At 39.9% G+C, this 219386-nt stretch overlaps 9 protein-coding genes and 2 long non-coding RNA genes across 15 annotated transcripts in view; 5 read left to right on the forward strand and 6 right to left on the reverse strand.

Moving 5' to 3' along the window:
- Window positions 1-2471: 2471 nt before the first annotated feature.
- On the forward strand, window positions 2472-19986 carry ntrk2b (neurotrophic tyrosine kinase, receptor, type 2b). 2 transcript variants are annotated; one of them, XM_038733613.1, is made up of 18 exons: window positions 2472-3398; window positions 5302-5376; window positions 5487-5558; window positions 5643-5711; window positions 5799-5947; window positions 6111-6247; window positions 9797-9929; window positions 10379-10687; window positions 10801-10821; window positions 10963-10971; window positions 11248-11282; window positions 11577-11676; window positions 12576-12764; window positions 13438-13568; window positions 13704-13876; window positions 14720-14960; window positions 17261-17419; window positions 18714-19986. In XM_038733613.1, the coding sequence occupies exons 1-18, from the start codon at window positions 3202-3204 to the stop codon at window positions 18897-18899; spliced, it is 2385 nt and encodes a 794-aa protein (XP_038589541.1). In that variant the 5' UTR covers window positions 2472-3201; the 3' UTR covers window positions 18900-19986. The 2 variants fall into 2 exon arrangements, with proteins under 2 accessions (XP_038589541.1, XP_038589542.1); XM_038733614.1 differs by having other exon boundaries at window positions 10804-10821.
- A 4523-nt stretch (window positions 19987-24509) lies between these two features.
- On the reverse strand, window positions 24510-35557 carry kcmf1 (potassium channel modulatory factor 1). Of its 2 annotated transcripts, none has more exons than XM_038733615.1 (7): window positions 35376-35557; window positions 33408-33575; window positions 33002-33141; window positions 29597-29698; window positions 29286-29469; window positions 27163-27457; window positions 24510-26155 (listed from the first exon to the last, which is right to left on the reverse strand). In XM_038733615.1, the coding sequence occupies exons 1-7, from the start codon at window positions 35389-35391 to the stop codon at window positions 25891-25893; spliced, it is 1170 nt and encodes a 389-aa protein (XP_038589543.1). In that variant the 5' UTR covers window positions 35392-35557; the 3' UTR covers window positions 24510-25890. The 2 variants fall into 2 exon arrangements, with proteins under 2 accessions (XP_038589543.1, XP_038589544.1); XM_038733616.1 differs by lacking the exon at window positions 35376-35557 and adding an exon at window positions 34158-34751 and having other exon boundaries at window positions 24516-26155.
- On the forward strand, window positions 34751-36111 carry LOC119914356. The gene is made up of 2 exons (XR_005446764.1): window positions 34751-34920; window positions 35555-36111. It is a non-coding gene; the product is annotated as an uncharacterized LOC119914356 (long non-coding RNA).
- Window positions 36112-44126: 8015 nt separating this feature from the next.
- On the reverse strand, window positions 44127-97586 carry itga1 (integrin, alpha 1). Its single transcript, XM_038733783.1, has 30 exons — window positions 97293-97586; window positions 72324-72444; window positions 68993-69102; window positions 66461-66549; window positions 65104-65218; window positions 64210-64337; window positions 63195-63343; window positions 61847-61997; window positions 61502-61676; window positions 60809-60882; window positions 59152-59299; window positions 57611-57756; window positions 56675-56818; window positions 56289-56537; window positions 54941-55071; window positions 54186-54361; window positions 53919-54070; window positions 52288-52398; window positions 50087-50163; window positions 49440-49566; window positions 49271-49348; window positions 49084-49160; window positions 48783-48872; window positions 48545-48647; window positions 48271-48387; window positions 48091-48189; window positions 47557-47661; window positions 47278-47373; window positions 47076-47189; window positions 44127-46291 (listed from the first exon to the last, which is right to left on the reverse strand). The coding sequence occupies exons 1-30, from the start codon at window positions 97339-97341 to the stop codon at window positions 46235-46237; spliced, it is 3558 nt and encodes a 1185-aa protein (XP_038589711.1). The 5' UTR covers window positions 97342-97586; the 3' UTR covers window positions 44127-46234.
- An 18444-nt stretch (window positions 97587-116030) lies between these two features.
- On the forward strand, window positions 116031-123119 carry LOC119914267 (Golgi phosphoprotein 3-like). Its single transcript, XM_038733461.1, has 5 exons — window positions 116031-116455; window positions 117000-117131; window positions 117429-117543; window positions 117947-118107; window positions 120865-123119. The coding sequence occupies exons 1-5, from the start codon at window positions 116246-116248 to the stop codon at window positions 121126-121128; spliced, it is 882 nt and encodes a 293-aa protein (XP_038589389.1). The 5' UTR covers window positions 116031-116245; the 3' UTR covers window positions 121129-123119.
- A 709-nt stretch (window positions 123120-123828) lies between these two features.
- LOC119914268 lies at window positions 123829-124790 on the reverse strand. Its single transcript, XR_005446748.1, has 2 exons — window positions 124635-124790; window positions 123829-124513 (listed from the first exon to the last, which is right to left on the reverse strand). It is a non-coding gene; the product is annotated as an uncharacterized LOC119914268 (long non-coding RNA).
- A 3653-nt stretch (window positions 124791-128443) lies between these two features.
- On the forward strand, window positions 128444-141703 carry pstpip2 (proline-serine-threonine phosphatase interacting protein 2). The gene is made up of 14 exons (XM_038733862.1): window positions 128444-128580; window positions 129391-129491; window positions 132013-132087; window positions 133464-133498; window positions 133606-133712; window positions 133819-133881; window positions 134554-134652; window positions 135511-135556; window positions 136234-136313; window positions 136504-136602; window positions 139086-139182; window positions 139319-139403; window positions 139558-139595; window positions 140652-141703. The coding sequence occupies exons 1-14, from the start codon at window positions 128548-128550 to the stop codon at window positions 140705-140707; spliced, it is 1014 nt and encodes a 337-aa protein (XP_038589790.1). The 5' UTR covers window positions 128444-128547; the 3' UTR covers window positions 140708-141703.
- Window positions 141704-141873: 170 nt separating this feature from the next.
- On the reverse strand, window positions 141874-152788 carry dhx29 (DEAH (Asp-Glu-Ala-His) box polypeptide 29). The gene is given in 29 exon segments (XM_038733860.1): window positions 141874-142224; window positions 142675-142771; window positions 142895-143026; window positions 143126-143428; window positions 143520-143610; window positions 144519-144655; window positions 144839-145063; window positions 145181-145256; window positions 145442-145570; window positions 146231-146319; window positions 146482-146566; window positions 146704-146824; window positions 146928-147069; window positions 147195-147335; window positions 147538-147714; window positions 148189-148332; window positions 148441-148707; window positions 148812-149000; window positions 149003-149203; window positions 149316-149436; window positions 149707-149875; window positions 150008-150163; window positions 150253-150379; window positions 150819-150959; window positions 151045-151184; window positions 151293-151422; window positions 151511-151624; window positions 151819-151892; window positions 152467-152788. Coding segments are annotated over 29 exon segments (4146 nt in total). The 5' UTR covers window positions 152639-152788; the 3' UTR covers window positions 141874-142168.
- A 32-nt stretch (window positions 152789-152820) lies between these two features.
- mtrex (Mtr4 exosome RNA helicase) lies at window positions 152821-179379 on the forward strand. Its single transcript, XM_038733861.1, has 27 exons — window positions 152821-152977; window positions 153381-153521; window positions 154211-154277; window positions 154428-154490; window positions 154808-154920; window positions 155936-156110; window positions 156205-156295; window positions 157295-157419; window positions 157567-157665; window positions 157892-158009; window positions 158688-158819; window positions 164960-165039; window positions 165546-165656; window positions 168022-168123; window positions 169260-169385; window positions 170050-170200; window positions 170513-170685; window positions 170779-170847; window positions 170925-171050; window positions 171158-171268; window positions 171374-171562; window positions 173987-174150; window positions 174653-174758; window positions 176263-176319; window positions 176413-176575; window positions 178099-178203; window positions 178762-179379. The coding sequence occupies exons 1-27, from the start codon at window positions 152877-152879 to the stop codon at window positions 178812-178814; spliced, it is 3111 nt and encodes a 1036-aa protein (XP_038589789.1). The 5' UTR covers window positions 152821-152876; the 3' UTR covers window positions 178815-179379.
- On the reverse strand, window positions 179094-192659 carry plpp1a (phospholipid phosphatase 1a). 2 transcript variants are annotated; one of them, XM_038733864.1, is made up of 6 exons: window positions 192178-192659; window positions 187112-187263; window positions 185328-185608; window positions 182243-182300; window positions 180951-181127; window positions 179094-180375 (listed from the first exon to the last, which is right to left on the reverse strand). In XM_038733864.1, the coding sequence occupies exons 1-6, from the start codon at window positions 192233-192235 to the stop codon at window positions 180268-180270; spliced, it is 834 nt and encodes a 277-aa protein (XP_038589792.1). In that variant the 5' UTR covers window positions 192236-192659; the 3' UTR covers window positions 179094-180267. The 2 variants fall into 2 exon arrangements, with proteins under 2 accessions (XP_038589792.1, XP_038589791.1); XM_038733863.1 differs by lacking the exon at window positions 187112-187263 and adding an exon at window positions 188875-189029.
- Window positions 192660-199307: 6648 nt separating this feature from the next.
- csgalnact1a (chondroitin sulfate N-acetylgalactosaminyltransferase 1a) overlaps window positions 199308-219386 on the reverse strand; it is a 31547-nt gene continuing 11468 nt past the window's right edge. For both annotated transcript variants that reach the window (XM_038733878.1, XM_038733879.1), the window contains 7 exons: window positions 218059-219386; window positions 215017-215233; window positions 212951-213052; window positions 204530-204708; window positions 203687-203781; window positions 203354-203435; window positions 199308-201311 (listed from right to left, as the gene is read on the reverse strand). The exon at window positions 218059-219386 is cut by the window's right edge and continues 47 nt beyond it. In XM_038733878.1, coding sequence (XP_038589806.1) covers window positions 201016-201311; window positions 203354-203435; window positions 203687-203781; window positions 204530-204708; window positions 212951-213052; window positions 215017-215233; window positions 218059-218875 — 1788 coding nt within the window. In that variant the 5' untranslated portion in view covers window positions 218876-219386 and the 3' untranslated portion in view covers window positions 199308-201015. The remainder of the gene's footprint in view (window positions 201312-203353; window positions 203436-203686; window positions 203782-204529; window positions 204709-212950; window positions 213053-215016; window positions 215234-218058) is intronic.

The raw sequence follows: 219386 nt of genomic DNA on the forward strand, positions 1-219386 counted from the left end.
ATTTAGCAGTTTCTCCCAACCCATACTCATGTTTATCCCCAGCAGGATGCACATGGTATTTCAGTGAGAACCACAAGGGGTTGCACCTGGATGCATAAATCACTGCTGCACTTGCTGCACATGCAGGAGTCCTTGAGGAACTTCTAAAGGGTTTCCCATTCCCAAAGATTCCCATGAAAGCTCATGTATGAATGCAATGAGAACAAAAAATTGCAGATTTGTCAAAGGACAGCAGACGCAGCACCCCTCATTTATGCTGCTGAGGTTTACTACTTTGTTCTGATAGAAACAAAATGATGGCATAAAATTATGAGACATTGAATTATATTTAGATGTCTTGCCTGCAGTACATATATGTATATACAGTTTAGTTGAATAAAATGAGGTCTGATAACTTATTTTATCTTCACAGAGAAGGAACTGAGGAAAGTAATGGAAGAGCGGAAAAACACATCAGCAAAAGTAGGTTGAAATGGATTTTTTTACTCATCCTTATTGTGCATGTGGGAAACAGTGATACGCCAGGTCAAGACAATCTTGTTATCAGAAACTAAACATGAATCTCAAATTATAAAAATTACTTGGACGTTCTCCAGTACTTAACCACCGACACCAACTCAGTGCTCAACCTGTCCTACCACCAGGTTTATTTCATCCTCACAGTATTCAAGCTAGAGGTTGATAAAAGGCAAGTTGAGTCTTGTTTTTGATGACTATTTTAGATATACTGCATACTGGTCTTGCAGTTTGGTCTGAAATAAATAACATTTGTGTCTGAAACAGAACTACTGTTTGTACTCCTATGTCAGATATGAGATAGGAGTGTAACAGTGTGCACTGTCCTGGTAATCCATAGACAGTGGATAGTTAAGGATGTAGATCAGTGGGCTGAGTCACAGCTACATCACTGCATGCAAGGTTCAAGACAAGTCTGCCACCAGCTGGTCCGCGAGGAGGTAAGAGCAGAGATGAAGGAGTTGCTGTGTTGGATGATGCTGATGTGGCGCCAAACTAAGTGTACAAGAGGAGGAGGACCTCTTGGTCTAACACGCCGAACGTCTCAGAGCTGTAAAACAACTCATCCACAGCTGATCTTTCCTCTTTCTGCTGGTGCTGGTTTCTGCAAAGTTCAAAATGATGTTTCACAGGAAACCACCCAATTTGATCATCTAATTATCTTCCAAAGAAGTAGCATTGAGAGCTGATTATCATAATTATATATCCTATTGGATCTGATATATATCATATCTATATATATATCTGTACCAGAGGTTAAACCTTAAGACTAATTCCACAAAAACACTAATATTTGTGTGCATAAACACAAACACATAGATGCACAAAACTACTTACTACTACTCAGTGCAACTACATTCACTTTGGTTTTTTTGCAGTGCTAAAATGAAAATACCACACAATGAGACTTCTTAATCCCACATCAGCAGCTGGAGCCACCCCCCTCACTGCCCATTTATTGCAAATCAGGAGCCTGAAATATGTGCATACTTGATCAATTTAAACATCCTTTTTTCTTGTAGTGTTGTCATGCTCCTTCAGATATAGGCAAGGATGTATTGCAAAATAAAGAGCTCTCTTCCCTCTCCTATACTCTGAGGTTACCATGGAGACAGATATAATTCAGTTCTTGATGTTTCTCATGAAAAAAAAGCCTGCGTACATATTTTCATCTGCAACCATAGCGACACTTGACATTGTCAGCGCTATTTGTAAAAAGCAAGTCACCATAGCGACACTAACCATGCAGGCTGTGTCATAGATCATGTGTCCTAGTGGAGTATGCCTCCTCATTATGAGTGAAATTTAGGAATCCACTGGTAAACAGGATTATTTTGAAACACATTATCACTTTGATGTTTAGCACTGTACAGTAACTCTCAGAGGATTTGTATAACATTTCACTTGCTCAGTTTGGGACATTAAAGAAAAAAAAAGTATTATTAATAGTGGGTGGACACCAAAACCAGTGCAATACTTGCAGGGCAGTCCCTAAATATTGTTGACAAATTCAAATGTATTTAATAGGTCAGGGTTTCTCAAACTTAAAATAAAAATAGTCCATAGTCTGTCTCTTCTAGTGCTACCAAAACAATTCTAACACTGGGTTGTAATTTAGATTCAGATTCATGTGTCATGTGTGCCAAAATAAATAGAAAAAACAAATATTTCTGACAAAACCCTCTTTGGCAGGAAGCATTTAAAAATATATACAGCAAATGTTTTGTTGTTTGACCAATTATTAGTAGCCTACACTGACCATTGGATTGGAGTTAGAGGCATTTGAAGCTTGCAGACATAGTATAGGTAATTATTTTTCATAGATGCACCCTGTCTTGTGCGTCAACTGTACGTCACACTATAGGCCTAATGGCCAACCGTACAACAGTGTTGAAGTGGGGAAAAAAGCGCTGCTTTCTTCCAGTGCACGGCTTCAGAGTAACTACAACACAAGAGTTTACGTCCATACTGTTGTTGGGCCTTTGACCCACAGCTGGCCACATGTGCAGCCTAATGAGACTGCAGCATCTGATGTTTCAGGTTTTGAGCAAAATAGTAATTTCTCAAACAAAATCCTATAAATACAACTTGCCAGAAATACATCCCCAGGGCATGATCGCAACCATCTCTCCTGTAAACCCAATCCCGGTGATGGCTGGGGGAGATGCGCTCGTCCTCGGCGATAATCGATAGACGCATGCAGGTAGCCTTCCTCCCTACACACGCAGCATCACCACACATCCTTACTCCACTGTGCAGTGTCTCTTAATTTCCTCCCCATCACCACACATAAGAGAAATCGCTCGTGGGGGCCCTGTCTACTGATCTCTAAACATCTGGAACACCTCATATTTGTTTTACAAGGCAAAGGCGAACAGCCTGTGCCCGAGATAGAGGAGTGAGACAGCAGCACCAGGACGGACCACTTGACACCTTGCTTCACGACATCGATATGCAGTAGTGTGATACCAGCTCTGCGGAGAAGGGAAGGCCAGTCCATGGCATCTTGATATTAAAACCGTGGGCTCTGCGCATTCCTCACCGACGGCGTAGTCTTTTTTTTCTTCTGCGGAGTCGAAAGGATTAACTTGGCCAGATAAAAGCGGCGAGGGAGGAAATCTGAACAATTATTCAATTTGACCAGATTCTGTTTGGTTGGATACGTGGGATATCATTGGACCTGCGATGGACTCCAGCGCGGGGGAATATGGCATGGCTCGTCTTGGATTGTTTTTGGTTTTGATGGGGCTGTGGAGATTTAGCGATGCTTGCACACCATCCTGCACTTGCAGCACCTCAAGGATTGTTTGTAATGATTCTGTTCCAGGGATCGAGGATTTCCCTGTCCTCACGTTAGATGACATGGAAAACATCACCGAGATGTAAGTGTATGAAAATAATCGTGCAGACAGCGTATGAACTTATTAGAATGCAATGCGTAAAGAACTACCTTCGATCCTGGGTCGCAATAATACCCAAGGGCTAGAATTATTTTAATAATAATAATACAGGTAGTCTTAATAATATCAACAGCAATATTAATAACAGCAGGCCTGATATTATTTCCCCTTGTGGATGAAAGATCAATAGCGGTCTGTCTTCTGCACTCAATGTCAAGCAAAAAAATTGTGATTTTATTCTTATAACCAATGCGTTTGTAAGACCATGTAGCCTAGTATGTGTGTGTGCGCGCGCGAGTGTGTATGTGTGGCGGAGATGGGGGATGCGCGTGCCACTAACGACGACGGTGTGTGTATATGCGTAATGGTGGTGAGAGTGCGCGTCAGGCTTATTTGGATTAGTCGGTGTTCCCTTTACAAAACAGCTCCAGAGGTAGTGATGGAGTAAATGTTTAGGCCTGATGCAGCCTCCAAACTGTTAATTCGGCTTTTGGGCGTCGGTGTGAAAATGTCTCAATATTTCAAAATTGCCACATTGTTGCCAGATTACACATGAGATCACATCAGTTGTATACAGCCGGCGATAGTTATGCAGCCTTATCTGCGTCAGTGTGTAGGAGTGTACCTGCTACAACCCTGCACAAGTATACAACTGCATGGCACCCACTGGAGTTTTCTGAGGCAGACAGACTGGGACTAGGTGTCACATACCCATCATGGATGTAGTTTACAAGGCCTCTGCTGTAGTGGGATAAAAACGTGATTATTATTTTCTTCATTTAGCAAATTATAGCTACAAGTCTTGCAACAGCTTAGTTGGTAAAATGTGCAGCTTTCACCAATTAAATTCAGTATATATATATAATGTAATATTAAAAAAAGAAAACATCAATGAAGACTATTGGGCTTCTCAGCTGCACCATATAAAAATGTAACCATGAATTAAAAAAAATCCTGTGCCCCAGTTGTAATACTTGGGAATAGAGACAAAACTCCTGAAGCAGTACTGGCCCGAGCTACTTTAACTTGTAATGTGTTACGGCTTTGTGTTGTTGAAGGTAAAATCCACATCTAAACGAAAGTGTCTCCCCACCACCAAAACTGCACAATCTATAGTCATTCTCGAATGGAATCACAGGTTTTTAAACCCATGCAGGGTAACACTAGACAACAACTGAATCTAAGTTGTTAGTCTTTGCTGAAAGGCTTGTTTACTTCAGAAAAGATCATTTCAGACATTAAATATAATCACGTTTAATCCATTACTCAAACTCTTCAATGATGTACCTCCAATTAATATAGGAACAAAATGACTTCACCTTAAAATATTTCATAAAATGCCTGGTTTGGAGTATTATGCCCCGGAAAATCAATGTCATTAAGTAGTTTAGTTAAAGAAATTGATTGTTCTGATCTTTTTAATCAAGACAAGTTGTTTAATCAATCAAGATCAACTGTTGCAAAGATGGACGATAACCCTACATTGTGTCTGTATGTCCAGTAAATAGATATAAGTTTATGAACAACATACTGCCAGTGTACATGCTGTTGTACTGGGTGACATTATATTGACAATCAAATGTGCTGCAGACCAAATTCCCTCAGTGAAGGAATATGACAGCTGTGTGGGTAGTTTATATAAAAGTTAGCTGACTGTGTCTAAAATGAAAAAAAAAACAAAAGCTAGCTTCATAAAACACAAACACGGTTTCACATTGTGACATTGTAGAACATAACACACACACACACAAACATGCTAGTTCAGATCAAGATAATTTAGTATAGATAGACCAGTGTGACTTTCATGGCTTCAAACATTTCATTACATGAGTGCATGATTTTGCTGAGAATCTGTGTAGTAACTAGTTTTTCTTTAATACCACAGATACATTACTAATCAAAACAGGCTGTTTGAGATCAATGACAACAGTCTGAAGCTCTACGTAAACCTCAGAAACCTGTAAGTATCATACAGCATGTTTTCAGTGTTTTACACAGAATCACAATATAGTTTGCTAACACACAAACGTTGTGGATTACCTGATAACTCTACATTGCAACTTCCAACAGAACAGTGATAAAAACAAGTCTGACATCTATATCATCAGACGCATTTTTCAACAATACAAGACTTCAATATGTGTAAGACGCTCTTTAGTTATTTCAATGATGTATACATGAGTACCCTTGTCAGAATTTCAATTGTTGTTTTTTATTCCCTTTTAGAAATCTCAGAGACAATAACATATCAACGTTGTCATGGAGAACATTTCAGAACTTTAACACAACATACCCGTAAGCATCACATGTCCATACAATTGTCAGTACATAGGTGCAACCAAAGATGATGAGTTTCTGATGTCCTGTGTTTTTATTTTCTAGGCTCCTCTTGTATGGAAACCCTCTGGATTGTGTTTGTGAGAACTTTTGGATCAAACTGAGGCTAGAAGAATCTGACAATAAAAAGCTGAAATGCAAAGACAACAGAGGATTGACAACGACCTTTGACAAACTCAGTCCACCTGACTGCGGTAATGTGACACCATATTAAAATAAGAAATGGATATTGAACCGTCAGAGAGATGATCACTTGATGGAGACAGAAAAGAGAGATTGAAACAGTGACAGAAATCTATGTAAAGTCCCGGTCAGGTGTTTAGTTCTGCTGTTTATTTTACTGCTGATTTCTCGTAGTGGTTCCCGAAGTAGAGGTCACCCCAAGAACTGTGACTGAGATGCAGGGGAGTGATGTCAAAGCTGTTTGCAACGCCTCAGGCTCCCCTCCTCCTGAGATCCTCTGGAACCTTGATTTGCTCTCTACCCACCACAAGGTGAGCCGGTCTACCACACAGTTTTCCAGTTTAAACCTTTGGTACAGGTCCAGCACTTTGGGCTCCTGATATTTCAAAGGTTTTTCTCTGTGAGTGTAGCAGAAAACATGAGAAATCTTGGGAAATGGGATGCCTATGGTTGAAAATATTACTTATGAGATGAGTTCAAGTTTTAAAGCTAATGTGGTCGCTTAACTCATGAGGCTTCCCAGCTCAAGATGAAAAATGAATTTGCTGAAGACTGAAATAATTTGCAGCTATTTTGTTGAATATGCTAGAATATAAAAAGTATCAGAGATGTAAAAATGCAAGACATGTCATATAGGTAGACAAGGGTCCCTCCTGGTGGCAGACACAGGAAAAACTGAACTCTACTTTACAGAGGAGTTGTCCGAACACACTCACATCACTTAATTCTAAGAGTGTCTCAAAGGTGTTATCTAGGTTGTTTGGCTTGAACTGGGCTAAACGCCCAGTGTCCTGGCAAAGCCTTTCAATCAGCTCTTTATTCCACCAAAGACTCCCTTTCCTTTATAGAAATAGATTAATTTATCACTTAGCAAAATGCAAAGTGACTGACCATAGGAAAAGTTTTAATCACATCAATATTTGGTGTGACCACCCTTTGCCTTCAAAACAGCATAAATTCTTTTTGGTACACTTGCACATAGTTTTTGACTGAAGCAGGTAGGCTGGCCCAAACATCTTGGAGAATTACCCACAGTCCTTCTGTGGATTTAGGCAGCCTCAGTTGCTTCTCTCTCTTTGTGTAATCCCAGACAGATTTGAGGATGTTGAGATGAGGACCCTATCATCATCATGATTTTTGCTCTATGTTTGGGGTCATTATCATGCTGCAGAATAAATTTGAGTCCAATTAGATGCCTCCCTGATGGTATTGCGTGATATGCATCTGCCAGCATTGACAAGACCATTAATTCTGACCAAATCCCTAACTCCACCCCAAACTTGCTAGTAACCTCCACCATGCTTCACTGTTGCCTGAAGACACTTATTCTTCTACCACTCTCCTGCCCTTTGGCCAACAACCTGCCTTCTGCTGCAGCCAAATATTCTGCTGCCATTTTTCTGCACCCCAGTTCCTATGTTTCTGTGCATAGCTGAGTCGTGTGGCCTTGTTTCCATGTCGGAGGTATGGCTTTTTGGTCGCAAATCTCCCATGAAGGCTACTTCTGCCTAGACTTCCCCAGACAGTCGATGGGTGTACCAGGGTCCCACTGTTTTCTGTAGTTCTTGCTGATGGCATTGCTGGACAGCTTCCAATTGTGAAGGGACAATCATGATATGTCTTTCATCTGCAGCAGTAAGTCTTCTTCTTCTTCAGAGGACCACTGCGTTTATGGTCTTCAACGTTGCACATTTTATGTGCTTCTTTAAATAAGCTTGGACAGCACATCTGGAAAACCATGTCTGCCTTAAAATTTCTGCCTGGGAGAGACCTTGCTGATGCAGTATAACTACCTTGTGTTGTGTTGCTGTTCTCAGTCTTGCCGTGGTTTATGACTGTCTTCAGTAACCTCGCCATGTTAGCTGAGTTTGGCTGTTCCTCATGCCGTTGTATTCCTCACAGCTTTTTCTGTTTCAGTTAATGATTGTGTTTCAACCTACACATTGAATTAGTCATCACTAGCACCTGTTCCATATTATTGTTTAATCATACACCTGACTCTATGCCTACAAAATCCCTGACTTTTGCAAGTGTACCTAGAAAAACTGAAGCTGTCTTGAAGGCAAAGGTGGTCACACCAAATATTGATTTGATTTAAACTTTTCTTCTGTTCACTCACTTTGCATTTTGTAACATAATCTTATTAACAGGTCTATTTTTGACCGCAATTTTCCACACTTGCCTAAAACATCTGCACAGTACTGTATATGTTTAAACTGTCATAGTTTTGAGGTTTTGTTTCTTATTTTGGGGGTTTTGGTTTCATGTCTTGTATTTCTACGGTTCAGCCTTGATTATGTTTGGTCTAGTTCTGTTTTCACTGTCCCTGCTCCTCTCATGTCCTCATGTTGTAGTTTATGTCTTAGTGTGTAGTCCTGGTTCTGTGTTTCAGTTCTGCGTCTTAGTTCTTAGATCTGCTAACTAATTTCTTGCTTTCCATTTAGATCTTTCATGTATTCTGGGTTCTGTTTCATTCATCCTGGTCTGTTGTCGTTTGTTCTGGTTTTAGTCCACCAGCCTGTTTTGACAGTGTCCTCATTTGTTCTGCATTTTGATCTTTGTATGTTCAGGTGTTTGTCTCCCATCAAGTTACAGTTTGTCTATGAGTGCCCTGTCTGTTAACTCCATATGTCAGTGTCTTACCTTGATTCCTGTTTTAATCTGAAGGTTGTTTGCGTTTGCCGTCTGTGTCTAGTTTTGCTTCCTGTTCTGTTTTTTACCTTGATGTGATTCACCTGTTTTATGTTTCCGCCCTGTTCGTTTGCCTTAGTATTTAATGTCTGTGTTCTGTTCAGTCAGCGTTGGCTCATTGAAGCGGTTGTTTTGTTGCCTTTGTCTAGTGTGTTTATTTGCTCCTGCCTCGTGTTCTGCCTGAAACCCAGCCTTTGCGTGGACCTTCATAGTGTTTTTCTTGTGTTCTGGATTTTGGTTACTTTTGGACTCACTTCTACACTTTGGATTAGTTTTGGACTCCACTCCAGTGTGCTCGCCTTTAGTTTAAATAAATCACTGAACTGAACCTGCTCCTGCGTTTGGGTCCTCAACCTGTTCTCACACTGGACTCACCCTGACATAAACTCATGACTGCGTCAAATTCTTAAGAACACAGTACACATTCTTTTGAAATCTTGATATTTGTTCTATCTTGCCCAGCCAAACATCGGTCAAAGCTGGTCACTGCGGCCATATCCTGGAAATTGTTCACACTAATCTGAAGGTTTCTCAAGCGAAACATCTGCGTTTTTGACAACTCTCATTAATAACTGCCTTTTTCCTGGCTTTGACCACAAGCAATGCTACTTTGCACAATTCTTGTTTGGTTGGCAAAAACAATCTCTTTGTGTCCCTAACAGGAGTTCACTCAGCAGCCGGGCCGTGTGAGCCAACACTGGCCTTTATAAAATTTCTGAGCCTAAATGTACATATCTAGACCCAACCACAGTCATTACACATTGTTGTACAAAATTTCTAAGCTAAATCCACCACACTAACTCTGTGATGGGATGAAGGTCTTGTTAGAGATGTATAGTTGGAACGTGTGTTTGGTGTTATTCTATTGTTTTATGCCATCATCAATCCAATGTAAATAGACAGAACTGATCCTACTAAAAATCTGTGTAGCTTATTCTTCTTCTCGTAGAGCTCCATTGTTATCAAAAACTATTAAAAACGCAGATGTTTCTACTAGGTGACAAGTAAATTGTAGAATCACACCAATTTTACATGCATTAGATTAGATTCAACTTTATTGTCCATTCAGCGTGTCACTAGGTACGAAATGCAGATTGCATCTAACCAGAAGTGCTTAAGCAGTAGCATAGGACATATAATGCAAATAATAATGCTGAGTGTGTTTACAGATTGAACCCTCGGAAATGGAGAGCAGCCTCACCTTGTCAGATCTGTCTCCTGATGATAATGGCAGGGTGATCATATGCAGCGCTGAGAACATGGTCGGTCAGAAAGAGGCCACCCTTCAGCTCAATATTCTCTGTAAGGAAGCTCACGTTTCTATTACCACTGACTGTAAATGTAAACCAACTATAACATACATCTAATTTCCTCTCATGATCTTTTAAATGCCTTCTTCTAGACCTTGTTATTTCCTGTGCAAGCACAAGGCTCCTCAGTTTGTTAATCATTACTCTCTTGGCAAATCTTATTGACTCTCCATGTCTCCTGTCCATAACTCTTCCTCCTGTAAAGCTCCTCATGCCTTACCATACTCCTCTGCTTGTTTAGTGCCACATTTCTCCTCATTCTCATTTCTTCCACGTTTTCCTGATGTCAGTGTACAAATGTTGCGTGTCTCTCTTCTCCTCCCTCAACTGCATCTCCTTTCTAAGCCCATAAATGTTGCTTTTCCTACTGGCTTTTACACCTGGTGTTGATTTTCCTGTCATCCCGTTATTACTTTTCCTCTACTGTTGCCTCCGTGTCAGTTGCCCCCACCATCCAGCAGCTGCTGGGGCCAGAGCGGGACCACCACTGGTGCATCCCCTTCAGCGTGACAGGGAACCCCAAGCCTGAGCTGCAGTGGTACCACGAGAACGTGCCTCTCCAAGAGCAGGACTACATCCGCACCATGATCCACGTGTCCACCGAGAGCGAGTACCACGGCTGCCTGCAGCTGGTCAACCCTACGCATATCCACAATGGCATGTACAGGCTGGTGGCAAAGAACAAGTACGGCCAGGACGAGAAGAAGGTCTCTGCCCAGTTCATCGACCCGCCTGACATCGACCATACAGGTGTGAGCACACTCTTTTTTACAGGCGTTCATTCAGTGAGAAGTCAGTTCATTTCTGAGGCTACTTTTATTTGTTTAGAACTGCTAACACAGAGATGTTTTTTGTCTTTTTAGCAGAAGACCCCTTTTACTACTGTAAGTAATGACTAAACTTTATAAAACCAACAATGGTTATACTTGCTTGGTAACAACTCTAAACAGTTTAAAATTAACTCTTCCATGATGTCCATCTGTTTCTCCTCCTATGGCCCGTGCCTGCATCTTGCTTCTGCCCAGACACTACTGGTAGGTGTTTGAACTCTTAGAGGGCTCAGATTAGTGGTGGAAGAAGTACTCAGAGCTTTTACTTAAGTAAAAGTAGCAAAACCACAGTAGTACCAAAAGTTAAAATAACTGACACAACACATTAGTGATGCATTAAGTGACATTCCACCCCTGACTCAGGGTTATGCACTTTATAACACGACACTCATCAGTCAGCATGACTAAATTAATTGCTTGTACTTAATAATTGCTAAAATTGTTATAAATGTTCTGATAAGCATTTTGACTTTTTTTCAGACTCACCACTCCCTCCTCTGGACGACAGTGTTGCAGTAAGTCATCCTCATCTGTTCTGACCATTTAAAGCTGTGGCTCCCAGACTTTTGGCTTGTGGCCCTTTAAAACAAACATTTACCTGTTAAGTCTAATGGGTTTTCCTGTTTAACCAACAATAGATTTATTTTTCTTGATTTGTAGAAGTTAACAGAATTTTATGTAACATAAGTATGATTTTTTTCTGCTCTCAGATCCTGTAAATAATCTCATGACTTCTCCTCACATTGGGAACCACTGATGTTTTTGTTGACAGTTATGTTTTAAGCAATCTTTTTTTTTTGTCTTCCCAGGTTTATGTAGTTGTGGGAATTGCAGGAGTTGCCTTGACTGGCTGCGTTCTGATGGTGATAATTCTAAAATATGGAAGAAACTCCAAGTTTGGTCTTAAAGGTGAATTCATTTTCTTGAAGGAATAGTTTGCCATTTTGGGAAATACACCTATTCACAGCATCATCCTTAGCGTAGACACGAGAGGTATTGATCTTCTCCTCTGACTCTTGGCAAGAAAGAGAAAAAGGCGTATTTCCCTAAATTTTGTAGAACTGTTGCTTCTTCTATGATCACTCAGTTGAGCTTTATTTGACAACAAACAGATAATAAATGGTTTACGACGCACTATAATGTAGCGTGTTATAGTTTAAGACAAGAACATTTTAAAGCTTGGATTATTTCGTTGAATACAAGTTTTTCTTTTTTTAGATTTGTCAATACACATAAACAAATCTGTACAGTGTGTTTTAAAGCATTTATTAACTGTTTATACACATGTACAAATCATTCACAGGCAGGTGGAAACTCATCAACATCATTATATATAATTAAACTGTGCTATAGTATTTATCAACCGCTTATACAGGTATGGATGCTTCATAAGAGGGGTAAAATTAGACAGTAACTTCCACTTATATCCTTTTATCTGAGTACTACATTATAGTGTGCTATTACTATACTTATAACTGCTAAAGGTGGTGTTATAAAGTGTTACAGTTGACACGAAGCTCATTTCAGTTTCCACTGTATCAGTGTAAAAATGACCATAGGAATTTGTTAGTCCTACTTTGGTCTGAGGACATGCTCTCATATTGATTTGGATGGCATCTGCCCTCTGATATCTTTTTGCCATTATGTACAACTTGTATTAACAAGTCCTTATATCTGCTTTCTCCCTCCAACCGTCCTCTTCCTCTTCCTGACCACAATTCTTCTTTCCTTTCTTGACCTATCATCTTTACCCTTCACTCTCCTCCTGCTTGTATTTCCTCTCCACCTCCTCGTCTGTGGCTCCCTAGGCTCCTCCTCAGTCATCAGTAATGACGATGACTCTGCCAGCCCTCTTCATCACGTCTCCAATGGCAACAACACCCCATCATCCTCTGAGATGGGTCCAGACGCAGTGATCATTGGGATGACAAAGATTCCTGTCATTGAAAACCCACAGTACTTCCGCAACTCCGGCAGCATGCTGAAATCTGACACGTGTGAGTTACTGCTTCGCTCGCTAAATGACTGGTAACCTGGACCTTTTCTGATAAATCCATGCAGGGGTCACTGCCGGACGCCATTTATTGTCAGCATCCGGCTTCATTGTGATAGCGACTCCTGCTCTGTGGGGCAGCTGGACAGTTAGTCTGTAGATGATGTTCAGAGACACAAGCTTGTTTACAGGAGGTTCCCCTCAGCAGAATCAACCTGAATGTGTTTCTTTCGCAGAAAACCATGCTTCTGGTCGTGGTTTAGTCTATAAACTTATTGCAGATTTTTTATTTAGAGCTGAATCGATTCGTCGACTGACTGAACAACAATTCTGATAATTGTCATTTATCGAGCAAACATTTTCAAATGTGTAGATTTGCTGCTCTTGTACATTTTATTTTATTGTACATTGTGTATTGTTTAGTTTTGGACTGTTCATCAGACAAATCATGCAATCTGAAGACATGATCTTGTGCTGTAAGAGATTGTTACAATTTTCAGGTATTTTATAGACTCATTTATTTCCAAATTAATAATGAAAATATTCTTTTGATGGAGGCCTAAACTAATTTGACATGCATAAGTGATATATTCCTGACTAAAAATCCCAGGAAAGACAACAAACATTTTCCATACACCTGTATTCCCACTAAAAAAAGATCCTTCTCTGCATTCAAGTTGTCCAGCACATCAAGAGACACAACATTGTACTGAAGCGGGAGCTGGGAGAGGGAGCCTTTGGGAAAGTGTTTCTTGCTGAGTGCTACAACCTGACACCAGACCAGGAGAAGCTCCATGTGGCAGTCAAGGTCAGGAAGGAGTTCGCTCAAATAATCTATGCACATGTCATTCAGTTAGTAAATTCTATTGACTAGATCTATGTTCTTGTAGATAATGACCACCAACCATGGTTCCCTTGTTTTTGCGTCTTGGCTTTTCTTCAGACTCTGAAAGAGGCCAACGAGAGTGGCCGAGCAGACTTCTACCGAGAGGCAGAGCTTCTCACCAACCTGCAACATGAACACATCGTCACCTTCTACGGGGTGTGTGTAGAGAGCGACCCGCTCATCATGGTGTTTGAATACATGAAACATGGTGACCTAAACAAGTTCCTCAGGTATGATCATTTTGACTTCTAAGAATACTGACATGTGTTGAAGGCTTGCCTCTGTTCAGAGATTAAGAAAAACAAACCGTCTACTAGCTCATAAATAAAGCTAAATAATTAACACTTTATGTCTTGTTTGTTAAATTCATACAAAAACTGTCCACCATAAAACCACAACTTGTCATTTTTACACACGGGGTAAACAAACGAGATTTAGCATGTTAGCTTTGGAGGTGCTGGCAGGCAGATTTTGTCACCTTTGGATCGAGCCAGGCTAGATGTGATACTGAGATAGCTATCTGTTACCACTGAAGCAGTGTTGCAAATCAGTGAGTAGGCCTGCATTATGGAAATTCACTGGATCTGCCAACAACAGACATTCTCATGTGGTTATGACATGTAATATAAATAATTTAAGGGCTACACAACTAATCTACAGCTAAAGGTATAAGTTGAATAATAAATTAGTTGATCAACAGGAAATTAATCTTAATCAACAATTTTGATAATCCATTAAAGTCATTTTTAAAGCAAAGGTCAATGGTGAGTCAAACATGAATATTTGGCAGTTTCTTTAGTCTTATATGAAATGATGATAAACTGAGTCAATCAATTAAACTGAATCAATAAATCTACTAATTGCTAATTTCCATTTATTTCAGCTGTAAAGAATTTCTTAATGGAATGTATAAAATAATAATCGTACAAAATTTTATTCTTATCGCCCACCCCTAGCAATAGGGTACTTTGGTTGTTAGTAAGTCTGCTGCAAGTTACATGCATCATATGTATTTAAAATAATTATCCAGGGGTTTGATTGATTTAATTCTGATGAAGTGGTTCTGGGTGCAGGTCCCATGGTCCTGATGCAGTGCTGATGGCAGACGGTCAGCACAGTATCCTGGTGGAGCTCACCCAGTCCCAGATGCTGCACATTGCCCAACAGATTGCTGCTGGCATGGTCTACCTGGCCTCCCAGCACTTTGTCCACAGAGACTTGGCAACCAGGAACTGCCTGGTAGGAGAAAACCTGCTGGTCAAGATAGGGGACTTTGGCATGTCCAGAGACGTTTACAGCACAGACTACTACAGAGTGAGTCCAAAGTATTTTTCATTATTTTCCTCTTTTCTCACCTCATCTTGGCTCCCAGACTCACAAACACACACACATAACCCTTTCCCTTTGATAGACACACCGAAATATGGAAATGTAGCCACATACGCACAGTCTCAAATATGTAATTAGAATTTTATTCCAGTTTTTGCCTGAAATAACTGTAGCTGCAGAAATGACAATTTTTACCAGAGGTATTTTATCTATTTTTAATACCATTTAAATGCAAATTCTATAATCTGCATAAAATTACTGTTTCCATGGTAATAAGGGCCAACAGTGCAAAAATGCATCGGCAGTTTTTCTTTTTCCCTGGGCAATGAGTTAATACTTCCATTCACTCCACATGAACGGCATCATACTAAGTCATAGAGAAGTTACAGTACATGGTAGACCTACTGGCGGTTGTGAGAAAATTACACTATTACAATACAGGCCAATAAAAAAAATACAAATTTGTCATGTTGAGGAACAGATGGATGTAGTATTTTATTCCCAAATCTTTTGTGTCTCAGATCCCAGCATGAATCCCACAGTGCCCTCTGCTGCCCGAAGTGGAATCAGAAATCTAAACACACATAAAACATCATCTCCAGGATGCAGTTGCTTGTTGTTTTAACAGATAGAAAGAAAAAGGATGAACAAAGCTAACAATCAATGGCTGTCAGATCTGCTACAATGCTGTCGCAATAAATAAGATAAATCAGTAAAAATTAATATTACTGCATAGAACAAAACTATATAGAATTACATTGTGCCCCTTTGTTTGTATCATATATTTATGCTTCAACAACTTTCTAAAAGTGGTTATTTTTCTTTCAGGTAAACAGATTCTTGTAGTATTGTGCAACAGTTTCACTGTTAGGGCACACAGTTGTCCATTTGTTCGTTTGAGCCTCTTAAGATGCAATATGTGGTATAAACTGTGATGCTGGCTTGAATATTATGTCAGTGAGGTAGTGAACATGAAAGGATGGAAGTACAGTAAAGGTGATTATAGGGGTGACAGGGAGAGAGGGAAATGCATTTAGTAGACAGGAAATAACTGATGGAAGAAGACAGGGAGACATTGGCTGGATAAAAGGTTATTAAGGAATTACAGGAGTGTTTTGGGAATGCCAGTGAGACTAAACTTAATTGCTCACTCTAAAAAGTACACTCAGTTACCAGTATATAAGGTACACCAAGCTGAAACTAATGCAGTCTAATACAATAGTCCTGCAATAAATCCAGCCTTCGTGAAGGTTATAATGTTTTAGAGAGGTGTTGATTCAATTGTATGGTCATTTTGGAGGATGTACTTTTTTGTGCTGTTGAACTGTATTGTGTTACACTGGCAGGTGTTTCTGTAATTTTATCCACCCTATCTAAATCAGTGGAGGTGGGCTAAATAACAGAAACACCTCTCTGTATAATGCAGCACAGTTTTATATACTATCTGTATATAACTTTCATAAGGTAGCATTTATTGCTGGATGGCTGTAATAGACTGCATTTGTTTTAGCTAGCTGTATCTTATTAATTGGCAGTTGAATGTTATTTCAATTGTGCTATTGACAAGACATAATTTGTTTTAATATATAATGTTCAAACATGTCATAAATGTATTACAAACGAATGCTGTGCAATAACAACACTCTGTGTGAGGCTACATGCTAACGTCAGCATGCTAACACACTCACAAGGACAATGCTAACTTGATGGTGTTTAGCAGGGATAATGTTTACCAGGTTTAACATCTTAGTTTAGGGTGTTTGCATTTGCTTATCATTAGCACTAAAGAAAAACTACAGCTGAGGCTCATTTATTTTTCAGGTATTTAGTAACAAAGCAGTGCCTTGGACGATTTAAATGTTTTATCTGAAGGTGACACAAGATGAAAAGTCACCAAAGTTATTATAATTCATCCTCAGTGGACCTTGACGATTTGTAGCAAATTTCACATCAATCCTATCACAAATGTTGACCTCCTGGTGGCAGAAGAGAAGAGGTCAGGGAATCACCAAAGTCTTTAGGATTCATTGTCAGGACACCACAAATGTCTGTACCACATTTTATGGCAATATGTCCAGTACTTTGTTTAAATATTTTATATTTCAGTCTGGGCCAAAGTGGTGGAAAGACCAACTGACATTGCCATCCATAGTGCACTATCACAAGCGCGGCTAAAATTAGCCCAATGAAGTACAGTCAGTGTAACCAGCAGCTTTAAACTCTTCAGCAGGCCTTGTGGTGTTGGTTTTCGATCAACACACTTGTGTGTCTCTCTTTCTCTGCAGGTGGGTGGTCATACAATGCTGCCAATCCGCTGGATGCCCCCAGAGAGCATCATGTACCGGCGGTTCACCACAGAGAGTGATGTGTGGAGCCTCGGCGTGGTGCTGTGGGAAATCTTCACCTACGGCAAGCAGCCCTGGTACCAGCTCTCCAACAATGAGGTCAGAGTCACACGAGGTCTGCAGTTCATGACCGACACTGAAACACAGAGACATTTCTCCTGATGGTCTTGCTTTAGCAGAGGTTTCGAAGTTGGAAAGTTCATTAAAGAAATCAGGGGTATATGACAGCTTTGCAACTAACACCAAGATTCAAAGTTTAACAGAACTAGAACAGTACTTATTGTATTGTATTTGGTTTGAAAAGTGAGCAACTCGTGTGAAAAATGTTTGACTGTAAATGTTACTGGAAACATTTATTTCTTCTTATCTAACATAATATTTACATGCTATAATATGATAGATGATTTGTGATCAGTTTTATCCATTAACAATATCTTGGTTGAACACTGATTTTACAATTAAATGTCAGTTTACTAGTAATGACTTCATAAATTTACGAAATATGTATTTTTATATACAGTCTATGGAAATACCTCATAAGATTGTGTCATTGCAGTGTCATCAAGACGGTTGTATTATTCCAGAGTTGGTCGTGTAAGGTTCAGATACTGTGCAGTGACAATACAACACCATATCCATTAAATTTGGGTTTATTTACATTCAACAATTGTCTGTGGCTGATGGGAGGCATCCATGTTTGTTTAGTTTTCAGGGACTTCCATATCATTATGTTCCAAATCTGAGTTTCGTTGTGCTTCGATTTTGACCATTCTGGTAATCTTCTGAGTGTCCCAATTTTATCGATGTTGAGGTACCAAATTGTTTGATATATTATGTAATATTTTGGTAAATGTTAGAATCTTGTCATATTTTTTATAATAGAAATGGAATGGCAATTAATAACTTTTTTGCAAGAAAATCCTTAACAAACAAAAAGAAATTTTTTCTACATGGTATTGACTTTTTTGACTTTGAGATCAGTTTCTCCACTTGAGATTTTTTGAAAAATAAATAAATAAATAAAAAGTTTTTTACAGTTTTTTTTAGGAGAGGGTTATTTTCTGCCTTTATCACACAGTGACAGCAGAGAGATGACAAGAAATTTGTTGAGAAAGACATGGAAAACGAAAGGCAACAAAGGTCCCTGGCTGGACATGAACCAGGGACATTGTGGTTCATGGTCAGCACCTTAACCCCAAAACCACCAGGGCAGCCCAAGTTGCTTTATTTATTTATACAAAAATGCATGACTAGAAGTGATGAAATGAAACAGTAGAAGCCCTTCTACTGTTTAATTTCATTAACAACATCCATGGTAGAATTTGCTGTGTTGCTTTGATCTGAACACCACAGCCAAACAGCAGACCACGTATTGTCACCTTGTATCCTGCAGGTGATTGAGTGCATCACCCAGGGCCGCGTGCTGCAGCGGCCCCGCACCTGTCCTAAAGAGGTGTATGACCTGATGCTGGGCTGCTGGCAGAGGGAGCCCTACATGAGGCTGAACATCAAGGAGATCCACAGCATGCTCCAGAGCCTCGCCAAGGCCTCACCCGTGTACCTGGACATACTGGGCTGATGCGCCGGTGTTCTTGTATGTACTTTGCGTGCATGTGTGTGAGCTGGTGTATATGGACGAGTGGTTGTCTGTTTGTCTGAACATGATGAGACGGAGAGGAGAGGAGGAAACAAAGGCTGTGGGACTGCGTGAGCGCCCGCGTCTGTGTACAGTACCTGGCTGTAAATGTTCCTGTAAATGCTATCCTGTCCCCATTACATTGAGAAAAGCCTTAAATTTTGAGTGATTTATGTTTTGCTTTTTCATTTCTTCTCCATTCGCAGACGTTCTTGAGGCATGTTTCACAAATGGAAACCAAAATGCATTTACTTTATCCAAACCATCAACACTCCTATATTTGAAAGGCATAAAAATAAACGAAAGCCAATTATCAGAAACATTTTACTGGGTTATTCTGCATACATTCATCGCATTCAATACTAACTATCCTGTATTCCATATTTGCTGGGAACAAACAAAGGGAAAATAATGTGTCTCCATAATGGACAATGTATGGACACAACTTTGTAGATAGAGCTTTCTCTTCTTTCAACAATGTCACACAGAGCAACATATTCTGCAGTAAGATAAAAAAAAATGCTCATTACAGCTTAAGTTTTTCTTTTTTATGTCATAGACTATTTTAATATTTATAGAATTTATAAATGTTGACTCTGTTTTCATATCAAGCTGTTGGTTTAAATCTGTGGTTTTTGAGTCAAACTTTTGCTTGTTTGAATTTTAAACGCGCATGTATATTATTATACACACGCGTTTAAAAAATATAGATTCTTATAGATGCCTGTCTGTTATATATAACTTACTGAAGTCCACTGAAGGACTGCAAAATCAATGTTGAGGTTGTAAAACACAAGGGCATAGAGCATTTTACGCCGTATTTTTTTTTAATAATGTCAAAATAATTTGTCATATTTTATGTAAATATCTGTTGAGGTTCTACACTAATCACACCAGGTCATCTATATTTACAAAGTGGTGTTTTAAAAGTTGTTGGAGTGCTCTACTCATTTCATGACCTTTTTCATTTAATGTATCTAAAGCACAGAGAATGAGGACTCAGCAGTGTTGAGCTGTGCCTGCCTGCCCCCCCCCCCCCCCCCCCCAAAGAAGGATGAGCACAGTTTGTTTGACTTTTTATTTCTTCATTCACCAGCAATGCCATTTAGCAAATCGTTGTTGTTCTGTGGCCCATATCTGTATGTGATGTGGTTTTGTTTGCATCTCCAGAAGCAGGTTTTCAAATGTTGTGGGTGTTATGATTTTGTTTATGGTTTGAACTTATGGAGAGTCATCTTCATTTTTTTAATTTCTAAGAGGGATTGACGATATATTTTGATGCAGTTTACTGTGCACTGATGCTGGTTCAATATATTGGGGATTTCTCTGTTTTCAGCCCTTTGGTTTGCATTTATTGAAGTCGCTATTTGTTTATTTGTTATTTATTTGCTATTATATATTATTATTTTGTTATTTATATATGGTAGGCTAAGAGAGTAAAAAAATTAATTAAGAGTCTGATTGTCCTTAAAATGTTGTAGGGGTGCTTTCATTTCTCTGAGTGGCCCCCGTCAGCCGGGCAGTGACTGATACAGCTCCTCACTTCAGGGCATCGGTAAAGCACATTTGTACAGGCTGAGGACCATAATGCTTAAAAATGGTTTAAAAATGCATTCTAATAGTTCATTTTCCAAATTAGCTTCTGTTTATCTGAGACTAAAAAAAGGCTTAAATATTAAAGCAAGTGTGGTGGTCCGAGCGTCTAGTACAAACTTCTGTATAAATCTTTGCAAAAAACCGTAGTGATTACTTCTTCACAATAACCGTCATGTATTTCCATATGGAGGCATAAAGCAGTAAGACTCTTTGCTGAGACAATAAGTTATGTTAAGTGCACTTTGTAGCGTTACTTATCCCCAAAATGCACAACCTGAGCGGCTGTGCTCAGCACTGAACGCTCTCCGCCTCGACCTCAACTGCACTTAACAAAAAAAAATAAACCCTTGCTATGCTGGCCATGACTAAAGCAAGTCTGAACTCTGACACATCGTCCTCAATGACAATGGCCGTGTTCCTCTATGTTTTTATTACAGCGTTTGTCAGTTCTGTATAATAGTCATGTGTCTGCTGTACATAAATTGCTGTCCATTCTGTATAGTTCTGATATTTGTCTATATCAATAGTAGGCTATGTTTAATAGTATAATCTGTTTTAAGCAGGTATCATGTCAAAACCGTGTGACATCTATTGAAGACAACGTGTTATGGGCCACTGGCAATACATACTATATGTAAATACGATTTTTTTTGTGCTACATTGTATAATTTCTTTGTGCTCGTTCATAATACCAGTGAGAATACAATCCTTTTTATTTTGGCAACTTTAGATCCGAGGAGGACTTTATTTGAACAATGTGTTTGTTTGTTTGTTTTTCTCTCTGAAGAAAAAAAAAAGAATAGAAAAATGATCTCCTCTTTCCTCTCCACTGTGATGGGGAGCTTACACAGAGGCTGGTTGTCTGTAGGAGGACACATAGACTCTGGATCTGATCTAAACATCAGGATCTCTGTCCCAGCAGACACGTGGCTGAAGGCGAGGAGGTCAAAGGTCGCCTCTGGGCCCAAAACCCCACCACTCAACCTCTGACTGACTGTAGCCTATTTTGATCCTCTTTCAGATGAATAACTGTGACTTTGCATCATGAATAGTATATTATTTTGAATGTAATCTAGAATGGTCGGGACCTTTTTTGAATGTAATCTATCTCGGGGTGGGGGGGTATGGATTTTTTTGTAAATATACGGCAAAAGAAAAAAAGATTACAGTTTTCATTCCTGTGCAGATAACAAATTTTACTTACTGTGTGAATACAAAGAGAAGAGTGTTTGTGTGTGTGTGACTAATGTCTCCGAGACGGCGTGTGTGTGCATTTGCACGTACATCCGTATGCAAGTGTGTGTGTGCGCGTGTGTGTGTGCACTCTCCTGGCAGATTTAATCCTGCTTTAATCAGCCAGATCTATCAATCAATTCAATGCTTTGTGCATCATGTGAGTAGCTTATCCACAATTAATGGAAATGTTCCTTGTGATACTGTGCATTTAATAAAGGTGGTATGTCTTACAATATTCTCTGTGCCCTCACGATTCTTTATGTCTCCATTCAAAGTTTGGAAGTACAACTTCAAGCAACTGTGGATACACACAACTTAAAGGAATAGTTCAGCATTTTGGGAAATGCACTTATTCGCTTTCTTGCCAAGGCTGAATGAGAAGATTGATACAACTCTCATGTGTGCAGCCAGAAGCGGTTAGCTCTGCTTAAAATCGTGAAAGGTTTTGATAATATTTACTCAAGTACTGCACAGATTTGAGATTTATTTTACTAGAGTATTACCATTTTATTCTAGTTTATCCACATTCCAGAGGGAAATATTGTATTTTTTTACTGCAGCATACCTGACAGCTTTAGTTAATCGTTACTTTACAAATTAAGATTTTACATAAAAAACATATTAAGCTTATAAAATACACTGCATTGTTAGAGAGCAGTTAGCTAGTGGTTCCCAACCTTTTTTGACTTGTGACCACTTACAGAAAAACAGTGTCTAGTTGCGGCCCCTTTTCCTGTGTCGTTGTCTCTGGGTTATTAGCAATTCCACCTCTAAACTTCTCAGGTGGTTTCATTTCAATAATTGTTCGAGGCCCAAAGAAGTAAGTATCTGACATTTCACAAAAATGCTTAGGGGAAGAAAATTCATGCAAATGTGTGATGCAGTTCTTTGTTTTGTCTTCTTTTTCATCACCTCCTGTCTCATTATTTATCTTGTAATTTGTGACCAGTGGCCTTTTGTGACCTTTTGCTCAAGTAAAAGTAATACCGCTGCATTGAAATTTTTACTTTCGTATAATCGGGAAAATGTACTTAAAGTTTTAAAAGTAAAGGTAGGAAAAATCGTCCTGTGACTGTTACTATTATATATTATCATATATAATTTTATAATCATGCAACAAATTATTATTTTCTTATGGATTGATCCGCTTATTATTTTCTCCATTAATGGATTGATTGTTTGGTTTGTAAAACTTATTAAGAAATGCTGTCACAATTACCCAGAGCGAAGAAGTGACACCTTCACGATGTTTTTTTTCTCCAACCAATACAGTCCATACCTAAAATACATAAAAATGACCAAAATGATTGAAAGTAAAAGCAGCAAATCCTCGTACCTGTGAAGCTGGAAACATTCAATGTTTTTGCATGAAAAATGACTAATCGTTTTAGCTCTGCTTGCATTAACGAACACACATTTATATTGCAAAAACCTTAATTTGTAAAGTAACTAGTTTCTAAACTTGACAAATAATTACAGTAAAGAGTAGAAGTAGTAGCACGACAAGACAACACTCAAGAAAAGTACCTCAAATTTGTACTTAAGTACAGTACTTGAGTAAATGTTATTAGTGGCTTTCCACCACTGGTTGTGACCCTTTTGGGGTCATTCTGTCAAATGTTTTTCTTTTTTTTTTTATAACGTTATTTGGATTTTCGTGCAGTGTTACATTTTGCAGGTGTGAGCTTAAAACCAGTCGGCTGATTAGTTTAAACTTTTCTTGGTAAGACCCCAGTCAGTCAGCTTTCTTATAGTTATTGACCTGATAGCTTGTCCTCTCAAGGCTTTGGACAATCTGACCACCACCCTCTGGAAGATTGTCTGTTAAGGTGGGATTGACATCTAATCTGTTTCTCCACTGCTTTTTCTGGTGGGCTTCTTTAAAAAGAACCAGCATGTGTCATGAAAGGCATCCCATGGGCACCATTTGTTTCTAACAATAACTACTGAGGAGTGACAAGGACAGCTGCCCTAAAGGGCCTCAAAGACAAACACACACACAAACCAGTGGCAGCAGCTACTTAACTGTTATTAGGAAAGTATGTTGTGTAAAGGTGTGTATGTATTTCTATGCTATTATCGTCACAGTTGACACACAAACAAGTTCATAGACTGAAAAATTCATATGTTCACAGCGTTTAACCTACCTTAATGTGCTCCACTGTACACAAATTGGTGGGACAGCTGCTGGGCTAATCCAAGGGGGTCACCTACTGCCCTCTGAGGGAAGCTTCAGTGTCTCTGCTGCAGGGAGAATACATGCAACAACCCACCCTTTTTCTCTCATCCATTAACACCAAAAGAAAGAGTGAGGTGGTGCTTTAATACTTCTCAATTGAGTACATAAATGTTGTTATTGCTTCTATGGTTTGATCTTGCTGACTATGGGGTGAGCACAGACTTAGTGTTTGCTTTCATACTAAACAATCACAATAACTTGTGTCACTCATTGTCTGTACACCTGCTCCATTTATGGGGCCCACAGGAGGTGTTCAAATTAAAGAAACATAGATTAATAAACATTTATATTAGCTTACAACTCCATATAGTGCGTTATTTGTTATTTATTCACTGTTTATATATTTATAAAGAAATTGTGTTAAAGTAATATTATGTAATGTTAGAAGATGAAGAGTTGCAAACGTTCCCATCTTCTCTCCTCGAGCGGACAAAAAGTTTTTAAGGATCTGTAGAAGCACAACAACACAAGGTGCAAAGGTGTGATGGTCTCTTAGTTTCATCAAAAGCTGTGCGCAGTTTATATTTATTGTATTCTAAATTTACATTTAAAAAAAATGTCTGCCCATGTCTTAACCATTATGAAAGACACATTGTCATTGTATTTTACATAGAGGGTAAAAGTAGAGGCATGAAGGTGGCATGATTCATATCAAGGCTCAAAAGCATCAGAAAACAAACATTAGAAAGAATAAATAGAAAGTGCTAACCTTAGCAGAAAAAAAAAGAATGCTTTCTCTTAAGAAAAACAAAACTTCTTTGCGTCTCAAGCTCCCGTTACCCAGCAAAGAAATTCATACAAGATGTTTAAAGCACGTGGCCGGACACTGGGCCTGTATATAAGCAGAGTGAATACCAGAAAAGTGTGAAAGAGCAATGGATATACTGTAGTTGGGCATCTGTACATCTATAAATTATAAAGTATACTGTGCCTAAACAGCTTATCACTAAACATTAACATCTAAGAAAAAGCTCTCTTTTCTTCTGTTCCTAGTATTCATCTGATGCATGTAGCCGTGGTTCTGTTGCTGTTAGCACAGCTTTCCACATATTCAGACAGAGAAAAGGCATTCAGGAGCTGTGTGTGCACGCACCCATGCTCACACACACACACACACACACACACACACACACAGAAGCTACTGCGGAATCCAATTGTTTTTTTTCTTCATTGTATCTCCTCAAAGAAAACCTAACAAAATATATTGTTAGTGTTAAATTTACACGTCATTTTGGTAAATTACTAAAGAAATTTGCAATACTTAACCTGGTTTGAAATGACCATTTAAAAACAGTTGAAAGCTTTGGGATATTAAAAAAACAAAATAATTTAATGACCTTGTCATTAAAAGTCATGCACGCTGCAAATAACTGCATGCAGTAGTTATGGTAACCCATCCAAGCACTTTTTATTTATTAATAGTCATAAACACACAGCAGCTTCATCAGAGGAGCCTATGCCCTCTTGACTTGTGAATGTGGAGTATTTATATGGAGCCGTTTGCATGTCACAGGAAGCAAAGGTCTGCCACAGCTGCCTGTAACATTTACCTGATAAAGAAAAGAAAAGTTATGTGGATTGATTATCAACTTCATATATATTTTATATATTTATATATTTCTCTTCTCTCGTTCGCTCACTCAGTTGCTATTGCGCACTCGCACATTTATCCCACTTGCTCTCATTTATTTTTGTTTACAATGTAACAAAACTGGTGACAGGCCTGAAATTACAATCACCAAAAACAAACTCAGAAAATAGAGGAAGGAGAAAGGAGAGTGAGGCCAGGGAGGACTGCTGCTGTTTGCTGCCCATCACTGACAGTTGCAGCAGAGAGGACACAGTCTGCTTGATGCCCGGACATCAAAGAGGAGGCGGCGGAGGCTCCTTCCCCGTAGAGCTGAGCTCTCTAAGCTGGAGGTTCTCCAACGCCACATCTAAAGGCATGATATCCACACAGCCCATGGCTCCAAAGTCGGCGAAGTCTCGGCGCTCTTCCTCATCGGAAGAAGAGCTCTCTTCGTGCATCAGTGTGGACAAAAGCAGCTCCTGGACAAACAGGCTGCGGTCTGCGCGCTCTCCTTCAAGGTACTGCCGCTCTGCTTCGGACATCTTAGGTTCATTCAACCTGGGCAAAATAATAAACATTCAGTTTAAATGAAATTATAAGGTAAACATTTCCAGTTAATGTCTTCCATCCTAAATACAAAGGGAGCAACAGAGAGGGAACATAAAGCTGCTAAATTTCCTGTGCTGAGTTGTGACTTCAGAGTTAGGAAGAACTACTCATTATTTTGATAAAACCTGGAAGTTAGAAGATCAAAACTTACGAAAACAGAGGAACTGCTAATTATACTGTTACAAGAACTATGAATGTTTTCCAAGTTCTCATATTGGGGTCAGCTTTTTGTCCATCTGTAACTTGGACATTCTTACACATTTACCAAAGAAAACTACATTACATTGTACTTTGCAATTAAAGATCAGCTTCAGTGTCTGAAAATGTGTCACCTTGAAATGATAAGGCTGGTGATATTCTTGATTTTTCTTTCTGTCAACAAATACAATGAAAAGACCAAAACCAATAAAGAATTGATCCTTCTGACAAGTGCTGTGTGTGTGTGTGTGTATCCAAAGCCTGATATAGTTCATTCACACATTAGTGAGCCACTCTGTAGCACTGGGTGACATGTTGCTTCATTAAGATGAACATGGGCACTGCAGTTTATTTTGAGTCAATAAACACCGTCCTGCTGCAGTAAATACTGGCTACCGCATTAAATCCATAGCTGAAAACAGTCCCCAATAAATGCTCCGTTTTATCTGTTTGAGCAACATTTGCTACAAACTACATGCCTAGCTTTTTCAAGAAATTATTTAGCCTTTCATAAAAAACCTAAGTATATATTCGTGGCCTGTTTTGGCTTTGGGGCTGAGAGTAGGGTAGTCGGAAAATACTGAGATCTGAACCAACGTATCATTGGTTCTGATCTTTGAGTGGGATGTGTTGACAAATACAGAATATCACCAACCTTATTATTTAAGATCAACAGAGTAACTTACGAACAGAACCATAAAAAGAACCATAAGAAGATGCAGATTACAATATAAAAACAACCGACTGGCCAAACTCACCGTGCTAATAGGAACTGGGAGCTGTGGGACGAGGATGAGGGATTGCTTTCACCCACGGTGGCAGTGTTGGCAGTTCCTGTGTTGGGTGGAGGGTTGGTGGCGCCAGAGTTGCCTGGGTTATTGCTGCGTCGCGTCGCGTGGCGGCCCGTCTCCACTTGCTGTCGTGCTGCCTGAGCCTGCTGCCGCTCCAATTGCAGTTGCATCTGGAGCTGCTGGAGCTGGGAGGCTGAAGGCCCTGATGAATTTATTTGCCCCCCCGCCGCACGCCGCACACCTGACAGCTGAGACAACAACTCTGCAGGAGACAAAAACAGGCTTCACTGTCGGCTGTTTCTAAATAAGTCATGATTTCAAAAGACAACCCTGAAGATACCGGTAAGAAGATATAAAGAACATAAAGGACTGTCAGGACTATGAATAGCTATTAGGGGTTTGGTTGACATTTGTTCTTATTTTTCTGATGAGGAAAGAAAAGATTAGAGATCATAAAATTTAAAAATGACTTGAAAATATTCCTGACTATTAATACTAGATTCAATCCTGGAAAATATGCCAAAAAGTCATGTGATTTCAACACAGACTTAATAAAAGAGTAGATGTTTTGAGATGTTACGAGACGACAGTCAATTTATAAAACATGACAACTATGCTGTTAAATATAGATACACACATACAAACTAAATTCCATATAAAAGCTTCTTGGCCTTAACAAGAGTTTAATATTACGGTGGCCCCTAAGGAGAAGGCATACAAAAGCAAAAGCACAAACACTGAGGGAAATGGCTCCAAATCTAAAAATGCTACAAGCTGTAAAATTCATACCAAAGTGGAAACATAAGACTTATTTGCTTTATCACTTATGTGTGTATTATAAAACTTTTAGCATTTCTGGACTTGGAGCAGATTCCCTTAATGTATCCGTTTGTGCTTTTAATGTGTTTTGTCCTTAGGGGCCACTGTAAAGCATTCCCTGGATGGTAAACAATTAGTTTTTAGCTAAAGTTAAACTTGTTGCTTAGCTGAGAAAAAAACGCCATTTTGGATAATAGGGGTATTTTGATTGTATTGTTAAATTAATGAGACTACTCAACCTGACCATGAAAACATAATGCACTCCACATCATAGTGATGAGATAAAAATAAGCGTACCATTATATTTTTATTGTAATCATAATCCCAAAGTGTGGTGATTTCTGTATGCTCAAAGGTTTAATAAAAAATGCTGGCATTAGGGCTGCCATGATAACTGCAAAACTGAAGTACGGCGTCATTGGTCAAGCCCACCGCAGAGGATGGCAAGCATTGCAACAACCGCAATGTTCATACTTTACACTTCAGTGAGCTAATAAATTAGCGTTTCAAAAGTTCCCCAATAACAAGCTCTGTAACGGTTCAAGAACAACCGCTATGGCCTGTACGTTTTACTGTTTATTTTAAAGGTCAGCTAACTTTGCGTTAGCATATTGCGCGGCTAATGTGGCTAGCAGGCTCGGCAATGTTTGACTAACGTAATCCTGAGGGACAGTTGAGAGAAACTGAACGGTAAACCTCATTTGAAGCTTAAACTAACGAGCATAGTGTGTTGGAACACACTGCCTGTTGATGCAGCTGTTTTTCATGTCATGCCGATGCTTTTTAGTAATCGATTTAATCGTTTCAGACCTAATAGACATGCCCTGAAGGTAACGATATAGCTAACGTTACGTGTGAGAAAGACACTGTCAAACTGCAAAAATGAGTTTGCTTGGCAATGTTGTTGACTAGCACGCAGCAGCTAGCTTGCTCTGCAGTGAGGTGAGATCCACAGACACTCTTACTATGCTATAGGGCACCAAATTCATTGCTCACTTCATTGCTGAATAATGCAATAATACCGCACACCGGGCTGTTGAGCACACAAGTTATCTACGCAAAGAAAATATTTGACCAATTTGGATACAAATTCACCAAAGCCTAAGTGAAACCCTTCACCTGTAGATTGTAAATGAATGCTCATCAGTCGCACACTGCAGAGGTTTTGATGGTATATAATTATTTTTTACCAGCAGAGGGTACTAGTGAAGGATCCAACCCACCTATGTGAGCAGTATAACCTGTAGAGCACACCAACTCCTCATTATTACCTGCAATTGGGTCCATTGCTTCTCTGTTACTGGGCGTGTACGTGGAGCTCTGTGATGAAGAGGATGAAAGTCCCCCTGTGGAGCCACTAGTAAAGTGCATATTTGTCCGTCGTGCTCTGGGTCCGCCCAGTCCTCGTCCAGGGTGGAACATCCTGCGTACATGTCGAACACTGCTGGACTCATCGTAAACAGGGACTGTTAAGGGTAAATGCAGTGATGTAACGCAATGTATCAAGATTTTGTGGACATATAAACAATATATACAAACATCTTTATGTAGCCACTAGTGTGTGGAGACACTGAAAGGATATTAAATCTCTTGGCGCTCTGTGTTCAAGTGTGAGGTGAGCTGTAAAGTCATCTGTGACATGGTTGGGGTCCCCTCCTGGCAAGGCAGCACATATTGGACAGATCTGAAACAGGAGGGAGGTCATGTCACTTTTAGTCAGGTTTTACCCCGTTCAAATGTGTTAGTGTGCAGCCTCATAACAAGTGGCACGTCTGAGAGTAGCTACTCGACACTCATTAAATGTTTATACTACTGAGCTGTTTACATATACCCAATTAAGTAAGTTAAAGGAGTTCTCCACTGAGTTAGCACCTGGGCAACTTCGAAGCAGCAGAACTGGGATATAATCTTTTTTATTTCTCAAGTATTTGTGTCAAAAACTGGTGAGATCATTATAGGCAAGTCATGCCACTCGGCAGCCATCTTGGTAACGCCTCCAGGCAGTTATTTTGGACTAACAAGACCATTCAGACCCTATCTGAATGGGGAGAGAGCCAGAACTGGTCTTTCAGCAGTCATAATAACTGCATGCATAAAATCAACAGCAAAATCTGATAAAAATAGCTGGGAAAAAAGTTTGATGACTTTGCCCCAAAATAAGGTGCATTTTTCCCCAACGGTTTTACTCCTACTACGTATGCGCAGTAGTAGTGACGCATGTGTAGTGGAACCGCACAATTGGCTAAAATGTTTCCTGCCTTGGCTGTTAAAAGCAGATGATTGGCTTTCTAGCGGGAGGGTGAGATAACCGCCATCTTTGGCATTACAGGCTTTCCCTATAGAGGTGTATTGAGGATTCTTTAATCTTCTTTTATCTCCTCTACAAAAACTTTCTGGTTACGCTAGTAGCACCTAATGTAGCATCAAGCCTCAAGCATATATAAGGAGCAGGCTACTGGTAAGCTCACTTCCAATTCACTTCAATTTTTTTTTATTCAAACTTGTAGTCTTTACCAGTGACATCACTGGAGACTATTTATCAAATACACACACCTCTCTCTGGAGCCATTTAAGGCTTTATAAACTTTTTTCCCCCATATATGCAGTTGTACTCGCCAAAACCTGTTAACAAACTAGGGAAAATTATCATTTTTACATCATTATTCTCATTTTAATTGAAAACCATTAAGATAACTTATGGTGTGATTTTTGCAGGAATCTGTACCAAACAAAAATATGTTCTTAAGTCTCTAGAATATGATGTGTAGGCAAGAACATCTCTGCAGCATGACAATATTTAATTTCAAAGTGATATTTTGACAACCATTTCACCTTTAACAAATATTTCGCCTCCTTTGATTTCAAAACTGCAGTAGGCCATATTACGATTTCAATAAAATTTCAATAAATTCTTCAGCCCTAGTTAATACAGAACATTTCACCATAAATAAGCCCCCACAATTACTAAATATCACATTCTCTTGCTTGCAGAGCCTGTATACACCAGTGTCTATTGTGCATCAAATTCTCAATATAGCAGCCCAGTAAATGACATCCTGCCAGCAACAGGTTAACACTTCCTCTTTCACTGCTGTGTTGTTTCTGTTGGCACCGTTTGTTTTTGTCTTTTAATATCTATAAGACAAGGATGGAATTGTTGTACATTTTCCTCATTGTCAATGATTCCCACTGAAAGACTAAACCAACATTCAGCTGACTTACTAACAAGTGTTGGCTGTGCAGCCAATCGCTCCACAGAGCCTGTATCACAGCCCACACGTACCAGTTTCTATTGTGTATAAATTCTCAATATAACACCACTGTGAATGACATCCTGTACATTAACTGCCATATACATACAACAGGTTAACACTTCCTCTTTCACTGCCGTCTTGTTTCTGTTGGCAACGTTATTTTTTTTTCATAGATGAACCAAAAAACAAAAACTATCTAAAAGACAAGGATGGTAATTTTGTACATTTTCCTCATGGTCAATGCATCCCATTGACATTCAACTAACCTAGTAGCAAGTATTGCCTGTGTAGCCAGTCCTTGATATGCCTTATCATCTGTGCCATAGAGGTCCATTGTTGTCTAAAAACTATTAAAAGCATATGAATGAGCCACATTGTTGCACGGGGTGACATGTTTCTTCTTTACAATGAACACGGGCACTGTATTTTCAGTCAATCACAAATACACCATCCTGCTGCTGAAAATACTCATTAGTGCACCAAACGTGCATTAATCCACAGCTGAAAATAGTCCCAAACAAATGCACCATTTACTCATATTAACATTTGTTAAGACCTACATCGTTCAGCTGTTTTAGGATATTACTTAGCTGTTCTAAAAAGTGAAACTATATATTAATTTGCGTTTTTTTGTTGTTGTTGCATCCTTAGTAGGAACAAATGGCCTTGAGGCTGAGTGACAGACATGGGTGGGTTGTAAAGTACTGAGAGATGGAAAAACTTAATAACTGGACTTCATTGAAAATAATTAAAGTACAGAATAGCGCCAACCTTATTCATCAAAGCACCTGGAGGGCAAAAAACAGAGCAAGACAGCAGCTCACACTGAACTCCCTCGTAGAGACGCCACAAATCTGTTAAATTTTATTTGGATCACCTCTCAACTCATGAAAAAGGTAGATATGGAAACAAACTGCAAGTGTTGGGCACTTGCGATCCTTAAACAGCACCAGCTAATGAATTTCCGCCATTAAAAACCGCCAGGTCCCTGCTAGCACACGACTGTGGTAATGTTTACATTTACCTTGTAGGGAATCCCTCACCTAACAGCTCAGGCTTGTCTCCTCGTCAATTAGTGCATCCGAAAGCACGACGGCCATCCAGCATTTTAGCAACGCAAAAAGTAACATACTCAGAGTAGTAACAGTAACAGTAAAAGTAACAGTGTATCACTTGCTTCCTGGTTGGTATGCAGCGGAAAATAATGTCTTTTTTGTCCTCCAAGGGAGCGTTTTCTTTGGAATGTGACATCACATGAAAATTATGAACTGGACCACTTTTTGGCTCCCCCCTTGGGCTACAAAGCTCTTTTTTTCCCTATCACTCCTCAGACAGTCCAACACACTACCTGCCAGTCCGCCAGGTAGGTCTCAGTACTGTCAGCAGCGCCCTTGCTTTGCTCACTTTATTCGGCAGTGGAAAACACTCATGAAAGTTCTGATTTGACAACAAGTAATCCATAAATATCCTCTGAGTGTACATTCTGGGAAGTCATTTTAGCTGACTGAAGTGCAGCGCTCATTAGCAATAACAGACTGCAGTGATGCCAACAGACTACATTAAAAAAAAGGTCTCCATCTAATGACTTCAATATACAGTAGGTCAGTAGATGTCAGAAGTAAATTAGGCTGCTGGAGCTGCTTACAGCTACAAAAACAATTTGGAAGTATAAGTGCACAAAATTACAGTTCAAAATCTGTACATTTATCCCTTAATGTGTGCAGTATACTCACCACTTCGGTGGAAGTCTCTGCATGTTCAGAGGTGACATGCTCTTGTAGGGACGTCTCTGTGAAGCCCATCCTGCCACAGTAAGGACATGTGAATGACTGGGGTTGCTCTACTGAAAAAGTGTCTCCTCCATAATACAGATCTGCAAAAACAGAGCAAACAGAGCAACCGTTATTGTCAATCAATATTTTAATTATTTACACAAACATAAGCACCAGCATCAGCACAATTTTACACTCAACAAAATGCCATAAATCATGAGAGAAAACGTGACGAATGATTTGTAATCACACAGTAGGCCTACAGTGAAGTCATAAAATATAATAATCATGGCACCACATAGGCATGATAAATTTGTGTATGATCAGTAAGCCACACAACTTTCTGTCTGGGCTTTCAGGTCCTTACCATAGTCTACCCTGGTTAATATACACTGCATGGGGTGCTCTGTGGTGTGTCTTGTTGTTGTGGCTCCGCTCTCGTAGCACGATGCGCACAGGTCATAATCGTAGCAAATTAAACACTTGAACCTTCTTCCTCTAAAGTTCCCTTTTAAACATGCATCACAGCTCACACCTGCAAAAGAGAAATGAAAAATGGTACGTCAAACACGTGCACCTGGCAATAAAGTTACAAATTCCTTATAAATGCGTCTGCAAGACTGACTGTGAGAAAGCAATCTCTCTCTGTAGGCCAGTCTCACTCACATAAGCATGTGCTTTGGAGTGGCACCAACCCACAAGTGGCAGCGATGAAGAACTCTGGCATTCCAGTGAACTTCACAAGCAAGGTCTCACAGAGGCATGCCACAAACATATGACGCATCTGAAAGCTCCCTTCATTACAGCTTTTGTTACTCATTTATAGCACTGTCCACATGTTTTTCGGATAGCATATTGCTATTTATATTCATCTAGAGCAACACTAAATTAGTCAAGAGAAAGATAATGTCAGACATTTCTTATATTCTCCAAACAGCTTATTACTACATGCCATTATATTAAATATTATTGCATCTGCTTGTCCACACTTTACTAAATGATTACAGTGAAGAAATATTCAAGCACTGGCTTACTACTCTACAGGCACAGACAGTTATTTTCTATGACACATCAAAGTTATCATTACACACAATATTCCAACTCCTGCCTCACTTACATTTCCTTTGAAGGGAAAAAACAAAAAAACGCCTTATTTGGCAAACGTTGAATAGTAGGTACACAAGTATTGAGGGAATTTCCTCTGTTGGGACTGATCTGACATCTTGCAACAAAAAGCTTCAAAGTACAGAGAAATTATCCACAAAAGGTAACATTTACTAACCAAACCCAGGCCTGAACAAACAAACCAACTGGTTTGGCAATAGCAAGTATCAGCTCTAAGTATTGATAAAGGTTGGTCTGACAGGTATTAGTACCACCTGACAGCCTGGAAGATCAGTGTGTGTCCTCACGGCAGAGTCGAACTAGCCTGCCCACTCGGGACAATTTAACAAGTAACGTTAACGCTAACGTTATCTTTGTTGTCCTACTTTAAACAGGGTAAAGCAAATTACTAAATCATTTTACTTTGCCCTGTTGGGGCTATTTAACTGTGTTATGCTAATGTTTGAAATCCAGAACAGCAACTTCTGAGGTGATTAAACAAGATACAGCTGCTACAACTAACGTTATAACTGAGGCACACTTACAGTCCCATCTGGTTTGCAGTTAACATACCGTAACTTAACCCTAGCTAGCAAGTAGCCTGCCAGTTAGCTAACTTGGTGATTGGTTTATGGTCTAAGGCCTCAGACTTTCTGTCTTCTTCTTGATGACAGTGCATTCGCTAACAACATTAGGTTAACGTTATGTGACCAGACGGGACAGTATGGCGCTAACATTACAGCAGCGGGTTCTTCAACTAACACGTTACCCAAAATGTAAGCAAAATACGATTATATCTGTATTATGAAATATCACAGTGCACGGCTAATGGGTTTATAAGCGCAAGTATAAGCAACATAAAGTCCCAGCTACACCAAAGACTCCTTATGTTAGCATGCATTAGCCTGCTCGCTAGCTCAGCTAACGTAAGGTAACGCAGAACCTAGCAACGGCTAACTGCTAAGCTCCGCAATGTTGCCGTATCATTGCGAACAGGTAAAGAGAAGTTGTGACCGTTTGCCCCAAATTAGCAGACACCAGAGATATAGGTTCACCAGAGATGCTGATGGCAAGTATGCGTGTGGGTACAAGCCTGAAAACGAGCCGGGATATCCGCAACACCCCCCCCTCTCTTGACTTGACTAAGCACTTAGCAAAGCTAGCTTAAGAGCTAGCAGCTCAGGTAATGTAGCCACCAACTAAGGCGCAGCGGACCTGTTTATCAACTCACCCTCATGTCGGGACATCCTACAAACAGTGACACAGCCCTTCCTTGGGCTCCCCAGCTCCGTTAACGGGGAAACACAGCCTTGTAGATACTAAACTGAAAAAAAGCCTTCACCCTCGCTTCTTTTTTCGAGCAAGATGGATCCGACAGCAGCTTACAGTTTGTTCTGTTTCCCCTCCCAGTGTCACTTATCGCGAAATGCTGCGGGTGAACACCAGGCGGCGCTCTCCGACGTGAAATCACTCTCGGGCCGTAAACTCGGTAGTCTGGGGAATCACTGCCCTCATCTTGGCCTCGCAGGAATCTCACCTTCAGCAATGGGACGCTTTCACTGAGGAAACCTCATCCAGTGAGGGAAGAAGTTTTGGGATCATTTACTTAAGTTAAAGTAGCCTAATAATAAGAACATTTGAAAATACTCCTTTATAATATTACTATTATTAAGTATACGGAGCCAAGTAAACTGCAAAATGTAGCCTACTGGGCCTATACAGGCTAATGATATTTTATCAGTGGAAAGCAGTATATTTACTCAAGTACTGTAGGCCTAGTTAAGTACAATTTTGAGTAGCCTACTTGCATTTTGTTAATTAAGAGGAGGTAGTGTACAGCAGATAAACATACTATTGAACCAGTATATAAATAAAAACATTTCAAAGTAAAAAGCATAAGGGCCAGCGAGAAGAATAAACACCATATGTTTCACAAATATAATAATAAAAAGAAAACTGGACTCAAACTGTCTGAGTGGGTACAAATGCTGAATATAAAATAATGATGATTTACTTTTCCATTAAGTACTTTTTCTGTTTCAAGGACCAACATGTATTCTCTCTATTAACTCTCCAGATATCTTATCACTTATTTTAAAAACTCTGGTCAAAATGTTTTTCCTTTTTAATTTTTCACCAGCAAAATACTTTAAATAGTAAAATTACTCATGCAGATAAATGGCCCCTATCAACATTATATATATTATATTATTGGATTATTGTTATTATTGATGCATAATTGCATAAGTAGCATTTTAATGTAGTAGCTGCATGGTGGAAGTGCACTTTATATACTATTTATAAATCAATAATGGATTCGATTTTCTCAGTTGATGTTTTGTTTGTCTTCAAAGTGACTATAACTGTCAAATAAATGTAGTGGAGTAAAAAGAACAATATTTCTCTCTGAAATGGAGTACAGTAGAGAAAAGTGTAAAAGAGAATATAGTGGAAATACTAAAGTAAAATACTTCAGAATCTTCAAAATTGTACAGAAGTAGGCTACACCACTCTCCTCAGCCACTATTTAACCTAAACATCCCTAATAAACCTTTTAAGTATATCTATATGCCAACTGGTTAATATTTTAATGGAAAAAAACAAAAAAAGAAAGACAAGCTTAAGCACATATTTTTTTATTATTTAATGCAAGTTTACAGTTTACAGAGGAAGAAAGGGTACAACAATTTAAGAGGACAAAAATAGCAAAAAAGATGAGGATGTGATGCAAATTTTCAGCTGCAAGACAAATTAAACTGGAATGACATGGGAATAATCTATCATCTGAAACAACCTTTGTAAAACTGAAAAGGGCTCACACAGAACAGGAGCAATGAATAAACTGTCTGTAATAACAAACCAACTCTTTATTCATCACCAACAGAACCATTTATGGTATGTACAATAAACCACACAGACGAAACAAAGTAAATTGTTACAAACTGTTTTTTGATGAGTGACTTCAATGATTAATTGATTATCAACTGTGGTAGAAGAAGTTTTCAGAACTTTGATTTAAGTAAAGGTTACAATACCACTGTGTACAACTATACTATTACAAGTAACAGTCCTGCATTCAAGTAAAAGTACAAAAGTATTAGCAGACTACTCATAATTCAAATTTGCCTATTTCCGAATCATATATTATAATACCTGACTATAATTAATGATATACTGATGTTGAAGCTGTTAAAGGTGGAGCCATTTTTAATTTCTTATCTTGCTGGGTTGTTTCACTTATAATTGTTAAAGAATATTCTTAGAGGGCTTAACTGACGTAACAAGAAGAAGGTAAGACAGGTTGGAGTCATTAGGTGACCCTACAACTGTTCGCTGACCTTCCAGCTCTAGTTATTTCTCTCATCTATCTGTCCTTGTTAGGGATATGACAGTTAGACTGATAAGGTAAAGACAGTAGCTCAGGCGTCAGGCTTGCAGATATCCGTGTTCTTTTGGAATCTTACGAGGTTGAGTTTTACAAGAATGTTTATAATAACTTACTGAGTCCACAGATTAGAGTACGACTCATGGAGAGTAATAGATTCCAATATGACGTAGCATAGATAGATTGATTGATTTGTTGTTCTAGGTTAAGGCTGGTTAAAGATGATCTCATCGAGAAACCTACAGGCACTAGGTGGAAGAGAGAAACATAAATGGCACTGTATCTCCTTGGCCGGGCTCAAGGAGCCACGCTATGATAAGTCTTCATCAGTCTCCCCGAAACTTCTTCACACCTGAACCTGGTTCACAATAATATTTCAACAATAATAATCTGTTATAATGTGTTAATTGATTTATATTTTGTATTTATAATCTAAATCTGCAAAGTGAGTAGTAACTCAAGGTATCAAATAAATGTAGTGGAGTAAAAATACACAATATTTCCTTGAAATATAGTGGAGTAGAGGTCGAGAGTAGCATAAAATGGAAGTACTGTCACGATCGTGGTGTGGAGGCAGGTTGGAGAACCCAAACGCAGGACACAGAGCGGGGCAGGTATGGTACACGAAGGGTTTTAATAAACAAACAAAAGCGAGCACACTTACAGGTGAGTGGCTGAATAACTGAAATCCAAAAGTACCGGGAGACGAGACAAGACGGGACGAGACAAGCAAGGCTGGTTACAGGCAGAGAGTACACACACGACAGACTGGGGGGTAACATGAACAATGACCGGACAAGGACAAGACAGAAACACCAGGTATATATACACACACAGGGACTAACGAGCAGGGCGGGAGCAACACAGGTGACAGACATGAGACTAACGAGGCAGAGAGAGAGAGCAGAGGAAAACAGAGAGACTAGACATGAAAAGCAGACTATATAACAGATACTGGACACAAGACAGGACAGAACCCAAAACTCAACATACCAAGGCAGATACCAAACTCAAAAGTAAACACAAAGGATGGCCAACCGGCAGAGCGTGACAGTACCCCCCCCCCCCGACGAGCGTCTCCAGACGGTCAACAAAACAGCACAAAATCAAGGCACAAGCCGGCCCAGGGTGGGCGGAGGGAGGACAGGAGGAGGGCAAGTCTAGCCAGGGTGGGCGGAGGGAGGACAGGAGGAGGGCCAGACCAGGAACTCTCAGGAGGGTGGCCAGTGGGCAAGGCAAGGGAGCGACAGAGTTCGGGAGGTCGCACAAGCAGGCCAAGGGGACAAAACAGTCCGGGGGAACCACCCAACAGGCAGATCATGCCCAGGAAACAGGGCAGGTAAGGCACTTGGCCTAACATGCAGGGCAGGGCAGAGGGGCAGAACAGTTCAGGAGGCCGTCCCGGAGGGCGACCCAGGAGGCCGTGCAGACCAAAGGGGTCACGGAGTTCAGGAGGTCGTCCCGGGGGATGACAAGACAGGCCGAGCAAATCAGGGGGTAAACACAGTTCAGGAGGTCGTCCTGGAGGACGACCCGACAGGCTGAGCAAATCAGGGGGAAAACACAGTTCAGGAGGCCGTCCCGGAGGTCGACCGAGTAGACCAGGAGAGCAAAACAGGACCATGGACCGGACACGAGGAGCTGGAGTCGGCCTGACCACCGACTGGACAGCAGGGCAGGGGACCATGGACCGGACACGAGGAGCTGGAGTCGGCCTGACCACCGACTGGACAGCTGGGCTGGAGGCCATGGACCGGACACGAGGAGCTGGAGTCGGCCTGACCACCGACTGGACAGCAGGGCTGGAGGCCATGGACCGGACACGAGGAGCTGGAGTCGGCCTGACCACCGACTGAGCACTAGGAACAGGAGTCGGCTGGGCCACCAACGGAGCTGGTGTTTGTCGGACCACCGACGGGAGAACAGGAGTCAGCTGGGCCACCGGCGAAGCAGGTGCCGGTCGGACCACCGACGGGGCACGGGGAGCGGGAACCGGTCTGGCCACTGACGGAGACCTAGGAACTGGTGTCAGTCGGACCTTCGATGAGGGACCAGTAACAGGTGTCGGTAGGACGACAGAGTGAGACCTGGGAGCAGGAGTAGGCCAGGGATCAGGCAGGCGGCTAGCAGCGCTAGCAGGCCGGGGATCAGGCAGGTCTGATGTGGAGCTAGCAGCGCTAGCGGGCCGGGAATCAGGCAGGCGGCTAGCCGTTCTAGCAAGCCAGGGGACAGGTTTGTTGCCGACGGGTCGCTGATGGTGACCTCGTCGCCTCCGATGACCACCACGGGAACCCGAAAAGATGGCTAGGCGAATCCCTTCAAAGGACGACTCCGGGGAAAGCCTAGCCTCCAGGCTATCAGGCCATAGCCTAGCTGCCCGTGCTGCCTCTGACTCCCTGGCCTTCATGGTCAGGTAGGCCAGGAGAGTCATAGTCCCTGAGTCCTTGGTAGGTAGGGCAGGCAGGCGGACGGACAGGCTAGGCGGAGGACTAGCGGCGCTAGCCGAGCAGGATACAGGCAGGACAGGCGGAGGGCTAGCGGCGCTAGCCGAGCAGGATACAGGCAGGACAGGCGGAGGGCTAGCGGCGCTAGCCGAGCAGGATACAGGCAGGACAGGCGGAGGGCTAGCGGCGCTAGCCGAGCAGGATACAGGCAGGACAGGCGGAGGGCTAGCGGCGCTAGCCGAGCAGGATACAGGCAGGACAGGCGGAGGGCTAGCAGCGCCAGCCGAACAGGTAACAGGCAGGACAGGCGGAGGGCTAGCAGCGCCAGCCGAAGAGACAACAGGCAGGACAGGCGGAGGACTAGCGGCGCCAGCCAAACAGGTAACAGGCAGGACAGGCGGAGGGCTAGCATGCCGGGGAGATGACGGCCGGAGGCTAGCGGTCCGGGTGTTAGCCATTTGCAGGCTAACAGACTGAGGAACTGATGAGGACTTGGCTGGGGGATTGACTGAGGTGTGGAGGAAGTCACAAACCCACCCAGGGAGAGAGTCTGCTGCTCCTGGCTGAGCAGCCAGGCTCTTCCAGGCAAGGGACACGATAGCTGCCTTATGGCTAACATGACTAGCCCCATACCACATATTCCTCAGCGTCAGAAGCTCCCTCAGCACGTCAGTCTGTTCCTCAGTTAGTGTGTCTGCTGGGCTCTTAACGGGTCCGGTCATTCTGTCACGATCGTGGTGTGGAGGCAGGTTGGAGAACCCAAACGCAGGACACAGAGCGGGGCAGGTATGGTACACGAAGGGTTTAATAAACAAACAAAAGCGAGCACACTTACAGGTGAGTGGCTGAATAACTGAAATCCAAAGGTACCGGGAGACGAGACAAGCAAGGCTGGTTACAGGCAGAGAGTACACACACGACAGACTGGGGGGTAACATGAACAATGACCGGACAAGGACAAGACAGAAACACCAGGTATATATACACACACAGGGACTAACGAGCAGGGCGGGAGCAACACAGGTGACAGACATGAGACTAACGAGGCAGAGAGAGAGAGCAGAGGAAAACAGAGACTAGACATGAAAAGCAGACTATATAACAGATACTGGACACAAGACAGGACAGAACCCAAAACTCAACATACCAAGGCAGATACCAAACTCAAAAGTAAACACAAAGGATGGCCAACCGGCAGAGCGTGACAGTACCCCCCCCCCCGACGAGCGTCTCCAGACGGTCAACAAAACAGCACAAAATCAAGGCACAAGCCGGCCCAGGGTGGGCGGAGGGAGGACAGGAGGAGGGCAAGTCTAGCCAGGGTGGGCGGAGGGAGGACAGGAGGAGGGCCAGACCAGGAACTCTCAGGAGGGTGGCCAGTGGGCAAGGCAAGGGAGCGACAGAGTTCGGGAGGTCGCACAAGCAGGCCAAGGGGACAAAACAGTCCGGGGGAACCACCCAACAGGCAGATCATGCCCAGGAAACAGGGCAGGTAAGGCACTTGGCCTAACATGCAGGGCAGGGCAGGGCAGAGGGGCAGAACAGTTCAGGAGGCCGTCCCGGAGGGCGACCCAGGAGGCCGTGCAGACCAAAGGGGTCACGGAGTTCAGGAGGTCGTCCCGGGGGATGACAAGACAGGCCGAGCAAATCAGGGGGTAAACACAGTTCAGGAGGTCGTCCTGGAGGACGACCCGACAGGCTGAGCAAATCAGGGGGAAAACACAGTTCAGGAGGCCGTCCCGGAGGTCGACCGAGTAGACCAGGAGAGCAAAACAGGACCATGGACCGGACACGAGGAGCTGGAGTCGGCCTGACCACCGACTGGACAGCAGGGCAGGGGACCATGGACCGGACACGAGGAGCTGGAGTCGGCCTGACCACCGACTGGACAGCTGGGCTGGAGGCCATGGACCGGACACGAGGAGCTGGAGTCGGCCTGACCACCGACTGGACAGCAGGGCTGGAGGCCATGGACCGGACACGAGGAGCTGGAGTCGGCCTGACCACCGACTGAGCACTAGGAACAGGAGTCGGCTGGGCCACCAACGGAGCTGGTGTTTGTCGGACCACCGACGGGAGAACAGGAGTCAGCTGGGCCACCGGCGAAGCAGGTGCCGGTCGGACCACCGACGGGGCACGGGGAGCGGGAACCGGTCTGGCCACTGACGGAGACCTAGGAACTGGTGTCAGTCGGACCTTCGATGAGGGACCAGTAACAGGTGTCGGTAGGACGACAGAGTGAGACCTGGGAGCAGGAGTAGGCCAGGGATCAGGCAGGCGGCTAGCAGCGCTAGCAGGCCGGGGATCAGGCAGGTCTGATGTGGAGCTAGCAGCGCTAGCGGGCCGGGAATCAGGCAGGCGGCTAGCCGTTCTAGCAAGCCAGGGGACAGGTTTGTTGCCGACGGGTCGCTGATGGTGACCTCGTCGCCTCCGATGACCACCACGGGAACCCGAAAAGATGGCTAGGCGAATCCCTTCAAAGGACGACTCCGGGGAAAGCCTAGCCTCCAGGCTATCAGGCCATAGCCTAGCTGCCCGTGCTGCCTCTGACTCCCTGGCCTTCATGGTCAGGTAGGCCAGGAGAGTCATAGTCCCTGAGTCCTTGGTAGGTAGGGCAGGCAGGCGGACGGACAGGCTAGGCGGAGGACTAGCGGCGCTAGCCGAGCAGGATACAGGCAGGACAGGCGGAGGGCTAGCGGCGCTAGCCGAGCAGGATACAGGCAGGACAGGCGGAGGGCTAGCGGCGCTAGCCGAGCAGGATACAGGCAGGACAGGCGGAGGGCTAGCGGCGCTAGCCGAGCAGGATACAGGCAGGACAGGCGGAGGGCTAGCGGCGCTAGCCGAGCAGGATACAGGCAGGACAGGCGGAGGGCTAGCGGCGCTAGCCGAGCAGGATACAGGCAGGACAGGCGGAGGGCTAGCAGCGCCAGCCGAACAGGTAACAGGCAGGACAGGCGGAGGGCTAGCAGCGCCAGCCGAACAGGTAACAGGCAGGACAGGCGGAGGGCTAGCAGCGCCAGCCGAAGAGACAACAGGCAGGACAGGCGGAGGACTAGCGGCGCCAGCCAAACAGGTAACAGGCAGGACAGGCGGAGGGCTAGCATGCCGGGGAGATGACGGCCGGAGGCTAGCGGTCCGGGTGTTAGCCATTTGCAGGCTAACAGACTGAGGAACTGATGAGGACTTGGCTGGGGGATTGACTGAGGTGTGGAGGAAGTCACAAACCCACCCAGGGAGAGAGTCTGCTGCTCCTGGCTGAGCAGCCAGGCTCTTCCAGGCAAGGGACACGATAGCTGCCTTATGGCTAACATGACTAGCCCCATACCACATATTCCTCAGCGTCAGAAGCTCCCTCAGCACGTCAGTCTGTTCCTCAGTTAGTGTGTCTGCTGGGCTCTTAACGGGTCCGGTCATTCTGTCACGATCGTGGTGTGGAGGCAGGTTGGAGAACCCAAACGCAGGACACAGAGCGGGGCAGGTATGGTACACGAAGGGTTTTAATAAACAAACAAAAGCGAGCACACTTACAGGTGAGTGGCTGAATAACTGAAATCCAAAGGTACCGGGAGACGAGACAAGCAAGGCTGGTTACAGGCAGAGAGTACACACACGACAGACTGGGGGGTAACATGAACAATGACCGGACAAGGACAAGACAGAAACACCAGGTATATATACACACACAGGGACTAACGAGCAGGGCGGGAGCAACACAGGTGACAGACATGAGACTAACGAGGCAGAGAGAGAGAGCAGAGGAAAACAGAGACTAGACATGAAAAGCAGACTATATAACAGATACTGGACACAAGACAGGACAGAACCCAAAACTCAACATACCAAGGCAGATACCAAACTCAAAAGTAAACACAAAGGATGGCCAACCGGCAGAGCGTGACAAGTACCTCAAAAGTGTAGTACAGTACTAGTAAAAGTATATAGTTACATTCCATCAACTAACTGATTAACACACTAATCATGTCACTGTTGGCTAATGTAGTCAGTTTACTCTTTTGATGTAAGGATAATTGTCAGGAGTTAGAGATAAATTTATTGATTTGCATTTAATTGGCACAACTAATAACAGCTCCGTATACATTCTGATTTTTAAAAAAAAGATGTACTGTCCAAACAAAAGCAAAAGATCAAGTACTTCTTTCCTTAAAAGTCTTTATTTTTGTACATAAGATTCATTTCTGTACTGATGAGGAGGCATACAATCTTACAAACCAGTGCATTACAATGAAGACTTCACAGCAGTGTAGAAGGCTGGGGTGGAGCTCACAACTCTCACTTTGTGCCTTTGTGCCTCACCCTTTTTCAGGAGTTAAGAAAGGGTAACGTGAGAGAAAAGAATACGAGGCCACCTCAAGTGAACAAAGACAGACTTGTGACTCCACCCTCGTGCATAAGCCTGATGTAGCCATACAATCTTAAAATGACTAAGTTACACATTCTGTACATACAATTTATTACATGTGCTTCATGTCAAGAGTGGAGAGTCAGTGCTGAGGAGTATTTAAATATTCCAAAGCTGCCTCTCTTTCTTGTTCTTGCTGTCTTCCCTGGTTTATTGTCTGACAGTAAGGGAAAAAGTCAAGAAAGAGGCAGAAACCCAGTCCCTCCAATATAAAATATAATCTCTTTTTAACATATTGTGTAGCTGTGCAACTTCTGAAAACAAAAACAAGACAAAAATTTTGTAATAACTTTGTAAGGTACTGTGTACCGCATATGGGGTGACATTGAGCCTACGGTATGCTAATGCTTTGTGTACATGTTGTAGCTTGTCTGCACTACAAACCACCGACCAATTAATCCCATATACCATATGGCAACTGCTGGTGAATGGTGACACATATATTTCTACATAGGAAGAAATTAAAAAGGTTTGAATCCGTTAGTCGCATCTTCTTTCAATGATGTTAAAGCCTCTGCATTCAAAACACAGTCTTTCACCAGGCTTGAAACATCAATTTCAATCAAATAAACCCAAGTAGTGGAAACAAACCCTCATCTTCATGTATATCTTCAGAACAGAATAACTATTCTTTTATTTTCTCATCAAAATATAATATTTACATATTTGCATCAGCTTTGAAATTGTGGGATAGGCCAGATAATGTTATTTTAAATGTTAAATGTTAATGTCTTCATTCATGATACTTGTAGCACCTGAGCAAAATCATTTTCTCTGATCACAAAAAAAAGATTTATGCATAACATTTCTTAAATTACATGAATTATAGCGAACAACAGAATTATGTACATTTTAAGCATTTACTTATATACACAGTACAATCAGAGTTTTGGTTTTGTTTTTTCTTTCTGTATCCCTCAGTCACCATGGTGACACTAATTACATTTAACATCGGAGTTGTGACAAGATCTTTTTTAGTTTTTGAATGGTTTAACAAAGATTAAAGTATAAAAAAAAAATAAAAGGAACAGACTGCACTTTTGCTTAAAATAATGCTTTTGTTCAGCTCAGTGTCTTTGGCCAACATTTTGAATTTGAGGATGTGCCATGTTACATTGTTAAAATTCAGCAAAAATACCAAACCAAAAAAAATTCTATAAAATGCTTAAGGATACAGTGTTTGAGTTGAGTTTTAAAACAAGAGTTTATGCTATCAGACAGACCGCTCCAACACATGTAAAGCAAATAGACCTTTGGAAATTGTTGCTGTAATGACATAGAAAGTGTGTGAAAAACCTGAGTACTTTGTCCTCTAAAGCTGGAGTGCAGCTGTCGTAGCTCTGAAGGGTTTGTAACACTACTGTATGTAATACAGATTTATTCTATTTGCCAATATATGCCTGTTAAGTGATGTTTTTTTCCTCCTCCCTGGCTCCTCTTCTTGAACTGCTTGACCTGACTTGATGTATTCTGTATGTCTGCAAGAAAAACTCTGATCTAGCACAAATAGTGTATGCAAAAACTTCATAACAAGGTATAGAGTGGGGGTCTGTTGATGTGACCATCTAAATAGCCTCAGTGTTGTAACCTAGTGCTCCTCAAAGGACAAGGTTTGGGAAGTATTTGCAAACATTATCTGACCCAGGTGTGAGTAGGACACAGTCAATGGTAACTGTGTTTTCGAGATCGTTGTGTCGTAGCACTGAGGTGTCTGTGGGTCTTATGGCATCTCCTCAGTCTGTCCGACTGCCTGTTTAAAAGTCTGCCTGTCACTTTGTGCAACCTGTTGGCTCTGGAAGCAGTCGGTCACAGAGCTGCTTGCTGTTGGATGTTTGGATACCTCAGTCCATAATTTCCTCCTTTGCGTAGTCCCTGGATTTTCTCTTGAAGAAGCCCATCTGAAGGAGCGGAAAGCTCAGTTACAAAACAACAGATACTCTATATGAATGTGATCGTTCACTGTCTAATAGTAAAGGAATAGTTCAGTATTTAGGGAAATATGCTGATTCCTCTTTTTGTTGAGACTTAATGTAGATGAGAAGATCGATATCTTATCTGTCTGTGAAATATGAAGCTACAGCCAGCAGCTGTTTAGCTCAGCATGAAGACTGGAAACGAAGAAACAACTAGCCCAGAGACTCTGTCCAAAAATAAAACGCTAATCAACAAATTATATCCCCTTTGTTTAACCCTTAAAAAACATTAGTGCTTAGTTAGTTAGTTAATTAGTTTTTTTCAGTGGGGGGGTTATGTATTTGTTATTTATTTATTTTGCTTTTAGTTAAACCTCAGTCTCCCAAAAGCTCATGGCTGGGAACATATAACCCCTGCATAAAACCACAAATTCTAGCAATCACACTTTTTGTATTGATTAAGCAAACAAGATATAACATGTTAATGAGTGGGAGTCAGAGGTGCTGGTAGAGTAAGGTTAGCTGTGTCCACTCTTTGTGATAAGCTAAGCTAACCATCTCCTGGTTGTAGCTTCATATTTAACACACAGACATGAAAGTGGTATAGATATTCTCAAGTGACTGCAAGAAAGCAAATTCCCTTAATTCCCATCCCAAAATGTTGAACTACATATTGTATATTCCTTTGGATCTGCAGTGACAAGCTGCCACAGATGGTATCTGAAGATTTGAAATACTCTATGCTGCAGTCTTACTCAGGCAATATTACCTTCCAGAGAGCGAAGATGACAAGAGCTAAGATCAGCAGTCCTATCAGGATGCTGATGATGATGATCCAAATAGGGATTCCTCCTAAGGTCTCCTTCGAAACCTGGATCTTCACCTGATTAGCACACACATGCAGAACGTAAATGTACGCATACAGTACATGCAAACACACAATACCAAAACTTACACTTGGTATTACTTACAGTTCTGGTCTTGTCACTGCTGCTCAGTTCAAACAGGTCTGTGTTTTTGATCCCCAGCGTGGCATTCACCAACATGTACAGGCTGTTGAACTCTCCCTGTAAGATAAATTTCCTTTAAATGAATAAATGTAAATGTAAATGTAAATGTTTGCTTCCCTGTCCATACATCAGTCAGATAGCTGTTAGTCAATCTGTATTTTATTCAAATGACAAACCAAACAACAGAGGGAGGCAAGAGTAGCCAAAAATAATCCCACCCATGTGTCACCTCAAACCTACCTTGATGAACGTAGGTTTCCACACTCTGAATGTGACGTTGACCTGACCGGTCGTAGCCTCGGGGATGGAGCAGCTGAATGAAACACATTTAAGGTTTTCACAGCTCTGTAGGGCAAATCAAACACACACGGTAAGACAGGAGCACACACACAAGGAAATGTTTCATAAAGGTGGCTCAGAAGTAAATCAGTTTCAAAAAGCCATCTCTGAGCTAATGAGATAAGAGTAAGTCAAGTACATTGTATAATAAGTGCTAAAAATAAACATTTACATGCTTGAAAAAAGCTTTGAACCATCAAATAGGACATCAATAGGATAATTAACATTTTCTATAAACTAAAGAATCAGCTATGGGTCAAAGTCGCCTGAAAACTAACCTGTCCAGGACCAGGTTAGTCTGGATGGACCTGTTTCTGTGGTAATTTAGGTGAATTACTGAATTAAGTCTGGTTTCACTTGTAAGTTGGCTTTATAATAAACCCCTCAGATAGGCAGTCTTTTGAAAATACATACACAAAGAGCCACTTCACTCACCAGTAGGAAAACACTGAGTGTTTCTTTGTTTATATTGGTAATTTCAACCTTCGGGTTAATTTTGAGAGGGTTGATCAAATCAGCGGTGTCACATTTCACCTGGAGGGAAAGGAGAGGCAGATATGAAGGTGGGTCTGTCTGTTCAGATACACTCGCATGTCCACAGGTGTGTGTATGTACCTTTGGGCTGGTGGCGACATGGGTCAGGTACAGCAATCTGTTCTTCCGAGGAGACAGATCAGGATACATGACTGTAAGGTCAAGGGGCGGAGTCACCATATCGCCTGACTTCTCCACCTGAAGAGGTGAAAGATTGAGAGGTAGAGTGAAATAGAGACGAGGCAGGATTGGCATCCATACATTAATATACTGTACCATATCTGGACTACCAAACATCTGCATGCAGCTATATAATATATGCTTATATTAACAAATCTCTGTCAGGGGATATTACCGTGTAGCTGATATTGACCTCCTCTCCAATGATTTTGGTGTCATTGAATACAGTGGAATACTGTTCACCCTCCTTTACTTCAATGTGTTCATCCAGAGGACGCCTAGAGGATTTTTTAAACAGATCATATTAGATTTAGATTTTTCCCTTCCCAATAACAGCTTCAGATACAGACAAGACAATGTCAATACAATGAGGCAGAGAGCGCACATGATCAGTAAGGAGTGCAACCACTCACACTGAGAATATGAGTCCAGCTTCATACTTCACAGGGATGGAGATTTGTACCGCATTGTCGTACAGAGTAGAATCCAGCTCTTCACTGTCACTGTGAAATTTAAAAAACGCATTTGTACTTGTACTTGTAATTCTAATGCACAGTGTGTAAAATGTATGTGAAAATCTTGACATTTGCACTTGGCTGATCACAAACAGAAACAAAATAATTTTAAGGTACACAGCTGATAGATAGATAGATAGATAGATAGATAGATAGATAGATAGATAGATAGATAGATGTGTAGTGCTGATTGCCTCACCTTGTAGCTGTCACAATGATTTGGATTAACCCCTGAACATGTTTGGGATTTACCTCAAATTTCACTTTAAACGTTTCCTGTGAATATGAGAGTAGAGAATAGATATTAAAAATAAACATATTGTACAGGTAGTATGTAGGCTGGATTCTGCACAGGTCAGATGAATGTTACGTGTGCTGAAATGTACCTCTTTATTTCTTCCCAAGAAAGGGTATCCAACCGCACATTCCACTTTTGTGAGATTTAGAGTGCATGCCTTCTCCGGCTGATAACACAAAATAAAACATGCGTCATCACACACGTCTCAAACAATACACACTAGAATGATGTAGACAGAGGAGTATTAGAAATCTCACCTCTACTTTAACATAGTTGATGTTCGGTGTGAAGCTGAGGGTGACTTTAGTGTTGTATGCGTTGTCTTTGCTGTTTCTAATGTTGATGTTGACTTCAATCTTGTCTTTGTTTGCTTTGATTTTCATTCTGGAAAAGCAAATGAAAGCTGTCAGCGTGCATGGTTGTGATGCACATATCTCCCCACAAGGGTACAGTCTTGCACTGGAAGGATTTGCTTCTAATGCCAACTGCTTTGTGAGGGATATTATAACTAAGATATAGTACATGATGATATACAACAACTATAACAAATTGTGTCTTAAGACAATATATGCCCATAAGTGCATTGAAAGAGTAATTGTTCCCCCTGTCCACAATGGCCGTGAAGAGATCCCTTCCTAATGCAATTCCAATGTACGCTTTCTGTGCAAAATGCATCTGTCAGCTGTCACACTCTTTTTAATATGAAATTCCCTCTTTGTTGACTATCCCTTCTATTGCACACTTTCTGGCTAACTTATGGGATCTCTTTATGCCCGGTATGGATAGGGGAGGAACAATTACATTGACCAATAACTCTTTCAATGTAAATATGGTTATGCTAGCACTGTTTTAAGACAGACTTGAAAAAAGTGTGAACATATCCTTTAAAGCTAATTCCACTTACTTTTTTACACTAGGCTCTGCTTTGAGAGAGAGGTCAGCAATGCACTTGTCATCGTTTCCACAGTCCACTAAAGGAATCTACAGGATAGAGATGTACATTTTCAAGAAGTAAAGAAGAAGTGAAACCGTAAAGTCCCTACCCCGGCCACCCCAAGCCAAAAATACATTAATCTTTATATTAATATTTATTGTTATTTCGCTTTGCAGAATTACATATGTGCAAAGTTTGACACCGCTGTTATCAAATTCATTTGCTACAGCGGGTACGTTTCTCTGTGAGCACTTAAAACAAATACATATATATACATATATACACATATATACACATATATACATATATATACATATATATACACATATATATATATATATACATATATATATACACATTTGCACAATTTGTTCACCTAGGTACACCTAGCTAAAACTAATGCCGTCTAATACAACAATCCTGCAATAAACCCAATCTCCTTGAAGGTTATAATGTTAAGTTCACGTTGAAACTGTTTTAGAGAAGCATTGATTCAACTGTATGGTAAGTTTGGAGGCTGCAGTTTGTGGTGCTGTGGAGCTGTATTGCATTAGACTGACAGGTGTTTCTATTATTTTGTCTAGCTAAATAAACTAAACTAAACTAAATTCCTACTTCTCACTGTTATTCAATTTGTATAATCTACATCCTTATGAATGTGATGTGCTTATTAATGGAAGAAGTCTATGTCCTATGAAGAATTTTTAACTATTAATTGAACTTTTTTTGTGGAAAAACAACATCAAACGCAAGTTCATATTCAAAGCAGAATATCAATTAACAATTTTGGAAGAGTCTTTTAATCACTGGAAGAACAATAAGATCTTCAGAAGCTCCTCTATGAAAATGAGCAGAGAAATGCGAATTAAAATAGGCTTCTGTTGCTGTGTATTTGTTTGTACCACTGACTAGAAGGGTGCATTCAGATGAACTTAATTTCCTTTGCCTTTTCCCCCAGGGTGTTTGGGGGGTCACAGTCAAATTTGTTCCCATTCTTAATGCTCTCCCACTGGACTGTTAAGATCAACAGTGTCTGTTCTCCCAAGAAAGGACGAGAAACTGGAACATCATATCCCGCACAATATCAAAAGAAAACCTGCAGCTTCCGTTTGATGACTTCCCCCTTTCTATGCGTGTGTCCCGTCTCTTCCTTTCAATAACAATACCAGGAGAGGTCTAAACAACACTTCCTTACTTTGGTACTTGGTCTGATGCTGATAGCTGTAGCATCAGACACTGAGGGAGTCAGGAAGTGTCAGGAGGAGGTAGTGTTGGGTATTTCACAAACCCAGGCTTTAAAGGGAAACGTTGGTATTTTTCAACCTAGACCTTATTTTCCCATGTTCTGAGTACTCGGTTCAAATACTCTAAATATGGGTGACCATTGTGTTCAATGGCTTCATCCACATTGTCACAATCAGCTAATTATTCAGCCATTCAAGCTATTCTTTTTGTACAAAACAAACTCTTCGTTTCCACTGTTGTCCTACTGTAATAAGTCACCTGTCATGTAATTGCAGAACGAGACTTCTCCTTGAGTGAGACTTAGTTAGACAAAACAACAAAGAGAGCAGATCAAGTGAAAGGTAAAGAAAAGCGTTTTATTTCTCTGCAGGGTCATTTCCACAATGTTGTTAGATGCTTATAATAAGAATCTGAGCCTGTCAGTGGCAAAAACAAGCACAAACTTACTGGGCATACATTGACAGTGTGCTCTTGCCCAGAAGGATTACATTGCAGCCTGTTTCGCTGCAGGCTGCAGCGCACCAATTTCAAAAATTGTTGTCCCTGTCAGTCACTTTTTCTCTTTTTCTGGACTCATCAATCATTGCAACAGTTATCTGGAAACCCTCTTGTTAGAACAACTATGCATGTGGGAGTGTGGGAAGACTCTCCTGACTGTTGAAACACTAATGCAGTCTTGGGGAAACACTGAAGGATGGCAGTCAGCTGTTGCAGATGTTAATGTACTGTGACAGCAGCAGTTTGGTGCCAGGCAAGCACACCCTACTTCTAACTCTTGGGTTAAAGAGACAGACAGATGGAGAATGTTTAAGATGAGGTTCAAATCCTTCCTGTCTATTACTCCAAATCTTCTGCTTACTGTTATTTGGCAGTTACTACTTAAAGTGCCGAGAGAGACTCTTATAAGTGATATAAAAAAGCCTTACTGTCTTATTGATGGATCTGGGAAGGTTTTCATCCAGGACGGGGCCTTGGTTCTCATCAGTTAGTCCAAACTCCAAAGACACCATGAGAGGGTCTCGGAAGTCCAGCCGGGCCTGTTGAGGAAAAGGAGATAGGTAGAGCACAACAGAGGAGGGTGAGGAGAAGGAGGGAGGGGAATAAGAGTTGGAGGAGGACAGAGACAGTGAGAAAGAATCCATGAATGACTTCAATATCCTACACACCCATGGTCCACCCACACATGTGTTTTCACTTGTTTGGCTGACTGGACCTCTACTCAGGACTGTGGGTACGTTACCAGACCCTGACTGATTGTCTTATTTTGTTCAAGTCGTATCATTCAGACCATAATTCTGAGCAACCAAGTCAGAAAAAAAGGTCTACATCAGCCTCTATGTTGTAATTCTAATTTCTACCATAATACCAACAACTTGCTTTGCGCTGCTTTCTTTGAATGAACCTCCAACCTGTCCGAGCTTCAACTTCCACCTGGGCACCATCCATTCTGAGCTGGACACCAAAATACCACACAGATGAGCAAAGCCAATATGGCAAATAGGGCCCTAAACATCTTCAGCCAATCTAGATGGCCTGTAAGGCTCTATTATGAGTTAAATGCTAAAATTGGCATGATAACATAACATAAATAAATTATGGAAACATGAAGATACCATTTGACAGAAATATTGCATGTATAAACCTGAACAGTGTTGTATTGGCATGGTAAGGCACAAATAGGTCTTTCTTGAGCCTGTGTCCAATTTTGATTAAACAAGAGAAAGAGTATAACACGAGGAACATTATTCAGGTTTGGGTCTGGTCCATCTTGGACTCAGGTAAGATGCGTTTGTGTCCGTTTCAAAGTGTATGACGCTTGGAGACCTACGCCCTGGACTATGTGGGAAGTTTCAGCATAAACTGGCACACTAGAACAGAGCAGGTATTCATGCTCGGCATACACAGCAACAACAGCTGTTACCACTGATTAGTTCCTCTGTCTCTTGCCTAGGGGAAGCTAATCAGAGAAATCCATTGCTGCTGTAAGCGGCTGGAATAAGAAATGTAAAATGTCACATTGCTGGAGACCGATTAAGCTTACAGTAGTAGGTGTAGTTGTACAAAGGTTTCCACTGTGATGAACAGTCTGCGATGTGCTTGATGGGCCCCGTGTAGAAATTTTCCTTGACCTGGAAAGTCACTTTGTCACATATTCAAACCACCTAATTCACCCTCATTCTTTCTTTCATTTTTCTCATTCTCTCCCCTTCTCTCCAACTCTCAAAGTGCTTGCAGATAATTTATCACTCAGAGCAGCACGGGGTTGTTCTCGGCATGCTTTGATCAGGACGGGTCTGTTTCATGTTAGAATCATGTTCTTCCTGCTCTGCAAAAGTCCTGTCACAGCTTTGTCCTGTCTCCTTTCTGGCTCAAAACACATTTACATGTCCAATAAGCCTAAAATATAACATTCAGGAATGAAGGAATGAACGTCACACAAACTGAAGGCATCCAGTTGATCTCAATCTTGTGGACTAAAAATATAGTTTTTGGGTTGATTTCTTACAGGTAAGAAACCATAACTCCATGTGTACAGCACAAAGATCGGGGTACTTGCCGACATCATGATGGTTTCTTGTACACATTTTCTGTCTCTGTCTTTCATTGTGAAGCTCTTGGTAATTCTACGATCACTTTTATCATCCGCGTCAATAAACGAAGCCCTGGCTTTTGCACGCAGAGCATCCAGAGTCAGATCATAGCGGATCCCTGCAGGACACAACAGATAAGAAGACGTGTTGTGATAAAACACAACAACTTTGACAGTGAGGAGGCCGAAAAATTAATGAATGAATGAATCAACATAGGATGCTGAGTGGCTCACCTGCAACAGAGTTTAAGTCCTGCTGTTCAGATTTAATTCTGTAGGCGAAACACACTTCAGTTTTCACACACACAGATTTGCGTCCATCATGTTCACACTGATACTGAGACTGCTGCAGGTTAATTTTAACAGGGTCAAAAGTCATGTTGGCACGGAGCTCCGCAACATCTCTGGACCTGGCAAAATGAAACAAACATGCAGTTGTCAGTGGTGCTATGTGTGTGCCGACTGTATGCATGTATTTCCTGTCTCAAAGAGGGTGGGGGAGGGGGTAGAAGGGACAAGGAACGGATGCATCTTGAGTATAAAACTTGGCCTAAATCCTCACTATCCAACCGCTGCGCTTTCTAAAACACAGCCAACAGTCCTGGAAGAACAGCCGCCCACTGCCAAATCCTGTTTAAACTCAAAGCCTATTGGGAGATGGAGTTTTCACACAGCTTAGCTGAGCCTCTGCCAATAGAAACTGTGGGAGAAGGTCTGCCTGGGAAGTTAAATCATGGTGTGGGCTGATGTTTCAAAACTTTGCTGGTTGAAGTCTGTAGGCTGGTGTCCAACAGTGAAGTGCGTAGCCAGAGGTTTTAACAGAGAGATCATTAGGAAGTTGTTGGTCTCAAGTGTACAAGCCCAGTGGGACATGCACAGCTGTCTAAACCCGAGTAAGACAATGCAAAACGGACATGTAAGATGATGTCTCCGGGATACGGGCACCGCTGCTGGTAATGATTCAAGTGTGAGGATGGGCCATGTCTCACCAGAATAGTGAAGCCCCTCCCAGACCTCCTATGGTAACATCAGTAATCCCATCTCCATTTAGATCCATGACTCCGTGTATGGACTGACCAAAGAATTTCACCTTAACACCGTCCCCACCTGCAGGGATATGCTAAAGAGACACCACAGAATCAGTTACAGTACATTACAGGAAAATTCTGGTTTATTTCATCCTGGCATATTTCCCATAAATGTGGCTACTTTACCCTTGCCACCTCTAGCCACATACAGCCTCCCAAGTAAACATGATCTTTAGATGAATCATTTCAAACACAGAAAGTACCCCCCTGTAATAGCCGTTATGGTTAACTGCGTAAGGATCTACATAGGCTCAACTTGCTGTTTGACCTAACCACCCTGCATATTTTTCAACACAAACTGGTTTGTTTAATTGTGAGTCAACATTCACTGCGGTATACTATCTTCTAACAAAACTCAAATAGCTAAACGCAATGGTGGATTAATAATTATTATGATGTTATGATCACAAGTTTTTTCACTTGACCGTATTTATTCAAACCACAGTGCATAGACGAGAAGATAAATCTAACTGAAGAGTAAAGGCAAAGAATTAAAGGCAACATATTTGGTAACTGGTGGTGTTCACTGCTCTCTTAAGTCAGCTGAGGAAGAAAACATTTACTTTACGAAAAAGTGGGTCCAGGTGATGCCAAACATCTAGATGTTCTAAAAATGCAGATGTGTCCATGGGTGAGAGTGGTCCCAGCTGTGTAACAAAAGTTACAACAAATGAAATTGTTGCTCTGTTCAACATTGTAATCCTGGAGAAGGAGTTTCACTTCACCAAGAAAAGACAACGTACAGCTGGACTAAATGGTCAGCTCCCCTTAAGAAAAGCTCTCTGTATGAAAAAGTGATTGAACAAGTGAAATGCTATTTTACGTGTGACCCATCAGCAATAAACACAAGCAAATGGTTATGCATTTTCCTTCACCCACTATGATCCAACATTACAACAATAATGTTGGGTGAGAGGCTGTATATCCCTATGCAGTTAACCAACATGCTTATTCCAGGCGTCTACTTTCTGTGTTTACTTTCGTTTAGACTCAAAAACACAAACATTTGAAATGATTCAAGTGAAAATCATGTTTATTTGAAAAGCTGGGAGGCTTGTAATGTTTGTCCTGATATACTTTGTCCTTATTTCCCTGAGTCTGTATATTGGAGGTGGCAGATGAAAGGTTAGCATGACAATTTTTTGGGAAATATGCCAGGTTGAAATATTCCAGAAATTTATTTTAATCTAAATAAACAATTCCACATTGTTCTTAATGGTTTATTTAGTGGCACTGGAACTGTTCTCACCTGGACAAATTTCTCTTTCAGTGACGTCTTATCTCCATGATAGATGTAGACGGCCCCTCTGTGGTCGTTCTCAAAAGGTGCACCAATAGCCACATCATTAAACCCATCAAGGTTGAGATCTGATACTGCTGCAATGGCTGTGCCAAACCGGGCACCACATGGCTCATTTTTATTAGTACAGCTGGCTGAATGAGCACTACAACACTGATTGACAGGCTTTAAAGTGAACTCGTGCTCAAATTGTCCGTCCTGGTAATGGAGCAAAGAAAAAACACAAGGACAGCACCATCACAATCTTCTTGGTGTCAGTTTCTGTAAAATCTGACATAATCTCTTTGAATCAAAGACACACACACACAAAATACCAAATTGGCAATCTTTTGTACCTGGTTGAGTTTGTAGACGTAGACTTGTCCCTGCTCATCTCTCTCTGTGCCCATGTACATTGGAGCTCCGACCAAGAGGAGATCTGTGTAAGAATCCCCATCCACATCTAAAGTCTGCAGGACGCTGCCGAAGTAGGAACCAATCTGTACAGAGGAGAAATAATCTGTTAGTGTTGACCCTTAAGGCGCTGAACTTGCTGAAGCACGAATGTTCACTCATCTGCTTCTGACCTCTATAGACGGGTTTCCGAGCAACATCATCCATGAGATGTGCGCACACATGGGACAGTAGAAAACAAACCAGATTATGAGAACTTAAGGGTAGAGCAACATAAAAACATGTCTGTGTGCTTTAAACTCCACAAATTACAAAAGTAATGGCTGAAAAATCTCAAGAAGGATACCTCCCAGTTAGCTCAGAGAGCACAATTAGCTATTAGCTCCAACATCTGGTCAAAGCCATACATTTTATTTGGTGCAAAATACTGGAAGTGGGTGGATAATTTTCACAGACCCTGGTGAGGAGAAACATTCATTTTAAGGTAAAACAGCTCTCACTGCTGTGTTTTTATAGCTGTTTAATGAATTATGTGAACATTTTTCAGGCTCTGTGATCAATACTTTACTGATCCGGAAAATATTCTTATTTTGTTTTGTCCAATGTTGTTGTGTTTTGCACCAAAGTTTCTTACCTCTTTGCCTATCTCTGTGCTGCTGTAACATGTTACTTTTCCCTCGGGATAAATACAGTCTGATGTTTTCTTATCTTACTTAAAGTATATTAGTAAGTGCAACATACACAGAGTTAGCTTAGAATATGAACAGAATCATGAAGTATAATCTTTTCAGAAAGACTGATGATAGACATCTCTGCAAAAATACACCGAATACTGTTAAACAGAGGGACACCCAGACACCAAACTGGAAAAGGCTCACCTGTTCTCCTTTTAATATCTGTGAGATGACAATGTTGTTGTCTTCATTTAGACGATAGATAACAACCCGGCCTGTGTGGTTGTACCGCGGTGCACCTGTGATGTACAGCTCTCCATCAGGCGTGGATGCTGACTGAACATCGTAGCCTGAAGAGACATGTGCATACACAAGCACATAACATGTTACATTTAGTGCATCATCAGACATGTACCATAACGTTGCATGAGAAAAACACACCCTGGCTCTCTATGTGGGATATTTTTAATGCGTCCTCAGTCAGCTGTTTACAGCTCTGTGTGGAGGAAACTATAAAACAGTAGTACAGGAAAACACACAGATGTGCATGCTCACACAGTCAGACCTTCCCATATGAGCATGTGCCAACAGCTGAGTTTACAGTGTGCGAGCTTGCACCCACCAGCGCTCTTTCTAATGACATGTTGATTAAATAACTCGATATTAAGATGCTGTGGTTGCACTAGGAGCCATAAAAGGCAGCAGGATGGAGACTAGAGCCTGTGTATATTATTTATGTGACAGAGAGAGAGAGAGGCATCTGCTGTCAAAGTTAGACAAATTATATATCTTACTCCTCCGTGCAACAGAGATATATTTATTATGCAGCTGTAAAATTTCACTTAATCTCTTGAAATATCTATCTTACCTCTCTGTTTAATACAAAAACTATGCAAAAAAGAGGGGTTGTTCACACAAGTGTATAAAACTGCTCCACAGTGTGTATTCTCTGTATTTTGTTCAGCTTCAGGTATATGTCTTTGCATTTTTGCTTAAACCCCCTTAAAACTTGGATCAAATCTTCAGTGTTTCTCTATGATTAAACTAAATATGTAAAGTTAAAACTCCATTACTGTACATTTTCAAACGTTGTAATGCCTCAATATAACATGTATAACAAATGTGACACTCACCTAGAATTCATAGAATCGCAATGTAACTCTCATTTTATCGCCTATACCGGCCGCTTAACATGAGGTTGCCTCATAGTGTCCCGCTGAGGTAAGTCATAGATTTTACACAAATTTTATTTAGGGGCTAGAGGACAGAACTCCTGGATTTTCTATGGATTTCTATGGATTTTCTATGTTGCAATTAATACTATAAAACGAACTAGTGGTGTAATAAAGTGAGTTTACAAGTCTTTAAAACTTTTGACAGAACACCTCAAATGTCAAACAAGGTGAATTATATTACTTTATCTCTGAGGAATTTTTAATCCATTTAAAACGTTTACACCACCTACAAAAGTGACTTTTATGTGGACCTAGCGGGAACGCACAGGTGCGGCCTAAAACATAAACAATAATGCACATGTGCAATGAGCCACACAAAACGTAAGCAAACCTGGAAGCTAGAAAACATTTTTGACTTATGCGCCTGGCGAGCAATTTTCATTCGGGACTGTGTGCCATCTCCAGCTGCTGTAATACATCCATGGCTTATGTAGGATCCCATCACTTATAGTGAGAAGCTGATTGAGAAAATATTCCTCAGGGCCTTTAAGATATTACAAGTCAACTCACCCAGGTACCCAGAAAGTCTTTCGTACCCAGCCTCAGTCTTTGGGTCGAAGAACTGGTTCTTCCCTGGAACAATTGTTCCTCCAGCAGTATGCATTACCACTGTCCCGTTCCAGTCATACGCTCCCACTGCTCCCAGTAACACACCTTCCTACGGGAGACAACAGAGGTGATATCAGAAACAGTTGGATATGAGATTAGAAGACTAAGAACAATTTCCTTTAGTGAGCAGGATTTAATTTAATTCCCTGTGGTATAAAAACAGAGGTGGAAGAAGTACTTGGATCCTTTAGTTAAATAAAAGTTGCAAAATACCACAATCTGAAAATACCCAATTAAAAGTAAAAGTTCTGCATACAAAACTTAACGTAAAACTACAGAAGTTTTATCAGCAAAATGTAAAGTATCAAAAGTAAAACTATATATATTATAACAATAATATTGTTCAATGTTATTGCTGATACATTAGTATGTAAGCAGTGTTATATGTTTCAGCTGTTTAAGTAGAGATCTTTTAAATACTTTATATGCTTTTGGGTTGATTAATCTATAAAATTATATTATATTTACTAAACATACATTTTTTAAATCTTAAATCTGAACCTGCAAAGTTACTAGTACCTAAAGCTGTCAAATAAATGTAGTGTAGTATTAGCCACCTCTTATATGTGGTGGAGATGGAGGATAAAGTAGCATAAAATACTAAGTATTAGTACAAGTACCTCAAAATTGTACATAAGTACAGTAGTGGAGTAAAGGTAGTTAGTTAGTATCCAACTATCCAAAAATATCCAATAGTATAACTAGTATTGAAACATTTAGACACTGAATTGATTGTCTACAGGAAACAGAATTGTTTAAAAGGAAGTGGAGTAGTAACACCGGAGATGACGTATCATTTCTCACAATGAACTGCATGAAGAGGCTGTTTCCCACTACTGACCATTAAAGCAAGGCCTCACGTGTTTTGCACACTGTGGCACAACTCAGTTTGGTTGTCTCTGTTTTTGTTAAGCTGAATGAGCCAGTGCAGACGCAGAGACAGCGTACACAGTGACTGAGTAGGTGATAAATGTGAGTCAGAAGCAGGAAGAGAGGCGTAAGAGGGGAGCCTGTTTGTTTTTAAATAGACATAGGAAATGCTTAATGAATCCAAAAGGCATGTGAAGGGGCAAAAGCAAGCACGTTGTTTTTACCGTAGTGAACAAACATCTGATTCAACCTCTCTCACCGTCTCTCGTGCTGCACATACCTCGTGTTTGCCTTTCGATCTCTCTTATTCTGTCTGTCTCGCACACTCTCATGCAATCAGACCAAACACAGTCAGTCTGAAGTCTGCAGCAGTGTGAGCAGAGAGGACAGAGAGAGTCTGTGCCTGGAAACTACTACTGACTGAGGTGAATCACCAAAGGCTTGAAGATGCACCAGAGATAACACTGGCGCATTGTGTCTGGACAAGTTCATTAGTTGAGCCAGCACACGCACGCAACCACATACAATAAACAGTTCCTTTTAAACTAAACGCCTAAAGACATGTACACTTCACTGTGATCTAAAGATATAACAAACTCGTCTCATCTCAGTCTGGTTCAGTGATTTTCCTTTTGCAAATATGGTATTTGTATATTCTTCTCAGATAAATAATTGGATTTAGACTTACCTTAGAAGTATGTGCACTAAACCCGGCTTGGGACATCTCCATCTCAAAGGAGGAGGTGAAATTGCCAGTTGTAGCTGAGGAAGGTAAAGTTAATTTTACCTTTTTTACACAAAAATAAACAGCACATAATTAAATTTATAAGTAAGTATCCGATTGTCACATTACTGATTAACTGTTGAGTCAAAAGAGAGTTAACTGTTCTCTTTTAAAGAATAGTGAGACAATCTGGGAAACAGCATATTAGTAACCCTTTCTTGCAGAAAGTTAGATGAATGGATTAATAACACTCTCATGCAGTAAATATAGTATAATAATCTACCGCTAACTGCATGTTACTTAAGCTTCCATCAATTAGCTCTTCAAAAGCTCACTAATATATGTTGTTTTATGTTTTTATTCTACACAAAAAACTGAAGATTGGAGTGCTGTAACTTTTTCTTGGTAAACAACAGTCATAAGCCGGGCTAGCTGTTTCCCCGTTTCCAGTATTTGTGCTAAGCTGTTTAAGCTAACCAGCTGCTGGCTATAGATTCATTTTTACTCTAGGCCTACAGACAGAGAAGTCAGAGATACAAGTTGGTCGATTGCTCTTTTCATCGGCAAGAAAGCTAGTAGTCATATTTCCCAAAATGTCAAACTATTTATTTAAAGCTGGGGAGTAGGAATACTAAGGTAAAGTGTTTATAGCAATACCTTCCAAGGCAAAAATCCTGCTTCCCAGAGCATCCACAATGGTTAACAAAGCCACCTCATCAGACACGTTGAAGAAGTGGTCTCGTAGCGGCTGACTGGAGATGGACTCAATCTCTTTGATAAACTTATGCACTTCTTCTGCACTTTTGTTCTGACGATTGTAGTCTCCCAAAACCTGGAAACAATAATAAACTATTTTAACAACATCAGAGCATAAAAAGTATAAACTCATTTAACTGACCCAACAGTTCAGATGAGATCAGTTCCTCCTAAGATCAGAAAACATAGTACAAACATGTAAGCAAAATAATCTGTGAAAACAACACAAAAGTAGTTTGTACCCACAGCAATGCCAAACCTCTCGATGTCATCATTGTCACAGTCTTCCATAACCTTGTTGAGATTATGGAAGTCATGTGACTCTCCATCAGTCACGATCACCATGACTTTCTTCACCCCAGGTCGTGCACCACGCTCTGGCATGAAGGCCTCCTTCCTAAATGGTAGGAAATTTTCAAAATTCAGTCAAAAGAACACAACTTCTGGAGCACCTGCAGACCCTGGGCCTAAAATACTTTATTGGCTATTTCACTTTCTGGAGAGTAGCGGGAGGTTAGCTTTACGATCAGTCCCTGTGGTTCAGGTGAACTCCGTGGCCTGTATTATACATCGTCATGACATTCTCAGCGACTTTACGATTCAAAGGCTAAAGCAGGTAGTTACTGGAATCACAACATTCGGCTGATTATAAGGAAACACCCGAAAAATAATATGAGGCAAACACATGAAATTAAACCACATAGCCTAATCATGGCCGGATAAACCTGTCTGACCAAGCATACAAACATGCGTTGAAACATTTAGAAAAGCCTTCTTCAGCGATGCTCTTTGTTTCCTGATTGCTTTGGGTTTTTATTAAACCTGCTACTCTTAGAAGAGTAACATTGCATTCCTCTAACATTGTCAGTATCAACATCAATGCAGCAGAATCTTAAGATATTGTCTTTTTTATTCCATGCATCCTTCTTCCTTGTCAAAACCACAGCTTTACTGCTTGTCGTGGTTATGCTAGCAGCAGCTAATGTAGCCTCAAGCCGCTAGCTTCAAGGAGAGATAAAGAGCGGGCTACTGAGGTCTGGTAAACTAGCTTCTTTCTAACTCCACACTCACAGATTTTTTCATTTTCATACATCTTTCATACACTGTTCACCCACATCTGTCACTGAGTCAGTTTATCAGACATTGCACAACTCTCTCTGGAGCCAAAAGGGTTTTATATAACTTTTTTGTAACATATGCTGTCATTTCACCCAACACCTGTAAACAGACTTTGATGTGTAAAATCGATGGAATTCCCCTTTAAGCTCAACTTTGGCTACATCATAAAGTCTGGAAAACAATGGCTATGCCTGCCATATCCATGATGTTGGACCAATTTAGGGAACTTCTGTGGGATAGTTTAGGAGAAGTTTGACCAATGACAGCCCAGTGAGCAGTGTGTTTGACCAATAGGAAAGCTTCATGTTGATGAAGTTAAGAAACCTTTCTAAGTACATTGTTCAGCCTAGCTGAAATGACATTGTTCCACTGAAATGCTAATTAAAGCTTGCCAGACCATGATGACTTAATCGAAAATTGTGTCTTGGCATTGCCAGGCTCGGCCAAATTAGGGGGAGGGGTTCATGTTGTGTACCTGGCAGTATCAATGCCCAGGAAAGTCATGGTCTTGAAGCCAGTCTGCTGAGGAAGTTTTTCAACAAAGTGCAGCAGATCACGAGTGTTGTCAAATTGGCTCAGGTTGACACGGTGAGTCACACTCTCACCATAAGACACTATGCCCACCTGGAAAAGACACACACACACACATACACACACACATTTTTCTTGTAAACATTATCATACATTTTCCCTTTTCTCTCCTATGTTCTTCTCTTCCCGGTGTCCCCTCCCAGACAGTCTGCTGAGGATGTGGTTGAGTCTGTTGGGGTTGATATGACACAATGTTCTTTATACAGAAGGCAGAGGACTTCAGCAGCCATGGAAGATGTGACTTACAACCACTGGGCTCCACAGTGAGAAGACTTTCCAGTGTTTCCCTCTGGAAAACTCTACAAGCTCCAGCACAGATCAATGTAACCATAATAAAAACTAACCACCCCTTCAAAGAGCGATCCAAAATAAGTGGACAGAAATACACTCAAGGTATAACTTACTAAGGCAAAGGCTAAAATTATTTTAAAGACTAAAAAGGGTTCAATTCACGTCTGCTTTATGAAGGACATCTTACAGTAACCCTCACTGTTGGCACCATGTGGCAATTCCATAATGGAGGGCACTTAAATCATCATGAGTTGGCAGCAAATATAGTCCTTCATTCACCCTTTTTCTATGTCAGTCTAATCTTATATAACACATCCATTGCAGGGTAGAGATGAGGCAGTGGATAAGACACATGCCTTTGGTGTGGGAGACCTGGGTTCAATTCCCACTGTAATATATCCACCATTGTGTCCCCTAGTTGCTCCAGGGGCATGTGACCTCTGATATACATAGAAATAATCAGTTGCTGTGGATAAGATTGTCAGCTAAATGACTAATTAATAATAATTTCTTCATCCATGTACACACACCCATTTGTTTAAGACAAAGGAGCTTTTCAACAGCAATAAAGATTTTCATTTTCATTTTCATTCATTCATGCAACTGACCTGTGAGAGTCTAGGTCCGATCTCAATATTCTCAATGAAACGTCGCAGAAAGTCGATGATACTGGACCAGGGGTAGATACTGTTAGAGCCATCCAGAACAATCACAATGTCCAGCTCCTTCGCACACTCTGAAACAATGCCAGAAATTATAATTAAATAAAAGGTACTCGCAGGGAGTGAAAGAGCACCTCAAAATCAAATTAACACATTATGTCACTTATGTAGGATAATAATGCAGGGTTAAGCAGTACAAGGTATCTTGCATTGCAGAAGTTGTATTTCCCTACTGCAGACTCCATCGACATGTTGTAACTGGTCTAAAATAGGCTAATTTCACCATTTGTCATACTTTCATACTCCAAGCAGAGACCTAAAAAATTTAATTGCCTCATCTAAGGGAGCACAATCTCTTATAATCAGTCAGTTCTTATATTTACTTCTGTTTAAAACAGTGACATGTTAATAGTATGAGTGATTTTAATGGATTTTTGCAGCACTGTGTACGTGTTTGTTTCTGTTAAAGGAGTAGCAGAGAAGGTGACGCTAAAAGAATCAGAGAAACAGAAACAAAAAATGACTTTATACTGTTTAGTTCTTTGTAGGCTGTTTCCTTCCTGGGAAACAGAGTGCAGACCGAGTAAACTGTTTCCTAACTTGGGCATACAACACTGCAGAAGGGCTGGGCTGGGAGGGATGGGGGTCGCAGACACGTTTACATTAAGAAGAATGCTCTAATCTCCCTCGTCGCTGAGGGAGGGTGAGTTTAATGTCAGGATCTTGGGTGGTACTACTGTGAAGCGTAGATTATAATTTCTTATCCCTGACAGGCAATTCGTGCAAATGCCGTCACGTCCTGTGTGGATCTGTTGTGTCTTATTTTATGAGGGTGTGTACCTTGTACAGCCGGTGCCACCGAGTTCAGGATCTGGAAGGAAGAGCTGACATTCGCACAAACTCCTGAGATGTATTGCTGCTGCCCGCACATGTAGCCATACTGAGGACCGCACGCCTGAAGAGACAGGAATCATACACACAAACAAACTGAGACTGTAGTTGCTTGAGAAAGTAAAACCGACAGGCTGCTACTGGTTAGTTTTCCACCAGTATGAAGTCACGGGTGAGAGGAGGTTCAGGGCTACTGAAGACAGAAACCAAGAGGAAAGAACTACTCAAACTGAGGATTATACAGACTATTAAAAACCACCATAGTTCCCCTCAGACTTTACTTCTCCGGATAGAAAAAAAAGAAGCGGAAAACAGAGATATTGAGTCTGTAGGGAAGTAGGGCTTTAAAATGACCAACAATAACCAGAAAATTTACATCTATTAATCTTTCAGCCCCGTTTTCATAGATTTCCCTGCATGCTCCACAGCCTCAGTGCTATAAAGAGGAATACTGGATTTGTACAAGAACAAGACTAAACGTCTACAGCCATAGCCTCTTTGAGGTTGAATTTGGGCACAGTGGTGCTTTTAATGAAATGCTAACGTCAGCATGCTAACATGCTCGCAATGACAATGCTGACCAGCTGAAATTGAGCAGATATATTATTTACCATGTTCTCTGTGTTTTCTATATTTCACCCTCTTATTATTGCTAATTAGCAACATGCTAACGTTTGGGAATGTCATAATAAATAAATTAGATTATGTGACGCATTAAGCCCCACTCTTTTCTTTTTTTTTTTGATTAACTCTAAATGGTGTACAATTCCAGCATATAAACACAGGCATAGAGTTGAAGACTTATGTTAACACTCATGGTAACCACATTAACGGTAAGGGTTGGAGCTGTAGTTTGCAGCTGCACAGGATCTGCTCTCAAAGTCCAACATTATATTTTCTTGGACCAAGAGATGCATAAATATATATTTGTTGACCACTAGAACATTGCGTCTGTAATTTTCACACCCCGTTAATCTCATAATCATGTATAAATACAACTTTACTGGAGTTCATAACCATAAACCTAATGGGCGTTGCCACCTACTACTTTCATATACATTTCTACAGTTGATTCACAGTATCCTGTTACATTCCCAGGACATGATGGACTCACTGGGAAACATGGAGGATCAAGCCTACTGTTTCCACAGAGAGAAAAGGTCTATTAAAACATATACTAGCTGCCCAGTTCAGTCTTCTTTTTGTGTTTGGTATGGACTATAGATATATATATATATATATATATATATATATATATATATATATATATATATATAAACATACAAAAGAGCAGCAACCCCCTTACCAGAAATCCTCCGTTGGGATTGGTCACTAGTGTGGTTCCCATGGTCATGTTCTCCTTGACTTCATGTAAGTTGGGAACTGTTGTGTTTTCTAAGAAAAATATGGAATGAATAAACAGAGTGAGACAAAAAGAGAGCAGAACAGAGAAGAAGGACAGCTGGACAAATTCCTCTTCTGTATTTTCCCACAGGAGGAGAACCGCTCACCCTCCTTCCTCACTTCCTCCTAAGATGTAATAACCCGCTGACATGTGGTTTAATATAGGATGTTTCATTACTTTACCATGCTGTCCCTCAGTGTGCAGCTAATGGTAATTAGTAAAGGATACAGGGCACAAAACAAAATCATTTGTATATAAACATCCTAGTTGCAGTGATGAAGAGGATTCAAATCATTAAACAAACACAACATGTGGCTAAAATTAGCTTGTTATGACAAACTATTGCTTCAACTTGGGAATGCTTTGGATCTGGAATGTTTTTTTTCAAAGGCATCCACATATTTTCACAAACTCATTCACATGTTGTTTCAATTTTGAATCTAGCTCTTTACCAATCCCCATGAGTGCATTTTGATATTTAACTATTTCTGATTCTCATTAGCAGCCAGCTATGACTTTAGCATGAGCTCTCCTTCGAACAGATATGCAGACTAAACAGTTCCTATTTCCTTTACCCATCCTTACTTCTTAACTATCTGATAAAATGAGTGACATGGATCAAGATCCTGCACCCCATGATATGCCCACGTGGGACAGAAAGCAGCTTTGTGGAGCTGCAGAGGAGAACACACGCTTTGTCCTCAGTGAACTCCAGATAACTATCAGAACAAATCAGACTTATCACACATTCCCTCTTGGTCTGAAATTACCTCTTGCAAATAAAAATAAAAAATAGAGGTCAAATCACATTTGTAAAAGTGGCTTCTACTTAAACATATTGATTTATGCATAAAAAGTGTTTGTTGTTTGTGTATTTTATATTTATATTCAATATTTTATAATGATAAGATCAGTATATTAAGACATCCACCATTGCTAAGTAGTTCCTGAGCCTGAATGCATGCAGCCAGAACTTGTAATTGTGCAGCCAACACATTATGTTTTCTGTTTTCAAACATAATGTGAACATATTGCACTGCTGTATAGCTGATCAAAATGTTTCCAGTATTTCATAGTCCTGGCATAACCACCTTTCAATTTTATTGGTCAGGCAGAACTGTGATTAAGAATTACAACATAACAACCACACAAATTTTGCTCATTGTGGTTTGGCATATCTCTCTCCTGTGCTGGAATAGGGCAAACCCAGTATGGAGACAGGTCTGCCAATGAGAGTCATCAGTGGGTACAGACCGAAATTGCTCTACAGGGATCAGCATTACATGTGACGAGCCTTTTTCTTCAGTGCAACATGAAGTCTTCCTGCTGGGATGTCCTTAGATTATGTCTCATGTTCCCCAGGTGTGCTCAAGAAAAATGTTATTTTCTGAATAAATCTGAGATAAAAGCTAAGTCATGCAGTTGCTGCTTCACTTTAAATTCATTCAAAATAAAGTACTGTTGTTGTTGCCATCACATAAACCACTCCCAGTTGTTTGCTGAGTGGTCTGGCTCTGGCTGCCAGGCTCAATCAACTCCCAGTGGATGTTTTCCAGACTAAACTTGAATTGTGAGATTTTAGGCTTTTGCCCGTCTCACTCATCCAAGAGCAAACAAATACAGCACTCCCCACTGGCGAATGGTATCATTTACAGCCCTGACTATAAACTATCAGCACTTAAAGCCAATAATTTACCAACAGCAGCAGAACTGTAACTCTTGTAACTTGATAATTCTGAGGCGTGAACAGCTGTGTTGAGAAGTTTGAATCACTGAGCTGAGAGTTGGTGAGCAGATCTACTGTACACACTAGCTCTCAGTCCTCAGTGTCGACACGCAGGCAAACACTAACAAGGATTTGCAGGCTGCTGACCGGGAGCAAATTTGTGTTTATCTGTTTAATTAAGATATAATTGGAAGGATGAAACATTAAAACCTTGTTTATTTACCGTCTTCCTGTTCTGATGGGCCAAACTTCCTCCCCATGTGACCCAGTCAGATATACAGCAGACTTAAACACACAGTAGACTACACACAGTAGTACAATTACACAAAAACCTGCCATAGGACTGCAACTACTGATCTTCATTATAACAACGTACTTATTTTCTTAATTAATTTATTTGTCTTTAAAATGTCCAAAAATTGTGAAAAGGCAAGTTATAATTTCCCAGAGCCCATGATGACATATTTAAATGTCTTGTTTTTACCAAAACCCAAAGATATTCAATTTACAGTTATATATGAAGTAGCAAATCTTTAAATTTGAGATGCTGGATCATTTAATTAATTTCCTGATTAATTAACTAACTCTTTCAGCTCCATATAAACACAGACTTGCAGAGTACACAATTGCTGAACACAAAGATGCATATATCACCCATGAATACACAAAAAGCAACTGATGAGCATTCAAACAGATAGTATTCTTACTAGGCAGCTCCAGTTTTACACATGTGTTGTCCCCCTTCCCCACAGGACACTTGTAGACATCTCCTGTCCGTTTGGCAGGCTGACCCGACAGCGGCGATCCAATCAGAACCCTGAATAAATAAAGAACAGTTGGGATTGGTCAGTTTGAAATCCTGCTAACAACCACACATCAGCATCACAGTTGTGCAATAACAAGCGCAGTACAAATATTATAGAAGAAATTAAGCACTGGCAGATTGGAAGTGGTGATTGTTTTTCTAATTTCACAAGAAATTTGCCTTAATTATGCTGACATAGTTAAAATATAAACACTAGGTTCAGATCGGATACTTTGTCATAATTGGCTTATGAATCTTTGGCTGTCATATAATTATACTATTACAAAAACTATTATCACTTAATTTTCACCTCATTACAGACTACTGCATGATATGTTACAGATGTTTGCAGATTGGTACAGTGCTATTGTACATTGTGTGTCAAACTTGTACAGTAAATTTACTTTCTACCGCTGCTACACTCATGTCCACGTGCGAGTTTCATAACATCGTGTCACTCCATCAGTAAACTGATGCTAAAAAGAGTCGGTCATCTGCCTTCCTCCAAACACTCAGGCTTATTAACATTCCTGGACTCTAATGGGCCCTGGTCATCTAAAGTGAGACACAGAGTGGAACAACAACACATTCTCTGCCCGTCCCACTCTCAGATGCCTGTGAGAAACAACACAACATTATTGATTTATTTATAGCCTATACTCAACAGCTGCTTATTCTTTTAATTATACACTAGAGATTTTTAAAGACATTTCACCAAGCCATGAGTGTGTGTGTGCGGTCTTTCTGCTTGCATCAATGCAAAAAAGTTAAATTCAAGAAAGTCATATCTTATTTAAATCTTATTTTCCTGATCCAAGCTAAATTACTTTGTCAGGCTCCATTTTCATTAGATTATTAAACTTATTTCAAGGTACATGGTCCTGATTTGTAGCCAGCAGCGTGGCTCTAGGGATGGCAGTGTCCATTAGTCGGGCCACCCCTTTGGTCCACGCTGAAATATCCCAACAAATATTTGAAGGATGGCCAAGAAATTTTGTCCAGATATCCGTGGTGCCCAGATGATTCATCCTAATGGCTTTAGCGATCTCCTGACATTCCCATGAGCCTTACCTATATTGTCTGTTTTCTTGCTAATTATTAATTTATCATAGAAGATAAGAATCACGATTCTTATATGACTTGATTTCTTCACATACCCCAACTTTAGACTCTTAGTTTCGGTCCATTAGATGTTCAATCTGCCTGTATGTTTTTAGCTAAATCTAACAAGAAACAAGTCTAAAAGTCTAAAAAGTGGATAGCTTGATTGTGAAATGATTATCCCAAACATCTTTCAACAGAACTAAATGGCTCATTTCAATAATCATACCAATCTTAAAACACTGAAGGCCATGCATTTCTTAAGTTCCATTGCTTACACCAAATCATTTTAACTGGGTTAATATTTCAAGATTTTGAGAAATAACGCCTCGCAGAGAGTAAGATGACAAGAGTGATACTATGCTCATATTTGTCCCTTAAATATGAAGGCTAGCTGTGTCCCCCTACTTCCAGTCTTTATGCTAAGCTTAACAGTCTCCGGACTGAAGCATCTTAACGGACAGACATGAGAATGGTATCAATCTTCACATCTAACTCTCAGCAAGAAAGCATATAAGATTATATCCCACAATGTCTAAACTAGTTCTGTAAGGTCAGGACTCAGGATATGTTGATATAGCTTCAAGAAATCTTATCATGTAATTTTTGCTTACCCCATTGGCAGATTTGTTTAATACTCGCAAATTTCTCTAGATTTCTCATAAGTTCTCTACATAAACAAGCAATAATTTTTTATGTTTGTAGAAGGGGATTTTGTGCAGCGTAGATAGTTGACTCAACAACAACATGGCAATGTTCTGGTATCTATGCTAGCAGTCAAAACAAAACTTATGGCGAGCCAGAGTTACCAGAAATGGAAGGATGCCTCCTCTCCGAAATGTCTCCGCCACATGTAACACATTTTCTCTGTGAAAGAGACTGCTGAAAGGTGTCTCTGTTGATCCACCTTTCAGCACTGCTGTGGTGCACTGAAGAGCTAAAGGGTGGAGGTCTGGAGGAAACATCTGTGACTAATCAGTCACCTCTTAGATATGGCAACCTGCATTTTACATCATCTCATGATCTGCATCTTTTTTCTCCATAATTTTCTCCCACATGGACTCACTGAGGGCTACATATCATTTATAATTTTTTTGCCCCTCCTCCTCTCCTTGAAACTCTCTCTATCATCCTGATTTATCGCTTTATTTTCTTTCCTTCATCTGTTCTCGTTCACTCCTCAGATATCTGATGTCCTCCCTCTGCTCTCTGCCTGCTTTGCCCATGTTTTGTCACAGGTTCAACTTCTTCAATCAGGCCCTTATCATCACTCTGACCTATTCGGGTAACACTTTTCTCTTAACTGGAACAAAATAGTGCTATCTGGAGATGCAACAGAGCCAATATGTTTTTCAGGGGAGCAATGTGGAGGTTCAGTCACAGCTGGCTCCACTGATTCGCAGAGAGAGTGAATTACTGTAACTGATCTAACATGAGTTCGATAAGAACATTACTGCTAAACAGAACCAAGTGCAGACACATGGGAAGGAATCAGCTGTGATGCTGCAACAGGTTGGAGAGAAGTAAACTGTGAAATAAAGACTGGAGTAACTGAAGCAAAGATGTAGAGAAAAGACTGGGGGACACAGAGCCATTAACCACACTCTAATAGCATTTAACAAGGTTTTAAAAATGCGCTCCCACACAGTTTTAGCAAGGAGCCACAGATGCTTGGTTTCAGTGTATTTACAAGCTGGGTATGTGGATATTCTGGTGGGCAGTTTACGGTTAACAGCTAGAGTAGTAAATACAAGGATCTTCATTACAGAGGCAGCTGGTGTGCTCTCGTTCCTTTAGTTTTACAGGTGAATTAGGGTTTGTTCCCTTTTTTAATGGATTTGAATTAAACTAAAATTAATGCTTATCTTACTTAGAAGATTTACTGATAAAGAAAACTGAATAACTATGACGACCACCAGAGCAGGAATACCAATTCGTGAACAAACACGAAAGAGTTCACACGGTTCATTTGACACCATCATCTGCACACTAGCCTGACCAACATTCACAGTGTTTGTGGTTTATTTAATTAATTTTTCTATCTGTCAGATGAGGAAGGAAATTGTGTAGTGGTAAAAGATGAATGTCTCAACGACCTTACTTCTTCAAAATGTAAAATTGATGACACTCACCATTTCCCCTCGCTGTTCTCAAACTGCTGGACAGTGTAGCCGAACATGTCCTCCAACGGACCATTGAACGACAAACCATTTTTCTGGTCCACGTTGAAGGACAACACACACGCCAGCAGCACTGCAGGGACGGAAAAAAAGATTATTTCGAATGCCAGAGACTTTGTTTACTACACAGATTAATGCATTATCTACTAAACTGTTATTCTGGTGTAACTTTAGATTGTCAGATTCATCTAACTGATTTATAAATAGTCTGATCCTGAAATAATAGACTTTTGCATTCATTTTCTCATGTACAAAAAACCATCTTAATAAGTTGAAGGTCAGCATTAGCAAACAATCTTAATTAATATTTATAAAACAATTCAAGAGGCAAATGAAAAATAAACAGAGCTAGTAACAGAATAACTTAATAAATAATAGACATTTGGCCACAATATTTTTAATATTCTAATAATATCAACACTATTTAGCAATGTAACGGATTTAGAGATGGTATACAGAGATGAGGAATAAACTGTGTGAACCATATCACGCTAACACACACACACACACAATGAGAGTAATTTTGGAGGACACTGGAGGAATTTCAAACATCAATGTGAAGTACTTTGGTCAGAGTCCAGTCTGACCTGCGAGACAATGGTTTCTTCTCTGCACTATGCACAGTCTGCGTCCGTCTGTCACTGAGATGAGTACATATCACAGAGGCTCTATATAAATCCATCCATGTCTCATTGTGCCTGCACTACAAGAACACTCTTTATATCTACTGTGCCAGGGAATTCCTCCAGTACAATTTATTCAATTCCCGGACGAATGGGAGCGTGCAGAGGAGTAGAAGAAGAGTGGGATTAAAAAAGAACATGCAGACAGAGACCACATACATGGAGACACAAAAAAGCAGCTATTTGTTCTTTGATGATGATGCTTTGTAGCTAATGTGTCTGACCCAAATAAAATAGAGAACTACCATATGGATTCTGGGTTGTGCCCCCTGAAGTAATTATAGACTTTTTAGCCACGCTAGTGGAAGAGCTCAAGGGATAACGGTTCAGTCAGCTGGTGCACCACTTTGGTCCAGTCTGAAATATGTCAACAACTATTTGATGGCTGTAGACTTACAATCACAGTGTATGTGTAATGTGTATATCATTCGTACTGATCAACCCACAAAGAATGATCATCTAAATGCAGTTCCTCTTTGTACTACAAAGTGTTTCAGCTCACTGTTTTGCTTCACTCCTAACTGCTTTCATCTTGTTTCCAGCTGCAGCCGGCAGCTGTTTTCAGCAAAAAAGCTCTAAAAACCCACTGTATGCTACCTATCAAGCATCAAACAGCATACAGACAAATGCAAAGCTAGCTGGTGAACACAGTGGAACATTTAGCTGCTTATGAGCCAGATGTTTTCCTCCAGTTGGTGGAAGCCAAACCAGAGCTAAAAGAAGAGTGAAAATTGGACCAGAAACATGACTCCTGCTAATGTTGTTGCATGTCTGCTGGATATGTAAATAGTAACGTTGCTAACACGTTCTGACTTATTTTATAAAGTGATAATACGTCAATGTTGTGCTTGTTCAGCTGCTCCTTTATGGAATATTGAGAGACATCGGTTTCGCTAGACAGCAACAAAATGTTACAGCAGGAAAATTAATTGTAAGGAATAGACAGACACATGTTCCATTCCATACATCCATCGTCAACCACTTATCCTGCATACCTGGCTGGAGCCAATCTCAACTTACATTGGGCGAAAGGCAGGGTACACCCTGGACAGGTCACCAGTCTATCGCAGGGCCACACATAGACAGACAACCACTCACACTCACATTCTCGCCTAAGGACAATTTCGGACACACCAATTAACCTAGCCTGCATGCCTAGCCGGAGCACCCAGAGAGAACCCACACGGACTCGGGGAGAACATGCAAACTCCGCACAGAAAGGCCCGGGGCAACCGGGGTTTGAACCCACAGCCTTCTTGCTGTGAGGCGACAGTGCTAACCACTGCATCACTGCGCCGCCCAACTTCAATCTTATTTAAGTTTTTTAATACAACTTTCAAATGAAAAGTATATATATGGTACTATAATTACTGATAATTGAACGCTGTATGTAATTGTTCAGGTAGTACAATCCAGACTCCATACAATCAGACTAGACACAAACTCAAACTGTTGAAAACGTAATCTATCGTGCATGTTAACAGGACATGCTTGGCTCAGGGATCAGAGCATGTATGTAGACCATAACTCAAGGAAGATTAGATGCTTGAATTACAGGCAATTATGTCCGTTGCCATCCCCTCTCATTTCTTTCTAATAAACAGAGGACTTATAAAAATATACTGCTGCCTCTCATCATCCATTCATTTTTAGATGTTGATCACATAGATTGCAGAAGATTTTTTAGATTCCCCTCTGGTAAAGAGAGATACACAGTGAAAAAGGGAGAGAGAGAGAACCAGACCTGCAGAGTCATATACTGGAATCCCAGCCAAGAAATATTATCTCCCCCGTTTGTCCCTCGCCCCTTTCTGTACCTTCTCTGTTACCCCTCTCCATCTCCCAGAGAAGCTCCATTTCCTGTTCCTATTAAACCTGATTATAGACATCCCCTCAAATCCACAGGTACACACACACACACACACACAGAGCTAATTTAGCTGATTTAAGATGGCATCAGGCCAGCCAGGCCTTTTCCATATATCACAGCCTGAGCTCAAGTACAGTTCACAGTCACGCTGGCCTGAGCTGTAAATTACACAGGATTGTCCTCTGTCTATTGGCAGACAAGTCTTTTGTGTATACCAATCTCATTTTGGTGTCCCCTGGCCCAGCTCTGCTCAAATAAAAATTTTAAAAACAGTGAGTTATGTAACTGGCTATTTTTGTGACCTGGGCTAACATCTGTCCTGGAAAACCAATAAGTGAAGTTCTCCCTTTGTGGGTGGAAATGGCCTCATGAGCCTCTGAGGTATTGGCATATAAAGCTGTCCATCACTGTCTGGATGGTTCATATTGTACTTTACTACACATGGCGAACAGAGCAGAAGGAGGAGGTGTTTTGTAGCCATGCTAGCAGCATGACTCTATGACAGTTGGTCTACCACTCTGGTTGCAGACTCAAATAGTTCTATTGGATGGATTGCCATGAAATGTGGTACAGAATTCACTCAGGATGAACTGTGAGACTTGCCTCCATAAGATCAAAATTTGAATCGGTCTGATACTTTGTTTTTATCTAAACACTAGTAAACTAATGACATTCCCATCAGCTTCAGCTGTACTTTGTGTTTAGTGCTATTATGTTAGCATGCTAACATGCCAAACTGAGATGGTGAACTGCAAAACATCAGCATATTAGCATTGCTGTTGTGAGCATGTTAGCATGCTGATATTTAAGTACAGAATCACAGAGCTATAAGCGTGGCTGTAAACTCTTGTTTCAACAGAAATGGGGGACTGGCAGGATACAATGCAAGTCACTGTTTATCACAAGATAAATCTCATTTTTGCTCACCAGAAATTTCTAATGTAATTTGGTGTAAAGATCATGGCCTTAAGACTGCATCGAGCAACCAATGAGTCTGTTTTTGGTCAAACTCCATGTGGCCCTGATTGATCCTGGCAGTCTGTCAGCCATGCTAACCCACAATAAAACACTGCTGCCCTCTTCGATATGTTATCAGAACCAAAATGACTCCATTTCAGCATTTAACAATTCTGACAGACATCAAACCTTGTAGCAAAAGTAAGACCTGTCTGATATAGCCAGGACAGAAAGCAGCACAGATCAGCACCTGTTGGCCTGTGAGACATCAAACCAGCTATAAAAATGACCCAAGTCAGCACCTGTAGGCTTCAAAGCCTTGTTCAGCCACAGTAAAAACACACACCCGACTGGCACCTGCTCATCTGTAACATATCTAACCAGCTATAATCAGCTTTAAAGCTTAACGCAAATCAGCACCTGTGGGCAACAAAGTCATTAAGTAACCGTGAAACTCAACCTTAATCACTTGTAGTAAGAAACACGTGTCAGTTGTAAAGCTGATCCTAGACAGAGAGTTGAAACAAATCCCCTAAAATTAAAGTAAGCAAACATCTAGTAGCTCAGAAACAGAATAAAGTCAATTACTGCGGTTGGAGTGCAAAAATTAATGAATGAATGTTTTTTTTATGATGGACTGGTATCTGACCCTTTAAAGGAATAAACCCCAGAAGTGGCTTTGGGTGGGAACTGGATCTTCATGCACCATGTGCTGGTGTTTAACAACAGACAGCTATTCTGGCCGTGGGTAGCCTAGAGCCATGAAAAAGTTATGAAACAGAAATATTTCCAGATTTTCTTCTTTGTTCTTTTACATTTATCATTTCTTTCTCCACCACCTTTTGTTCTCAGCTTTCCCTTCTTACCTTCCCCAGATCCTCTTCTGTCTATTTTTCAGTCTTTTATTTGATTTCTTTCTGAATTGTGCTCCAACAGTATTCACACTTTCCCCTGTAATCACTCTAGGAATGGTTGGTCACGAGTTGAACTTCTGACAGGTTTTAGCTCTGCTGACTTTGACTTAATTTTCTAATTTTGGCTGTCTGTTCAGTTGCTGCTTATTTCTTGGCAAATGTCCAATATGTGGGTGTGAAGTAGACATAAAGGCCATGAATGTAGGCGTTTTTGTGTATTCATATGGAGAGGGGAACACAAAAGGCCAAATTCTGTTAAGTTTTAGTGTTATCAATAAATAAGACAAGCTGCAGGATGATTACAAACTAGTCTATGGGTCTAAAGCCATGGTAGAAGCTTTGTCGGACTGTACTTTCACACAGATTTTTTAACATGCTAAAAATGGCAACATTACATCATATTTATTCCTTTAGCTGATGCTTATTTCCAAAGAAACTTACAATTGCCGTACATGTCAGAGGTTGCATGCCTCTGGAGCAACTGGGGGTTAAGTTTCTTACTCAGAGAAACATTGGTGGATGTGTCTCATGGGGGAATTGAACCCAGGTCTCCTTGTCCTTTTTAGGAAATTTCTTCCCCCCTTCCGTACATACATAGACTCACATTTAACAACATGAACATACCTAACCACCTATACTATACATCAAATAGCACATTTATTCACAAATTGACACCAACTGAACATACTTTCTCACTTAGCGAGAAGTTTTGTTAAGTAGTGCTCTGGCAAAGGGAACAAAACTCCTGCTATAGCGAGCCCGTTTCCAGGCCAGGGATTTGTATCTATGTCCTGATGGGAGCAGAGTGAAGAATTGGTTGAGAGAATGACTGATTGAGACATTTCACTCAAGATTACAAATGTCAACCTCATGGCGGTACTAGAGGAAAAGTCAGGGGATCACTAAAGTCTTTAAGATTCATCCTCTGGGGACCATAAAAGGTCTTTCAAAAGCTTGTGCCAATCAAAGTAGATGTTGAGACGTTTCACTAGATAACTAAAAAACTTTTGACCTGCTGATGGCACAATAGGAAAAGTCAAAACATCAGCAAAATCAGTATGGTTCATCCTCGGAGGACCATGAATGTGTGTTGGTTGCTGAGACATTTAAGTCTGGACCAACTGACTGGCATTGCCATCCCTACAGCCATCCAGTTAGCATGGCTAACTCAAAATCATCTCCTTCTACCCTGCTCACTATTTATCTGCTTCCTCTCCTCCACCCCTTCATTAATTCATTCTCCCAGCCCTCACTCCCTTAAGAGCATCATCCACGTCTCTACTCTATCTTCCTTTCATTCATCTTCGTCCCTCCTTTCCTCCTACCGCCCATTCCAGCATCTCTCTGCTCCTCTCCTCGTACATCTTTTCATTCATTGACTGAACATGTCGGCTCAATGGTGTCGGATTCCCCTCTCTGGAACTTCCAGATGTATTCTCTGGAGCTCTGTTTCTTCATTGGTGCAGGAAACATGCAACCTTACAAGCTGAGACCCACGCATGACATCATCCCCCCAACGGTCGTCAAAGCTTTCATCCCCCCAAAATTCTCTCTGTATACTGCAGGGGTGGTTGACACTCTCCTAACCATATCCCTCCAGCAGACATACATACACTATGTCTGCTGATCACAACAGTTTTAACATCCACGGAGCATCTGGGATCAGGGGGCTTCTGGGACAGATCAAACACCATTGGAGGAACTAAAAATACACACACACACCCAGGGGTCAAAGAATGACCTTCCTCCAGATTCAATAAGCAACATGCAAAAATAATCATGCTATGCCTTATGCTATGAGGCAACAGAGGGAGAAAATATGATAACCATGAGCTTGTGGGCAAACGCCATATTCCTATTAATCACCGACATCACTGCAGGTTTATTTTTATTATTATTTTTAAGTCAGCGAAAGCAAATAGAGACTTTTAAGGAAAATAGAGAAACAAATGGTAATCCAATGAACAGGAAAAAAGGAATGTTCATTTTCCTCACTTATCCTGTGCAAAGAACAATTTCTGTAAAGCACTTTAATGAGTATGCAACAATTTTAACATGATAATAACTGTGTGTCTCATTTTATATAGCATGCTTGGTATAACAAACAACATACACTACAACTGTAATACTAATAGTTTTACAATGTCTCAATGCAATTTATTTCTGATATGTTGAGTGTGTTTTTAATTTTCAAGTGTAACTATGCTCTTAGCCAGACTCCCACTTAATAGACCCACACACATTGATCTGCATCAACTTATGTTGCTAAAAGTTTAATTAGTGGTAGATGAATACATGAAGACTATAGTGCTTCTAGCTCACTGCCTGCTGTTTAGGTGGATCGATGCAATTAATTTATAGGAAAAACAAGAGAGAATTAGCTGAGTTTTTATCTGCCATAGGGCATTTCCTGGAAGATATTGCTCTTCAAGGAATAGTTTGATATTTGGAAATACACTTATTCTCTTTCACTCCAAAGGTTCGATGAGAAGATCGATATCACTCTTACGTCTGCGTGTGAAGTATTGAACTTTTAATTGTGATCCAATGATGGTTTATTTTACTGTATGTGCGTTTCTCAAAAAACTGCTGAGAACAGTCATCTTTTGTAAGCCCTTTAAAAAGATGCTGAAATAATTGTTTAGTGTGGATCAACAGCAGATTAATCTAATTGTTAGCTGTGCAATGTTTTGTAAATACATCACTTACTATACAAAGACTGAAAAGGAAAAGCATACAACACAAACAATTACTATATGCTTAGAATCTCAACACAGACTGCTATTGAAAGAGCCTGCCCCCTGCTCACACCCTACTGTAACATGTTAAAATAAATACAATATATACAATAAATCTTTGTCGATTCCTCCCAGTTCCTGTTTTTTCCCCTTCCGGTGTTTCTGTCTGTCTCCTGTTCGTGTGTGGGCGTGGAGGAGCACTCTGCAGGCACAATCAGTAAGACCACCTGAAGCTTCCCAAAGAACCTAAAGTCAAAAACTACTGTGGATTGAAGCTCAAAGAAGAGAAAATATTTTAAATGTACCCACATTAGTGTGGATATGGCCTTTGCGGGGGGTGAATCCCACTCTCTGTCAAACACACAGATGTGTTCAAGGAAGGTCACAACTCCCCTTGATGTTTTGTTTCTCCACTGTCGTTTCAAGGCTACTCAAGACCAGGAAAGACAAACATCACATTATACAGGACATGCACACTCACTTTAAATACTCTAAACGAGTAAATAAAATAAATATATAAATAAAAATCTAATGTACATACAAAAAAACTCTTACAAGTTTCCCAGAGGCCAGCAGAGAACAGAATGTGATATGAACTAGTTCTCGCTCACTATAAAATGTATTTCCTCTAACTACACTGTGCAATAGATCTCACATAGATTCAGCCTTTTATCCTCTTTGATTGGAAATATGTTTCAAAAATGACTTTGCAACACAATAAAACTGCATTCACTGCATCTAAAATATCCCACATAAGGATTTACAACCAAAATGAACATGACGTGAATAATCCTGAGAAAATGTCTGCATGAGATTTTTGTGAGATTGATATAAACCTCACATCCTAATGCTGTTACTGAAAAAAGAACAAAATATTTCTCTTTTTCTTGCAGGTAAGAAGCCAAATATTTTTGTGCCACGTCGAAAATACAACAGCTTAAGAAGGGAAAAAATTCAACAGTCTTAAACATCAACAGTAAATGTCAGATCTGGTGTCTGGCCGGTTGATTTCGTGAAGCTGTCAACAAACCAACTCCAGCTGAGGTCTCTAGAGGTTGTTAAAAGGCAGTTCTCAGGACTACAAATGCAAAGATGAATTTAGGAGTCTCACAGTCTGTGAAAAGAAGCTGCTCTGGAGTCTGGTGGTACGACAGCTGATAATTCTGTATCTCTTGCCAGATGGCAGTAGGGTACTGTCTTTTATCTTTCTTCATGTTCAGAGATAGAAGATATTTGTTTTTAACCATTCGCTGTGTTGTTCAGTCAGTATAATTATCATGTCAGATATGTTGTCTGAAATGATTGCTATGAAAAAAAAAATGTGTCACTTTGTTTCTCAGATGTTGGCTAAGCTTAGGGGACATTATACAAAAAGGCGAGATGAGAGAGAGAAGGGGAAGGTTATATGTTTTTGGATAGGAGGAAAAGGAAGAAGGATACTTAGTAAAACTTTTGGTGTGGTAGTGCCAAACCTGAAGGAACAATTATGTTTATGTTTCTTATCAGTTGTAAATGTGCACATACTGTAGGCCTATATACACACATACTGTTTATCTACGTCTGTTTATGTGTGTTTTATGTAATTCGATGTAGATCTGATCACAAAGAAGAATATACAACTAGGTCACAGACTCCCAGTCAATATTGCAATATAGTAATATAACCCAAATTTTACTGTCTGATGTCACTGTATGAATTAGAGTGGTAGAAGAATAATTGGCTTCATCAAAGAGGCACATGCTTATTGACTCCTTCGGGTTGTTCTGATTTACACCAGACTGTAACAGTGAAACATTACAAGTAGCCACTTTTTTCCCAGGAAACTTTGGTCTGGGAGGGGAGCACCATGACTAGCATGACCATTCGTGTTGGCCTCTTGCTGGAGAGGTTAATGTGAACACATTGCCCCAGGCAGACGCTACAGCTCCTCTGCTCCCTGTCTAATGCCAGTGTGATGGATAGCTCTGGCCCGCCGCTGGCCTGGGAGAGAAACGGGGGGGGGGGGCTGGATAGGCCTGGTGCACAGATGCAGCATAGCTCTGGTTGCAAACACACACAGAAACACATACATCTAGGATCTGAGGTTATCAGCACTTAGCAGGTAGTGAGAGCCCTGGAGGAGTATGTGTGTGTGTGTGTGTGTGTGTGTGTGTGTGTGTGTGTGTGTGTGTGTGTGTGTGTGTGTGTGTGTGTGTCTTGGTTGGCACACACTGGACAAAATAAGGAAATTACTCTAGACGGGCCTAAATCCTATTTCACAAAATCACTTAAACAACAAACTACACCCGAAAAATCAGGCAAGCTCCAACTGTCAATAATGACTTTCCTGTCAGTAACAAAGGAGGATGTGGCATGACATTGTAGTTGATGGTCAGGCAGTTCATGTTTGAGAATTATGCCAAGAGTCAGTGTTTTTTTCTTTTAATTATGATGGCAATGTTTACCTTAACTCAACCACGTAGTGTCAAAAAAGTGGAAAAAATGTTTTGGTCAACATTTTGTTCAGACTGGCTTTTTACAAACAAACCAAGAAGAGTAAAAATGAAGTCATATTGACTGACAGGTGACTCATTCATTGGACAGGTTGGGGCGACTGTCATCCTGCATCATCAGGATCCACGTGGAGAAATCAGGTTCTGGTGACTGACAGCAGACAGCACTTTGCTGTGCTATGTGTTAATTTATTGTCTCTGGTGTTCACAAAGTGCTTGTGAAGGAATCATATATTATAAGCATTATTAGTCAAGACTGCAAGTGGACCTCATGTCATATAACGTGACAAAGAGGAGGATAGTTAGTGAGTGGTAACTACATTTCAATCACTTTTTATTGGGGAACTGCTAATATAAAAGTTTATATTAAATAAAAAGCTTAACACATCTCTGGTTTAATTATTCTAATCCTTTGTTTTTTGGAAATATCTGGTACTATAAATTGTTATTTAAAATAAAACATATTTGAGGACGTCATGTGGCGTGAAAACACCTCATACACCACAAATATTGGATTGAAAATATGATCTTCAGTGAAATTCCCGTTCAGTGTTACCTAAAAATTGTATGAAAAACAGTATAATGATGCAGGTTATTAAGTTATTAAGTTAACATTATTTACATTCTTCACAAACGATCAGTAAATCTGATCACACTGAGGTTGTCTTTTTCTGTAGGTTTCAGTGCGGTTATTTAGTTGCTCTGACAACTTTCACAACAACTTTAATGAACTAAAACAAACATGCAAACAGACCAGAGCAGATTTAAAACACACTATGTTAGCTTAGTTGCCTACACCTAACCACACAACCACTTAGAGGTGGCAGACCAGAAAGAGAGATGAGTAGTAAATAAAGGCCAGCAAAGCGCGTGAATGTGCATGCGCATAATGCGCGTAACAGTCGTGCATGTGAATACATTTTTGATTAATTAATTAATAAAAACAATAATAAAATATATATATATATATATATATATATATATATATATAAAATATATATATAATAATAAATAATAATTAATAATAAATAATAATAATAAAAATTAATAATAAAAAAAAGATTGGGGGTCATAGCAAGGTTGAACAACAAAGAGATGGGAGTGTGAAAATGGGTGTTTGTATTTAGACATGTCTGGCGTTACCCTCTATTAGTGGTGGTGGGGGGCCGATCACCAAAAGTTGAAGACGGGTGTGAAAAGGGGGGTTTGTGTATATGGGATGTCCGGTGTTATCCTCTAAAAGCGGATGTTTGGGAGTGGCTTATGCAATCGGTTGTATATATAGCGGGCTAGTCTTCATGCAGAACAACAGCGCCATCTTGGACATCACAGGTAATCAATTCGGAGTAATGACTCCAAAATGACGTATAATTATAGATCCTGTTGCAATGAGTATGGCTCCTAGACAGAAGACTCCCCCAATAACATTGGCTGATTTTCTGGGCCGAAAGGCATGGGCGCCTCAGTTTGAATGGGCGGTGGAAGATTTTAGAATGTCGGGATTCTTGTTTGAACACGGAACAGTTCATTATTATACAAGAGAGCTTGGTGAAATTTTTCTTTGTGAAAACACACCGTACATTGGTCTTTCAGCCAAAGACTGGAATTACTTCAGAAACAAAGTCTGTAAAGATATGAGTGCTTCAAAAGGAGTCTATACCACACAATGGTGCGGCTCTTTGCCTGGAGAGCTCCATCGTGTAGAGACAGACCTTGAAGTCTACGACCCAGAATCCTACATCTTTTTTAGATCATGCAAGGACGATTCTATCATTCAAAATGGCAGGATGGGAACCCCAGAGCAACAAAAAGGCTACCCCATCATGTCTAAAGAGTGGGAGACGTGGTTCAGCATCGTCTTTGTGGTCCAGTGGGGAGAATGGGATAGAACCCTTGAAGTCTTCTCACACATTGATAAATTATTCAGATGGTATAAACCTTATGTTAGCTATGTAGGGATCAAAAGAAAACTTTTTGGTCCTGAGGACAAGCAAGATGAACAACACCGCAGACAACCTCAAAGACCTCCACAACGGGGCTGACGGTGACACTGTTCTAATTAAAATGTTTTGTACAGGTACGAGGACATGTGCAGCGGGTGAGGATCTATCAAGCAGCCCTAAATATTTTCCATTACTCCAGGATGATGTCGTCAATAACTCATGGGTAGATGACTATGGCAAAGAACTGGGGAAAAGAAATTTAACATTTCTCGTTCCGGAAGAAAAAACAGAAGAGGAGAAGAGCAGGACAAGCCGTTGCGACAAGGACACATCTCCTAACACTACTGCTAGCAGTATTATACAGGTAACCGTACTTATTATCTATACGATATACTGCTACAAAAAGCTATACAAACATGTGTGTATTGCGCTTATACAGACGCTCTAACTACCTTAAACAGGTAGTTAGAGTGGAGGACAGTGTGAGCACAACAGTTAAGGAATCTCTGGACATGTGGAAGGGGGAACAACACTAAAAACAATGGGGAATGTGTCTAGTCTACTAAACCATGTGAAAAAGAGATACATCGTGTATACGATGAGTGTGAAGCTGTTAACAGTGCGATATGTGACACAGATAGGATACTATGTTGTTCTAGATTTGACAAACAGACAGAATGTGTTGACCTCCACCATGGTGCAAATGACAGCGGATAAATATGCAGATGCGAAATCTACTCTACTCGATACAGCAAATGTTTTTCCAGTGAACGATAATGATTTTCATATGGGTCATGTGTTTTGTTTTTGTACTTTTAGCATTGATTTGTGTGTTTTAATGCTAACCAGAAAACAACATGTTGATGTTGCTGATGTGATGTATTGCTCAACTGAATCTTTGGTTTGTATAAACATAGGTGCTTGTACTGATTTTCTGAAAAGTGTATACTTGTAATCATTGCTGCCGGCTGACGGATATGTTGCGTATGTCAAATACTTGAACACAGACGTTGAAGCGTCAGTCTTTGTAACAAAGATCATGGAGAGGTGATGTGAAAAACTAATGTGCGGTGTAAAAATTTCATCAAGTTCTGTTGTATAAAGATGAACTGATCAATGCTCAAGCAAGAATCCCGTCATTATAAAATAATTCGTAATTAATTTTTTTATATAATTTTTAAAATAGATTTTTGATTGATGAAGTTATTATTTACATTCACATGCACGCGCTTTGCTGGCCTTTATTTACTACTGAGATGACTAACCCTCTTTTCTGTTTGAAAAACTGAAGCAGTGGTTGTGCTGTCCCTTTAACCTCTGCCTTTTCCCCTCTTCTCCTTGTTTTTGTGCAAACTAGAGATAATGCAATCTCCTCCACACCACAAATTCTCTAAAATTGGCCCCCACTCTGTCTCCCCATCGTCTCGTCAGCAGCTTTCCGCTCCCTCCTTTACACTTTCCCCTCTGCCTCCCTGTCTGCCCTGCTGCTTCCTGCTCCCTCCTCTTTGCCCTGGATGCTACACAACAACTGTGCAGTGCCAGAGGTCACATGACCGAAAAATGCCACGGCACAAACAAACTATCTGTGGACATGGCAAAGTGCGACTGAGTGAAGAGCAAAATTCCAAGAAATAACTGGTAATCTGAATGTGTCAAGGTGGAACTTGACTGCTGAAATCATGTTTGATAAAAGTGGCGGTGCAGTTCATATATGCTTAATATTTTAGGAGGACAATACTTACTCTAATTGATATTGAGCTATGTATGTCTCTGAATGGTAATTTTCCATTTCATCTATCTTATCCCTCAGACAAATCTTCAATACTTCAGTATGGAAACAATTATACCATGGCTTAATGGGGTTAAGAGGATGCTCCTGAAAAATTATAACAGTCTGAAGAAAAGTGGTGACAAGTGGTTAAGTGTGAAGCACATGCCAAATGCTTTCATGTGCTCAATGTGGGTCTGTGTGTTTATATGTGTGTGTGTGTGTGTGTGTGTGTGTGTGTGTGTGTGTGTGTGTGTGTGTGTGTGTGTGTGTGTGTGTGTGTGTGTGTGTGTGTGTGTGTGTGTGTGTGGCTTGACCTTCCCTGGAGGTTAAGACCTATGTAAGCTGACACAAGATGTGATGTCGTACCTTCACGGGTGTCTTGTTTGTTTGAAGCTCTACCATAACAGATTTCAGTTTCTTTCCAAAGTGTATGTATGTTGTCGAGTGAAGCTTGGCGATTATGCTGCACTTATCTCTGTGTTTATTGTTGAGTTTAGAGGCCACTTATAAGAAGATTAGGTTTTCACTTCATGGAGAAGTCACTCAAGTCAAGTGGCACAGTTAACATCTCATGGAGCATATTAACTATTAACGTTCAGGACCAAAAAAGAACAACACATTCAATACATCTACTGTATTTACCTAGTTTTCAAGAATGACAGAGGGAAGGTTTTGCATGTCACTGCTAAAGACTTCTTGAAGTGACTTCACATTCACAGTCATAGAACAGAATATGTGTTGCACAAGCACCACTTTGGCATCCATAAGTTTCCTTTTATTTCTCTTTCACTTCTTGTTAAATGCAAATGTATGTGTCAAGCCTTACACTGAGTTCTTAGAAGTTTTTAAAAAAACAACTTAGTTATCGCAGTTAGTTATCGTTAACTGTTTTTGTAAGTCAGAATTAGGTAAACCTGCAAAGCATCAAATAGTTTTGTTTATTTTTAACTTTTGTCTTTGTTTTGTCAGTTTTTTACTAGTATAGTAAATTTGTATTTCTTCTGTGTGCTTTTTTTTTCTATGATTCTTGTAAATTGGGGCATCCAATGGTGCAGAATGCGTTAAATTAACCTTTGAAAAAGTCAAAATGATCTCTTTCGATGTTTTGCCTCAGACTTGCACTCATGGCAAGCTAAATCACAAGACCTGCTTGACCTGTATCAGTAAAGCCATGCCTGAAATACATCAGCTTTACCTAACCCTCAACATCCTTCATATGATAGTTTCACGGTTGCCACATGCTGCAGAATCTGTTAGTGGTTTCAGGCAATAGAGTATGAAAGAAATCATGTGGGCGGCCTTTGTGGTTTTACAGGCTTGGGGCCTACATATTTGAAACTTTGTTTTACTAACTAACTTCTAAAAGGAAATATAGATGTTTGGTATTCATCCACAGAGCGCAACTTCCTGCCCGATGCGCTATTTTTTGACATCAGTCATCTCCACATGCAACCACTATGCACAAGCTTGTCTTCATCCGAATGAGCTTCATGTGGTACTGCCCTGATAAGTACAATACTAAAGCAAACTTAATGCCAATTGACCTTACCTAAAACAAAATACATTCATTCTATGTCATTCTAATAATTACAAATAAACTTAGCTAAGAGATTCTTGAGTTTGACTGGATGCCGAAATATCTGGACATGCTTATGGACCACCAAGTACTTGATTAATTTCAGTATCTCATTTATTCCATCAAATATCAGAAAACAGTGGAAAATGCCCACTACAAAACCACAACTTGACTTTTCCAAATTTCTTCTTTGCCTATTTAACGGTTCTCATCCGTGCAGTTTAATTCATCTGCAGTTGTTCACATTGTATGATGAAAACAGACAGTTTAGGGGGTATTTCCTAATTTCATTGTCCTACTTGTGCTAATGCAAATGTATGTTGACCCATGTTAGTTCATATTTCCAGAATAATGCCTAAACAATGTTAGCTATATCAATTTATTTATTTGATTAAGGCTACTTACGCTAATCTGTTACTTTGAGTGAACGTTAAAGGCTATACATAGTGTTATGACTTGTAATGAGTCTGACTGGTAAAAAGAGTGGATATTTGACTTTATTGTTGCGGGTCTGTTGTTATCGCAATAACACTACTACTGGTTAAACTAAAACTGGTTTTCCCATGTGTATCCTCATGCCAAGTTCACCAAGTCCTAAAATTTAATAAATTAATGTAGCCATGTGGTGATCGTATCACGTAGAATTAATTAAATTCACAGCCTCTCTTCAAGTAAGACTCTCGTACTGCAACTCTTGTTGTGGTGATGTGAGAAAATGACAGAATAAAGCCGCTAGCCCTGACTGTCACTCGTTTCACTGTATTTACCATAAATGCTCAAATCCGTATGCACTCCAAATTTATGTGCAGCTTAATTTATTTCGGCTCACTTGACCGCAGTAGACAACAGACCCGCAGTAATGAAGTCAAAGCTGGAGATAAATCAACTCTTTTTACCAGTCAGACTCACCACAAGTCCTAATACATCATTATAGACTACGTAGCCTATGAATCACAGCACTCTATTCCAGTACCAATTGACCTATAAAAAGTAAAAAAAATAATGTATGGTTAAGTGGCAAAAATGCAACAATTATTAATTATGTTCAATATTTAGGCTAGACTAGAATTTGTTTATTTATTAAGTTTAGCTATCCTTAAAATGACATTCAGAACAATGACATTATTTTGAAGGCATGCTGTCTATATTTCCAGTTTTAGACTTTCTTGTTCAAAATATAATAAATTATACTTCACGCACGGACCAGTTCTCACCCAAGGTGTATTACTGCACAGTCTTGACTTGAACCTTGGGTACCGGAGGTGGATACGCAAACAAGGAGACTAAAACCCATGGGCACTCGCATCTTTTGCCAGTGCGTCTCTTAAGGCGTCAGGGAGTGAGGTTTTACTCACTGCACAGCCATCTGGTTTCCGTTACAGTCAAAAAACAAAATATATTCAGTTTACAATCACATAAGACAAAGAAAAGCTGCAAATCTTCATATCTGAGAAGTTGAAACCAGTAGCAGTCACTTCTTTCTCTTTGAACTGACTAAATGTTTGATTAAGCTACATTTACTATACTTACATACAACAGCATTTGTAGCCAATTGCCATTATGACAAGCTTTCTAGGCTTTTACTGACAGACTTTTTGATCAAGATTTTAACCTTAAAGCATTTGTGTTTTCCGCAACAAGCTGTATAAAAGAAGTAGACGTAGCCACCCTGACGCCACCCATTGGTTTGTGGACTACCAGTTTGAAGGCTCGAGTTTGGCACTTTGGCCGTAGCTATCTTGTATTTGCATGAGAGGGTGGAGCTGGGGAGGGATACATATCACTAAGCTTCTATCCTGATTACAGGTTGCTGTGGCAGCGACTTGTCAATCACAAGGAAAGCAACGCTCTTTAGCATATCCTGCTTTATCATCATTTATAAATGGGACCATAATTTACGAAACATCTTGCTATATTGAAACTAGCGATTAATACCATAAATCCATTAGGAAAGTGTTTACTGAGGTAATAAATCAAGTGAGAAGTCAGGTCTTTTTGTCATTGTCTACAATGCAATAAGACATTAGAAAAATGCACTTCCGCATTGGCTTCACTTTTCAAACCCAATCTACTTCTTATATAAAGTGCTGTGACTTCTACTTGTAGATGGAGATTTTGTCCACTGACTGACTCAAAACAAGCAATAGACTCACAGCTTCAGTTCCTGTTCCTAAATTGCACCCATAATCCGTCATCGTTCCCTCACGCTTTTAATGTACAATGGAAACATTTGAGAAACGGAGTGCCTATGCATCAGCAGCCACAGTTATAATCATTTTTTTATATTGTTTTGCCAACATTTTTTGTATTTAACAAGTATAAATACGTGTTTGCAGGTCACTTAGATGTGGTAACAGATGCTTTGTTGAATATGAACCTTGTGGTGCTTCAAACTTTCCATGTCATCACTAGTTTTAAATTTCAATATGACCAATCTCACAACACAGCTGATGTTCTGCTGATCGTATACAATGGCCATAACTCTGGCCCTATGTTTTTTTATCTGACAAAATTACATACCTTTATTCAATAGCAGTTACATGGTATGCACTTCAACCACCAGGCCACCGGTCACCATACATTCATTTTCAGATGTTTCATGTATGAAGAACACAACGATAGCGAGTTACTGTTAGTTAGTTACTAAACATCCAGTATGCGGCAGTCCTGTGGGCGAAAATGCCTTGTTGATGCTAGAGGTCAGAGGAGAATGGGCCGACTGATTCAAGCTGATAGAAGAGCAACTTTGACTGAAATAACGTTACAACCGAGGTATGCAGCAAAGCATTTGTGAAGCCACAACACGCACAACCTTGAGGCGGATGGGCTACAACAGCAGAAGACCCCACCGGGTACCACTCATCTCCACTACAAATAGGAAAAAGAGGCTACAATTTGCAAGAGCTCACCAAAATTGGACAGTTGAAGACTGGAAAAATGTTGCCTGGTCTGATGAGTCTCGATTTCTGTTGAGACATTCAGATGGTAGAGTCAGAATTTGGCGTAAACAGAATGAGAACATGGATCCATCATGCCTTGTTACCACTGTGCAGGCTGGTGGTGGTGGTGTAATGGTGTGGGGGATGTTTTCTTGGCACACTTTAGGCCCCTTAGTGCCAATTGGGCATCGTTTAAATGCCACGGCCTACCTTAGCATTGTTTCTGACCATGTCCATCCCTTTATGGCCACCATGTACCCATCCTCTGATGGCTACTTCCAGCAGGATAATGCACCATGTCACAAAGCTCGAATCATTTCAAATTGGTTTCTTGAACATGACAATGAGTTCACTGTACTAAAATGGCCCCCACAGTCACCAGATCTCAACCCAATAGAGCATCTTTGGGATGTGGTGGAACGGGAGCTTCGTGCCCTGGATGTGCATCCCACAAATCTCCATCAACTGCAAGATGCTATCCTATCAATATGGGCCAACATTTCTAAAGAATGCTTTCAGCACCTTGTTGAATCAATGCCACGTAGAATTAAGGCAGTTCTGAAGGCGAAAGGGGGTCAAACACAGTATTAGTATGGTGTTCCTAATAATCCTTTAGGTGAGTGTACACTATATACATATGTCACAAGTTTTTTAAAGGACACTGAATTGAATTCTATAGTGACACTTCATTGACATGTCTGAACAATAAACAAGGAGAAATCAAAGTGCTCTGAACAACACAGTCAGTTTATTGCAGTCACAGACTGTCACACAGTCTGACTGGAAATGTAAACCATGAGGTAAGTGTTAGTGTGCAAGCTTCCTTATTTAAAGGAAGTGTGAAAACTTGCATATCTACCACATCGGCTATAGCCCCCACCATAAACTGCCAGGCCAAACAAATCTGAGAAAAACATGCTGAGAAATGCCACCTGCATTAAATTAAGCTACAAAGTATTACATCTTCGAGTGGGCAGGATCCTGTCCATTTTCTGCATAGACAATGTCAGGCGACTTTGATAGGTATGAGACTCATTTTAGTTCAATCATCAATACAAAAGATTATTCTAGTTCTTTCATAAAAAGTTTCAAGACTGTGTACATATAAACATTAATGACAGAAGCTAACTACGATTCCCAAGGTGCATTTGGTAAGAAATGCAGGGGAAGTGCCAACACAGGGGTCTAAGGTAAAACAACACAGTGTAGTCCAGCAAAAAAGTTTAACCTGTAATCTTTTGCTGCAATGCAAAGTCATCCAGCAAGGTGCTGCGTTGGTGAATCACATGCATGAAAGTGCATGTTCCTGGTGGATTACTTTCTAATAAAAGCAGCAAATATCTACTGTTAATCTTGCAATCATTGCGACAAAAGATAAAATAGTTCCACTGTGACAACAATACTGTTGTGCAGTATTTTGGTGTCTGATATGCCCTTAATTAACATGTTACTCAGGTTGAATCCCCACTACCTCACCTCGCTCTCGGTTCCGGCATGGCGCCTGTGTTTGGCCTCGCCGCTGCGGCTAGTTGTTCGTCCCGCCTCGTTTTGTTTGTTTCCTGCGCTATATTGCTACTAAGTTTGTCAACAAACGTTGTGTCAACTGCAAGGGTGTACGATCGCCAAACAATGCTGTTGATCCGATCCTCCATGGCGGAGTGCGGTGACGGATGTACCTGGAATGGTACAGGTGAGTTTGTAGCCCCGTTCGTACGTCCGACTGCAACTGCTGTGTGTTTGTGGCAGGGAGAGGGCCTAATACGACCTACAAATAGACGGCAGAGAAAGCGAGGAAAAAGGGCAGGGAGGCAGGTTCATCTGAAAAAACTCTTGAAGCTGGGGGTCTTTGACAGCGACGCCAGACCTTCATGTCTTCGTTCTGTCTTCCCTGACGTCCCCAGGACTCTGGTCCCGGTGCCCTGGAGAAACCCTACCGCTGGTCGCAGTGTGTGTTCCATGCATCTGAGGTCGCTGCCGCTAGCCTCTTTCTCTGCTTCAGATGTTGCTGCACCGCTCAAGATGGGTCTGATAAATGCCCGTTCAATTGCAAACAAGTCTCTTTTGCTCAGTGATTTATTTACCTTCAAGAACATGGACTTCTTGTTGCTCACAGAGACTTGGCAACGGGATATGGAATACTATCACTTGAATGAGCTCTGTCCTGTGGACTGTAATTTTATCAGCACACCAAGACTCACAGGCCGTGGTGAAGTCTTGCTGTGGTTTTTAAAAATCATTTTATCTGCCAGTCAATGAGCACTGGCACGTACTCTTCTTTTGAACTACAGATGACTAAGGTTGGTCGTTCAAAACATTTTATTGTACTTTAGTCTACCGGCCACCTGGGCCGGCGGCCTCTTTTCTTACTGATTTTTCTGACTTTTTATCATCCACTTTTAAGCTGGATAGAGTGATCGTTGTTGGCGATTTTAATGTTCATGTGGATGATGATACTTGCAAAAATGTTTCTGTATTTGTTAGTGATCATAAATGTATCTTATTTGATCTTGTTTGTGATGACGTTCCTCTGCCTGCTAAACGAGCGTCCTGCTCACGTTTGATTAACCAGCTTACTGTTGAGAAATTTTCAGCTGCATTTGACGCAAGCTCGGTTCTGCACCCTGCTGTTGGACAAAGTGGCGCCTCCTAACACTAGAGAAATTCCCTCTGTTAATACATCCCCGTGGATGAATGACGCCATTCGCAGCTTGAGGCGTGTCTGTCGGAGAACTGAGCGTTTATGGAAAGCGACTCAGCTACAAGTCCACCGCCTGCATCTTAAAGAGCTCTTAATAGACTTAAACAGAATGATCAAGGATGCTAGATCCTCTTACTTTACTAACCTGATATCCATACATCTACTTGGCCCATGTTTGGTTTCAATTTTAAACTTATCTCTCCAGCTGGGCCAGGTCCCCAGCTGTTTAAAGCATGGGGTTGTTCAGCCTATCTTGAAAAAGAACAATCTTGATGCAGCTTCACTTAGAAACTATAGGCCTATTTCTAAATTGCCTTTTCTTTCGAAAATTCTAGAAAAGGTTGTTGCGAACCAGCTACATAATGTTTTGGATTCCCATAATATCTTTGATAAATTTCAGTCTGGTTTTTGTAAAAACATTCAACTGAGACTGCCCTCCTTAGGGACTCAAATGATATTTTGATGGCTGCTGATGGGGGTAAATGTTCTGTGCTGGTCCTATTAGATCTCAGTGCAGCGTTTGATACTGTTGATCACTGCACTCTGATTGATCGACTGAAAACAACTGTGGGCATTACTGGATCAGCTCTGAACTGGTTTTCCTCCTATCTCTCTGACAGGAGTTTCTCTGTGTCCATAGGAACATATACTGTATGTCAGACTCTGCCCTTTGTCCTGTGGTGTGCCCCAAGGTTCTGTGCTCGGCCCCCTGCTGTTCAGTCTGTATATGCTTCCTCTTGGAAAGATTATTGGTAGGTTTGAAGACATATCTTATCATTGTTATGCTGATGACATCCAATTATATTTATCTTTTAGTGTTGCACAATTGCTTAGCCTCCATTAAAAAATGGATGGCGGACAACTTTTTGTAATTAAATACAGACAAAACTGAGGTGTTGATTTTTGCCCCAGACAACATTACCCCTAAAATTAGGCAGGCCCTTGGGGCTCTATCATCCTCTGACAGTAATGTTGTGCGAAATCTGGGTGTCATTTTTGATAAATCTATGTGTTTTAGCAGTCATGTTAAATCTGTGGTTCGTTCTTGTTTTTTTCCATCTCAGGAACATTGCTAAGATTAGATCTATGGTTTCTAAAGAAGAGATGGAGATGCTTGTTCATATTTTTATTTCTTCTCGTCTGGATTATTGCAATGTACTGTACACTTGTCTAAACAAATCCTCCATAGACTGACTGCAAGTTGTGCAGAATGCAGCTGCAGGGCTTTTGTCTAACTAACAAGCGATTGCACATTACTCCTGTGCTTAAGGCTCTTCATTGGCTTCCGATTGGTTTTAGAGTACATTTTAAAATTTTAACCATTACTTATAGAGCCTTGCATGGTCAAGCTCCCTCTTACATCCAGGATCTGTTGCATGCGCACATTTGTGGTCGCTCTCTGAGGTCTTCAGGAAATTTTAAATTTTGACCTGATGATGGTGGTAGAGGAAAGGTCAGGATGATACATCCTCTGAAGACCATGAGTATCTGTGCAAAATCCGTCCGATGAGATATTTCACTCCAAACTTCAGGGGAAGAGGAGATATAATAGTGACAGACTGGTTTCTATCAGTGTTATAATGCAGCGAATATAAGTAAGACAAAGAACTTGCTTTCCTTTCACATCTTGAAATTTTTCAGTGGTAACGGCCTAACTTAAAACAATAGTTACACTTAGCTAATTAAAAGAGAAAGGATGCTAAAAGTGAACTCATCAAAGATGCTGAATAATCTAACATAATCAGATCTTAATTACTTCACATTCCAGGGAATCTGTCTGCCCCTGCCAGCAGACAGTTTGTCAAATTAGTGCTGACTGCTGCGACCCAGGGAGTGAGCAGATTCAAATGAAGGAGGAGGAGGAGACATACTACTAATGACGGAGATGGCCGCGTTCACTACTCAGGTTCATAAATTCAATTTAGAGCTTTAATGTCTGAAGACCTTACAGCTTTCAATGAATTAACCATCTACTTCGGTCATCTACTCCAGCCTTCCATGTGCTCGTGAAAATACAGAGAAAAGGCAAATTCTGAGATTTGAGGAAAGCAAGAAAAAGGCAGGAAAAAAGCATCACAGTCCCCAAAGGAATGTCAGTCATCAGTTTGTGTTTGACTAACTCTTCACCCCTTCTCTCCATCTTTGTAGCAGACATAGTTACAAACACAACGAATACTAAATACATTCCTAAGTAAGATGAACATGTGGCCTATATGCGGGCTATGTGATAGCTGAACAGGCGACTTCTAGTGTCTAAGTCATTTATCAAGAAAATGATCAAACATTCACAGGTTTCAGCTTCTTAATTGCTACTTTTTCCTGTTTTATATAACTGTAAATAAAATGTTTTGAGGTTTGGACTAGGGCTGCAAATACTGATAATTTTGATTATTGATTAGTCTGACAATTTTGTTTGACCAAAGATAAAAAAAAAAATTCCATTCACAATGATATATGAAATATGAGTTGCTGGAACCAGAGAATGTTTGGCATTTTTTCACATTTTTCACTTGAAAATGTATTATTTCTTTTAATCGATTATTAAAATAGTTGCGGATTATTTTTCTGCCATGATGATGCCAAATGATAAATCAACTAATATTTCAGCTCTATTTTTGACATTTAGTCAGATAAAGCGAGTTATTTGCAGACATGATCTTGGGCTCTGGGGAGCTGTGATTGCTATTTTATAATCCTTTTTCCAAACATTTTATAGACTAAATGATTAATTAATTAATCAAAAACAAACTGACAGATGACTAGATAATGAAAGTAGTCATTAGTTGCAGCCCCAGTCTCAATTATAGGTGCTCATGCTGAGTCCTTAGTAAGTTCGGTCACTCCGGCCTGACACTACTGATTGAAGCCAGATGCACCTCTCCTCTGCAGCACCAAACTCAAACCACCTGTAGCCCCATCTCCGTTAGGAATTTACAGAGATTAAATGTTGCCACTACAATAACCACATGCGGGCCTCTGAAGCATGGCAGAGGCAGCTCCAATAGCACAACACGGGAGCTCCCTGTATGGTCTCAAACCAGATAGCTTCTAACCCATGTGTAACCCAGTGGAGGTCATGCTCGGACAGCTCAGACTGCGTTACTACTTTTAGCATCAGTAGTAGTGTGAGGCATGAGACAATAACACAACACGAACGCGTTTAGTTAAGTGACTACAGTCAGCCTCATTCTCAGACGATCACATTGAAGGTGCACAGACAGAGCCAAGGCATTGTTCAATGACCTGCAGCAATCTGATTGAAAGAGACAAACAGGGAAGTAAGTAAACCTGACTTCTTGATGAATTGCTATGTGAGCTTCAGCTGATCCCTTTCCACACACACACACATTTATCTCCATCTCTAACTCAGTTATCTAATGACCATCACAAGCCAGTATCACATGTAAGCAAAGGAATCTGAGAATTAAAGACAGCCTGTTCACTTTGCTCTGTCTTTCTTCTTCGTCTCCTTCTCTGTTTTTTTCTCTCCTCGAAACTCAGAGAGGAGGTTCACTCAACTTTGCCAGTACTGTCCATTGTGTTTGAACTACTTGGACATGACCTAGAAGTTAATTCACTGCTGTTGCTGCTGCTGCAGGAGCTGAACCCCAGAGCCAATCATCACCAATGTGGCTACAGAATACAGATATCCATATATATTTACTTTACTTTTCACAAATTAAAATCTAGCTCACTCATTTTTTGTGTAATTTCCCACTCATGCACATTCATTCATAGATTCATTCAAGGATATGTCATAGGACTTGACATCATTTCACATCATACATGCTTTGGAAATACTCAGTTTCTGCAGAAACATGAGGAAAATCCACGCAGACATGTTTGCTCAGAAACAGCAAAACTGACTTTCCCAGAAATCCTTGACACTGGTGTGTAAACACTGGCTTGCTCAACATCCAATTAGAGCACCATCCAGTAGTTTGACTGACTGTAATGCCTCTATTACATTAGGCAATGCCATGCTTCTACGGCTTCTTCTCTGCACGTAGAAACAATTAAGTGCCCTGCGGTTTCCCTCAGTCAGAATAAATAACATCTGGGCAATACGGACGGAAAGTATTTAGTGGCAGTTTACGAGGACACTGTGGTGCCACCACCTTTTAATGTGCGTGCAGGCAACGTGAGTGACACACCTAATGGATGCTTTTAGTAGCTCAATTGTCAATTATGCAGACTGCGATTGTAAGCTGCTGTCTGGCGTGTGCGTAAAAGCGGTGGAGACATTGACGCGGCAGAAAAGGCGCTCTCTCCGCCTGTCACTCATTATTTCATCTGATAATCAGCACAAATGCTAAATTCCTTGTAAGTTACTAACTCACCAACAACTGCCACTGTTGTCAAAGTGAAATGTTGACTTATCCCGAGCATCCTGACGCACTATAGATGTCCCGTAGATTCAGTTATTCCACGGACCGTTCCCCTCTCACGCTCGGTGTTGAGATAAACAGAGATCCCCGAAGAGGTCAAAATTGCTAAATGACTAACAAGAGTCCACAAGGCATTTCCTGTGCTGCTGCATCCACAGTTTTACTGTCTGAGGTCCCGTTTCAAACTGACTCTACCACTCAGGATGATCTCTGTTCCATTGCGTGTCGTGCTGAGCGGAGCGGGGGCAGACAGAAACAGGGAGGAGACGGAGGAGGAGAATGAAGAGGAGGAAGGCGGGTAAGAGTGTTATAAGGAGTTCACTCGCATAGTACCTTATAAGCTACATTGCCATTCCATGGGAATCTCTTACCAGTGATGTGTGGAGACGGGAAAATGTTAGGCATTAAACAATTAGACCAGAATTTTAACATACAGGATCCAGGATGTGACAGCTGATCCATTACTTGAATTGTTTTTAGTAATCCCTTGTTAAAATGTTATATATTATAATAGGCTACCATTAAAGGCTTATTATAAATGCGTCATAACTAATACAGACTGTTAACCCTTTAAAGTCCTCACCAAGAAAAAAGTGATGGAAAAATTATTTCTTTACATTTTTTATTTCATTAGGGCAATAACAACAATAATCCAAAAAAAAATATTTAACAGACCCATTAGTTTTTCTGATATACTGCTCTACCAAACGGTTTAGATGGCTCTTTATAGTAATACTTAAATATGCATTTTCATACCAACAAACTTTAGAAAACATCATATAAAATGACAGTTAACAGCAGAGAAGGCAACTTCAGCACTTCATCCCTCATTGTGAAGACAGGGTTTATAGTGGAGTTCATACAAAACAGCACTACACAGTAACTTCATTGATTTTGAACATTTTGAATAATACCAACATAGTATTTCTGTTCTTTGAGTATTTCAGAAGAACACATCTGTATGTACTCTCAACCTTTTAGACAGACTTAGATACTGAGACAACGTATCAATGTCTAGATCACTGCAAAATACAGTATTTACTTGATTTAGTGTATGGCTGTTGTTCAATAACCAATGAAGTTACTGTGTAGTGCATACAGTTTGGTATGAACTCTACTGTAAACCCTAGATACGCAATAGGGGATGAAGTGCTGAAGTAGTCTTCTCTGCTGTTGACTGTAAAACAGATTTATTTCTGCAACAACTTAGCATTTTATATGATGTTTTCTAAAGTTTGTTGGCAGTTTTCAAAACTAAAGTTTTTTGACCGGGATGACGGCCGCCGATCAGGCCCAGCGGCAGACCGGCAGACCGGCGGCCCAGCGCGGGAGATGTAGCCGGTGAAGGAGATGCAACAGTGTCCGGAGGCACTGTGCGCCGAAAGAGATCCGTATCAGGGAGACTCGAAGCCGCAGGTGCATCCGCTGGATGGACCGGAGTGTCGTCAGACAAGGCTGCATAGCGGTTGGAGAGGCCGATGTGCGGAGGAGAGGCAGCCCCATCCGAGCCTCTCTTGCAGCCACGGACCACCACTTCAGCCCAGGTTGACTGATGCTTCGGAGTCGAGCAGGAGGAAAGCCTGGGAAGGCTAGAGGGGTCCCAAAACACGGTGTCCTGGATGTTAGCGGTTGCGCTAAGAGAAACAATCTGTTTGGCTTGTACTGAAGCCACATCCATAAAGCCAGTCAGCAGGGAATCTTTCTCTTTGAGTTCCTCAGAAAGTCGTCGGATGTCTTCCATCAGGTCAGAAATCTTCCTGTTCGCTTTCTTAAGGAGTGAGCAGTCCTCATGGGGCAGAGTTATCTCGGCTTGCATAGTCACCGGAGCTTTGTTGCGATCGGTAGCGTTGATGGCGTTTTTACGGTCATCTAGCTTAAATTCCATGTTGGATGACTAAAATCCTTAACCCACGTAAAACTTAAGTTAAAAACTTAAGTTAAATGAAAAGGATAAAAAAAAATGTAACGAAAAAGAGTGGATTAAAACTCGATAAGGGTCCGGTTTAAGACGGAGCTTCCGACAGGTGGCTACAGACGCCAACGCATGCGCAGAGTGCAGATTACGTCATCTCCACCAGTATTGAGCTCACCAGTGTCTACCGACACCTTAGCAATCACTTGTAACCAACCATTTCAGCAGAACTTAATACTTAACATAGCAGAATCTACCCTGATCTTTTATACAACAGCTAGCACTGCCCTTTGAATGCAGCGGTATTTTCATATATGCCACTGCTGATTAGGTACACCTTTGACACACCAACTGAAAAAGAGAAAGTGTACCCCAAAGCCCCGTTTTCAGAATGAACCTGCCCCTGTTCTCACATCCCTCATCAGGCCTGTAGTCAGGCCTGTTGTTGCTTTTGAGCTTCTGTCACCCAAACCCAGACCTTAACCCCAAGACCTGAACTCGCTTGCCTGTCTGCCTACCTGTAAGCTATCTTTGGTAATTAAACCACCTGCTGCCTTCTGTGAGTTTGGGTCCTTCCCCGGTTGCCACTCTCCTGCACCCTTGTGGCAATGACGATGCGGTTGAGGTTTGGTTAGGCTAAGGCTACATCTACACTAGGTTACTACATTTCCTTTTTCCTTTTTCAAAACAGAGACATTTTGCTAGGTTTGCACTACTGCAGACTTAAATGGCGAATCCCAAGACATTATATTTCATATACATTACGGACCTAAAACGGAGAAGTTAGAAAACACTGCTGACCCTGTTTCTGTTTCAAAACTAGCATTTTAGTAGGCTACAGACAGTTGAAAACAGAGGACCTTAAAAACGATGCAGACACGCACATTTGGCTTCCTGATTGGGTCTTATTAGTCATGCAAAGCAAAGAAACAATGCTACTGATAGTGTTTTGGTTTTGGCATTTTTATTAAAATATTTTGTGCAAATAACACACACTTGTAGGCTACTGTGCATGTCGCCATATCTATTTTGTAATGACTCCCAGGCTGATTTCCGCCGCCACAGTCGCTTTATACTCCCGTGTTATGTAACATCTATAAAATCTCTGGAGAGGTCCTTTGTCTTTTGCTAAATCTTCTGCAACTGCAGAGTTGACCATCGGCTTCATTGTTACACCAGCATGCGCATGCTGAGTGCACGTGAATGGTTACAAGATGTGGGTTTTTAGTCGTTTTCATTTAGACAGAGATCAGTTCTAATACGCAGCTAAAACACTGGTGTGGACTGAGATCGTATTCATTTTAAAACTCAGTTTTTAAACAAAACGTTGTAGTGTAGATGAAATCAGGTTATATTCGGGAAAGATTATGGTTTGAGTTAAAATGACTACTTTGTTAAGGTTAGTGAACCTCCCGCCTCATATTGCAATAACAAACACACGGTAAAGGTGATGAAAATGTTCAGCATGCTTTAAAAGAAAAACGCTGACTTTAAGTTGGTAATGGTAAACAAACAGCTGTCTCCCATGTTAAATTTTTTGTTGACCCATACATCCACCACAACTACACAGGCTTTGTTGCTCTATAACAACAAAGCCTTATTTACATCCATTAAAGGGAATTGTTTTTGAATTTTGCTTTGGAGTAGGCCTATTTGCTGAAACAACAGTTTCGGTCATTCTACATCTACTGTAACACAATAACGTAAAAACTACAATTTCAGAGATTTCATAAAGCATAATCACACCTAATGTCCTTGATTATTGCTGCGTTTGCCTTCTTTGAATTTACTTTTCAGCCATTTACTTTATATTTAGATGTTCTTCACCCTGCAATTTTCTTTCACGTTGGTTACATGCGACATCAATTATTACTAGATCATGTTGCTACACACAAACACATACATACCTCTATTCATTTCTTCATTCATGGGGTAGCAGAACCACTGTCATCCTTCTCCATTTCTGCGTGTAAATATTATGAATGTCTCTATACAAAAGAACTACAAACATGAAGATCATTTCATCGGCTAGCATTCAGAATGAGTGATTTACAATACATACTGTATATCCTGTTGTAGTCGGTTGTAGCCTTCCTTGTTATATAACTATTCGCACACATACACACACTATTTGGCAAAGAAAATATGGAGCTACACAACATATGCAAACAACAGCAACACAACACATGCACACTTTAAATGTTAACAAAGACACTCATCTGTTACAGACGGGATCACAGGAACTCCCTGTGAATGAGACAGTTTACAGGAGTCCTTCCTGTCTTCAGCCCCGCAGATACCTCTGACTGAGACTCAGGAAGACTGTGATTAGTTTCCATGTATTTCCTCAGTACAGTATACCCTTGCCCACCCATCTTTCCCCTTTCCTCATCCCCTTACACACCTAGGCCCACTCAACTACTTTTTTCCTCCTGATAACAATGCATAGAGAATGTAGAAATGGTACTCCATGTTTTGATTTTTCATCTCTACACAGTTTCTTCCCCTTCCTCCCTCCGTCCCCTGCCTTTCACCCTGACATACTATATACTATTAGCCATGGAAGTCTATTGTAATGTGTTTTTCTCCTCTGCCCCCCTTTAAATGTCTGTGTACATGCAGACAGGAAGAGAGCATTAAGAGCGTACAAGATACAAGGCTCTCAGGGTCCCTAATGAGACAAAGGCATCTTCATTCAATTTCACAAATACTTTATTTGAACAGAAAAAAAACATTCATATTTCCAATCATGGTAGCTTTTCTGAGTTGTTGGTTTTTTTTTTTTTTTGCAGTGTAAGGCACTAAGGTAATGAAGACAAACTGTGTTATCTCGAGCCCAGTAAATCCCCTTAATTGAAGGAAATTAACTTGGTTCATACAGTCTGACAGAAAATATTTATTTGCAGACTGAGTCAATCATTGGGTCATGTTAAAGCCAAGTGGTAGACCCTCTTTGACCAAAAACAACCTTTCCCCTCCAGTGAAAGCTACTTACAGTGAGCATCTAAGGAATCTGTAATGTATACAAGAGGATAGTGCCTTTGCATAAAGATAGATGACAGCTCACAGTAAACATATACTATGTATGGTATACTCTGGTACCTGGAAATCTTAGACTATATTGAACTAATATCTGTTGACACAAATTAACCCTTAAAGGGGGCACTTCTGCGATATACCTCAATAAAGTCCAGTGATTCGTAAGAGACAGATTAAAGCAGCACATATCAACATTTTTTGTTAACAATGGATCTATTGACTGAGTGGTTTGAGTAATCTCACTCATAATGACAAACCCACACAAAACGATCACTCAACTTTGCAGTTCCCCTCAGCTCGGTGTATTTAGCATCTTTCAGTTCACTGTTTTGGTTTTACATCCCACAATCTCACTGTTTTGGTTCACTCTCACTGATCTCATCAACCTCATGTCCTGCATTAGCAGGCAGCTAACTGTTCCGCAGCATACAGACATAGCTGGCAACAGGCATAGTGGAGCATTTAGCAGCTAAAGAGCCAGATATTTCTCTTGTTGGCAGAGTCCAAAACAGAGCTAAAAAAAGAGTGAAAATTGGACTTTTAATGGACTATTAATGAATGGTAATGATACTTTGTGTTTGCCATATCAAATGGACAGAATTTGCCAAAATGACTTTAAAAGTTGTTTACAGCTTTTTTCGCTGCCTCCAAGTGGCCAAACAAATCTATTAATGTAGATTTTTTTTTTTTTTTTAAATGAATGGTCAAAATCTAGGCAGCACAATATCAAGCTTCAAAAACCCTGGATCCCACATTTTCTATAATATAACTTATAATCTTTACGTTAGACCCCTTCTGTCTGGTAAATGTTCAAATGCGCATATTTTACTCCACAAGACCAGTTTGTAACACGGGTTTTCTGGTATACGTTTGTAGTTTCCAGGCTGAACCTGAGATAACCCTGATAACAACCTCAGGAGTTATTTTCTCAGACTTGACAAAGCTCCTCCAGAGCTACAGAACATATGCAACTGTTTCCACAGGCTTCCCATATGGATTCCCATGTAAGAACCTTCTTACACCTTCAAGAAAAAAGGAATGTTTTTGTGACGGTTCATTAATATTTCTGGAAAATTTCTTACTAATCGGATCTGTTATTGACCTACTAACTGTAGGTATTTAATAATATAAATGAAATATGAGGAAAATCCCAGTAGCTATGTAAAGATACTCAGAGAGGAACTTTCCTTTCTATTTACAACACATAATTAACAAAACCAGAACAATGTACAGCAACCTTTTTCAGTTTGTCATTGCTGTCTTGAGTTGTATTCATAATAGGATAAATACAGCAGCTCATTGCTATATAAGGACATGTTGATTTTATATGACTAAGTCTGACGTTTACTTCTGTTTTTTGAATTACCAACTAACATTGAAGGCAATGAATCTGTTAGATAAGACTACTTTCTTGTAGTTATGCTGCATAACTGTGGTGTTAGCAGCACGCGTGGTTGCTTGCAAGTGTGACTTAGCAATACTACAGGGGATGAACTTAAGGAAACAAAAAGAGTCTTTTGTCAGCTCAGTGTGAAAGAAAGCAGATCCTTCCTCACTGATTCCACTTTGATGAGAACAGCATTTGACTATGTTCTAAACATTACCCAGGGCAAAGAGAGAAAATGGAAACATCTCAGGTTTAATCCACTCCGGTCCACACTCTTGTTCTCGCGTCACTGTCCTTTCTTTTATTTATTCTTTTAAACTGATGCAGATGGAAACCAATGTGATAAGTGAATCTGGACTGTACTGTAAGACATAGCCTTGTCTCAGACCATTAGGTCTAATGGTACACTATCTTTAAAATGTAAACTCTGCTGCAGCACAGGTCCTCATAACTTGTAAATGCTTATGTTCCACCAAAAGGCGTTTTTGTACCCATTATTTACTAATGGGTACATTGAGTACATCTAAAATCGTGATCTTGAATTTAAAGAAATGCATTTAGGTTATTCTATTAGGGAAGTGTAAAGTCAAAGTTAAAGGAGGGGATGTATTACAAATGCTCAAAAAACAAGTTTGAGCAGGTCAATCCCTGTCTTATTAATTTCCAATTCAGACTCTGAAGCCTGTATGGGAGCATGTGAAATTAGCACACCATTTTCAAAGTCAGCCTTCAGTCCCCCTGTGCAGGCGAACACAACAATCTGACACATGTGAGCAGCAATTAGAGATCTCTTCAGTCACTTCCTTGCTGAGGCACCCATCTCCCCTCTCTGTGTTGCTGACAGAACCTGGAGGTTCACTTCACTCTACAGAAGGCCAGCTCAGGGTCTCGACCCCTTGACTCTGTCAATACCGAGTCAGTGTTGGTTACAGCCTGGCCACTGGCTTTCTGTCGACCCACAGGCACACTGCCCTCTATGACAACAGTGGTGAATCCATCTTCTCTGCTGAGTAAAGTCATGCATAACATTGAAATTGAAAACACATGCATTTGCAATATATTAAGATATATCAGCCACAAACCTGTTCCTAAGGTCTTCAGATGTTTATCTGAAACATTTGAGGCCTAGTTGCGTAATTCTATGTCAGTTGGTCAGTCCGCCACTTTGACCCAGACTGAAATATCTCAACTGCTGGGTGGCTTGGCACAATGTTTTGTACTGGCATCCATGGTTCCCAGGTGATTTCTTTCTTTTAGTGACACCATGAGGTTAACATTTTTGTTTTTCAGTGAAATGGCTCATCAGAGAATGATGTCTGACCTTTGCTCTAGCATCACCATGAGGCTGACATCTGAGGCTCTGAGTGAAATGAAATGTTGTGGTCATGTTCTCCTCGTGATGAATTTTATTAATGTTGGTAATCCCTTAACTTTTCATTTAGAGCCATCTCCAGATCAAATCTTATATTTGTGCTAATACTTTATGAGCAAATACCTGCAAAATTTATTTTTTGTTTAGTGCTGATTAGTAAATTTTAGCATGCTAAGACACTAAACTAAGATGGTGAACACGGTAAACAATTTGCCTGCTTAACTTCAGCATGTTATCTTTGGCATAATGTCACAAAGATCCATAAAGTCTCACAGAGCCACTAACATGGCTGTAGACCATAAGTCTTGTTTCTTCTTGTGTCCTCGGACCAGACTAAGCAGCACTGTTGTGGAAGTAGAGTCAAAAGTTAGAGGAAGCCATTATGTTTCTGGGTTTTGCTATGTATGACTATGACTGCCTAACAATGACAGGAATGTGATTTGTCCCCAGACCCTGGTGTCAGTATACAGGAAGTTTGGTGGGGCTTCGCTCAGTGGAATGGATTGTTTAAAGAATGATGGGTACCAAAACTGGTCTGAAGTCACTCCCTGCAGGCAGTTTCACACCAATTGTCCTTTCAAAAAGCTACAGCATGTAGCCTTTGATACAGTGAGAATTAGTTATTGAGGAATGAACTTCTACAATGACTTTTCTCCTTTGTCCCAGTAGACAGACGTGCTTGTGTATCAATAGACACGTACACATGTGCACACACATGTCCCCAGTATGTGACATCACATTCTTGGCATGTTGCACTGTGATTGTGGAGGATATCATATTTTACTCAGGAGTGCAGTAATTTCTTGGCATGACATCTGACATGACAGCATGGTAGACTTAAGAGGAGACATAATTGAGGGGGGGGGGTTAACGCTGAGGACCGCCAAGGCTGATTCCTAAAGTTACGTTCACAATTTAGCGCAAGAAAGTTCTGCATGGTCAACTTTTTGAATAAACTGACCTTTGAACCCACCAGTCACTGACCTTTCAAGAAGTAGACAGTGGATTTACAGTAGCCCACTGTTGTCCACCCACCACCTATCCTAACTTGCTGTGATTTATGGAGACAAAGCTCAATCTATGTTTCAGAGACCGCAAAAAGAATTCCTTATAATGCAGAAACATCACGTGCCATTGACCATGTTTATGAATCTTGAGAGGGTAGTTGCACAAAAGCCATAATTTCTTAATAGGCCTTTTTCATCAAGGACATTTTCACATGTCACAGTCGAAAAAGCACAGGTTTAAATAACAGAGGTTGGACCAAATAATTGTTTTACAAGTCTCCAGTCTTTGCACTCGCAGCAGGTTGCTGTCTGTGAGTTTCCAGCCTCCTGCTAGCCTCATATTTCAGTCTAATATTACATTAAGTGTCTAAATTGCATAAGGGATGCTCCTGACTTTTTGTTTGCCAACTCAGTCTGTCCATCCGATCCAGAGGCTCTCCAAATAACAGGAAAGTAATTTGTTTAGCAAGTGGTCACAGGTGGTAAAGCTGAACATAGCGAAATATTCAGAACACACCCACATCAGGAATACTACAACACATGCAGCAGTAAAGTACAGTGAACAGGAGATTCAGTTACTAAGTAAAACATTCTGTCTGCATCTTAAAATGTGACAGTTTACAAAGGTCAAAGAAGAGCACAGGGGGCTTTAACTTTGTAGGCAGTTTAGTTTTTGAATACTCGTGTCACAAATGTGAGGAAGTACTTTTTTGACAGATTCAGTTTAGGTGAGTTTGACAGGTCTCCTGTGGTCAATATGAATTCAGAGGCTAAGAAGGACACAAATGCTCCAGTTCCACCTCATGGGGTCAGACCTCCTCAGGTATATGCTGTGGGACTCAGTGGGAATATCACACGTGTGTATGTGTGTGTGCGCACACACACGTGTGTTTGACCCATCTGTACTCTACCTCCCCCTGAGTAACCAGATGATGATTAAGATCATAAGGTCTCCATGCCTTCTCATCATGTTCACTTTGACTTGACTTTTTCAACCACAAATGCTGTGTTTGGGGTGAACATTGGCTGGCCTCTGACCACAATTGACCACAAGAAGTCATCTGTTCAGGATTATTAGCTGGCACTGGCTTGATCTGCAGTGATCCAGGGTATTTTTTAACACTTTAGGCACTTTTACGTTGTTTTCAGTAGTCCAAGAAGTTTTTAGAGTTTTTATTTAATTCCAATTAACAATACAAATGGGTAAAATGACTCTATTACAAGCAAAAGTTCTGCATTCCAGTTCTTAAAATACAGAGGTGTGGAAACTGGACTTATAGTATTAAAAGTAAAAGTATTTTTATGCAGACAATCAAGCCAGTTGAATGCTATAGTGTTGTATATAATGGTAATGAATGATGGTTACTAGGGATGTGACGAGATCTGGTCGAGGTGAAAAACTGTCTCCACTATCAGCGTGACAGAGTGTGAGGGTGAAATTAGCATGGAAGATGCCAACCACTTGTAAATAGTTTGTGTAGCAGCATTTTTGCTGGATGGAAACACTAAACGGCGACAGAGTGACATGACAAGACACAAACAATATGTAAGCAACATTTCAATATGCACGTACATTGTTTTGCATTGTGTGACTTTCAGTAGAAGAAAAGACATTTTCCATTCATATATTTCGTCATAGTAACTATATATATATATATATATATATATATAGTTACTATGACGAAATATATATATATTACATTATATTTCCATGAAATGTAGTCGAGAAGAGGCACAAAGCAGCCGAAAATGGAAGCACTCCAATTAAGTACCTCAAAATTGTATTTAAGTACAGTCTTTGAGTATTTATTTGTTTACTTTCTGTTTTTTGTTTTTTTTTTAAACTGAGCAAGGGGGTCAGCTGTGCTGCTGGTTCATCAGTCTCTATTGGTCTCTACATGCTAATCAGAACACTGAATGATGTTATTCTCTTGTCAAGCCTTTGGTTTCTTCATACTAACAATGGAAGGTTTTATTTAATGTTCAGATCATGGATGACTGTATGTTGACTTTCTCTTTGCATACTGAGAATATGTGTGTCTATGTGCAAATGAAAACATGGTCACAAGAATTTCCCCTCTGGGATCAATAAAGTATTTCTGATTTCTGACACGTGTGTCTGTACTATGTGTATGTAGAGTTTCTTACAGCTGGGTTTCAGAACCTCTGGAGGGGTCCTATTGTTAAAGGTTTCCTGCAGAAGTCTACCAGGGAGAACAGAGGAAAGGGAGGCTAACATTGGGAGGATCACACAAATCTGAAGGCTAAGTAGAAAAAGCACTTTTCATTTTTGGTTGCAGATAATGCTGACTATTAGTTTGTAAATCCTATACACTTATCTAGCCCCACAAAAATATACAGTTTTTTTATGTTAAAGCGAGACTATGTAACTTTTCAAAGAAAAAATAACTTCTCCTTCAGCTTTCAAATGAAATGTTTAATTCAAAAGTAATAAATCGCAATTTTGCTGCTATAGCCTTCCTTGTTCTTACGAGTAGCGTATCTTGGCTAATGTTCGCTAATGTTTGCAAACTTTAGGTAAATGTTGCTGTGTAATACATACTGAGTCACTTCGCTGACTTCATGGCTGTGTTTGAAACAGAAGGCAGTTGCTGCCTCGATACTGTACTAGACAGCTGCCAAGGAAGGCATCACTTTCAAGTGAAGGCATCTCTGTTAACATTGGTTTCGGACAGCCTTCTAGGGCAGCACTTACAGCAACGTGTGATGTCAGCATGCCGTCTTGCATCTCTTATGGCTGTCAGAAGAGACGCAAGACTTAGCATCAGCTAACATGCAATTGAAAAGCCAAATGCCTAACAGAAATTATACTGAACACACTTGGTTGCTTCCAGTCATGGGCTAATATGATAGTTCAGTGTTTAGTTCTCACTAACTTTTTAAAAATCGAAGCACGAATACTACTAAAAACTTTCAAAAATGTCTATTTGTGAACAAATTCGGCTTGTTTGTCCGCCATCTTGACCAGTTTTCAAAAGCTACGGCAGCCGCAGAAGCGCTGGTTTATGGGTAAAAGGCAGCATCAAGTCACCATGGATGCTGCCTTCAAAACTGGCCGTTACTGGGGCAGTTTGAAGGCATCTTACGCGCCAGCAAGAGATCGTTCGAGCCATTTCAAACAGCACTCTGTGCCTCACTGTCCTGTTAGACACCTTCTGAGACAGCAGTTTAGCCCGTTTCGAACACAGCCCATGACTTGTTCTTCTGTTAGCTTAGCATTTTAGCATTAATGTCACTTTAAGACTGCTGCTGAGTAAAATTCACAAATTCTAGATTAAACTTAAACCTACAATAATAGATTTTGTGGCCTATTTGTGAGCAGCAGAAACAAGTTGTTAACGCGACAGTGACATATCATCTCCTTTACAGTCGATAGCATAGTCTACTTGTTAACACACATCTGCATATTTAGACATCTTCTTCCACAAAGCACACCATTATGCATCATTATCTTTCATTTACTATCCAGTCTCCTTTTAGCTCTGTTTTTGGTATCCACCAACTCCTGAAGAAAATATCTGGCTCTTTAGCTGCTAAATGCTGAAAACAACACTGTGAGCAGTGAAAGTGAACCAAAAGAGTAAAGTTGTGGGCCAGACAGCTAAGCAGTTGAAACTAGCTATAAAGCTCCGTAAAGCTGATGGGAGCTGCAGATTCGTGTCATAATTCTCTGTAGGTTCATCACAATGAACCCCTTTCATAAAAATATTGATTATAGCTACTTTAAAAAAAACTGTAGCCAATTAACCTGCAATTTTAATAAAGCTAAATCTAGCTTTAAACTTTATTTGTACCAAGCACAACATGTTAAACAAGATTAGTCCAACAAGCTGAAATTCAAGTGTCATGTTTTCTGTATCTGGCTGATACTGAGAAAACAACTTCATTCTGCCAAAAGCATGTGATAACAGACTTCCTTAGTCCGTTGACTGATCTGTGTCATAGAAACAAGACTTTCAATACATGGATTCAAGCCACTGCTGTGAAATAAAATTGCTTTTTGGTCAATAGCATTATACGCTGTAGATGTATTGCCTCATTGTTATGTTTATTATTCATCTCACTTTGAATGGGGCGAAGCCAAAGCACTTCCCGTAATTGTGTTGAGTTGGAGCAGATTTAGAAACTGCTTTGCTGCTTTCTTTCTTTCACCTCATTATTTTTTGTCTTTCTCTCTCTTTCTTGTTTAGTATTTGTACTATTGGAAGTGTGTATGGTGCATCGCCTTATTTAGCCCACCTGTAAGCCAGCATGTCCTTGGACGTGCTGCTGTCGCAATTATACTTGAATTGCACCGAGTTTCTGTTTCACACCAGTTGAAAACAGAGAAACAATATCTGCCACTTAGAAATGTGCAGATGTGACCTTTTATACTCCAATTATTTTCAAACAGTTCAGCCTATTTTCCTATATTGTTTCTTATTATTGTAACAAGCTGCAAGAAAATTTATAGGATCTTCCTTTTCAAGCCCTCCATATTCGATCCCAAAATTGTGATTCTGCTTTTTCTCAGCCTTCTTGTATTCACTGGGGCTTTTGAATATCACAAGCTATTAAATATAATTATATTTTCTCAGCCATTATTCTCCAGTGAGATGTAATGTAGCAGACAATTGAGAGATTCTGTAATTCACTTATAGCAGTTCAATTGTAAGTGACTCTCCTAGTTCTCTCTGTGGGGGTGTTAGTGTGTGTATGTCTGTGTGTTCCTGTGCATTTATGTAGAAGGGGCAGGAAGGGTCAACCCTTTGCCCACTCAAGAGACAGGAAATGGCTCCAATATGGGCTTGAGTGTGGCCTCCCTTAAAACTCTGGGGAGTGATTTGAGCTTCTTGTCAGGACCAGAGCTGCAGGATCAGTGAGAAAAGAATTTACAAAGTGAAATATACAGATGTTTCGTTCAGACCATTTGAAACCATAGGTTTCTGGTAGGCTTCACAGGGATACAAAGGTTTATTAATAGTGTCAGTGGGGTAGCAGATGATCAGCTGATATGTCAAGAAAGATTTATGTCAAGTCTAATATTTACATTTTAAAAGGTTGGTGGTTTTATACTGGGTAGTGGGTTCTGCTTATTTTCAGGCTTTTTATAAACATTAAATTTGAATGTATTTAGTGTTTTAGTCTGATTAGGCTAGTATTAAATATACCATAGTATTATTATAGTATTAAACTTTTCTATACAGATCAGATTATATTTATACACAGACTTTATCATGAGGAGATTTATTAGACTTTTTCCAGTCCGAGGCTAATGGTCTAATGCTTGCACATCTTGTCATCTTGGACTAAGTGCAAATATGCTACCTAAATGGTCAGAGAGTCGAACAACTGTCATGACTGTGATGGTTGTAGAGATGGTTGTTTACAGAGAACATATTTCCAACAGTCTGGGTAATGATCTCTCCAAGGAATTTTTAGGGCCACTCTTAAGAGCTCTTAAATGTCAGACAAAAGACAGTATTTGTTCCTCATAGCCTGTTTGTGATGTGTTATGACTTTTTTGGCAGAGTTCATCAAGGACGATCAAGGTAGAGATTATTTAACCAGTTTATATGATCAAGCAGTGATTTCATATATGCACGGGCCTCATTCAGGGAGAAGAAATGACTGTCTTCGCTCACCAGTGGACAAATATAACTAAGACTTGCATTTACTCATTCAGCTTACAAAGTAAAACTTTGAGGTACTTGTATTTGAGTATTTCCATTTTATGCTACTTTATACTAGTACACCACCACATTATATTGTAGTATATTGTAGTTGTACTCCAGAAATTTTATTTCACAGCTATTTGTTACTTTAGAAATACATGATTTTTACATTGAAAACATATAAAACATGAAGAAATGTCAAAATAGATTAAACTACTCAACAGTATATAAATATAATAAATTAGCGCCACCTTGACCAACAACAACAGTAAAATTGTACTTTTAACGATTTTTGCCTGTTTAATACTTAACAATTCAATGATCATCACAGTGTGCAAAAAACTTCTACTTTTGTTACTTTCAGTGCATTTTACTAACTTGTGACATTTTGAATGCCGGACTTTTAATTAAGTAGTTTTACAGCTATTGCTATTAATGGATCTGAATACGTCCTCCACTACTGCTCACTCATGATTGAAGAAGCTTTGTATGTTTTGGGAGGATTATCACTCTTAAATTCAGTATTTATAGCACCCTCTAGTCTAATCTGCCTTTATTCAAGAAAATTAAAAAAGGTTGCTTCCACAGCAACAACTAAACCAAGAGATGGACCAAACACAAAATGTCTGAGATTTTATGAGCTGTTTGGGAAGTAGTGTGTAACAATAACTGGACAACTTCTTGTAGGTCTCCATAAGATAAATGGGATCATAACAAAGGCTAAAACTGAACTGTAACACAATGAATTCATAAAAACAAACAAAAAAAACATGTAAGAAATATTTTAAGTGAGGATTAAGGGAATGGGAATGTGACGACTGACAGATTACAAATGGCCCAGTGACAGTGACAAATGATGACAGCCACCGTAGCTATATACTCTCTATATGCTATATGCTCTGCAATTCCCATCAAAGCTAGAAAGCTAATAAAACAAAGTATGTAGTCGAGTATCTCAGCCCGAGAAGAAAATTAATAAGGTATCACAAGCACGTACAGTACAGGCCAAAAGTTTGGACACACCTTCTCATTCAATGCGTTTTCTTTATTTTCATGACTATTTACATTGTAGAATCTCACTGAAGGCATCAAAACTATGAATGAACACATATGGAATTATGTACTTAACAAAAAAGTGTGAAATAACTGAAAACATGTCTTGTATTTTAGATTCTTCAAAGTAGCCACGGACTGGTGACCTGTCCAGGGTCACCAGTCCATCACAGGGCCACACATAGACAACTCACACTCACATCCACATGTCTTTGGATGGTGGGAGGAAGCTGGAGCACCTGGAGAGAACCCACACATTAAGGCCAGGGCAATCAGGGTTTGAACTTGCAACCTTCTTGCTGTGAGGCAACAGTGCTAAACACTGCACCACTGCGCCACCCAGAACATGGTATGTCTTGAAGAAAAAAAAAAAAATTATAGACTACCAATTCATAATATTAATTATTAATCTTGTTAAAAAAATCCAAATTTTTCAACCTTTTTTTTAGGAACTTGACCCCGACTAAACCGCAATTTAGAGTCGCTGTTAAAATCATCCGAAATCAAGTCCATGAATCGGGATTTATTTATTTTGTATTGCTCTGATATATAGATCTGATATCTGATAAATATAGTTACAATTCCCCTGTGCACATTACAGTGCAGTCTTAATGTTTCACAGCTGGTGGGGATTGCACGCCTGATACCTGACACAACTGACCATACAAGGACTGCTATGCCTCCGTACTGACAGCAGCAACACTCAAACATATCTTCAAAAGCTGAATTGTTGTTGTGAACACAAATATCACTGATCATGTATGTCATCGAGCCATTTTGTGCAGTGCAACATGTTAGAATGTTGTTTTGCAGAAAAGAAATAACCTTTTTGAAAGAAAACTAGGCTACAGCTTCCTCAAAGATAGGGAAGAAGTTGATTAGAATCACTCAGCACAGGACATACAGTATAAGTGATGAATTGATTTAACGTTTAATTAGATTTTCAGTTAATTAAATAATATATTAAATTTAGACCAGATACTTTGTGCATTAAGGATCATACAACATGTGTTGTGGTTACTTTGTGTATTTTTCACATCTGCTATTGTTGTTCTTCCTGAAATATACTTCATTGTTACTGTGCTAGCCATTGTAGTTTGTTTTTTAATACGAATGACTACGATTGATTCTTGGAGCTAAACTTCAAACACAATACAAAAATAGCATGTTATAATATTTATATTACTAATAACAGGTGTTTCTTCCTTTCTAGCTGCACTACATTTAGTTGTACCAGTTCCAGGGCCCACATTTTTGTGCATGATGTCTCATTAATATTAAGTTACAACTGTGCTTTTCCCTGCTATAACAAAACAAAAAAGATCTATAAGACCGAGTGATAATCCAGCCATGTGAGCCATGTTGGGTTTTGCCCAAAGCCTGCCCCATCTCCTTCATTCAAGACCAGCTCTGCTCACAACCACAAAGTAACTTGGACATCATGAGGAGAGGACTAGAGTGGAGGAGATGGAAGGGTAGTGGGTCAAGCGGAGGATATTTGGGAGTTTATCTGCTACATCATCATCAACAATGGACTTGTGCCAATGCTGGAGTGGTCCTATAATATTTGACATACAGTACAGCCGACCGAGCCAACAGTATGAGATACTACCATTACAAGTTAGGAACTAACACTGATGTGATGTAAAGTGATATCTGAACATTTATTAGAATCAGAAGAATCAGAAGGAGCTTTATTGCCAAGTAGTGTTTGACACATACGAGGAATTTGCTGTGGTGATAAGGTGCTACACTTAGACAAACATACAGTCAACATAAATAAATTTAGATAAATATAAATATGGAAAGAAACGTTAATTAGCTGTTGTTTCCCTCTGCTGAGTCTGTCTTCAGAAAATTATATAATCTAGATTTTTTTTCAGTGGTTGCAATATGCTCTCCCTAATCCCATCACAAGCAATCCTGAAGATAACGAGGATGTTCCTGCACATTCTTGTTTGAAAGATCACTCCGCAGCATTATTTTCCTGGTACAGAGGAGTTAAGAATGGAGAGGAAGAATACCAGAGGACTAGTCATCCATTTCCTACACTCAGCCTGCCACCTTGTGTTGACTGCCTATATTGCATTGTGTAGACTATTTAGTGGCTTGTTTGTCGGGATAATATCAACTGTTCATGCTGTTTATATTTTGTGTTTTTCTGAGTATAAAACTGACATATATATGGTAATATATTTTACATACTATATTGTAAAATATACATCAAGGGGGCTGCAATCAGCTAAACCATGTAATTAAATATGTGTAAATATGTTATATGAAATTCTATAACAAAACAAATTGGAGGTATAGGGGGCCTTTTTTTTTTTTTTTTACTTTTAACAACGGTAGTTTTGCTAAAAGCAATGCTCTCTGTTTTTTCAAGGATGCTCTGTTCCACACTCACACACAGTTGCGCACATTTACACCTGGAAGATGTCCAGTTAACTACAATGTAGTCAATAGATCAAGGATCTTGCTTAGGGGCACCTCAGCCATTGTAATTAGGTTGGGTACTGAAAAATTGTAAAAGGTCAATTAACAAGTTGTATTCACTTTATTATAGCTTATCAGTAAAATAGTAGATACATTTAAATAAGTCTTACACTAATGCCACTGTTCTCAGTTAACATTTCATGTTCTGAAATTCAACTAAACTTTTCAACAACAGTAAGCTGGTAGGAAATTTGGGGATTTAGGAGGTTGCTATTCTGTGTATAACAAATTAACAGCGCTTTTAACTTTTTATTAAAATTTTGGACTTTTGGAACATTATACACATTAAAACTGTATAGGCTATCTCAGCTGTATGCAATGAAGAATTAATAACATTTTATAAGCTTCCAGCAAGTCAAATGATTTCAACAGTTGTTTGGTTTGGGTTGTGTGATAAGACAGTCTTTGTATTTTGTATTTGATTTGTAATCTTTTGATGCAGTCAAAGTTTCAGATTTCCAGTATTTCCGATGACACATGAAAGCAACAGGAGGGATGCGTTCAAATCAATTTAATTCAATTTAACTTGATTGGCATGAATGTAAAGCAGGCAATATTGCCAAAGCTACAAATAACTTACAGATGAAAACTTCATTTCATACAGTGCATTAAATAAAGTAAATAAAACAGTAAAAGTGTGTGTTTTTAATCAATAAAATAAAAAATAAAGTCAATAAAAGTATGTGCATAAAAATAAACATTTAAAATAAATAAATAAAACAGTAATCGTATGTGTGCTCACGTCACATCCGACGTCACTGCTGCCGCCACCATGTTGGATCAGGAAGTGGGCAGAGTCGGAGCAGGAATCCCGAGCCGAGTTTAACGTCAACGGTCGTTTTTATTCGATCGGTCCACCGTTTCACCGTTCTCACCTTTAACATCCAGGTTTCATGCTGCGTGGCTTTTTGGCTGGTCGAGGTCGGCGCTTCTCTTCGGATTTGATCGTTTTGCAGTACCAGCTATGGCATCTCTAACGCAGAGAACCTCGGGCCTCGTCCAGCGGAGGACCGAGGCCACTCGCAGCGCCGCCGTCGACAAGGAGAGGGAGTCCGGCGGGGAGGAGGACGAGGCGCGCCGCGGGGAGGAGGAGGACGACGACAAGGGGGACTCGAAGGAAACCAGGCTCACACTGATGGAGGAAGTGTTGCTCTTGGGCCTCAAGGATCGAGAGGTGTGAGCTGTTTTTAATCCGTCCACTAACGTTAACACAGACAGCTAGTTAACTTAAACGCTAACATTAACTGTTAGCTAACATAATGTTTACGTTACGTCACCAACCGTGTCTGCAAACGTCAACAGCGTTAACTTCGTATATGTAATCAGTTCGTTAACGTTAATGTTTCACATCACAGTCGGACGTTTCTTGGTTTAAATGATGAATGTTTAACTCGTTAGCAAATGTAACGTTATGTCAAGTAGCTTCCAGGTCACAAATGCGCCGTGCCAATATTGTATCGCTGCATTTTGTTGTTGCTCGTTAGCGAAACTATTTGCTAAACGGATGCAGGTATCAAACGTTAATTGGCCGATATACTTTCTAGATAACTCTCATAGCTTGCGTTACCTGGCCAGTTTTTTCACAACTTGGCCAGCAGCGACGCCAATCCTTCTCAACCTGGAAGTACGGCAGCTCAGATGGCACATCCTCCTACCAACACGTCAGCTAAAGTTAACAAGCGCTGCACCTTGGCTGAATTGTGTTATTCTCCTCCCAGGGCTACACGTCTTTCTGGAACGATTGTATTTCTTCTGGTCTTCGCGGGTGTATGCTGGTCGAGCTGGCTCTCAGAGGGAGGCTACAGCTGGAGGCCTGCGGGGTGAGGAGGAAAAGCCTGCTCTCAAGAAAGGTGAGAACTAGGATTACGTGTTCAGAGCCTGTGTTCCGTGTACCCTATTAAAATGTTCTTAAACGATGCAAGACTCCTTTTCATTTTGTTTCTGTGAGCAGAAGGGTTGCATTTCTTCTGTAGGGAGCTTTCGCAGTTAGTCTTGCCAAGAAATGTTTCCCTTTACTGGGCTTCTTGCTATATTCTGTATCAGAGCGTGACTAGTGATTCCTGATCACACAGGATGTGAGACGGACGTGAATGGTCATGACGTGAATGGTCATCCTAGTTCAAATATGTGTTCTTTTGTTTGCCCAGGTGATATGCAAGTCAGACGCCCCAACAGGAGATGTGCTACTGGATGAGGCCTTGAAGCACATAAAAGAAACCCAGCCTCCGGAGACTGTCCAGAGTTGGATAGAGTTGCTTAGTGGTGAGATAAGCCCTTTCAGAGTTTGCTAACCAAACCTTGCGGTAATCTACTCGGTTCTAATTGGTTCACCTGTTGGACATGTGGGTGATGTATTTTAACATTGATAGCTTATGCTGTTTTTGCTCTTGTATAATATCAGTATAGTATCCTATCAACAACATATGTTGCAGTTAACACTAGCTGACAAATAAATATTCATTGATAATATCATAATGTATGGGTATTATCATTAATAACATTAAAACAAAATTTAAAACACGCTGGAAAGAGCAGTTACCCAACATGAGCTGATCAAATCTTTCTCAACATGAGCCACTTCAGACATTTAAAGTGTTTAAAATGACACTGACCCTGTAATAGTTTGTGTTTAATGTCCTAAAATGGATCTTATGTTGCCCTGTAGGAGAGACTTGGAATCCCCTGAAGCTGCACTACCAGCTGAGAAATGTTAGAGAACGTCTGGCAAAAAACCTGGTAGAGAAAGGTGTCCTCACAACAGAGAAACAGAACTTCCTGCTTTTTGACATGACCACACATCCGCTCACCAACAGTACCATTAAACAGGTAGGGTGTGGGGATGTTCAGTGATTCTGTGTTGTGCAAGTCAAAGGTGATTAAGCTTAACTAGTAACACCATTTTTATTGCTCAAATTAGTGTTGCTGGAGACTCTTGATTAAGAAGTAAAAATGTTACGATACTAGCAGTATTATATGCGTGCACTGGATTTATAACATCTTTGTGAAATGGAATGCAGCACAACAATCATTTTATCTTGATTATCTTGTAATGATAGTCACGGGAAGCCTAAATGAGCATATATACCTGCTCTGCAAAGGACATGTCCTGGTCTCCTGCCTGAGAAAAAAATCTGATATTTTTTGGATTCATGACAGAACCCCATATCTTTGGATTATCCTGCCACAACTTCATTAGTTCTTCATCTGTGTCAGTCTTGCTTTCATACAGCAAACTGTATCTGCATTAAGCAGTAATGTCACTGTTCTATCAGACAGTACGCAGACACAACAACACACACACAAGAGCCACATACTATAAACATCAACCCGCCTTTCTGTGAATGACTCCTCCTTATTTAAATTACAAACATGGACACAGCACTGCACCTTCGCTTGTTGAAGGAGGCACCAAACAAACATTCACTGGGGAAAAGTGCACTGCTAAAATCAGTTTGCAGGCCAGATAGCGAACGAGCCAGCCACCTGCTGCACATTGAATATCATATAAACTTACCTGCAGATACCACTTCAGTCTGTTTAGATGCTGGAGTGGTCCATATCTTCACTTCCACTGCTAACAACGCAATGAGTACTTGTAAGCTACAGCGCAAAAACAAGACTCATGTTGCACTCCTACATGTCTCTTTTAAAGGTCCAGTGTATAGGCTTTAGTGGCATCTAGCAGTGAGGCTGCAGATTGCAACCAACTGAATACCACTTGACTCACTTTCCCCCTCCAAGTATTTAGGAGAGCTTTCAGTGGCCGAGAAAAACGCCAAAGGCCCTCTCTACAGCCAGTCTTTGGTTTGTCTGTCCTGGACTACTGTAGAAACCTGGTAATAAAAATATGGCTGCCTCCATGTAAGAGGACCCGCTCTGTCAGTAGATATAAATGGCTCATTCTTATGTAATGAAAAAAACAATTCTTATTTTCAGGTGATTATACAATAATGAAAACTAGAGCCCGACCGATATGGGGTTTTGGGGGCCGATATTTTGATTTTAAGAATGATTTGGATAGTAGACCCTTTACTTTATAAACTACACTTAGAACAGGACGATTTTGAAAGCAGCACTCTTTAATTCTAATCAAAGCTACGTAAAACCATTTAACCACCATTGGTGGTCTATGATACAGTGAGCTGCTGTTGAATGTGTCTAATACAACATGACCCTCTACAACGAGGACCTGAAACTTTGAGATTTAATTTAACTAACGTTATAACTACAACCAGAGCCGTTAGAATACACCAGAAACAATAGTTTAACGGCTCATTAATGTTGGTGCTCCTCCACTGATAAACACGGCATTAGCTTTGTGGCAAATTTAGCAACGGGCAGCGTGAGCCGCTGTAACGTTACATGATTTTAGAGAATATTTAGAAGTGATGAACTAGGGACAAATGTGGACCATTCGCTAGAACTGCCACACTGTTTCAGAATAAATGTACAGTTACATCTGTCCAGCAGCTTCCAACACCCAGCTACCGTAACATTAACCTGCTGTGAGCTGGTAGGAAGCAGGGAGATGGCAGTGAAAAACGGGAGGGTTAGCAAGTCATGAATGTTTTCAGAAGAGGAGAAGTGATTGGGTCTGTTTTTATTATAATTATTAAAGTCATGTAATTTACTTGACAAAAGACTGACTCACCGCTCACACAGTCCTCTGCGTGTTTCTAAATGCTGCGATTAAACTCAGGTCAGCAGATTTTTTTCTTCTGTGGTTTTTGTGGTGAGGTAGTGTAGTTAACAGGGAAGCTGCAGCTGGTCGTCCTCTGGTGGGCAAACTATGCAACACCCATGACATGAGTGAAGGATCTGACTAGGTTTCTTATTTAATTGTCATATATCTGCCGTTATAAACGGCCGATGCCGATTAAATGAAATTAGCTCATTTCGGCCAATAATATTGGCCAGCCGATAAATCGGTCGGGCTCTAATGAAAACATTATGAATATTATATTCCATTTCTTCCATATTCTGCCAATAGATAATCCTAAATGTTTCACACTAGACCTTTAAGAAATTGTATTTTTTCACAACACTAGCTCTCAGCACTGAGAGCAGGCTATATGAGTTCAACTCAATTCTGTAGGTGGAGAAGAAGTGTGAGGACATTACAATGGTTATTGCCCTGTCAAATGTGCTTATTCTTTTCTTGCCGAGATTTAGGCTGAGAGGATCGATGCCACTCTTATTTCTGTTCTTTAAATGTGAAGCTACAGCCAGGAGACTGTGAGCTTAGGTTGGCGTGAAGACAGACATCTTCAAAACTGAAGTATACAAATGACAAGTGAGATATAACGTGTTAAGTAGTGAGTTTTTTATATCTGACATTTTTACCTTCAGGCAGTGGTAGGCAAGTTGTTTCCTCCAGCTTCTAGTCTTTATGCCAAGCTTTTGGCTGTAGCTTCATATTTAATAGGCAGACATGAGATTGTGAACAAGTGTTTCTCAAATTGTTCCTCTAATTGCTCCTCTAATGTTGTTTTGATTCTAGTTCTTTCACCTATTTGAATGTACGTAAAGCATGTGATGTATATCATAGCTATAAAACACATATGTTAATGTTTTTGCCCACAGCGCCTCGTGAAGAAGGTCCAGGACTCCGTTTTGGAGAAGTGGGTCAACGATCCCCACCGCATGGACAAGCGGGTTCTGGCCCTCATCCTTTTGGCCCACTCATCCGACGTGCTTGAGAATGCCTTCGCCCCACTCCAAGACGACCAGTATGACCTAGGCATGAAGCGAGTCCACACTCTGCTAGAGCTGGAGCCGGAGAAGGAGAGCGCAAAGCCCAACGTCAATGAACTTATGTGGGCTGTTGTGGCCGCATTTACTAAATGAAAACACCCGATTGGTTGGACTGGAAGATCTGGTTACGCTTTCTTATTTAATTGATTGAAGGACTTCACCTAATGAGACAGACTTCACTTTAAATGAGACAATCTATTTTGGTTTGGGAGCCTGTTTGTACATCTATTCCGGATGACATTTTGGTGGTAGTCCATATTAACCCAGTGCAGTCTAATTGGTGGTGGGCTTCACCAAGTAACATTTGATGGGTTGGAACCTTCTCTAAATGAAAAATGACTGGCTCCTTTCACACAGTGAGGTAAAGTATCTGGAGGCTGGATATACTTGTAAACATCGACACTACAAACAGATGGGCTTCTGTTAATGTTAGATGACATCAAAGAACAAAGTAGGTGGCAGCAGTAGTCATGGTGAATATGAAGATTTTGACTGGGGCCAAGTTTCCCTTCTGCGCTAAGGAAATGTCATCTCTCCGTCACGACAAGGTGTGGCCAGTATCAAATCCTGGTCTCATCTCTATACTCATCCGAAACGCTAATGCAAGGAGAAAGGATAGCAAATCAGACTGCTGTTGATGCTCTTTGCACTCACGCAGGTCTCCTCCTTCCACCTTTTCATTCTGTTGGGAGTACATACTTAGGGTTACTGTTAGAATAGACTACCTGAATGTTTAACTGGTTCACTCCCTCTTCTCATTAAATTCCCTCCTTTCTTCCTCATTGCATTTTGAGTAAGGAACGAGAGAACATAAATAAACACTTTACTTCAGTTGCTGCATCAATAGGTGTAAGCCGGATAATTTGGCCCTTACAGTCCCTGACCTAAATGAAGAATTAAAGCTTGAGTCTAGCAAAACTCTTTATCTTTTTAGTTTGCTGTTTTTGTAATGGTTCCATTCTGAATTTACAGAATGAGACTAGTCTTCCATTTCTATTTATGTTGCTAATCGATGCTTTGAGTAGCCTGCCATTTATCAACTATTTTGCACAGTCAATAGCCCTGTAGATAAGATTGTACTTATAGAGAGTTTAATTGGTTTGAGTAACACACTTGTGAAGGTGAGATGGAAAATGATGAACCTTAGGAACCATGGTTTAAAAATAAAAAGATTTCACTTATTTTGTCTACAGATATTGATCTTTATCTAATACTTTAAAACCATTCCTCTGGACGTATTTAAAAAAAAAAAAATAAAAAAAAAAGAAGCTTCTGTTCATATTGAGTAAGTAAGAAATATGCAGTACAAACAAACAGCGACCAAGTCTGTTCTGATTTGGATCAGCTTACACTAGATTTACAATGTGATCATTAGCGGTTGCTTATATAAATGGGCTGGGAATTGTTAGCCAAATGGGCTAGTTTCAGTTAAGGTTTAACAACTTTTTTCAGTATGTCCTGTGGACTCGCTAGTTACCAACAGAAGTGAGGCCATGTGTTTTGAATTTAGGCGAACTGACCCTTTTAAGTTTCCCTCTTGCAATATAATGAATCTCTGTTTGTACGTCATATCATAATTATTAGATGTTATTTCTATCTGATAGGCTCATGTATGCATGTTGTTATTTTTCATACATGCAGATGATGGGAAGGTTACTTGGGCCCCAGACAAAACATATGTTAAAGACTGCAACAACATGCTTATGTGCAGATCGGGGAAAACTTATGTTTAAATATAAAATCATGATTGTAAACATCGTTCTGGTCTGATGAGTGTGATCATTGTATGAAGTTAAATCACCTGTTGTTTCATGGCATACTTAAAAGGTTTTTTTTTCTACCAACAAAATGACAATAGGTTGAGATCCGTTTACAGCAAAGAGACCATGCATGCTATAGGTGGAGGGCCGGGGTACTGGTGGATGTAGCTACAGAGAAAAGCTTGTATGTAATTATTAGTCATTTTATGTGTATGATCTAATTGAATTCAATGAAAGGGATCTTCTCTCCTATCCTCTGTAATTCTGTATGCTTTTGTATTACCACACAAAATAAAGTAAGGATCCTTTAAGTGCCTGAATTTAGCACTGTTTTGCTGTTGTCGTTTTTATGCCATATATACAGTACATTTACTTGTGGATTTATTTCATCTTTAATTTTGTTTTCACCCATTCAACTTGTCAAATAGTCCCATCAATGTATCATATAAACTTGCTACTTTCTTCTGAAATGAGGATTTGCTGCTTTTTATGTCACTGTAAACTGAGTATGTTTGGGTATTGGATGGGAAATTGTGAAGGCTATTTGTCACTATTTTCTGTCATTTTATATCAGTTGGAACGATTAACTGGATCAACAGATTAAAGGAATAGTTTTTGGGAAATACGCCTGTTTGCTTTCTTACGAAGAGTTAGATGAGTATCTGTACAGTAAATATGAAGCTACAAACAGTAGCTTGTTAGCTTAGCTTAGCAAAAAGACAGGAAATAGAGGGAAGCTAGCTGTTTCCTACCAAGTAAAAATCCACCTATCAGCGCTTCTAAAGTTTGCCTATTAACATGTTATAACCCGTTTGTTTATTCTGTAAACAAGTAGCTGTTTCCCCCTGTTTCCAGTCTTTTTCCTAAGCTAACTAACAGCTATTTAACATACACCCAAAAGAGTGGTATCTTCACATCAAACTCTCTGCAAGAAAGCAAATAAGTATATTTTCCCAAAATATCAAACTATTCATTTAACTGGCATGTCACTGATTGGTAATGGGAGTTTACACATGGCCAGAGACTAGACTGATAAAATATGCACATTTTATTATCAACTCATAACTTCCCCATTAGAATTCTCAGCAAGAAAGCAGATAAGTATATTTTCCCAACCCTTAACTTCCCCATTAGAAAGACTTATTTGAAGAGTAGATAAGTAAGTAGTAAGTAAGTCTTCAATTCTCCTGTTTACATAAATGTGACAGGCTTACAGAGTTTAACATGCATACTTCTCCATATATGCCTATAGTAGTTTTTACAGAATACATGTGACAATCAACATCTTTTAGCAGATAACTTCTGTTCAGATGTTCCACTTTGCTTCCAGTCACCCGTGAATCGGTCTGGGTCAACAGCATCCCACACAGTTGGCTTCCTCGGCAGGGCTCCAGTCTTGAATTTGACAGCAGTCCACTGACAGTCCTCATCCAACATCTCCATCAGGGTGTTACCACGAGCCCACATCCCACTTGAGAACCACAGTTTTCCCACCAGTGACGAGTCCGTATCTAAGACTCTCCGGCTTTGGCTCTGAATGTCATCCAGTTTTGCTAAAATCCAATTCCTGTTTTTGCACTTTGACGTCACATCTCACTTGATATTAGTGACAGTCTTGTAGTTCTTGATCAGCATTTTCAGCAGTTTGTATCTCCAGTAAAGTTTGTCTCCAACCTGACGTAGCTCACGAGCGCAGTAATCAACAGCGGCAGCATGATCTGACGGCAAAAGATCGGGTAAGACAGGTTGAGTATCCATGATCAAATAGGCTACACATTTAAACTGATTAAGCTTAATTAAACTCAAGTTAAGTTCAATCAAAACTCCTTAGATACTCACCAAGGCCAGCCATTTTCACAATGGTTGCTTCAGGAAAAGAGAAGAAAGCTTTAAAAGTTCAGTTCTTTCTCTTGGTGCTTATAAAGCTCTGTCGTTGTGGCTTGACAAGAAGAAACAGGTTGAACTATTGATAGCAGAGGCGCTTAAATACCGCCGGGTGACGTGTTATGGCCCAGTGAATCCCCATCAGCTATTGCCAAGTTCCTCCCACTCTTAGGTTCACTTCTCTGTTCACAATATTGTTATGGACTCCTTTTATGGTAGCCTATTACATAAAACATGTATCTATCTTTGTGGAACTTTGTTGAACACAACACATATCTGTAGCCAATTGTTTGTGTCAGACAGTTGGTGTTTGTAATTTTAGTTTTAATCAACATAAACATGCTGATGTGTGCCGATCAAGTGATCGTAAAGGGGCTTCATTCTCATATAAAGAGACTGATTTAGAAATTACCATTAATAAATCATGATCACGTGATATGACAATATGAGAAGATGAATTAAACTCATACATACACTAAAAACGGATGAGGTATTGAATGAGGTCACAAGTGCCTTTGTATAAAAAGTAAATTCAGTTGCAGTGTGTCATGTTGCAAGATTTAATCTTGACAGACCACGTCGTTCAATAGATAGAGACTGAATGTGAAGAACTTACATTTCCCTCCCTCACTTTATCCCTCCATAAAGATTTATAACTTTTTTCAGAGTAAGGTTTGAATGCACAACAACAGTTCACAGAGGCATCAGTGGCTGGTGTTGTGTCCTAATGGGAGGATCTTGATAAGATATTCAGACACAGTGGTTGTTTTTCTTAATGTAGAGGACATTTAGTCATAACACTAATGTCACAATTGCATAAACAGGAACACTGAATATTTAAAATCATGCCGCCGCCACGGGATCTGATCTGAAGTGTTTATTTTACATCAAAACATTTGTAATTTTACAACACAGTGTTGTATAACGAAATGCAAGCTGTAGTTTCCTTTATGCTACTCCTTCAAACAATATATATATATATATACAGTAAATGGTCGTTAATAAGTCATAAAAATAAAAACTAAGTAGAGTACCAAGGATGAATAAATGAGTCTCACAGCCTGAGGAAAAAAGCTGTTCTCAAGTCTGGTGGTATGGCAGCAGGCAACATCATTGCTCTTTGGGCAACAATATCAAAGCAGACAACTTTCATTGACTGCATTCATTTAACACAAGGACCCATTTCATTCAACCAACACTCCCTCTAATTAAATTACACACACCAGGGTGGTGACCTAGATACACCATAAACTGACAAAATGATTTGTAATGTAGAACCCAAGAAACACAGTCTATGTGCTGTCCATTTCATTCAAACTCCTATGATACTCCCTCAGAATGGGAACTGCATAAAGTTTCAACACTCTGCTAAGTACGGGCGTCGTGGACATGTTAAGGCTTGCATGTGGCTTTTTGCACAAACAGGGAAGTTCCGGGGAAATGACAGCTGTCAGGTGATCTGAACACTGCTGGCTGTTTTCAGGAAACGCAAGTTCATTGAGTATAAGCAAAGTGTGACAATGACAGAAAGATGATGCCGATTACAGAAAGCTGTGAAAGGCACTTTATCACGATGAAGAAAAAGGAACCAACAAGAGGTAAGAAGAAAAATGGCCCTTGTAATTGCTATTTTATTATATATCACATTGTTAGATAGGTATCACTGTACTGTTGTGTCCTTTACTTTAGTGAGGTGCTTTATTCCCGTGGTTCCCAACCTAAGGGTCACAAGATAAATCTAAGGAGTTGTGATGTGATTAATAATGCAGGAAAAAATAACAAAGTTCTGGTAGAAACTCTAGTCTTTGCTGTTTTTGTGAGACACTGGATAATTCTTTGACCAGTGTTTTTCTTTAATGTAGCAAATAAGCTTATAACACTATTTTTAAAAATATATCTTAAAAAGAGAATAATAACTATTGTCTGTCAAATAAATGCAGTGAAGTAAAAGTATGAAGTACTCAGAAGTTACTTAAGCACAGTAGAGTTTATCTACAGTTTATCTTTTATTGCCACATCCTGGAGGTAGTACAAACAAAGAGAGAGAGAAGATGTTTTCAATGTAAATGTATTATGAACATGCTTATCAGAGTCACTGTACATACACTATGTTTAGTCATGTGATTTTGAGTCGTTGTTGTTGTTGTGGTGAAACTGTACTGTGTAACCTCATGTCTTTTCCACTCTCTGGAAATGGTGCATGGAACAAGAAGGTGTGTGCACCTTTAGAAGAAAGGACAACAAATTACAAAACAATCTATAACAATGTTTTACTTAACAGGCTAGGTTACTCCTAATGAGAGTGGGTATCTTGTCTGTAAATACTTTACATAGGTTCCTTTAGGTATATAAATATTGAGGAAGCTGTAGACTGCAACAGCCATAAATAAGCCACAAACAATATATGTTTCACCAGGAATTATATTTGTGTGGTCAAAATTTAAACATAATAGGCTGGTGATATAAACAATGGAACTAAGGTGCCTTCTTAATCTCTCAAGATTTAAGAGCCAGATATCTTAAATGGATCAAACTGGAGCTGGAACAATTAATTGATTAACAAAAAATTAATTAGCTATACCAAACAAAACAATACCAAACATTCTGTGGTTCCAGCTTCTCCAGTGGGAGCTTTTGCTGCTTTCACAGTTGAATAAACTCAATGTCGTTTGGGCTTTGGATTGTTGGTTGGAAAAAACAAGCAATGTGAAGACCTTGGGCATCACCAAAACCGTGATGGGCAATTTTCACTTTTTTCTAACAATTAATAGACCAATAATAAGGTGATTAATCAATTAACTGAGGAAATAAGTAGCAGATTAATTGTGATTGAAAATAGTAATTAGTTTTGACCACAGAATGAACGTCTTTTTTATACATTCATCCGCAGCAGTATACTTTCATTGATAAATTAACAAAAAAGAGCAAGTTCACTACAAAATGTTTTGAGTTTGTTATATATTTAATCTAAATACTATAAGAAGAGTTCTGGCAAACTGAGCTCCAATGATTTCAGCATCCCTTGAGTTAAATAGACAAGTGGCATCCGTATTATAAATTGCACACTCAAAGCCCATTCTTAAACAAATATATAATAAAAAATAAAACAATATTCCACATTACTTTATATTATTGTTATATATAAACCTGATTGCCGATCTGTAAACCATTGATATACCTCCATCAGTCACCAGATGGCAGCACATTCAACTGCAAAATGAGATCTATCTATCTATCTATCTATCTAATCCTCTGTTCAACAATTCTGCGGAAGAAAATTAATTAGGAGGGAGCGTAAAGTTTGGGTTTTATATTAGTCCTTTTAATTTTATGTATATAGAATTTGCAGAAAATTATAGTTGAAAACATTGACTGACATTCTTATCAACTTAATTGTTTTCAAAGTAAATTAACATATCTCTGCATGGCCACAGCATGGCCATTTGAACCGTTTTACTAGATAAAATATGAATAATAGATGATGATGATACTACTACTACTACTACTACTAATTATAAGGCTAATTATAAATATTTTGTATATATATATATATATATATATATATATATATATATATATTATGCATAATTTAACCTCTTTCAAGTTATTGTTAATATTAATACAATATTTGTCTGAAATCGATAGATTCAAGTCACCAGAAGTAGATGGATACAAAGTGCACGTGCAGGCAATCCTGACGTCAGGAGTGACAGACACACGACGAGCTTTTATTGATTGTCATCACTGCGCATGCGTTAATTTGACCGGCGGAGTGTATCTCCCGCTGGCTTTACTAAACGGAAATAGTCGCTTTCAGTCTGCCAGCAGGCCTGTTGAGACGCTGCCCTCCTGTCGTTTTCAAACAGTTATGAAAAACCTCCATTTCAAGGATTTCTTCTGGGTGAGTTTCTAGTGTTATGTTTTGAGATTATTTATCCATTCATTTCATTCAATTATGTGTAAAGTTAAGTGGCAATTTATTATTGTAGTTTAGATGGAGTACATTTTAATCTACTCTACTTTGCAAAGTATCCTGTTACTATTTATTGTCAGATAAATGTAGCAGAGTAAAAGTACAATGTTTCCCCCTGACATGTAGTGAAGTAGAAGTATAAAGTAGCATAAAATGGAAATACTCACGTAAAGTTCAAGTTCCTCAAATTAAGATAAGTACAGTGCTGAAGTAAAAGTACTTAGTTATGTTCCACCACTGGCTTTATGATAAGTTAATTTTCCTATAGAGTTGTGTATCATTAAACTAGCAATAAGATCACATGGCGTTGGCTCTTTTTAGAGATACAAAGTCGCTGATTTATCTATATGGTTAGGATGATTATAGGCTGTGGTGTAGGCTTACCTAAATTATGGAGAAGTACATTTCAAAACATCAATTTACACTCTGTGTCAAATATCTTAATGTTAAAATGTTTATTTATGTCTGTGTGTGTAGCGTTATCTTGGGAACCTCCTTGTATGAATTTAGAGTTCAACAAGTTTAGACAGATTGTCTTACTGTAAAGGACTGGGTATTAGTCAGAGAAGTAATAGTAGAAGGAGTGGTATGGTAGCAGCTAAATCTCTAAGGTCTGTCTGTTAGGTGTCTATTTTGTCTATTAGTATTTGCATATACAAACATATAAACTGGGCATATAATATAAACAAATAATTTATAAAACCAAAAAGAATGAAATATTTTCAATCTTACTGACAGAACTCTGACCTGACGTGCACTGGTGGCTATGATGCAATCATCCAGTATCTCAACGATGGCAAGAGGACATGCAAGGAGGTGGAGGAGTTCATGAAAGCCAGGTAAAGCTATGATAAATTAATGTAATGATACAAAATATTTGTATTATTAGTTCTGCTCTTGCTCAGGTAGGCAAGACTGTATGCTAGCTTTAAATAACCGGCCAGCTGTTCTAGTCAGTGTACAATCTGTACTAGTTGTTATCATGGCAGCGTTATAGATAATATATAGGCACAATAGGCTACAGAGACAAACACAGTGTAGCAAAACCATAAGACCTGGTAGTTCTTTCTGCTTTTATAGTAGTCAGAATCACAATGAACTTTTTTTGTGTAGCAGTGAATAATATGTTTTAATAGCAAATACAGTTAATTGTATTTCCAAGGTTTGAAAGAGTCAGTGGACAAGAGACAAAAGATTCAGATGAAGAGAGTGAGAAAAGGAAAAGGAGAAACATGAACTGTGGACTTTGTGGAGTTATTGTGGGAGGTTGTGGAAGGTTCATTAGTGAAAGTCTAGTCATAAGAGCATTTTGAGTGTAGGTGGACTGTTAAAGACAGCACTAAAATAGGATTAAACATCTGAGTGCAGATTCATTCACCAGAAATCATAAAGTACACTTTAGTGGTAATAACGTAAAAAATAAGAGGAGGAGCAACAAGGGTTGTAGTGTTAAATGCTGCTATAATGCTGTAAACCTGTAATGACCGTAATAAATGCCATAAAGACTTCACCCAAATTTTAAAAGAAGTATTGCTTACAAATGTTAAAGTCCAATGTGATTGGAATTTGAAATGAAATGTATAGTAATTGTAATATTCTGATCTGGACAAGTTTTCCTACTTGAAAATCAAACCTGCAGGTTAACCAGCATTCATTCCTGCACACCACTGCATCACGGTAGACCAGCGGAAATTAATTCTTCTGAGAGGAGGAACAGAAAAGGTGACAGTACAGTAGCTCCAAGCTGTGAATAACATAATGTAGTGTGAATATCATCAAGATAGATTTTATAATGGAGTTATACAAAGTTTGGCATTTGAATTTTGATATCGTCCTTCCTCATCTGATAAGTAATCTATCCTCTTTTCATCACACACACACACACACACACACACACACACACACACACACACACACACACACACACACACAGTTTGCAGCCAGTAACATAAATTGGATTAGTTTGCATTACTCAAAGTAGTATTCAAGTTTAAGTTCAACATTTAAAAACGGCGCAAAGTAGCAGCATACTAAAATACACAGCTATGGGTAGAGCAAAAGAGGATATTACATGATAACATAACAGCTTCCTTCTGCAAGAATGAAAAGGAAAGCATTTTTAAAGCCACAGGAAATCCAAAATACTGCAACAGCTTTCCCACTTAAAGAAAAAATAATCTACAGAATGGACACTTATTATTATGTTGTATGAAGTAAGAAAATCAGCTGATGTATATGTATGGCAAATGTATAAATGAGAGTATAAATAAAGCAAATACAATGTGAATTTACTGAATGTATCATATTGACTTTAGATATACAGAAGACCATCCAGTCATCAATAATAGAATTAGAATATATTCATAGATGGAGATTTTGTTAATTTATGCAGAAAGGCATGCATACGTTTGCACCAAATAGCATGCAGACACGTGCAGTTACACAGAAAGACCTTATTGTGTATTCTGTCAATTGCACCTTTCCAGTTAAGTATCTATAATGGCCCTGTGGAGTCTTTTTCCATACATGTATGAATGCTTTTAACTTCTATTTATCAGGCAGCAAGGTTGTTTATGATCTATTATTCTGTAACTCCATTCACATCACATTGAGACATGATAAAGGGTCATGGTCAATCTGTCTAGAGTGGGAGCCCCACTGAGGTCAGTTTGGGTAAGACTTTTTTTTTAATTTAGCATTTATAAGCAGAATAGAAACATGTAAATTTAGTTGTGCGCACATATAAGGACATTGTAAGTGTATTGTCAGCAATTGTAACTTCCCCTATAAAGACTATACTATATTTTATATTATTACTACTGTATTTTACTATTATCACTCTGTTTATCTGTTTAAACACCAGCCTCCAATTGAAGGAGTTATAGTTGTTGATAAATACATTAATAACCACATATATACTGCTCATAAATGCTAACTAGGGGGACTTACAGACTTATAGTAAATTGTTGCCCCTGTTTGGAGTTTTCCAAATAACCAGTTTGGTGCAAAACAATGTGGTGCAAAACTATCGCTGCTTTCTACCCAAGGACTTTGGGAGCCACACACACACTCAATTTACAGCAAAATGTGTATGAATATAAAAGTATTCCTATCTTTTTTCTTATCGGTTAACTAACAATTTGGCATAGGAATTTATGACATCTGTTTCTAAAAATGTCCACTGGTTGATAGTAGTGACCAAGTAGTGCACTGTGTATATGCAAACTACTAATTAAGCTAAACAAAATTACTGATGCCATGTAAATGACTTTGGAATCAGCTTAAGGCTTGCCCTGTTTGTTCCTACATTCTTTGTATGTATATTTGTACATTGGACTCTCATCTGGTTGTTTGTTTCAGGGCATCAGTTGAAGAGAAGTACGCCAAAGACCTCCTTGGTTTGTCCAAGAAGGTGTGCGGACACAATGAGATGAAGTAAGTAACTCCAGTGTTGAGATGCTGTCATTGTGTGTTTGACCAGAATTTATTTACAGTGTATGTGTGTGAAGTGACATGGTGACTATTAGTTTGGATTCAAGTGCAAGAGAGGTCAAAGGAGAAGTTAGGAGTCTTCAAGTGTGGGATGATTTTGACTCGTTGCTTTACAGTTTAAAAGCAGAAATACAGATTGCATTATTTTGCAGTTTCTCAATGTTTTAGTTGGTGATATTTTATGTGTCAGTGTTGACATGATGTCAACTGTATCAGCAAGTCCAGTTCCTATTCTGTCTGTGGTCACACGATCAGCTCGACTTCATTTCTGCTGTTTCTGTTTGGAGGTGAGAAGAGGAAGGAAGACTGACGGGGGAGGAAGAGGCAGGGAGGGAAGGATGGATCTTTATTTACTTAGTAAAAAATGGTGGTTAGTTAATAACCCTTTCTGTTAAAGGTACCCTGTGGAGGTTTTTGTGAACAAACAAAAATCATGTTTACATTCACCAAAACTGCATTATGTGAATCCTTGAGCAAGATATCTGCAAAAGGAAAGTCTTAAAAAGGCATGGAATTCGCTTTATTAAAAAAGCCTTAGAAAGTACTTAGATAGTCTTACATATTATTAACAATCCATTAAAACATTTTTTCTTGTCTGCTATGTACAGCTATGTACTTCTAAAAAAAATGTCTCCATATGTGACATAAACTGAAAGTGAGACTGGTGCCAAAGTGGCCTGTGGGCGCAGAAGGCTGTTCATTCCTTTTTTGTGGAGTTTCAGTAAACATCATAAGACCTATAGCAAGTCACTTCTGTTAGCTACAGCAGCTAGGAAGCTCATATGGGCAGGTGAAGAGGTTACATATTATTTTGTTAATCTATCCAGGTTCTGCCATTTATTCTGGTCTAGGTTGCATTAATTTAATGAATTACAACATTAGGAATAACTAGGCCCTATCTTCATATTTGGCCAATATGATCATTAAACAGGTATTTAATACATTTAACCTACATTTAACTGGGGGAACCCTGCAGAAACTCTGCCTGAGTGCATTTCCTCCCTCGTAAAATGTTTGTTAAGCTGATTTTAGCACATTCCAGACACAAACTATCAAACCTACAACAGGATGTAACTTGTATCTCCAACATCCTTGTGCGTGTGCACGATACAAACAAATTGGGATCCCACTTATGAAATCATTGCTCCATAGTGCTACTAGTGGTCAAAAACTCCACATGATAGCTTTAATTTCCTCTTAGTGTGATCTGTAGTGAATTTTAAAGAGTCTTATGGTTGCACTAAAGTTAAAGTGTTTACTCATTTGATGTTTGTAATGTGTGAAATCCCTCTATATGATATTTTCTGTTGTTTTTTAAGCACATTGAAAAGATCCCTGGACATGTTCAAATTACGTAAGTGCCTAACATTTTCGAGTCTTAGTAATACTGCCTTTCAGCTGCCATTATTTACTGTTAGTTTCAGGTTATGTGTAGCTCAGGATATGTTTTTACCCTTGCAGAGACTGAACATGTGAGTCTATCACACTTACAACTGGCGCAGAGCATGAGGGAGGAGGCCAAGAAAGTGGAAGAATTCAGGGAAAAACAAAAAGAAATGAGGAAAAAGGTTGGGGTGATTTATCAGCACTGTGATGCACAGAGGTGACTGTAGCATCTTTCCATCTTTGTGCCACATGCAAAGTTGGTGACGCGATACGACCTTGTCATTTCAGATAGAACAACAGATGGATGTTCTCCACAAACAGAAATCTTCACAGTTCAAGAAGACAATGGATGTAAGTACAAATGAAAATACGTCTGAAGATCAGAGTTAATTATTTCAGGCTCGACATGGATTAAAATAACTACAAGGTCACTTTCAGACTTTCCCTCAAGAACTTTTCTGTTTTGTTTCCTTGTAATGTGTTATTGATAAACTGAGCTGATTAGCATGCGCACAATCAGTCATATGCAGAGTTAATGATATTGCAGTGACTGACCTACGAAACCAAAGCCAACATGCTCTGTTATCTAGATTTAAAGGTCGAAAAGTGTTAGGACCAAGCTTGTTTTTTTAACGGTGTTGTGTTACATTTAAGGTAAGAGAAAATCTGAAGTATTTAAACTATGGCAGACTGTCCATTTGTGATTCAGGTCAGAGGAGTTTCAGTTGTGTTGTGAAAACAGTCAAAATGCTCATTCCTTCTCTGTCCTGGCTCTTCGGTGGGGGAAGTTGTGTTGCCTAGTCTGGAAAGTGAACCACATGGCATCATTTATCACCATGAATATTGCCAAAAGAAGAAGTACTTGTCATGCACAATTCAAAAATAAATAAATGGTCTGTTGCTTCAAAAGAACCGGATGCCAGTAGATTGAAGAACACCGTGAATTCACTGACTACATCTGTTAGAGCTGCTAAGCTTTTTTTTTTTTACATTTGTGGTGATAAACTGTGCTGCTGTCCCCAGACAAAGAAGACATACGAGCAGAAGTGCCGAGATAAAGAAGAAGCAGATCAGAACCTAAACCGAAACACCAACACCAACAACACCAAGCAATTAGAAAAGGTACAGTGAAAAAAGTGGAGCTTTTCACTGACGGAAGATGCATCTGTTATGACAAAGGATGAAATATAAACTTGGAACATTTTTTTCTCCACCTTTGGACTTGCACAAGGGTTATGTTTTTAGCCTATTTTGGTCTGTATTCATGTAAGAAACTGAAACTGACAGTGGTATGTCAACCTGCAAACATTAAGATCATTGCCTCAGTAAAGCTAGTGAAGATTTCGAATATTCACTGGTTGCAGCTTCTCAGGTTGTTACTTTTCACTAATGTATAGCATTGTAAATTGAATTTACAGTAGCACATTGGGCTCTGAAAACTTGCAGTGAGTTGTGTCCCACTATCTTCTGACATTTTAAAGACTAAATAAACTAAAGATTAATCAATAATGATAAAAGTTGTTAATTGCAGTTTCAAATTGGTCCATTAAAAGAACATATCAGCTTCCAATGTGAGTAGATTTTGAAAATGCATATGGTATCTCATGTCTCATTTAAGGATAGGTTGTCTTATCACCTGATGTGAAATAAGTAGGCATTGTTGAGCAGAAGGAATGAATACCAAAAAAGCAGACTTTGTAATTCCCATAACATTGGTGGAGGTGTGTGTTCTGATAACTGCAATGCAGATGCGATGCAGATGTAACTATTGTTTAAGGATTATTGTTTGAACAATTAATATACAATTTTTATCTCTGTGCCTCAGACTTCCTCCATCTATTGTGTTTGTCAGCTCACCCAGATTGACAAAGTTCATGTGACTTCATGAGCAGTAATTTATGCATTTGCTACTTGTTATGTGTCGGCCTTAGACCCACTGTTGATGATTAGTGGTCATTTTCTCTATTCATCATCTTTCAGCTCAACTCAAAAGCACAGCAAGCAAAACAGAATGCAGAAGAAGCAGGTACAGACATCTTTACCACATCTTGTGTTTGGTAATATACAGTATAGCGCTATTATCCAAACTGCTCTACATCCAGACTCTCATTTACCGATTCACACACGCACACACACGCAACATGTGTTGGTCTCTCCATCACTTTGGTCCAAACTGAAATATCTCAACAGCTATTGGATGGATTGCCATGCAGTTTTGTACAGACATTCACGTTTCCCAGAGGTTAAATTCTACCAACTTTTGGTAACACCTCCTCTAGCGCCACCATCAGGTCAAAATTAACAGAATTTTGCCCGACACTGATTTATGTCCAAATTCATTGAACATTTCCATCAGCCTCAGCTGTACTTTCTGTTTAGAGCTAAGTAGTTAATGTCAGCATACTAGCACATTTAACTCAGGTGGTGAGCAACACACAGCATGTTAGCATGCTGAGATTAGAATTTAGCTCAAAGCACCACTTGTGTCTAAATGCAGCCTCAGAGCAGCTAACATGTAGACTTTTAGTCTTGTCAGGTGATAACACAGTAATGAGATCGATATGAGGAATGTGTGAAGCTCTTAGATTCTAAATATGGTGTAAGTGCTAATACTACGATATACCACATGAGAGTCTGTAGTGGTTAGTGCAGTGTGTTTGGGTATTTATACTGTTTATACTGATGTGCATCTTTGATTGACAGACAGGTTATACCTGCAGAATGTGACCACAGTGGGAAAGATTAGAGATGAATGGCTAAAGGAACATGTCAAGGCCTGTGAGGTAAGACTGAATGTCTCAAGATTACAAAAGTTTAACACTCATCATGTCCGTGAAGGTTCTCAGTCATACACTGTAGTTATCCAGGGAAGGTTAAATTCAAGGGCAATAGGACAGTTGCCCTTGATTTTAGCCTTCTGGGGAACACACATCATGTAAATGAGCTCAATGTTTCTGTTGTTTTCCCTTACAGCTGTTTGAAAAACAGTCAATGGAGCGTATTAACTTTCTGAGAAACGCAGTCTGGACTCACCTCAACCAACTTTCCCAGCAGTGTGTGACCAGTGATGAGGTAGGGCCCACAGCTACTGTAACGTGAAAATGCTATAATCAATATTTTAATATTAACTATGGATCAAATGAGTAAGCATATTGTGAAAGTCACTCAGAGTGACAAACCCAGAGAGTTAACATAACACAGCAGTTCCCTTCAGCTCTATGTAGCATTTTAGCGTGGTTTCATCTGACATATTCAGCCCGTAACTGTACTGTTGGTGAACACTGTTTGGCATTTAGCTGCTAAAGAGACTAATATAAACAGCGCTATAGGGGTCCGTGCGTGAAGTATAATTCATCTGCAGTTGTTCACATTGTATGATGAAAAATGCCAGTTTATGGGGTATTACCTAATTTCATTGTCCTACTTATATGTTAGTAAGTAGTTGCCTGTTTATACATCAAGCACACACTGAAAACTCATTAGCATTCATTTAAAGTCATATTTGTGTCCACCTGATGAATGTAAGCCTAACTTTAATACCCCCTATAGGTTCGTGTGTAAAGTATAATTCATCTGTAGTTGTTCACATTGTATGATGAAAAATGCCAGTTTATTAACTACTTTCATTGTCCTACTTGTGCTAACGCAAATGTATGTTGACCCATGTTAGTTCATATTTCCAGAGCTGATGCTGCCTAAACAATGTTAGCACATGCTGTGTTATTGTTGCATTGAATGAAGACATGCAATGTAATTTAGCGTACAAAAGCGTCGGCTTGTTCCATTGTCCAACTTGTATAATGAAAATTGAACAAGAAAGTCTAAAACTATAAACAGAGACAGCTCACCTTCAAAATAAAATGTCATTGTCGTGTCATGTCATTTTAAGAATAGCTAAACTTATATAAATAAATAAACAAATAGCCTAGCCTAAATATTGTCATAATTGTCATATTTCTGACACTTAACCATACATTATTTTTATTAAATTGTCAATCGGTAGGATACTGGAATTATGTGCTGTGATTCATGCCTATGTAGCCTAATGATGTGTTACGACTTGTGATGAGTGACTGGTAAAAAGAGTTGATTAATCTCTTTGAACTTTGAATTGCTGCGGGCCTGTTGTCTACTGCGGTCAAGTGAGCCCAAATTAATTTAGCTGCACCTAAATTTGGAGTGCACACGTTTTCGAGCCTTTATGGTAAATGCAGTGAAACGAGTGACTGGCAGGGCTAGTGTCATTTTCTCACATTACCACAACAAGAGTTGCAGTATGAAAGTCTTACTTAAAGAGAGGCTATGAAGTTAATTAATTGTACGTGATACAATCACCATATAGCCTACAATATAATTTATCAAATTCAAGGACTTGGTGAACTTGGCCTGAGGATACACATTGGACAATGTCTGGTTTCAAAATAAGGTCTTAACACAATAAATTAACTAGGCTACAGTATGGAAATAAAATTAATTGGATTATATATACAGGAAGTAGGCTATAAAACATGTTACATGTGTCTAAAATGCTTGGGAAATTATGTTATTCTTTGATTTTGGGTGGCTGAAAACATTAATAAATAGCCTAAATGGAAATTACTTATGTTTGCTGAAAAAATATTAAATAAATAATTCCTGGCAACAACTCACACCCTGACTACATAGGTAGGCTACATAAAGCTTTGCCAAATATTGTCACAGCTCGTTATACCAACGCGCATCAGTCTAATTTCTCTAAAATTTAAGCGACTAAAAAAGAGAAAACAGTGATATATATGTTATTATATTGTTTCCGGTTTTAGACTTTCTTGTTCAATTTTCATTGTACAAGTTGGACAATGGAACAAGCTGACGCTTTTGTACGCTAAATTACATTGCAAGTCTTCATTCAGTGCAACAATAACACAGCATAGTGCTAACATAGTTTAGGCAGCATCAGCTCTGGAAATATGAACTAACATGGGTCAACATACATTTGTGTTAGCACAAGTAGGACAATGAAATTAGTTAATAAACTGGCATTTTTCATCATACAATGTGAACAACTGCAGATGAATTATACTTCACACACGAACCTATAGGGGGTATTAAAGTTAGGCTTACATTCATCAGGTGGACACAAATATGACTTTAAATGAATGCTAATGCTGTTCAGTGTGTGCTTGATGTATAAACAGGCAACTACTTACTAACATATAAGTAGGACAATGAAATTAGGTAATACCCCATAAACTGACATTTTTCATCATACAATGTGAACAACTGCAGATGAATTATACTTCACGCACGGACCCCTATAGCGCTGTTTATATTAGTCTCTTTAGCAGCTAAATGCCAAACAGTGTTCACCATATGTCAGTGTTGTGTTTACAGATTGTTCTTCTGACCCCAAGTGGCCAAAAAAATCAGTTCATGCAGGTTTATAGTAATCTGCAAACTAAGAATATAACGTATCATTAAAAGAATTCCCCTTTCAAACCTCCAATCTATAAAGATATGACTTATTTGGACTCTGACCTTGTTTTTACTGTCTCTCTGTATGTGTGTGTTCATAGCTGTATGAGGAAGTGAGGAAATCACTGGAACAGTGCGACGTCCAGGAAGATATTGAACACTTTATAAACCTCAGACAGACGGGGGATAAACCACCAGGTGTGCATATAGGAATACTCTTTTACAATACTATGTCATGGAATAAACTAGTACACATATAGAGGAAGGTAGCTAGCAGCCAACACACAAGCCCCATGAACTGTTGCATCAGTTAACACTATGTCCTCTCTGACAGCTCCAGTTCTGTATGAGAACTTCTACAGTGGTCAGAGGTCTCCAACTGGAGCTCCACCCTCTCGACTGCCTCCATCAATCATCAGGTAAACAAGATAAGGACGCTAGGAGAGACTGCCACCTGTTTGTTTATCCATCTATACTTCCAGTTAATATTTCAACCAGTTCTTTGACACATTTTATACTAGTACTAACTGACTGCATTGCCCCTATTGTTTACCTTGTTTTGTGAATTTGCAGAAGGCCAGCATTGCCTAATCCAACAAACAACAGTATGGGTATGTTATTGTTTTTTTTACTTAAATACCATTAAGCTGTGGATGGTTGTTTGCTTTGATGCTTGATGGGTTAAGCAGCATGCTGCAGCTGTAGCAACATGCTAGTTAGCTAGCATTCAGTTAGCTGTTGATGTTAACCAGTGAATATAACTTGTGCCAGGGGCTGTAATGAGTGTGAAAGTTCAGGTAAAGAAAGCGGGTGGTTCTGGGACGCTGGAACACACTGATGAGCCTTTTGGTGATGTGGGCCCAACTCAACAAAAATTGAGAGGGTGCCCACCCAGCACTGGCTATTATTTTCAATAGGAAAGTTGTAAGATTTGTATATCCATGAAAGTCATTAAAGGGGTCTTAAAAGTCTCCATACTTTGTGAGAAGGTCAATAAGTTGGCAACGCCGTGCCTACATGATGACCCTGTAGACTCCCCTGCACTCTTACAAACATACACAACTTCATATTGAAACTATATCTTTTCTTTGGTCAAGAGACCTGATTCCTGAAAATGTCCTGATGCCTAACATGTCCCCATTGGTAAGGCTAGTGAAACTAGATAAACACTTAATAACTCATGTCCCACTAAGATAACTTAGTGGGACATGACATTCAGATGAAATGCACCAGACTGCAGAGCAGCTTTTGCCCCCCAAGCTATCAGGCTCTTAAACTCAAATTCATTTTCAATACTGCTCCATTGATCATTGAATATTGTTTATTTCTGTTTAACATTTTTATAATTGCTCATGTATTAATGTATATTGTCTGCTATGTAGCAGAAGGGAGTTACATTTATGATGGCACAGCCTGATACCCACAGCATGACCTTATGACAGGTCCAAATATAATTTAAGAATTTCCATGGAATTGCTCACCCAACATGTAGTAGATTTTTTTGTGTATTGATAATTGTTACATTTACATTTAACTCTTAAGGCAGTGTGTGTTAAACAAATAAAATCAGCGGTGGGATTGAAACTTGTGGCTTTATTATCAACTGAATGGTTGCTGCACCCATCTGCGTTTGATACTTAACCACCACTGCTTTCCTTCAACTGCAGATGATGCAATCTACTCAACAGTGCAGGACACAGGGTACAGCGTCATCCAATACTAACACACAGATCTGTTGATGGAGTTTTTGTACATCCTGTGCAGAGCTGGAGCTTTGCCATGTCCATGAGGGTTACTTAAGTCTCATCATTTCCTCCTATGTGATTTCTTGTTAAAATAAAGTCCAGTGTCATAACTGTGTGCATACATATGTTTCGGTGAGGTTGTGTGGTATTTCTAATGAAAATATCACTGTTATAAACACAGGAAATTTTTTTATTCTTAGGTTCTTTTGGGCCTTTTTTACAGTAAAAAGTGACTAAAATTGGGATTGGTGCTCAGCATTTTGAGGATAATAACATTCTGTAAAATTAGAGAAAAACAATAAACATAAAATAGTGACATCCTGCTAATTGCTGTGAAAATGTAAGAAGTCATTTCCACTGCCAACATATAGAGCCTATTTATTACCAACATGTTTATAATATGCAAGGAGGCATCTTCTACATACTTGCATATTAATTTATCTTCAGTATATTTTGTATTTATTTTTGTGGAAGTATTCTTCTCTCATATTTTAAATAGATTAACAAAATAAGTGTCATCTGCTTGCTTGTTTTCATTTCCCTTTTAGATGTGAGAGTAGCATGTCAGCTGACAGGGAACTTGGATAAAGTGAAGTGTACGTACACTCTTATGCAGTGTACAGAGCATACAGATAACTACAGAAAAATATATAGTTTCTCTGTAGTTATCCGGTGAAAGTTTTGTTCTTTGTCACTCAACCTGCGTCTCAATGTTTCGTCTTGCTACAGTCATGTGCTGAACAACAGGGTAATCTTCTGTTGTAAGAAAGTTAAATTAGATTAAGCTCTCTGCCCTAGATATGTCTAAATACTTGAGGAGGATTGTTGGAATATTTGCACTTTGATTTTGCTTTATTTATGTTGTCAACAAATCATTTTTAGAAACTGCAGGAGTATAGAGGGATTCTATGGTATTTCACTTTGTAGCTGATCTGGAGTTAGTTTTGTATAAATAAAATGATTATGAAAGTTTCTGTTGTCTTCCTATTTCCATGATCATTCCTAGCAGTCAAGTGGTGACACACTTGCATCTTCCCCCATACATATTATTAAGGTCTGTTTGGTGCCTGCATTCACACCTGCTATTTATTATTTATATATTTAAGGCAGTATTTTAGTTTGACCATCAACTATGACACAATGAAAGGTTTAAATAAAAATGTGTACAGCTTTATTTCCACCTTCTTTTGGCAAGTATTTTCATCTAAAATTCCAGCGTATATTTCACATGATGCAGTTCTCCTCAATGTGAGTAAGAGTTCCTACTGTAGTAACCATCAGTTCGTGTTTGAGTTGCCTCCATCTGTCTGCTGGGTGCTGTTTTGCCTGCAGGCGTTCATCCTGAATCCCAGAGCAAATAGGAAGCACTTTGTCCCCAGGATCAGTGCATAGTGTCTGAAAAGGTACTGGTATGGACATTTGTCAGTGGTGGTCCGATATCACACAGCGTGCTCTGATTTGATCAAATCCAGAATCATCTGGATGGTCCTCTCACCTACAGCAGAAAGAAACAGGTTCAGATCAGATCTAGCAAAAAAATAAATAAATATAAACTTGCCCCCCTTAATTAAAATTAAAAAAACGTGCATAAATTACAATACAGTAGTCCATCTGAAAAACAACACACATGGCTTAAACATTTACAAGTATTTTAATATTTAAATTGTTCCTCATTATGAAAACAATTAGGTTTGTGGTAGATTTTAGCTACTATATGTATAGTTCCAAATTCCACTTACTGTATAAAACCACTGCTTAGCCATGCCTTGATAAACTGTAGAGAGCAGCTGAATGACTTCATGTTGTCAGAATGGACAAACACACAAGTCATTCAGTATTTATACACATTTGTCTTCATGAGTTTTCATGTGTTCATTTTAATTTTATGCTGCTTACTCTTGGGGAAATAAATGGCCATTTGTCGTATTGTGGCACTTGAGTTTACCTTCCAGATTCATCCTAGGGTTCTCCAGCTTCTTTTCAAGCAAAGAGTCCATAAGTTTCCTCAGGTGTTTGAAGATCACACCAATCCGTACAGGAGCCTTTAAGGGTGAACAACATGGATAAATAAACCTGGGACATCTATTTCGTTGGCCTACAGGAAGTCATGGACAACTTTGACACCATACTGAACCAACACCAGAGAAACCCAGGTGACCTCTGACCTGGAAGTGGATCCATCCGTCTAGTGTGATGAGCCTTTCTCTGTGCTGAATATCAATGTCACCTCCGAACAGCAGCATGGGGAACGGAGGTATCAGAGTAGTGTCTCGCAGGTAGATCTTGGTGTACTTCACCTGTGGATAAACATTAGCAAGTGACTTAGAGATAAGCAGATTTTATAAACACACACACACACACACACACACACACACACACACACTCTTCACCCATACCTTCTCCTGGTACAGCAGCCAGCCGTGTGTCTGCAGGTTGCGGTTAACAGATGAGGGGTGGACCTGAGCCTTGCCTTGGGGCGTCTCCACTATGCACGCCACTCGCTCAAGCACATCCACAGAGGGGGTGCACAAGACCCGGGCCACGCTGTCGTAGAGCCCCGCTGTCAGCACGGCGTTCAGGATGGAGATTTGTTGCTTGGACAGCGACGCCGCCTGCTGCTGCTTGGAGTGAGAAGAGGAGGAGCGAGACGACCAGAAACCTGCCTGCTCCATCATCCTCATCAGCTCGTGCTTCACATCCTATAGGATAGAAGTTGGAGTCACACACATAGGGTTGGACAGGAGCTGGAGGAGAGTGATAATCTGTGTTCAAATGCGAGTCATGGCTGACCTCTATTGTAATGAGAGCTGTACGATTAAGGAAGTGTTTCCTACAGTAGGCCATTTCTGTTCTCGGTCCTTCAGTCTGTGATTTCTTCCACCTACCAGCGTGAAAGAGAAACAGAAAATAAGGTCATTAGAAAGCAGAGAGAGCTGTTGAGCTATCAAGATGATATTTTCTAATATCAAAAATATTTGTTTAAATCTTTCACAATTTTGCCATGTTAGTATTCTTGCTAATGGCAACAGCTTCCTCAGAGCGGTTCTGCACTGTTTATCAAATTAAATGTAAGACACACACACAGAATGCATTATAATACGTTTTTCACAATCATGCTAGCCTACAATTGTTTATTAAGTAAATTAATTTATTGATATATTTATGACATTTTTGCCTGCAGTGCACTCCCCAGCTGTACAATCAATTCTATCATGTAATTAATCAGATAACAGGACCTGGATCCAGACTGTGGCAGAAAGTTGATGGGTGAACCAATCAAAAATAATTAATACGTTAATTTTTGCTACAATTGACACTTTGATGACACGTCGATGAGCTTCCAAGCTACTGAAGCTAGCAGTAGCATCAGGGTTTGTGGTGCTGACTGAAAATCCACCAAAAAGGACTGAACAGTCTCCTGCATGCACGATCCACTGTTGCACCGGCCTTACTTGTCTTTTATGAATGTATAACTAATGTTAGAAAAAATATTTATATTTAAATAGACATTTTTTAATGAAATTACTTTTGAATACCTTAGAATGACTTTTTTGAGGGAATTGAATCCAAGACTTTTCAAGACCTGAAGAAATTTGTTAAATCCTCTAAAAGGTTTGATTTGTAATCTCTACTCTTCGTCTATTATACTACTTACTATTTCTACTACTTTCTACTGCACTACGGTTCAGTTAGCAGGGCACTAAAGGCATGGCATTTTTCCCCCAGTAAAAAGATCTCAGTGACTTTAAATCAATATTAGTTTGTGATCAATCTGTCTGAAGTACATACCCCAAATATGCATTGTATATCGTCAGGTGATCTGAGTTGGCTAGAGCCAGGGCGGCTTTGGCCAGGTTGGCTTCCTCTTTTCTATTCATTGGTGTGGAGAACGGGGACTTCTCTGTGATGGCTGCCGCAATGGTGGCCTGAAACAAATCTCTTATTAATTTTTCCTGGAAAGATTTGAAACTAATAATGATTCAAAAATATACAATCCTAATTTAACAGTAGTAGTAATAAATGAAATACCCAGATATCATCCTCTCACAGTTGCAAAGAAATCACAGTTAGAGTGTTTACTTTGTGAATAAAGAGGCAGCGGGACGTACTATGGGCTCCAGGCAGCCGAGGATGGCTCCATAGATGAGCATCTTGCCAATCTTCACGTTGACGGGCAGACTTGCCAGGTGTTGTCCCAGAGGGGTGAGGAGATGATTGCTGGGGTGACATGCACCGATCTTCCTCAGCAGGCTGACAGCGTTACTGACAGACTGGGGCAGAGGAGGATCCAGGGCCCGGCTCAGAAAGTCCTCCGGGGAGCCGTACTGACATTTCTACCAGAGGGGAGTGGAGGAGATTAGGGGGAACGAAGAGCACCTTTCTTACGGTGGTAGAAGTGTTTGCCTTTGTGTGGATCTTTATTTCTGTATTTCTGTGTCTAGTTTATATACCATAATGTGAAGGCAGAGCTCCTCCAGTGGGACCCGTAATATCTCTGGAATGGAGTAATCCATGAAGGAGTCAAACCTGACGTCAACGGGATTAAACAAGAGCAGAAGAGATAAGCACAGGAGCTAGAATTTAACGTGTAGTTTTATTCAGTTTTTTGTATTCTTGCTGAACACATCCTTTATATATAAAATGGGAACTGTTTGTTTTTCTACTTTGTATTCCCATTCCCAACTCTTCATAATAAATGATGACCTCCATACCTGTACTTTGGGTACAGTCTGAAGCAGAAGCCGTTTCGGACACGTCCTGCTCTCCCCTGCCTCTGGAGGGCGCTGGCTTTGGAAACAAAAGTTTCCACCAAAGAACTCATCTGGCTGCTCTCGTGGTACCTATAAGATACAGCAGACTGGGGTTAAGTCTCTCTACAACCAAGTTCCATTGTGTTTTCCCATTACTGTAATTATTAGCCACTAGCATGGCTAATAACTTTGGTCCAGACTGAAATATCTCAACAACTATTGAAATGTCTGAAGATTTGGTATAGATATCAATTGTTCTCAGAAAATGTATTCTAATGACTTTGGTGATCATCTGACTTTTCCTGTAGTGCCATCATGAGATTGACATTTGTGGTTTGGAGATAGTTGGATTTCATCTAGCGCCATCATCAGGTCAGAATGTTACTTTGTTCAACTAATGACATTCCCAACAGCCTCAGCTGTACTTTGTGTTTGGTGCTAATTAGCAAAAGTTGATGATAACACACTAAACTAAGATGGTAAGCATGGCAAACATTGTAGCTGTTTAACATCTTTATGTGAACTGTGTCATTGTGAGCATGTTAGCATGCTGATATTAGAATTAAGTTCAATGCAACACAGTGCCAATACAGTCTCTTAGTCTTGTTCATAATATCAATTCAGAGACTGAAAATTAAATAAAATATATTTTGATGACGGAAGCCACAACGCAGATTCAGTAGTTTACTTTCTATGAGTAACAGTGCTATCCTTAGCAAGAATTTACTGGTATTGTTCAAGAGCCCTTACTTATTTTCTTTAGTCTTGCCAGTGTCGATGACAAACACGACGTCAGGAATAGTCACACCTGTCTCAGCAATGTTAGTTGACAAGACGATCTAAACACAAAGCAGAGCAGATTTTCAGGACTTAAGAAGATATTTGTTCAGTTGCCCAGTCAATTTATTTTATTTTTATGAAGCATAAACACCCTATTTACAAAATAATTAGTTGTAGTGTCTTTATTTCTAGGTGCTTTGTTAAGCCACATTCAGTAGTACCTTTCTAACTCCAGCAGGTGGAACTGTAAAGGCAGCGGCTTGGTCCTTTGATGAGAGAGTTGAGTGGAGAGCAACGACCCTGTACCTAAAAGAGGGGGTCATAACTAACACTGAGGCAAGGTCAAATTAAGTGTACTGTTTTCAAAGGATGGTGCAGGACTATTAGCAGTGTACAGTATTGCAGTTGCATTGCAGTACATTACATGCTTTTTTGTATGTCACCTGTTTTTGTCCCTGAACCTTTTGTCTGAGGAGAGCAGGTCATGGAGCTGCTGGATGTGAGCCAGACCGGGGAGGAACACGAGAACGGCTCCTTCCACCTCAACAAATTGTGGGGATTTGTCTGGCAGTGCATGAAAACATAATCATTTAACACATTTGTAACAAGATCTTATCATGTATGGATATGTACTCTGCTGTCAAAACATAAACATGATGTGTTGTACCCAGGTAGTCGATGAGGTCAACCAGTAAGTCCATGTTGATCTTATTAGGGTTCATGTACTGCAGCACCTGCCGAGTCCTACTGCTGAAGTGGTCAAGATCTGGACCCAGGTCCCAGCCAGAAGAGTCCCTCAGTATCACCTCCTGGGACAGAAAGAAGTGTTCAGATGCATACACAGTTTGAATTAAGGGTGACAGCAGGTTACATACTTGAGATAACACTCCATTGCTACATAAACTGCATTACTGCTGCAGAGAGCCAACATTACCTGGTGCTGAATTGTCTTGCCACCTTTTTGTGTGACAGAGATGCTAACTTCCTCTTCTTCTTCAAGAATTTTCTGGCAGTACTCCGAGTCCTTCTCCAGGATGTACCCAGTCTGCTCCACTATGTCTTCTAAGTGGGACACCTAGAAACAAAACCACAGGAGCTTGAAAATATCCTGTTTCCTCTGCCAGGTCCTCAGGTTAATTTTCTTTTACGAGGCTAAGTAAGTGCAAAAACTGATGCAGCTTATCCCTGACGTCAACGTCTAAAGCCTTCAACGTCGACAAAGGGATAGCTTAATTTGATTTTGTATACAAGTACACATAAACTAAAGCTTCTCTTACCTCTACTGGGAAAGTCCTGCCGGGGATGGTGATCACCGGGCAGCGGTTGAAGTAGTTGGAGAACTTGCCACAGTCCACTGTGGCGCTCATAAGGATCAGACGCAGGTCTGATCTCCTCATAACAACATCTTTCAGGATGGTTAACAGGAAGTCTGACTGGACACTGCGCTCATGGACCTGAAAAGATGGATAGCGAAGAGGGCGATATGGATGGTTCTGAATATTCTGAAGTCAAAAGAACGCATTAGATGAGACTTTCCAACACGCTGCCTTGTTAGTCACATTTACTTACTTGGCTGATGGGGTTGATTAAAGGTCTGTGGATTGTTAGGCTAATGGTGTGTGTTTACTAGAAAACTAACACCTGCATCAAAAATCAAGTTCTGACAAAATTAAACTCCAATCAGCAGTTGAAAAACGTTTTCTCATCTGCATCCTTTCAATACACTTAGGACATACACGATTCGAAGATTGAGCTCTTGCTGCGGTCTGATTACGTCAAAACCAAAAACACAAAACGTGTTCTGATTTTTAAAACTAGACAAAAACATGGCTCTAACATGTACATGTATTAACCTGAGTGTGGAAAGGACATTATGTGTGCTAAGACATTTACAATCTGCAAATACTGTGATCTGGAGCTTTCAGTACCTCGTCTACGATGATGTGTGTCAGGGAGCTGAGGTGTCTGTCATGCTGTAGTTTCCTGAGCAGAACTCCAGTAGTACAGTACAGTAGGCGGGTCCACTCCCCAGACTGATTCTCCATCCTGATCTGGTATCCACACAATGACGACTGAAAAGACATAAAAAGCGATTATTAACAAGGTTGACAGTGCATCCTTTGAGCATACATTTTGGCCCATTGAGCCTTAAAATGTCTCTGTAAAAAATTAATTTTCACCTTTGATCCCGGCCCATCCTCGCAGCCAAGCTCCTGGCTTACCCTGCAGGCCAGGCTCATAGCAGAGATCCTGCGGGGCTGGGTCACCACAATGTTGCAGGGCTTTGCTGCTTTGCCTCCTGTTAAAAGCTCCTCCAAGAGGAACTGAGGAATCTGGGTACTCTTCCCGCTGCCTGTCTCACCGGCCACCACCACCACCGGGTGGCGCTGCAGAGCCTCCAGGACCCGATGCCGGTGTTGAAAGACAGGAAGCTGCTCTCGCTCTGCCTTGAAAGGAAAATAAATGTTAAATGACTTGGGCTCAATTTATGCATCTTTAAGATTAAAATGTCTTTAATAAGTTAAATTGTACAATGCTTAAGCAGATTTACCTGCAATCTGTGGGCCAGTGGGGACTTCTTCATCTTTTTTAAGAGCTCTCTGGACTCATCAAGTGCTCCAGCCCCTTCCTTCATCCCTCCTCTTTTCTCACTCTTGTCATCCACCTCTTCTCTTCCCTCCTCAATGTCAAGGCCAGCCAGGTTCTCCCAGGACTCTTCAGGCTCTTCATCCCCAGCCCTGCCCAGCCCAGCTTGTCTTGGGATCCATATTCCTGTGCTTGGTTCTGGTTCTGCTGCTGTTTGAGTCTGGTCAGAAGCCGGGAGATGAACTGGTCTCGAGGTTTGTTGGCAGCAGTGCGGCTCTCTTCCTGTTGCTGCAGCTCGCTGTCTCTCCACTCCAGCCACACATTTCTGTAGGTTGGAGGAAGAAGCTGGTGCACTGACTGAGCGCAAACATTTAGAGGGATGGGAGTGGATTAGTTGTTAGAGGAGAATTACAATAAAATGATTAAGAATAAAACTGAAAAAATGCCCTCTGCTGGTTACATGTATTACCTGTCCTTTAACCAGATTGTAGAGTGCCAGTGTGGCTGCTAGATGTTGAGCCTGCATGCTGTCCTCAGTCAGGATTGTTGGACAAACTTCAAGAGCATCCTCAGCCCTCTGAACACGCACCCTGATAGATGCATAGAAGACATAAAATGAAAACCAAATATTTCTCTCTAAACAACAGCGTTAAATAATCTCACAATGAGCTAAAACTAATATTGCAGGTTATTTCAGTCTTCTATGTAGCACACATGACTAACATTTTTTTAGTGTGACCAGTCAACTCAAGTGGATTTTCAGCATTTTTCCCTTTACTAGTGGACTTCACCGGAGCTACATCCAACAAAATGTATGTCTTTGTGTATGAAAACAAGGACACAAACACATACACACTCACTTGCATCTCCAGTATCTACCAGCAGCAACCTTGTGAAAAGTCGGCGCTGGACTCTTGGGCAGGTTCTTTCGGACCCAGTCGATGAGGAATTGTTTGGGGGACTTTCCTGTCCAGCTGCGAGCTGTGTAGTCAAAATTGCGAATGTCCTTTGGCTCATTCTTTTTCACAACTGCAAAGGAAAATGGAACAAAATGATCAGCAAAAAGTGAATCTACAACTTTAAGCTAAAGAATGTTTTGTTTTAGATTTATTATTTATATTTACATTTAAGTGTTTTGTTAAAGTCATTTGTGAGACAAACCTTTCTCCGCAGGAGGGGCTTTTTCAGCTTTTTCAAATAAACTGAAGCTGAGGTCCTCTTTGTCTTCAAGGACAACTATTTTCTTTTCCTTTTGAGGCACGTCTACTACTTTTATAGCTGGATTAAACATGGGGTGGGACTCCAGCTGCTTCATTTCTAGAAACAGAAAAATACATTTGTTCTAGTCAAAAGTGTGTTAGAAGGAATTGTTTAATCACTGCATGTAAGAGTTAAAGCACACTCACCTTGCTGTATGATGCGTATCCTGTCCTGTGCCATCCTCTGGCCTGCCTTGTCTCCTTTTGTCTTGGTAGCAGCTGCCATTTCTTTTGTGTCATAAAGTTGAGCAGTAAGGACCAAATACCTGTCATTCTACACAGCATGAAACATACAGTTACTACACCATGCCACATACTAAATGACATTTACTACACTGTCACAACTTCCTAGCTTTACACAAAAGCTGAAAAAAACAAAACACTTTTGGAGCTGAAATGTGGTAGCTCTCAAGCTACAGAAGAGAGCAATAGTTCTTGCTGAGTTTTGTGAGAGGATTGATACCACTGTGATATTTGTCCGTCAAACATCAAACTACAGCCAGCAGCCTGTTAGCTCACCTTAGCATAAAGACTGAACAGCTAGCCTGGTTGTGTCTAGGTAACAAAATCTAAATGTTTAATCTGTACAAAAAACTCAATATCACCTAAAGTTCTGTAAGAAAATTAATAAGCGTATCTCCCGAAATATCAAAGTATTCCTTTAAAAAAATGAATTAGAGATCTAAGCTTCAATCTTCTTTAACTTTACTTACTGGATCGAACTTTATGTCCAGTTCAGGATTGCGTGCAGTCTTCTTCCCTCCTTCCTCCTCCTCTTCCTCCTCGTCACTGCTCTGCTCTGCGTACCTTAAGATCCAATCCTTCATGCTCGCAGCTTCATCCTTCTCTGTGGCCTGGCAAACACCACACAGGTTTAGTTTAGTGTGACAGTGTGCACATCTGTCGAGCCAACACACACTTGTAAACAGACACACAAACCTTCATGGTCTCCCTCCGGGTGTTGTTGGGTGCTTTGGGGCTTGGGGCTGCAGATTTCTGCTGAGCAGGAGGCTGGAACTTGGGCCTGCTCTTCTGACTCTCCTCCTGCATCTGCTGGGTAAAACCTTCCGGCAACTCATCTGATACACAAGACAATAAATCAAGAAAGTCACAGTTTGTACGGCCTTGTGTTCTCAAGAGCCACACAGTGATAACATCTACATAAATGACCGTTGATGCTGTGTTACCATCTTTAAGGTTGAGGCAGAGCCAGTCGAGAGCAGAGTGGAGATCTCCTCCGTACAGCACACTACTCTTCATCGCCTCCTCAATGTGTTCTCTCTTAAAGCTGAACTTCTCCAGAGCCGTGTACAGGTCCTGGAAACACCCACAAGACAACAGTAACCTAAATGCAACATTTGGTCATGGAAACAGATCTCAGTCAGAGGGATGATTTCATCTTTACCAGCAACTTCTTGTTCGTAAGTCTGCCTGATATGGGCCCTTTGTCCCCATTCTCCTCTCTGAAGTCATTGATCAGCTTGATGATCTTCTTTTCTAGGTCAGCTTGGATAGCAACCTGTGTTAAACGGTCAAATCCCATTTATTATCAACGTTTTGAAGGTTTTCCAGCATATATAGTATAGTGATATGTTACAGGCTGGTCAACAACAGGTTACAGGTGCAACATTTACTTGGCATAGAGTCTCTCTCTCTATGCCAAGTAGATTATGTGAAGCTGCACAGTGAAGATAAAGTGAACTAATGACTTACTTTAAGAATCGACTTGTCCGAGCCTCCACCTGTGTCAACCTGGGCGGTGTTGGCAAGACTGTAGGTCTTTGGAGCTGGAATTTCAAAACAAAAAACAGAATTTTGTCAATTGAAAGCAATGCATGTTAATGCTGAGCCAGATTTAATGCTTATCTAAGACTCATTATTTTTTAGAAAGCTTTAGTTTCAGGTTTTCAATCAGAGATGTGTTGACACACTCTGCCATGCAGATTAGGCTGCACCTACTGTTTTCATTAGAATTAAATAAATATGAATCATGTTGATAATGAGATTAACTACTTAGTCTGACAAATGCCCAATGTACAGGTCCATCACAAGTTTCAAAACCCCTAGGTTTGTTTATCCATCTGCAACACAACAGCAAGGTATCATGATATGAAATGAAGAAAGAGGGGGGCATTTCTGAAGGTGTAAATTTAAACCACTGCTAGAATCACGGCATACAGGGTTGAACACAACGCTATGAACACCTATACAATATAAAACCATCCAATATACCACCTCCAATCACAGCCTGGAAAATTACAATAACAAATGTTCAACAGTAAATGTCACACTGTAGGCGCCTGATTGTTTAAATGGTATCGTGATGTTTCTGAATCTATGACACCAGACAGGTAAAACCACCTTTTGACTTGTTCTCTTTGGCTGGTTTAGTCAGCTTGTTGCTGGCTGGCTGCTTCTTCGCCTCCTCCGCCACGCCGTTCCCCACTGCAGCGGCACCAGTCCTGCCCGCTGCTCCTGCCGGGGCTACCGGAGTAACCGCTTGCGCCGCCGATTTCTTCTTCTTTCCACCCATTATGTCACCAAAACGCCGCCTGTCCGCGGCTCGTCTACGTAGCTATGTGCTGCCACGTCATCAGCAAAGTCCTTAAAATATGGTGGTTACGAACAGAGAGCGAAATATAATGATAATGTGAATTTCTCTCCGTATTCACGTCGAGTTGGCTAACATTTGGACAACACAGCTGCCGTACCGGAAGTATTACCCAGGAGCAACCTCGTGTTGTATTGTGGGAAGTGTGCCCCTAACAATCATGGCAGACGCCTTTGGAGACGGTTTGTTCAGCGTGTTTGACGAGGAACAACAAACGACCACAAGCAAAAAGATACCAGCTTCGTTGGCATCGGACATAGGGTAAATAACTGGATTTTTAATTTTTAATTTTTAATGACTGGTGTTTGAAACCAGGAGGTTCGATTGGCCAGCGAACCTTAACGTAGCATCATGTCAGCGCGTGCCAGACAGTGAAACAGTCCTAACGTCAATCTGCTAACGTTAGCTAGTAAAGTTAAATGAAACATCAGTTAAAGTGCCTGGTTGTGCTGATAAACATAAACTCAAATCGTTTCGGGGCTGTGTTTTTGCTATATTGTATATAACTTGTAACGTTTTCGAAACAGGGAAGCTAAAATTAGAGTCTAACGTTAACGTTAGGCAGCGAAACTTTATCTGTTGGTGTAACGTTAACGTTCCTGTGTAAAGTATATCCGTTCAGCTAACCACAGTTCTTCGCTTGTGTGTTTTTCCCGTATTCCAGAAAAGTTGAAGGAAAAAATGGCACTGACAAGGATGCTGGTCCGTCTGCCGGGGTCAAGAGGGAGGCAGACAGTGACGGCGGAGAGGAGGTGGTGTTTGGGAAGAAAGCTCGACATGAGACAGTCTCTTCTAATGACCTAAAGTGAGATGAGTTACATCTTTTGTGCCTGTGCAGTGTGCTTCGCGTGCTGTTATAATATGTGGCTATTCATGTACTCTCAATTGCCATTCTATTAAGTACACATAGACACAAAGCTACGCTAAGTACTGTACTTAAGTACAAATTTGTAATTTCCATTATATGCAACTTTGTACATTTCAGATGAAACTACTGTAGGTTTTACTCACCCTGCATGTGAGAACTTTAGTCGCTTAAACATTTTACTACTAAAATTAGCTCCAGCTTGACCAGTTACTTGAAAATGTTTCTTACACATCAATGTATTTATTTTAAATATCATAATCCAATACTACACCACTCTCAAAAACAAAGCTCAAGTATATTTTGCACATCTAACTTATGAATATTTACTTAAGTCAAGTTTTAAATGCATGACTTTATTTATAACACTATTTTTACATAGTGATATTGCTGTATCTAGGTCATGTAAAAGACCTACTAAAGGAGTACTTCCTCCACCACTGGAACTAATGCAGTTCAATCAGCAGCCCAGCAATTAATATTACCCTCATGATGGTTATAATGTTCAGTGTTTGTTGAAACTGTTTCAGAGAGTTGGTGATTCAAGTCTATGTCAAACCAATGAAGCTGATGCTGCAGCATATGTTTTAAAGTGTCTATGTAGGTAAAATCTGTGTGGTTTTCTTCAGTCTTGCAGAGTTTATGCCCCAAGTGAAGGTGGAGCAAGTTGACACCGTGGAAGGATGCTCGCATGAGGTAAAGATGAACATCTTTCTTCCAAAAGATATTCCCTCATTTTGTGTTTTGATTATTATCAGGTTTCTTCTTTGATAAGTCACCTTTGTGATTTCTCTGACTTTTAATGTCAAAACTTAGATTGTTAAAGATTCTGTCTTCCCCTCACAGGTTGCGCTGCCTGCCAGTGATGACTATAAACCACTGAGAGCACGAGTGGGGAAAGCAGCCAAGGTACAATGCACCTTTAAATCAGGTCTTCTACTTGTGGAATACATTTAATTTGTTCAGTGTAGAATGTCATTGAATTACAGTGAAATAGATTTTTAAAGCATTTATTTATTCATTTGTTTAATGATATGTCTGTATGGAGGCTAAATAAGTTAGCTAGCTTTTCAAACTTTAGAAAAAGTTTCTTTATAACAGCAGCACATGGTTTCTAACTGTATTGCCTAATGGGGAGTTAATTTAAATTGTATTGTGTACTAGTTGGTTTACAAAAACTAGCATTACATCTGGATTGTTTTTTATTGACATGTCTTTTCTTGCAGGAGTACCCTTTTGTTCTTGATCCATTTCAGCGTGAGGCCATCTTATGTATTGATAACAATGAGTCTGTGCTTGTGTCTGCACACACCTCTGCAGGCAAGACTGTCTGTGCTGAGTGAGTATCTTCAACAAACATGACACCACTAGGATACTATTTTTTGCTGATTGTGATAATTAATCAGGACGATAGAAGTCTTCTCTTTGATTGTTGATTGGCCAATTGCCTTGGTTATGACTTTACGTCCAAACTAGTTCGGTTCTGCCCCAAGTAGTCGTGGTGCAAACAATTTTAGAAGCTGATTTAGTTACAAACTAGTAGTTACTAAGCCTCTTGTGTCGACTTTATGTCCTAACTTAGGAACGTACCACATAGCTGCTGCAACTAGGGATGGGTATCGCTACTTGCTACACCTTTATGGTATCGACCGAAACAGCCCAGTATCGAGTACAATCGAAACGTCTCCAGTCAAACCAGTACTTCATTCGATACTTTTTGTAACCAGACTGAGGCAAAAAATCACCATTTGTATGGTTTTGTTTGCAGCCAAACACGCAAGCAACACACTGAAATAAAGAGGAGAGCAAAAAAGGCCTGCATGCGTCGAGTCCATGCGTGATTTTAACAGCCGCTTACCTTCGGTTCCAGTTTATCACCACAAGCTTGGTTTTAAATATTAATTTATTTAATTAAAATATAAAAAAATTTGTAAGCTGTATTCTTTCCCCATATAATACTACCCATGAGGATGATCAAATTAGGATGGCGGGGATGTGATACAATTTCCCAATGCTTATGTTACAGTTATATGAAACAAGAATAGATAACCTTGCTTGTCCATAACAACAATAAAAATAATAATAGGCTACCAATCAACTACTATTGCTTCAACAGGTGGCATTTTATGCAAGGTATCGAATGAAGTACTCTATTGGTATCACTTTAAGGGTACTGGTTTTGGTACTGGTATCGTAAAACTTTAAATATCCAACCCTAGCGTAATTGAGTGCAGTTTTGCAGTTTTCTTGGAAGCAAAGGCCCAACAGCAATCATAATTATCGTTTAGGTGAAGCAGTGGTTAATGTCAGATTAGTGATCTAACCTAGTTCACTGTTATATCCTCCTCTTGTAGATATGCCATTGCACTGGCCCTCAGAGAGAAGCAGAGAGTGATCTTCACCAGCCCCATCAAGGCCCTCTCCAACCAGAAGTACAGAGAGATGTACGAGGAGTTCCAGGATGTGGGACTGATGACTGGCGATGTCACCATCAACCCCACTGCCTCCTGCCTTGTCATGACCACAGAGGTAAGAAGCAGTTATGTCTGGAAAGTGTGCTGCAGGTTCATTTTGATTGGGAGTAGAGAGGTTGGTCTGCCATGGTAAACTGCTTTTCTCCTAGATCCTGAGAAGCATGCTGTACCGAGGCTCTGAGATCATGAGAGAAGTGGCGTGGGTCGTCTTTGATGAGATCCATTACATGAGAGATGCAGGTGTGTACAGAATACAGCTGAGTGTGGTTTGGAGCATTGGGCTTCATTCAAGAACCACTCGTATAAACAGATTCATTCTTAGCTGGCATGTACAAGTGATTTAAGTTACTTTTTTCTATTGTGGACAAAGGAAATTCAGAAGTGATCCAGGCCTGTTATATAGATAGATAGTGTTCTTTTCTCCACAGGGCAAAAAAACTCTAATTTGACTAGAATTCATAATGCTTTAATCTGAATGAATTTGGAGTTTAAATATGATGCCAAAAGTATTTAAAATAAAATGTATAACTAAGACAAATGTGAAGCAAGATTGACATTATATTCTAAATATTATCAACATCGCTTGACAGTTTACTAGAGTTTTGTTCTAGATTTTATCATTTATATTGGCATATTTCAGCACAGCAACTTCTACAGTTCAGTAGTTAGGAGAATTCTTTCACTCGAAAGCTGGGGTCCTCAGGGTCTTTCTGTAGGTCGCTGTCTAATATCATGCTCTGTTGCATCCAACAGTGTTAAATCACCCGCTGTAGGCTATAATATTCTCTCTAATAACTCTTTGACTTTTACATCCAGTTAAGCGCCTCTTATATTACTCATGTGCCGGTTTGCTTTCGAAAGATGTTTTTGAACTTTTTTCCCAATTGTTTCGGCTCCTCTAATACATTTCTGACGCTGCTAAACTTGTAATCTTTTTGTCTGCTGATTATAGGAATAGTGAGGAATAATTCTTTAGTAACTTTTTTGTGAATGAAACCTGTCCAACTTGGAGAAATAGTAAAAGCTACAAACCTCTAATGGAAAAAAAGAGAGCTTTAGGGTAAGACTACGAACATGTTCCATTGTTGGGCTTCTGTAAATAACATCATAGAGTATGATCTAGACCTGCTCTTTTATGAAAAGCGCTGTGAGATAACTGTTGTTGTGATTTGCCGCTATATAAATAAAATTGAATTGAATGTTCTTACAACAAATTCCTCTGCTGTCTGTGTATTTCAGAGCGTGGTGTGGTGTGGGAGGAGACCATCATTCTTCTTCCTGACAATGTGCATTACGTCTTCCTGTCAGCCACCATCCCCAATGCCAGGCAGTTTGCTGAGTGGATTTGCCACCTACATAAGCAGGTGGCGTGTTGTTCTGGCATTAGAAATATAAAGGTTCCTCGTGTATGTAACATAAGAAGGTGGCAGTTATCTCTCTAAGTATCAGCATAACATGTCTGTGTTTTTGTTATTTTTGTTACATAATTAATGTTTCTATGTCTCTTGTAGCCATGCCATGTAGTCTACACAGATTACCGCCCAACTCCACTGCAACACTACATCTTCCCAGCAGGGGGCGATGGACTCCACTTGGTTGTTGATGAGAATGTAAGGACACCTACAAACTGTATTTACTGGGATCTGTCAGAGTAATCAAAGAGAGTTGGCTAATTAATCCTATGGAAGTCAGACTAGAGACAGACTAGATGTGTCTGGTCTCATATTGGCCCTAGATTAGTTTCTCTGTCTCCTGATTTTGGATACATCCATTGGCACCGGCCTTTACATGATAGACATGAATCATAACATCTGCCTGTGTTTTACCCTTCATCAGGGAGACTTCAGAGAGGACAATTTCAACACAGCTATGCAGGTGTTGAGAGACGCAGGGGATTCTGGGGGCAGCGGAGGGGGCAAGTGGGACCCAAGAGGACGGAAAGGAGGCACTAAAGGTGTGTGTCAGTTTTCAAGGTTAAAATGGGTCGGGGCTCCCTGTAAGCCTAATGGTTAAGGGGCATACCACATAACCATTTGCATCCACGTAGGGATAGACAATAAAACAATAATTATCGCAATATAATTTCTGTCAATAACAAGATAATAAAAAGTTCAGTAAATATTCAATAAATGTTAGATTTTATTCACTTGAATCATACACAAAGTTTTTTTATTAAGATGTTTATTTTGTTGAGGGACTGAGAAAAAGCTTTTATTTAATTTGACTTGTACATATTTGTTGACAAAGATTTGATCATAATTGCTTTGAATGTTCTACCTCAGATTTGTGAAGTGATCTGCTGTTTGGCATCAAGTGTTGACCATAAAGATGAGTTTAATCCACAATTATTATTATTAAATCAGGTTTCTTCAACTTTCGCTCAGGAGCAAGAAACAGCCTTTAAACTCGAACTATTGATACATATGATAATGATCAATCTCGAAAGATATGAAAAATTTTAATGTGATAACAATTTTGGCCATATCATCCAGCCCTACGTCCATGGTTGAATCAATCAGTTCATCCTCTACTGTCAAATAAGGGCAACAATGACATCTTAAACATGTAAATGTCTTCTAATATATAGATCAGAATTCATGTTCATGTGTACTCCAATAAATGATTTCCTCAGGTCCGTCCAGTGTGTTCAAGATAGTGAAGATGATCATGGAGAGAAACTTCCAGCCTGTCATTATTTTCAGCTTCAGCAAGAAGGATTGTGAGGCCTATGCTTTGCAGGTAGCCAAACTGGACTTTAACACAGGTATGTCTCATTGTATTTCTTCTGCAAGCACGTTTTCAGTTTGAGTAGTTATATACAATCCTGGTGCTTTTGTGACATGCGTGCATAGTAAAAGGTTTACGTCAGGCCCTTGAACCAGTAGATTAGGGGTCGGCAAATAAGTCTGGCATTAGCCTAATTTTTTTAAAAGCCATTTTAAGGCGGACCAGAACAAAGTGAAATTATTTCAAATCCTTGTATACTCATGTGCATGTTTAGCTCAGTAGGTACTGTGCAGGACTCCCGTTGAATGAATGAATTCCAGTTAACTGCGTATATTTCCCCCCCTTATTACTTGATTATAAGGACACTTTTGCACATGCTCACAATAAGGCACGTGCTGCAGTGTGTGTGCGCCCGGCGTTTGATCCGCATTCATAAACCTATGGTGCTTATTTTCATTTCCCTGAGGAAATTCAGGGTACGAACTACGTGCGAACTACTCCCTCTCCATTCACACCCTGTCGTGCTGACAGGCTACGTAACTCAGTATCTTTGGGTTTTCGACTGTTGGTAAAATAAACAAGACATTTGAAGATGTCACCTTGGACTGTGGGAAATTATAATCAGCATTTTCCACTAATCTGTGACATTTTATCGACAACATTGTTAATTGATTAATGAGTAAAAAAAATCAGCAGATTAACCGGTAATCAAAATAATCAGTAGTTGTAACCCTAATAATTTCCATTCTGGCAACAATATAAAAATCGTTTTTGTTTATTCGTTAAGTATTAAGTGATCAGATGTCATAATATACCTTCTTTTTAGATAAATTAAACTTTTATTGTTTGCTGTATTTTCACTGCATTGGTCAGTTATCAGATCCAAAGTCACACTATCAGCATATTGAATAATGAGCATGTTAGTGGTTAGATTCAGAGCAGATTGTCTTTGCACACTGAAATGCCAAAACGAATATAAAGTAGGGAGGGAGTTGAAATTAGGCAAGTGAAACCGTTCACCAAAATGCTAAATTGTTGGCAAGCTGAGCTGAATAAATCCTCCCCACTGAGTGAGTGCCATGAATATGGCTTATTGTCCCTGCACAGCTGGTCTTGCAGTTTGGTCCAGTGGATAAGTGAAGTTGCTTCATGAAGACAAATCTCTGCAGGATGGGAGATTATCCAGCTGTAGATGGAGGTTGGCTCGTATCCACCTGCTTCAGGCTTTTTCTTGAAATAAAACATGCTTATGAAGCCTTACTTGAGGAGGGGGTTTTTTATGCTGAGCTCTTCCAACACTGAAGGCCGTCAACAAAGCCAATTTTTCCATCAATATTGCAAAACCAAACAAATGGAAAAACTCTGCCAAAGATAATTTCTCATTTCCAACAGTTTCATGATTTTTCAGAATTTTCTTAAACAGAGCGACTTTCTTAGAAAAATGAGGCAGATGGTGTCCAGTAACAGTCACTTGATTGAGGAAGAATGTTGAAATAAATTAATCTGATTAGTAAATGAGTCAAAATATTCCATTGACTTGTTTATTAGTTTAAAGAAATACAAAGCTTTCATGACAATGGCTACAGAATTGTAGCCATAAAAAACTGTCATTACTTGTGTTTACAAGTAACAAGTAATTACTTGTGTCATTACTTGTTACAAACCTAACCATTTGCAGATGCAAGGGTTTCAAACGCGAAAGTTGTTTCCTTCTTTGTCTGTTATTTAGAAACTCATAGGGACCAATTTTCTCTAGCAAACAATTTGAGAAGCCAGGTTGTTTGGTTTATCCCAGTATGTATGTAGGCAGGTTGTTGGTGTTATAGAGTTCCTCTGTTTGTGTGTGTGTAGGTGGGTTATAATGAGCAGAGGGAGCCACGTGGCCCTCCTGGTTTCTCTCATTCTGAACCAGCTACCCCCCCTTTTCTTTTTTTCTACCTTTCCTAGCTCATGCTTTTTTTTTTTTTCTTTCTTCTGTTTTCTTAAACACCAAAGACAGTCCCCCTCTCTTTCCCCTCCTGATGTGTGCTGTGACACAGAGTTTCTGGGCAGTGTTTGTGGATTGGCAGAGCTGTGTTGGAGTCAGGGGACCGGCTGGTGCTGAAACATCAACTAACTGTCCAAGTGCAAAACTGCAGCGTCAAATAGACATATTATAGAAGGTTTGGTTGGCTCATGCAAAGACCAATAGATGGACATAGACCCAGACTATGTTGTTGTGATGCTGACCAGCAGCATTTTTTTCCACTAAGGGCAGAGCCTGCTGAAGTGTGTTCATGTGAGTTTAGTTTAGATGCTCATGATCCACTGAGGATGATTACTAAGGATTTGTTTGACAGATCTTTTGTCCACCATTAATCAAAAATATATTTTGGTATGATGACTACTGACCACAAAGCTGAGGCTATTAATGTAATGTGGTAATATGCAAATGAGTGCCTTTTAAATAAAGATAACAAATGTAGCTGTCTCCACATAGCTAATGATGGCCAATCCACCAAATCATATAATCTGCAGTGATGTGTGTGCAGTTTAGCAAGTGTAATAAAACGTAACACTGCATGGTATGCAAAATCAAGTTTCTTTAACAATGATGAGGCTGCATGCATATATAGCAGGTCCCCGGCGATAACACTGGCGACACCTTTCGGTATGTGCACACAGCTACTATGTTAACTTCATATTCATATGATACACCGTTTGAAAGCTAAAATCCTGTGAGCCCCCGCTGTAAGGAAGGGCCAGCCCCTGTTATTTCCTGGGTAGGCCGAGCCAATTGCAAGCAATTGTGCCGATGACTGGCACTTTTTGTGGCCAATAAAATTCTGAAAATAATGATATCCATCTTTAAGTAGGAAGTTCATGATCGACCAGCAAGAAAACCACACCTGCGTCAAGCTACCGGCTAATACGGAGCAATGCAGCAGCAGCAGCCGCCTGCCGCCAAGGGTCTGTGCTGTTTTAGAAAAAATACGCTAAAACGTGCACTTAGAAAAACCTGTGTAAAATGGTCATTCTTCATGGTGTTGGTATGAAATTTAAATTTGGACTAGGTAAGGCTTTATGCTAGTACTGTTAGTTTTAGTGTGTTTAAACTTATATTAATCAATTCCAGTAGCAATTAGAATCATTCTGACTTTTGGGTTAGACACTCCAGAGTTTTATCTTTCAGAGAAGCCCAAAACCATGCATATACTCCAAATGGTTAAACAACTACATTCAATTTACTTTGGATATGCCTTGAATAGGCGTTTTGCATTAATTTTACAGGAATGTTAATTTATCGTCCAGCCAAATACTGAGACACTTGTTTTAATTTGAGGTTGTGCATGACAACTGCAATGCAGAGGACACAGCCTGAAGCTCTGTGACAGCCTGAGCCAGGGTGGGAGCACATGTGTATATATAACTGTGTCATCTGCATAAAGGTGCAACTTGATTCGATGTTTTTCAATATCATTACGAAAATGGTGAATAAAACGGGAGCCAAGATCAAGTTCTGGGGGACATCTCTAGGGATTTAGACATGTAATTTTCAATATAGACACTGAGATCTATCTATGAGATAGTTTCTAAACTAATTCACAACCTCCTTACTAAAACCCACATTAATTAGTCTGGATAACAGTAAGTCATGATCGACAGAGTCAAATGATTCAACAAATAATGCAGCACAATGCTGTTTTTCATCAAGAGAATTACTATCGTTGACCACCAACATAGCTGCTGTTATGGTACTATGTCCTGTCCTAAAACCAGACTGAAACTCACTTAAAATGTTATCTTCAATTAAAACTTTTTAACTGGACATTTACCAGAGATTCAAGGATTTTGGCTAAAATAGATAATTTGGAGATGGGTTGGTAGTTATCTACATTAGTAGGGTCCCCACTTTTTAATAATGGTGTAACATAAGCAGCCTTCCATAATTTAGGAATACAACTGGTTGCCAGGGACAGGTTAAAAATATAAGTAATGTGCTCTGTAATAAGCTTGGCAGCCAGCTTTAAAAGGTATAGATCTAGATTGTCAGGTCCAACTGACTTTTTTGGATCCATATCTTTAAGCGCCTTACAAACATCACCAGTGGATATGTGTGTGGAGTTGAAGGAGTTAATTTGCACATCTGACTCAGGAGAGAGAGAGTTTGCATTGTTACCAGGGTTCATATGGTTTATATGCGGCCCCCCTGTGTTGTCAAAGAATACTCCAGCTGATACAAAGTTCTTATTAAATATTTCAAACATATCAGCTTTAGATTTTACTTCCGCAGAGTCAATGATTAAATGGTCAGGGAGTCCGGACTTTCAAGCATTTGAGCTTGATGTAGATTTTATGAATTTCCAGAATTTGGAAGGATTATCATATTAAAGTTCTCTGTGATGTTCTTCAGATAGTATTCTGATTTTGATTTCCAGATCATTTCAGTACATTTATTTTCCAAAGTTCTAATTGAAATCCAGTCCGCAGGTATGTCTGACTGTCTTGCTTTGGCCCAGGCAACATTTCTCAGTCTGACTAACTCTGACAACTTTTCAGAGAGCCATGGATTATCTCTTCCTCCAATCCTGAATTTCTTCAAAGGGGCATGTTTATCACAAATATATATTTAAAAAAAAACGTTTTAAATGCTCAAAGGCAAGGTCGACATCCGGAATCAGTATGTTTTACTCAATCCCACTATGGCACACATGATGCAGGAAAGCTTGTACATCAAAATGCCTCTTATAAATGAAACGAGTTTAACTTTTATTCCCTAGTATGGGTTAAACTCCAGAAACACATTTCAAATAAAGTAACTCGAGAGAGTGTTTCGTTAGCACCCTCGCTGACATGTGTCTTTCAAATCTGACATCGTCAGTTTGCAAAGCAGTTTCTGCCCAAGCTTGGACTACAAAAGTGTGCAATTTCTCTACATCTATAGACAATATTTTCACAGGCTGAGTAGTAACCCTCGTGACTACTAAACTGAGCTTCATGTGTGAAATCAATGGAGTGCCCATAAAAATGCCTGACAAGGTATCCTGAAAACTACTGACCAGAAGAAAGAACTTTTTGTTTTTCATGACCCTTTAACCTTCATTCGGACAATTATTCCAGTTGTATGGAAGAAATGTCAAAAGCCAAAGGGGCGAGTACAATCATGCTTCTCAGATACTGAGTTGTCCTTTTTATCTCACCCTAAGGAGAAACGCAAGACTTCCGGCTCACTGCAGGAAGTCTGTCTTAGTGTGTTTTCATGCAGTAGGGTGTAATCAATGGCACAAGTGAAGTGTTATTAGACTCCTTGCTCTTTAAATGTTTATTATAACCCTGCTCTGTGTGTTATGTGCCACAAAGTGGATGTCCTGGCTGTTTTGCTGGAGCCATGGATGTAGCTTAGGCTGACCTCGCTTTTTATGTTGGCCCTTGTTTGTGTTTGTCTTTGGTATTGCTGCTTAAAACATGAAAAGAAGTCCCATTGAAGTAATTTGTCATTAAAAATAAATACTGCACCATCAGACTTCGTGGAAGTTTCTGAATAACACAGGCACATAAGAAGGACGGTTTCCCAGAATGGTTTCATGAATAAAGAAAGACCTGTGACTAAGTTTCCATATGGGCAGAGATAGCCAACCAGCCGCAGCAAACAATCTAATGTGATTAGCACAGTAATAAGACACTGGTGGTTGTGGTGTCACAACCATATACAACCGATTACAATAATAAAGTGTTTGTTAAACATGTGACAGCATTTAATTGTTGTTTTTGAAAAAAACAAAAAACTAGTAATCAATTTGTAAATATTTTGAAAAAGTCAATCAGAAACTCTACTAAATAACATAAATTAGAGAAACTGTTTTGTTGAAACACATGGCTGTAAAATGAGATCAAATCTAGAGTTAAAACAGATTGAAATAAAATGCAGCAACATCATTTGCTTGCTCAATCCCTGGGTGGTTAAACTTTTCCTGTAAGCAGTTCTCCTCGTTGTTACACATCAACCACACACGCCAAGATAAATTATATTTAAAACATTTTAAAATGACTCAAAAGAGTGTGTGTGTGAGTGAGAGAGAGTTAGAGGCATAGTTAAAACGCACAGGCTCAGGATGTGCTTTGTGCTAATATTTAGAAAGTTTTCTGAGCAGCCATGAGAAAACTTTAAGAAATGCACCCTTTGTTTGTTTGTTCCAGATGATGAGAAACGTCTGGTGGAGGAAGTGTTCAACAACGCAGTGGACTGTCTTTCAGACGAAGACAAGAAACTCCCTCAGGTGAGGAGAACGGGTTTCTCTCGCTCTGTGCCCTCACAACTCGGGCCATGTTTTTATAAGCATCCACGTCGCCCTCACTTTTTGAACCCAGTGCTGCCACCTTGTAAAAGCTCAGAAAAATGGCCCCAGCATTTCCTTCAGAGTCATTTTCTGCTCAGAGTCGCAGTTAAACTGCTTTAATGTAAATAGCTGCACACATAATGTCAACATGGGCTCAAACACCGTGCTCCTGTTATTCTACCCTTCTTTGTTGAGCCACATTATGAAAACCAGCCGTGTTGAGGTAATTGTTTTTGGGACCGCTACTGCACAAGCAATGGCAAAGCTAACCATCCATCACACTTTTCTACTATGAGGGGTTAGATGCTTTTCCACTCTCTGTCTCTGGTACTTTGATGGCTTTAATCGGATGAACAAACTGGTGTATATGCACTGTCACTAAACCTTTTCATAAACAAAACGCTACAAACACTAATCTTCCTGTCATTGCTCTTGCCGTACCACAGGTGGAGCATGTGCTGCCACTGTTGAAGAGGGGGATAGGAATCCACCATGGAGGCCTACTGCCCATCCTGAAAGAGACCATAGAGATCCTTTTCTCTGAAGGGCTACTCAAGGTACACCTGTCCCTGCATCAAGATGCTTATCAAAACATGCTTAAACAAAAAACATCCATCCCTCTCAGCAGAGTGATTGCAGTTACTTGATTTTGTAAATGTTCACCCTACTTTATCACCCAATTAGGGTTGAATTTAAACATCGTGTATATGCAGCATAAATAAAAATGTTTAATAATTAGTAGGGATGCAGGGTTGTCACATGTATAAATTCCGACGCAATTTGATAAATAATGTATGTGGTTCTTGTATCGCGTAGCATAAAGACTTCATAGCTTCTCTTCAGGTAGGACTCTCATACTGCAACTCTTGTCTTTGTAAAGAGAGAAAATGACACTAACCATGTCTGTCAGCTCGTTTCAGTGAATGTACCATAAAGGCTTGAGTAAGTGTGCACTCCAAATTTTGGAGGGTCAGACCGTTAGTTGCCTTTTCTAAGAACTCAGCCTCAGATGGTGTGAATATGCTAGAAGACAATTCAGCAGAACAGTGTCTGCAAACTTTTGTGTCTTTCTCTGACACTTTAAAATGCTTCCACACTGCCGACATGTCAACATTATTGATTGATGAAATTTCTTATTTTGACTTATTAGGCCGAACACCAAAAGTGCTTTTATGAATCGTCACTATTGACTGCATCATCATTGCGCGCGCCGGAGAGAGGCCAGCAACAGAAAGTTTTATATTTCACAATTTTCATGTTATTTCATCACTAAACCCATTTCTCAATAGTTTTGAGGTGAGAAGTCATCCGGCTGCAGTTTCAGGACCACATTCCTAGGACCGGAACTGCATTTCTGGGACCCTTGTTTACTTTGATACTGCCAGCTAGCTATGTTACTCTTGACAGCCCCCCCGAAGCCAGTTATCCTTACCACAACCATGTGCCTAAACTTAAGTTATTGATTATATGCATGTCCGCTCCTTCGTGTTGCTGTGCATTACCACCACCACTCCACTAGGTAGCTCTGTCGCAAAAGAACTACGGTCCTGAAACTGCAGCCTTCGGTACTGCAGCTACATAATATTGGCCGTTGTTGCTGCAGCGGTCTGTGTGACGCTGGGAGCAGAGGGTTCTGTGAGTGGGCGGCTGGCCGCCCTTGGGAGCTCCTCCCGCGGGTTGGCACAGGCTTCTCCTGCCGCCACTTGCAGAGCTCCTCAACTCCGAAAACTTTCAAGCACATTTTTGTTCCGCAATCATTTTTCGTAAAACTGTCAATATTCGAAATCTACACAGCTGATTCATCTGTGAGTGTGACTGGTTATTAGTCTATGATTGGCGACCTGTCCAGAGTGTACCCCTCCTTTCGCCTGGTTGACGATGGATGGAAATATCAAAGTTGTAGACAGTCATGTAGTATTAGATTTGAACAGCAGGTCACTGTATCATAGAAAGCATGTTTTAGACAGATGATGGTTGAAGTGTTTTTTTTCGTAGCTTTGGATATTATTAAATAGTGCTTGTACATAGAAAAACTAGATGTGAATATGCTACATTGAATGTAGTTATTAGGGTAGAGGGTAAGGTAAAATACACTTAGCCTACGCTTTTTCTCTTTCAGCCATCCGTTTACAGTTGCACCTTCCTGCAGCAAATATTTGTTGATGTGCAATTGTTTACATGTTAAGTTGTCGAGACTGTTATCTATTTTAATAATATAATCCATTTAGGAAAATGTATTATAGCCTACATACAGAACAGCTTTCAATATCGGCCTGTTCTAAGTGTAGTTTGGACAGGAAAGAGGTCTAATATAATTAATATCTGCGCAGTTTCACTTTAATATCGGCATCGGTCTCAAAAATCGGTCGGGCTCTAATACTTACTGAGCGAAACGTTATGACTGTGTCTTAAATCAATACTCTTTCACTGCTCCCTACTCCATATCTTATGAGTTGAAAACAGCACTTTCAGAACCTACAATCATTATCACAGCACCGGTAGTTAAGTCATTGCTGTCGGGCAATTGGTTGGTGGACTTTTTTTTTTTTATCAGCGCAATACATGATGGTATATCGGTTATACACAACTTTTCAAAATGCATTCTTGGATACTTTGAGTGGACTATATAGGGTATGTTATTTCTCACTATATATTCAGAGAGCACTACAAAATGGTGAGCTCACTAAATAGTCCTCTATATAGTGAGTAGTGGGTGATTTTGGACACAGCCTATGTGTATTTGAACTTTAGAATTGGCTTTCCAAATATTTTATGGGAAATGAAACACATTCAAAAGGTTGTTATAATAATTATTTATTTAACAAGAAAATTGCCTTTTATAAAGTTGAATCGGTCAATAATGACATTGTCAGAATATTGCAGTGAGATGATCTTAATGTTTGCTTTTTATTCTCATCCCAGGCCCTGTTTGCTACAGAGACATTCGCCATGGGCATCAACATGCCAGCTCGCACTGTGCTCTTCACCAGCGCACGGAAGTTTGATGGCAAGAATCACCGCTTTGTAAGAGCACGCGTAGATTTTTAAAAAATGTCAATAGAACATTCTCTCAGGAAATTCTCCTCATCCTACATTACATGCAAATTCCTTACAAGTACATTAGATTGTGGAGCTGCAATTTCCATCACTGTGGCTGTGAGCATACATAAGCAGGAAGATGAGCCCAAAAAGTGTAGTTTATGTAAACTAAGCCTTTTTGGAAAATATCTACCTTTTGATGGAAGCTCTGCTACTTAGCCCAAAAAACATCCAATAAGAGTGCTAAGCGAGGTTAATCTCCGTTTCCGTTGATCTATTACTGTGCCTGTAGCCAGTAAAATAGTACCACTCCCCATAAACTCTGTGATGTCTTTAAAACAACAGCTCTGGACTATGTGTAGTGTGGAGTTGTCACTCGCTGTGTTGCCCTGAAGCCTTTATAAGGTCTTCCAGTCCTGCAGCTTGCATCGCCACATAAACAGCCACGTATTGTTTATAAGAGCTGGGGGCTGTGTGTGTGTGTGTGTGTGCGCGCGTGTGTGGAGCTGCCGTCACTTAGAAGCACCCTTCATCTTCACTTCATACACATGGATTTCCAGTTCACTCACACACATACACAAAGACTTGACGAGAATTTGAGAGAGAATGAAACTGCCCTCCAAGAAGGTTCATCAGGAACATCTGGTGCGTCTAAAGATGCCAAAGCTCCACGCAGGCACTCACACATTTAAATACACACAACTTTCCTGAAACACACTGCATTTCAAATCAAGAGCTGATCCCATGGCATGCGGTCATTTCAACACAAAAATAATCTTATCTTCCCTTTTTTATAGCAATTTTATTGCTTAAAGACCAGTAGATCTTTTTAATCAGTCATGTGCAATGCAGAGAAATGTCCTCAGAGGCTTGTGAAAAACTGGTTAAGTCTCTTCCTCACAAGGCGCTCTAATTGTAGAACTACTTCGTCTATTTTCCAAAATATATATGCATTACATTATAAAAATGCTTCTTTCCCTGCCTTTTTACCTCTTTTCTTAGTATAAAAGGCTATTTATTTTCCATATTTTGCCACAACACCTGTATAGAGAGAAGAGAGAGAAGCATTCACTAACAAATATCTTTTTTCTTAATGTCTTGTGTGTTTTCATGTGATCCAGATTACATCAGGTGAATACATCCAGATGTCTGGGCGAGCTGGGAGGAGAGGAATGGACGAGAGGGGAATTGTTATTTTCATGGTGGACGAGAAGATGAGTCCAGCTGTGGGCAAACAGCTGCTCAAGGTACTGTGAATATCACTGCTACGGTACTTTTTACGTTCAAGTTCGGGTAATTTTTCTGAATGCAACTGCTTGTCATTGATCACATGTCTGCGGGTCTCTTCAGTGCTGTCTACACGTTCTTCTGCTACAGTAATAGTCCCATCAATGAAACATATTCCCTGCTGTCTTTCTGAGAATTAGTTTGAATGATTGGATGGAATTTGTCAGAAGTGACTCTTAAGTTGTTCTTTCTTTGGATCATCTAGCCATTTGGTGCTCCGTCAGAACTTTACAACACACAGTCACAGGGAAGGCAGAAGCTCTTGGTCTTTTGTCTTTGATTTGACACATTTATAGCTGCACTGCTATAAATACATAGCTGCATAGCTTTTGAACGACGTTGTGTTAATGTAAAACTGTTTGTTGGCGCTGTCACAGTGCTTAACTCCCAGGGTGTCTTGGAGAAAGCTGTCCAACGCATGTCTGTGGTTTGCGAGGTTCAGAGGTTTCAATTGCAAAATTCTCCTCGGTGTTTAATTTGGGGAGCTTCAGCCTGCATTTATTTAGACCTTATACCTTCTTGGCACTTCTAGTAAAATGCTTACAAGACTGTCAAATCACATAATTAATCCCAGCTGTGCATTATTGAATTTTTTTTCTGTCTGGTTTTTATTCTGCTGCTCAGGGCTCTGCAGACCCTTTGAACAGTGCCTTCCACCTGACCTACAACATGGTGCTTAACCTGCTGCGTGTGGAGGAGATCAACCCAGAGTACATGCTGGAGAAGTCTTTCTACCAGTTCCAACACTACAGGGCTTTGCCCGGTGTTGTGGAAAGTAAGCATTTTTCCGTATTTACTCCAACACGCGCCAGGCGGGATGAGCAAGTAACTAGATAATCTCTACTCTGGATTCTACTTGATTAACGTATTTCAGATTTGTTGATTTGCTTCCCAGTGGCTGTATTTTGCATCATTTATAAATGGCAAACAGTTATGTTACTGATTCCAAAATAAGTTAATTAATCATTTTCCATGTCAAGAGGTCGATGTGTAGAAAGCCTCCAAGAAATGTTTTTCACTGGATAAAATAACATTGACTGTCCGGTTGTGGCCTAGTTTCATGTTGCTGACTTTTTTTTCTGTGCAGAAATTAAGAAGTATGAGGAGCAGTACCACGCCATTGAGATTCCCAACGAAGAGGGTGTGGTAACTTACTTTAAAATCAGGCAGCAGCTGGCCAAACTGGGTAAAGAGATACAGGAGTTCACCCACAAACCCAAATACTGCTTGCCCTTTTTACAGCCCGGGCGACTTGTCAAGGTAGAGCTTCACCCAAGTACAGTTTGACAACAGCACACTAATTATGGATTTTTCACCATGTCATTTAATGGCTCTTTGTTTTCACCCCCACAGGTAAAAAATGACGACACTGACTTTGGCTGGGGAGTTGTTGTAAACTTCTGCAAGAAGTCTAATGTGAAGGTAAGTCGTGTCATAGTGTCACATGTATGTGAGTCCATTTACACATGGTTGTGACTAATATGCATTTCCCCATTTAGGCCAGCACAGACTCAGAGCCGCTGTACGTGGTGGAGGTTTTGGTCCACTGTAGTAAAGACAGTGTAAAAGATGCTGCGACTGAGGCTGCTAAACCTGCTGCTCCAGGGGAGACTGGAGAGATGCAGGTGGGTGCAACAGACACACAAAAACACACTTAAATGCATATTGCATACAAAAATAAGACTATATGTCTCTGTAGTCAGGAATACGGTAACTCTAATCTTTTGTTTAGGTGGTCCCAGTGATGCTCCATCTCCTGACATCTATCAGCTCAGTTCGCCTTTACATCCCCAAAGACCTGAGGCCCTTTGACAACAGACAGCTCATGCTGAAGTCTATACAGGTACAAAATGCAGCCATCTTGAAGCAAATATTGAGAACTGAAGAAAGACCTTGATTATAAATTGTTGCTCTTTCTTTTCTTTCCCTCCAAACATTTTGTGTGCAGGAGGTACAGAAACGTTTCCCAGATGGCGTTCCTCTGCTCGACCCCATAGATGACATGGGCATCAAAGACCCTGCACTGAAGAAAGTTATTCAGAAAGTGGAGGCCTTCGAGCACCGCATGTACTCCCACCCCCTGCACAGTGACCCCAATTTGGAATCTGTCTATTCTCTGTGTGAGAAGAAAGCTCTGGTAAGAAACTGGATGTGTGTGTCTTTCAGTTTGTAGGAGAGTTAAATGTCAGCGTAAGAAAAATATCAAACCTTACTAAAAGTCAACCATTTGTGAACAACAGGTCACAGTTGTTACTATTGAAATATGAATTACTTTTATCTTTCCTTTTATCTACATTGGCTACCTTTTGTTAGATCACAATCATTGACCTTCAATTGTCTTATCCTGCCAGACACGTCGGTAGCGGCCATATATATTCATGCAGACAAAGACAGAAAGAAATCAAGTATCCGTGGAGTGGGTTTATCTCTGCAGTGTGTTGTATAGCAAACAATGACTACACTTCCTGTCTTTCAGCACTTTATTGCAAGGCAGCAACAACTTTCCTGCAACTATAGACGGGGGAAAAAACATTCAGTGTCTGTCTTGCTTAAATTCTGTCTGTGTCTTCCCAGGGAGAAGTAATGTATAATAAAACAGTAGATACAACTGTCATGAAATAAAGGAACAACCAAAATACACACCTATCATGCATACCTGTCATTTTAGAGAAGCAAAACAGGCAGGGTCTCTTTAAATCTAACACCACGAGTCTCAACAGTGCAAGCTTTACAGCAGCCCATCAGCTCTAAAACACTAAAATATCAACACATTCACATTATCAGTTGTTCAAAGTAACTTGACATATCTACGTAGCCACAACACTAGGAGTTACAGCAATGCTAGGGGCTTTGTGAAGTTGTACTTATGCACAGCCATGCTTTGAGCTAGATATTCACAATGGCAGTGCTAACATGCGGATGTTTAAGGGGAGGTATAATGTTTAACATGTTCAACAGCTTAGTTTTATGTGTTAGCATGCCAACATTCATGAGTCCAACTGGAAGGATGGGAATGCCATTAGGTTTTTAAATATTTGGTCCTAAACCAAAGTATTGGACACATTTTTGACCTGATGATAGGGCTGAGGGGGACATGAAAAGGTCAGGGTTATGGTCAGTAAGATCCATTATCTGGGCACTGTAATAATCTTTATTTATTGATTTGAATTTTTTTTTTACAGAGCATTTTTCAAAACAATGTTACAAAGTGCTTTCACAAGAGCAAAGAAAATAAAACACAGCAAACAAAATAAGATAAACAGTAAAAGCAGAAAGAAAGTTATGAAATTAAAATACAATTAAAAGAAATATAGATAATTAAAATCAATGAACATCTGTATGAAATTGCATGGCTATTTACCCAATAGCTGTTGAGATATTTCAGTCTGGACCAAAGTGGTTGACCAACAGACTGACATGCGTATGCGAGAAAAGTTCAGAATAAATAGAAGAAGAAAATCTTGTGGAAATACAACATAGACAGCTTGTGAAATAAGAATGGCTACACTTCCTGTTAAAAGACACCCCTTTTCAGAAAAGTGTGACATTAGAACATACAGTTCCATTATAGTATCGGCAATACTTTAATAGGAAAAATAGCAAATATAATGTAAGTGTAAGTGATTGTGTGTTGTACATTTCAAAATAAAATTCTACAGCTGATCCAGATTAAAATAAATTCTGTTCATGATTCAGCACAGCATTCACATTTCTACATCTGTGTGCTCTGCTTTACTGAATGATCAAGGACCGAGTCAGACTGTTCAAAACAACCTCACATCGGGGGGTTACAAATGCACAGCGCGATAGATGCAAAACGCCCAGACTTTTACCAGTGGGTGGAGAAAAAGCAAATCAGACTGTCGTTGACGATTTGCATAAACATTTACATCCCTCCGTGGTCGTGTGTGTGTGTGTGTGTTGTGAAATGATGGGGGATACAGTACAGCGTAAACTGGATTGCTTTGTTTGTGTGGTAGATAAATCCTCAGCCTCAGCAGCTGACCTCCACTTTGGCCTTCACATTTCTCTAACACAACACATCATGGCTGCTTAAGTTTCATTCCTCATTTAATACCATGTAGAGTAAAGCTAAAACATTATTCATTTTGATAATTGTTTTTTGTGGAATTCGAAAGTCTGAATTTTCCTGCTTTCGTGTGCACGTATGATAGATTTCTTCACAGTTTCCATGTAACCACCAGAAATGAGGCTACAATTTTTACTGAAATTTAAATGTATGTTTTTTGAGTAATAAGCAATGTTGGTGAAATCTCTTTGTGCATGTGTTTGCTCCTTTGGCCCTGAGGTTAGTGGATAATGGACATCACAGAGGACAGACAAGCAGACAGAAGAACATCTGTTGGCAGATAACTCAAATATTCCACTCCATCGCTGTGACAGTTAATCTAGTGTTAGAAATGATCTCATGCACAAAACAGCTAGTAGTACTCACAGTGCACTTAATAATTATGAAGTATTTTCTAGAAACCCTGGAAGAGCGTCTCTCCAAGTTGAAGGTGAAGGTTTTGTTGTATAACAACACATGTGTGTTTTTTAGATCGCAGCAGACGTTCGAACCGCCAAGCGAGAGCTGAAGAAGGCTCGGACCGTCCTGCAGATGGACAAGCTGAAGTGCAGGAAGAGAGTTCTGCGACGCCTCGGCTTCGCCAGCCCCTCTGATGTCATCGAGATGAAAGGGCGGGTTGCCTGTGAAATTAGCAGGTAGGGAAGGATAGAGCACGCACCCAGCAAACAATTTGTGTAAATATAGATATAATATAGCTGCTTAACTTTTGTTGTATTCTGAAGTGACAAATAAGTCTTTTAGGGCAGTTTAATATTAAATGGAGATTTAGGAAAGTAAAATTGATTTAATGGAGCAAAGGGTTGTGGCTCCAAAGTCTGTTCGTTGTTGCGAGGTGCCACCGCAGTAATGGCGGTTTTTCTACTTCCATCTGCAGCCCAGATTTGTCTATTGATGAGACGGACAGTGAATCTGGATGGTGAAATGTTGCATGGATTGTGGTTTAGGGTGTAGTTAAGTGTGAGTCCTGCCAGGCCTGAAGCATGAGGGTACATCTGCTCTCGCCTATCCTTACTCACTCCAGCACCCACGCCACAGTTCTGCACAGTTATTACTTGAATAGAACAAGGAAGAAATAAATCAGATCCTGTTTAATAAAGTAATACTGTAATAATTCACTCTGTGTGTGAATCTTTCTAGTGGCGATGAGCTCCTTCTGACGGAGATGATCTTCAACGGCCTCTTCAACGATCTGACGGTTGAACAAGCCACCGCCCTGCTGTCCTGCTTCGTCTTCCAGGAGAATGTACGAACAAATGCACACACAAACACATAATTCCTCCAGTTCTCCATACAAACAGATATTTAAGCCTTCCCCAAACACTGAGATTAAACGGCTGATTCCCCGTTCCCACACATTCAAGCCCCACAAACGCATTCTTGGCCTCCTCCCCTGCGCTGCAACCAAAACAGAAACCTGAGGTTAGTGTGTGTTTGTCTTGCCTAATGAAGCCTGTTCTCTCAATGAGGCAATCCAGGGTCAGATGGTTTGACAAACCTTTTCTTTGGCTCTGCATCCGCTCCGTCCTCAGAACAACAAATCTCAGTCTGGACTCAATCACGGCTCCCACTCTCGTTATGTCTTACTTGTGTCAGAGAGGAGAGGGAGCAACGACAAGCAGCTGTCATGTGTACCACTACAGGAGCGCTGTGTGTGTGTGTGTGTGTGTGTGTGTGTGTGTGTGTGTGTGTACAGCTGTCACCTGTCATTAAAGAGCACCTGCTGTTAGTTTAGCTTGGGATGACGGCAAACCATCCAACTTGTCTTTAAACCACAGATGTATTCTGACATTAAAGTGCTCCCAGGTTCAATCACTTATTCGACAGTGTTAACCATCAGATATTTACTGTTTTAGATAATTGTATACTATTTGACAACATTTAATACTTGAGACAGTTGGCTTTTGTTTAATAGAGGGGGAAAAAAGGCATTTGTAGAAAAATATGTTTTATATTCCTCCAAAGTAAGTTATTAACAGTATAACTTGGTGTCATTCAAATGATATCTGGCTCTAGTTACATATTTGTTTATTGTTTGTTCATTTTTAATGTCGCTACCATGTGACAATTACAGAAATTACTTCTTGTAATAGTTTTTTCCTTCTTTTTTTTTCTATTTATCTTGCTGAGAGTATGAGAAGATCGATATTCTCATATCTGTCCGATCACCATGAAACTACAGTCTGCAAGCCATTTTGCTTAGCTTAGCATGAAGACTTAAAACAGGGAAACGGTAGCCAAGAAAAAATCCCAGAGCTTGACGAGCTGTTTCACCGTTTCCAGCCTTGTTGCTAAGCTAACCAGCTGCTGGCTGCAGCTTCAGATATGTAGTACAGATATGAGAGTGGTATCGCTTTTTCCATCTTACTCTTGGCAAGAAAGCAAATTAGAACTACTCCTTTTAGAGAGATGATGAAATTTTGCAAGGACACCAGAGCCTCATTCCCTGTGAAAGCCTTCATCAATGAAATGTTTCGTTTTGCTAATAGTGGGAAGTTAAAGCAAAGGTTAACTACCAGGCAGGTGTTAATGTAGAAAAGGTGATAATTAACGCTGCTGTAGGTAACTTTCAGTGACTAACAATCAAGAAAAAAAATTAGTAGTTTTCTTACCAAATACGAGCAGATCAGATGTTTTAATGTTGAATGTTAAAAACCCCATCTGACCTATACTAAATAGAAACTTATTTTCCTGTAGTTTGAAACCCAGACTACAAAACAAATGTTTGACATTTTCTTTTTGTCCTCCAGGCCAACGAGATGCCAAAACTGACTGAACAGCTTGCAGCTCCGTTGAGACAAATGCAGGTGAGACCACAATAAAACCATCCCCGATTTGTTTCGTTAAAAGTTTGAATTTGTCGAAAATGTGAATGCTGCTGTTGTTTTTGTTATGTCCAGGAGTGTGCGAAGCGCATAGCCAAGGTTTCTGCAGACGCCAAGCTGGAGGTGGACGAGGAGACGTATTTAAACCAGTTTAAGCCCCACCTGATGGATGTAGTGTACGCCTGGGCTAACGGCGCCACATTTGCTCAAATCTGCAAGATGACTGATGTCTTTGAAGGTGCGCCATTCATATTATCCAGCAGACATGACAGGAAGTTAAAATACAGGTGTTGAACTTTCCTTAAATGTACAATGTGTAATATATGGCCAGAAACTTATTTTATCAACAAAATGTTAAAGAAGGTACGACAAGCCTTTAACTGAATCTCGCAGAGGTAGAATGGTGGACAGTAACTAAGTACATTTACTTAAGTACTGTACTACATTCCAGATGGAATTATGGAGTTGTGGAGTTTTGTTTTTAAGTGCTCTTCATGTTACACTTAAATAATCGTTCAAGGACCAAAAGCAAAAGTATCCAATATTTCCCCCCAAAAAGGCTCATTGTTCAAGGATCAAAGAGGTGAAATGATTCATTATTTCCCCCAAAAAACAAAGATTAGAGAGAAGTCTAAAAAATGACTTTAGACAGCAGAACTTTCTTCTTAATGCCTCAATTATCATCTCACTATTTATTTTATGACCCTTTGGAGGGGCTCGACCCCTAGGCTGGGATCCACTTGACTAAACTAGCTAACTGTAAAAAGTAGTTAAAATCAGCTCCACCTCAACCAGCTACGAAGTCAGTGTTGTTTACACATCAGTGCAGCAGTAAGTATCATTTTTCTACAGATGAAGTACTGAAGATGTAGTACAGAAGTACTTCTAATAATTTTTGTACGTTTTGCTGTAAATACTTTTACCCAAGTAAAGGATCTGAATACTTCTTCCACCGCTGCCAAAGTACAATATGGCCTTAACAAATCCAGTGCAGTCACTGGGAGGCTGTTAAAGGATCACTTATTGATTTATTATGTGTGGGTTGATTAAAACCAAGTTACATCAATTCTCCCCACAGTTTGTGTCTCTGACTCCCAACAATGACCTCAGCTGTAAAATATTAGATGTCATCGTTCTAAGAAAGTAACTGCAGAGTTGAGAAACTTGAGTATGAGATGAAATCGTGTGTTGGTGAAGAGAGAGAGTTTACGGGTTTCATCAATTCTAACTCCTTTATTCATTTAAATTACAGGTCTGTAACTTTCTAATAATGTTCTGGGGATTTTTCTCAAATAGTCATTTTGTCACTTATTAATGGGAGAAATGGAATTTCCTTGAAAGAAATGCTCCATTTTATACCAACGTAAATGTTAATTAATTATTGATTTACTTACCTATTTATTATTGGATACAAAACTCTCCATACATGTTAATTTATGTTTGCCCATTGACAAATTGCACTGACTGAAGACTGTCTAGGCTAGAATCACAGAATTCAGTAATTAGAAGTGTACCACTTTAACACTGTCTCTCTGTTCCTTATTAGTAGTACCAAGTGACATACCATTCTTTGCTAGAAACCCGGAGTGTTCGTCAAGTTCAAGAAATTAGTTGTTACTGAGGATACTAAGATTGATCCATGGCCAAAACCATTCTTCCAAGATGTCCTTATTCAGACGCTCAATGTGAATTAATGCTGGAATTTGGCAGTAAATAGTTTTCAAAAATAGATTGGGGTGTATTTGTGTCTGTGCTGTGCAGGGAGCATCATCCGCTGCATGCGCCGTCTGGAAGAGGTACTGAGACAGATGTGTTCTGCAGCCAAGGCCATAGGCAACACGGAGTTGGAGAACAAGTTTGCTGAAGGTAAGAAACCTCAGGGTTATTAGAGCTGAAACAATTAGTAATTCAACAGGAAATTAATTGGCAATCGTTAAGGCCATTTTTTTTAATAGCAAAATCACAAATTCACTGCTTTAAACCTCTCAAATGTTTGCTGGTTTCTTAGTCTTCTGTGACACTTAACTGAGTATCTTTGGGTTTTGGACTGTTGGTTGGACGTAACCTTGGACTCTCAGACACCTGGAACATGGTGACTGCCATTATCTGACCTTTTTTCATTATCCATATGATACATGAACAATTAAAAATAATCGTTAAGATTTTCAGGTTATGCTTGCAACCAACGTAAATTTCTGCTCCACAACCTTAAGTATGTTGTTTGACATGATTCACCCATGTGATTATACGTACAGTTGTTAAGTCTTGAAAATGGACTGGTTATACAAGTAACTACAAGATGTATTTTGGTAAATTCTTCTTACTAGATGAAACACTTCTGAAATGGATGTCCGTTTGGAATTAAACTTCTGATTTGTTGAAGTTAATAATGAATCATTTGCTCTTAATTTCTGTGTCTTCTAGGAATAACGAAGATCAAGAGAGACATTGTATTTGCTGCCAGTCTCTACCTATAATGAGCTACTACTGGAGGATAAATGCTGTTTTTCAGCTTCACTTTAGGATTAAGCCCCGATCATCTTGACTTTTTTTTTGTCACACTGGGATCAAATATTGTGCTATTTAATCCCAACGTGTTAGTTAATTTGTCTTTCAGATCACTTCTGATTCTTTTCATCATGACTACTTACCTGAACGTTGTAACGTCCTGTCGAGTCACGTTATTAACGGTGAGAATGTCTAACAACGTAAACATTGTTTCATTTGGGTGAATACATCGACGTGGCCAGAATACATTGAACATTTATGCTTTTATTATGTTTGCTTACATGAGAAAGTGGTGCATAAAATGACATTTTATATATTTGAGAAAGTAAACAACACAATTCATGCTTTAATTCTACGTGACAGCTCATGACATAATATAACACTTATGTTTCATTTGTGGTCATGTTAATAAGTAAAATGGCTTTATTTGTCCTTTATTCCTTCTTATTTTAGACATTTGTACATATTTGTAACATTTTTTTCAATAAACATCTGTATGGAGATTTGTTTTTACATACAGAGGATACAAAAGCACACTGTCGCTTCACTTGAGTTTATTAGTTCTTAGATACACATGGAGCTGTGATAGCAGCAGTCCAGCAAAGGCAACACAGGACTTAAACTGACCGTCTACTCTTCAACTCTCTAACCAAACATGATAAAAGTCGAGCTTCCTCCTCGACTACATTAGGTTAGACAGTTGGAGAATAAGGTGGCAGTGGCCTGGAGTCAGCAGCTCCAGATGTGAAGCAGTGGTTTAGGACCAGCTATAGCCTCCAGCACATTCAAGCCTTGAGAAGCAAACATTCCTCTTATAATTAGCCCTTTAATTAACACTGGACTTAAGGCAACAGTTATGAGACTCAGACGTGTCTCTGGGTGCTGGAGTCGACCTAAAAACTGACCCCATCAGATCCTTGAACAGACTGACTCCAGGTCAGGAAAAAGCACAAAGCGAGGTTACATTCACAGGTTTCCAACCCTCCTCTCTCTCTCAGCAGTGGTCAGACCCTTGAGTGGGTGCCTGCAGTTAAGTCTTCCCACCAGCTCAGTAGATACATGCTTAATGGCTCCTGTCCTTACAGAATCTCTAGCCCCTAACCTATGAGGCTTGGACAGGTAGTCTCAACACTTTCCTTCCAGGTGGAGAATTGGTGGACAAGACAGCAAATTACCTAAAATTATAAAGTTTTAAAATCTGAACAGTCCTGAGGTGTAGCTTCCAAAGGTTACTTCTGGGTGATGCACATGTCATCCACTTTCTTCCTTGAAGTAAAATCAAGTACAGTGTAAATCCATGCAGGGTGTCGATTGGGAATTGGCATGAGATGAAAGGCTAGAGAGCTGGGATCCTGGAGGGTGTGCATTTGGGACAGAGCAGAGGTATCATCCTCCACCTGTTGATTAGCTTAATTGGGACTCTCAAAGTGGGTTTCCATTTGTTGGGGTCTCCTGCAGGGTTGTGTGCGGGATGTCCTCTTCTTTATGGGACTCTTTGTGTGGCTTGAAAAAGTCAGACACAAAGAAGACCTGCAAGATAGGGAGAGAATTTCAAAAAAGGCATACATAGGAATGGGGCTTAATTATTTGTTTCTGTGCTACTAACATTACTCAAGGGCGATGAACCAAGTAACCACTTTGAGGAATTGTTTGCCACTTTGCAAAATATGCTGAAGACAGGAGAATAGCTAGCCTAGCTCTGACTAAAGGTAAAAAAATCTGTCTACCAGCACCTCTGTCGCTCCTGGATTAACTCATTTTAAGAAAAGGAACACCTTGTAAAACCACAGATAATCATTTTATACATTTCATTTATCTGCATTACACAAATGAGATACACGTTAGTTACTGAGCTTTAGAGATACCTGCTAGCAGACCAGACCTAAGCTGTTTACCGCTGCTTCTAGTCTTCATGCTAAGCTAAACATCTCCTGATTGTCGTTTAATTGTATCATTTATCCAAAAAATGGAATGCTCAAATTGCTCTCCCTTTATTTCTGTCTCCACTATAACTATGAAATTAAGGCTGAAAATGCCCAAAAATAAAGAAAAGGAGTGTAACTTTTCCTTTTAAAGGTAAAGTAAGATTAAGACACATCACTTACCACCAGGATTGCCATGAGGGCACCCTGCAGGAGTCCAGTCAGCACATCACTCCAGTGATGTTTATAATCGGACACCCTGGACAATCCTGTGAAGACTGAGGCAGCAATCAGGAAAAACTGGATTGTCGGTCTCAGTAGCCTCGCCCATTCAGCCTGGAGTCGAGCCTGCAGGTACAGCTGAGAAAGACGAGGCATGCTTTTAAAATACACAGCTACTGTGGGCAACATTCCTGGAAGGGTGGCAGGAAATTGAGCAGCAGTGATTTGTAGATGACTCTTCCATTACCACAGTAGAGACAAACCTATCATGCAGGGAAGGATTATAAAATGTTCCTGAATTAAACAAAAATCCTCTTTATGTCACCAAGTTATCAGCTCTACTATTTATTTCCTCTTTTGTCTTTTAAAAGGTGAGAAACTCTCCTGCACGTTTCACTGATAGAAGGAACAGTACAACATATAGTAGGCTGTTTATTCTCTAGAACAGTATCCAAAATCTAATCTGATAATTAAATATCACACCACCGCTGGGGCATGATGTCTGTTGTGGCACAAACCAGACAACTTAACTGTGTATTAAAAACAGTTCTATTGTTTTTCGTTTTATTCAAGGACAAACAAGTTTAGCTGCTTCATCCTGACCCCTGACGCACTTCTTTCCCTTTGTCTATTTATATCTGCTGGTGCTCAATGAATCAGCAGCTCATAAAGTGGATCAGGGCTGGGCAGTAAAATAAGAACTAGAGATGCTGCATTTCTCTGTGCACAACACTGCTACTGATGATAACCTGGAATAACCTTTCAGAAATGTGCTTATTCACTCTTTTCCAAGAGTTAGATGAGAAGATCCATACCACTTTCGTCTGATAATATGAAGCCACAGCCACAAGACTGTTAGCTTAGCATAAAGACTGTAAACAGGGAGAAACAGCTAGCCGGGTTCTGTCCTAAGGTAATAACACAATATGAGAAAATGAGAAACACGTCATAATTAGTGAGCTTTAGGTGTTTGTAGGTGTATTTTGTTTTTTGGACAGCACAGGCTAGCTGTTTCCCCTGTTTTGAGTCTTTATGCTACGCTAACATGCAATTGGCTGCATTGTATTTAAAGCAATAGTTTGATATTTTGGGAAATACCTAAACAAAAGATTTCCAGACTTTGATAAACACCGGATGATGTTGAAAATTAAGCAGTTTCCAAACTTTGTACGAACCCTGCTTTGAGCACAGTGTTCCAGTAAACACTGATCCACGTGATTGCAGATCAATATGTAACTGATATAGGTACTTACAGCCAGGAACAGCATGCAGTACATGGAAAAAGAGGAATGGCCGGAATAGAAGGAAAGCCTGCAACGGAAAGACAAAAGCCCAGATCAACACACATGAAAAGAAACATCATTACATCCATTTGTCAGACACACAAACCCACACACCACCGCATCCTGGCACACCCTCATTTAGGGATTGAGACTGATGTAGAGGGGTGTGGTGGACACCAGACCCTCCAGTCCTTCCTCCCCGCCTTAGTTACTTCCTGTTTATAATAACAGTGCTATGTTTTTATACTGTTGTATGGACCATGTCTACAGCAGCAGCCATGGATACACACACACACACACACACACACAGTCTAATAATGTACACCTGCTTATTTGGTGTGCTTTTCCACTCTGACACTTGATGAAAGGTCGGGTGCTTCACGGTGTAGAATAAGATGTGTATTTCAGAGTCTGGACAGCAGTGTGAACCAACGACCTGCTGCTATTGAGTTATCCAGATAACTTTGCAGGTTAAGCACTAGAAATGACTTCAATCTCAAATATGGATTGATGAAAAAATATGGGTTCTGGGTTTTTACTCAGCAAAGTTATACAACAGTAAACCTGCTGTACAGACAAATAAAGTCTATCATCTTTCATATTTCACATAAAAGTCAACTGATTATAAAATTAATGCAGGTGTTCTACAAGATTTTATAGATTGGCTGCACTGTAGTTCAACCTTTATGTTAATGACTTGCCTTAGGTTTGTCGTGATGTAGAGATCCAGCTATATGCTGATGATGCAGTGATTTATGTACACAGCTGCACAAAGCAGCAAGCTGCTTCACAACTTACCAGTGCATGACCCATATAACATGGCTTGACAGATCACGTTGTAAGTTTGATGTATTTAAAACTTTGTTCTTTTTAAAGCGACTGTGTAAATGTAAATGTTCTGTACTCTCTGTTTAGCGCCTTTCTGGTCTTTGTGACCAAAAAAAAAATTATTTTTAATTTTTGGCAGAGGACAATCCAGACTCAAACACGCCTTGGTAACAAAGCCCAACTGGCAACTGCAATAAAAACCTCTGTGGCATCACATTCAAATTGCAGGTTGGTCGCACCCTGTGTGGCCTCGGCTCATTGTACATTAATAGAATCCATCTGGAAGAGAAGTAATATTTTTTTATTACGCACACAACCTTTGAATAACTTGGCCATCTTCTTAAATGCAAACAAACATACATGCCGCTCACAGTAGGCCCTTGAATCTCATAGAGAAGTGAGACTAAGCCAATGAGGAATCATATTACAGTAAAATGATCCTGCGCAGGCTACTGCTCTCTCCTCTCCTGCTGCACTTATTAGCAGGTCATCGCAAACACACACATGGGAGCTGGAAATATAATGTGTCCTGACATTAATCTTAAAAACCCCTGATATCTGCCTTATCCTCTTATCCTGCTGTTAATGTTTCCTTCATTATGCTACATTATAAGATAAACTGCAGAGTAGTAATGAAGCTCCCAGAAACATTGTACACCACACACTGGAAATTGTACGGTAGATAACCCAGAGGACAGAGAGGTAGTGGGTGGGCATATTTCCACTCTAGCTCTTATTCAAAGGATGCAGCTCAGGGAAACAACAAACACTCAAACCTATAAGCAGAATGACCTACTTTACATTTAAGTAAAGTTGAACAGAAGAGACTAAAGTAGATGTCCCTCATAGCGCATAATAAATCCACACTGGTAACACTGGGCACAGCTTTTTGTCACTATTTAGGCCTCTGCTTCTATTATTACCGTAGGTCTTGCTGCTCGTGCCTACACCAGAATGAGAAGTGGATATCCTCTCCTCCCTCTATACTTCCTGCTGCTCTGCGCTGATAAGGGATAGAGCTAAATCATAACAAGCTTTACATTCCTGCTATTTCTCAATCTCTCCGTGTCTCTGGTTTCGTGTGCTGCAAGTGGTTCAAACTGCATCTTGCCAAAAACACTGTCTGCATGTCACCTGTGTGCAGATATTTATTAGAAACTAAATGTTCACAGGGGCATGGCATAATGGTTTTATCACCATTATGAATTAGACAATCATTCATAGGTTGTTTAGAGACATGTTTAACCTTTGCTCTTTGTACCAACACCACGAGCATATTACAAAACAGAGTGCAGACGTTTGAGGGCTTTTTCTGTCAGAATTTGTTAATCTGTTGAGCAAGAAAACAAGAACATAAGAGTGCTGCAAGTTTAGTGTGGAGCCATTTCAACAGCAAAACATCTGAAATCATGAACCACTTTATTCATTCTTTCACAAAGGGCTGCAATTAATCAGTATTATATCGTCGAGTAATCGGACGATTCCGTGCTCGATTTGTTGTTCGGTTGTTGTTGCTGGACACAGATTGATCCATTATAACTTTCTTCACTAATTTACACACCACAGAGATTGCATAAATACAAACCTGAGATATCAAATGTGTGTTTTAAATGTGGCTTAGTGGAGGGCTTGTTTTTGCATTGCACCTGGTTGTGTAAAAAACTTAATACCTTGTGGCACGACTTCTGTGACATTATGACATAACTTAGAGGATTTACCTTCACATTAGATCCGCAAATTTGCTTATTGGGGAATTGTACAACCATTAATGCACATTCAAGAACCTTTTAAGCGGTTTTTAGAAATGGCTTTGTGCATTGCCAGAAAGTGCATAGCGGTGGTGTGGAAGTTCCCATCCTCTCATAGCTAGATCGTTTTTGGAAGTGAATAGCTGCTTCTCACTCAAATATATCACATATCCTCTCAGAAATTAATACAACACCTTTCATGCCAGGTTTGTGTGTGTTTGTGTGTATTTTGTCATTCTACATTTTGAAAATAAAACTCGAACTTTTCCCACAGCCTAAAGTGATCTATTTTAATAGCTTGTTTTATTTTACAAACAGTTCAAAACTCCCAAAATATTCTGTTTACAATCAAATATGAATCTTCACAGCTGGAAGCAGCAAGCGTTTGCTAAAAAATTGTTATCCATCCTTCCAATTATTCATCCATCCATTTCTGAATGCTATAAAAGAAACAAGTTTGGAGCTATAACAAAACCTACCTGCCCTCAGTGACACTCGTCGGGTCTCCAGTGCAGGGGAAGTCTTCAATATAAGCCCCTGATGAACAGTTGATACGTGTCCAATCAGGTTTGCACACATCCAGGAAGTGTGGTCTGAGCCGGCCAATAGAATACTTGGCAATGTCGGTCAGAGACTGGCTCATGGCAGCGCCGAAAAGGAAGGTACCGATGGCTTTGTAAACACAGGCAATGTAGCTGCCGAACGAGGACTTGGATTTGATGCGCTTTAGATGAACTAAAAGGCACTCGCCAATGATCATCTGTAAGGGGGAGGGGAAGGATAGAGTTAGAGGTGTATACAGAAATACAAGACCCCAAATGAAAATTAAAGGTGCAACTGAATGAAATCTATAACATCAGAGTCAGCAATAAACCCTAAAATACTGGATCTAAATAATGGGTTTGGTTAAAAAAAACTCTGCCAATTACACTAATTTCACAAAAAGCTCTCTGTTTGTGAAACAGCATTTAAAGGAATAGTTTGACTTTTGGTGGATATACACACACATTCTTGCTGTGAGTTAGATGCAAAGATCGACACAGCTGCTTTGTCTGTATGCTAAATAGGAACTACCACCAGCAGCCAGTTATCTTAGCATAGCATAAAAATTGAAAACTGGGGGGAAACCGCAAGAATGGATCTGTTGGAGGGTAACAAAATCTGCCAACCCACACCATTTTAGCTTTTTAACGAATTAAACAAACTAGATATAGAGCCAGGCTAGCCGTTTCCACCTGCTTCCAGTCTTTACGCTAAGCCAACCATCTCCCGGCTGTAGCTTCATATTTAATGTATTTAATCAAGTTCACAGCAAGAAAGTGAATAAGCTTATTTTTCCAAAATGTCTAACTAAGTACACTCTCCATAACATTATAGATGCTGTTTTGACAGAATTGGCAGTGTTTCTACCTACTGATCCATTCTGAGATAACACACATGGTTCAAAGTATCATGGCCAAAGGATGATGTCCACTTAAAATAATAAACATATATAATTTAGTTTGATCTAAAAGTTGAAAATAAATCCTCCTTAATAGATCCAATAGTAAAACATTTTTGCATATCTGAGCTTGTATGTGTTCATACTGTATAAGTCGGAGGAATGAATCATGAAGTCCTCTTGTTTGAATGTTGTGGTTGAGGTGCAAGACAATGTTGTAACAGGACTTACACTTGTCTCACAAAAGGCTGCTGATGGGCCTTTATTGCTACCGCTCTGCTACCTGTATCTGTAAAAGCTTTCAATAGGTGAACTAAGAGCTACTCTTGACGGGTCACAAAAGATTAGGTCTTGATTAAGCATAAGTGTCTATTCTTACTGTGGTGTTTTAATTCTTTTTGAAGATGAAACCTGAAGCATCGAAGCTTTTTCTAAAGTTAAAAAAAACTGATAAAGATATTTTCAGTGTTTATATACGGAGTCTCTCCGCTGGAGACGTATTCATAGCTGGTAAGTTTCAAAATAAAAGTCAGCCACACTGGTCACCTTTCTGTTTCATCTTCAAATGTTACAGAATTTTGAAAACTACAAACTTTTTCGACAGCATGTAGTTAGCAAACAAACTTAGTTAATGGAAGTGGTGGCTTATGCAAGCAATTAAAACATTAACACATTATAACATAATAATGTGTTTAGCAGCAACCATGGATTCAAAGAAAAGAGATAGAAAGAGAAGTTAGGAGTGGATCAAGTTAAGCAGTACGTAAAGGATGCAAGTATAAAAGAGACACGTTAGCAGAAAACAAAACAGATGCCACTTACAGTGAGGATTGTGACGGGAATCATAACACCTCCTAACAACTCATAGGTAATGGTGTCTTCTTTATGGGGGTACTTGATTGAATCATCATTACAGAAAAAGCCTCGGCGGAAAGGGGTGTGTTTCAGATTGAGTATTACAAATGGGAGTCCAGCTAGCAGAGAGGCAATGAGAGAGAAAACAAGGGGGAAAAAAATACAGGTTACAAAATCATGTCACTGGGCCTCGATCCCCTATCCATGATGCAACACTGTGTGCCAATGCAAAGCAGTGTGAGAGGGCCACACCACATGTTGCATCCTCTCATGGCAGCGACTGGCGTCCTCAGCAACTTTCAGGAACATCAGCATGCAAATTTTAATGGTTAAAGTGTACGCACGGCATCAGAGAGTTAAATGCTGATGAGGAGTGGATGTTAATACAGAAAAGTCAAACATTAGAGCATGTGTTTTATCATTGTGTTTCTTGAGTGGCTTTAGTTCCCATTGTTAAATTCTCACTCACAAAGAGAAGAAATAGCGCTCTCACAGAGCCCTTGCGTGACCGAAACACACCTCACACTCCTCTTTTCTTTTTGGCAAACCGACACACTTCACTTCTCCCTAATAACTTCCCACATATTCTCACCTTCCTTTGGCACACAGTGAACAATGAAGTGAGTTGTTAAAACTTAAACAATAACATTTAAGACCATAATTAACAGATTGGGATTATAATCACTCACGATGAAGGAAAAGATAAATCACTGACACACACACACACACACACACACACACACACACACCAGAAGCCCTGTCTTGCCTGTCGATCTCCAAAAAAACAATTGCTCTGTTCCAGAAAAGCATTCCAGCTATTTTAAGGAACAGAGCGATGCAGCACGCAGCCTGCATGTCTGTTGCACTAATTAACAACAGTTATAGAAGTTCATCCAATAGACTGACGCTAAAAACAAAATGATTAAATCAAAAGCCTAAAAAAGCCAGGCTGACATTACGTCATATAATCCATATTTGATTATATGTAGTAAGTAAAAATCATATGCTGCTAATTCATAAAAGCCATGGCTAAATTAATTAGTGGTTCTTTTGATGAACTGTTTCAATTAAAAATAATCAAGATGTTTGGAAACTAAACTTTGACCTTTAAGGTGATTAAAATCACCATAAACTGCTATTTGTAGCAGCAGACTGCTTCAAATTCTGCTGTAGCTCAGATTTTGGTAAAAGAAATATGCTATAGGACTGTTTTTTGTGTTTGTGTGTTCAACATTTACTCAGGCTGATTTATTTTGTATTAATTGTTTTAAGTGGACATCCTCCTTTGCCTTTTACTGTAAGAGCTGATGTTGTTGAACATGTCAAAAGCCTCACACTGAGGTAAGAAACAGCATCAGAACTACATAAAATATTGTGCATATCGGATTTCAATAAGATGTAGCGGTGCTAATACAACAGTTACTGAACAACTGAAATCATAATCTGTATAGCTAGCCATTTTGAATATATATCCTACATTACGCACTGGAAACGTGTTGGTCCCAACAGACCTTTTGTCACAGCAGACAGTTTGACTTGCCGTCGCAGGAAAAGCACAAATGCTTTCCATGTAGGTGTGCCAGTAAACCATCATACCAGAGCCACGGCCATGCCACACCTTGGAATGCATTTAAGTTATAAGTTACTCCTTCGGTTGACAAGTCAACATATTTGCCATGGGACAGGTCGTGCGTTACCTGTTGAACCTGCCTTGAGTGGCTCCTACTTACGCAGCTAATGGGCAGCGCGAAGCCCACAGTGTAGAGCACTGTGGAGGTGATTGTACTCTTGTGGAAAGGGTACATGATGCTGTCGTCGTTACAGAAAAAGCCCCTCTGAAAGGGGTGGATCTTACCCAGGTTAAAGGCTGCCAGAGGCAGGCCTCCTGTTGACAGAGAGATCGGGAGGAAGAGGTCAAAGGGGGAAAAACAAAGCATGGAAAAGAAAGTAAGGGCGCCAAAACAAAGTGTTGAGGTCTTCAAATCTGTCATCTTTCAGACAGAAGTGAATGAACACGTGCCAAATTAAATCTTTGTGACAGAAATGAGAGATCCCAACCTTTCTAGCAGTCTAGTTAAAGGAAGAATAAGACTGGCTTTATTCTTTCTTTTCACATTGTCATTAAATTCAATGAAAAGACCAAAACCAACAATGCTTATCAAGACGTTACACTCAAACCCAAGCAGATATGTTGCTGCTGAAGAATTTAATCCTTAGAAACAGATCTCACAATTTTGTATATATCTATCAAACGGGAGAAAATTGTGCATTTATTTGGCACCATTTTCAGCATTGAATTTGGCCTGAACATGTCATCCAGTGTGGCTCATTCTTGTTTTTTTTAATAGCTTTCAGACAACAATGAAGCTCATGGTACGTAAAGAATAAGTTACATAGACAATACTTGCTATTAGCATCAAATCATTGTTAGTTTTGTTTGTTTTTCATGAAATTTGTTCACAATAAGAAAAACAGAATATATTACCAGACATATCCTTTGACAGTGAGCCCCTGAACACTGAATTACTGAGCTCAACACTGTTCATTGCACACTCAACAGCAGTGACTTCATCACAACAACAAATTCTGTTATCTTTGGGCAGTTTTTCAGCAGAGGGCATTGAGAAGATTTTTTTAGTTGGAGCACTGACTCACATTGGTGTGAAAGGAGCTGTGGACATAGCTAAGCGCTCCCTATAGAGAATACCATAAAGACGACTGATTATGCTAATAGGTTTTGACAGTTCAAAGTGTGAATGAAATGCCGCTGTCATTTCTCTGGTTGTTTGGCCTGTTTAGCCCATTGTATAGTGGGGAGAAGACATTTGAGGGACCATTATTGAGCTGTAATGCATAGTAACAAGCCGCAAAATGGCAGAATACGCAAGATATACTTTCACCCACAAACTACCTATAAACTACTTTTTAATTCTGTCTGGTATTTCTGTTCTGTCTGTCATGTCTGCAGCTGTTGACACTGTCAGCTGTGCCATCCCAAGTTGACTGGCTACAACAGCTGGAAATGCCAGAAAGTAAGGACAGAAACACACATGACAGGACCCCCAAGTCACAAGAGTTCAGTGTTGGACTTAACTTGTTCTCATTTCTATAACTGTGTGACTAAGAGACTTTCCAAGAAAAATGTGAATAATTTAATGTATTTAGAATACACGTTAAGTATTTTGTAACATTTTATCCTTTTATCCAGACTCAGCCTGAGCAGCCTGCTCAGTAATTTTGTTAAAAACAAATTAAATGAGCTGTCTCGGCAAACCAGGACAAATATCATCTCTCCCTGCACATTATGCTCTTCAGAAAATTAATACTATCTCAGTTCTCACACTTCTCAAGTGGTATTCTTACGAGCTAAACCTCACTACACGCGCATGTTTAGTATACAGCAGTGCATGACATGGAAACAGCCTCAGCCTGGATGCTTTTCTATAATTTAATAGTCTGTGCCATTAGCAGAATACTCAAGTTTGCTTCTGCATCAGTTCTCAGAACAGTACACTGACTGTACAGTCATGCTGTGTCTTGCTGCACACGTTTGGCTTTAAGGCACTTACAACATTGTGCAATATAAAATAAGTCTGTAGTCTTAGAGGTTTAGCAATATTTTAATGCCCCCCCTGCACTCACGAAACAAACAGTATTTGCATATTCACAGATTCTGGAAGCACTAGCGTGAATGTCATTTTAAGAATTTAGAAATAGGTAGTTGAACATTTTTGTGGAAAAACCATATTAGACACAAATTATTATTCCAAGCAGAGCATTTGTATGTTTTAAAACGTGTCTGGAGGGGATCTCTGAAACAAAGTCAATTTGTCAATTTAACCCTACAATTAGGATGGAAAGTAATCAATCATTCATAATCAGATTGAAAAAGCAGTAAAGTCCCAGTGATAAAACTAAAAACATAAAAAGGCATATATATTACTCATACAATTATACATTCAATCCAATATACAGAAAAATTAAGACATTTCAAAAGTGTCACCACACTTTCACAGTGGTTTTAAATGTAAAATTAGGGATGCACTGATCTGATAGTGATATCAGCAGATACTGACTCAAATATCTGGATCAGGTATTGGTGACAAGGGGGTCGATCTATTCAATTCAATTATGAGTGTACTTTACGCCCAGCTATTTGTATCGGTATCAGGACTGAAAAAGTGAAATTGGTGCATCCCTATGTAAGATAATGACTGGTAAAATGAACTGATATACTGTAGTTTACACATATTTAAATCTGAATACAGTTTCAGACCTGATATGAGTACAAGTACCCTGCATTGAAGTGATTTTAGACCATTTGAGGGAAAGATGTGTGGTCACATGAACCAGAAAATGTAGGTGCTGGTCAGTGGGTTTAAAAACAGAGAAAGATAGTAAGGCCAATTTATAAGATATTAATTCAAGGTATTGCTGAGATACTATTAGAAAACTGTTAAATGTTTGGTTTAAATGAGAAATCAGGCACATATGTGGACTTAGAATTGGACTATGAGAAAATTAAACAGTAGTGAGGCACAAAATAGAACCTTTAATTATGGAAACATTATATAATTAGGCAAGTACTTCAGTATACTGAATATAATGCTGGGGATTGTAGTGTTAGTGTATCTAATGCATTATTAAACATTGTTGCACTTACAAAATAGCATAATTTGTTTAGCCCCTAGATGTTTGTCAGCATCTGATCGCTAATTTGCATACAATGGAAACAAAGAGCATGTCATTCTTAACAGAAACATATGTAGCAACCTACCCACAGACATACAGATGTTGCAAATGACAGAAACATATTGTTTGGTTAGTGCTACCATTAATGTTAGAGGTTAAAATAAAACTGTTGTCACCAAGGCACAGTTGCGGGTTACAATCTGCTCACCACTCCCTTCACGTGATGGTAAACTGTTTAATATCCAAACAGTTGGATTATATCAAGTCACAAATCGGCTTATATCAATAAAAGCACTAACAAACAGTCCACCGCAGTCAGTAAAAGGCATTTAAATACATACCTATGATAAGACAGGCTATGTCCAGCAGGACAAAGGAGATTCCTCTCGCCTCGAACATGTTTGCTCTTGTCAGTCTCTGACTCGCGGTGCGTCCTCTCTTGTAATAAACACCAGGGGTAGCCTACGGACGCTCCTCCTTGGGATGTCGCTGCTAGTTTCCGATGTGTGAGAGCAGAAAATCGCAACAGCAAGGGATTTAAACCCACACTGAAACGTCTACGCCCTCCTAAGGAAAGCACATATCAAGAGAAATAATGCGCGTCGCTCTGCTGACTCTGCTCTTGTTGTTGTTGTTGTTGTTGGGGGGTGGTGAACTGCAGCAGAGCCGATAACTCCACAGGCCTCTCATGGTGATTTTAAAGCTGTTGAATAAAAACAAACAACTCAAACACCGGTCATTTAGACGAACACCTGTCCAGTGCCGATGAGTGAAACACGCCGTTTGACGAACCCGGAAAGCTCCGTGGGCAACTGCGGCTGTGGGCCTGGTGCTGCCTTCAAATGCTAGCGGAAATGTCGGAAATAAGGAGCTTAACCTCATTTGTGCCCTCGGTAGTCGGCGGCCTTACTCCCTTATTGACTATGCCTTAACAAAACCTTAAAATAAAAGTCGTTAGAAGGGATGAATTACCACTATCATGAATAAAGAAACAGTTTGCCTGACTCTGTCTGTGGTAAAATCTAATCAACTTATAAACACATAATATATTTTGTTTAATCCTACAAAAACTGAAGTTTAAAAACATGTGCTGGACTAACTGTTTTTTCCATTTCATGGCGGGTGCAGTGACTTCCTGGAGTCTTCTTGTGTCAGTGAGTTTGCCAGGCACATAACTCTCTGTAACAGTGTCGTGTCGTTTTTACACTTATGTCTCGTTTGAAAACCTACAGTAGCTAATGTTTTAATCAGTGATTTTGTTACTGTGGGACAAATGCAGCTTCTCCCAGTTTCCAGTCTTTGCGCTAAGCTATGCTAACTGGCTGTGATTGATCTTCTCATTCAATTCTCTGTAAAGCACAAAAAGTGAATTCAAAATGTCAAACTATTCATGTAGCCTAAACGTATTTTTTGAGTTGGCAGATGTCTTTTGTCTGCCAATAAAAGTAAAATGTTTGGAGAATCCAATATTTGCATATTTGGGGTCACAAAATATATAGCAAGGTGCAAATTGATTTTAAAAACAAACCAAATTAGAGAGTAATACAGAGTTGTTGCAAATGGGGCAACACCTCAGTATTAGCCATATCTACATAGCCTGTGCCGTTTCCCTTGTTTGGGAGGCATGGATGACAGTTTTGTCTGAATGAGTCTGTGCAGCATTTTTGTGGTAAATTATGGTAAACCTCATGCCATGTATTCCTCCACAACTAGCCTACAGCATATTATTGTTGTAAAATAAAAAAAATAAATAAACAGCCTCCAAAACTGTGTCTCTTGTTTATTTCAAAGGACTTGTAAGATATCAGTTTTTAAACCAGAGCTACATTCCTTTTCAAATAGGTCTTTCAAGAAACTCCACAGTAGTGTTCACATCTGATTTGATGAACCTGCACAGTAAAAATGTATCACCCAGGGAATTCCATAAAGCCACTTGTTAACTAACCCCCAGAGGTAGGCTAATTTCTCCAACTAAACACTGGGCTAAATTGAAATATACTATGAAAACATAAACTTTAACATTTACCCCGTTTTTTAGATAACATGATAATGTTTATACACTAACCTGTATGTAATGCATTGCCTCAGTCAATCTATACTACTTATGTATGTATACATTTAATTATCTGTCATGGTTTAAGTTACTGTGGCATGTAGACTTCAAGAACAAACAAAGGTCAGCAGTAATCACAACTGACATTGTTTTTAGATCACTGACCCCATCTAGTGCTTTGGAGGTTAAGGTACATTAAAATGATTCTGGAAATTGTGTGAGTACCAATAATAGCTCCAAAGCTTCAGTAATTTATACAATATTTATTTCCAGCCCTAGAATGAATGTGGCAACAAGATAGGCTACCAAATAAAAAACACTTTATTATGAAAAAAAAAAAAGTTAAATCAGCACTCCTTTAAAACAAAAAACTGAATATTATAACCTTCATGGAGGGTGGATTGTATTACCCGGTAAAGGGATCAGTTGTGCACGTTCATAGGTGATAGATATTTATTAGTCCTTTCGGGAAATCATAGTGTCTCATACAGCAAACATCAGACCATAGGCGGAGAGGGGGTGGCTAATTGGGCTTAAGCCCCGAATATTTTGTCAAAAGCCCCGGAACTTTTAGGTTTTTTAAGTAAGTTCAATTGTTTCATTGTCCCTCCGTCTTTCTGACTGGAGCGGCAAAACAACGTAGCAACAGCTCTTTTACCGCAGTGGCGGTAATGCATCTCTCAGCCGGTTTGCCCACCGCTAATACACACTAAAGAAGAAGAAACAGAACTCTTCTTCTTTGTCGTCGTGATAAGGGGCTGTTGTGCTGTTTCACCAGCGGCCCCTCAGTGAGCGAGCGTGCTAACTAACCATGGACTGTATATAAAAACTAACTAGTAACTAACCAGCTGATGTTATGGACAAAGTTTTTTACGCGGAGAGGTAAACCTCACCGGCCGTTCACAGAGAGAAGCAGCGTCAGACAGAGCTGCGGACTCAAACCTGAAACACTTGTCGGCGGTTCACTAACACTTCAGTAAAGTGACTGTATTGCTGGCTAGTTTATTGTTATTAGGTGATATTATCTCGCTATTAGAGATTTTCTGCTTATTCGCATAGTTTCAATACATTGTGTCGGAGCTTGTATCAAATGATCATCTCAGGGCTTTTTACAGCTGATCTCAGCACATTAGATAAGAAGAAAGAATAATTGAAATATAGTGATAAAGATTAGAAAGAGATGAGTGAATGAGAAAAAGTAAGAAGACATTTCCTCTTGATGACAAATATACCAAGTAGCCTATAGGTGCATCTACTGGAAAATTATTTAAAATCGTGGAAAAACATTTTCTTCCAATATTTAATTAAAAAATATAATCTTATAAATATTTCAAGCCTTTTTTCATTTTAATCTTGATGATTGATGGTTAGGGCTTACAGCTCATAGAATCAAAATTCTAGTATCCCAAAATTTATTAGAATTTCAGAATAAATTATTTATTATACAGAAATGTCGACCTGAGAAGAGCTCTTATCAGCTAATTAACTGAAAACACCTGCAAAAGTGTCTGGTTCTGGTGCTCACAATTAACTTGTCCACTATATTAAATATTTTTTTAGATTTGAGATGCTCCTGTACTAATGTAACAAAAGTAATAATAGGCTAATTTAATGAATATCACTGTCCAATCACATCATCATGTCTGGATCTTATAAATATCAACTGTCAGGTTAGGGTTAATCCTCTTTGACTTTTATTGCACATGAGACTAAAATTATAAGTATCAGTGAGTTATGATGGCGTTTTGGCTGCGGTCTAAAAGTGCTGCTCTAGCCCTGGGGGTATTTTGTAGAGCACATTGAGCTGGACTTCTGTGAGAAATTTCAAGTCAATCAGACTTATGGTGTGAAGCAGGTGGCCTTTCAAAGCCTGTAATTTTTACAACGCCACCGTGAGGCCGATTGGTGTAATATTTCTGTGACAGTGCAAGCACATCTGTTAGAGTTACTGTGCCAAGTTTCATGTTTCTAGCTCATTCCAGCTCACAGCAAATGGAGAAAAGCAGATTGCCAACACAAAAACAATCGCTAAAATAGCCGCAAGCGGCAATTCGCGGGTTCATACCTTTTTTGCGCAATATCGCCATCAAAAAATTTTTCACACACACATGGTTCAACATTGTTACGAAACACATTCTGCAAGTTTTATAACGATTGGACAAGCATTTTCTGAGCTATAGCTTGATTTGTTTCATTCCACATCCAATTATTATGCACTTATAGCGCCTCCTATGATCAATTTGAATGAGACTTTCAGGATATGTGTGAGGTGCTGATGTAGACATATCCTTGAAGTTTTGTGTTGATTGGACAAACAATATGCATTTTGTAGCCTATTGGTATCACCTGAGGCCAATAGGTTAACAGGTGATACCAACGATGGTCGTTCAGTCTTGGCCACAGGAACTCTCAACGACTGTAACGACTGTCGTCACAGCAACAAGGAACACTAACGAACCAGCGGTATCGATGACCCGGGATAACGATCCCACTGAGGTTAAATAGCTGAGTTTCCCTGCAAGTCAGTCAGAACTGAAGAAGTCCTTTGGATAAGGGACGAAACGTCTTCCAGTAGCTTCAACCAAGTCCAGTTGCCCTTGATTTTAACCCTCGTTGGATAACTATGACCTGGATGACTGAGAATCTTCATAGACATAATGCTAAGCACCTGTCTTGTAGCGCTTGTGCCCCTATCCGGGGCACCTATCTGAACATATCCTGTGAGTTTTGTGATGATTACGGTTGCTGATTTGTGGTCATTCATGTCCAGCGCTATGCCCCTTTCAAAGTTCATTGGTCCATATCTTGAAAAGTAATTGAGATATCGACATGCTGTATACAACTTTTAATGGGCTTGATCTAATGATGATTCACTGAAAATTTGGTGGCAATCGGAGCTACGGTCTAGGAGGAGATGTCAAAACTGTGATTTTCTACCACTACGCGGTATGAACAATAATTAAACCTTCATTAATTAGTTAACCAGGGCAGAAATTTTACAGAAGGAACCAACTGTGACTTCCAGGATCCGAGATGGGTGGTTGATTGTTGACAAGCATTACCGAATTAGAAACAAAAAATAAAATAAATCATCCATAACCATAGTCAGCTACATGTTTAAGTAGGCTATCAACATAAATATTGCCCATCGACATCTTGTAAACAACTCTGTGATAAACGGCGGCTTGGTTGTGAAGGGAACAAGGAAAATACGGACATGGTCTTGGTTAGTGGTCACAAGTTGATCTGTGTCTCCCGTTTTTAAAGAGTGATGGCTGGCTATGCTCCAGAAGTTGTTTTACGCCACGCCGACAGCGGCGTGCGAGGTGATGACAGGCTAGTGGAATATCGATCCCAATTTGATTAATTTCCCACATTGATCTGAGTTGGATTCCCGTGACAAAAACTACTTTTATTTTATTCGTTTTAAAAGGCTGATCGTTTTTCTACATGACATGTGTTTACTGACACAGACTCCAAGGACAAATATGTGTAATTAGAATAATTATTAGAGATAATGTTTGACATTCACAGGAAGAGCAACTTGCCCTCTTCCTGTAACAACAAGCAACGTTCAAATTGTGACAAAGTGGTACGTGACAGGTTTACACACACACACGACTCCAAAGACAAATTAGAAAATGTATGTTTTGACTTTTTAAATGAATAACTACAAAGAGGCATTCGCGGGGACAGCTACGTATTCGCTTCCTGTTTTCAACAGCTGTCCTATGACAACCACAGACGCATTCGGCAAACGGTCACCAGTTAACAAGGCCACCGGTTAAACCGAAACACCGTGCCGTTGAAGTCGTTGCCAGTTATGGCAGGCAATGCTGGTTTCCAAACCAACTTTTGTCAAGAAAATGCAGGTGAAATGAAGGAATGAGCGAACCTGCACAGAAACAGCTGTTTGTTATTATAAAGAATGGGTGATTGTCTGAGCTACACAGAGAGCTGCAGGGGAGTTAAAAGGTGCAGCTTTCCGACACCTAGTTAACTCTTGACTGTGATGTTACAACTCACACCCAAAAAAAAGAGAACAACAAACGCACATGTGCACATTTAAAGATGAGGACTGCGGATTACTTTGGCTGGCCTTCAACTCAACAATCAATCATGATTTCAGTTAAACACTGATGTTGCTTTTCCTGGTACCTTGTCTGTGGTCCGCTGGCAGAACACCGGCTAATTTCTGATCAGAAGCCGTCCTGCTGTTACCGAGACCACATAAGTTTCGTTTTATGGTGGACGGACGGTAACATTACAGAGTTGTTGTTTTCTTGAGCTTGAATAATCCCATACTTTGGACACTTCCTTGCTATTTTCTCTCTCTTCCTCCACTTTGCAAACAGCGCCATTAATCACGTTGTGTTCACAGCGTAAGTGCATGTGCCACAGTAATAAATGTCCGTGTGAAACACTGTGCTATATAGTTATGGATTAAACAAAGCATCGATGCAAAGAATTTGCGTGGATGCATTTTATTAATCGATTTTATCAGTTTAATCAATTAATCGTTTCAGCCCTACATTTTAATATTATAAACCATATTTGATTCTATTTAATAGTAAACAATCAAAATCCACCAGGCAGATAACAATGAAAATCAATTAAGTAGGAGACATCTTGCTTCCTTAAATGATACATATGAGGGAGGAGTAGAAGTAGTAGAATTTTGTATAGAAAAAACACATCCAACACAATTTTTTTTTAAAGCCGCTTATTTTGATGATGCAGTCCAAAAATGTAGTCCAACATTTATCTGAAGTTATGGTTAAGTATTAGCAGCCTTAGTTGGTAAAATTTTAAATTTAAATATAATGTGAGAGAAGGTTTAATTAGGCAAAGTGATTAAAAACACCTGTGTGAACAGACCACAGGGCTTTTTTTGTGTGTGTGAAGGTTCTGTCACAGCCAAGGCTGTTTGTTAGTGATTGATAAGTTACGATTAAAAGTGTCATAATGACATTAAACAGACATTGGGAGAAAATGTGAGATTAATGAGCTCCTCAATAAATTCTGTTATTGACAAAATAAACTTAATAATTAACATAATAATGATCTAAGCTTTAACAAATATATTGTATTATTTTACAATTGCATGGTAATATTACACATTCTATCTATATTGATTAAATGGTTATTTATTTCATCTTGTTTTTACTTATTAAATACTGAACACTTCCGGTCTCCATGCTTTTGTTCTTCAACTTGTCCCATAAAATAAGCATAAAATAAAAGTTAAATGAAAGAATATAATTCATATTTATGTATTATTACATGTATCATGATGGGCAGCCAAGAAATAGAAGTAATAATTTTCTCAAATATCTGTATATCTATGTCTTATATTCTACCTTCAAGCTGGATAATACTCAATAGTTACTGCAGGTGAAATATACCAACACATCATAATAAAATATACACAATGCACACATTTTTATTCAACTCGTTTACATGAAGTGAAAAATAACTTGAAATGTACATAAAGTCACTATTACAAGGAATGTTTCAATGGCAAACAATAAAAACATTATTGAAAAAGTGCCTCTTTTCACATCTTTGGTCATCCACCAAAAGTACAGCTCGTTTTGATTGCCTCAAAGGACTGAAGAAGTGCTGGAGCAAGATTTATGGGTAACCATATTAAACTAAATATAAAATAACCATTGAGGAAGTTATATCTCTAAACCTATAACATCTCCAGTTTCTGTGACTGCACAGTAATATATGTAATGTCACATTTTCTCTTCATTATTGCACCTGATGTGCGCATTTATGACATTTATAAAGGTCCACACATAGTCACATTAGTTTGACAGAAACCAAGATTAACAGTCTTATTCTGACTTGCGTTAAGTCATCGTCATTGTCAGGACAGTGAATGGTATTACTGTCAGTCATAAATTCTTTTACTTTATCCCTTATGTGACAACAAATTAGTTAGCCTATGTTTCAAAAAACAAACAAATAAGTCTAGATGTTTTATCAATTAAACATTTAAAAAAATTACCTATCTTTAGTTATATTTTGGGCATAAATACATATGATGCAAGGCTTTTGAAAAAAAATGTCACCTGTCATTCATAGCATGTTTTTCTTTGACTCAGCACCATTCTTACTTCATTATAGAGGTGAATGGACCACACTTAATACTGTCCAGGCAATAAGAAATCATAATCCTTTACAACATAATAAGAACAAACATAGATAAAGCAAATGAATATCACTGATCAATAATTTATCATTTTCAGGCTTTAAATGGTCCTTCATTGTTTATTCACAAACATGTTAACTTTCAGTCCACTAGGTGGACCTGCTGACCTACATATAAAAACCTGTGCATTGTCGCTGGCTGTCCTGAAGGTTTTATTCACAGAAGGCACACGGTTCAGAGTAACTTCATAGATCAAACTTATGGTTCTATGTTTGCTTTCTGAAAGGCCTTGTTGCAGTTACAGAGGAAGTTACAAATTGACATTTAATTACAGATGGATGATTCAAACAGGAGGTCTGTTGATTTGTGTCCAACAAAAAACAGTCCACTCCAGTTGAGGAGATGAATTCCTCAATAAGTTTTCATTAATCTTAAGTTGTCCTTTCTAGAGCAACAAAGTGCTTTGAGTCCTCAAAAAGTAAAAAGTCTTCACATTTTTCATTATAGGAATAGTTCAGCATTTTAGGGTTATTCACTTTCTTGCCGAGACTTAGAGGAGAGAAATATTTTTCTTTTTATTTCTTGACTATTTTGCCAAGAAAGTCAAGAATACAACTACTTAAATAATATTACTTAAGTAATTTTTACACTTCGCTTTATGTACAAATAAGACATATAACGTGTTAATTGGTGAGCTTTATAGGTGCAGGTAGTTTTTGACACAGCCAGACTAGCTGTTGCTCCCTTTTCAAGTCTTTATGCTAAGCTAAGCTAATCACTTGCTGGCTCTAGCTCCAAATTTAGCGTATCGGTCTTCTCATCTAACTCTCAGCAAGAAAGCAAATGAGTGTATTTTCCAAAGTGTTGAACTAGTCCTTTAAAATCAGAGTTCAGATCAGATGAATTCATCTGCAGCGTTCCAACTGACTGCAGTCATTGCAGTGTTTATAATTTAGCTTTAAGCCTTCATGTCTTCTTGGGGTTTGAGTTCTGCTGCTGTTTCTGTTTGCGCAGGTGAGCTTCGATCTCGTGTCTGAAGAACAGCATCCCCAGCTGGCCATGCGAGGCCTCATTCATGGCCTTGGACTGCATGCACATGCGGTACTGGTCTGGCGGGAGCTCATCAGCACAGTGTTTTTCATGCCACAGGTGGAACAAGCCTCGTGATGGTGCACGGATAACTAGGATGTTGCTATGGAGGTACTTTCTGTACAGGTGGACATCTTCGCCCCCCCAGCCTTTGATGTCAATGTCAAATCCTCCTGGAGATAAGAGAGCAGAAGGGGAAATCAGTATGATATTAAACGTTATTATACCATCAAAGGATGTGTTGTTCTGTAAAGTGGAGATTTTTGATTTGCAAACATTTCTAAGCAATTAATGTTTTCAGTGCTGCGTTCACTACCTCTTAAAGGAATCCTGATAATGAATCCTGATTAAAGTCTCCAGTTTGTGATCATAATCAGTTTTCTCTCCATACTGCCTGATTTGTGGTTTCGTGAGGAACTTTTGAAGCAATGCTGTGTACTCCAAAACAGCTCTTGACGAGGCAAGTTTAAACCTGCATCTTTAGACGTCTGAAATGCTCATGTCTGCTTTTCCTCACATGTTGTGTCTCTCTGTAGTTTTATTTTGATTATTCTGTCTTTCTGCGTTTCCCTTTCCCGTGCTACAGGGCTAAAAAGAGATAAGATAGGAATTTGAACCAGACACATGGCCTAAACAACATTTTGCATTGTAATTTCTGAAGGACTGCAGGAATAGATCAATATTTTTGGGGAATCACACTTATTCCCTTTCTTGTTTGAGAGTTAGATGAGAATATTGATGAGTCTGTATGGTAATCATTTTCACGTGATATCTTAGTTGTTTAATCTGTACAAAAACCAAAGCGCAAACCTGGTAAGCTGTGGTTTTACAGGAAATCACTGCACCTGGCTCAGAAATAGTATCCGTTAAACTATAATTTGTCGTTTTTTATATGGCGTAAACAAACGACATAAACAATAAGTCCTCAAAATTAGCTGACAAAATATTTTGTTTGTCTGTACCCTCCAAAACGACACATAGAGTTAGTATAAGCACTTTCTGATCTGACGCCACTATCGACATGACATTTGATTTTTCAGAGCCTTCCAAAAGCGTTACAAAACATTTTCTCATCTGGTATCACTCTGGTTAAAGTTTGGTTATGGTTAGGAACAAAAAACAAGTTGGTAAAGGTTAGGGATGAATCGTGGTTTGGGTAACTTTATTATGGTTACCATGGACCACGGTCATGGTCTCCCGTGTTGTATTTTGTAAAAACTGTTTGGTCCTTGTTGCTTTATTGTAAAAACAGATGTCATTTTGGGGCATTTGCGATTGCTTTTCTTGGGAGGACAATCTTGACATACGTGTTCAAAAGTGAGCTGTAGAGGTGTTTAATGTTGTTTTTTTAATATTTGGCTAGCTGTTTCCCCCCTTCTTCCAGTCTTCATGCTAAGCTAAGCTAAGCAGACCCAACGCTGGCTGTAGCTACATATTTACTGTACAAACATGAGAGGGTATTGATCCTCTCATTTTGTTTTTGTTTATATTTGGATCCCCATTAGCTGTTGCCAATGCAACAGCTGCTCTTTCTATCAAGGGTCCATACAGTAGACAGAACTACAACAATTTCATGTGATTATGTACAGTAAATCAAAAACAGGTATCATATGCACACACATATTTACACACATAAATGCATGTACTTGTATATTCCTCAAAATGTCGAACTATTCCTTTGAAACAGATTTCTGGCCTTCTTGGCGCCTTGTTTAAAATTTCAGCACTTGAATGCTTGCGTGTGTGTGTGTGTGTGTGTGGGTCCTGAACAATAAACCACTTTAAATTTCCCTGTAGCCTCTAATTGATGTCACTTTGGAGGGAAACTAAATTGATGTAAATCTGTCTTGCGAGCCAATATTCCTCACCTAATATACAGATGGAGGGGACATGGGGCTGTGAGATATGCTAATATATGCTGCTGCCGCTGCTCAGAGCTGTCTCATGCAGAGTAGTATAATAAAATCTCCTTCCAGTTAAAAAGGTAATGTAATATTGAACCATTTGTGTTCTGATGTTTTTCATATCCATTAAGCTATGGCACCATTAACACAGCAGAATGCATATTTTGGTCATCCAGGAAGGCTGCGTTATGTAACGCCTCTGCTGAGATAATCAACCCCCAAGAGCAACTGTTTATAAATTCCTGCTTTGCTAAGATGTTGTGACGGCAGTGCATGTTGTGTTGCAAATGTTGTTGTTCTGTAATATTTACCTATGTTGATGAAGTCGGACCTGTACTGGCAAGTCATGCCGAAACCAAAGTCCCTCCAGAACCCCGTGTCTTTCTTCATCACCTACAGAGAAAATAACTCAGAGTCTCAGAGAGCTTATGAACAGAAACATATCAGCTCAAGACACACAGGAGGCACTTCAACGGGAGTATGCTTCTGTGGATTTGAATACTTAGCAGCTGGAGAGGGGAAATATTTCTGAAGCTCCCTGTGATGTAGCACAGCATTAAGTACAATATTTTCCACAAGTGGCTTGTAGAGTGTTTGAAAAAAAATGGTAAGGGAGAGGATAGGATTTGATTGCTGTGTGTTACCAGCTGTTGCTCCACAGGTGGGACGTGTTCAGGACTTCCATAGATCAGAGTGGGGTTGTACTGGCTGAATAACACTGGGTAGAACACCTTTTTACCTGAGAAGGAGCGAGACAGCAGTGTCAGACAGCACTTGACCATCACTAATTACATTTGAGACATCTACAAATGCATTTTGACTTGTCAGTTGGAATTATAATTCAAGATATCTGCAATTGCATTCTGTCTAGTTAGAACAACAATTCATGATGTCACCAAATAGATTTCGACTAGTCAGAAATCCTTTTAAGATATCTATAATGACATCACAGAAATTTATGACTAGTCAAAACTTTTATTCAAGATATCTTAAAATGAAGACATATTCAATCTAGTTTTGAATAATCGGAATTTAAATTTAAGATAGATTTTGATCAGCACATTAAAAGATATCTTAATTATCTTTTTATGTATCTAAAAACTAAGATTACTAGTCAAAACTACGATGGAGATATCTTGAATTTGTGTTATTACTGCACAATTGTAGTATGTCACAGCAGTTATAGATATCCTAAAAAGGTTATTTCTGGAAGCTGTTTGAACATATCAAGGTTTATTTGACTGTCCTTAATTATACTTTACATTTCTTAAAATGCACAGTGACTAGTCAGATTCATAATTCAAGATATACAATACTACAATTGCAGTGTGGCTTCTAAGAATGATCTCCAAACACATGCACTGCAACATAATTATATATCTTCATCTTAACGTTTCGTCATTAATACATTATGGATATCTTCAATTTTAATCATGTCAATCTTAGATATGTTAAAACGGGCTTGCCATAATGTGTGTATGTCTCACCAGGCTGTGTGTTGAGTCGGCAGGTGTTCAGGAAGTCAGCTGTGAAGTAGATGTCCACGTCGCAAAAGAAAAGCAGTACGTTGCCTCCCTTCCAGGCTCGGGCCCCGACGTCAAGACCCCGTCCCCGAGAAAACTCCTCGTCCAGCTGCAGCAGAGTATAGTTCTTAAAGTTAACTTCCCTGCAGAGAAACAGAGAGGTTGGGATCATCATGGTGGTTAGACAGAGAACAGTCAGTTTTCTTATAGAATGAAAGAATTTGAGATTACAATTTTGCCGAATTCATTCAAAGCAAAACAAGCTTATTCAAACGTGCCAAATTATCCTGTTCTCCTGCGCTTTTGATTATTTATTTACATTTTTAATTACACTTTCCTTGCCTACATACTTGGGCAACATTGGATTTAATTGAAAGATATTAATTGAAATAAAACCACTGAAAAGAGGTGAGGAATAACAGAAAGACAGAGAAGAAAGCAGAAGTAAGATGTTGATTGACAATTTATGTGAAATTCTTATGCAGATATTAACTCTTGCAGGTCCGGTGTGCACAAGGGTCTCCGAGCCCATTGTGCACTCAGCTGTGAAATGTTGTGTCCAGTCTACAGCCAAAATGATCATCATGATCTGCATATTGGTATATTAGCAAATGCAGTATAGACACGTAATCCTGAGGCTGGGTTAACAACCAAGAATCTGCAACTGCTCCAGGGCCTCAGTTTAACTCTGTGGCAATTCATTTGTGGTAATTTGATTCATTTGTCAAAGAATTTGTTTGGGAATATGCATCGCTAAAGTACACTATAATGTAAACTGAAATGATGAGGGCCTTAAACTGGCTCCAGCATTTTTACTAAATCTTGAGCCCCTGTCTTGTAGAGGGGCCAAACTGTTTAAATACCTTTTTATTATTTCAGTTGATACTGTGTTCAAATGGGGTCTATTCCTAAATTTGTGTTTAATCAAATTACCACAACCCCTTGGTGGAAGACGTATTCATATGTTTTATGTAAGTAAAAGTAGCAATAATAAAGTGTAGAAATACTTTGTTACAAGTGCTGTAACAAGTGCTGCATTTGAAATCTTACTTAAATAAAAGTACAGTAGTTTTACGATCAAAACGTACCAAAAGTAAAAGTATTCATTATGAAGAATTATATTACTGGATTATAATTTGTGATGCATTCATGTGTACATCACTTTAATATTCCTGATAAAGGTGGGGATAATTTTAATTTTACTTTAAATACTGCAGGGTAGCTCAACCTATAATAACATATCATATATATATATATATATTTTCTAATAATAATCTAAATCTGCAAAGTAACTAGGAGCTAAAGCTGTTATATGAATGTTGTGGAGTAAAAAGTACAATATTTGCTTCCAAAATGTAGTAGAGGAGAAGTATTAAGTGGCATAAAATGGTGCTTGTGTAAATGTACTTTCACCACTGCCGAAACTAACACAGCACAGCATACAGGCCCATTTGGCTCATTTATGCCTTTAGTTTTAGTTAGTTTCTTTCCACCCAAAGATTAAAACATGATGACCTTACAAATCATCACAACTTCATTTCCCACCTCCTGCTCTTTTCTCTCGGGTTCCGCTCACGACATCGGACAAGCTTTAACTGGAACCGAAAATTAATTGCACGGGTCAACTTAGCTTCCTCCATCACTGGCTTGAAGTTATTCCAAGGATGTGGTGAGAGTAAAGAGAAACAGCTGGATCCAGATGTGAACAGCTGTGCCTTTTTTCATTAACTATAACAATTCACACGGTTACTTACAAATCCTTTACTCATGCATACATAGACTCACACACACACTTTCATTGACTTCAGATAGAAGATACTGGGAAAAACTGGTTCACCCGTCTCTGCTCGAGGCAAAACAAACAGGATCTAACCTCCTTCATCCATGTGGTTTTAGATGACACAACACATGAAACAGTAGACAGAGAGCAAGTGGACGGATGCAGACATACAGAGCAGCAGAATGACCAGAGGAGTCAGTTTGTTTTTACCAGAAGCAGCTTGAATCATACTTCCCACATTTCCATCTAACTGTAACATTTCCATCTAACTGTAACATTTCCATCTAACTGTAACTTTTGTGTGTGAGTGTTGAATAATGTCTATCACCATAAGTCTTTGTTTCACTCCCATCCTTTCAGGCTCTCCCATTAATTAAGACATATTAAAACCCTGGGCCGGCATATTTTTTAGAAACAAGTAAAATATCAGGAACAATTACAAGATGTCTTGATGTAGCTGTCCGTATGTGTTCATGTGCTGTGAGTCAATATGTCTACTGACTAGTCTCCATGTCTGTCTACAGTTTATGAATCCAAACAGAGTCGATCTGTTTTAGAGTCTACACAGAGTCCCAGGAGACACTGACCCACCCGCTGGCACTAAACTGTGCACAGATGGCAGAGACAGAGCACAATCGCTCTGTTTGTCTCAAACAATGTTTAAAGTCATTTTTAGGTTTTTTGGTTTTCGTATGAATTAAACAAACACCACTAGCAGGGCTAATAATCTGCCTACCAGCACCTCTGAAGATCACATATTCACACGTTACATGTCGTTTGATAATTCGTACAAAAAATTAACTGTACAAACAACTGTGGATTAAACAAATAAGATATAATATGTTAAATTAGTGAGTTTTAGAGATGCTGGTATGAAGATTTTGTTACCTTTGCGCCTTGTTTACCATTTCAGCACAGTTAAGTGAGAGCATTTGCATGCTTGTGTCTTGGCCCTAAACAATAAACCACTTTGAGTTTCACCGTAGACTTTAATTGATTTTACTTCAGAGGGAAACTAAAGTGATGTAAATCTGTCTTGAGCGCCAATATTCCTCACATATTATAAAGCTAGAGAGGACATGAGGCTGTGAGATACGATAATATATGCTGCTGCTTTATTAAAGACAGGCAGAGGGAGGGAAACAGCTGGCTTAGCTCTGTGTAAAGGTATAAATCCACTTTCAAGATAAAGCTGTTTTTACATTTCAGTTTTTGAACAGATTCAACAAACAATATTCTGAATAATGTTTTCATCTGGGAGCTTCAGAGGTGCTTGTAGGTAGATTTTGTTACCCTCAGATAGACTCAGGCTAGGTTTTTCCCTGTCTGTTTATAGTCTTCATGCTAAGCTAAGCTAACCGTCTCCTGGCAGTAGCTTCATGTTAAGTGTACAGACGTGTAGATCTCCTGAAGTGGTTTACAAATTCATCTGTGCATATTTACGTTTTGGGAGACAGGAAGTTATAAATAATTAATTGGTAGTTTTATGGTGGTGATATTTTTCCGGTTCCCAATATTATTTAGGGGAAAATATAATTATCTCTGAAATCTCCAGAGAGACAAAGCCAATGTATTATTCATCCTTTTGAATACATGTGTGTGTGTGTGTGTGTGTGTGTGTGTGTGTGTGTGTGTGCTGCCCTCAGATGTTTGTGCGTCCACCTACCCAGTCTCAAAAAAATGCAAGCTCAAAATATGAACATAAGCGCTACTATCGTGTGTCAAGTGGAAAACGCCACTTGAGTCGAGCACTATCTTTGTTTCCTAAATGACTTTTCATATTGTGCTCTTTTTCATCTCTTTTTCCCTGCAGGCATGAGCATCCTTATCATGGCCAGTCAATTTGTTTACTGTAGGTGTGTGATGGCTGCTATCTAGTGGGGACTAAATTGTTGAAATTGTGTCAGAGTGAGAAGCCTGTACAGAGCTGTCATGTTGTGCCTCAGCAGCAGGTCTTATCCTGTTAGTTCTGCTCAGGACAGGGAGGGGAAACCCGATTTTCCGTCCGTGTCTCTTTTCTTTCTCTGTGAATCTCTATGTCTCTGTGTAACCATTTGCTTGTGTGTGTTTATAGCTTGAGGACTGCAAATTTAGTGCATACTCAATGTCTCGACTGTAAGCAAACCTATATGTTGCTATATCCAGGATTCTTCTCAGTCTAAACACATTTGAACGACATGTTTTGCTTTTTAGCAATACTAGTTGCATTGCTCTAGAGATTGTTGGTCAGTTGTCTTTCCACTGCGGTCGAGACAAATGTCACAAAAACTATTAGAAGGACTGCCTTGATATTTTGTACAAACATTCATGTTCCCCAGAGAATAAATCCTAATGAATCTGGTGATCTTGTCATGTAAAGCGCTTCATTGGGGTTGGATACCGTAACACAGAAGACCCACTCTAGGCAAACCAACCCCACCACTTCTAGCTTGTTGCGATGTCAACGTTCGCAAGCTAGTGAGTACCTTGCTCATGAACAAACATTAAGAAAATAGACAACCTGCACTTTCTCCCACAATTTACATGACATTGTGCCAAGCAGCACTTTGTTTTTATTTGGTAGGAAGTCCAGAAAGTTCAACAAGTTTTTGGCAAGTGGTTCTTGGTCAAGTAAGTTTTGTTGCCTCATAAATACATTTCAACTAAAGAAGCTACATGCTTCCACTTCTTCAACATCTGTATGTTTTCTGACGCAGCATTGACAGCTGGTAGCTCTCTTGGACATGGGATTTATTTTAATGCCAGCAATGACTTTTAAACATATTCCTCTTCCTTGTCTTTAACCTGTCTGCTGTTTACAGAGCAGGCAGGCTGGTGTATCCTCTCTCTGGGCTATTGTGCAGAAGACAAAAAAAAGCTGGGGAATCAGCAGTCTGTGCATGTCATGGAGAGGTAAGTGAAAGCTATAAAAAATGTAGACTTGTTATGATCACTCTCAGGCTCTGAGTTCTCAATAACACATTTACAGAATGGGACTGTATTGGCGATCTGTAAATACACATGCTAAAATTAAATATTGGACAGTTTTTGAAATTCCTCTACGATTTGTTTGTCATTTCATCCACTCATAAGCTTTTCTCAGTCACCTTCTGGTCGACATTGTCCTCTCACTTCCTTTAAGCTGTCAGAGGCCCGTCAGAAAATTGTTGACCCATCTGTCAACTGTATGAAATGCTACATGACATGAAAGGCTTGTTGGAGAGGCTTTCGCAGGGTGGTACAAGAGAAAGATGAGGGAAAGGTTTTAGCCAAGGACTGACAGTATGACCTCCTCCTTCCTTTTTTCTGTCTGTCCAAATTTCTGATCCTTCTCTTTCATCTCAACGAACGACTTCCTTTGATATCCATGTTGATGCTCTTCTTCCATCCTTGGAAAATCTGTCTTTTTCCCAACTTAGCTTTGCTCTCTTATCTTCACACATCTCCTTTTACTTCCTTTCTCACTGTTTTTCCCCTCAGCCATCGCCTCTCTTCCGCATCTGAAGCACAGTACTTATTCATGATAGGTATCGACTGGTATCTCTTTACACCAGATCACTCATTCTTCTCCCTCCGTTACACACAAACGCTCTCCCTCTCCCTCTCTTGTACCTTTATCTCACGTTATTCTGAATCATTATTCTTGAGCATGTAAGGCTCAGAAACTTACATGTCCCCCAATAGTTTGAGCTTGAGTTCAGGCTTTGAAGTACGGATGTGTAAGCGATACTTGAAGGCTCAGCGGCTGATCCTATCTATTTTAAACAATATCCCTGGTGTCTGGCAGAATGCTTGAAGACTAATGTTCAGATTTTCTGGAGCATTGCTGTCTATCAACTATATTCAGCTTGTTTTGGCTTTTGTTACAGTAGAACTGGTTTGGCCTTTGGTATACACCCAAATAATTAGCACCTGCAAAAAAAAACCCTGAAGCGTTTTTTAACTGTCATTTAATCCCAGAAAAGGCGTTGGTAGGGCTTAGAAAGCTAGTGGAGATCCAGGACCATTTTGATTGTTATACTCACGAAATGTGTTGGACAGAAAGTTGGTTGAGATGCAACATAGCAGCAAGAGGGTGACCAAGTGCAGTTCTTGGTTTGCAAAGGTCTTACACACCTCAAGAGGTTTATTTTGGCTGCTGATAGTCATATACATGTTTTATTTGGAAAGAATTTAAGGAGGGACACTGAGCAGAGTGTGTGACCTCAATATGTGTTTTGACACTCTCCAAGATAAATATCTCAGTGTAACAACAATTTCTATATAGCCCAAATTGTGTCCATCCAGAAGTGTCCAGAATTAATTCGAAGGTCCACCCACTACTGTTATGTGATTGTGTGAGGTGTTTGGCGGATCGAGATAAAGAGTTGGTGGCCTTAATTCTCCAGTCTTCATGCCATTAAATCATTGAAGAAGAGAGAACAATCTAATTAAAAGACCACCAGTCAAACTTCAGACGATGGAAAACAATGTGGAAAATGTCATGGAAATATTGCATTTTAGTTTTTTGAATATATTATTGTGAAAAACATTTCAGTCTCCTGGTCGTCTCTTCAGTGGCATTTTGCAAAAAAAGAACAAACAGCTAGAGGTTGTTTGGAAGCAGACACAAATCAAACTAGTTTCTAGAGGGGAATGTAAGTTGTAGGAAGAGCAGTGTCGAATCAGACCAAATGATGATCACAGACATTGATCTGTTTGTGAGGGAATGTGTCTCTGTGTACTTGCACTTGAATTGTATATTTGTGTGAACCAATTTGTTGTTTTAGAACTTCAGAGTAAGGACTTTTTGGCTGACCTACTTCTTTCAGGGTTTTGACTTGGTTTTCAGGGGCAAAATTGGAATTGAATTTAAAGTTAATATTTGCTGTCTGCCTGTCCGTCTGTCAGTGGGCCCACCACTTTGGCTCATACTGAAATATCTCAACAGCTATTGGATGGATTGTCATGAAATTTGATACAAAAATTAGTGAATACCCAGAAGATGAATCCTAATGACTTTGATCCCGTGACTTTTCCTCTAGGGCCACCATGAGGTTCAGATTTGAGGTTTTTAGTTAAAAAAACTATTGGGTGTATGGCCATAACATTTGGTGCAGACATTCATGGTCCCCAGAGGATGAATGGTCATAATTTTGTTGATGCCCTGCTTGTTCTATAGCGGCATGTCAAGTACTTTGGTTTATGACAACATACAATTAATGAGACTTTGTTTTTAGTGCTAATTAGTGTCGACTCACTAACATGCTAAACTAAGACAGCGAACATGGTAAACATTAGCATAATATAATTTCCACTGTGAGCTTGAAGCACCCAAAGGCCAGATTATGCAGAACTAGTTGGTGCGACATGTTGTCCAACCACATCTGAATACAAAAGTAGAACTGTAGTCATAGATAGGGGTGAGATACAGGCACACATTTTCAGACTGTGTCTCCTGGAAAGTATTCACCTTGTTGCACTTGTTTGAACATGTAAAAAGTGACTTCAGTTGCAACCCAATTGCACATGCACACATGCATGCATCTTCCTCTGTGATCCTATATGCCGTTTGTCATTGTATCTGTGCATATACTATATGTGTGTGTCTGCCTGAGATAGAGCCGCAGGTAGTTATCTTCCAATGATGATTCCCATTCATTTCAACCACAGTCTGAAGGCTGGGGAAAAAAAGCGGAGTACAGAGTTGATTACAGGAACTGATTCAAACCCAGAAGCTGCTACCTAAGTGTTGAATGCATTGTTAGGCTGTGAGACGAATACAAAAGACCTATAGGTTCAAAGAAGAACAGATGCTCATGGACAAAAAATATACAGTACTGCTCTTCATTTGGTGTGTTTCTCTTACAAACCACCTCAGTCACTCCTTTAGAATTCTTTCCAACTAAAATCAATAATATTTCAGGTTTGATGTATGTTTTGTGTGCTTTTTCCACGCTCACAGGCTCTGATTCTCTCCTTCTTTACACTTCACGTGGTGCTTCACTTCAAGTGTGTTTAATGCTGCCTTTTTTTATATTCACAGTTCCCCTTTAGCGACAGCAGCAGGCAGAGACACGAGGGACAAAGAAACGCTGTGTGATACTAGAGATAGTCCAACTGATTCAAGGCTACACAAAAACCTTCGGGGCAGGGAAATCAACAAGCATCACCATAGCAACCCCCTCAGGGAATCTGTGGCTCAATCCACAGTGGATATGACTTCTGATTAGCCGACTGCGATCGTCCCCAGAGGTGTGGGTGTCGAGGTACATGTGAGAGGTTTAGCGTGAGTCAGAGATGATCACAGGCCTGTTGTAATTTATCTGTGTTGGCTGGTAGCGCTCAACTCCTTCGCGTGGGTGGCACACTGCTCCATTATTCATCAGACAGATGACTGGCTGTGGCAGGACGCCAAGAGGTGTGTGTCTGTGTGTGTTTTGTGTGTGTTTGGTGAAAGACAGATTTCAAAACATGAAGAAGAGAGGTTTCTGATGTATGTGTGGAAAATAATATTTTTACAGCGTCTGCTTCTGAGAGCGGGTGCACGACTGTGGCAGCATTAATTTCATTTCATAAATTGCTTTCTGTACTCAATGCTTGGCCTCTATTTCAAAGATCTGATCTTGGCGGCAGTTCCAACCCACCTGGACGTATTCTCCAGAGTGCCGCGAACTTCGCTCATCTGCTCTTTCCCAAAATACACCACTGTCAGATGGACCCGGCCATCCTGACGCACACAGGCTTCCCTGTAGGTACACACAAACACACAGAGGAAGGGACAATATGGATGAAAGCGTTCTCACACCGAGAAGGAGGGGATTACAGGAAGGAAGACCTCTGAGGGCTTGGAGGCTTTAAGAGCTGAAATGATTACAATATGATGTCCAACAACAACTCAGATAATTGACTGATAAATCATTCATCAAGAACAAATGTCAAGCATTTGCTCGTTTAAGATTCTCAAATGTGATGATTTACTTTTTATTTTAAATCTCTTCGGGCTGTTAGGGCCCAAAGTTGTTGGGTAAAAGATGCATTAAAAAAATGTCACCTTTGGATGTGGCAGATTGTAATGTTCTGTTTCCTGATATCCAGGAAGGATTAAATAATAAAAAAATAAAAGTAAAACAAACAACAAGTTAATTAACAGTGAAAATAATCTTCATTTTCAGATATAATCCTGAGTGTCCTCATTCTGACGCTAGGTTAAAGCACAGGGAGAGATGAGTAAAAGAGGGACCAGGTGGTAAATGCCTGCAGGCAATTTAATGGAGACATGTCAAATATATCACACACATGCTAGAGATTATTCGCCTCTCTCTCCCACAGCACACACACATTTGTCAGAATTTTCCCCAGAAGCACAAGGGGAAAAATGTCATAAAACTTAAAAAACACAACTAGATGAAAAAAGGATGCTTAAAAATAACTAAGTGCAGAGGATACTGAGCGACTATGAATTTTTCATGATTTTTACTGTCATTATAGATGCAGTTGTGTTAGAGGCTCTCTCTAAATACCGGCATTATTAAAAGTAAAACGATTTTTGCTCGGATCTAATGAGGCATTCTTCATTTTGCCACTGGGACCACAGAGCAGAAAAAAATGGTTTAATTATTTCATCATGTAGTAAGAGCAACGTTTTCTTTTCAGACTCCAGAGTGCCGTCTGCAAATGTTTGTTTATCTGCACTTGGGAAACATATCACAGTGCATTATAAATGCTGGTCAGTCTAAATGTGAATAAACAATATTTGATAAACATGCAGTTACTCACCGTTATCACCCCCTAAACACACACACAAACACAGCTTCTCCTGGTATACCTTTAATACGAATGAGGGGAAAGTGTTGGCTCAGCGACTCACCGACTCTTTCAAGTAAGTACACTTCTTGCCATGCTGTATATCAACTACTGCTGGTCTGTCCGGGGCGCATTTTAATGGGCTGCAGAACTGCTGCTAAGCAGGATTTACCATGTAAAAAGAGCTGTGATAAGCAGCAGCAGCAGCAGCACAATAAATCATAGACATTAAAGAAGATGTTTCCTGAGATTGAGATTCCATGACATTTGACTGCTAGTCAGCCCTTCATAGTTTTGTCTATATCAAAAAGCCTTCATGGTTTCATCATATACACATACAAGCCTAGATCTACTTTGTGATATAATACATTTGAGATGCTTATTAGCTATACGCATCAAAAATATATGTGAAATGACATTTCTTGTGGTCGTGTGGCGACTGATAAGAACTGGGCTGGGATCTATAAGGCCATCTTCATTCATATTCTAGCCTGAATCATTCAAATCTCTTTCAGATTTGTTTACGTTCGAATCATGCAGACAAGAACCCCAAAAAGAATTACTGATAACACTACATGTGCACTGAAATTTTTAATTACATGGTCTTTCAAAAGAAAATAACCACTCTGGTGTTAATTTTCTTTCCTCTAATCTCAACCACTCCTCGTCCCCGTCTGCCTGATCCCCAATTAAAATGTAAAACGAATTGAAACTGGGTTTGAATAGCAGAGTATCACATTTTCCTGAATTAGTTACGTGTGGCACCGTCTTGAATAATTTATTGTGGTGCTGCTGTTTATGTCACATTGTTTGTGTGACTTTGCAATTAACAGCTAGATCCAGGAAAATCAAAAACAAGGATCAGGAAATCAAAAATTTGAGAAAAGGTTCGATCGCTGAATCTCACCTGAAGTTATGCATGAACTGTTTGAACTTTTCTGTGCGTCTTGACAGAGGGACGATGATGTTGATTGGGACGTTGACTGTGTCCACCCTCTCGTTCTTCACCTTCATCAGCGGTCCATAGGGACGGAAGAGGACCAGGCGCCTGAATTCGTTGCTAGACTCCCCTCTGAAGGTCAGCTCGTACAGAGTCCCTTTGTCCCTCTCTGTACGGGTGATACCTGATGGGTGAGACACGGAGACATGAACTCAAGACCAAATAAGCTTAGATACAGTGCCGGTGTTTTTATGTGATAATCAGTAAGTGTAATATTTATATATATGAATATTCAGTAAATATCCTGTAAAAGAATATGTTTACTCTATTTGTTGTTGAAAGTTAGATGAGAAGATCGATACCAATTGCAGTTAGCTTACTTCGCATAAAGACTAAGGGCATGTGGAAATCTAGGGATGTATTATTAGAACTGTATACAAGACCAGGGGCCTATTCAGTCCAATGAGAATTGCTTGCCTGCCCCTAAGAGAAGCAGAAAACACTTTACTACAAGACATGCTCCCTGAGGTAATTTCCAGGATTAATGTACTTATTTTAAAACCCAACCAAGTCATTTAGTTGCCTAAACCTACAGGAGTCAAACCTAATCAAAATTTGAGGGTGTGTCATGAAGTAGGTGTGTACTGTGGACCAACCGATAGAACTACTTGACCAAATTGAGCGCATATGGCAAAATGTTTCTAGCTTCTTGGTTTTCTTCAGTGGTATGTGGCCCAATGAATATGCACAGTAGTGTTTCCCCCGCCTGTGACTTCCCAGCCCGGCCAGTAGACTTTACATTGTGATGATGTCACATATTTCACAAAATTCATGATGAAAAGAGTCAAAATTGACCTTATGTGCAGTTTGAGGTGTCCTGTCAATGATTTTACAGACATCTCCTTTATAATGGTTGCCTAACTAGGAAATGCTTTTAGGGCCACTGCAATACCATGTGTGGCCACTGGGCAAAATTGGAAGGAAGGCTGAGCGGCGCTGCCCTCTCCAGGTGTTATTATTCACCCATGGTCCGAAGGTAAAACAGGAATCTACAGCCACGCTAGAAGCGGCTGTGTGAGACGGTACTCAGGCACAACAGTGCTTTAAGCTAAAATGCGCACAATGACAATGCTAACATGCTGATGCTAAGCAGGCGTAATATTTATCATGCTCACCATCTTAGTTTAGTGTGTTAGCATGCTAACATTAGCTAATTGGACACTGAGATACTGTGTGAACAGATACTGTTTATGTGGGGAAAGAGAGATGGCATATGAGGCCACAGGAGACCTTGTCCATGCACTCAGCTACTCCTGGGCAAAGAGCCACGAATATACAGTACCAGAGACTTTGACAGTACATACACATATAACAAACCAGCAACACGCGTACACTGGTCATTCAGGCCAATTTTCTTGCTGGAGGTCTTACGTCAGTTTATACCTCCAGGGAGAAGTTGTTTTTCAATTACTACGCTATTACAAGGATTATTACTTGCAAATGGACCTACTGGGGTTGGTGAGTGCAGAAAGAAAAGGGAAATGGAACAGAAAGTGAGGAGCAGTGAGATCAGAGAGAAAACAAAGGAGAAAGAGGAAGAAAACACATCATTGGAGACACCGTCTTCAAAGACAGCTTGGATGACAGAAAAAGAGCAGAGAGAGACAAGAGGGGAATAAAGGACAAAGTGAAGAGCAAGGCAGAAAATGATAGAGGAAAAGGAGGACAGAAAGATGTCTGCGGGCAAAGATTTATTCTGATAGCGGCTTGAAATTAAGCTCTTCCTGTTAAGTTGGCCAGCTTCCTGTGATTTCCCAGAGGGACACGATCAGCTTTCATTAAGTAAATATGCTGAACAATTTAGACTAAATGCCTTCACTTCCTGTCTCTGTCTGTCTGTCTAACTGCATTTTCTGTCCCTTTCTAAAGACAGAACTCAGTGGTTGGCAAGTTCATTTTGCATACCTCCACTGTTTGTGTGCAGTTTCAGCTCACTAGCTTGCTAATGCAGTCCTGAAAGCTCCCTGAAGATGCTTTTGTCAGTCTGGCAATCTAAACTGCCTTTCACTTGTCTGGCTGGTTGGATAAATCCCTGCTTGTTCAAGATTTGCTTAGAGATCGATGTCCATTAAGGAGCATTAAGAATAAAATATGAGTGGGAGGGAGTCGCGATTTCATTAAAAAGCTGCACTCTACGTTGTCTTGTTGAGGAATTGTAGAGGCTGTTTGCGAACACACAGATACACACAAATGTACGCGCATCTATTAAAATCACAGTCGCACAGAGACACACATAGATTACATAGGACCACACACAAGCCCATACACGTGTAAAAGGCTCAATATAGTGACCTATGGCTCATTTCCTCCGAGCCAGGTGCCCCTATTACTCACTTTAAAACCTCCACCCACTCAGACACTGAAGGTGGTGACCTTCAAAGAGCAGAACACAGCAGATACACACACACACACACACACACACACAAATGTTTGAAAAGATGCTCCACTGCAAATAAGGAGCAGCTGTGTTCATTTCCTATGGTTGTGTTCAAGGCTCAGCAGAACAAACTAGAAGGATATCCTGACTGGACTTGTACACAAAGACACACGCATGTTTCTGACCTTCCAGGGATTTATATAAAAAACCAAAAGATCAAAGTGACCCAGGGTTGAAGAAGTAATTGGAGAATAGGGTTCTGATAAAGAAAACTGTCAATATGCAACTGTATCTTCATGAAATTACGTTTATATAGTTCTATTAGTTGTTATTTACAGAGAGTGAGGTTGTCATTAATACACTTTACTCATATTTTCCAAACATGTACTCTGATTATAGCATATTGTGATGGTTACTGCATTGCAACATCAAATATTTTGGTGGAAATTTTTTTATTAAAATTAAAATGTATTATTATCATTAGTCACATTTCCTCAGACTGCATTGCATTTCCTTCAACACATTTAAATTTAATTTCTAGCAGAAAGGGTTGACATTTGATGTATTCTCACCTTCTATGAAGTCAGACGGTGCGTACACTTTGTTTGTTTGAGTCTTTTCTGCTGCACTCCTGCTGTCTTGCTGTGATGATGGTGTGTTGAGGCTGTGCAGGGCCGTCTCCAGCACCTCCCCCAGCTCCTCCCTCTTGTCCTTCCTCACAGGCTTCTCCTCAGGGTGACGCGTCAGCCCCATCTCCAGCTGGTACACCCTCTGCAGGGTGAAACTCTCAAAGGGCACCACTGCATACTCGCTGGGCAGCCTGGTGCCGGCGGTCACCTCGGCCTTGGACAGCTGGCTCCGCAGGAACTCTTGGAGGTCTGCTTGCTGGCTTTTGGGTCCCTGAGCCTCACCAAGAACCCCTCCCTGTGATCCAGCCCCAGCTTCCTGTCCCTCTGCTGGGCCCCCAGCAGCTCTCTTCAGGCTCTCCTGCACTCCTTTCAGCTGCTGGCTACGCTCCTGCAAAGCCTCCTTGAGCTGAGCTATCTGCTTCTTCAAGGAGGAGATGTGGAGGCGGTGCTGCTCCTCTCGCTCTTGGAGGAGCACTTGATAAGATTGAACACCGGCGGGTCCGCCACTTTGAGCAGCCCCAGCCCGGGCTCCTCCTGTCCCTCCTGCTCCTGCTCCAATCCCCGGCCCTGTGCCCCCCAAGCTTGGGTGGTTGGGTCCAGCACGGGGTAGAGCATGACTCAGTGGAGGGTCGTCAGAGTGCGGCGGACTGCAGGTCATCACATAGAGGAGCGACAGGGAGCAGCAGAGGAGCACCAGCACGCCTCCAATACGGGAGACCCAGGCTAGCAGTCCACGCCGCAACATCACTGCATGTAGCATCAAAACTCACTTTTCCACACACACATACACAGAAATATGTAACCTCACACACTCCAGCCACAAGGATAAGAGTCCATTATGTTCCATCTCCCAGTGAGGAGGCTGGTTACTTATCAGGATGATGTCATTTAATCTGAATTAGATCATTGCCCCTCTGCTGCCTGAGATTGTTACATATTTTTTCATTGGCAAAGTGAAAGTATGAGAGTCAAAAGCTTGTGACAAACACTTTCCCCCTTTCTGTCGGTCCAATTAGCTCCATGGTCTGCTAGAAGACATCATTACATTGTTACATCATCTATCACTCATATGTGACTCATCTGTTCGCATGTGCTCTGACTCTCTCCATAATGTCCTCTTCCTGTTTGCCCACCAGTTACACAGAGAAATTGTCTCAGGAAACGTCTTGGAACGGTTGAATATTCAGCCACATCAGCCCGGGTGAAGCAGGGCGGTTAATGGAGCAAAAGAAAAACCTTATGAAATAATAATAAATAATTATACTTCATGA

This window comes from Micropterus salmoides, unplaced genomic scaffold, assembly GCF_014851395.1.
Source record: "Micropterus salmoides isolate LMB-PRFRI ecotype aquatic unplaced genomic scaffold, ASM1485139v1 Ms_hic_scaffold_20, whole genome shotgun sequence".
Lineage (NCBI taxonomy): Eukaryota > Metazoa > Chordata > Actinopteri > Centrarchiformes > Centrarchidae > Micropterus > Micropterus salmoides.

Bases quoted from the DNA above. Each gene is read 5' to 3' on its own strand.
- LOC119914267 (XM_038733461.1), top strand. From the start codon at position 116,246: ATGGCATCTCTAACGCAGAGAACCTCGGGCCTCGTCCAGCGGAGGACC. The intron at 116,456-116,999 runs GTGTGAGCTGTT...TTCTCCTCCCAG, and splicing joins TGGGCCTCAAGGATCGAGAG to GGCTACACGTCTTTCTGGAA. The intron at 117,544-117,946 runs GTGAGATAAGCC...GTTGCCCTGTAG, and splicing joins TTGGATAGAGTTGCTTAGTG to GAGAGACTTGGAATCCCCTG.
- kcmf1 (XM_038733615.1), bottom strand. The intron at 29,699-33,001 runs GTGAGTATACTG...CTCCTGTTTCAG, and splicing joins CAGAGACTTCCACCGAAGTG to ATCTGTCCAATATGTGCTGC. The intron at 27,458-29,285 runs GTAATAATGAGG...TGTCTCCTGCAG, and splicing joins AGCAATGGACCCAATTGCAG to AGTTGTTGTCTCAGCTGTCA.
- plpp1a (XM_038733863.1), bottom strand. From the start codon at position 192,235: ATGTTCGAGGCGAGAGGAATCTCCTTTGTCCTGCTGGACATAGCCTGT. The intron at 189,030-192,177 runs GTATGTATTTAA...CTCTGTCAACAG, and splicing joins CATAGCCTGTCTTATCATAG to GAGGCCTGCCTCTGGCAGCC. The intron at 181,128-182,242 runs GTAAGTACCTAT...CGTCTTTCTCAG, and splicing joins ACTGCATGCTGTTCCTGGCT to CTGTACCTGCAGGCTCGACT.
- mtrex (XM_038733861.1), top strand. From the start codon at position 152,877: ATGGCAGACGCCTTTGGAGACGGTTTGTTCAGCGTGTTTGACGAGGAA. The intron at 165,040-165,545 runs GTGAGGAGAACG...GCCGTACCACAG, and splicing joins AAGACAAGAAACTCCCTCAG to GTGGAGCATGTGCTGCCACT. The intron at 171,269-171,373 runs GTACAAAATGCA...TTTTGTGTGCAG, and splicing joins TCATGCTGAAGTCTATACAG to GAGGTACAGAAACGTTTCCC.
- pstpip2 (XM_038733862.1), top strand. From the start codon at position 128,548: ATGAAAAACCTCCATTTCAAGGATTTCTTCTGG. The intron at 128,581-129,390 runs GTGAGTTTCTAG...TCTTACTGACAG, and splicing joins ATTTCAAGGATTTCTTCTGG to AACTCTGACCTGACGTGCAC. The intron at 136,603-139,085 runs GTAGGGCCCACA...GTGTGTTCATAG, and splicing joins AGTGTGTGACCAGTGATGAG to CTGTATGAGGAAGTGAGGAA.
- itga1 (XM_038733783.1), bottom strand. From the start codon at position 97,341: ATGCTCGGGATAAGTCAACATTTCACTTTGACAACAGTGGCAGTTGTT. The intron at 47,374-47,556 runs GTAGGTTTGAGG...TTTATCTTACAG, and splicing joins GGAAACCTACGTTCATCAAG to GGAGAGTTCAACAGCCTGTA. The intron at 47,190-47,277 runs GTAAGTAATACC...TGTGCTAATCAG, and splicing joins GCAGTGACAAGACCAGAACT to GTGAAGATCCAGGTTTCGAA.
- ntrk2b (XM_038733613.1), top strand. From the start codon at position 3,202: ATGGACTCCAGCGCGGGGGAATATGGCATGGCTCGTCTTGGATTGTTT. The intron at 5,948-6,110 runs GTAATGTGACAC...GATTTCTCGTAG, and splicing joins ACTCAGTCCACCTGACTGCG to TGGTTCCCGAAGTAGAGGTC. The intron at 17,420-18,713 runs GTCAGAGTCACA...TGTATCCTGCAG, and splicing joins ACCAGCTCTCCAACAATGAG to GTGATTGAGTGCATCACCCA.